The 243587-nt window shown below is 31.2% G+C and overlaps 12 protein-coding genes and 1 long non-coding RNA gene across 20 annotated transcripts; 5 read left to right on the top strand and 8 right to left on the bottom strand.

The window, feature by feature from the left end:
* Nucleotides 1-19822: 19822 nt before the first annotated feature.
* LOC143045676 (telomere length regulation protein TEL2 homolog) lies at nucleotides 19823-66101 on the bottom strand. 2 transcript variants are annotated; one of them, XM_076218355.1, is made up of 20 exons: nucleotides 66078-66101; nucleotides 61902-62093; nucleotides 60917-61071; nucleotides 59565-59712; nucleotides 59105-59207; nucleotides 58570-58638; nucleotides 57770-57911; nucleotides 56758-56894; nucleotides 55864-55943; nucleotides 55331-55444; nucleotides 54453-54541; nucleotides 53025-53116; nucleotides 52308-52424; nucleotides 49674-49745; nucleotides 26893-27134; nucleotides 26274-26373; nucleotides 24778-24842; nucleotides 22473-22588; nucleotides 21943-22025; nucleotides 19823-20441 (listed from the first exon to the last, which is right to left on the bottom strand). In XM_076218355.1, exons 3-20 carry the CDS (start codon nucleotides 61002-61004, stop codon nucleotides 20415-20417), a joined length of 1884 nt encoding a protein of 627 aa, XP_076074470.1. In that variant the 5' UTR covers nucleotides 61005-61071; nucleotides 61902-62093; nucleotides 66078-66101; the 3' UTR covers nucleotides 19823-20414. The 2 variants fall into 2 exon arrangements, with proteins under 2 accessions (XP_076074470.1, XP_076074469.1); XM_076218354.1 differs by lacking the exon at nucleotides 66078-66101 and adding an exon at nucleotides 65502-65909.
* LOC143046442 (uncharacterized) lies at nucleotides 29115-31059 on the bottom strand. The gene is made up of 3 exons (XM_076219604.1): nucleotides 30963-31059; nucleotides 30659-30732; nucleotides 29115-30350 (listed from the first exon to the last, which is right to left on the bottom strand). Exons 1-3 carry the CDS (start codon nucleotides 30985-30987, stop codon nucleotides 29115-29117), a joined length of 1335 nt encoding a protein of 444 aa, XP_076075719.1. The 5' UTR covers nucleotides 30988-31059.
* On the bottom strand, nucleotides 37357-39479 carry LOC143047024 (uncharacterized). Its single transcript, XM_076220017.1, has 3 exons — nucleotides 39356-39479; nucleotides 39033-39106; nucleotides 37357-38722 (listed from the first exon to the last, which is right to left on the bottom strand). Exons 1-3 carry the CDS (start codon nucleotides 39378-39380, stop codon nucleotides 37487-37489), a joined length of 1335 nt encoding a protein of 444 aa, XP_076076132.1. The 5' UTR covers nucleotides 39381-39479; the 3' UTR covers nucleotides 37357-37486.
* Nucleotides 66102-66156: 55 nt separating the features above from the next.
* LOC143045677 (dynein axonemal light chain 4-like) lies at nucleotides 66157-72999 on the top strand. The gene is made up of 3 exons (XM_076218356.1): nucleotides 66157-66329; nucleotides 68383-68466; nucleotides 72367-72999. Exons 1-3 carry the CDS (start codon nucleotides 66255-66257, stop codon nucleotides 72529-72531), a joined length of 324 nt encoding a protein of 107 aa, XP_076074471.1. The 5' UTR covers nucleotides 66157-66254; the 3' UTR covers nucleotides 72532-72999.
* Nucleotides 68993-71652, bottom strand: LOC143045675 (uncharacterized). Its single transcript, XR_012968989.1, has 3 exons — nucleotides 71122-71652; nucleotides 70307-70375; nucleotides 68993-69543 (listed from the first exon to the last, which is right to left on the bottom strand). It is a non-coding gene; the product is annotated as an uncharacterized LOC143045675 (long non-coding RNA).
* A 15415-nt stretch (nucleotides 73000-88414) lies between the features above and the next one.
* On the bottom strand, nucleotides 88415-90301 carry LOC143045674 (very long chain fatty acid elongase 6-like). The gene has a single exon (XM_076218353.1). The coding sequence runs from the start codon at nucleotides 90220-90222 to the stop codon at nucleotides 89425-89427; it is 798 nt and encodes a 265-aa protein (XP_076074468.1). The 5' UTR covers nucleotides 90223-90301; the 3' UTR covers nucleotides 88415-89424.
* A 56-nt stretch (nucleotides 90302-90357) lies between these two features.
* Nucleotides 90358-98579, top strand: LOC143045673 (thioredoxin domain-containing protein 15-like). Of its 3 annotated transcripts, none has more exons than XM_076218349.1 (4): nucleotides 90358-90471; nucleotides 95253-95952; nucleotides 96761-96891; nucleotides 97361-98579. In XM_076218349.1, exons 1-4 carry the CDS (start codon nucleotides 90429-90431, stop codon nucleotides 97570-97572), a joined length of 1086 nt encoding a protein of 361 aa, XP_076074464.1. In that variant the 5' UTR covers nucleotides 90358-90428; the 3' UTR covers nucleotides 97573-98579. The 3 variants fall into 3 exon arrangements, with proteins under 3 accessions (XP_076074464.1, XP_076074465.1, XP_076074467.1); XM_076218350.1 differs by having other exon boundaries at nucleotides 90376-90534; XM_076218352.1 differs by lacking the exon at nucleotides 90358-90471 and adding an exon at nucleotides 93711-93831.
* Nucleotides 98580-103400: 4821 nt separating this feature from the next.
* Nucleotides 103401-124143, bottom strand: LOC143045672 (very long chain fatty acid elongase 1-like). Of its 2 annotated transcripts, none has more exons than XM_076218347.1 (5): nucleotides 124005-124143; nucleotides 116799-116881; nucleotides 115879-115933; nucleotides 112600-112745; nucleotides 103401-110501 (listed from the first exon to the last, which is right to left on the bottom strand). In XM_076218347.1, exons 4-5 carry the CDS (start codon nucleotides 112741-112743, stop codon nucleotides 109929-109931), a joined length of 717 nt encoding a protein of 238 aa, XP_076074462.1. In that variant the 5' UTR covers nucleotides 112744-112745; nucleotides 115879-115933; nucleotides 116799-116881; nucleotides 124005-124143; the 3' UTR covers nucleotides 103401-109928. The 2 variants fall into 2 exon arrangements, with proteins under 2 accessions (XP_076074462.1, XP_076074463.1); XM_076218348.1 differs by lacking the exon at nucleotides 124005-124143 and adding an exon at nucleotides 120646-120747.
* Nucleotides 124144-124284: 141 nt separating this feature from the next.
* Nucleotides 124285-161924, top strand: LOC143045671 (general vesicular transport factor p115-like). The gene is made up of 23 exons (XM_076218346.1): nucleotides 124285-124398; nucleotides 136878-136964; nucleotides 137315-137379; nucleotides 139149-139222; nucleotides 142183-142286; nucleotides 142560-142718; nucleotides 143328-143448; nucleotides 143870-144060; nucleotides 144560-144635; nucleotides 145018-145082; nucleotides 145503-145591; nucleotides 145952-146106; nucleotides 148254-148459; nucleotides 151450-151560; nucleotides 151892-152013; nucleotides 153218-153399; nucleotides 154344-154462; nucleotides 154814-154952; nucleotides 155958-156073; nucleotides 156336-156554; nucleotides 157167-157316; nucleotides 158921-159082; nucleotides 159384-161924. Exons 1-23 carry the CDS (start codon nucleotides 124333-124335, stop codon nucleotides 159447-159449), a joined length of 2844 nt encoding a protein of 947 aa, XP_076074461.1. The 5' UTR covers nucleotides 124285-124332; the 3' UTR covers nucleotides 159450-161924.
* A 2555-nt stretch (nucleotides 161925-164479) lies between these two features.
* On the bottom strand, nucleotides 164480-179959 carry LOC143045669 (double-strand break repair protein MRE11-like). Of its 2 annotated transcripts, none has more exons than XM_076218340.1 (8): nucleotides 179843-179959; nucleotides 175358-176412; nucleotides 174783-174879; nucleotides 168846-168940; nucleotides 168302-168393; nucleotides 167371-167490; nucleotides 166660-167078; nucleotides 164480-164795 (listed from the first exon to the last, which is right to left on the bottom strand). In XM_076218340.1, the coding sequence occupies exons 2-8, from the start codon at nucleotides 176382-176384 to the stop codon at nucleotides 164618-164620; spliced, it is 2028 nt and encodes a 675-aa protein (XP_076074455.1). In that variant the 5' UTR covers nucleotides 176385-176412; nucleotides 179843-179959; the 3' UTR covers nucleotides 164480-164617. The 2 variants fall into 2 exon arrangements, with proteins under 2 accessions (XP_076074455.1, XP_076074458.1); XM_076218343.1 differs by having other exon boundaries at nucleotides 179831-179938.
* A 30-nt stretch (nucleotides 179960-179989) lies between these two features.
* Nucleotides 179990-190015, top strand: LOC143045670 (cilia-and flagella-associated protein 96-like). Of its 2 annotated transcripts, none has more exons than XM_076218344.1 (7): nucleotides 179990-180353; nucleotides 182550-182772; nucleotides 183498-183635; nucleotides 185068-185143; nucleotides 186631-186813; nucleotides 187727-187902; nucleotides 188449-190015. In XM_076218344.1, the coding sequence occupies exons 1-7, from the start codon at nucleotides 180260-180262 to the stop codon at nucleotides 188492-188494; spliced, it is 936 nt and encodes a 311-aa protein (XP_076074459.1). In that variant the 5' UTR covers nucleotides 179990-180259; the 3' UTR covers nucleotides 188495-190015. The 2 variants fall into 2 exon arrangements, with proteins under 2 accessions (XP_076074459.1, XP_076074460.1); XM_076218345.1 differs by lacking the exon at nucleotides 185068-185143 and adding an exon at nucleotides 184265-184340.
* Nucleotides 190016-193133: 3118 nt separating this feature from the next.
* LOC143045667 (ubiquitin carboxyl-terminal hydrolase 7-like) lies at nucleotides 193134-225131 on the bottom strand. 2 transcript variants are annotated; one of them, XM_076218338.1, is made up of 33 exons: nucleotides 224977-225131; nucleotides 223875-223976; nucleotides 222088-222190; nucleotides 221667-221765; nucleotides 221063-221133; nucleotides 220650-220714; nucleotides 220104-220192; nucleotides 219752-219860; nucleotides 219302-219432; nucleotides 218837-218891; nucleotides 218396-218476; nucleotides 217995-218085; nucleotides 217269-217351; nucleotides 216618-216727; nucleotides 214227-214380; nucleotides 210712-210856; nucleotides 209271-209340; nucleotides 205212-205343; nucleotides 204879-204942; nucleotides 204416-204517; nucleotides 204010-204109; nucleotides 203181-203273; nucleotides 202841-202908; nucleotides 202118-202272; nucleotides 201388-201555; nucleotides 200395-200503; nucleotides 200037-200114; nucleotides 199612-199715; nucleotides 198744-198915; nucleotides 197495-197542; nucleotides 197169-197240; nucleotides 196223-196325; nucleotides 193134-195755 (listed from the first exon to the last, which is right to left on the bottom strand). In XM_076218338.1, the coding sequence occupies exons 1-33, from the start codon at nucleotides 225002-225004 to the stop codon at nucleotides 195649-195651; spliced, it is 3261 nt and encodes a 1086-aa protein (XP_076074453.1). In that variant the 5' UTR covers nucleotides 225005-225131; the 3' UTR covers nucleotides 193134-195648. The 2 variants fall into 2 exon arrangements, with proteins under 2 accessions (XP_076074453.1, XP_076074452.1); XM_076218337.1 differs by lacking the exon at nucleotides 224977-225131 and adding an exon at nucleotides 224622-224924.
* A 13-nt stretch (nucleotides 225132-225144) lies between these two features.
* On the top strand, nucleotides 225145-236152 carry LOC143045668 (HUWE1-associated protein modifying stress responses-like). The gene is made up of 4 exons (XM_076218339.1): nucleotides 225145-225457; nucleotides 227986-228057; nucleotides 229558-229845; nucleotides 232099-236152. Exons 1-4 carry the CDS (start codon nucleotides 225262-225264, stop codon nucleotides 232314-232316), a joined length of 774 nt encoding a protein of 257 aa, XP_076074454.1. The 5' UTR covers nucleotides 225145-225261; the 3' UTR covers nucleotides 232317-236152.
* The last annotated feature ends 7435 nt before the right edge of the window (nucleotides 236153-243587 follow it).

Raw genomic sequence — 243587 nt, 5'->3', positions numbered from 1 at the left:
CTTTCTAAGATAACTAATATAGGACAATTCTGTTGATTAAAAAATACTCCATTCTTGGATAGCCAGGTACTTTTGTTTTCCAAATAATTAATATTACCAATAATTGATAAGTTCCAGATCGACGGGTTCAAATAGAAAGATTTGAAAGCAGAGAAAACTGTGTATCTTATAATCGACATGACTTTATCAGATGACAATACCAATTACTAAAATAAAGCTTGGGCATAGTTATATACTTTAATTCAGTCACGGACCCGCGATATCACGGGTGTGTACTTGTGAGTTGAGAAAAAGATGTCTATACAAATGGATGATTTAATGCTGGAATACAATGACGTTAACACATAGCAACCATGACGTTACATATAGAGAGCGCTAACGCGTATAGGTACATGTATGATTCCTGCGTCCTGTGATTGTCACTATTTATCCTCGACACCATATTCCAAGATTACATGGGAATTTCAGCAAACGATCCATACTTTGAATACAGTTCTAGTAGATTCCATCATTACGCCTTTCAAGAGGCCTAAAGAAGCTAAATTCAAGCCTAGCATTAAATGAAGTAACTGATTCAATACTGCTTCTCTGGCAAATAATATACTTTTCAAAATTAAAGCACTTTTTTCTGCCTTTTTTAACCTACTAGGACCTCATTGTAATTGACTTCCTCATTCAGACATTTTGGGGATATAGATTACATAATATATAAAGAACTCAAACAAGCAGAACAAACACTTGTTAGAATAATGAATGTTGTTTTGTAATAAGCAGTTTTAAAGTATGTAATACAATATGATATAGTTTCTGTTAAATTTTTGACTGGTGACTTTTGACATGTTCGTTTTGAAAATATTTTTTTCGAATGAGCAATTAGTATTGTCAAAATTTTATTTTATGCACAATAAAATAACATGGTATACTTAAACTCATCATATATACCAGGACTAAATTTAGTATATACGCCAGACGCGCGTTTCGTCTACAAAAGACTCATCAGTGACGCTCGAATCCCAAAAAGTTAAAAATGCCAAATAAAGTACGAAGTTGAAGAGCATTGAGGACCAAAATTCCAAAAAGTTTTGCCAAATACATATAGGTGCTCTCCTTCCGCTGTATTTAAAAAAAATGTTTGAGTCTTTTGGGGGAAGAACAACTTTTGAATTACCCAACGTACTACACACTGTATCCCTTAATTCTTTTTCAAAAACGTTAAATTCATCTGTATTTTTGGGAACAATAGCTTTTCAACTGAAAGTGTTTGTGAATTATCGAGTGTGAAAAAAGACATTTCATACATCGCTAAGATTTTTACTTAATCTATAAAGCCGAATCATCTCAAAAACGTAACTAATGAAAACTACCGTGGTTTAAACACTTGAAATGATAAAAAAGAGGCTATTTCCTCGTTTCAAACTTTCTTATATATTTTAACTTTTAAGGTTATCCCTGAGTTTTCACATGTTATTATTAATGAATTAAAATGATGTATGTATTTTTTAGGTTTTTTTTTGTTTTTTTTTTTACTTTTTCTTACCTTTTGATTTTAAACCTGGTGTCTTATTAGATCAACTGGTGAATACATAGCCATAGCATTTGTCTTTATACCTGTCGTCAAAACAAAATCTAATGACGTAGTGAATAGGTTAGAAAATTAGCTCTAAATTATTTTTTACGAAATAAGTCTTTTTTTATTTTTATATTGCAAAAAAACAATTAATTTTCCCATAGGCGACAATATTAGCCTTTTTAAAGATACAGACTTTAGAAAGTTGATTCTTAGAAAAAAAAATTCTTCTAGAAATGAAGAAAATCATCAAGACAATATTTTTTACTCCTGAAAATAGAGGTTTCCGATGCTTTTCTTACCTTTCTCCAATTTCCTAGTCACAGCATGAGCATTACTCCTCAGTTCCGTTGTTGTATTATTTTGCCGATTATATAATGCAGAATGCACCAAATGTCTCGCAATAATAAAAATACAGGCCGCACACATCGACCAATCATGATTAGCCATACCCTTACCATGTTACCAACATCACAAATATACATGAAGTTCTTTGTGTATATATTCTGCGTTCTGACACTGTTTATCATCTAAATAACGTGTGATATTGTTCTTCTATTTGTCTTTACTTAATATCACGGTTACTGTTTGGTCTGTTTTTGGTGATGTCCATTTGACGTGCCTTGCGGGAACCCTGCATCCCGTCAATGTGGGTTTTTTTTTTTGTATTATCTTTCGTTATTTGCTGGTGTGCTTTGTCCGTGTGACTTTTTGTGTTTCTTTGATACATATGGCGAGGCTCTGTACTTTTAATATCCCGCCATTATGTTATTGTTCTATTATAATATTTGCATACTTTGAACGACAAAATTATTTTATATCTCTACATGTGTGACGTTTACATTCTTACGTCAAACAAGATTCAATACCAGAGTTGATATTTCTCTAGTCATTCGGTCACAAGACTTTCAATATTTTAATGCTTTATGGGTTGATTTTACATACATAAATAAAATACAAAAATAAGTGAGCAGTGAACGCGGTTGTTTAATTTGATATATGCTTTTTGGGGGCTTCTTTATTAAAAATTTGATTGTTTTTGTTCTGATGAAGATTGTTACACGGTGGTGACTGCTGTACCTTTTTTTGCACATTTATGTCTGTTTTGTTCACGCATAGTTATTAATATAATGGAATTTGATGCGACTGTCATACAAGTGAAGGATTAGCGATATAAAACCCGGTTCAATTCACCATTTTCTACAAAAGAAAATGTCTGTACCAAGTCTCTGTACTTCATCTAGAATTTGACAGTTGTTGGCCATTCGTTTGATGTGCTTTAACTTTTGAATTTGCCATTTGATTACAGACTTTCCGTTTTTAATATTCCTCCGAGTTCAGTATTTGTGTGGTTTTTCCTTTTATCTTCATACAAGAGCCTGTCAGAATGACAGCAAACCAGATTTTCTAACATTTATTTATGTCATGACAATTTCAATATCACAAGGACCATAACTCCTGAACGGTCAAAGTGACAATGATTAATATCAAGATTGACCTCGATTTTGTCAACAGTAATAACAAAACTTTGGTTGAACGGTTTATTACTTAAAGTACGGACATGATTTGAATACAATTGTTTAACCTTTCAAGACCATAACACCTGGGTGCTGAAAATAAACAATATTATATACATCATTGTCAATGTCTAGAATGTCTGTTCTATCGATCTATGGCCACACATACGTTATTGCATTCATTTCGATTTACCGACACCACTAATCAACAAAGGATGAATCCGTAAATAGAATTTGTTGATATACAATTTTTACAATTCAAATAATCGTAGCTCCTGGTATAGTAAGATTTTTTTAAGTAAAGATGCTAGTTTATTGAACAGCTGTTATACACAATACAGATTTGAAGTTTTTGGTTTTAGATTTCGAAATGGCACAGAATGTGTAACTCTGGAATTGTACACGGTAGGGTGCAAGGATATGTGTTTTTTCACTAGTTAAATGTCCCAAATGTGTTGTAATCGAGGTATTTGTCACATCTGTTGATAAAGGGACATCTTCCATTTCAGAGGACACCGTGTCCACGGTGACATTTGTGTCGGGCCTTTTTTAAACTGGTCGACGTTGGAGCCTATATTCGGGAAGATCTTTGTGATTTCATGCATTGTATGCCACTTTATGGATGATGTCCTTGTCCACCATCTGGGACATCGACCCAGTAGTTGTAAAAGATAGGCAAAAGTTACAATCGAGATATCAAAACTGACAATTGTATGGCAAAATAAATGAAAAACGACCAAAGAAAACTATAGTATACAAGACATATCTTCAAAACTAAAGACTAGACTAATCAACATGAACCATACCACAAATCTTGGGTGTTCCCGGGTGATCCAGAAGTGTAGGAAGATCATGTTTCACGTGTACACATAGTAATTATTGGCATTTCTGGACCTGGATCTAAGGTCAAATTTTAAAATTGAAACCCGTTTTATGTGACAATGGATATACTAGACTGTTCTCCGTATAAACATAACCAACATTGAAAATCAAAACAAAACAACAACTCAAAGAACAACAGATAAAAAATATAGCAAGAGCAAAACAACCTCCTTTGAGAGAAAACAAGTGTGATCTCAGGTGCTCCGGAAGGATTAACATGACCCTGCTCTACATGTGTATGAAATAAAGCTATCTATAATAATTTTATTTGGGTTAATGGTTTCCTTTGAATTAAAATGTTACCCAAATGTTAAATTTACAATGCAGCAATATAGCTCTGAATAACATCTTCATTTGAAAAAAAGAGAAATGTGTGGACAATTTGTTATATATATATTATAAAATTCTTTCTATTCGAAATTCAGTTGGTTTTACAAACTTTCAGATTCTGACATCATAAGCTAAAAAAATGCAGAGATAGTTTCACATTTAGAACGTGGCTATTATATTTTTATCTCGTCCTTAACATGGACGAATTGTTTTACAGTGTATGCTAAACAATCACAATACTGTAAAATTAGGTATATACAAAATCTGCAGTTATTAAAATGATTGGCCCTTCCTATTTGCATTCTTGTGCTTTCTTTTTCTTAAATGTATAAGTATAAATTATGATCGACATATACACACTAAACAAATATTTATTTTCACCTAATATATCTAAATTATTTTGTATTTGATATCTAAACGAAAACAACAAGTGTTTCGGGACGAAGAGTTAATGTTAAGGAATGAATATTCCCATTTACAACATGTTATACAGTATATACCTGTGTGTTACAAATATAAAGAATATAAGAATATTTGACGCATATGTGAACTAAATACCTTCGATTTTTGATTAAAAAGCCCTTATACATCTACATATTTAATGAAATTATCAAAATAGCATGATCAATAAAACCCGTGTTATATTAGATAAACGATATAGGGTAAAATTGTATAATCGAACCATCATTCATCGGTTTAAGAAAATAATCAAGTTCAAATGTAACTACTGACAAAAAAAGAACACCTACACCCACTTCAAAATCGTCCATTTAATCACATTAAACATAATATGAGGCAGGCATTACCTGTAAATGGGGACGAAGTCTGTATGAATTATTTTTTTGTAACTTAAATATTTGTTTAAAAAAAAAAGAAACGGAAATACCGTAACGTTTCCGATTTTGGTTCTGTTGTTAGGGATTTAGTTGTGACGTTATTCAAATTATGACGTCATATGCAATGTAAACAAAGAAACGCTATCATCAGGTAACGTTTTTTCATATCAAGGAATTATTAGAAAATGAAATTGGTATTGCGCGTTCCTTCCTATTTTATACTAGACTGATAAATATATATTTTACTCAAAGTTTCATACAAACGAGACCGGAAAAAGGAAGTACATTGTACATTACTGCGCAGGTCCGGGATTTCAAAACACGACAAAAAAAAATTGAACGATTTTGAGTTCATTAGAACAATGAAAAATTCGGGAAATTTTCCCGTATTTTTTTTTTTATTGAATTTTCTACTGTTAATGGGGACTCCGTCCCCATATTACTCTAATGTAAACAATTTTAGCACAGATCCCCCGTATAAAAACTATCAATAGATATATACGAATGAAAAAGGACTTCGGTCAATATAAACTTTAAAAAAACTGATTTATGGGAAGTGAATCAGAATCAGCTATGACGTAGAGGTGCTATCGATGCAATCGTTTTCATGTTTATTGACCATAGTAACGACGAGAACACATCATATATTGAAGTTAAACGAAACACGTCATATAATGATACAAACAAATAATATAAAGACTAAATTAAATAATATGAAAGGTAAAACACACTTCAAATAAGCCCGTATCCACATAATAAAGAGCAGGGTGCACATAACACATAGAAGGACCGAACACATTATATAATGTCCCTTTTTCTCTACAAATAATACAACATTGTTGAGTTATAGATTATAGGTACTGACGTTGTGCATCATATAATTTTTCATATTTCTTCAGGCCTATTTGTCTTAAACTATGATGTCCTGTTTTGTTGCCGACAGTTATTTCTGCTTCTGATTTTCGGGTTAAGTTTTGTCTTGGTGTTCCTGATGAGGGTCGGTCGAGAGGGGAACTTTGGACGCATGATAATTTTAAAGTGTATTTTCAACATGTTGTATACTCTCACATTTATAATTTACTTACTTTGTACTGTATCTGGGAATTTAGAACATGTTAGGCTACTTAATCATTTTACTTTCTAAACTACAAAATTGTCTTTTGTTGTCGTCTTTGTTAGATTTAATTGTTTATTTGTTTGGATTGTTTAATCTAGTTCTGTTGTTTAATCTATGATGTATGTTTACACAATTTTGATCGCTGGATCCCAATTATTGTTACTTTGTTTTACCATATTATGTATGTCTGGGTTGCGCACGCAAATTCGTCAATATTACGGACCTTATTATCAACAACTGTCAATCACATGGAGAGATTTTCTAGCTATAAAACCAGGTCTAACTCACAACTTTCTTCGGAATGGCTATAAAAGATAGGAACATGACTTCATTGCTATGGTTAAGCGTTTGGTTTTGTCCGGTTTGATGGGATCCTTTTTATTTGGTATTGTAACGTTTTAGCGTTTGCGCTGTTCCCCCCTTTTCTTAACTCTACCGTTCCTTAACAGGTCATGTTCAGTTTTAGTCACCAAGTTTTCTTTTTAATAATATTCAAATATATATAATCATATGCATAAAAACAGATAACCTTCAAATAATTCTGGACGTTAAATGCAACGTAAAAGTTAAAGCATGCACTTACCTGTTTTGTATCTTTCTGATTATTTCCGTGATTTGAAACTTCATTGTTCAGATGATTTTACCTGTAACATTATTTCCATATCATGCACATTTATCATTACTTCGTAGGGATACCTGGTCAATCAATTTTGTACGATTGTTTACATTGAAAGGTCAACTTTGTTATTCCAGTACAATTGCCGTAAGGCAAGTATCAATTGTCGTTAAACGTGTCAAAGACGTAACGTTTCGAGTCTTTTAGAGTCGAAACGTCATTTTCTAGTCGAAATTTAGGTATAAAAGAGCGTGCGTATTGCATTGTGTCAGTTGTGGTTCAACTGGGCATAAGGCAACAGCTAGCCAAAAGCCAACTTCCAAACTGCTATAATAAAGCAACTTTAGGAGTCTTTCTGACCTTTTCCATTATATAAACAACGTGACACATATACACACAAGAGGTTCTCCTTCCGAGTCCATTACATTTTGAAAGTTGCAGAGTTTCACAGGAGGCGGACACGTTACAGTATTTTTGTTATCATATATTTTGTAAATCATATAATGTCAATTGGACATCATAGTAAGAGAGGGATGGAGGACACCAAAGGGACATTCAAACTCTTTGGTAGAAAAAAAACGGATAACGTCATTGTTAAAAATGAAAGTAAGACAAACAGACAAACAACAGTATATAAAACAACATACAAAACCAAAGACTGGACAACACGAACCCCAAAATAAAAATGGGTGTGATTTTAGGTGCTCCTGAATGGTACGCATATCCTCCTCAAAATGTGGCGCCTGTCGGGGTTCTTAGATACCACAAAGTTAAATCACAAAATTAATGAACTCCAAGGAAAATTCAAATCGGAAAATCCCTAATCGAAAGGCACCACAGTTAGGAGTGTAGTTCCGCATTTTGGACCCTGTCGATTTTTCAAATATAAGAGCTAGTCTGCTTTTTTTGATAGATGAACATTAAAATAACCTTCATAGTGGGTTCATAGCAACATCATGATTGTGTAATGTATGTATTATATATGGACTGTTTTCTGTATGACAGTCCGTATTTTCATTTACATACCAAACATTGATTCGGCAATTATTGTAATGTTTTTTCCAAAATTTATCCGCCCGAACTTCAAGTTTAAAGTTTACGAAAAAATAAGGCGAAAGACATCCATTTTTTTTTTTATAATTTGGTAGATTGATATCAACAGTTTCCGAAAAGTTATCACTCAAAGGCATTGAAATTCTAGTTTGAACCTCATTTTTGGGGAATATGTGACATTTTCATTATGCTATTTGCAATATTTCATGGTAAATAAATGCAGAATGTTACCAGGGATACACAAAAAAAATAATTGTATTTCAACATCATATCTATGGAAGATTCTGGTGATATACATGTGCACATGTATGACACAAACATTTGGCTTAATGTATTAGAAAGCCAGGAATAGAAGTTCGTAGCTCAATTTTTATTTTATTTAACTATGGAGTGCTACTTAATGTAAGTACAAACCCGGTGATATGTCTTATTTGGTAGATCACATTTGGGGAAGGGAACGAGATTGTAATAACAACAATAAGAAAAAGTCCGTCGTCATCGGTGTAACAGATATTCCAAAACGTTCATCATACTAGTGATTGCGTCCGTAGAATTTACAAAGGCAAAGGGATAATTTCAACCAATTAGGACTCTTAGCTTAATAGCTTCCATTTGAACAACAAACCTACATCAAGGAAGTCAGGATATGAAAAACAAGCCCTTAAACATCGTATCAACTGGGAGATGTATACTCCGTATGCAGACGCAGCTGGAATGTTGCTGGATAAAAATACAACGTTCACAATTGGGAAGCTGAAATAACCGCTTTTGTCATATAGTTTTGTTTTCAACCGACCCTCATAGTCAATTTCTATATGTAAATCATTTAATGACGTAATCTGTTGTATCCTTTATCCCGTGTTCAATGGGAGAGATGCGTCCAACATAGGTACCACATTTTGAATAATTAAGTGAGACACATCATCTATATAGCAAAAAGTGAATTAAAAGATACTGTTAACTTTTCTTTTTTCCTAAGAAGTGTCTGTATGAAGTCAGACTCATATGAATCAAGGGGAATAGTCGGCTAGAAGAGTAGCACGGTTGATTTCCATGGGAATGCCGATTGATTTTTTTTTCATAAACACTTCTTTCGTCTATTGATTTGGAATGTGGAATACTTAGGTAAGTGTAGAAAAGTCAAATGATTAAATACTATTGCAAGATAAAAGAGTCTAACAGTGTATGTACTCTAAAAGATCTTTTGATTTTTTTAGTATCCAGATCTTATTCACGCCACCTCTAGAATAGGTAGTTTGACAATAATTTTGAAGCCTGTTTCTGATAGCTGATACAATTGATGTGTTCATATCATAAAAAAGGTAAAATCACATATTATAACTGAAATATTACATCATTAAATGGTAAAAGCTTATCATATAACAAAAATACAATAACAGAAAGAAAAAATAATTATGTACGCAATTAGACATAATGACACAAAATTAAAGATTCTGTTCATACAAAATTTTTAATTATATTAAGAAAAAAACATAAGGAAATATACATGCAATCTGGTGCATGTTTAACTTTACTGTACCTTGGTTTGTTTATCTTCTTCTTTGGATTAAGATGAACATCAGTAACCTTCTTGTCCTTGTAAATGATAGTGTTCAGATAGAAGCTATTTAGATAAAGGAGTAACATTTTAATATTGTTAAAAAACATTATATTGTAAGGTCAACTCCCTACGTTAAGAAGAAATGATGGCGACAAAGTTTACTATTTCTACATGTGACAACAGTTTTAAACACGTTTCATTATAAGGATCAGATAAAAGCTTTGTATAAATAGGAGTTGTCTTTTTTCCCTTGTAAATAAAATATGTTGTAAGATCAACTCCAGATTAACAATAGTTAATGATGAAAAAACTATGTTTTGAAAATTTTAGTATTGTTATCTAGAAGTTCTAAAAAAGAAATCATCGAATGTACAGAAGACCCGAAGAGAATATCGAGAACTTAATGGTTTATTACTTTCATAATCTTGGGAAATTACAATAGAGTTTATACCATCGCAATCGGAATGCCAACATGAATTATCCATAAATAGAGGTGAACTTTATGTGTGAGCTTTTGATTTTGCCATTTGATAAAGGACTTTCGGGTTTGAATTTTCCATGGAGTTCGGTATTTTTATTAATTAACTATTTATAAGATGTATAAACACAAACGAGGACCGTCGATTAAAACATGATCGTTACAAGACTATCCGAGATTATAGAAAGCTGAGGTTTAGGTCTATATACTTCTACCTACAAATATTGTAAAGTTGCTGTTACAGTGTTGGCATGATCTGTCATTGTCATTGATCTGTTAATAATAGTACATTAAGTTTTGTATTATGCAAATAACTACGAATTTTTTACCAAAGGAATAGTCAACCATAGCTGTTCCGGAAACCCTTTCAAAATTTTAAGTCTGCAATGCTCTTCGACTTCGTATCTTATTTTGACTATTTTTATTCTAGCGTCACTGTTGAGTTTTTTTAGACGAAACGTTGGTCTGGCGTACGAAACCCTGTATCTTTGGTGAGTTTATTTCCAGATGGTTGAAAAAGTTTTAAAATGTCTTCATAAAATAAAATAAACAACATCATACCACATTATTTTATTTAAATATGGCTCCACCTCAGAATCATGCAGAGGATGATACATGGATAGTTGTTAAATTGGCTTATTGAGCTTCTTATGTTCTATTTTAATTGAAAACTAAAATAAAATACAGAAACTTATGTGCTGTATGTTTGGTTGCTATGGTTACAATGGCACCATATCAACCCTCTAATTTAAGTCCCAAAAACCAAAATAAATCCGTTTATCATCACAGATTTTTTTTTATAAAATGCTAAGTCATTTCGATATAGCAAATACTAATTATCATAGTTACACATTTGTTATAAAAATTTAAGTTGATCACCATAAGTTGCAACTATGGCAACCCTTGTTTCCATGGCAACCAATTGTTGCAGTTTTGCATTTTCTTAAAAGGAGGAAAATACCGTTATTCCAATTCAATTTTCTTCCAAGAACAGGGTCCCATGAACAACCTGTTTGTTTGCATTTGTTCAAACGACCTTTATCGAAAGCATATAAAAAATAATCGTGTGTAGCCTCCTTTTTTTGTGTCATTTTTTTTTACTGTAATTTTTTTTTCTCCAGTAATCAAAAATATTTTTATGTATTTGTAGCATAATTCATTTGATTATGTCTTTTAACTTTATTATACCTGAACATTATAATAAAGTAAAGAAAACAATTAATTGTTTATCTTTATCCTTAAATTAAACTACCAGTTTTCATAGATGGTTCATTATAAAAAAAAAAAAAAACATGCAAAACTATGTTATTTGGTATGTTTAGGTCAAAAGACATGAAAATATATCAAAGGATATCAAAATAACACTTGCATGTGTTAGATATGAATGTTTTGTGATACACTATATACAGTTTACAGTATAAAATGTTATAAAAACATCCTTGATATTTCTTAAGCCCTTGAATATAGCCAGAATCAACTGTTATTTTTTACTATAAATCCTTTCAGACCTGAAATAGGACTATTATTTATACCATTTGTTATTAGGATTTATCACTTTTTATTGCATTTTGATACATACAAACATTTTTGGGAGGTGTATGTTGGTTTTATAATAAAATAATTCACCAAAAGGAAAAGTCTAATTTTTAAAGTCAATGGTGTAACCAAAAGACAAATTGGTAGGGTAAGAGTTATCTTTCTCAAGATTTCAGCAGTTGCAATAGTTTCTCCCTGACCAATGTTACCTGTAAGCATGTTATCCAAAAGAAAACAAACATTTATGTTGAAAATTTAGTGAAAAAATCTTACAAGTAAGTAAAAGCTATATCATAATTGAAAATAGTGTCCATGGTGTACCCTTATAAAATATTTTTTTGAAAATATTTCCTGAACTATTATGAAATATATTGATTATAGAAACATGCACCAGTAACAACATATATAATAGACGAATGGGGCACTTATTTCGTAACTAAATCTTAAAATACACCTTAAATCATTGGTGTTACTGTCAATGGTGAGACCATTTTGATAAAATAACACCATTGGCCAGTTTAGTAACACCACTGAATATATCATGACAATCAGCATTGTTTTGTGTTTCTTTTATGCTTAACAAGCGAAACATCATATAATTTATGAAAATCAATACTTATTTAACAATGCAATGTTTTAACAATATCATGTATCACATATACAAAGTTTTCACAAACTGATGTATGCTGGTAACACCAATGACACTATTTAGTAACACTATTGACACTTTTAGTTATTGATGTTATGTTATATAATTTGAGATATTTTAGCCTAAGAATTATTTTTTCATTTTATTTTTTGCTCGGTGTTCTTGGCTATGTGTTCAGTACTTAATAAAGGTAAAATTTGATGTCAATGGTGATACTTTTGTGTCATTGGAGTTACTGAAGGGTCAGTGGTTTTACTATATAAAACTGCGACATTTTTTTATTTTTATTCATAAATGAAAATGTTTTAGGTCGTGTACGAAGTATTAGGTATATTATTATCATTTAATCGTATACAATTCACATATATTCAGTTTAAGTGTATTTTTTAGTATTTACAACGGCCATAATTAGGACAGCCAACTTTTTTACGACAATGTATTCTGTAATTTATGTTTGAATAGAATGCACAGCTATATGAATAATGTCAATAAGTTGTAATTTAAACCTAAACAACAAATTGGAACAGTTGATTGATGTTAAACAATAATGTTTAGTACCTAAATGTATGCTTTAAATTGGTAACACCATTGACACGATTCTATCAAAGGATGACCTAAAATTGTTAAAATTAAAGGAACTCTTCACTTTTCCCATTGCATATTTCCGAATATCGTTGCTGCCATACTATAGAATAGCAGGACACATTTAAATGTTTTAAACAATGACATAATTTTTCAAAATATTACCTCGTCGAAATTTCACATTTTAGTAAATGTATGCTTTATAATTATAAAATATTTAATCGTGCATTTTATTTCTGTTTTTTTTTCCATCAAGTATCATCAATTTATTTAAAATGAAGAAATTAAGTTGAAACATAAATTTGGTTGCCATGGAGAAAAATGCCAAGATTTTCAAATTTTTCACTTCAATTAACCAAAACTATATTTGTTCAAACTATCATTTTCTGAACAAAGTCATTGTTAGGAGCGTAAATATTAAATATACACTCAGATATGTTCGTAGTGTATGGATAATAATGTTTCACTACATGTATCTCATCAACTTAACTTTTTGTTTTAAAGATTCATGACAATGAGGACAAGGTCAGATAAACCCTGTCAGACAGATATGTATACCTTACAGTTACTCAGTACATGAAAATAGCTTTTTTTTTTTTGCTTTTGGTGATAGCTTACGGTAATTGAAAAATAGACCAAAACCCAAAACTTTACATTGACCAATGAATCATGAAAAATGAGGTCAAGATCAGATCAAACCTACGAAACTGCCATGTACCTCTTACAATCATTCCATACAATCCATATAGTTGACCTACTTCTTATAGTATCTGAGAGGGGTACCTTATCACCTAACTTAAACCTTGGTCACCGATCCATGAAATGAGGTCGAGGTCATGTGAACCCTCTCTGACAGACATGTTGGCATTACAAGGAACCCATATATACACCAAGAATGTGTCAATAGTACACAAATGCCCCCCCCCCCCGCAGTATCATTTTCTATGTTCCGTGGACCATGAAATTGGGAGCCATAAACTCTATCTTGGCATTGAAAAATAGAAAGATAATATCATTGTGAACATGTGTTCAAGTTTCAAGTTGATTGAACTTTAACTTTATCAAAAACTACCGAGACGAAAATCTTTAAACTGAGGCGGGGCAGACGGACGACCGAACGAATGAACGCACAGACCGAAAAACATTATAAGTATTAAAAGAGCGAAGATTGTGAAACAAAAGGAACGGCAAGTTTTTAAATAAAAAATGAATACAAAAAAGACACGAGTGTTTGGTCCTTATATTGTTATCCATTTGTTTGATGTGTTTGAGCTTTTGATTAGAAACTTTCCATTTTGAATTTTCCTCGGAGTTCAGTATTGTTGTGGTTTTACTTTTTACAATACAGATTTCAAGAAGGGTTATCGGCAAATTCAAATTAAACGATTATGATAGCAGTAACAGGCTTTTAGAAACCCTTCAACATAGTCAACTCGAGACAATGTTAAATATTTAAACAGTGTATCTCTTAGGAACCAAATATAGTTGTCCTTTTTCTTATAATAACAGAAAAAAATCACTCGAAGAAAAGACTTTTAATTTTTTAGCAGTTTCCGAACCACGAAAATAATGCAAAAACTAAACTACCCCTACAAACTGAAATCTGATGAACAGATGGATAGACAAAGTCCTATATTCTCCTTATGCTTTCCTGATTAGGGGCTAATTATGAACCTTTCTGGATTTCAATTTATAAGTTATCCACATTTATCTTTTTCAAGGTTGTGGCTTTTTTTATTAATTGTTTTTCCTGAGAACCTTCACTCGGTCCTTTACATAAAGTAAATCTAATTGTTCTGTTTTTATGTATAATGTCTTAGTTCAATCTTCAAATCTGTTTTTATACTAGTAAGTTGTAAATCCAATGAACATCTGTTTCAATGCATATAAAATATACATCTTATTGCATTAACATAACTGAGAGGTTTAGCGCTATAAAACCAGGTTCAATCCACCATTTTCTACATTTGAAAAATGCTTGTACCAAGTCAGGATTATGACAGTTGTCCATTCTTTTGATGTGTTTTATCATTTATTTGATTTTGCCATTAGATTTCCATTTCCGTTTTGAATTTTCCTCGGAGTTCAGTATTTTTGTGATTTTACTTTTTTTGCTTTTCGCGTCTGTCGTAAATACAAAATGTAATCCTGGTATCTATGATGAGATTATTTACAACCACGATGCCACTGCTGGTAGAGTTTTAATTTCCCGAGGGTACCACCAGCCCAGTAGTCAGCACTGCTGTGCTGACATGAATTATCATTGATATTGTCACATTTATAAATTAACTATTTTTGAAATACTAAGGCTTTTCTACCTCAGGAATAGATTACTTTAGCTGTATTTGGCAAAACTTTTAGGAAATTTGGTCCTCAATGTTCTTCAACTTCGTACTTTATTTGGTCTTTTTTTTTTTTTTTTTTTTTTTTTTAACTTTTTGGGATTTGAGCGTCACTGATGAGTCTTTTGTAGACAAAACGCACATCTGGTGTAAATACAAAATTTAATCCTGGTATCTAAGATGACCTATAGTTGTTAATTTCTGTGTCATTTTGGACTCTTGTGGAGAGTTGTCTCATTAGCAATCATACCACATCTTCTTTTTTATAATTATTTACAGCAGGGAGTGAGTGTGTATATTTGCTTTTCAAATTATCTTACATGAAAATATGTTTGCCCTTTTTTTTTTGTCTGAGCAGATTTCTAATTGTTGAGTGATGAGCTACAAGATAAGAAAGTCGAATTACAAGTTACATAAGCCAAGTTGGGAGTTCAAAAAGATGATTTGGGAGTTATGAAAGTCGATTTGTGAGTTAAAAAACTTGAGTTGCATGACCAAAAACTTGCAACTCGGTCCTTTACATGAAGTAAATCTAATTGTTCTGTTTTGATGTATAATGTCTTAGTTCAATCTTCAAATCTGTTTTAATTCTAATTCAATGTTACATTTAGTAAGATGTAAATCCAATGAACGTCTGTTTCAATGCATATAAATATACATCTAATTGCATGAATATAACTGACTGATCATTGATGTTTGCTTCTCTGTTTCAAATTAACAAGGTTGTTAAAAGACTGTGGTAAAATCAAACTATCTTAATAAAGGAACAAAAAACTAAAGGCTCTTAAGAGCCTGTGTCGCTCACACACAAACAAAACAAAAAGGTAAAACAAAAAGGTAAAACATGCTACACTGAAGAACAAGTGGTCAGTATGCTGGAGTTTCTTATCGACAACATGTTCGTTGAGTTTGGAGGTAGACTTTTCCAACAAATTGTCGGCATTCCTATGGGAACAAACTGTGCGCCTCTTCTTGCCGACCTCTTCTTATTTTCATATGAATCGGAGTTCCTGCAGACACTTGTCAAAATCAAGAGGATCAAAGAAGCCAGATTATTTAATTTCACTTTCAGATATATTGGTGATGTTCTTTCCATAAACAATCCGAACTTTTCTGATTGGGTTCCATTAATATATCCCCCAGAACTAGAAATTAAAGAAACAACAGACACGGCTTCCTCCGTCTCATTTTTAGACTTATATCTCGAATTTGACTAACACAGTCGTCTCAGTACCAGAATCTGACAAACGAGACGATTTTAATTTTGAAATTATAAATTTCCCCCACCTTAGTAGCAATATACCAACTTCACCTGCATATGGGATATATATTTCCCAACTTATTCGATATTCAAGAGCTTGCAGCTCCTACTCAGACTTTGTAAAACGTCATCAGTGTCTGAGTAGAAAGTTGATGAACCAGGGGTATGTCGAAGAACGTCTCGTCCTTTTTCTAAAAAAAGTTCCACGGAAGGTACCAAGACCTTGTTGATAAATATTCCGTATCAACTTCACAAATAATACATGATGGTCTTGATGTATAGATTCTGCGTACTGATGTTGTTTATCATCTTAACAACGTGTTATATTGTTCTTTCATTTATCTTTGTTCTATTATTAATATTACTTTTACTGTTGGATTGTCTTATGTGATATCCCATCAATGTGTTTGTATTATCTTTCATTTTTTGCTGGTGTGTTTTGTATATGCGTCTTTTTGTGTTTCTTTGGTTCTTATAACTTGACTCTGTACTTTAAAAGAGCCTGTCAGTATGATATTGTTCTATTATATGTCATTATGATATATTTCCATTATGAATTAGAAAATACGTTGAACCACAAACGTCAAAATTATTCAATCCCGTAGTGGAATGAACTATCTGTGGATTTTTATAAATTCTGACGTCAGACACGCGAATCAATGAATGTGTTTGTAGATAGATGTTTTTGTGTTCTGTTAAATTATTCCTTTTAAAATTGTTACACGATGATGACTGATGTACCCATATTTTGACTATTTTATTTATTATGCCCGTTTAGTTCACGCATCATTGTAAATATAACGGAATGTGATAAGACTGTCATCAAAGGGAGAGGTTTAACGCTATAAAACCAGGTTTAATCCACCATTTTCTACATTTGAAAATGCCTGTACCAAGTCAGGAATATGACAGTTCTTGTCCATTCGTTTTTCATGTGTTTGTCAGTTGATTTTGCCATGTGATTTTTCCTCTGAGTTCAGTATTTTTGTGATTCACCTTGGTCTATGTTCATATTAAACAAAGGACACAGATGGATTCATGACAAAATTGTGTTTTGGTGATGGTGATGTGTTTGTAAATCTTACTTTACTGAACATTCTTGCTACTTACAATTTTCTCAATCTGTAATGAACTTGGCCCTTTAGTTACAGAGAAAAATATTTTGTAAAAACTTACAAATTTTGCTTAGTCAATAATTCTAACAGATTTTCTCTTAAACGATTTTAAACGAAATTACCTAATTAATGAAAATTGTTAAAAATTGACTACAAAGGGCAATAACTCCTTAACGGGTCAACTGACCATTTTGGTCATGTTGACTTATTTGTAGATTTTACTTTGCTGAACATTATTGCTGTTTACAATTTATCTCTATCTATAATAGTATTCAAGATAACCCAAAACAGCAAAATTTCCTTAAAAATTACCAATTGGGGGCAGCAACCCAACAACCAGTTGTCCAATTCATCTGAAAATTTCAGGGCAGATAGATATTGACTTGATAAACAATTTAACTCCGTGTAAGATTTGCTCTAAATGCTTTGATTTCAGAGTTATAAGCCAAAATCTACATTTTACCCCTATGTTCTATTTTTAGCCATGGTGGCCATCTTAGTTGGTTGGCTGGGTCACCGCACACATTTTTAAACTAGATACCCTAATAATGATTGTGGCTAAATTTGTGTAAATTTGGCCCAGTAGTTTCAGAGGAGAAGATTTTTGTAACATTACAAAAATTTAAAAAAATTGGTAAAAAATTACTATAAAGGGCAAGAACTCCTTAAGGGGTCAACTGACCATTTTGGTCATGTTGGCTTATTTGTAGATCTTACTTTGCTGAACATTTTTGCTGTTTACAGTTTATCTCTATCTATTATAATATTCAAGATAATAACCGAAAACGGCAAGATTTCCTTAAAATTACCAATTCAGGGGCAGCAACCCAACAACCGGTTGTCCGATTCATCTGAAAATATCAGGGCAGATAGATGTTGACTTGATAAACAATTTTACCCAGTGTCAGATTTGCTCTAAATGCTTTGGTTTCAGAGTTATAAGCCAAAATATACATTTTACCCCTATGTTCTATATTTAGCCATGGCGGCCATATTGGTTGGTTTGGCGGGTCACCGGACATATTTTTGAAACAAGATACCCCAATGATGATTGTGGCCAAGTATGGTTAAATTTGGCCCAGTAGTTTCAGAGGAGAAGGTTTTTGTAAAAGTTAACGACGATGGACGACGGACGATGGACGCTAAGTGATGAGAAAAGCTCACTTGGCCCTTTGGGCCAGGTGAGCTAAAAAGCAGTAAAAAGTAAATGTTTGTGTGCTAGTTTTCTAGAAATAAGCCTTTGAAAATTTGGCAGGACATGATTCTCTCTAGATTTGTCATACATTTAACATTTAGGTCTTTTTACTTAAAAAAATTATGAGAAACTAACAAGAATTTTATAAGATTGTAATATATGGCTTTTCAAACTATATGTAATAAAAGTATGAAAAGAAACATAGGGGTTTGTGGGCAAAATTGTTTAAAGGCACAACATAGATAAACATGAGGACTCCTATTATCTGGAAACAAAATCAAAAACAATAGGAGGGAACATCCTTAAAAGATTATTGTTGTTTAATGTCACTTTCAGCACTATTAACTATTGGCTATATCATGGCAATTAGTTTTTATTGGTGGTGGAAGCTGGAGAAATAAGAAAGACACCTTCAACAGGAAAACTGACAATCTTAGTCAATTTAGACTTGAGTTAAAAATAAAACACATGATAATTAGGGTTCAAACTCATAACTTCAGTCAGTGTTAATAGTCTAGTGATACAGTAGATGAACTACAAAAACCACTCATCCATAAAAGGCCCCTGATTACAAATAAATGTACATGAAGAGTGCAGCCTACTTTTTTTTACAGTCTGAACTGTTATTCTTGTATGTTTTTTTTAATTCTAGTTCATTTATATGCAATGGATATAAAAAAGATGTGGTATGATTGCCAATGAAACAACTCTCCACAAGAGACCAAATGACACAGAAATTAACAACTATAGGTCATGGTACGGCCTTCAACATTGAGCAAAGCCCATACAGCATAGTCAGCTATAAAAGGCCCCGAAATGACAAGGTAAAACAATTCAAACGAGAAAACTAACAGCCTATCGGTAATATAAAAATGAACCAAAAACAAATATGTAACACATAAACATATGACTTTTAGTCTGACATCCATTTTCACTGAACTAGTAAACATTTTGTTTAGGGGCCAGGTGAGGCCCGACTCCAGGGAAGGGATTTTCTCACTTTGTTGAAGACCCATTGGTGGCCTTCAGCTGTTTTCTGCCCTTTGGTCGGGTTGTTGTCTTCATGACACATTCCCCATTTCAATTCTCAATTGTAAACAACAGTTTAACAGACAGATGAACAGAGATAAGCTTCCACCATTTAAGTGAAGTTGGGATGTGAGAATAAACCTATAAACTAATGTACAGTAAGCAGAAACATTTTATTACAAAACTTTCTTTTTGAAACTTAACAATATTCTTTAATTCCATTTTAATAATAAAACAACAGTTAGATTTAAAATCAAATATCAGTACTTGCACATCATTCCAAACTTCAGAATCTTCAGCATTCTAGGTAAAATTTTCATTAACTGTTAAGACACCTATATACATCTTGCCAGTGTTAACTTATCAATTTTAACAATTGTTGATGTTGTTTAATCTGGATGCTGTAAAGTCTGAGCTTACACAACTTTTGTTGCAGGCCAGGAAAAAACCTGGTATACTAAAATGTTGTGATAAGTTGAAAATATTGGAATTCAATCAATAGCATGACACTGGTTTCATTTCTTGAAATAAACAATGGTATGAATTATCCATAGTCAGATAATTCTGAAATGGCAAATAATGTTAGGAAGAAACAAAATCCATCCATTTCTTTTATCCTACAAGCTACATATTCAGGATTGTACTTGTCCAGTTTATTGTCCCTCATAACATTCATAAACAATATTTTCCATCAAACTTTTACAAGTTGTTTGCAGTCTTGGTATCTATTAATTTTGTTCTTCATACATCAGGCAGGTTCTTCACCTGCAAACTCCTACAAAATGAAATCATAACATTTGTTGAATGAAACAATATAATAATACATGTTATAAAATAATTTATAATACACTTATAGAAAATTATGGTATAATTGTACCCCTTGATAAAACTGTAAGTTATACATATATTTATTTATAAAAATCTGAAGAACTGTTATAATATAATATATTTTTCATGTAGATTTTTTCATAGATATAAGAAGATATGGTATGAGTGCCAATTAGACAACTCTCAATTCAAGTAGAAATTTATAAAATTAAACCATTATAGGTCAAAGAATGGACTTCAACATGGAGCCTCAGCTCACACCGATCAGCAAGATATAAAGGTCCCCAAAAATTATTAGTGTAAAACCATTCAAATGGAAAAACCAACGGTTTAATCTATATAAAAAAACAAGAAACAATGAACCACATCAACAAACCACAACTACTAAACATCAGATTTCTGACCGAGGACAGGTGCAAACAATTGCAGTAGGTTTAACAATTTTAATGGTACCAAACCTTCACCATTATCTGAAACAATAGTGTAACATCACATGCCTATATTTTTACTGGAAAATAACAGCATTTCGAATGAGTTAAAAATATTACACATCTTTACAAATAATGCATTCCATTTTTCTCTTTTCATGAAGGTAAACATAATCCAAATCTTGCACCAATACTGCTTATATCCATATTAACACATAACTATAAAAATAATTCATAAAGTATTTATACGGTAAAAAAGACATTTGTAACAGCTGGTCAATATTACCTTTTGCAGTTGAATATGATATTAAGTAATGTTATGTTGTTTTAAAATGTTCCACATATTTTATGCATGCCTTTTTATGGCCTCACCACATGTGGTCAGGGCATTAAGTGTTACCCTTATCCGTCATTCTAGTCATTCCACTATGAACAGTTATACAGACTTCTTTTTGGCAAACAAGTTCCTATGTTGAGCTGTTTTTGATTATGTGAGTCTTCTATAATGACTTGCAAATCAAGATTATGTTTGGTTCAGCTTTGCTGATTTTTTCCAAAATTATGGGCTTTGGACCTTGGAAATTTTGAGAAAATAAGTTAAATAGATTTTCATTTTTAAATTTCTATTCCTGACGATGGTCTCAAGCTAATTTGGGTGTAGGGCTATTCATGTTGTTCCATCATATCTAGTTATTTAGAAGTCTTAGTAATGAAAAGTAAGGATCAGATTAACAGTTTTTTATGTGGTTTTCTTTAATCATTCTTTTATTAATTTTCTTGAAATTGTACAAATAATTCACAATTACACTGAGAGAGTGATTTTCGACCTAACAAAGGGTGTTGTAAAAATGTAAATTTAAGCAATAATTACTCACTCACAAAATTATTTCCTTTTTTACAATGATCTGTAATCAAACTTTCCAACAGTCAAAGAAAATTACAAAATCAAAATTAGATCAGAAAAAAGATATAATCCAAGAATATGTTTTGCAGTGACTATTTAGTGTGTTAACTAATTACCTGTTTAATGGTATTTTCTAATAAAACAAGACACTGAAGAGCAAGCCTTTTAGATTCTGTGTCAGGATCTTTCTGAACAACATCTGAAAATAACAATATAAAGTTTACAATGTGAACAGTAATCAACAGGAATGAAAGATGGTATTTGGTATGCACCAATAAGACAGCAATCAAACAACAGAATTGAACTTAAAAAAAAACCATCTAGAGATCATATGTATTTTAATTTTATCTTTAATTTACAAGCAGTTTCACTTTTGTTTGATGATGGCAAATAGGTTTTCCAAGAAAATACCACATATGACCACATACGATTTGAAATTACCCGAGTTTCATTAGACTATTTCTAACAGTTACAAAAACTTTTTTACCAAAAACTTTGTGGTGAGAAAGGGGTGCAGACTATGTACCAGTGCGAACTATACAAGCCCAAATATGGTAACAAAAAAAGATAAAGTAATTGTAAATTGATTGATAAGTTGGAGACCTTTGATCTTTGTTAAAAAGAGGCCATCACAAAACTATATTACCTTCTAGCCACTGTTTTGCTTCCATTATTTCTGACTGAAGTTGAGACAGTAAAACATGGCCTGGTACTGACAGCATCACCATTGACAAACAGAACAAGATGGAATGTCTCACACTTCTGAAATAAAATATATCATGATACATAAGAAGTTGGTCTCATTGGGGGTAAGTGTGAGGTGGGATTGACCAATTCTTTTAAAGCTTGACATGTGAAAGTCGAATAATTAAGTGTGAAAACAGGAAACAATGTCCGGCAGGACACAGGAAATTACATGCACCATTATGACAAACGAGAAGCGGGATACAGGATTCTCATAGTCATTAAACAATAAGCAGAATCAGGGATCATCCCCCTAATGAGACCCCCTAAGAAATGCTAAAATATGAAAAAAATTCAGAATTTACATGTATCTATCAAAATTAAATCATAAACAGAACTATCTCAGTCACTCTCACCTTAACCTTACTTGCATGAGTTGAAAACATTTTTTTTAACAATTATTATTCTTTATGAACTGGATAATTAGACAAAATAAACATTGAAAATATCAGAACACTGGCTATTGGGTGGAATAAATATATCTTAATGAGTCAAAATGCATCAGTCTTTTTCTACAGCTAAATATATCTAAGGACAGCTGTTGTTTCACTCAAGTGGACAGGCAGTTTAAACTTTCTTTCTTTCAAATAAGCATGCAAATACATGATGTTTTACTTTGGATACTTTTTTTTAAATTTCTTTACTGATCAGCAGCAACGTTTTTCTCTGTGTTGAAGGCTGTACTGTGACTTATACTTGTTTGAATCCATGTCATTGTTGTTAGTTGTCTTATTGGCAATCATACCACATCTTCTTTTTTTACTTAATAATAATGTTTCTGAGTGAATATAATAATTCTAAGTAGATCTTTTCATTTTGTACTTTATATTGGTACTTCAATAATCAAGATTCAAATTTGAAGAGTATTGGATTGCAGCCTAACATATACAGAAAGTTAAAACAAACTGAGATTGGTAGGTTAGGACTTTACACAAGTTCACAACCATGACCAGTCAGGGGCATTACTTAAACAAGTAACAATTAAAATTACCTATACAAGTAATGTTGAAAACGAGGCTAATTTAAATATAACTTATATAAGTTATTTTTCTGAATATTATTTGTATAGGTGTCCAAGAATACAGATTTTACTAGCTTTAAAATTTTTTCACAGTTATCTGGTTATTTTTCCTTTGATTTATAAAAACTAATTGTTCAGAAATACTGATTAACTTCTGACGCACTTATCTTTCATACCAACGCTTCTGGGTCAAAGATTGGTCTCTTGGGACTATTAAATTATCATTTTCCTCTAAAATCTTGAAGGTAGACTGATTTAAATAGATAGATACTTGTGAATTAATTTAGACCTGAAGTTATTTATAATTTGTAACCTAAATCAATTACATATGTGCCTTAGATAAGTGTAATTGCTATTTTTTTCAAAAATGTTTAAAATAACTTATTCAAGTAATATTTTTGTCATTATTTTCAAAGTAACCCTTAATCTCTATACTCCTTTCAAATCTGATAAATTCTTTATTTTATGATATAAAATGTTGTTTAAAATCATGAAAACTACATTTAGTCTATGTTTCTATTGAAAATTAAAATAACTCTATTAAGTAATTTTATTATTTTTAAAATAAAAAATTACTTATATAAGTAATTAAAAAAAATAAAGTAACGCCCCTGACTGATGACATAAACTTCTTTAAACAAAATTTCTAAATTACAATTGATCTGTTCTCTAGTTCTCTAGATATTTTTTTAATTACAAAGGAAAAAATAAACTTTTAATTGTATATTGTTTTGATTATATGATATAGTATTTTGCAGAACATTTCTGCTGAAAGCATGCCACTGTTATAGAGATATATTTAGAGGAGTAGCAATTTTTTGTTACCAGTTATCTTAATGTATATACTTGAAAAATAAAGTTAGATGTTATTTAAGGAATGACTGTAATATTTTTTCTGTCTATGAAGAAATAACATCAAAAATGTGGTGTACACTAAATGTGGTGTACACTAAATAACTAGCATAGCGCGTTATTTAAGAGTGTGCAGACAGATCAAATATTACAGTAATTTCTTATAATTTAATTCTAAATTTCAATATTAAACCAGAGTAAACCATGAAAAAAACGTTGATGACGTCACGGTCACATGACAAAATTATGTCTATGAGCTGATAAAAAAACATCATCAGCCAATTAGAAGACACCTTACATCCAAAATTAGTTTATATATTTAATAAATACTTACTGATCCTGATGAAAACGTAAAACCCAGAGGAATTCCAACAAAACAGTTGCCATCTGTTTGACTGGCTGTAGGGTAAAAAACATACATTATAAAACATTAGAAAAGTAGGCAAACAAAAATTCAGCTTTCATCAATTTCTTGGATGAAAAAACAGAGATGTCTACTAATAGTTCAGGTTTAACTGAAAGATTATGACATAGTCCTGGGCTTTTGGTTGGTTAAAAAATGTCAAAGACTTGCAATGAAATGTCACATGTAACTATGTGGCAATCACACAAAATAATTGTTCATTCCATATGAAACTAGAGCTGTCTGCATATCCACCCTAACACCCCACCCAAACCCACCTTGTCCTTTTGCAAGTATTTTTGTTGCTACTGTGAAAATTTAGTATTGAGACATTGACATTTCAGTTTTGGGATTCATCTATTCATTTTATATAATCCTTGCCTCATTGTTAGATTGACACATGGTTACTAATAGGCCAATCTGAAAGAATTATACTGACCCACAAATGACTCAGAAATAGTAAAAGGTTCTTTTACTATGAATTCAAAAACTTAAGGTCAAGGTCAGTATGATACATCAGCATGCAAAATTATTCAAACTTAGTGCTAGGGTAAAAAATGTGTGCATCAATTACAAATCAAACAATGTTTTATTGTCAAAGGGGCCATAGGTCAAATTTAAGATCAGAGTGACCTGACTTAGGTATATGACATACCTCAGCCCATGATGCAACTGCATACTAAGTTTAGTGAACCAAAATGTTGATAATACGAAAGTTATGTACTGGACACAAAATGGGACAGACCCAGCAAATTTAACTATATATGTGAAAATGTCTAGGCTTCAATACAAGCCATCATTCATATCCAAGTTTGTGATAATGGCAGAGGATTTGAGGAAAAAGCTATTATTACATCCTATCTGAAATGAATTGTGCATCTTGACCCAACAGATTATCCTTTTTAAAAATTTGAAGTCTTGACACTAGTTTTCTACACTTTTGAATTATCTATCTGTTGAGCATATAATGGTTTAGCTTGATTGAACCACATTTGTCTGATTAACCATTTGTCCAGTGCCATGTTAAGTTTTGGATACCGGTAAAATGATAAGAAGTGGATGTCATATCACATAGTAATTCACCAGATTGAGAAAAACAAGAATTTAGTCTTAATTTTCTTTATAGAAATTTTCCCTGCACATGTAGTGAAATCTACCAATATGAGTACTTATAGATGATCATTTCTTTTTTATTTGAAGTTGATATATTCAAATCTGGTGATTATACACAGAATTTCAAAATCTCCTTTGCAAAATGATAACAATTTTTCAGCCTATGTGAGACGGTGTTGTATTGAAGACATGGTTTTAGTTGAGGCAATAATTTTTTCATGGATTTGTCTTTATTTTGAAGTACTACATCATATCAAAGCCCTAGCAACAAGGAAGTGGCTAGAAAATAGTTATGAAACAGAATATATACTCACAGGTGAGTTAATAGCAGAATACATGACTACTCCTAATGTGTAGATGAGTCTGCCTAGTACAAGGCTATCTTCTCCTAACATATCAAATGTGTTCTCCTTTCTACAAAATACAAATTTGAATAAATTATTTACAACATTTTAGTTTTCATTATAATTATTTTAAACAATACCTGTCCCATAAATATTCTTCTGAAGCAAAAGGAAAAACCAGAGAATTTCAATTCCAATCATACCCCATCTTCTTATTCATATACATGTATTGAGTTATCATGAGGTGCTTAGAATGGTTGATATTTTCTCGGTTAGTTTTAAGAAAATCTTGCAAAGACAAACCTGAAAAATGTCAAAACTAATTTGATCCTCTTTTCATGAAATTAAACATTGTGTATGTTTGTTCTACTAAAATTTCATGACTCATAACAGAAACCAACCAGTTCTCGTCTCATTATAGCTTTTTCAAAATGCTTTGGTGGCATTAAGAAACAGTTAGCTTAAAGAGAATATAGACTTGAGTTGAATCAAGCATGTATATTTGTTATACGTCCTTGGTTGAATCAAGGAAAAAATCAATGCATCAGTATTTTACATAGAATATCCTTAAAAAGAAAAAACTCAGTACCTGTCAAATCTTGTCATTAGTGGATAGAAAAAATGACCAGCTACTGGAGCAAATCTATTCATCGTTTTTTGTAGTTCTGGCTTACTTTTCCCTTTACTGAATCTCCTAGTTTTAGTTTCTATCCTCTTCTGTACAATACTCTGCCAGGTATCTTCCTCCACCTCTACAATCTTTTTATCAGAGGGATTTATCACTGGTTGTTCTGCAGGCTGTGATAGCTCTTGTGCTGCTGATGCTAAAACCTGGAAAAAAATTGAAAACAACACGTTTAATAATTTCTTGCTTTTCTGGATTTACCTTCATCAGGAACGTTCAAAGCCAAACATTTGAAATCCGAAGATATATAAGTACAGAAACCGTTGAAGAGCCATATGTCAAAAATACCTAAAATAAATAGCCAAATTCATCAAGAGCCAACTTTGCCTGAGGAAGATGACAAAGTATGCAGATATAGATACAATATATGTGTATATGTACATTGCAGGAAAATAAAAAATGATTTGCACTGGCTACAAAGCAGGAGAAAAAATCAACAAGCCTTGCTTTTCTTCCTGATGTTTCAATATAAGTACAAATGAATTTTTACTCAACAACGTATCTGTATTTTTTTTTATCCTACAATTTTACACTTTCACATTCATTGTCACTCTTTTCATGATGTCACAATATCAAAATCAGAGTTAAGCAAGAAAATTTGAGGTCATACTTGAATATTTAACCGTGAAGAACTGAGATTAAATAACACACAGGTTGATTATAAAATAAATCAGCTAAAATTTAGAGAAATTATAATCAAATACTAGTACACAAGTACATGGTAGTCAGTCAGATACATGCATGATTAACTTTATCATATACTTAGCTGTTAACAGTGCTAATTTGAATATCTGATTTAGATGCAACAATAAATCGCATACTTTATAATGTAAAAACACTTTCTGTTACACCATGTTCTGAATACCTCTAGAATTATCCTTTGAAATAAATGATAACAAGAATGTGTCCACAGTACACGGATGCCCCACTCGCACTATCATTTTCTATGTTTAGTGGACCATGAAATTGGAATAAATTCTCTAATTTGGCATTAAAATTAGAATGATCTTATCAAAGGGAACATGTATACTAAGTTTCAACTTGATTGGACTTCTACTTCATCAAAAACTATCTTGACCAAAAACTTTAACCTGAAATTTGCACTATCATTTTCTATGTTCAGTGAACCGTAAAATTGGGGTCAAAACTATAATTTGGCATTTAAATTAGAAAGATCATATCATAGGGCACATGTATACTAAGTTTTAAGTTGATTGGACTTCAACTTCATCAAAAACTACCTTGACCAAAAACTTTAACCTGAAATTTGCACTATCATTTTCTATGTTCAGTGAACCGTAAAATTGGGGTCAAAACTATAATTTGGCATTTAAATTAGAAAGATCATATCATAGGGCACATGTATACTATGTTTCAAGTTGATTGGACTTCAACTTCATCAAAAACTACCTTGACCAAAAACTTTAACCTGAAGCGGGACAGACGGACGAACGGACGAAGGACGAACGAACAGACGGACGAACGGACGCACAGACCAGAAAACATAATGCCCCTCTACTATCGTAGGTGGGGCATAAAAAGAACAATATATATATAGGGTAAACTGTATATTATCCAGTATCCTATTCTAAAGTAACCAGCAATATCAACCCTCACACTTTTTGAAGCTCTCTTTGAAATTGATCTAACAAGTTGAAACAGCATGTGATGCACCATTTTTTAAAATCTACACTCAGATTTTTCTATTGTAAAAGGGTCCATGTTTGTCTATAGCTATCCATTGTTTTTGTTGGGTAACTGTCTCATTCATGCATTGTTTTTGTTGGGTAACTGTCTCATTTATGCATTGTTTTTGTTGGGGAACTGTCTCATGCATACTCAACGACTTTTGTTCACACAAATGAATGAAACTTATCATGGCATTGCTTCCAGGAACAAAATATCTATCAAGTATAAGATGGCTTTTATCATATGTGTGAGTCAACTTAAAAATTATTAATCTTCATTTAGACAATCAAATAAACTATAATTATAATTTTCAATCGTTTTATTATCATCAATAACAATTCATAAAAAAGTAACAAGTTATTTACAATTATTATCACAGTTAATAGCACTATAACAGTTCAAAGTTCATTTAGATCTATAAATATTCATTCTTATTTTCATAACATTGCAAGGGTACGTAAATCAGTTGTGCCATTCTTCTTTTTAAAACTTTCTCTGAATTTTAAAAGTTTTTTTACCACAGAATTTTTCCTTTCAACATGAACTTGTTCATCATTGGAAGTAACAGCAGGTTTCTTGAATATTTTATCATCTGCACAGTCTTTGGCTCTACAGTTCTGCATATTGGCTCTTGTACTACTACGAGGAATTGTTCTGGATGAATTGTAAAGTGGGTTTTCTATGTTCAAACTGTCAGAAAATATTTCATTCTTGTGTGTAGATTTCCTTGTTATCAAAGACATTCCATTAATAGTCTCATTTGGAAGAAGATTCAGTTTTGAATCCATCTTGTGAGATCTGACCGTGACCTTTGACATCTGTCTGGATGAATGGGATGGCCTGTTTGACCTTTTCTTTACTGATCTCAAGTAAGCTTCCTCTAGAGGCACATCAGTCGAGGAATGTTGAAGAGACCATGTAAACACACTTTCAGTATTTGTGTTTGTAACAGTTACATCCCTTTCAACAGTTGCTTCCCTTTTGTTAGATACACTTGATGATATAGGCTTCATCTGAAGATCTTTAATCTTGATTACAGGTGAAAAAGACTTGTGCACTTTTCTCCCAGAACGTGGTTTATACAGCATTGTTGATGAAGCTTTTGGAACAGATACTCCCCTGCAAACTGGTTTACATCTCTTTTGAACTACTGGTTCTTCAATCATAGTGGAAGAGGCCAGAGGATTTGAACCTTGACCTTTTGATGATCCAAATGATTGTTTCTTCTCTTGGTTTCCATTAACAAAATTCCCAGCAATAAATGAAGTAGAAAATTGAAATGAATCTTCTAGATTATAAACATCTTCATCTTCACATCCTTCAATCTCCCTCTCAAAAAATACAGTTTCTTCCTCGTCATCAGATATCTCAGTATCAGTAGACATTGGAGAGTGTTCTGCATCACTACATCCATCAGATTGAAGCTGTTCTCTGTAAGATGAAGAGTCATTTAAAGTGTTGATAAGAAGGCATTTCTGAACATCTAAATCTGTTAATCCTTTAGGTGTAAGCATAAAGGTGGGGGTCATGGGGTCAACTGGTACAAGATTTTTGTTTGGAGTAACAGGAAACTGTGATTGGTTTATCCCAGCAGTGGACAAGACGTCTTTGAATTGTTGTCGTAACTCCTCAAAATCTGCTAAGAATTCTTGTTCTTGTCTTTTGATAGCAAGCTGAATAAGAAAAAACTAGATTTTAAAACAGTTAAATTACAGAATTTGTATCTAATTTCGTTATTAACACTATATTTATAATCATATTAGAACTGTTTAGCTTTAATGTTAGCACAGTAAAATTTCATTGTTAACACAGAAATGTTTACAGACAAAAGTATAATTCATTGTTTATACAAAAAATATCTTATTCGATTGTTGGAACAGAAAGTTGTTGGCTACATTTTGTTTTTCTAGTTTCACATGGAAACCTTCTAAGAAATATTTGAAATAGATAATTACAAAAACAAATATGTTAGATAACTTACCATATTTGCTTCTAACATTTGATAGTTTTCATTTTGGAAGTCATTCTGCATATCTGCATCTTTCAAAGTCCAGTCTAAAAAAAAAAAAAAAAAAAATATTATAATAAAATATTGAAAATTGAATTCATTGAAACAATTACTTGTTTACCATGTTTACCATGGACTGTTTTCTGAACAGTAAAACTTGTAAATATTTACATATTACTCAATAAATTAAAAACATAAATTTTCTTTTTTTATCAACAATTAAATTTTAAAGTAGAACTAAAAACATCCTTTATAAATTCTAAGAAATAAAACTTACCATTTAAATTATTCAAGTTCTTCATGATGAAATCTTCTCAAATATTGTTTATTGTAAGTAGTAAATATGTAAAACTTGTAGATTATTAGATAAAGAGATGAAATTGCAATTGATGACAAATGTAGATTTCAGATAACATATATACCAAGGCTATACACCTGGGTGAAAATTACTTACAGGTAATTATTACACATTACAAATTAATTAGTACTTAATGCAGTTACCAAGTACTTGTTAATTATGTATCTTTAGGTTAAATTAACAAGTATTTAATTTAATGAATCAAGTACATGTATTATTGTTACCTTTAGGTCAAATGAGATTAAATTTTGTGTTAATTAACAATTCTGCTAGTGTTAATTAATTGTAAGAAAGTTGTCACATTTTTTAAGTTAGAAAATGAGTAGGATGTAATTACATGATTTATTAACAAAAGTGCTTTTAATTTATATTTTTCTAAATGATTAATAACATATGCATGGGTCACATTTTGATTTCATTACTAGCAATACAAGGCAATTTCAATTTTATAAAAATGTGTAAAATCTTTGTTGGTCATTTTAAATAAATGTTTGAAATTGCAAAATTAAATTAAGTCAGAAAATGAGTAGGATGTAATTAATTACATGATTAATTAACAAAAATGCTTTTGAATTTGTATTTTTCTAAATGATTAATTCAATTCAATTCTGTATTACTTTAAGCACATTATGCTTATTTGTGCAATAAATACAAATACATTTTTATAACACAATATGACATAATACATCAGAGAAGCAAATAAATATCAAGTATTGACCAATAACAGTTTGGTCCTATGATTAAGTGCATTAAACAAGAATTTACACAAATTACGCAAATCATTTATATTTTCAGTGCTGAGAAGTTGCACTTATTTAAACAACGATAGATGTCTATAATAATAATGTTTAATAAACTGTCTCCTTATGTCTCTATAGCATTCACATTGTAAAACAAAATGGAATTCGTCTTCAGTGATATTCAAAGTACAAAGAGTACACTTTCTATCTAACCTATTTACTTCATGACAACGGCCTACTTCAACAAACAAATTATGAGAAGACAATCTAAGGCGAGTTAAATACACTCTAAAATTCATATGTTTAGTTAGATAATTCTGTAAACATACATTATTGACAATATATTTATATATATAACACTTAGATGAAACGTTCAGTTGATCATTCAAAGCCTATTTTTCTTGATCATATATCCTTGTTTTTACAAATAATAATAAATTTGTATCAATAATCAAATTGTCTTGGTTATACCAGATCTCATTTAAACCTAAGTTAAATAATGGTTGTTGTAGTTGATAAATCTAACTGCTTCTAATATTACAGAAATTATACAGTTGTTCCAAGTAGCAGTTTTTAAGAATACAGTTGCTTGTGAATAACAATTTTAACCAGTACTTCACTATTTTGTATATTCTAAAATATATCAAAGGATATCTACCCAATTCAAAATAAACCATAACATTTGTTGTACACTGTTTGACACCTAATATATTTTTGCAAAAATCAAGTTGTATTATTCAATATTTGGAGTTTTATGAAAGCCCCATATTTCACAACCATAACATAAAATACTGCTAATGTAAGTATCAAATAAATTCAAATATGTAAAAACATTCAAATACAATGACGAAACCTTCGACTTTAAACAAATACAGCTTTTCTACTTTGCTCAGCTAAATGTTTTTGAGCTTTAGCAAATTTACCGTTAAAATTTAACAGTACACCAAGGTAACAAAATTCATCCACTATCATTGCCATCATAATACCAATTTTTTTCGTCTTTTACAAAACCTCCGTTTCTAAATACCATATTTTTTGTTTTGGCAATATTTACAGTCAAACCCCATTTACAAGTATATAATAATAAGGTGTCTAACATATCTTGCAAGCCAATAACTGAATCAGAAAATAAAATCATGTCATCAGCATACATAACTCATAAGTAAAAATAATGCCAAGTCTTATGGTATATTACTACTACGTAGAAATTCCCAATTTCAAAGTCATTTACATATAACGAAAAAGAATCGGAGAAAGAACTTCCCCTTGTATAAGACCAACTGAACTTGTAAACTGCTCAGAAGAAAACCCATCAACTTTCACACATACTTTTACAGTAGAATACATTGATTTTAAAACAGACAGTAATTTGCCTGTTATACCAACTCTTGATAGTTTCAACCATAATTTAAGTCTGGTTACAGAGTCAAATGTCTGTTTGTAGTCAACGAAACAGCAATATAATAACATATGCATTGGTCAAATTTTGATTTCTTTACTAGCTTTACAAGGAAATTTTTCTAAAAATGTTTTAGCTCTTTTTTGGTCATTTTTATTTAAATAAATGTTGAATTTGAAATTGCAATATTTTGAATTTAATTTAGAACAACCCTTGTCATAAGCTTGTACTTCACAGCCAATAAGATGCTTTTCAAGAATAAAAATGTCTACATGTTTTCATCCTGTTGTATGATAGATTATATGTCAATTTCCCATGCTGTACTGAAAAAGGCCTATAAAAAATTGGTCACTGTACTGCCTTCAACGTCAATGAGAAAAGCACACTGCATAGTCAGCTTTAAAACAATTCAAACAAGAATACTTATGGCCTATTTTATATCAAAAACAATTGTGAAAGAGAAGAACAAACTACTTGGAACAGGCACATAAAGAATGCAGCAGGGGTCAAACATGTTAGTGAGCCCTCAACCTTCCCCTAACCTGGGACAGTGGTGTACAGCACGACATATGAAAACTCTGAAAAATCAGTTGCAAAATATCAAAATAAAAGTACAAGGCACAAAATCAAAAGACACAAAGCATCAAAATAAGAGTACTCACACTTACTGAAACCTAGCTGAAAGACAATTACAACTAATAAATAAAATATGCCCTCCCAGACGAAAGTATCAATTTGAAAACATCCAACAGATTTAGTCTAAAATATCATAAACAGTCTGAGAAACCTGACCTAGTGCAATACCAAAATAACGTTACACATTAAGGATGTAGATATATGTTCCAGACGGTATGAGTATTTGGACCGTACGCGTAGGGTCTGGATGGTATGCATACTTTTTCAAAATACTCATACGGTCGGACCGTACGCTTATGGTCTGATTAATATTAAGAAGTTGGCAAAGTTAATTAGATGTATATAACAGATCAATATAACTTTCTTTTGTTTTGAGACCTAATAATACTAATGCAAATATAAGGTAAAAGTCAGAGTCAGCCTTTTCCCGCCATATTTTAAATCTCAAATATCTCGAAAAGGAGGTTCATGACCTATCAATATTTTTAGCTTATTTTTATCCTTAATTAATGCTCTACAAGCTTATAGTATCAATTTTAACTTCTTAATTTATTAATTTTCACCTAACCTCACCTAAGTACATCCTTAACTCTCAAATTGATATAAAAAAGTTTAATTGTAATTGAAAAAAACAACTTTATCTTTTAATGATTTTAAAAAATCACACTGATTGAATCTGTTAATCTCTTGTATCTAGTATGTCGATCACTCAGTAAAATAATTGAATTATGATCACTAAAATTGAAAATATCGAAAGTAAATATAATGTGGGAGGACAAATGTTTTAGAATATTTAGCAACTTTACAAAAATATGCAAATGCTAAGAAACATACTCGAACTGCAAAAATGTAAATGTGAAAAATATTAGTGCGTAACTTGTGGTAGCAAGTGTAACATTGGTTGAGAGTACCAAAATTAGGATAAAGATATAATATTAAACAAATATTTAATTTCAATTGTTCATTTGTTCATTTTATCAGTGTAATTGTAATAATATTAATTAGTAAAACTAAAAATAAAGATTGTGATTAATGTTAATTTGTTTAAATTTAACCCATATTATCTAATAACATGTATGGTCAGCTCGTACTGGACCATACGTGTATACTCATACAGTCCGACCGTACAGGTAGTACCGGACTTTACGAGTATATGTATACGGTCCAAATACTCATATGGTCTGGAACATATATAATAATAAGGAGATGTGTTATGATGGTCAATAGGACCAAAGTTTAAATCAAGTGGATGTTAGCAATTATAGGCAATCATACATTCTTCAACAATGAGAAAAACCCATTCTGTATAGTTGTCTATGAAGACCCTGACATGAAAAATATGGAACTATTCAATTGTGAAAACTAAGGCCTATTTATTACTCTAAGTTTCGAAAAGCAAATATGACAGACATTGAACCAACTACAAACACTGAACTTCAGGTTCCTGACTTGGGACAGGCACATTTAAATGTGGCAGGGTTTAACATGTGCCAATCCTTCTCCTAACCTGGGACAGTGGTGTAATAGTAAAACATACAGCAAACTATAACAAGAGTGCACAGGCTGAAATGTCTGGCCTGTTTTACTTATCATTGAATTCATGGAATATCCAAAATGGCAAATACCAAGGCAGAGAGGGGAATTTGAGGCAAATTCATCGGCAACGATGAAAAACAGGCTAATTCATTTGAAATGAGGAAAAAAAGTTAGAATATGCAAAAAATAAACTGGCTTACAACCAATCAAAATCCGGCATTCTTATATAAAGTGTAATTATGTCAAATAAATCATGCCAGTCAGACATTTACATCTTAAAATAATTCAGTACTGTACAGCTAAAAACACTTGAGAAACAATAAAACCAAAAAGTTAAACATTGACCAAGGACCAATGAAAATTAGGTCAAGGTCATATGAACATTGCCAGACAGACATCTTACAATCATTCCATACACCAAATATTGTTCACCTATTGCTTATAGCATCTGATAAACTGACAAAATTACAAAAACTTATCATTGACCATTAAACCATGAAAATGAGGTTCAGTTCAGTAAAACTTGCCAGACTGTCATAGATATAAGAAGATGTGGTATGCTTGCCTTTGAGACAACTCGCAATCCAAGTCACAATTTATAAAAGTAAAAGGAAGTAAAAATGAAAGGTCAACACAGAGCCTTGGCTCACACCAAACATGTACACTTTACAATCATTCCACACACCAATTATAGTGGCTTTATTTCTTATAGTAACCAAGTAAAAGACAAAACCATAAAGTCTAAACACTGTCACACGAACAATGAAGTTGAGATCAAGGTCAGATGAAACCTGTCAGTCAGACATGTACACCTGACAATCATTCTGTACACAACATATTGGGAAAGGCATATACAGAATGTGGTGGGAATGTGTAAGTTGACTTTTAACAATTTTTGTGGCTAATTTGGTCAAGATTGGCTTATTGATTTTTCAGATCAATTGTTTATCAAGATGGATAACAACAAACACCATGTGATCATTGTGATGGCATGGACTTCCATTACAAAGTCAGTGGAAAACAAGCCTAACCTCCAAATAGTTTAAAATCTGACGCAAATAAAGAATCTGGTGATTTATTTTTGTTATATTCTAATGCTTTTTAAACCTTTACCAAATATCATAGTCTGTGAAATCAAAATTGCCGGGTAAATTTTATTCACAGTTTTTCTAGAATCTTTCTCATTAAGAACTGACACTTGTTAATTGTTAGATACTGCATGTTTACTTCTAGATTTCTTTTTGTTTTCTTTTTGTATGGTCACTGTCTAATTATTTATATCCAACATCTCCTTTCACTAATGCAAACTGTATGTTACTAAAGACGTAAATAAACAACAAATCTTACCAAGCATTAGACAGCTTAAACATGAGAGAACTTGACCAACTTATATCATATGAGTGACCTTGACCAACTTATATCATATGAGTGACCTTGACCAACTTATATCATATGAGTGACCTTGACCAACTTATATCATATGAGTGACCTTGACCAACAAATATCATGAGAGTAACCTTGACCAACAAATATCATATGAGAGAACTTGACCAACTTATATCATATGAGAGAACTTGACCAACTTATATCATATGAGTGACCTTGACTAACCTATATCAAATGAGTAACCTTGACTAACGTATATCATATGAGTGACATTGACCAACTTATATCATAAGAGTGACATTGACCAACTTATATAATATGAGAGAACTTGACCAACTTATATAATAGGAGTGACCTTGACCAACTTATATCATATGAATGACCTTGACCAATGTATATCATATGAGTGACCTTGACAAACAAATATCATATAAGTGACCTTGACCAACTTATATCATATGAGTGACCTTGACCAACTTATATCATATGAGTGACCTTGACAAACTTATACCATATGAGTGACCTTGACCAACTTATATTATATGAGAGAACTTGACTAACTTAAACATTAATATTCTTCATTAAGATAAACAAATGAATTACAATACAAATTCAATTTTTCAACCTTTTTATTAGCATCAATAACAATTCATAAAAAGTAAAAAATTTCTACAATAATTATCACAGTAAATAGCACTATACCAGTTCAAAGTTCATTTGAATCTATAAATTGTCATTCTAAGTCTTTATAACATTGCAAGGGTACATAAATCAGTTGTACCATTCTTCTTTTTAAAACTTTCTCTGAATCTTAAAAGTTTTTTCACAACAGAATTTTTCCTTTCAACACGAACTTGTTCATCATTGGAAGTAACAACAGGTTTCTTAAATACTTTATCATCTGCACTGTCTTTGGCTCTACAGTTCTGTATATTGGCTCTCGTACTACTACGAGGAATTGTTCTGGATGAATTGTAAAGTGGGTTTACTATGCTCAAACTGTCAGACAATATTTCATTTTTGTTTGTAGATTTTCCTTTTATCAAAGACATTCCATTAATAGTCTCATTTGGAAGTAGATTTAGTTTTGAAGCCATCTTGTGAGATCTGACCGTGACCTTTGACATCTGTCTGGATGAATGGGACGGCCTGTTTGACCTTTTCTTTACAGTTCTCAAATAAGATTCCTCTAGAGGCACATCTGTTGAGGAATGTTGAAGAGACCATGTAAACACACTTTCAGTATTTGTGTTTGTAACAGTTACATCCCTTTCAACAGTTGCTTCCCTTTTGTTAGATACACTTGATGATATAGGCTTCATCTGAAGGTCTTTGATCTTGATTACAGGTGAAAAAGACTTGTGCACTTTTCTCTCAGGACGTGGTTCATACAGCAATGTTGATGAAGCTTTTGGAACAGATACTCCCCTGCAAACTGGTTTACATCTCTTTTGAACTACTGGTTCTTCAACCATGGTGGAAGAAGCCAGAGGATTTGAACCTTGACCCTTTGATGATCCAAATGATTGTTTTTTCGTTTGGTTTCCATTAACAAAATTCCCAGCAATAAACGAGGTAGAAAATTGAAATGAATCTTCTAGATTATAAACAGCCTCATCTTCACAGCCTTCAACCTCCCTCTCAAAAAATACGGTTTCATCCTCCTCATCAGAGAACTCAGTATCGGTAGACATTGGAGAGTGTTCTGCATCACTGCATCCATCAGATTGAAGCTGGTCTCTGTAAGATGAGGAGTCATTTAAAGTGTTGATAAGAAGGCATTTCTGAATATCCAAATCTGTTAATCCTTTAGGTGTAAGCATAAAGGTGGGGGTCATGGGGTCAACTGGTACAAGATTTTTGTTTGGAGTAACAGGAAACTGGGATTGGTTTATCCCAGCAGTGGACAAGACGTCTTTGAATTGTTGTCGTAACTCCTCAAAATCTGCTAAGAATTCTTGTTCTTGTCTTTTGATAGCAAGCTGAATAAGAAAAAACTAGATTTTAAAACAGTTAAATTACAGAATTTGTATCTAATTTTGTTATTAACACTATCGTTATAATTGTTATTAGAACATGTTTAGCTTTAATGTTAGCACAGAAAAATTTCATTGTTAACACAGAAATGTTATCAGACAAAAATCTAATTCATTGTTTATACAAAAAATATCTTATTCGATTATTGGAAGAGAAAGTTGTTGGCTACATTTTGTTTTTCTAGTATCACATGGAAACCTTCTAAGAAATATTTGAAAAGGATAATTACGAAAACAAATACATTAGATAACTTACCATATTTGCTTCTAACATTTGATAGTTTTCATTTTGGAAGTCATTCTGTACATCTGTATCTTTCAAAGTCCAGTCTAAAAAAATAAAAAATTTAAATTTAAATAAAATATTATAATAAAAAAAATGTTTCATGAAAATTGAATCCATTGAAACAATTACTTGTTTACCATGTTTACCATGGACTGTTTTCTGAACAGTAAAACTTGTAAATATTTACATATTACTCAATAAATTAAAAACATAAATTTTCTTTTTTTATCAGCAATTGAATTTAAAAGTAGAACTAAAAACATCCTTTATAAATTCTAAGAAATAAAACTTACCATTTAAATTATTCAAGTTCTTCATGATGAAATCTTCTCAAATATTGTTTATTGTAAGTAGTAAATATGTAAAACTTGTAGATTATTAGATAAAGAGATGAAATTGCAATTGATGACAAATGTAGATTTCAGATAACATATATACCATGCAGGCTATACAACTGTGTGAAAATTACTTACAAGTAATTATTACACATTACAAATTAATTAGTACTTAATGCAGTCACCAAGTACTTGTTAATTATGTATCTTTAGGTTAAATTAACAAGTACTTAATTTAATGAATCAAGTACATGTTATTTGTACCTTTAGGTCAAATGAGATTAAATTTTGTGTTAATTAACAATTCTGCTAGTGTTAATTAATTGTAAGAAAATTGACACATTTTTTAAGTCAGAAAATGAGTAGGATGTGATTAATTAACAAAAGTGCTTTTAATTTGTATTTTTCTAAATGATTAATAACATATGCATGGGTCATATTTTGATTTCATTACTAGCAATACAAGGCAATTTCAATTTTATAAAAATGTTTAAAATCTTTGTTGGTCATTTTAAATAAATGTTTAAAATTGCAAAATTAAGTTTAATTTAAAACAACCCTCGTCATAAGCAAATTAAAACAAAAAGTTCTTGTAGAACAACATATTTTCAAATCCAAATTTGCATGAAAAACATGAAAAATGTAAAACAATTCAACAGAGAATACTTATGGCCTATTTTATAACTAAACAATTAACAAAATGAATTATGATAGAGAAGAACCAATGACTTGGAACAGGCACATAAAGAATGTAGCTGGGTAAAACATGTTAGTGAGCCCTCAACGACTTGGAACAGGCACATACAGAATGTACTGGGTTAAACATGTTAGTGAGCCCTCAATCTTCATCTAACCTGGGACAGTGGTGTAACAGCATGACATGCGAAAACTCTGAAAAGTCAGTTGCAATAGGCTTAAAATATCAAAATAAAAGATACAAAGCATCAAAATAAGAGTACTCACAGTAACTGAAACCTAGCCCAAAGACAATTACAACATATAAATAAAACATGCTCTCCCAGAAAAACGTATCAATTTGAACATATCCAAAGGATTTAGTTTAAAATATCATATACAGTCTGAGAAACCTGACTTAGTGCAATACCAAAATATCATTACACATTATAACAAGAGGCTGTCACAACGACAGCAAACCGTATTTATTAATATTTATTTGTGTCCTGCCAATATCAAAAGAACCATAACCTATGAACGGTGAAAGTGAAAATTGTCAATATCAAATTTGACCTCCATTTTGTCATCAGTATCAACATATTAAAATTTGAAATGCTTAGGTTGAATGGTTCATGATTAAATGCAACAACATGAATGGAAACCCCATTTTTCGATCTTTCAAGAACCATAACTCCTGAACGGTAAAAGACAAAATCGACATTATTGAATTTGACCTCCAGTTTGTCATCAGTAACAACATATTAAAATTAAGGAAGCTTTGGTTGAACAGTTCATGAGTAAATGCACGGACACGACTGGAATAGTCATTTTTCAATCTTTCAAGAACCATAACTCCTGAACGGTAAAAGTCAAAATCGACATTATTGAACTTGACCTCCATTTTGTCATCAGTAACAACATATTAAAATTTGGGAAGCTTTGGTTGAACAGTTCATGAGTAAATGCACGGACACAACTGGAATAGCCATTTTCGATCTTTCAAGAACCATAACTCCTGAGCGGTAAAAGACAAAATCGACATTATTGAACTTGACCTCCATATTGTCATCAGTAACAACATATTAAAATTTGGGAAGCTTTGGTTGAACAGTTCATGCGTAAATGCACGGACAGGACTGAAAATGCCATTTTTCAATCATTCAAGAACCATAACTCCTGAACGGTAAAAGTCAAAATCGTCATTATTGAACTTGACCTTCGTTTTGTTGTCAGTAACAACATATTAAAATTTTAAAAGCTTTGGTTGAACGGTTAATGAGTAAATGCATGGACAACATTTGGTTGCCGCCCGCCCGACAGCCCGACCGCCCGCCGTACATCCCCAAATCAATAACAGACATTTTTGTCACAAAAATCTGGTTCAAAAGGATATAGATATATAATAATAAGGAGATCTGGTGTGATTGTCAATGAGAGCAAAGTTTAAATAAAGTGGATATTAGCAACTGTAGGCAAACCTACATTCTTCAACAATGAAAAAAAACCATTCTGTATAGTTGGCTATGAAGACCCTGACATGAAAAATATGGAACTATTCAATTGAGAAATTTAAGGCATAATTTATGACTGTAAGTTAGGAAAAGCAAATATGACAGACATTGAACCAACTACAAACACTGAACTTCAGGTTCCTGAGGGTTTAACATGTTTGAAGGGACCAATCCTTCTCCAAACCTGGGACAGCGTCTAACAGTAAAACATAGAGAAAAGGGACTGTGAAATTTTCTCAAGTCACTAGAAGAGGGAATTATGTCCCAAGACTGGTATTTTTTGCAAATACCCCTCCATAACATGATATATCTGTTTATTACATTGGTTGCAATGAATTACCTTGATTTCCCAGTTAAATAAAAACCGATAATTTCACATGTGAAATAAACGTGGTTATTTTACTCTCTAACATCATACAACAATAGGCTTTGTCAAGACGTCAATAACGGTGGATCAAAACAAATTGTGAATGCTTAGAAAAAAGATATATAGTTCCTTACATGTTTAACATTAATTTCTTTAAAAAAACCATTTGCCAATGTAATAAAAAGAATAACTAATTAAAGAATTCAAATATCGAAAAATATTCAATTTGTGACCGAACAACACTGATAATTAACTCATGCACTACGCGCAATTGTGAATTAATGTGTTGTTCGTTCACTTGTTGAATATTTTTCTCTATTTGAATTCTTCGATAGTTATTCTATAATTAATAAAACCAAATAGATTTTTATTGAAACTGTCTGTACATGTGAAGGCAAATCATAGTATCCTGGGAATTATACATGTACTTATACGCGTTAGTGCTGTCTTTTTGTAACATCATGGAATCTATATGTGTAAATTTCATTGTTATTCCATCATCAAATCGTTCATTTTTATAGATGTGTTTTTTTCCTTACACATGTATATCTCTGACAGTTTTCTGTTTAACTCAGTCAATCAATAGGAGGATTGAGAGTGCTTAACCATGTTGTCTTAATAATCAGGATAAAGTGAGAAAAGTTCCGAATAATTTTGACAGGAAAAGGCTTCCAAGGGTATAAAAGAATATCCAAAATGACAAATGCCATGGCATAGAGGGTAGTTTGCGGCAAATTGGACGGCAGTGGTGAAAAACAGGCAAATTCGTTTGAAATAAGGAAAAAATGTTAGAATATGCCAAAAAATATGCAGGCTAACAACCAATCAAAATCAGGCATTCTTATATAAAGTGTAATTATGTCAAATAAACCATGCCAGACAGAAATTTACACCTTACAATCATTCAGTACACCAAATATGGTAGTCCTATAGCTAAAAGAACTTGAAAAACAATAAAACCAAAAAGTTTAACATTGACCAAGGACCAATGAAAATTAGGTCAAGGTCATATGAACCTTGCCATATAGATATATACACCTTACAATCATTCCATACACCAAATATAGTTGACCTATTGCTTATAGCATCTGATAAACTGACAAAAATATAAAAACTTATCATTGACCATTAAACCATGAAAATGAGGTTCAGTTCAGTAAAATGTGATCATTGTGATGGCATGGACTTCCATTACAAAGTCAGTGGAAAACAAGCCTAACCTCCAAATAGTTTACAAATCTGACCCAAATAAGGAATTTGGTGATTTACTTTTGTTATATTCTAATGCTTTTTAAACCTTTACCAAATATCATAGTCTGTGAAATCATAATTGCCGGGTAAATTTATTCACAGTTTTTCTAGAATCTTTCTCATTAAGAATTGACACTTGTTAATTGTTAGATACTGCATGTTTACTTCTAGATTTCTTTTTGTTTTCTTTTTGTATGGTTACTGTCTAATTATTTTTCTCTAATTTTTGTGCTTTTTTCACATTTCCTAACTGATGTGAGAAAAATATTTCTCCTCACTAGTGAAAAATCTGTTCTCAGCAAATGATTACTCAAAATTTGATTATGACGTCAAAATGTTTTGTTTTCTTCTCAATTTTCCTATTGTGACGTCATGAAAAAAGGCGACCTTGCCTGATGACGTCGCATATAAAGAACACAAGTTTCTGAAAATCTTTGAAAAAGAATGATTTAAGTCATTAGAGAAACAGATTCCGACACTATAACTCGTGTATTACGATATTTCTCCACTCTCGACAGTTGGCAAGCCTCGCGCTTTAAATAATAAAATTAAACTGTCTCGAGTGGACAAATATCGTAATACACTTGTTGCAATGTAGGAATCTATATCCAACATCTCCTTTCACTAATGCAAACTGTATGTTACTAAAGACGTAAATAAACAACAAATTTTACCAAGCATTAAACAGCTTATATCATATGAGTGACCACGACCAACTTATATCATATGAGTGACCTTGACCAATTTATATCATATGAGTGACCTTGACCAACATATATCATGAGAGTGACCTTGACCAACTTTTATCATATGAGAGAACTTGACCAACTTATATCATAGGAGAGAACTTGACCAACGAATATCATATGAGTGACCTTGACCAACGTATATCATATGAATGACCTTGACCAACTTATATCATAAGAGTGACCTTGACAAACTTATATAATATGAGAGAACTTGACCAACTTATATCATATGAGTGACCTTGACCAACTTATATCATATGAATGACCTTGACCAAAATATATCATTTGAGTGAACTTGACCAACGAAAATCATATGAGTAACCTTGACCAACTAATATCATATGAGTGACCTTGACCAACTTATATCTTATGAGTGACCTGGACCAACTTATATCATATGAGTGACCTTGACCAACTTATATCATATGAATGACCTTGACCAACTTATATCATATGAGTGACCTTGACCAACTTATATCATATGAGTGACCTTGACCAACTTATATCATATGAGAGAACTTGACCAACTTAAACATTAATATTCTTCATTAAGATAAACAAATGAATTACAATACAAATTCAATTTTTCAACCTTTTTATTAGCATCAATAACAATTCATAAAAAGTTAAAAAAAAATCTACAATAATTATCACAGTAAATAGCACTATACAAGTTCAAAGTTCATTTAAATCTATAAATTGTCATTCTAAGTCTTTACAACATTGCAAGGGTACGTAAATCAGTTGTACCATTCTTCTTTTTAAAACTTTCTCTGAATCTTAAAAGTTTTTTCACAACAGAATTTTTCCTTTCAACACGAACTTGTTCATCATTGGAAGTAACAACAGGTTTCTTAAATACTTTATCATCTGCACTGTCTTTGGCTCTACAGTTCTGCATATTGGCTCTTGTACTACTACGAGGAATTGTTCTGGATGAATTGTAAAGCGGGTTTACTATGCTCAAACTGTCAGACAATATTTCATTCTTGTTTGTAGATTTCACTTTTATCAAAGACATTCCATTAAAAGTCTCATTTGGAAGTAGATTCAGTTTTGAAGCCATCTTGTTAGATCTTACCGTGACCTTTGACATCTGTCTGGATGAATGGGATGGCCTGTTTGACCTTTTCTTTACAGATCTCAAATAAGATTCCTCTAAAGGCACATCTGTTGAGGAATGTTGAAGAGACCATGTAAACACACTTTCAGTATTGGTGTTTGTTACAGTTACTTCCCTTTCATTAGATACAGTTGCTTCCCTTTTGTTAGATACATTTGATGATATACGCTTCATCTGAAGGTCTTTAATCTTGATTACAGGTGAAAAAGACTGTTGCACTATTCTGCCAGGATGTGGTTTATACAGCAATGTTGATGAAGCTTTTGGAACCGATACGCCCCTGCAAACTGGTTTACATCTCTTTTGAACTACTGGTTCTTCAACCATAGTGGAAGAGGCCAGAGGATTTGAACCTTGACCTTTTGATGATCTAAATGATTGTTTCTTATCTTGGTTTCCATTAACAAAATTCCCAGCAATAAATGAAGTTGAAAATTGAAAAGAATTTTCTAGATTATAAACAGCCTCATCTTCACATCCTTCAACTTCCCTCTCAAAAAATATGGTTTCATCCTCATCATCATCAGATAGCTCAGTATCAGTAGACATTGGAGAATGTTCTGCATCACTGCATCCGTCAGACTGAAGCTGGTCTCTGTAAGATGAAGAGTCATTTAAAGTGTTGATAAGAAGACATTTCTGAATGTCTAAATCAGATAATCCTTTAGGTGTAAGCATAAAAGTGGGGGTCATAGGGTCAACTGGTACAAGATTTTTGTTTGGAGTCACAGGAAACTGGGATTGGTTTATCCCAGCAGTGGACAAGACGTCTTTGAATTGTTGTCTTAACTCTTCAAAATCTGCTACGAATTCTTGTTCTTGTCTTTTGATAGCAAGCTGAATAAGAATAAAAAGTTAAATTTAAACACAGATGAGGTTAGAAATTTATATAAATTTAAACACAGATGAGGTTAGAAATTTATATAAGTAAAAACAAAAAAAATTTAAAACTAGTTAAAATTAGGAAAATCAAATGACAAAATTTAATGTATATATATTTTATCTGATTTTTGTTTCAGACAGAAATTTGTTCAGTCACATTTTAATGTGATTCTATATATTACAAAATTAAATAATTTTAATGAAATCTTTTGAAAGAAAAACTAACAAAAAAATCATATTACTTACCATATTTGCTTCTAACATTTGATAGTTTTCATTTTGGAAGTCATTCTGTACATCTGTATCTTTCAAAGTCCAGTCTAAAATATAACAAACACAATGCATGAAATAAAACATTCATATCTAAGAAAAAAAGAAATTAATTCAGAATGTTCAGCTATTCTCTGCCATGGAAATTATCAAACTGTTAAATTGAAATTAATTGTGTATTTAAAAATGAATTTGAAAGAAAATTTATCAATTCTTGTAAATTAATTATAAATTGAGAGGGAAAACAAAAATACAAGGTACCCCTGCTATTAAAGTAAAAAAATAAAACTCACCATTTAAATCATTTAAGTTCTTCATGATTATATCTTCTATAGCTTTTTATATTCTTCAGATATAAATGTAATTGTAAGAAGACAATATGTAAAACTTGTAGATTATAAGATAAAGAGATGAAATTGCAATTGATGACAAATGTAGATTTCAGATAACATATATACCATGCAGGCTATACAACTGTGTGAAAATTACTTACAAGTAATTATTACACATTATAAATTAATTAGTACTTAATGCAGTCATCAAGTACTTATTAATTGTGTATCTTTAGGTTAAATTAACAAGTACTTAATTTAATGAATGACTAAAGTACTTGTTATTATACCTCAAGGCCAAATGAGATTAAATTGTAACAATTCTGTTTAGTGTTAATTGGATATAGGAAAGTTGTAATAATTCTTATTTCAGAACATAAGTGTGATGTAAGTAGATGATTAATTAACAAACAAGTTTTTTAATTGTATTTGTTAAAATATAAAAATCACCAAAGGAATTAAAATGTACAAGAGTTAAAATTGATATATATTTCAGTGATTTATTCATTTCCACTATTTTAGAACGTGTAAAACATCATTAACTGTATTATAATTATTTAAGTATCTGTTAAAGAGACTTCTTTCACATATACACTATTGAAAACACTATTTACTGTTAATAATATATGTACAATTTTTTTTGTGGGTAAGGTTAAAAAAATATTGGATGAATGTGGATTTTCAAATATTTGGATTTCTCAATGTTTTGGTAATGATATATGGTTAAAAAATGCACTAAAGTTGCGATTACAAGACCAATTGAACTGTCTTGAATCTGCACAAACCACAGACTCCCAATAGAGACAGTGGATAATGTTAATAGAAATGATAGAAGATGCCTTCTTTGATATATTGGTAGCATTGGAGATAAATTTCATTATCTGCTAGAATGTCCATTTTTTAATGACGTCAGAAAATAATACCTTGATAAGTACTTTTTGGCTCGTGTTAGTAAACTAAAATTTAGAAAATTGATTAGCAAATCAAACAAAAAGTCAGAGCTAAAAAGATTATGCAAGTTCATAGTGTATAAATAAATATATGGGTAGGGGGAGGGGGGCTGAAGTTTATATTATTTTGAAACCAATGTATTGTATATATACATTTTGTAAATAGATGCATATTCATGAACATATTTAGCACTCTCTCTGTACTTGTGTATCTGCAATGGTTATGATAATAAGAATATTATAGGAAAATATTTGTATTTTCAAAACTTATTATATGTCAAATTCCAGTCTTCATTATAAGACTGACATGAGGAATGCAAATGAATTATCCCTAAAATGCAAGCACATAGTACATGTATTAATCAAGGACTAATTTTTGAAAAGACACAATGTAATTATCTTGATTTTTTAACACATCAGTTATCAAAAATTGAAATATTCTAGATATCAGAAAACCAAGCACTTAACAATCAAACCTAAATTGTCTATGATCCAGTACATTTTTGTTTGATGTATTAATCAAATGAATATTTAAAATTCATGTTAGGCATCAGTAGATATCTGCATAAAAATATAACATAAAACAAGAATGTGTCCTCAGTACACGAATGCCCCACTCGCACTATCATTTTCCATGTTCAGTGGACCGTGAAATTGGGGTAAAAACTCTAATTTGGCATTAAAATTAGAAAGATCATATCATAGGGGACATGTGTACTAAGTTTGAAGTCGGTTGGACTTAAACTTCATCAAAAACTACCTGGACCAAAAACTTTAACCTGAAGCGGGACAGACGGACGGACGAACGAACGGACGGACGGACGGACGCACAGACCAGAAAACATAATGCCCCTCTACTATCGTAGGTGGGGCATAACAAGAATGTGTCCTCAGTACACGAATGCCCCACTCGCACTATCATTTTCCATGTTCAGTGGACCGTGAAATTGGGGTAAAAACTCTAATTTGGCATTAAAATTAGAAAGATCATATCATAGGGAACATGTGTACTAAGTTTGAAGTCGATTGGACTTCAACTTCATCAAAAACTACCTTGACCAAAAACTTTAACCTGAAGCGGGACAGACGGACGGACGAACGGACGAACGGACGCACAGACCAGAAAACATAATGCCCCTCTACTATCGTAGGTGGGGCATAAATATGTAGACTTTCAAATAAAAGAAATGTAAAGTTCTTCAGTTCTCCTGCTATAAAGACTAAAATCTGTATTTTTGCTAGTTTAATTTAACAGAAATAGCCAACAAAAACAACTTCTTTAATCAAAAACCATTTTGAAACTACATGTATGTGCACAAGAAAATATCTTTTAATTATTTTTGTTCCAGTTGGCATCGCGTCAGGCAGGAAGATTTTTTTCTTTCTTAATTGAACAGACAATGGAAGAACAATAGATGGCAAACATGTGACAAGACAATTGAAGGAATAGCTCACATTGGACTTTTGGATTAGATAAGCTGAAAATTAAAACATATTTTGTACCTAAATGAATCATACATATATCTATCAGAGCTATGATTTCTCAATTTGAGAGTTGGAGTTTGGGTGTCAAATGAAATGAATGATAAATGACTGCACCAGGAATGACATAATGTATACTTATTGACTGGGTATGAGCGGAGGAAAAGTAACTTTATTTTTCCCAAGGTGCAGCTATTGTCCTGAGGCGTAGCCGAGGGCAATAGTTGTATCTGAGGGGAGAATAAACTTACTATCCCATGAATATCCAGTCAGTAAGTGTTTTATTTTATCACAGAAGAAAAAAAACAGACAATAAATGGCAGTGATAAATCAACTATCGTAATATAAAAAGCAGAAACCCAACCATAAGGTTTACTTCATTGATATTCTGAAATGCACTGATGTCAACTCTAGATACAATAGGTAATATGCGACATCGTTACTCCTGCGGTATTTTCAAAATCCTCCAATTCTGTAGATGTATTAGAAATTCTGCGAAATATAATGATGCTTGCGGTCAAATAGTTTCATCGAAGTAGGTCCAATAGTTGGAAACGATTGACCTGTCCAATAGTTCAACGCTTGTAATATGAAAAATAGTCAAATAATTGTGTACTTATTTTATATAGAAAATAATAACTGAGGTATAATAATGATAGCTAAGATATTAGATAGAAACTTTACCTCTAATATATCCATTCTCTGTCTAAGATTATAGTTTCTGTCATAGAACTCTGCTGTCAAATAGTCAGCAACCTGAAAATAAAATACTAATAAACAGCTGCGCCATGAGCGCATGATACGCCCGACGTCTTGTGTGGAAGTTTTATGCAATAATCAGAAATAGTTTCTGAGGATTTTTTAAGCAATAACCATTTATTGTTTTTGCGACACGACGGGACATGTGAAACCCCCCCACCCTGTTTTTTTTTTTAAATATCACTAAAATAAAATTTTGAATCAAACCAAAAAGTATACAGATCTTTAAATTAGTATAACAAAGAAGTGTGTACAGTTTCAAGCAATAATCATAAATTGTTTTTGAGATACGGCGCGACATGTAAAAAAAACCCTCCCCTTTTTTACAAAATACTCAATAACTCAAAAATAAAATTTTGAGTCATCACCAAAAAGTATACAGATCTTTAGATTAATATAACAAAGAAGTGTGTAAAGTTTTAAGGTAGATCATAAGTAAATGTTTTTTGAGACAGATTTTTTTTATAATTTGTCAAAATGAAGATCTTACTACGATTTTTTCAAAAATATAACAAAAAGTATGGGTCACCGTGCTATTTTTCGAGCTATGAGTCGTTGAAAAATGCCTAAATTTGGTTAGTTTGTTCATGAAAAAACACATTAGAGTGCATAAAAAAAATTCTATGAGATAGAATTTTGAAATAAATTGTGAGAGTATAGCTTTCATAATATATTTTAAGAAAATAAAAAGAAAACATGGTGTCACCGAACTTGTTTTCTTGCCACAAGTAAAAATAAAAAATTTCCCTATTAGTCTAGTATAAATTTTGTACTAAAAGAGTTATCTCCCCTTAAATGGCTCATTTGAAAAAAATGATTTTAAAAACCATAAAGCTTGATATTTGTCAAAATATTTTGAATAATACAATAAATTTACAAGTTTTCTTGATATAGATAAACAGTCTAACCATTAAATTCCAAATCTGTTTCCAAATTTGTTGATTTGGGCAAATTACTAGACCGATTTTGTACTGTAATTGTACAATCCAACATGGCAGTATACCATGAATCTACCTTAAGCAATAATCATAAATCGTTTTTGAGATACGGCACGACATGTAAAAAAAACCTCCCCCTTTTTTACAAAATACTCAATAACTCAAAAATGAAATTTTGAATAATCACCAAAAAGTATACAGATCTTTAGATTAATATAACAAAGAAGTGTGTAAAGTTTTAAGCAAAAATCATAAATTGTTTTTGAGATACGGCGCGACATGTAAAAAAACCCTCCCCCTTTTTTTACAAAATACTCAAAAACTCAAAAATGAAATTTTGAATCATCACCAAAAAGTATACAGATATTAAGATTATTATAACTAAGAAGTGTGTAAAGTTTTAAGCAATAATCAAGAAAAGTTTTTGAGATACAGTGCGACATGTGAAAAAAAACACACCCCTGTTTTAGTTACAAAGTGCCGTAACTCAAAAAGTTTAAATCTTATTTTCACCAAAAAGTATACAGATCATTTGACCATCATAAGAAACAACTATATAAAGTTTCATGAAATTTGGATAAGTCGTTCTCAAGTTACGGTGCGACATGTTTACGCCGGACAGACGGACAGACGGACGGACGGACGGACGGACAGACGGACGGACGGACGGACACCGGACATTTGTATACCATAATACGTCCCGTCAAAATTTTGACGGGCGTATAAAAATCAAGGATAACCCTCCATTTTACTTTTAGTTAAACTTTCATTTAGACTGAATCATGGTTATAGGAAATAGTAAAGAGGTTGACGGTTAAAAAAAATTGATTAATAAAAAAATTTGCCTTTCTATATATAGAAATTACAATAACAATAACAAGATAACTCTGATGTTTGCTTTTTCTCATATTTTTGCAAATTCACTGATTGTTTCATTTAGTGATGTAAAGTATGGAATGTGAGCTATAAATATTTACTGAGTCAGTGTACAAGACAACATTATTCCTGTTTTATGTTTATATTATTTAAGCTATGTATAACTAAACATATATTTAAAAATTTCAAATATAGTTAAATCAAAATTTTGCAATTTGCATATAATACAAGATAATATTGTCATTGGATTGTTTTTATAAGAAAGTGTTTTTACTATAGATTGTGGAAAGGGTAAAGATTGCAATCATTTTGCATTGTTAACTAAAATTTAAACATTCTGTTGTATTGAGCATTGTAAGGTAATACTATGAATTATCTCCCATTGACATATTTCGAGTAGGTCAAGGTCTAGAAACTATTTAGCCCATCCTATAAGGGTTTGGATTGTATAAATGCAATCTGTACCCCAAAAATATAGATAAACTCTACTTTAACCTTATGTCCTGGTGTGACTACAATATATTTTAGAGGGAGAGGGTTATTTTTTTTTATGGAACTTTTATTTTTTTCTTGAAAGGGAACACAGACCAAAAGCTTAAATCTCTGATCCTAAAGACGACAGGAGTAGAACACAACACTATTTTACGTGTGCATGTTTACACTATAAACTATAAATATCTGTTGGGTATATCCTGTCAGATGTGAAACAAGGGGGGGGGGGTCAATTCATGGGGTACAATGTTACCTGAATTGGAACACAGACTGTAAGTGAAACCATAGCTTTAAATCTCAGTTGTGTATATCCAGGCGTTGAAGACTTATCTCCCAAGTGTAAGAGAACTTTTGTAAATTCAGTAGCTATCTGTAAAATATATATTTGATATCTAAATTAAACCATAACAGAATGTCAAGATTGACACAATAACAGCATGTCAGTTTTTTATGCTTGCTTATAAAATTTTGAATTTTTTGAAATATTAAGGCTTTTCTACCTCAGGCATAGATTACCTTAGCTATATTTGGCTACACTTTTAGGAATTTTGGATCTCAATGCTCTTCAACTTCGTACTTTATTGGTTTTTTTTTTTAACTTTTTTGGATCGAGCTTCACTGATGAGTCTTTTGTAGCGTCTGGCGTATATATAAAATTTAGTCCTGGTATCTATAATGAGTTTATTATATAATTTTTCTATTTCCATGTGAGCAAATTAACAGTCTTCACAATATTCTAAACAATAATCTCTAATTTTTCATAAAAGTTCACACATTTTACTACAAACGTACAACAATTTTATTAACTTACTGACAACCAGAAATATTTGGACGGGTAAGAGAAAGTTGTTACTGTTCAGTGGGAAATATTGGGTTACTTTCCAATGAAACTATTATCTTACTTGCTTTTCGTTTGAAAAAGTTAAAAACTTATATATTGGAACTTTAGTTAAATTTTTATATATTTTACCTCTTCTAAACCATCTGGATGTTTCCTGATCAATCTCTCGGAACATTTCAGACATATCTCTGTTCTCTCTGGTTCATCATTAGATATAAGCCCTTAAAAACACACACATTATGTTGGTAAACAAATTTACAGTTTAAATTCTTATTCATTGACAAAAAATCTACAGTTTTTGATATATTCACATTGAGACAAAGAACAGTAATGACGGTGACGTTCTTTTACGATATATGTTTATTTTGATATATCATATAGATATTTGTATCATGAACAACCACCTATAAATGGTTATCTTTATCCTACATAATGTACACTCCTTCACAATATGTTTTCCTGCTATTGCCGTCAACAAAGTTAAATATAAATATTTAAAATTCGTTACATCAATAAAATGATAGAATAGATCTACTTGTTTAAAAAATGGAAACTTTCTGTTTTATAGTAGGAACAAGAATGTGTCCCCAGTGGCAGTACACGGATGCCCAATCCACATTATCATTTTCTATGTTCAGTGGACAGTAAAAATGGGGGAAAATCTCTAATTTGGCATTAAAATTAGAAAGATCATTTCACAGGGAACATGTGTACTAAGTTTCAAGTTGATTGGACTTCAACTTCATCAAAAACTACTTAGACCAAAAACTTTAATCTGAAGCGAGACGGACGAACGGACGGAAAAATCAAATGGATGCACAGACCAGAAAACATAATGCCCATAAATGGGACATAAAAAATGGAAAAAAGAATGTACACTATTAAAAGTGCAACTTTTTTCCGAAGACCAGTTACAAGTCTTTATGGTTCATACATTCTGTTGACTATCACAAAAGTGCATGTATTATGCACACATGGATATACATTTATTGTTAGTCTTTCCATGTTGGGTGAGGGAACATATATCATTATCTTATGGCAGTACTGTGTTTTTATGCTTATTTTATCTGAGAAACAGGCCCAATAATGCTATCTTAGCCTTAATCACTGATCAATGAAATGAGGTAAAGTTTAGATGTACCCTGTCTGGCAGACATGAGAACCTTATAAGGCTCCCTTGCACCAAATCTGTTCTGCCTTTTGCTCATGATAAGTGGCAAATTCATATGTGAGACAAAATTTATTCTATTTACTGGTAATGCAGTAGCTGCACCATGAAAATAAGGTCAAGGACAACAGACAATTGACAAATGTAAACTTTATAACATAAGAAATCTGATACAAATAATGAAGCACCAAGGTCGTCTATCTTTTTTAAATTTAAAGCTTTAAACAAATAATTATGCCACTTCCTGATAAGCTTTCCTTTGTCTCAATTCTTAAACTGATATTGTCATTGACAAAAGAGGAGGTTTAGTTAGATTGACATTGATAAATTATTCTTATAAACATATTTTTTTACTTTACTGGAGTAGTGTAATAAAATGTTTTTCATACCTTCCATACAATCTCTAATATATTTAGGTTCTTTGACCTGTGTGACTCTAACATCATTTGACATATCATATGGCACCAAATCATCATCGCTACAAATAGTGAATTTATTTTAAAGTAATTGTTATGACATGAAAGTTATTAAAGTGTCTATTAAAATAACCTTGAAAATCAAGAATAAATACTATTACCAAGTAAACAGCATCGCATTCATTCTATATACAACGGTTTGCTCATTTGTAAAGGAGATCAGATATTGTTACAAACTGTGTAATGTTATGAATACTTTATTTCTCTTAAAAGAATGTGAATCATTGTGAAATTCTTGCATACCTGATAATTTATTAATGAATACCATTTTCTAGAGTTAAACATGTTGTATATCCACATGTCTATTGTTGAAGACCGTATGTTGACCTGTAGATGATTTTTGTTTTTTTTTTGTGTTCCACATCTCCTATGAATAATCTAACATTTATGTAGTTGTAACTAAAAATTTATACACTCCAAGGAAACATAAAAATTTACTGAACCTATAAACCCTTATGTAGTAGAAATAGAGATAATAACTTTCAGGAACCTTCATTTGCAATTTCCTCAACTATTATTATTTTTTATACACGTCTTCTATTTACTGTAAACTGGGAATTTTTAACTCCATCTTTTAGTCAAAATATGTCCACTGAATTTAAATTTGCACCACTTTGAATTAACGATTTTGTTTTTATGGTATTTACTCATACACAGTCTTAGTCCTATGAATCAAACTCAGATGAATCATATGCCTTAGTTTTATTTTGGCTTATGAACTCTAACCCGAAATATAACAAAAATAAAATTGCTGCTAAAATCTCCCTGAAATTAACCAAGCATATTTCTACCTATCTAAATCAGAATCTATATCTGTTCTAGTTTCCATCGTTTCATCTGTTTTTATGTCTGTGTCCACCATCTTAGTGTCTACTTTCTGCTCTAACTGTATTGCTTCAAATTTTCTTGAGAAAAAAAATTTGTATATGTACAAATAAGTAAATATAAACAATCAAGCTTTCAGTTAAAACAACGTTTTTTTTAAATTTTTAAATCAATTTATACTTTTGATATATTTTTCACTTTTATATTTATTGGATCAGCTTGAAATAAGCCAACACTCTTTCTGTACCAACAGTATAAATGAAAAGCATTATCTTAAACTAGTAAATTTATTAAAGCAAATATTGATTTGAAGATATTCAGTGTCTTGTCTTTTTGCATTTGATGGATAACTATGTCATAAGCAAACATACCACATCGCCTTATTATAACACATCATTCAGAAAGGCATCATGAAGTGATTATCATCCAACATTTTTATAAGAATCAAGTTGTGAAACAAAAGTATGAAACAATGTAAAATAAAAAGACAATTATTTACTTTTGTAACTGTTCTAGACCAGGATCAGAAGGGGGTATCATTAGCTCCAATAATGATGCAGTCTCTTTATCTTTCTCATACTGAAAAAAAATAAGGAAACAAATTAAATATATGTAAAAATTACATGTTATTATTAATTAATTTTTATTCTATTTAAAAGATTCATACAATTATTTTGAACTTATTGACCTACAAAATACCAGTACAAATTTTGCTTTTAAACTTACTAAAGACTTTTCTTGAAACAGTGAATTTCAGACCAATGAAGGCTGCATGTTCTGTAAAATATAATGGGCTTAGAAAGTGTATAGAGCAGTGCTGCATAAGTCAATGTTTTAATCTGTCTTTACAGATATTAAAGAATTCTTGAGGTCATCACTGTTGACCTTACAGCAATCTTCAAGATAAGGAACAGCTTTCAAAGTGCTATTCCTTTGACATATAGGTATTTCTAAGGTATTTGCTTAAGTTTTTTTCTCATGCACATCCATTCTTTTTCACCTTTTCCAGTTTATCACTATAGCTTGTCTTCAATGATGAGTGGTTGCATTAAAATTTATTTGCCTTATTGTTTTGTTATAGAGTTGCTGTGCAAAACTTTTCTATCTTCTAATAAAAAAATTAACATTACATTTAAAGACCAGATACAAATCAGTCTTATTAGATGTTTTCTTTACATAATCTTAATCTTGGTGTAGCATGAAAAAGACACTGTTGGTGTACACTCGTTGGGGCTCTTTATAGCTTACTGTGTGGTGTTTGCCAAGGCTCCATGTTGAAGACCATACTTTGACCTATAATGTTTTTTTTCTTTTAAAAATCGTTACCTGGATGGAGTTGTCTCATTTGCACTCATACCACATCTTCTTATATCGACATATGACCAATATTTACCTCAAACTTCAGTTTAGGACCATTAGGATCAATAACTGTAGCTAATGTTTCTGCTAAAACCATTCCTTGTGTTCTGATCTTGTGATCTGAGTTCCCAATGTGAGCTTGTACACCAGGCATAATAAGTCTTATTAATTCTTAAAAAAAAAGTTACAATTTATTCAATAAAACACATTTAAATATACCTCTAAATTAACCACTTAAAATTATTTCATTTACATGAAATAATTTGTTAATAAGCACTTAAATCATTAATTGATTTTAAAAAGTACAAAACTGAATATTTATATTGTCTAAATCCAGTTTTAATGAAACTATGACCCATGCAGATCTGATAGTATATGTTATCATTAAAGCTATTCACGACAAGAAAAAAACAGATACTATACTTTGTCAATACTTGTATAATAATATTTAAGACACAATTAAAATTATCAGTATACAGACCACATAATCTTCATATATTTCATCATTTTAATTGGTATTCATTTAATCAAAGTGTTTGTTAGCACTGAAGGTTAAAGATTACCGAAATCTATTAGTGGGAAGTAAAATTAAAAAATATTGCATTGTCTGTAAAGCATTGTTTGTAGTCGATTCTTGACAATGTGAGATAACTCTAACTTTAAAAGATGACTTTAACAATGACATAATTTATATTTTTAGAACAGATATAAGATACTTGCACCTTGCAAACATTATGTAATTATATTGACAGGTGTAACATGATTTTGTGACTTGAATATCTGAGCATATAATACATTGATAAATTTCTGGAAATGTTCATGGATAAGATATATAGAATGTTATGATCAATGCACTATATTTTGTGTATCAAAAAGGTAGTGATAAGTCTTGGAAAATTTAGATATCAAGTCAGTAACATAGGGTTTTGATTGCATTTCAGTCTTTACCCAAAAAATTCATATTTTAATATATCTTAAGTTTGTCATTACAATGTATTCATAGTTTGAATCATGAAGAGTTATTCTTTTGGTAATTAAGAGCCTACCATCTTTATGAGTTTCTTTGTCTTTATCTGTAAGGAAGCCCAAACTTATGAACAAAGCTCTGGTAAGGTACAGATGTTGTTCTGGTGAGGTGTGTCTTATGGCACTATTGTCTCCCCATACACTCAGTAATTCCTTAAAGGACTGGAAAATAAGAATACATCTTATTGTCTCAGTAAACAGTTGCTGAATAAGAAAAAGTACTATAGTAAATTTTGGGGCCCTTTATAGCTTGCTGTTCATTTTGAGCCAAGGCTCCATGTTGAAGACCATACTTTGACCTATAATGGTAAACTTTTACAGATTGTGACTTAGATGGAGAGTTATCTCATTGGCACTCATACCACATCTTCTTATATCTAGTTACACATTATAATGTGAGCAGATTTAATAAATATATTGTTGGTGCATAACTGAAGCTGTTCCCAATTTATAAGGATGTACCCCGGTATGTTTAATATTGGAAACACAAGATTGTACAGAAGAAAGGACCATAAAACTGTTAAATCATAAAAATAATCATATTGTGGCAAATTAGTCTATCTGTGATATTGAAACAAACTGAAATAAATGGAGAATGTGTCCATGGGACTCAGATGATGCCCCCAATTGCATAAAATGTTAAAATCACGAACTTTAAAAGTGTTGCAACCTAAATTCAAATTTGATCTGTGTTTATTGGTAATTAGGGTTATGTTTAAGTATCATAGTGTATGGTTGATGCAAACTTAAGTTAGTGGACAGAAACTGCTAACACGATGTATGGACGAACATGGGTAACAAGTAAAATATTATTCAATACCGTAATTAGTAGATGTCTTCTTGTATGTGATGTTCCTAAATATCCCAGTACATTTTGTAAGATGTGAATCTGCAGTAAAAAATGAAAATGTCTGATAGACCTGTGAAACAGAGTCTGTATGTAAATTTTACAGTAAAAAGCAAATATTGAAAATTAAAAACAGCAATAATTTAACATGCTAACTATGCAAAAAATTAAAAGTCAATGAACAATCACTGAAAGTGCAGAGCCAAATAATCTCCTTGGAAATGAGAAATGCCAAAGAAAATACAACTAAATATAACTAACTTACCAATAGTGATCCCCTTTAAACTGACTTAATAAAGAAGCTAGTTGATTGTTAACACTGCCACCAATATAGGAAACATCACTTAACAAGCTTTTAAATGAATCTTGATGAACTGATAAATTAAGAATACTGATGGACTGAAAATAAGTTTTATATATTTCCCAGCTTTTTAACATTCAAAAGTAGAGACAAGGTGTGTACCTAAGAAACTAATTGCTTAGTATGATCTGCAATGTACGTACAAACCTTTTCAGAGTGTCTAAAGAGTAGTATTTTAGTACACAGCAAGTACTGAATTTTTTGTTTCTTTAAAATGCTATCACCTAGAAATTTGTCCATTAAACCATACCTGAAATGAAAGTTAAAAATTCTAAATAAAATAATAATTTTAGACTATGCAGTCCTTTAAAATTGTTGAATGAAGACTGTCAATGATCAAATATTATGAATTAGTAGCTAAACTGCTTTTGCATGGAAAAAGATAGGCTTTAGTGTTAAGGCCATATGAAGCAAAGTTTACAACTGACAAATTCATTTAAAATATTATAACATTTCTTATGACACTCATATTTTTGGAAGAAAAGACTTTACAAACGTTAGTGTTCATTTCATTCTTTATCTACAAAAGTACTGTCAAACTTTAGTATGTTGGCCTTGAGGTAAGAAAAAGTTTAAGCCAGACACTTAGTTTAAGCCAGACACTTACCATGGTAACTTGTCAATCATTGATAATAAAACACTTTCAAGACATCTATCCGGTACCCCAGTGATGATCCTCTCACAGATTCTACACCATATAAAATCTTCTTTTAATAAAGGAGCAAGAGAACCAACCATAATTTCCATCAAAATATCTACAAAATAAACTTCCATTAAAATATCTACAAAATAAACTTCCATCAAAATATCTACAAAATAATGTTACTAGTACTTTCTTTTGTTTGAAACAATATATTATAAATATAGTTTGCACTTTGAACTTGGAAATAATGACCTTGAAGCTAAAGTGAGGTATCCTATGTAATGGTTCTATCTAAAAGAGTAAAGAACTGTTGACTCAACAGCAGAATAATGTGTTCATATAAATTGTAGGTTGACATGTTCTCCTGTGGACTGTTAAATATATCTAGCCCATTAAAAATGTGACTCAGAATTGTAAGCTGCGTTCATAATCCCTTCATATCTATTTTCATATAACATCAACATGTTATTGTCCTGATATACATGTGATATTTTTCACTGGACAGTTTATCACAAATCCATTCATTTAATTCACTTTGTAAACTCCTTTTTTTTAATAAAACCATCAAATTTTATTCCACAAAGAACTCTTTTTAAAAAATAACTATCTCTTGCATAAATACTTATAATTATACAGTATATATATATATATATATATATATTTTATACAAATATAGCCTTTGTATGAGGTCCATACAAGGATATATTGACCTGAAAGAAGTAAATTTGACTGAGGACGAAGTCCAAGGTAAAAAAATACTTCTTTGGGTCGATATATCCTTTATTGACCTCATACAAAGGCTATATTTGTTATATTATTAATTTCCGACCATATTTGTATCAAAATCGTCATTTAATTTTGTTGGGATTTTATAGATATCATATTGTCTCCTTGACAATAACAAAATATTAGTTGTTATTTAATTTACTTTTTTTTGTTTGATTGACATCTTATGACATAATACTGTATTTGAAGATTTTTTCGTCATATAAAAAAAATCACAGATATCATTTGTTGCAAAACGTTTAGCAATATCCTGAAATTCATTTACATGACGTCACAAAGTATATCTGTTTTTAATATTCTAAAAATAACCGTGCAATATGCTTTCTGCTGTGCAATATGCTTTCTGCTGTGCAATATGCTTTTTGCTATCCGCCACTCTACCTTGGAAAATACAGTTTTTTATGTGACTATCCCTAAAGGAATCAAATTTGTTAAAATATACGAATTTATAATACATGTATATGAAGATATATAATTGCATAAAATGTATTAGAACTAGCTCAAAATATATTTTTCAAAAATGTACAAACCAGCATAACCTGTTATACAAAGCTTCCCAATAAGTCGACTTATAAATTCTAGGTGGACGTCTTTATCAGCTTTGACAGAGATAACCATATCATCCAGTACTGTTATTATATCTTTAGTAACCAGTGTTATGTAACATTTAGGGTAAAATAATTCACTGAAATACAAAAGTACATTTCCGAAAAAAAACTAAAATACACATATAATTTGATGAATAAAGTTATATTTTTAAACAAATAAAAACAAAAGATGGACTCCAGAGTTTGACACACAGTGCTACTTTATAAGCACATTGTCTAGTGTTGAAGATTGTACGTGTATGTCTACCTCATTGACATGTACCCCATATCTCATTTATTCATTTCTACCTTGTATTTTTGGCAGTTTTTTTGCCTTAAATGTTGCTGTCTCATAAACATGTATTCCACATCTCATTTTATTCCTACTATTATGTTTTTTTTCTGTTTTGTTTCAGTATTTTGTATTTGTTTTAAGGTTCCTGTTTCAATGACATGTTCCTGATATCTCCTTTTATTCATATTCATTTTGTTTTTTCTGTTTCCTTAGGGGTTGCTTTCAATTTAAATTATACCCATATCTCCTTTTATTCATATTCACTTTGTTTTTTCTGTTTCCTTAGGGGTTGCTTTCAATTTAAATTATACCCTTATCTCTTTTACTGCTTATCACTTTGTTTTTTATTCATCTGTTTCTTTAGAAATTGCTGTCTTATTTAATCATACCCTTTTCCTTAGAGTTTAGTATTTTTTTTATTTTACTTTTTACTGTGATACTGTTTAATTGATTTGGTAAGTTTTCTGCAAAACTGTTTGTATTAAGAATAAATCATGGTCAATTGTTAAAAGAGTAAAGGTTCTACATTAATACATAAACAAGCCTTGTCTTCTCCATACATAGTATCAATTGGTATAAAAAGATCTGATATTAAAAGCATATATGACTTATACTACACAATGACAAGCCTACCTATTTTGTGATTGCAGTTTATTAGCTGTTTTATCAGGCAAACTTGTAACAGCATTAATTAACTCATCCCAAACATAAGTCTGTTCTACTTGACTGGTAATCGAACACTGCTGCTTGAGTATCTTACACAGAACATGAGAACTGAGGAACTCCTCCAACAGAGATACACATTTATTAAGTCTATATGATGGCCTGAAATATACATGAAAGTTTTAATCATTTAAATTTAAGGCCTTATAAAAAGGTTTTAAAAGTGGACTAAAAGAAATGTCTTGGACTTTGTCTTGGCAAATATACATATAGTTAGTCTTGTATGATTTTTAATTTTAGTTTCTTGTCTACATTTCAGAGTTTAGTATGACGTCCATTATCACTGAACTAGTATATATTTTTGTTTAGGGTCAAGCTGAATGTTAGTTGAAAACAGACTCAGAGTTAAAGTTTGAATTTTGGTAGTGTCACTTTTACTGTTCTAGAGGAATGCCCCATTACAAATGTAAACATTGCCAAATTTTTAAATTGGATTCCCTTACTAGGTTTGCCCCAACCAAATGTTGTAATAAATTTACACAATGCTTATTATCACAAAACTCAGATCATGTGCAAATTTTGGTAGGGTCACTTTTACCGTTTGGGTTATTTCCCTTTATAACATTATATGCAAGTGAGGCATCATCAGTGTCCCCTGGACATGTTCCCACTTTTTATGTTACAAAATGCATACCTATATAAATTGGTTTTATTTGTCAAATTTTGATCTTTATGAACAAATTACAATTTACAAGTCTAAATATGAATGTGTACAATTCTTTTAAAAATTTTGTACACAGTATAATTTATACAAAATGATAAATTGTGCACAACATACATATTGTATACACAAAATGTATCTTTAAATATGATTTAACATTAAGCTATTTACTGTAGTCAGTTTGAGTCAAAATGAAAAATAAAATAATTCTTATTTATTACATTGTATACTGGTTTCTTTTGACAATTCCTTTTGTCAAATAAATACACTGACAATAAATTTCCAAAAGTTATGCTCAAGTACAAATATAATCTAATTATAGATGTCTATTAAGTCTAATATAAAAAAAATTGTTCACAAGGCAAATAACAGATAATAGAATTCATGATTTTTCTATGACTCTTGGTGACAGCTGGTAGTACATTTTTGTTCACAATATCTTACATGTATAATGTATTTCAATTTCAAATGAGTTTTTCATCTTGGTCTATTATCTGTATATCATTTTTATTTAGTTGTATTATTAGTGACCTTGGAATAGATATAATGCTTATAAAAAACTATCTTCCTTGCATGCAATGGATTATGAAATAGACATTTACTATAAAGACTTATTAATGGGCAACTTTCTTATTGATTTATAGAACATGTAGAAAGAAGCTTTCAAAAATTGTTAAGAGTTTATATGATAGCACGAAAAAGAAGGATATAAAATAAGCAGCCAAACTTTTTAAAACAGATGTATAAAAAAATTTAAAACTTCAACTTTCTTATGTGTCTCAGACAGAAACCAATAAATATCTCATAAGAATGTTATAGAATATTTTTATTGACCAAATTAGGGCCCCAGGAGGGCATAAAGCATACAAACAATATTATTATAAACAATAAAATATACAATACACAGACAATAGATATGTAACATGTGTATCAAAATAAAATAAAATAATATAATATACTATAGAAAAAACACTCAACAAAACAGTAGCAGTGAATTATTATTCAATGAATACAATGTTGAAATTGACTCAAGTGCACCCGGTAAGTGTATTTTCACTTTGAAAAAGACAAACAAGTAGTTTGTGCGGAGAAATCTCAATATGGAAAAAAAAATTTAAGCACTTGCACATTTGACTATGAGGTATACTGCAAATAACAAGTTTATTTAATAAAGGATACTTAATATGACTTATATGCAGAAAAAACCAAGAGTCGGTGCTTAAAGGGAAGTCCCTACTTGTTATAAATGTCTTTCTGAAGTTAAAATATCTTTTTGTTTGTTTTTTTTGTCATTCAAGGAATTTGGAATAGATTGCAGATAATTGATAGTCTCTGATCCATAACTTGTTTAAACTTCAGATTTAAAGCTTAATATGTCATGTAGACACCTTTTTATTTTGAAAACCTATATTTGACCCCTCAATGTCTTATGAGCGTCATTTGGGTTGCAATTTTATTGACATATATGTAAATACCTCATGTCTCTGTTTACTAAGATCTGCCTTATCCAGTATCCCAGCACTAAGCAAATTGTATTTATACCCAAGGCCAACTGCAAAGTGAATTTGCAGTTTGCCATTTCTCTTGACTACATTTAATTTGTTAGTAAAATATTGTGTATTTATGCATACTCACTTTTTTTATTCTTTGATATTTAACAACATGCCTCATTATACTTACATTTAATTAAGTTTTTATTAATTTTTTTTATATGCAACTGAATCAGACAAACTTTGAGGAGCCATTATTAAGGCCCACCTGATTAAACTCCTGCTTAAATCCTATTAAGCATATAACTTTACTTAAAACTAAGAGGTACTGAGAGGTTACAAAATGATACAGCATTAACTCTGTATATCTGATTGCAAATTATTATTTTCATCACTTCCCTTTAGTTATATAAAAGATTTTAAAATTAGCCCAAATTAACGGTTTTAAGAAATACATATACATGTAGCACTGGATCTATTATCGCTCTCTTCATTGACCTATTTGGTAATCTTACCCTCAAATCAAGAACTTCAGATGAAGCTAGAAATTAGTCTGTAAGAAAGGTCACAAGATGATACAGCCTGAACTCTTATCATATAATACATGTATATATATATTTAAAATTGCAAATGATTTTATTTGTCCCACTCTTTATACAAGATTTTGAAATTATGCCTATAAATTATTATGCCACTTCACAGTTAAAAAATAAAAATAGAATTGAAACAAAATGTATAATCATCTTCTATTCCTGGCTATCTAATACATTAAGCATATTTATTGTTTGTTTCATACATGTGTATATAAAATCAGTATCTTCTATAGACATGATACATTTGATTTTCAAAAGTTAAAATGGTGAAATACAATATTTACCAGTAAATATTGCATAAAAGGGGGATGAAAATGTTACATTTTCCCAAAAATTTGGTTTAAATTAGAATTTCAATACCTCAGAGTGATACCTTTTCCAAAAACTGTTGACATTAATCTACCAAATGAAAATGGGTGTCATCTGCCTCATTTTTTGATAAGATGGAATCCCTCAGTTTGTGGGACAAAAATGTCGGAAAAAAACATTACAAGAATTGCCTGACCAATGATTGGTATGGATATGAAAACACGGACTGTCATAAAGAAAACAGTCCATATTACATACATGACATAATCTTGATGTTCCTTTTAAACTCACTATGAAGGCTATAATAATCTTCAGCTATCCAGTAATAAGTTTTAATGCACACTACATTTTTTAGCTCTCATACGGAAAAATCCACACTACACACATAACTCTGGTGTGTTACCTAAATTGACCATGTATAGCCCTCTTTGGTTTTCTTTATTATCAATGTTATTACCTGAATTCATTTATTCCCCATGCTAATGTTAAGAGAGAATCCTTGTAGTTTCCATTCAAAAATAGGAACTGTAAAAAATCATTCAGTGCATGGGCTGATAATTGTTTCGTTGTGTCTGTTGAAATGTTATTCAAAGCACTTTTCAGAACTGACATATAAAAATCTCTTATAAAACATGCTCTTGATTCTGAATAATTTGAAAATGAAAAACTTTTTAGTTCTGTTTCATTTTCATATTTTATAAGTCTTTTAATGTCTTCACATATACTTTTTAAATTGGCAATATCGTTGGTGTTTCGAATTGTATTATCAAACTGCTTAACAAATACACGGACTTCGTTTGATGCATGCATATTGGATATTTTTGATAGATGTTTCCTCTTTCTCTCCTTTTAGTCTTAGAGTATTTGTTTACATTTTTCTACACGTGGAGGTGGTGTGTAGTGTTCATTTACCACCAAATATTATTTAACGTTGCATTTCAAACTTTTAGTGTCATAAAGACAGAAAATATTAGCTTTCAATAATATGTTTTCATAAAACTCATCCATGGAAAATTAAAGAACAAAAACTTACAAAAAGAGTAACAATTAAAAATCTAGCAACTAAAATCAGCACTTCATTAAAAATGACAGGAAGTCAAATAAATTCTTTTGCGCTTGCGTTCTTGACATAGTTACCTACCGCTCAGTCTGTTGTGAGCTTCATTGTCAACGTTTTTTTCCTGAAAAGGATCAACATTCTGCATTAGAAATGGCTGAAACAACCGAAGAAAAGAAAGTTGATACGTCAGAGTCAAAGCGTATTCATACATATCCATTGATCAGAGTATGTTAATTGTTATATTGTTTTTTTTAATTTAGATTTTCATGTCATTTGTCTATAGTCGCCGTCAGCTGAAATTCGTAGCGGTTATCGGTAAAAATAATCTAAACTATCAATCGCGTTCACTCAAGATATAGTTTTTCATATTCCATTCATAAATCGCATAAAGAAAAACCACTACTGACCTACCTTTTAAGTGATCACACTGTAATAATCCTGACCTTCACATTTTCCAGAATATTTTCCATTGTAATTCCGCCATCTTCGTTTCTATGAGGATCATTTGTTTACATATGACATTCGTCACTGTACGCAGATTCCTGAAATGTTCCTTTCATTGATGTGATAAGGTTTCCCGCGCTTTATGCAAATTTTATGAAATTGAACTCCACGGAAACACTTCCGGTAAAAACAATGGCTGATTCCACCATTCAAAATCGTCTATGAAAAAGTGAAGGTCAGGATTATTACAGTGTGATCACTTAAAAGGTAGGTCAGTAGTGGTTTTTCTTTATGCGATTTATGAATGGAATATGAAAAACTATATCTCGAGTGAACGCGATTGATAGTTTAGATTATTTTTACCGATAACCGCTACGAATTTCAGCTGACGGCGACTATAAATTTGAATGTGCATTCAAAAATGATGCTAAAATTAACAGTTGAGTTACAATTGATTGTTGCCTAATGTTGGTATACATAATTACGGTAGACATACTTGGGGTGGCCTACGATTGATTTTTGTGACTATTACTAGGTAGGCGTGTTACACATTGGTGAATCTGAGTCCGTTCGCCCTGATTCATGTTCGCCCTAGTACCTGATCGCCTCGATAGTGATACCTGTTCGACCAGGGTCCATTCGCCCTGATTATTATTTTTTTCTAATTGTTGTCTAGTCGCATTATTTTTTAAGTGTTTGAACAAATTACGTTAAAGTTTGTTGAAAAATTGACAGAATATTTATATTGCCGCAATCAATTTATCATTTTCCCTTTGATTTGCAAAGTAGAAAACTGGAATACAATGTATTTATCTTTATTGATATTTGTTAACAAAATAATTGTAATCAGTCAATCACGAAAGTATGCAGTATAAATAAATGAACTTGTAAATCTGTTTCATAATTTACAGTTCGTACATCATTAGTTTTATTAATTTCAAGCTGAATATTTTATCAAAATAAAACGTTTGTTTTTATCATTAATCCATCAAAAGACAAGTTTCACAATAATCAGTTATTCAAATTATTTTGTAATTGAACAATTAATGATCAAAAACAAGCCATAAACTTTTAAATATTTCAATGTTTCTATAAATTTCAAGAATATACATGATATATATACCATAGAAATATCTGAATAAGACCTGAATATTAATATTTTTGTAGTAGGGCGATCAGACTCTGGGCGAACGAACTCAGAGCTAACGGACCTAGGGCGAACGAACATGTTATTAGGGCGAACGGTCCAGATACATGTACCAACATTGGTGACATACACCTTATCGCTATTTCTGGCTGACCCAAGATCATTCTCGCTTGAACTATTGACGTCATATACATGTAACAATCACTTTTCCATTTTGGCATCAAATCTTTTGTATTATTACGTCAAAATTTTATGGGAACCTGTGTGATGTCTAGTAATGGCAGACAAATAGCGATAAAGTGTATTGCGTTGATAAAGGAGAGTCAGGATCCCTATCAGGCCTATTGAGAATGCTTGGAATTCAAGTCAGCTATACATGTACCCGAGACTGTTCACTCTATATGATAATTTGTTATGGTGTATAGGAACAGACATAAATAAATTGTTATTTCCTTTATTTTCATTTACTACTTTTGACATTTTTAAGTAACGCTACATAACAGCTACAAATGTATATAACAAGTATCCAGCTAATGAGAACTTTTTAACAGCCAGCAAATAAATAGATATATATATATATATATATACATTTTTTTGTACAGTAGACTCCGGCCAATCGGATGTATATGGAAATTTTGTAAACATGTTAAATGGTGAACTTTTTATCATTACTTTTATTTTTTGTAGCATTCAGACATGAATGATGAAATGAAGACTGAAGCTATGGAATTGTGTGTTACTGCATGTGAAAAATTCTCCAATAATAACGAGGTAATTAAGTGATCTAATTATTACATTTGAAAGTGGTGGGAATATATAATATTTTTGTACATTAAAAAAGTTAAAAGGGCATAAAAGTAAGTATCCTGTTACCTTATTTTCCCTAACAAGTCCACTGGCACTGTAGACTGTAGTCTGTATAAATTGAATGATTTCCAAGAATTGGTTCATTAAGTTCAAGTGGTTCTATAAGTGAACCACATTGAAAATTAACAAATGCATCAACAATTTCAATTTGAAGATTGAGAAAATCTTCAACCAGTCGGTTCAAGGCAGGTTGAAAAAATGTTTTCTGAAAGTCTCTAGTTGAGTGCATTGGATCATTTTCAATTTTGTCAACATTAATATAAATGCACAAAATGCTTTCAAAATATTTCTTTTTTAGTTCCCAGTTTCCTTTCAGCAAATATTGAGTTAGCCTAAACACCTTTTCATGGATACAATGTATGACCACATTTATATCTTCTTTAATACATCCATGTGTATGTGATCAGATGTGTATTTTATGCTTTCATATATGGGTATACATTTACAATTAATTCTCCATAGGCCATAATGGTAACGTTTTCCTCCGTTGCTCAGTCCATATCGTTTACTTGAACATGTATGATGGCTCATATCGAAGCTGATACATTTATACATGTCTGGTTAAATTTTCGGGGTGGCAAGTGAGATTACTTTTTTCGCAAATTGCTGGACCCCGGAAGATGGTGAAAAATGTCACTCTCCTCATGAAATAATCCCAAAATTCTGATAATAAAATTCAATAAAAAAATTGTCCTTTCTAATAATTTATTTCAGGTCAAATCTACATCTTTCTTTTCTCATCACATCAGCTCTATAAAACAGTTCTTATTGTTCATTTATGTCCATTTTTAAAATCACAGCATCCACAATTGTATGGCGGACTAATATTTTTTTTTAATTACGTCATCTGAGTTCCTCATCTCAAGGTCTATTAGGGATCCTGACCCATATTGAAATCAATACTTCTGATTTTTCCAAATATTTTTATGTGATCTTCATCGGTATAACATTCTGAATAAATCTGTGTATTTTTGTCCATTTCTGAAAAAAAATAAAGTTGTTTTAGCACTATAAGGCAATGACACTTTCGTCGCTATATTCATTTATTTTGAATACAATGTGTATGTATAATTAATTTCTTCCAGAATACATTCACTAGTCAAAACAAGGACAAAACTTCTGATTATAACCTTTAATTACAATACACAGACCCTGTTAAAGCATTCTATAAAATTTTCTTGTGTCTTTATGTGCATTTTGGCAGAGAAATTATGCAAAAATGAAGATTTTATAAAAAAAACCAACACCAAAATAATTATTCTTACTAGTGGAAATCTGGTATTTAAAACTGTGGAAAGCACTCTAAACTACTGGGAAAGTCATCCTTATCATATAATTAGAGTGCAATATAGTGCAAATTTTCAAAACTTGTCCTTTCACATAATTCTATTTGAGAAAAAATGTTTTTAACATGTATTTCAGTGAAAACCTTTTATCAGTGAGAAATCCACATGAGGTTTTAAAGGAAACATTGTGACATCACATGTATTATGGCGTCATTAAATAACGGCAGATCAAAATAGTGCTAAATATAGTTTGCAGTGTCACGTGAGAAACAGTTGCCGCAAGATTTAACTCGAAATATTGAGTCGAAACGATCTGTAACTAAGCCTTTCCATTCAATATCAAGACCATAGCAACAGTTTTCATATTTGCATATTTTTAACATACCGACTGTAATTTCAATTGCATAAATACCATAAATAAACAATTTAGAGCTTGCCTAACAAAACAAAATGCTTACCAGTTATTCAGGACTTTTTAAAACCTCTAGTTTGCCATCTCAGGTTAAAAAGTAATGATATGTCTGGAACTGAAATAAGACAAAAAAAAATTACTCAGGCTGTGTTATCATTTGATTTAAATACATAAGTATTATTGAGAGAGAAAAATCTATTTCTTGAAAGTTTAATTACAAAGAAAGACAAATGCTTCTCCCTTGTGGCTTAGTAACCTTCATTTAAACCTTTTATATTAGAAGCAATGGGTAGTAGCTAACTAGCTTAATAGTTGAATCGGTGCAGAAATATTGTTTTCAAAAAGGTTTGACCCTCCCCCTTTTTCACTGAGAAATGACAATATCTTTTGTTTTGCTCAAGTGCATTAAAAATAATAATTCATGATTTTCTTAAAACATGTACATGTGTTTTCTGTTTTTTTGCATATGATATCTACTGACCAGGGGTCAAATCATTGGATAAAAGCACATGCGATGATGTATCTCACTTTACTCGTATGAAGTGTGTTATCTCCCATGATTATCAGGTATTCCTGTAGACCGAAGTGATAATTACATAACAAAGACTATATTGTGTCAAGTTTACTTACAATTAAATAATATTTAAAAGTTATTTCTTGCCTTTTTCAATATAGTAAACAAATTCCTTTCGGATATCTCGGAAGTAAACAAAGTTATGATTGTGCCTAAAAAAAGTGTTCAGCCCCGTGCCAGTAATGCATTTTAAAAGCGAAAATTTCATTGAGTTTTTGCTGATCTTTATCAATAATATTTATCTTAAACCATTTATAATAACTAGGTATAAATAAAAAACTACTAACCATCATTTTCGGTGGTGTACAAGGTGAAATCATCCATAAATCAGCCTGAAAACTTCTGGAATTAAGCTTCTAATTTGGGTATACATTTACAATTAATTCTCCATAGGCCATAATGGTAACGTTTTCCTCCGTTGCTCAGTCCATATCGTTTACTTGAACATGTATGATGGCTCATATCGAAGCTGATACATTTATACATGTCTGGTTAAATTTTCGGGGTGGCAAGTGAGATTACTTTTTTCGCAAATTGCTGGACCCCGGAAGATGGTGAAAAATGTCACTCTCCTCATGAAATAATCCCAAAATTCTGATCATAAAATTCAATAAAAAAATTGTCCTTTCTAATAATTTATTTCAGGTCAAATCTACATCTTTCTTTTCTCATCACATCAGCTCTATAAAACAGTTCTTATTGTTCATTTATGTCCATTTTTAAAATCACAGCATCCACAATTGTATGGCGGACTAATATTTTTTTTTAATTACGTCATCTGAGTTCCTCATCTCAAGGTCTATTAGGGATCCTGACCCATATGTGTCAATTGGTATATTTATATGGTTAGATTTTTCAGGATGGAATGTGAAGAGCCAAGTCTCACTCCAAATCTCTATTTGTTTCTGGTCTATATCTGAGAACTTCATCAGCATTTCTGTCTCCTATAAACCTTATTCTTTTTGTTTGATGTGCAAACAAGTTAGCATTGAATTTCACACAGTCTGTTATGTATTTTATGTAAGGCCATAAAAAAGAATAGGTTTGTTTGCCCAAACCCTACCTACCCAGAAAAAAGCTGCCTACTCAAATTCTTTTATTGTCTTAATTTAAAGGAGTTTTTTTTAATCAGATAGGCATGAAGACTATTATGAACATCCGATACTTCAATTTCTTAAAAAAAAATTAAAAAAAAAAATGCCTACCTAGTACCTACCTACCCACTGTCTCAACCTTGGGTAGGGTTTGGGCAAACCAAAATATTTTTAATTGTGGCCTAACGTACAAATATTAGGGTGTCTACTATTTAGCTACATTTATAAATTTACTTGTAACATTCCTGAGGTCAATGTTAACTCAAAAAGAAATGGTGAAATCTTATAAACAAATCTGTTAATTTCTTGTTTATCTGATACTGACTATACTGGCTTTGCATAAAACACATATATGGCACACTAAGAAAATGTTTTGTCTTTTCTTCAAACATAAAATGAAAAATGATTCTGTTGACACTTGTTTCTTTTGTTTTATAGACTGCAGCAAGAATGATCAAAGAAACAATGGACAAAAAGTTTGGTGCTTCATGGCATGCAGTAGTCGGTGAAGGATTTGGTTTTGAAATCACACATGAAGTTAAAAACTTATTATACATGTTTTTTGGTGGAAATATGGCCATCATAATATGGAAATGTTCGTAGAAATTGACCTTTGATACAGAATTGTAAATAACTATATAAAGAATGAGAGAACTGGATGTGTGATATCAGCTGTGATATTATATGTTTGTTATCAACATTTAAAACCACATTCCATCATTATCAATCAGAAAATAGGCAATATCAGTGTTGATATGTCATGCCACACTGGGTTATTTATTTTGTGGTTGTACCATTAAATGTAATGGTGATGATTTCAGTCTACCTGAATATAGATGGTGAAGCATTTTAAAATTGATCTGGTCTTTTAGGTTAAATTATATTTCATACAATAGTTCTTTGTTGTTTTCAAGCTGTGATAAAAGTTGCCAGAAATACACATTTCATGTAGTTGTTATTTTACTGCATTTGTCATGATACATTCACCCGATTTAAGATCTGTAAACATTATTTATTTTATTGTACATGATAAAACTTTTTTTATTCTAATTTATAAAAATATGAAATTTCCTTTGCCTTTGTTATTGTTGTATCTCTTGTGGAGAGTTGTCCATTGGCAATCGTACCACATCTGATCACATCTTCTTTATATATTTACCAGTATATTAGATTATTCAGATTGTAAATAAATTGAAAATGCAAGTTTCTTATTTTTTGTGGGTAAAACATGTTAACATTGCCAGATGACAGATCATTTACACTTTGTGTTCCAGTATGGTTTGACTTTGGCTGGTAACCTATAGTAGTAAATTTCTGTGTCATTTGGTGTCTTGTGGAGAGTGTCATTGGCAGTATACCACATCTTCTCTGTTTGGGAGTTATGCCCTTGAAATGTTGATTTTAAACTTTTTTTGGCATTTCTTTGCCATTATTTCAAAAACTTGAGAAGTTTGGTTAAAGTTATAATTGCAAAAATGGTCAGCATGACATGGTGAATCAACCTAAAAATTTCAGAAAAATCTAGTTTCCAGTTGTCTCTGAAATATAGATTTCCCCCCTTTTTTCAGCAGTTATTGACGGTTCTAGTGAAAACTATAGTGGTTAAAAGTGTAAATTGTAAAAAGGATCAACACAACAAGATGCATCTATTCTATAGAATAGAGAAAAATCTGTATTCCTGTTGGTTTTTTTTAAATATTGGCTCTCATATATTGATTTTTGTTCATGTATTTTTTAGCTGCTATTGTGAAAAATTAAAAGGTTTTTTTTATGCCCCACCTACTATAGTAGAGGGTCATTATGTTTTCTGGTCTGTGGCTTTGTTCGTCTGTGCGTCTGTTCAGGTTAAAGTTTTTGGTCAAGGTAGTTTTTGATGAAGCTGAAGTCCAATCAACTTGAAACTTAGTAGACTTGTTGCTAAATGATATGATCTTTCTAATTTTAAAGCCAAATTAGACTTTTGACCCCAGTTTCACGGTCCACTGAACATAGAAAATGAAAGTGGGAGTTTCAGGTTAAAGTTTTTGGTCAAGGTAGTTTTTGATAAAATTGGAAGACCAATCAACTTGAAACTTAGTACATATGTTCCCTATAGTATAATCTTTCTAATTTTAATACCAAATTAGATTATTACCCAATTTCACGGTCCATGGAACATGGAAAAGGATAGTGCGAGTGGGGCATCCGTGTACTTTGGACACATTCTTGTTTTATCTAGATATAGGTGTTCGAGTCATAACTTACCTGAAAAAATGGTCCTCATTACAAGATCTTTATAATCTTTAATAAGATTTTTGTTTGTTTTTGCCTATAGCCATTAGGATTTGTTCTTAGTTTCCCCTACTGACCATCTCAGCATGCTGTGACAACTTGTCAGTTTGATGCATTTCAATGATAAGTTATTAAATGTATAAATTGTTTCCCAGATGCAACAAATTGTCGTTATCCTTAAGCTGCCAACTGTTATTTGTTATATAGCCGAGAAAGATCAGCCATATAGGGTCAACAAATAACTTGAGAATTGGAAATTATTTGTCCCTTCATAAAGATTGTTCTCCCTTTTTGCCTTTTTTAGTTCTTAAAACAAGTGTGGACAGATCCATGTGGATAGTTTGTTGGGATGTTGGACAGTGTTTTCTGACAAAAAAGTTTCTCTTTTACTCTAAAATTAGTGGCGATTAAAATCTGTTGTGAGTCACTTGTGACCATAAGCTTTAGCACTGTTGTGCCATATTTTCTTGATAAAAACATATCCTTTCATTGTAGTATGCATCTCATATGGGTTTGTCTTTTTTTCTATTTGAGAGGACACCTTGTTTTTGGACAACTGTAATCATAAGTATAAGTGTTATCCTATAGATCTATATAAAGAGGTGTTGTGCATTAGACCTAGTTTCACAAATGTCAAAGTCAGTCTAGAGATCTGCATAAGGTTTGCCAGAGGATGTACAATATTGAATGTGGGGAGTTTCTGGCTTAGAATCATAGCGATGGTCGTTCAAACGTTTGTAAAATGCTATTTGGACTCACTAACATACTGATTGTCAAATTTACACTGTTAAACCGTAGAAGATAGTATCCGTAACATTGCAAATTTTGGCGTATTACGTTACAGTGGGGTAAAAATCTGGGAATTCATAGTTATCTTGCAAGTCAGGCATCCGCAACCCTTGCTAGAGTCCGCTGACAAGGTACCTGGTTAAGAGGATAAATCCCCTCTCACTAACTAGTCTTCAAGGCTATTGGGACCTATGGAAAGTTAGTACAGATAGGTGACTACAAAGTATTTGTTTTTGCCATGTCCCAGTGGAGCAAATCCGCTTTATTGTGATGGCATGTCTGAAGAGCAGTTGTCATCGAAAATAAAATGCATCAATAGAACTGCTCTTCAGACATTAAAGAAGCCGAACAAGGAGAGCGGTCGATAAAGAGAGATATTGTGAATTTGCTGTTCTAGTTTGCCCATAAAAATATTAGCATAGGACGGTTCCCTTTTCTGTTCCATTATAACCTGGATATAGTGTTTATCATTGAATGTGAAGTAATAGGATTTCAATACCAAAGTAAGTTGCTGGACTAAACATTCAGTTGGTGGGAGTAAGGTCACAGCTGCTCGAGTTCCAGACTTCCCTATACAAGTTGCACTACCATCCTCGTGTATACCTTTCGTCTCACAAATTAAGCACAACAACTTTATAGTTATGAAATATGCACTATAATGCATTATGGCATGAAGATGGTCTGAGACTTATATAACCATAACAAATGGGTTATAGTTGTCTCTTAGATCATGATGATATATTTAGCTGTTGTTTTGTGTCAACGAAACCAATTAAATATACAATTCCTTGACGAAACTGATATTTTTACTTACCATGTAATCACATGAAATATCATTTTTAATTATATACTTCTATAAATTATATGTGACACCTTTATGACTGACGTTCTCAGTCCGATATCTTATTGTTTCGTGTTGTGGACTACTGTATGCATGCTCTAAATGATAAAGAATTAATGAACTAATAGTCGGGTCCTAATTAAGTCTCGTTCAGTTGAAAGGATTCTCTGTATTTATCTTTTTAGACATTCAATTTGATAAATGACTCTAATGCCTAAGGAAGATACGGCTTATAATTTGTTTGAATATCATCACTGAGACAGGAATTCATTGATTATTTATTATTATTTCGATTATCAACAAGACGAGATGATCGATTCATATATATCGTGATCCCAGGACATATATATCATTGTTATATAACATAATACAATCGATCCCAATTAACATTGCTTTCGTTTATATGCATCCATCTACATTCCATATAGGTTCATTCATACTTAATTCAGTATTTTCTTTATATACAGAGGCAGATTTAGGAGGGACAGGGGACCCGCCACCTCCCTTTTCTGGAAAAATTTGGTTGATTATATCGGGAAGCATGACCGGAGCGGGTCCCCTCTTAGGCAGTCAGTGGACCCCCACTTGTGTAAATTTCTGGATCCGTCACTGATACATTTTTTTATTATAAATAGCAATTGACAGCTGTACGACAGATCTATGTTAAAAAAAATTACTCTACGTATCAGCACAATAATGTAAAAACTGAAAATTTAATTTTGTTCATCTCTCGTCGGGATTTGAACTCATGCTATAGGGATATCGTGACATCACCTGCACTGTGTCCAGCGCTCTAGACCACTCGGCAACCTAGACTGAACATATGTTTCAGCTTTGATGGCTTAGTGCTACCTCGTCAGTATATTAAAAGCCGTTGGAAGACCGTCGGATAACAGTATATACTAGACGTATATATGTCATGCACTATAAGAATAAGAAGATGTGGTAAGATTGCCGATTCAGACAACTATTCAACAGTGACCATATGGTTATTCAGAACAGATTATATTCACAGGCACTTGTCTCAGAAAAAATATTCCTATATACCTTTTATAACACTTGTTAACCTTTTATAACACTTGTTATAATAAGGTATATAGGAATTTTTTTTCTAAGACAAGTGCCTGTGACCAAATGCCGTAACTTTAACCTTGATCACTGATCTATAAAATGAGGTCCAGGTTATGTGAACTCTGTTTGACGGACATGTATATACCTTGCAAGGAACCCTTATACAAACTATAGTAAATTATCACTTATGATAAGTGAGAAATGTATAAGACAAGAAAACTCAGGTTTTAAAGCAGTCACTGAACCATGAAAAGGGGATCAAGGACAATGGACATATGAATCACGGACGGAAACTTTGAAAGATAATGTATCTGCAGTCAATATATAATATATATGAAGCACCCAGTTTTATCTTTTGAAATAAAAAGCTTTATCCAATAGTCAATGGACAGTATTTAATATCCAAATTCTATATTTTTTCTATTGCCTTCTTCTCATAATAAATATAGTAAAGTTCTTCACATTTGATTTTATACTTTACACTCTTCCTCCTTTTTGTTGTTCTTTCATTGTCATTATCATTAGCTGGGTATATCTTAAAACTTAAATTTCTCTATACTCACTTCCATCCTTTATTTTTCAAGTTGTTTACATTTAAAATTGAGAATGGAAATGGGGAATGTGTCAAAGAGACAACAACCCGACCATAGAACAGACAACAGCGGAAGGTCTTCAATGAAGCGCACCCAGAGGCGTCCTTCAGCTGGCCCCTAAACATATAGTAATCAAATTCTATAATCAATCCTTCAGATTTTTATAAATAATCAAGGGTAATAAAACTTTTAATGACCTTTGTATTACTTCCCTTGGAGAACACAATTTACTGAATAGCAACTACTATGACAACTTTTCCTGTAGATGGACACTGTTTCATAACTTTTGCAGTAAACATCTGTCCACTTGAGAGACAATATTTCATGGAAATGGACATTATTAAATACCAAAATTCCATGAAAAACTGTCCACATGGACACTTTTTCACAGGACACTATTATGTCTTAGCAAGTAATACCTATGCATATCACATACTGGGACTATCGTCGCAGGCGAAACTCAAACAAACTAAAAACCAATGGTCAAATTTATGAATTTCTCAGAACTCAATGATGATGCTCTAAATTAAACTCTGTCAAAATCTTTGATTTATCCGCCTTGTTAACAAACGTAACACAAGAAAAATAAAACAAGTCAAAAGGACATATCTACAATACTTTCCTCCAAAGAATTTTACCACACATTTTCAAATACATCCAGTGGCGGATCCAGAAATGTTCATAATTGGGGCACTGACTGCCCGGCTTAAAGGAAAATACGGGGCATAGACACACCCTATCAGACTTCGGGAGTATATATCATATTTATTGAATTTGGAGAAATGTTTAAGGCCATGAATTGATTCCATTGGAATCAACTGTGCGCCTCGTCTGGCTGACCTTTTCTTATATTCATATGAGGTGGAGTTCCCAATCAAAGATGCTAGATCATTACAAATATGAACGTTTCTCTCTATTATAGGTCTTACAGTTTTTTTATATGATAGACACACATTTAGAAATACATGTATGTAAAATTGGTTATCGAAGGGCAATGACTCCAATAAGAAGTCGTCTGACCGTTTTGACGTATACAGACTGTTGGTAGAGCTTAAACTTCTCTACTTTCACAGTTTTCCAAATAATAGACAAAACTTATTTTACTCCTACGATATAATTTTAGCCATATATGCCATCTTGATTAGCAGACATGTCATCATGCACATTTTTAAACTAGATTCCCGTATGATGATTGTTGTCAAGTTTGGTTAAATATGGCCTAGTAGTTTCAGAGGATATTTTTGAAAAAGTTAATAGACGATAACTAACGGGTGATTTGGCCCTTTGGACAAGGTAAGCTTAAAGGATTAGTTACAAGGATTTCAAAATACACAAGTTGCAAATAGAATTCAGGTTCAGAGGATTAGGTAAATATAGTTTCGTCAGAGAATTGTATTATATGTCTCTGGTTTCATGTAGATCGCAGAAACTTGACAGAGGAATAGGGATCTGGCGACAGCGCCAATAAAACTTCTTAAAAGCTTAATAGTTTGGAAGGTAGAAGTCCTGGATCCTTCATACTTTGTAGATGCGTTTGCGTCTGTCACATGTCCATTGACCCTGACCTTATTTCCATAGTTCGGTAAAGATTTTTAGTATTCTTAATTTCCAGGGCCGTAACTACATTGAGGCTAATGAGGCAAATGCCTCATGATGGAAATTTCAAAAAAACAAACAAACAAAAAAACTGAAACAAAAGATTGTCTTCATATCAAAGTGTTTTCACGGAGTGTCTCTTGCAAGAAGCAAGTTCTCTTCAATAGCTGATGTCACCCCTGCATGTTTTTTTGTGATCCATGTTTCTATTTTACTTTTGGTTTTCAGAGTTGATGGTCTATTGTTTGTACTTTTGTGTCCCGGGTTTGTCTTTTGTTCATTTAATGTCCTACTTTATGACTATAGTCTGAATATTGATTTGCATTTGTAAACGTGTGCAATGTTGCATGTCCACCGATGTCCAGACATTGTGCGAGAAAATATTTTAAGAATATGCGATGCTACTGGACACAGAAAAAAATGGTCGTTTCACTGATGTTTCTAAGTATTGATTGTAAAATTGGTTATTTTCTCTGAATCGTTTAAATCACTCGAAACTAGGCGAGACATGCACAGAAGTGATAGATATATGTATAAACATAGAAATCGAATATTTTAATCAACAACAGAAATAAAAAAATATCTGTATCATATACCCAAGCGCCTGTGGATAAAACTAGATAGCTGACATGGTTTAGATTAAAGTTAGACCATCAATTTCCCGGTATCAAATCATTTGAAAAAAAAAACAATGTATTGCCATATGACCTTTTACATTGAAGGGTTAAACTTGCATAAAGTCGTGTTCAGACCCTTTAACAGAAAGTAAAGGAATATGGAGTAAAACGTGCACCGGACCTAATCACACACAAAGTCAATGCATAGAAAAAATACAAATAATCAATGGCCAAAGTTTTTATTCCTGTTCTTCATCTTGATAGTTGCTGGAGGGTCTTCAATAATAAAAGAATCATTAATACCGTTAAACATGGTCAAGATGATCCCTAGTGTCGACTTAAGCAGTACTAGTGCTTAAAGTATTATACTGTACTGTCACTATATTTTAATCTAGTCATAAAAAAAACCCGCCAAAGTCAGCACAGTAACAAGACGAACAGACAGACATATCTGGTATTAATGATTATGAGAATTACGATTTTTGCTTTATCCTACATATCGGTCTTTTAATGTTGTCCCTTTAACCTAAAAGTTTTAAATTGCAATGAATCTATGGATTTGCTTTGAGACCAGAATATTGTCGAAAAAATAACTAAACTTTATTTGCTTTTCAATGTAAGGAGAAGTCCTGGAAAGGCTCAGAATTCAGGATTTTGCATTATTTTTCTCAGAGCTTCTGGGGGCCTTGAGCCCCCTCGTCAAAAAAATTCGCCTCGCCACGCTCGCCGAATATACTTTGCCTCACTATTAAAAGTGGCTAGTTACGGCCCTGATTTCTCTCTAATTATGAGTAATTGGATAACTATATTTGGTATATGCGTACCTTGCAAATCACTTGAACGTATTACATCAGAGTTTTTACTTGACCTCGACCTCATTTTATGAATCGGCGAACAAGGTCAAATTTTCGTGATCAAGTCCATTACTTTGTTACTTTAGTTTATTCAATAGGTCTACTGTATTTGAAGTATGGAATGATTGTAAGGTAAACATGAATTGTCCATCTTGCAGGTGTCATGTGACTTTGACCTCATTTTCATGATTCAGCGGTTTCAGAAACTTTTTTGTTTCTGTCCGTTTTTTCTAATACTTTATGCAATAGGTCAACTGTATCTAGTGTATGCAAATATTTTAAGATGTACATGTCAGTGTGGCATGTTTTATTTGACCTTGACCTCATTTTTTACGGTTCATTGCTCATCTTACAATCATTATATGCTCAATGTCAAGTTTTTGTTCTTTGATCTGTTAACTAAAACTACGAGAAATACATCAACAGTATTTGGTGTATTGAATGATTGCAAGATGTATAAGTCTGTCTGGCAGTTATCAACTGACCATGACCTCATTTTCCTGAATTGGTCAATCGAGTTTACCTTTTTGATTTTGTTTCTTAGATACTATATGCAAAAGGTCACCTTTATTTAAAGCATATAATGATTGTAAGATGTACATCAGAAAAGTATGCATCGGAAATTAACACATTTATTCTGAAACCAGTTGTTGGCATGAAATGGGTTATATTCTTATATATTTTATAATCGTATGCTACTATCACACCTAACAGACAGGATTGTGCTTGATTTTTATATGATGAAGACATAATCGTTCAATCAGTTTAATTGAGCTGTGGAGCTGGCATGTCAGTCACTGCCAGTGGTCCATTGTTAAACCTCTTTTAAACTAGTTTAACTGTGCCTATTGCTGCAAGTTTCTTTTTTCTACATTGGCTAGAGGTACATATAAGGAAGGGGATGGCTGAGAACATGCAAAGCATGTTTACCCCTCGCACAACATTTTTTGCGCCTGTCCAAAGTCAGGAGCCGGCGTTTGTTAGTCTTGTGTGTTTTTAAGCTGCTGTTTATTTAAATGTGATGGGAGTCCGTTTTCACTGAACTTGTACACATTTTTATATAAGGGCCAGCTGATACCACTTCTGGGGGCGAGATTTTCTCGCTGTGTTAAAGACCCATTGGTGGCCTTCAGCTGTTATCTGCTCTTTGGTCAGGTTGTCTCTTTGACATATTCCCTATTTCCATTTTCAATTTTATGTATTTCGAGTTGGTTTATACTGACCTTGACTTTCTTTGATCACATTAAGTTTGTGTGATAGTTGTAGTACAGGGTAAATATTTGAGGACTGTCAACATAAAATCATAGTCAGTAAAGGAGGCAAGACATCTCAGTGAGTGTAGTTATTGTAGAATGTTAGCATTTTCCTGTATATGCATGAAATATTTGCCACTGGAAGGTAAGCAACCAACAATCACTAAAAGGACTTTCACAGAAACAACATAAATTTTAAGTTATGTATATAATGAGCATGGATTCATAGTTCTGTGGTAAACAGAGTTCTGAAAGATTAATTTGACCACCAAAGCATAATTTTGGTATTTGGTAATAAAATTATATGAGAACCAGCAGATTTTCTTCAAAGACCACCAGTAAAAAAAACTATTTTGAGAATTCTGGGTATCGATGTATTTTCTGGACTTTTACAAAAGGAATAAGGAGGATCATTACAATACTGATAACCAATGTAATACACAATACTAAAATAACACTTTACTATTATACCACAGTTCTTGAAAAGTGGGTTTTGACCACCAATTTGTAATAGAAATAACATGGAGGACCAGCAGATATTCTTCAAGTTCTACCAGGAAAAGAAACATTTAAGAAATTCTGGGTATATTTTCTGGATGATGCGAACTTCCACTGAGAGGAATTGTCAGAGGATTGACAAACTGACATTCACTAAAACAACTCAATACTAATACTGTACCTTTAATATTAATTGGCAAAGTAAGTGACAATAAATAAAGATTGTATGGAACACATTTTATGGCCAATTAACATCATATGACTGTTTAAAGATTGTAAACTAGCACTTCATTGTGGTAATATAACATTTGCACAGATAAAATGAACAACAGTTAAAGACATTGTTGAATAAAAAGTATAAAAAGATATTCCTTTATAAAAATAATGAAAATAATGAGTGATTAAAAGCATTAAATTCAACAGAAATATCTAAAGCACATTTAAAGCAATATATAGAATTTTTGGTATAAGAACTCTGTGAATGTCCTAAATGAATATGAAAGGAACATTTCAAAAATGAACATAGCACTTACTAACTAAAGAAAGCAGTAAACAATGTGTGCAGCTAACAAGAGATAGTACAAAATATAAATGTTCTTCCATTTTTCCATATCTTTCAGTGAGATTACTCTCTGAATATCCACTTTCTCATATATGTTAATATAGGTATTATAGGGCATGAAAAATTTACAATTTGCACAACAATGTTTACAATACATTTATACTTAAGCATGAGAGCTTTTACACTAACTATCGCATTCAACAAAATAATTTACCCTGGCATTACTATATACTGGAAAGTTTTGAATACAAAATATATATAAAACTAATTTGTCCAATTAAATTATGAAAATAAATTATGGAGCATATACATATGTACATGTACAGTCATAAAATTGTTTATCTATCTTGGTATAGCTAGAGCTGGCTGTCAAGGTAATTCCATGTTTAATCCTTGTGATCATGCTTTAATGTTACAATATTGTGAATATCAAACAAGCAATATTAAAAGTAATAAAATTTTAAAATAATGTTTTAACTAGTGCAAACTAAAATAATATAATGATTTAAGTGTTGAATATTTTATACAGATAACAAATTCTACATTCCTGAGGTTCAGAGTACTATGAATACTTATACACCAAACGACCTTGAACAAAACTCAATCATCGATGAGTATATTATCATAAAATAAACAGATATGTGATAAAATTAAAGTTCACAACTACAAAGTACACCTTGACAGTCGGGTTACTAGGCCATTTATTAAAAGTATAGTATGTCCTTATTTTCAACAGATCTTACTACTGCAGTAATCTTTTAAAGTCAATGTAAAATGCATGATAGTGACATGTTATGGTGAATTGATACAGATCAACTTACAAAGATTTTAATTTAAAAAATAAAAAAATATCTGAAGGTGGAATGCTCTCTTACCAGATTTTTAAATCCATGTATTTTTGCATGTATATTATGTTGGCTATTGGTCCTAGTGATAAATTTCATTGTAAGATTTAAAAGATATATATTATACTTTAATTGGTACAATACAATGTACCTCAAATGATAAGTTACAAGGCTAGAAGCATGCAGTTACAGAAAATATGTTTTCAAATGTTGTGCAAATCTCCAGAATATGATAATAACTTGTATAGTAATATTGTTCATCCCTTGGTCATTAACATTCAGTTCATGACACAGAAGGAGTAAAGTAAGCATTTTATATCCCTTGTTTTAAATAGAAGGTTCCAACTTTCACTCAATGATAATAAAAAGTGTCTGTAAGAATTGTGCTGTGTATTTCATATGGAAAACACATACATGTAACACCAATTAACCCAGGCAGATTCAATCAGTGTTTTTGATATCACTGGACAATCTACTCTTACTGTGACCTAAAAACACAAGGATTGTACATCAAAAATGTACAGGAAATGTGTAAATTTGAAAGTAGTCTTTAAGGCAGATGCCTGTCGGATGGAATATTTTAAGGAAACTACACACAAATTTGAAACTTGTCACTTGTCTGTATGAACATTTTTAAGGTAATATTACCTCTCAAGTCTCCATTGCAAGAGTCTTAACAGTTCAGTTATATTCAATGAATAATATAAATGAATTCTTTGGATTCAAGTTATAGGCCATTTTTACAAATTACAGCCATCAGCTTTAAAGCAAACACAGCATGCTAAAAAGACATGCATTTATCACATTTGTAGTCTTGTAAAAATACATTGTGTACCGGTAGTCAAATGTGTTTTGGGTAAGAATTGAATACATGAATATCTAAAACTTAACAAAAACATGCAAACAAAAACAACACCCCAAAAACACTAGGCAATTATGGCAGTTTTTGGAAATGTACTAGCTGAAGCAAAAATAAAGTAAGAATAAAATTCGTTAATTATGTTAATATCAATCAGATTAATAAGTATGTACTAGATATTTGAAATAAAGCAAAATGATACTTTTTAAAACTAAAAAAGGCTCCCTCTCTTTTTTAAACAAGTCTTAAATTGTAAGTACTGGTAAACTTTTTGTGCAAAAATCCATCTTTTACTCCTGTTATTGAGAGCATTTGAAGACAAAAAATCTGACCAATAGTCTCATATAACTTTTCCTTACATTTTCTTTAAATTGATTGTTTTTATTCAAAATGTATGGGTAAATAATTAAGATTAAGAAAATTCCATATATTCAAAAACATTTTAACCGTGAAGTAGATTCCAGATAGATGGAGTAAGAGTGAATTGCAAAGGATGTGTATACATTCTACTTTCTATTACATGTATCTTCACCATGATACAAAATTAAAGAATGAAAGAAAATATAATACTGTGAAATGTTACATATTATTTTATATCACTATATGAAATGCCATTTTTAGTTCTAAATCAGCCTTATTCAATTGTTTAAAGACATATATATGCGAAGAAAATAAATAACTTCATTAAAATCTTATCATATCCAACACTACTTATGTTTATATTAATTAGGTCTTGTTTTCAATAACAATTAGAAAAGATACATGTACATGTTTGTTTATCAACTTTTTTTCTTCACAACAATTAACTAATAACTATAATACATTATTTCCCTAAAATTTCCTATAAAAAGTTTAAGAACAATCTATTAATACATCAAAGATGTTCTATTTCTTGTTCTTCACTCAAAAAAACCAGCAATTTTGGATTAAAATATCGGCCTTTTTATTTTTGTTGCCAATTCCTTACAAATTTAAATCCTTTTCCTCTAGAATGCCTGTTAAGGGCATAAGATACTTGATTGATGTTCATCTTGTATTTTGACATGTAGTGTACATGTCCGAAAATATGCGAAGAAAAATATACCAAACAACTTACTTTTTGAGATATTCCAGTTCGATTTTTTAAGATTTCATGGAAAAATTCAAATTTACAATGCACCCAAATTCATGAAATTTTAACCCTTTTTTTTTTCAAAAACCAAAAAGAATACAAGATATATTTGATTTTTTCTTTAAATTTTACATTCTTAAGGCAGTCTGTACACATTTAATTGCAAAAGAAAATGTTTAGTTCCATATGCTATAATTTTATTAGCTAAATCTGAAATCCCAACTTTTCACTTTTTGGGCTCTTACTTACATGTACAATGTATGTGACAGTCATGACAGTGTAATCTATAAAAAAAAAAGAAACATTATGGATATTTTCCTTTGCAAATGCTTTCAAGGTCAAATAAAAAATTTAATGACTTGAGTTAAGTTTTTCACAAAGGACAAGGTACGAAAAGGCCCTATTTTCTCAATTTTTCAAATTCTGTTTTGGAAAGCTACTTTATATGTTAAAATATTCCCTGATGCTTGAACTTTGTTTGGATGAACTTTAAAACCACTAATTTTAGCAACTGGATGAGGTAAGGGGGAACACTTTCTGTTATTATTCAAATATTGTAATTATTATTCACTTTGCAGGTGTTTTTGTACAACAAATTTTTAGTGTTTAAGTGCCTGCACTAACGTGACCAAGGATTTTTTTTATTCCAATGTCATTAACACTGTTTTTGCTGTCTAAATCGCTGTAATTTTTCTCCGGGTCACGTACACACCCTATTAAATTTTAAGAAACAATGACCAAAAATCATGTTTTCCTTATTCTGAAATTAATGGTTTTGAAGTTTGTCCAAACAAACTTCAAACCTAAGGGAATATTTTAACTTGATATGTAGCTTTCCAAAACAGAATTTGAAAAATGAGAAAATAGGGGGGCCAAAAACATGTCTTATCGTACCTTGTCCTTTAATACTTCTAATAAAAGCAACTTAGCCAAAACAATGCGTTATATTTGATACAATAGTATCTACACTTGCTTCTGTGTCTTATGCCCTCAACTCACAAGATTTCTAAACTTAATCAGATACAACACATGTAATTTGTTTTGGTTACTACATAAAACATACCAAATATAAATTACTAATGTAAGGATTTCACATGTACAGGAATTTAATAATTATAGATTGTAACCTTAAAAACCAGCTTAAACATGTGTTATGATAAATGGCTTACAAGTATACTAATCTGACATGCTAATGTATAAAAAAAGTTGTTCCCAATCAGAAATGATTACATGATCAAAATACATATGTATTTACTCAGTGTAATTAAACATGCATCAAATTGTACAAATGGTTCAAGTTACACACGACCGTCATGACCATGTACGTCATATAATAATGTTAAAAATGTATGCAAATAATACTTCCATACAGAAATCTAAAATGTCACTATACAATTTAAGTGCAATTGATACATTTACAATTTGTATGTGGTTCTGAAAGTTCCATTCTTGGACTGTCATGACACACTCCAAATAAAGGACCAAACTACATTCGTAGCATGACTAGTATATAAATTTACTTATCCACAAAATGTAGTTGAATACCAGAAATTTCAGGGCAGTCCAGGCTAGGGGAACCCTGTTTTGTGTTAGCCTTTTGAGAAAAAACATGTGTCTGACAACATGCACTTGGTATGTATATATATATATGGATAAATTGATTACTATAGATTGTATCTTTCTTTCTGCACACCCCGTCTCTGTAATGTATTTGCAGAACACTACTGTACATATTTGGTGTTTTTGTTTTTCTTTTCTTTTAATTAAAAAATAAGTGCATTAATTTACATTGAAGGCAGCAGTTTTCAGATGTCTACCTTGACTGAACAGAAACATGTACATGTACACAGTATCAATCTCAGTCCAGAAAATGAAGATACATTTGTACTATCATAAATCATGACAAATAATGAAGTTAAGGCTAATCTATTACATGTCAATAAAAGGGAAGGAAATTAAAGCAAAGGATTTTGTAGACAAAAAATACACGTACCAAGTGCATATAGAGAAATTATGAAATGTAGACTTACAAATGTACATGTAAATGATTAAAAAAACAGGAAATAACTAATAAACAAATCAATTAATTAGAAATTAACAATGATAAGTGTGTAGTGTTAAATGTACACAATTATTAAAGCTTTCAAATAAATCAACAACACTTCCAATCAAAACAAATAAATAATTTGAAAACAATATGTATTCTAGTTTATCATGTTTATTCAGGTTGGACTGGGCAAGTGAGTTCTCATTAACAAGTTTGTATCATCCTTCATGGTGCCCCTTAATCCAATACATGTATTTCTCTCAAATAAGTCAAATTTTCTTGCTTCACCTTACTGTATTCAGTAGAGAGAAATGCATGTGCATTGTACAATTTTTGGTACATGTCAACTTAAATAACATTTAATCATACTGGGGCCCCAGGGTTACCCGGGATAGCAGAAGTGTTAAAGGGAAAAAAATGAAGAACCATGTCTTGTACACTTATGCTCCATAGGACACAACCTCTCCAAATCAGAAATGTTTCTAAAGCAAGCAACGACACATATATCCCTCTAACATGTCTAACAACAGAGTTCACGAAATCCATTTTTCCCTGGTGGTCCTTGAAGAAAACCTGCTGGTCCTCACTATAAATTCTATTGAAAAATACTAAAATTGTGTCAGTCCTATGCAAAATTTTGGTGGTAAAATCCTGAGGACCACCACTTTTCGTGAACTCTGTAACAAGCCTAAATTAGAAAATTTCAATGTGCAAAAAAATAGTTTTAAAGTTGATTTCTATATTACCTAAAAAATCATACAATTGATGTGCAGAAAAAGATAAAAAAAAAATCAACTCTTTATAAAAAAGCATGATTTTTTCCCTTTTAAAAGTACAAAATGCAAAATGTTTTGGGGGATTAAGCTTATAGCTGCTGCTTTCGACAGGAATTTTGTCTTTTTTTCCATTCTCATTTCAAAATAAATTATCCTGACAGATAAGTTAATTGCATGTTAATAAAATGTTGAAGTGAACAAAATACATGTTAGAAAGGAAAATATCCTTTGTTTGGCTAACTTTGGAAATAATTCCCCATTGAATCAATTATGTAACATTGTATGAATATCACAATAATAAAACTAGATATGGCTTGCATTATAATGAATGATTAATTAATACTGATAGAGATCTAATATATTCCATGTACAAAATGTACATGTATGTGCATGTAATAAGTTCCCTGAAAAAATGCTACATGTATCTTAAACACGAATAAAATTCTGTAATTTGTTATGCTAACATGTGTTACAATTGAAGAAAAACAAATTTCAAATTGGAAATCAAGTATTTAGTAAGTTCAATTAAATATGCAATGTAGAACTTTTTTTGCATCAATTTGCTATTACATTGATGTACAATGTACATACATTTGTAAGCTTAAAACATTATTCCTTTCCCCAAAAAAAATCACAACAGAAAAAAAGCACTAATCAATCTTGCAAGTTCAACATTTGTGTAGATGAATATAACACATTTGTCATGTTTATAAATACAAACAAGAGTTATTGTTATTTCATTTAAATAATGCCAATAAAGAAGGATTTCATGATCTCTTCGATTCAATATTTATGTCATTCAATGTGAGAATTTGTAGAAGTTGTTAAACCTTAAACATAAAGAGTAATATGATGTTTGTTTTCAAGTTCACATTATATTGACACTTCAGCACAATATCTAATGTCAACATCATCACTGGTCCTTTACATGCTGTTTTGGCTTTTGTACAACATATGTTGTATAGAAGAAATGAGCAAAGAGAACAAAGTAACTGCAGTACATTAATACACTATAGCGTATATTAGTGTAACTGTGTGCACAATAGGATCCTTGGTCCAATACCCTGTACGCTAATATGTTAATAAGTAAGCCCATAATCATTTGCAGTAGTTGAAGGAAAGTTATTCCCATATTGACCCATTTTGGAATATTGACTCTCATGGCTCTTAATGCATAGTAAGAATACATTAGGGAATGGACTGTATAATTCATGGTCATGAACCATCTTCCAGAAGCCATTTTCTGTGGATAGGTGTACCAAACATATATTAGCACAGTGATGTGATGAAACCAGTGGAGGAAGATCAATGGCTGTTTTCTTAGCACTATAAACAAAGTGTCACCTAGTTCCAACACCTTAGATACGGTGAATAGAAAACACCAAAAGCTAGTAACTCCTTCGAAATAAGACGGCACACAAATGGAATATTCAAGACTATGATTTTTAATGGCAGATATAATTTCAGGAACTGTCCTAATGGCTCCAAAAATACTGAAAATAGCCAGTCCTCCACTCCATGTCGCCAGGTAGGGTCTAAGGTCAAATCGCCGGCGGTTTGACATAACATGCTTTCCTCCAAAAATAATTATCAGATAGACTGCTGAATAAATAAAGCTGTCCGACCAATGTTCTCTCATATATCGATTAAATTCATTTTCATTAAATTGTTCCTCAAAATCAAATACATACGAATAATTATGTGCACCCATCTTTAATCTTTCAATTTCCCTACAACCCAGTCTCCGGCATGTATGTGTGGTGGGTGTTGGTTTGTGTACACGAGGTTATTGCCGTGACAGAATAGGAAAAACTTGATTGGACACTAAGAACGACTGATCTTACATTGTCCAATCAGATGTAATTTAACATAAAACCTTGTCCTACACATTGGATCTATGTATCGGTATTGATTATCATGGACAACGTATATTTTGCAAGGAAAAAATACAGATATTACAGTACAGTTTAAATTTTCTAAAAATATATTGCAGATATGACATCAAAAGACGGTTTTATTTGGGGTAAAACTTTGTCCTGAAATGAGGTCATTGAATATCGTCCTATATTTTGACCTTATTGAAAAAAGGGGGTGGTTTTGAACCATTTTTACCTCAATTATGAAAATCTGCCCCCTATTCAACATGGCTGCAAACATTATGGGCCGTTTTTATTGCTTTCTTTTAATTTAGGGGTCCCAACGACCAATAGAGATCAATACTAAACTAACCTGTAGCCAAAATAATTTATTCTCCTCTCGAGTTTTGGGAGTGTAGCTATAATCCGACACCCCGAAATTCCGACAGTCCAGTAGTCCGATAGTCCGTTAATCCGACAATCCGATGGTCCGACACGAAGCCGTGCTGCTGCAAAGGATGATTGTCTTTTTGAAAGCGTATTAGCCGAGCAGTGTTAATAATTTTAAAAGTGGAATGCATCGAAATGGGATATCGTTTGTAAATCAAATCCCTTCTTGACCCCCTTCTTGTTTGAACAATTAATATAAGATTCCTTACATCATCATGTCAATGTTGATAACGAGAATGTCTGTTTACATAGCCAGAAATTAGTAGTGCTTTTGCTAATTAATATTCATAATATGTAAATGAGAATTGTACCACGTGATTATAGTTTGAACTAAACTGGCTTGATATCGTTAAAATCTTTAAAACACAGATATTTTCAGTTGCACGTCACAGAGTCCTTGTTTATAATCATTCTGATATTTCCGTAAAGTTGCCAGGCGGTCAAAATCAAAACAATGAACGCGAATTATGTGAATTTTTCGTGTTCTCGTGAGTTTATTCTTCTTAAAATATTGGTATTTTTATTTTACATGGGAACCTAGAGTTCAACGACTACACATACAGGGTTTGGACTTGCTTATTCTTTGGACATCCAAGTTTCAAGTTTCACCCCAGCAACTTGTTTTTCTAATGACCTTGTTAGCCAATTTTCAACACGAAGTTTGCAAATTTGACGTTTCAGCCATTTTAGCCTGTATTTTATACTGCAATGTTAAAAGCCTCTCGCTTCGATTTTCAAAATAGCTCAGGAACCTTGATTTTTGCAAGGACAGTCATTATGTTTCGTTTAAATGGTGTATATTGTTGTGTACATTTATTTTCTGTCCCAGCAACCTGTCTATCACTTAAATTAAAGTTGAAATAGACATTTTTTCAAAAATCCCTATCATTTCAATATAATTTCTGTAACCTGTATCCGATTTTATTAGTATATAATATAATGAGCAAAGTGGCGTTGATTTCTGGATATGACATACATTTTGTACATGCGCAAGTGCATACATTGTACATGTAACCAGGAGCACATATATTGTTAAATATACTGTTCCAAGATGTAACGTATAAACTGGTTGAATGTGATATGTCACAAGTATTAAGCAGCAACCTTTTGATTTTCTGGGGGGGGGCTATGGTTTTTTTTTGGAAAAAAAGTTCGTTTCCATTTTTTGGAGAAAAAAATAATTTGTTTTTGACCCTGAGAAAAAAAAATTGTTTGTTTCACCCTCAGCTGCCACTATATGTAATGCTAAAATTGAAAGAAAAAAATTGTTTTCGACTTGTTGCCAAAAAAATAGATTGTTTTTGGCCGAAGGCGAAAAAAAAGTTTGTACAGAAAAAAAACCCATACCCCCCCCCAGAAAATCAAATGGTTGCTGCCTTAGATGTATGCTTTTGTATCTGAGGGGTTTCGCCCCGAAGATATGAAACGACTACTTCGGATAGATATAATAACATAGAAGTATCGATACTTTTTTTTTATCTTTTCTTTTGTTTTCTAAAACGAGCAATTAGTTTTGATAAACTAGGAATAGTGTCATTATCTCAAATTTCAGTCAAGATGCAAAACCACTTTCAGAACGGTTTCATAGTTAATGATTTGGAGTGAAATCTTAACTTAAATTGCGTCTATTTATCATACCTTATCATTGCTCTAGCTTGTATGGCAATACAAACCGCTGTACTATCTAGTATTTTTTTGTTTTACTGATTGCCAAAACCTGAACTCTTTGCTGATAAAGGATAACACTTATATGTAAATTATTATAGGGACCTGAGTATCCCTAGTCATAGAATCATCACGACATGACACCAATTATGTGAAAAAGATTGGAATGAAATTAAGATGGGCAATGACATGAAGAAAGTACGCAGAAAAAGCAGATATATATATATATAGCGGTTAAGACCTATGACTGCAGTGCTGAAGTTTTAAAAATGACAGCACGAAATAAGAAAGGCACTTTATTAAGAAACAATGATTTTTTTTTATAGCAATACAAATACACTAACCAAAACATGATTTAGATTTATTCAACACAAAACCGTTGCCAGAATGCCTCTTTATTTTGAAACAATGAAAAAAATATATAGTCATTGCAAGTCTCTAACCAAACCATCAACACAAACAAATGTTTTTAGAATGTCAATTTATTATGAAATAATGAAAAAAAAATCGAATTTTGGTTAGTATATTAATTGGGCAGTAATAGTATTGCTATAATTATGTTTATCATTGTTTTCATAATAAACAAAAGCAAACGTATAGGATGCAAACGGACTTTTGGTAAGAACGTGTAGGGCGTGAAAGTGAAAGGGGCGAATTTGATTGAGAGCGATCATGTTTTAAGGTGAACGGACCCGGCTACCGTTCATTTCCGATTCGTATGGGATTGTTGCGGTCCTGTACAAGATGTCATACTGACTGATTTGTTAATTTTCTGTGTGAAAAAATATACCAATTTACAAACGTTCCATGTCTTTATAGGCATACTTTTCAGAGACAAGTGACCGTGAGTTGGACTATCGGGCTGTCGGATTAAAGGACTGTCGGATTATGGGACTGTCGGATTATAGGTCTGACCCCCGGGTTTTCGTTTTATCAAAAATGCATGATGTCACAATTCCATTGAAAAAAACATGCATAGTACGAATTCATATGATGTACCAAAACCTATGATTTGACGATACCCTTAAAATATGCTAAACCTAGTCCAAAAAATTATGACATCTGGCAAGGCTATTTTATTTTTTTCTGGGACGCTTCTAGGCGTCCCAGAAAATAAATAAAATAGCCTTGCCAGACTTTACAATTATTTGGACTATGCTAAACCATACCCATAACCTTATTGCTATTTGTCCACCATAACTGGACTTCACAAAGGTTCCCGTTCAATTAAATGAAATTATCTGACGCCACAATGGAAAAGTGATTGTTGTATGATATCAAAAGTACAGGAGAAGCAGACTCTCGTGTCAATTACTGAACTAACAGCAAAGATTCAAAATAGCAATAAGGTGTGTTCTAACCACAACACAAGCCCTTACCCTAAAACCTAACCCTAACCTAAATCAAAATTGTTATAATTGCATTCATTTCATCACTAAATGGTACAGTATGCAAACCGGGTAATAATTAAATGGTGCCAATGGCATTCTCAATTTCACCAACCATTATTATGATTATACATTAATTTCAAACACTTCAATTCAAATAAACCACACTTAATTTGGTCATATTGCATGACAAAATATATCTTCTTTATGATAAAACTTTAATTAATTACTATTAGAACTATTTGGTTAATTTATTGAGCAGTTCTGATAGTTTTTTTCAGTCAGAAGCTACCAAAATCTAAAATTTGGCGATGTCTTGTAAAGTTTGAGATTTTATTAATTTTGTATTGAAAATCCAATCAGATTCATTTTACCATTAGATATACTCACTGTTCCCAGGTATAACCTATATATAATGTATAAATGTATAAAATATAAGAATTATTTTTGAGTTTTTCCAAGAATATCAATCAAAAAAAATTTCACAAAAAGTTATCAGGAAAATTTGGATTCAGAATATTTTTATTGTCAACTACTTGACCACAATATTTTTTTTTTTATCAAATTTGGAATCAGAAAAAAACATCAGTAAAAAACCTATAGAAATGCCACAAATGATGATCAACAAAAAAGGAAACATGACTTATTGAAATAAAGGAAAAAGAATAATTCTAAATTTTTTACAAAGTGAAGGATGCAGGCTCTTGAAAGCCTCTTGTTTCTATTTTTTGTGTTATCATTGATATTTAAACAATAAGAAAAGCTCATTATTGTTTTTTTTTTATTCTTTAAACCATATATCATATAAATCATACTGAAATTAGAACAAATGCTTCTTTGATGTTAATCAGAATTTCATCTGTGTCACTGTATACTTTGACACATTCATATAATTTATAAAAAGTGAAAACCAAGAAGGGGTTTCAAACTATTCTTCTATAACTTAAGTAGCGTTATGTTTTACTGGACTAGTTTGATTATTTTGTTAATTAAGGACATATTTCTGGATCATATTCCTCATACTATAGATTCATACAATTTTTTAATAATTTTTATTTAACAATTATACACTTTCAAGTATGGGACGTTGAGTGTGTTCAAACCCTGAGCATGTCAAACTCAACACTTTAAAATTAGTGTTTGCTGCTTCTCTCCTAAGCACAAGGTATTAAGGAGTGAGAGCAAAGACGGGTTGGCTCAGAGTCAGTCAGAAAGAATAATGTGCTCTAAAATACAACAGCTGTCCGAATTGTGGTGCTCAAAACTTAATGCTGACATTCCATAAATATATTTTAAACTTGTGAAGTTTTTGAAGAGCAACACAGAAAACACAATAAAATTATGTTGCAAAATAATTTATCCTCATATCATTCTCTTTATAGGTATTATTTATATGTTGATGTTGATACAGACAGTCTATTCAGAAAATTTACAAAATGACCGAACAGATGTTAAACCAGAAATTCTCCAAAATAATGAGGAAAGTGGAAACATATTAACAGTTGATGTTGGACAGGGGGTTGATAAGATGGACATAGTTACAGAAGGAGGTAATCCCGATCTTTCTCAAAATGAGGATATTACACAGAAAAATGAAGATACCAGCGAAGAAATAAAGGAAAAGGAATCTGGAAGTTCTTTTTCATTTGGGAGTATATTGAAAAGTTTTGTGGATCCAATATTTGAAGAATCTGAAAAAAAACATAACGAGGAGCCAGAGAAAGAAAATGTGACAGCCGTTAAAAATGAAAGCGTTGTTCAAAATGAAACAAGTATTGGCATTTTAGAAATCCCATTGATAGACCGAGACTTGAATCGAACTGAGAAAAAGACAAAATTTAAATGCATCAGTAGAAATATGACACTTGAAAATATCACATCAGAAGTTCAAATTATAAATAACACAAGACTTTTACAGATTTTAAATTTTGAACAGAATGACACATTGTCAGACTGTGTTTTGGTTATGTTTTATGCACCCTGGTGTAGATTCTGTTCCAAAGTAGCACCTAGTTATAATGCTCTAGCTAGAGCCTTTCCTGAGCTAGATGTTGTGGCAGTTGATGCAGCTCATTTTAGCAAGTAGGTAGATTGCCTTTCAAGTTGTAATTTATGATTTTAAATAAATATATATGGGTAATTGGAATTAGTGTGTTGCCAAAAAATGTTTCCTGCTTATTAAACTTAATGAAAACTAAAAAAAATAACATCAATTTTTTTTGTGATTTGAGTTTAGAGGCATGTTATGCATGTGCCTTTTCCACTTCTTAATACATTTGCAAATCCTTATGTTTTGACTGGTTTTTTTTTATGTTAAAATTTTGAAAGATGAAGATTTTCTGGTATTTGTTGATATTTTTTATTTGAAAAGCACCTTGTGTAACATGTGTAATATAATACTAACTACAAATATTAAAACAAAGTACCTGTCCAATGATCATTACAACATTATAATGTGAAAATAAGGAGATATGGAAAAGTTGCCAATGAGACATGAGAAAAAAAAAAGTATAAATAACGACAACCAACCAGCATGTAGATCTAGAACAGTTGTTTAACTGCAGAATATTAGAAAAACTAAAAAAATCTGTTGCAAAGGGATTGAATCATCTGCCTAAAGAAACAAAATAAAATTCTAAGCGTACTTGCAATCAGGTTTTGCAAAGTACTACAAATGTATGCAGGCAAGAAAACCCCTGTGAGAAAATCTAATGGCTAACATGTATAATGTCATGAACAATTCATTTTTTTTACAATTTATTTTAAGTGTAAGTAAAGGCTTGGTACTTGTAAAAATTAACTTTAACAATCAAAGTACATTAAAATTATATCACCCATGCTGTGACAGTGATTTTTTCTGTTTAACCTAATTTTTTCATTTGTATTCTAGCTTGAATGCCAGATTTGGAACTGTTTCTGTACCAAATATACTTCTATTTCATCAATCCAGAGCTGTTGTGAGATTCAACCAAACAGAGAAAAAGTTTGATAATCTGGTTTCCTTTGTTAAAAATCATACAGGTAATGTTATAGATTCTCTAATTCTTTGGAAACTAAGGAAAACTGATATTCACATTTGAAAATACATGTATGCACATTTTTGGGTACTGACTTGATATCTAAATTTTCCAAAGTTTATCACAACTTTTGAGAATTTATATTTTAAAATAAAGTGCATTCACACGGCATTGATCATACATGTACTATTCTAAACATCCTACGAATGATGTCATTGTTAAAAGTAATCTTTATAATTTTAGTTATCTTCCTTTGTCCAAATATGTAGTTGAATCAACTGCAACAAATGCTTTATACAATACAATGTTCAATTTTTATTCCCAATGATAAATTAAAGCAATTTTAACCCTTTGGTGCTTACAAGCACTTCAATAAAGTTTTTGTTCCTTGATGAAGTGATTATTTCAGTTTCAAAATAATTTTTAAAAAGTTCAACATTCATATCTTAATTATATCACTATTAATGTTTTAGGGATGGAACCAGACATATCTGTCAACATTACAGATGATGACTATACCAGACCATTACCAAGTGTACCAGCTGATGAAACAGATTATTTATTGTGGATATCATGGTTATTTGTTGTTATTTTTGTATCAGTTGTATTTGTAAGATCTTCATACGGACAGCTTTACATTAACAAAGTTAAAATATTATGGCAGGAGCATCAGCACATAGAGTGAATTTTGGTACTGAAGTCAGTGATTTGAGTGAAGTGTCCAACTAGTCAGTAATTACCACTGCATCTAGTCTGGGATAGTCTGCAGATTCATTTGCACTGCTACCGGTATATTGCAACTGCATTTGCTGAGAGAGACCTGGTTATATTTTGATTGATTCATCAATCTTAAAAATATGTTGTTAAACGTACTAAGCCATCAATAAAAACAAACAATAGTGTGCTATAAATTTGTATTATCAGTGTTAGCGAACAAAAGTTGTATAAAAGTCTATTAGAAACATCAGATAGAAAAAAAACTTATTGCATTTTATTTTTATTTTTATTTATTTGTAAGTATGTTGTTTTTATCATTAAATAAAAAATCATGTGTAATACTCCATTTGCCGATTCTATATTTGATTCTGTTATTACACACTTAGTTCTTCCTTTGTCAATTGTAGACTTGTTCTATGCCAGACAAAATTATCTTTTGCTCTCTCAAAGTATGATGTAAAGTTGGAAGTGACATATCAACATTTTATTTTAATTTTTTATGTGAAAAATAACTACTGGTATCAAAAGTTTTCAACTGAATAAAAATTAAATGTAATTTAAAGATTTGACAAACTTTAAGGTTACAGTTAAATTTGCTTATTCCTGCTAACTCTCCATTGTAAATGAAAATGTATATTTCTACTAAGGGAGACAACTTAAAATGGATCTCTACTTACAGGGTGAATTACAGGAATTGGTGAATAGACTATTGACCAATACATTGACTGTAGTCATAATTTACCATTATTATCATCATTAAAGTGTTAGGCTTTCTGGCATATTATTAACTATCATGTTATACATGTATGACACAATGGAAAATTCATGAGAATTAAAGAATGTTTGTCATTATTTTCCATATCTTGTTTGTTTTTCCTGTGGAAAATTTCTATCCATCCTTAATTGGAATATAACATCTTACATTGAGGTAAATTTTTGTGTTTGGGAAATTGAAATAAAAGTATCAGTTTGCAATACCTTACTTGTTTCATTGCATTTTCATGGATATGTGATTTGGTGGTTCTGCCAAAGTCTTGATACAACTTAATAGTAATTTGTATTTCATTGAACATCTAAATTTGTGGTTCACCTGTACCTACGAAACCCGCAAAAATGGTATCCAACAAATAATAATAAATCAACAGTATATGGTGAGCTTTGTGGTGTTTTAAATTTTTACCATTACAAGAGTTACAAATGTAACAGAATTCCAATCTGGTAGCATTTGTATAATTGTTTTAAAAGTTTAAATTTAAAAAAATACATGTATATATGACCTTGATGATTCATACCTTGTATTCAGATGCTCTTTATTATGAAGTTTCAGTCAATTAATTGTCCATTGTTTTACCTGTCTTCATGGTTCAAAAACTGCAGAAAAAATGTAAAGTTTTTTTGTGAAGGGAATTGCTCACACCAATTGAGTAATAGGATAATTATATTTGGTAAATAAGATCCTTGCAAGGGTACATGCTCCCATGATCTTGACCTCATTTCATGGATTTGTTATGAGGTCCCTTTCTCAGATATTAAAAGTAGTAGGTCAACTATCTTTGGCGTATGGAATTATTGTAATGTCTAAATGTCAAGAGTGGCAGGTGTCATTAGACCTTAACCTCATTTTATATTTCAGGTGGTAGATGACCTGGAGGCTTCTTACCTATTTTACAGATCATGATGATTTAAGTTATGAAGTTTCTGTCTGTCCTATGTCCATTGTCGTTGACCTAATATACACAGTTCAGTGATGGCTTTTAAAAAAAAAGTTTTTGTGATGTGAAGTATGAAGCCTAGGTCTACATGGCTGTCCAACAGGATTCACCTGATAGTATCCTCATTTCATGGATCAGTGAACAGGTTAAAGTGACATGATTAGGTCAATTTCTGATTCTGTAAGCAGAAAGTAAACTTTTTTTGGTGTATATAAAAAAAGTTTTTGTGATGTGAAGTATGAAGCCTAGGTCTACATGGCTGTCCAACAGGATTCACCTGATAGTATCCTCATTTCATGAATCAGTGAACAGGTTAAAGTTACATGATTAGGTCAATTTCTGATTCTGTAAGCAGAAAGTAAACTTTTTTTGGTGTATATAAAAAAAAGTTTTTGTGATGTGAAGTATGAAGCCTAGGTCTACATGGCTGTCCAACAGGATTCACCTGATAGTATCCTCATTTCATGGATCAGTGAACAGGTTAAAGTTACATGATTAGGTCAATTTCTGATTCTGTAAGCAGAAAGTAAACTTTTTTTGGTGTATATAAATGGTTGTAAGTTGTGCATGTTTGTCTGGCAGGTATCATTTGTCTTGGACTTCTTTTTCAGTTTATGGTCAATGTTTAAGTTTTTGTAGTTTGGTCTAAGATGCCATAAGCAATAGGTCAACTATATTTGATGCATTGAAGATGCCTGTCTGCTATGCTTCATCTGACATTGAACTAATTTTATCAAGTATTGGTTTGGTCTGTTACTTGTATACTTTAAGAGGTCAACGTTATTTGATATAAAAATTTGGAATGATTGTAAGATGTAAATATAAAAATAAAAAGATGTGGTTTTATTGACCAAATGACACAGAAATTAACAATTATTGGTTCACTGTACATCCTTCAATAATGAGTAAATTCCATACCACACATAGTCGGCTATAAATGGCCCGAAATGACAAGTGTAAAAAAAATTCGAGAAAACTGTTAACCTTTGTCTATTTTGGTTTATCTGAGTGATTCATAAATGTCTCATCTAGACTGTATCAAATCTATAAGTCATTTTTATAAGTCAATTCTCAAACTGGAATACATGAGCCAATATGAATTATTTAAATAGTGAAGTTTGTCTTGAAAAAAAGGATAGACAAGGCTGTTACTAATAAAAGCAATAAAAGAACAAATACAACACGTAGAACTAAAGCGACAGGTACTAGGGGTTAACTGCTTTGATCTGGAAGGAAAGGTAATTCCTAATCTGCCATGAATTTGTTGTAGTCAATTCTTTTGACTTCTTTGTGCATGCCTATCTACATCTACCACAACCCCAATACAAGTGAGGATGATATTGGTTTGCATGTGGTAATACGATCAACCTGTATTCTATATCAAAATATTACTAATATTTCATGAATGAAGAATTTAAAGATTTTATAAGCTTCAGGAAATAAGGTTCGCTTTTACTTTAAAGATCAGGTACTACATGTATTTGTCACATGGTCATTTAAAAGATATTCCCGGTATACAATATTAACATTACATGAATGGACACCAAAGTAAATTCGGGTACAAGTCACTGTAGAACAGTTGACTACTGTAGCACATTAGAATTTAATACCTCCATATTATCATTGAAAAAATATTTCATTTTGATCCACTTTTCTTCTTTCAATGACTTTGGTCTATGCTTATAATTTCAGCATAAAAACTTATGTTGGTGTTAAGATTTTCTGAGGTCATATGATGTAACTAGAAAGTGATTGAACCATTTCTTGTTGACTGGATGTTCAGTGGTAAATAACTAGAAAAATGTCTTAAAAATACTGCATAGCGGGTTACTTTCGCATGGTGTAAATTTTCACGGTTAGAACAAAATAGAAAAATAAATTCCAGCAATTTAAAAGGGCACATACAAAGGTATTGATAAAAATTTTGAATCCACAATTTTTTTTTCGTATACCTTATTCAATGAAAATCGTGAAAATAACCCGCTATACGGTACTCAATCACTTCACATTGTAGAATCTCTACTGTGTTGTATTCATTCACACAGGACCTTATATAAATTGCAGGTCAAACAGTCTAAAAATGATCACTAGTTGATCAGTTTGATGAAAGAATTCAAATTGCTTCTTGAAATTTTTTGAATCAAAAAGCAGACTCATAATATTTCTAAAGAAAAGAAAACTTTGATTTCACAAGTTGGTGAATTGCTGGTCCTACCTCACATTTCATATCCAAACATTATTATTAATTTTCCTTATGCAGAGGGACAGGATGACATGGCATTGTGCTATCCTGTACAGGATTTCAGAAAAGAAAATTGAACCAAAACATTCCTTGCTACAGTTCCTCAGGGGGTCCACTTTCTATATACAAGATGATAGGATGTGTCATTTGAATAGGTCATCTTTTCAAGCTTGAAAATATGTGAATAGGTCGGAAAAACTATCAGAAATATATGGATAGGTCAATAAAGTTCTCATACTGTGGAACCATTATTATTCGTTGGATACCAATTTTCTTGGCTTTCATGGGTACAGTTTAACCACGAAATTTTATGTTCAAAACTAATAACAAAATTTCTATATGCTTGTATGCAGAATTCGTCAAAACCACAAAATTAAATATCCATAAATATTAAATTCCTTAATCCACGAAAATTGGTACCCACGAAAATAAATGAATCCACAGTAACTTGTTTGTGTGTCATCTTTCTAGGTGTTCCCGGCTGTTTTTATCAACCAATTTTTCTCATTTTGACACTTTGGTATTACACTCTTACTTTACAGACTATTACACACCACATGAAACAGCATTAATATCGGAAAAGGTTACCTTTTTACCTATGCAATATATGAAAATGTCTAAAAATCTAAATTACATGAAAAGGGTGGGGCAACAGAACCCCAGTAGCACCCCCTATCAATTAAGTATTGAAGTAGCCCCCCTGAGAACAGTTCAACTATTAAACATTTTTCAGCCAACAAGAAAGATTTAAAGGACAGTACCTTATCTAGAGAGCAATATAAGTTGGATTTAAAATACCACTGTTCATTCCATAAGAAAAGGCAAATGGAACACCATCAACAAGAAAAAGAAAACTAACAATATGAAAGCAAAAGTCTGTCCATTCATCAAAATTCGTGTATGAAGAATACCATTGGAAATTTTTCAAAGTTGTTAATAAAGGGACATTAGTCAGTATTTAATGTTGGGTTCAGTGAAAATAAGTTCAGGTGAATAAATTTCACTACTATAAATATGAAAACTCTGGAACCATACAAAACAAGTGAAACTGTGAGCTTCTGCTCACTGATGATACCCCCGTCCAAATGTGTTCGGTAAACAGGAAGTTGTCGAGTGATGAATCTGAAAACGCATCACATGGTATAGCTGACTTATATCAAGTCTGAAACCAAATATCAGAAATCCTGGTAGTACAGTTCCTGAGAAAAATGTGACGAAAAATTTTCAACTTGGCTATCAGGTGTAAAAATGATACAAGTGTTCGGTAAACAGGAAGTTGTTGAGTGATGAATCTGAAAACGCATAACACAGTATAGCTGACTTATATCAAGCCTGAAACCAAATTTCAGAAATCCTGGTAGTGCAGTTCCTGAGAAAAATGTGATGAAAAATATTCATGGGACGGACGGACTGACTGACAGACTGATGGACTGATGGACTGACGGAAGGACAGACAGACAGAGGTAAAACAGTATACCCCCCTTTTTTTCAAAGCGGGGGTATAAAAATATAATCATAATATTGTAGAAAAAAACATCTTACAATTTAGTGGTATTTGTTCAATCTTTATAAAGTTCAGTCGTATATGCAGGTATAGGTAAAAGAGTCTTCAAATCATAAATACGAGTCGCCTAAAATTTCAACTGTTTCATCCTCAAATTGATTTAAACTATTTCTTATTATTATATTCAAATACTTATTAATAATGACATCTTAATGAAAGAAATAGAATTAGGTCCAAGGTCATATTACAGCAGTCAACACAGATGGCTACCTTGGGCTCAGGTACAAATTATAATAAATTTCAGTCTTCCAAATGGCATACATAATAAATAAAAGTGATTGTAAAATATGAATTTATTGAAAATATAATGTACAAAAAGACCAATAACAAACACTGGTGAATGCTACAATGATATGTATGTACATACCAGCACAGTCTTAATCCATGTAAAACATTCATATTTAAAACTCGCAAAAATGTAAAATATTCCTGAATAAAAAAGAAATCTAGAAACAGAATAAATTGAACAACAAATACAAACTAGAGGCTCTCAAGAGCCTGTGTCGCTCACCTTGGTCTATGTGAATATTAAACAAAGGACGCAGATGGATTCATGACAAAATTGTGTTTTGGTGATGGTGATGTGTTTGTACATCTTACTTTACTGAACATTCTTGCTGCTTACAATTATCTCTATTTATAATGAACTTGGCCCAGTAGTTTCAGAGGAGAAGATTTTTGTAAAAGATAACTAAGATTTATGAAAAATGGTTAAAAATTGACTATAAAGGGCAATAACTCCTAAAGGGGTCAACTGACCATTTCGGTCATGCTGACTTATTTGTAGATCTTACTTTGCCGACATTTATTGCTTTTTACAGTTTATCTCTATCTATAATAATATTCAAGATAATAACCAAAAACAGCAAAATTTCCTTAAAATTACCAATTCAGGGGCAGCAACCCAACAACGGGTTGTCCGATTCATCTGAAAATTTCAGGGTAGATAGATCTTGACCTGATAAACAATTTTACTTCATGTTAGATTTACTTTAAATGCTTTGGTTTTTGAGTTATAAGCCAAAAACTGAATTTTACCACTATGTTCTATTTTTAGCCGTGGCGGCCATCTTGGTTGGTTGGCCTGGTCACGCCACACATTTTTTAAACTAGATACCCCAATGATGATGGTGGCCAAGTTTGGTTTAATTTGGCCATGTAGTTTCAGAGGAGAAGATTTTTGTAAAAGATTACTAAGATTTATGAAAAATGGTTAAAAATTGACTATAAAGGGCAATAACTCCTAAAGGGGTCAACTGACCATTTCGGTCATGTTGACTTATTTGTAAATCTTACTTTGTTGAACATTATTGCTGTTACAGTTTATCTCTATCTATAATAATATTCATGATAACCAAAAACAGCAAAATTTCCTTAAAATTACCAATTCAGGGGCAGCAACCCAACAACGGGTTGTCCGATTCATCTGAAAATTTCAGGGCAGATAGATCTTGACCTGATAAACAATTTTACCCAATGTCAGATTTGCTCTAAATGCTTTGGTTTTTGAGTTATAAGCCAAAAACTGCATTTTACCCCTATGTTCTATTTTTAGCCATGGCAGCCATCTTGGTTTGTTGGCGGGGTCACACCACACATTTTTAAAACTAGATACCCCAATGATGATTGTGGCCAAGTTTGGTTAAATTTGGCCCAGTAGTTTCAGAGGAGAAGATTTTTGTAAAAGTTAACAACGACGCCGGACGCAAAGTGATGGGAAAAGCTCACTTGGCCCTTCGGGCCAGGTGAGCTAAAAAGGTCTAGATTGTAATGATAATATCAAGGATTTTTTAGTATATCAAATATATCACAACTTTAGAATTATACCGTACCAAACAAAATCGGAATTAGAGATTTGAAGAATATCATGCAAAACTGCAAGCAAATATATATTCAAATGAGTAAATACATTGAGCATTTCTTCAACAACATATTCCATTTACAATAATACACCTGTTTAATGGTATGATTCCAACACTTATCTTTCAGCTATATGAAATGATGTTACCTTTGTCTTATTTGACAGCTATAAACTTTTTACTAGTCTTTTTAAATCTTTTTTCCCCACTATATATATAAAAAAAATGGCAACAATGTTGCCTTTTATTTAAAAAAATGGCAGCAATGTTGCTTTTTCTGGAACAATTAATAAAATTTTATAAATAAGCATCTTGCAAATGATGAGGGTCAAGCCTGACTCTAATTGATTTGAAGATTTGGGAGAATATCACTGTAAAAATTAATGGATTTAAACGAACCATGGATATACAATGGATATAAGTGTTTGTATTAAGAAAAAGTGTAATTTTAAAAGATTTGAAATTATTGTATTCAAAATAAAGTCAATCAAAAAATGATAACCTACACCTTAGGATTATAAATTGTGTGATAAATTAACACAAAAAAAACCCAGATTTTATGTGATAATATTTGCTTAATTATGTCCTATGTTTATACAATTTCTGTTAATTTATTATACTTAAAAATCAGTTTAAAAACTTATAAAACAAGAATGTGTCCATAGTACACAGATGCCCCTCTCGCACTATCATTTTCTATGAAGAGTGGACCATAAAATTGGGGTAAAAACTCTAATTTTTTAGCATTTAAATTAGATATCATATCATGGGGAACATGTGTACTAAGTTTCAAGTTGATTGAACTTTAACTTATAAATCAAAAACTACCTTGACCAAAAAACTTTAACCTGAAGGGGGCAGACAAATGGACGCACAGACCAAAAACATAATGCCTGAAAGATGGGCCATAAAAATAATTATCATGTGTGTTTACAATAACTAATGTATAACTGGCCAGTGTGCCAAAACCAAAAAAAAAAAAAATTCCTTGGTGTGTAATAAATAAATTCAACTTAATCTTTCACAAATATTGCTGCTCTAAATGTTTACAATATTGCAAAAGGTATTTTCATATATTCCCATGGCCTTTTTAGATGAGCCATCATGTATATAGATTCTTCCAGAAAATAATGCATAAAATCATGGCAGTGATTAGAATGATTAAAACAATTTAAAACAAAATAATAAAATTCTAAATCAGAGTAAATTTAATACATTTTTTTTATAGTGTCTCAAAAAATTGTAAAAATGCTTTTTTCTCAAAATTAATATGAATATGATAATATCTAGTGTATCTTAAATAACTGTAAAACTTTACTGAAAAAAGTAAAATCACAAAAAAACTGAACTCCAAGGGAAATTCAACACAGAAAGTCCCTAATCCAATGTCAAAATCAAAAGCTCAAACACATTGAACTAATGGCTAACAACTGTCATATTCCTGACTTGATACTTTTGAACTAATATTTAACATCCATTAGTTTTACTCATCTTGTAAAAGTTCAACATCTTTGCTGATTGATATGGTACATTCAATGTTTGGTCAATTGTGCTTTATAAAAAAGATTTTGATCTGTTCTTAAATTATGTTTCATTTTACAAATATTTTAAAAGCAGTACTTGATATGAATAAAGATCAATAAGTGAAACTGACATGTAGCTAAGTTATCACTAATGTTCAGATATTGCTGATAACATTACAGAGTTGTCTCCCATCTAATTACGAACTATATGAAATATCAAAGTCATATGAAATGAGTGACTGGTGAAAAATAATGTTTATCCAATTCTTGAACCAATGCATGTATATATCATTAACTTAGTCTTCTGCACACGATTTAATCATTTATTACGCAAATGTATTTTATAATCGTCAATTTTTTTTTCTCTCTGTTTGTTATGATGTGAAAATATGGCTGCTCATTACTTGTTGTGTTTGAAGCCGAAGTTTACAGATTGTCACCTTATAGTAAACAATCAACAAAGAAGCATGGATATTGAGAACATGTTGTACATGAACAATCAGATAATAGTTTATTTTAGTGACACATCCATGCGTATTGCGATCACTGGATTATTACGAAAGGGTCACGCTAAGGTCACTTTACATACAGATAATATGTCGGCGAATTGCTTCCTGGAAGCAAGCAATCAAATAAAAGTAAACTTTTTCTAAATGTGGACAAATTAAAGAATTTTCTTCAGAAAAAAGTATATGTAAATAAGTTTAAGAATGAAAAATTTCCATTTTGTTATAAAAAAACATATGCATCATTCTTTTTAATTTGAGGTTTCATATTACTTTAATTAATAATCTGTTCTTTAAAAAAGTCATAAAAATGTATTATAATGTAATCTTTCAATAGATATTTAATTTCTAAAAAAACTCATTTCCTACATATAGATTTTGTTTTATCAATTATATAATACAATAACATGATATCCAAAATGTGATTTTCTGATCAAATAAAAGTTCTGTGTAAAGATTTCAAAATACTTAGACATAAATATAGGTGGGAGGAACATGTCTTAAAAAAGGACACAACATAGAATTTTATAAAGGCACTACATTCATAAATAACTATAAACCATTGAGCACAAATAAAACACTATAACCAAATAAATACATGTATACATGCAATAAATCATCTGAAACAAAAAGCAATTTCAGCCCAAAAGTTTACCAATGTTAGAAGTTAAAAGTCTTAATAAAGGTTCCACATTTTGACCTGATAATTGCTTAATTTAATAGAAGTTAAATTTCAGATAACTTTTAAATTCAAGGATTTATTAAAGATGGAATTCTAAGCAACAATTTTTGGAATAATTTTTTTCAATGTATAAAAACTGAAGAGTTTTGGAAAAAAAGAATAAGCTAAAATGTCCTAAATTTTTCTGATGAGTTAATCAGAGGATCCTTTGCAGATTCTATCAACAGAAATAGACAAAAAATATTCAAAATAAATGTTAAGTACCATACCAGAGATAATCAGGACATTTAAGGAATGACTGTAATATTTTTTCTGTCCATGAAGAAATAACATTAAAAATTTGGTGCACACTGAATAAAGCGCGTAGCGGGTTATTAAACAGTGTGAACCACATTTTTTTATGTTATTTCGAATAGACAGAAAAAATATTACAGTCATTTCTTATAATTTAATTCTAAATTTCATTTTAAACCGTAGAAAACCACGAAAAAACGTTGATGACGTCACGGTCACATTGCTAAGTTATGTTTATGGGCTGATTACAAAATAACGTCAGCCAATCAGAAGACGCGTTACATCCAAAATTAAATTATTGGCTGACAACAATCATGAGGCACTTCAATATCATATTTTATACTATATAAATATTTTATACTATACAATTTACAACAGCTTTGATTGCATGTGCCATCCAAGACAATTTTAAATTGATGCATTGAAAAGCAGACTAAAAGCTTGTTATAACTCTTAATTTCATGGTTGTAGCTTAAAAATGTAATTATAAGAATAGAAAATATCTTTTTATAATTTGATAGGGTTGTAATAGCATTAATCATGTGCACATTTAAAAAAAACCGTTTTCATAAGATAACAATGTTGTATATTCAATGAGTAAAACAAGTTGAAATTTAGTTTTTCAATAACAGATGATTTTAACATACAGAGAATTTATAATATTGCAAAATAAAAGACTGATTGTATGACAGAAATAACTTTGTAAAATAAGGAATAATCAAGGCACATGAAATTCTTCTTGAATTTTTGAAGCTTGAAAGCTATAGTCACTATCCCATCAATTCAATATAAATATAGGTTATCATGAGTGAATTGCTACATGAGTATCTGTAATATACAACAAAAATATTGTTTAAAAGTAAAAAAATACCCTAATATTTCAAACTATCAGCAAACAGAACATAAATGCATTGCAGATGTAAAAAAAAAATTACTTCCATGCTACAACTCAATGTTATCAAGCTACATACCAAATATAAAATGATTCCCTTGGAAAAAAGCCAAGAAAAGTTTAACAAAAACCTTGTTTTTTGCAAAATTTGAACCTATTGACAAACAGGAAGCGGTGTCAAGGCATATTTAAAATTTGGCTGTTGGCTATACAGGTAAAAAACATTACTGTTTTTTCATCAATGGCTGAACCTTGAAAATGATGCCAAGGACAACACAAATAGGCAAGAAGGAAATTAAGAACAATTATCGCACCGCTGGTAAATTATCACGTTGTGATTGGTTTAATGGCGTCACGCGGTGACCCCCCTATGAGACCGTAGGGGGTTAGTAAATTTCATAGGGGGTTCATGACGCTTTAATGGTGACGTCATCTATCAATGTTGTTGTGTTTTAATGTTTATTTTTCAACAAAATGCAGCAGAAAAAGTCCAGCGTGCGATAAATTCGTTATACGGTTAACTACTGACCCCTACGGATCCATAGAGGGTGAATAAAATCCATAGGGGATTCGGCCTCCGGTCTTACCCCCTATGAATTTTACTAACCCTTTATGGATCCGTAGGTATCCAGAAGTCAACCATATTATAGAACTTATAATAGTATGGTATCTGTTTGCAAGATATGAAGTATCTAGGTCTTTTTACCCTATGGAATAGCATTTTTATATCTCAAATTTCAGACTACAAACATTCTCAATTTCATTTCAACCTGAGTTATAACATAAAAGAATAAAAATCTATATAACAGATATACATATATATAAAGGATCCCTTCACATTATCAACATCAACAATGTAAACCACAAAGTAAAAAAAATTAACACAATAAGTGTAATCCTTTTACTGGATTTCTTTATATGGTTTGTGAAATGTGATAACTATAATTCAAATGAAATATTTCTTGCTATTATTTTCAAAATTAACATACAAGCGATCGCATCCAATAAACCTATTTGATTAAAACAAAACTAAATGAAAAACATATGAAATTATTCACATTTACGTGATTTTTCTGGCTTTGATTTTACATAGGCAGCATAGTAAAAATTTGAAAATAATGTTGTCATAGTTATTCCATACAACAAACCATAAACACAATAATTATGGTACAAATATCCAAAAGTGGCATGTACAAACAAAGTTAAAAATTGCAAAATTTGTAACTGCGTAATATTCTTTTTCCATGGAATTGATTTGTCTGGAAATAAAGCAGTTAGACCATAATACAGATATAATATAACATGTATAAATGAATTGACTGCAAAGTATACAGACATGGCTGGCCATGGATACAGGCGGTAGCAAGAATCTGCAAGTAGTAGCATAGAACTATGGTGGTAAACATGTAGGAAGCTGATCTGTCGTCTTCTGTGACGTAGTATCATGAAAACTGTGTCCAGTAATTCAATGACTTTTGTAATCCAGTACATCTTGTAATATGGCAGTAAATATGGCTGTGGCCCAAGCTGGAATGTTGATTCACTCAACATTATACTGTAAAGGAATCCCAGCATACAGTATATGGATATAAAACAGCAGGCAAAGTTATGGATTATCATCAACTGAAAAAGAAAATAATTCATTAGGTTCTATTACAGTGTTTAATGACGAACATTTCCTGTGATTGTAGGTTGTACTTTGATGCTTTTCATGTTACATGTATATTAATTTTAAATTCTAATATGACGTGCTTCTTCGCTTTATGAATAAACCCATGCTCTAAATCCAATAATATTTTTTTTTCACATGCGTATATTGACTACTGCAGAATAATGAATGTGATCAAATTGGCATGCATTTAGTATATTTCATTAACTTAATACACTGCCAAACTCTTAAATGATGCACATGTTGTTACTGATTCATAAATTATGACTGTAATGTGTTGCATTGGGTAATTGACATATTTGACCTAGATACGACAACTGGCTGTTCAAAAACTCCTCCCTCTGAAAAATAACAGTGCCACCTTTTTGATTCTTTACAAACAAAGAAAGGAGGTTCATGGAAGAGCCTACACAATCGCTTTACCCTTATACACATTGGAAATAGAAATTACCTTAATTGTCCTAATCAGAATCGAAATACTGATGCAAGCTATACTTTATTGTAGTTTTAACATGGATAGGCATTGTATTTGTGTTATTTGAGCCCTCACTATCGCTCTAGCAAAAATAATCATGAATATAATGCCTACCCATATTAAAATTACAATAAAGTATAGCTTGCATCAATTATTTCTTAAGTGTAAGAACATGTTCCTTATCTATACCTTTCAATTATGTCCAATATGGTGAAAAAGAGGTCTGCATTGCAATATAAGGCAATCTATTTACAAAGAAATGTGAAAAGACAAACCATACAGAAAATCAACCCATTTTATGCTGAAGGACTTGTCTGGAACAGACCTGTCACCAGAATACAACATACAGTATATATATCTATTATTCATGCAAAAATCAATGCTTTTAACTAAAGTGCATTTATCAACATGTTACAGTTTTACCAAACATTTGCTATTTGCTGTTTTTGCTAGAAGCTCAGAGGTTTAATTGAGCTTATTTTTCGGATCCATAGCAATAGTTTTTTTCTGTGATATATTTGATAGAGGCAATTAATTCTGATAAATAAAACATCTCATTGATAAAGATTTTCACAATATTCAACAACTTTAAATACACCAATACAAACTGTCATTATTATGACAAAAACACTAGAAAATATATTTTCTTATATGATTGTAGATTAAACACTAATAGTTTTAAGTACATTTCTGTGTACTGATGTCTCATATCTGTAAACTAAGACACTATTGTGAAACAGGAAGACTATTAAGGGAAAGTACAACACATTTTCAACTGTGTACATGATTTTTATATTTTCGTTATATAATATCACCTTTCTGATGATTCTTAAGGTGCATTTAGATGAAACAATTTTCCATCTGATTTTCCTTCCAATTCAATGACAACTCACATGTAAATCAAACAGAAATCTGTTTCCCATGATTTGAATTTCCATCAGATTTTTAGCAATGAACGTAAAAGAAAAATTAAATTCATATGAAATACATGAACTTTCTACTTATATTCACAGAATCACTTCAAAATGCTATAATCAAGGATAGTCTAGTTTAATTCATAAATAATTTTAATTAAATTTACAAAATTAAATTTTCTATTTGTTTAAATCACAGGGGAGTCTGATTAAAAAAAACTAAAATAATTCCTTTTTAAGAAATGATAAAAACTTATTTCAGCAAATATAATTCAATATTATAGGAAAATGGATTACACAAAAAGGAACTTATTGGTGTATTAACTTGACCAATTTACTTACAAACAATTTCAGACTTTTATGATATGTTTTTATGTGATTTGGTCAATAAATACCTTTCCTGAAAATCATTTAGTCTCCATTAATTAATACCAAGAAACATTTTAAAGGGTTTTTAACTCAAAATAAAACAGTTTACCCCGCTACATGTTTATGTGTCTGCCCAACTTAGGAACCTTGTCAGCAGTTGTTGTTTAATGTTTTTAATATATGGAGAATTATATTTTATTGGTTGTTGAGATAAAAGGTGATTTAGAGCCTGACATATTGCATAGACATGCATGTTTTTAAACTTTATGAAAATCTTTAGATATGATAACTTACAGGTCGGATTTGCATAGGGGAGGTAACTCTTTGCCATACTGGAGATAACATAATCATAACGAGATATATACAGAATAGTGGGAAAGACGGTAGTGAGACTGTGACATCAAGGAATTTCTGGACACCTGCAACAGTTAATGCCATCTCTGGAATAGAAAAACAAAAGAATAATATTATGTTATATAGTTCCAGACATCTATAATGAAAGTATGTGAATTGCTTTATTTGTATCAATCTGCAAGAAAAAATATTATTTGATGATATGAACTATTTTCTATAGCTATTTAGGAATGACATCAAAAGTTCAATGTAGGATAAAAAACTTAATTCACAGTTTTTTCACTGAACCCCTTTCATCCTACATCGATCTTTTGATGTCGTCCCTTAATTATCAAAGAAAAAATATACACAGCAAGTGCTGCATCTTTTTTCAGTGGACAGTCAATATAATTTATTGTTCTTAGATAAATGAAAAAATATTACCATTTTTCCTTGGCTTGTAATGATTTTGCCATGGTGTTTAATATCTGTTTGTCTAAATATCTTTCCTTGGGAAGAGTTACATGATAAAAATTGAAGCAGCTAATATATGTTAAAATTCAGACAGGTTTTTTGTTTATTTCTCTTGTATGCATTGTGGTTTAATACTTCAACCTTCTTCTTATATAGGTTTCTCAGGTTAAAAGTTTGGAAATGAAAAATTTTGGTTCATTAAAAAAGTTTTTTCTACACAATGAAAATTGAATCTGTGTTTATGTATTGATTGTTATTCTAATCCTGTAATATCAACTTAAAAGACATACAATGCTGTGAAATACTAATACAAAGAATTTATCAGATTAGAACATATTTATTGGATCTTAAGTAATGAGTTATTTATCTTTGTGATTGCTGAAAAATGAAGAACACAAATTGTGAAATTAATTATTGGGATTTCAGGTAATGTTACTTCCAAATAAGTACCGATTATCAGGTTGTCTGCATATTGATGTAGTAAAATGTCAGCTGTGAGACATAATATGAAGCTTTTTGTCAAATGACCACAGCAAACAAGATTAAATAGCCATCCTATTATATCGAGCAGCTGATATTTAACAATATCAATATGCCGATAACCTGATAATTGATTTATCTGTCTTTTGGAAGTTTTTTCCAAGTTTCACCAACAACCTTGACTTGATAAGTTCGGGTCAACCTTAATAACGTCAGTTCAAACATTGTGACCATCATTTCACTGATATATCTGGGTCAAAGTTATTAAGGCCAGGTCAATGTATTTGTAGTCACAAAGACGTGATATGCAATTTTATTAAGAGTTAAGCCGATTGATATAGACAGTGGGACGACCGATAATGATATATACTGTAAAAGTACTTTTATTCTTGGGTTTCAATTTTCATGGTTTGAGCAAAAGTTGCATGTTTGTTGGTTCGAAAATTTGTGGATTGTAGTTTTTCAAAAGAAAAATAATTGGTGAAGAAAGTGCAGCCATCTGAAACGAAAAACTCGTGAAAAAAATCATATGTTGTTTTATAATAAAATCAAATGTGTAAATTGGTCCATAAAAATGTTGGTTAAAATAAAAAAAAAGCTACAAGTGTACTTTGAATTGTAGAATCAATAAAAATTGCAAGCCCTCAATCAAATTATTTATTTTTCAAATGAAATTTATTTGGATTAATCCTTGAATATCATTACTGGAAGTCTGATTTTTATCGTTCAAAACTAATTTCTTTGTCAGAATTAAGAGATTATATTATTATTTATTATATTAAAGCCGTACAGTTTAGTTTTTTTGAAAGATTAAATAGACAGAATCCTGTCTGTAGTCGCATCTTTTGTTCATAATGCGTTTGCTGATATTTGATGTAGTCAAACATAAGGTAATGGAGATCTTTCCATATCCTGATTTGGACAAGAGTTATTATATTTCTTTGGATACTTAAAATTTGTGGATGAAGGAATCCACGAAAACCATGCAAATTGGTACCACACAAATAGTCCTTTCATAAAAAATTAAGGGTAGTTTTTTAATTTTTGTAAAATCCTATCCTGTCACAATTTTCACAATTATAAAAACATGGTAAAAATTTCTCAAGTAATAAATTAAAAACTTGCACCTCTCCATTACCTTTAATTTGACAGGTAACAACAAATGAGACTTCTCAAACTTTAAATGTTGCTCAGTCTGGGAAATATTTATACCTATGAGGCTCCTCATGGGGTTTTTGATTATTTGATTACTTGGCTGTTTTTATAGTGAATATTTGATTATTAGACCAAATATTTCATGATTAAATGATTAATGATTATGTTAATATTTTGGCAAAATTTTTGTGATCATGTGATTACTTGGAAACCCCTGTGAGGGGCCTCATCCATTGAATCACAAATAGATGAATATTAAATGAATTTAAATCATCAGTTTATTTGTTCCCAATTCATTCAGAATGGTGTGACAATTACAATCAACTCTAGATGTTATTACATCAAAATCTATCATTAAATTGGGGATTGAACTTTTATAACATTTACAATTATAAGTACAGCTTTAAGACTGACAAATCTAAAATAAAACAGCAACACAGTGTTAGGGTTTACAATTCAATAACCTGTTAATCAGGACTATGAAATGTGCACTCTTCATTGAAGCTGTGCATAGTACATGTTTCAGATACCCTGGGTTTTTTTTTCTCAAGTTTTTGTTATATTTTGGTATAATTACATGAAAAAAAAATGCACAAGGTTCAAAAGAAATCCTTTCTGTCACATTTAGTTCAATATTTCAAATACCATATTTATCTAAAGCTGCTATCAGAGAGTCACATAAAAACCAAAACATTTGGGCAAGTTGATGTACATGTTGTATGAGAGACAATTAAGTTTTAAGTTGAACTTTGAACCATCTAATGTTCATCAGTACTGATGAGGCAGCAAGAAAACTTAAATGGTCAAAGGTGAAAGAAAAAAAAGAAGGTTAAAAATGAGAACAAAAGAGGTCTCACAAATGTCTTGTCAATGGTATGATTTCTGAAAAATTAAGAATATATCTTCAGCTTGTGAGATCAAGACAAAATTTTCGACTAAAAAATTGGAATAACATATTCACCTAAAAGATCTTCTAGGCATCCACAAAGACAGCATGTAACAGTGAAACTTTTATCATAAAACTTTTGCAAGAAAGCGTAAAATAAAGTAACCAAGGATGTGATGTTACAACAGGGATCACTAAAGTATAATGTTTAGTTACACCTGATTAATTTCTCTACAATTCCTTACCTGAGAATGTATGTCAAAATGTTTGTTGGATTAGTTCAAAATATGCTGCCAATTCCTGCAAATATAAAAAAAATATTGTAGACTCCACCTGCTGTGTCAAGATCAATACGTGTAGTAATTGGATATGTTTTATTCCTGATAATCACATGTTCACAACTCACACCCTATTATTTGGTTGAAAAGTTGTACCATATAATTTCTAGTTAACTAAGATTTAGTTTCCAGTACATTATCAATCAATGCTATACACCAATATACATGTAACTATACATGTACCTATACTTGTAACATCAGAATAATACAACAAGGTCTTTTAAAGTATTGTAGACTAGGAGTTATCTGCAATGTGTTTTTTGGTTGATTTTTCAACTAAATGTTTACATCTAAATTTGTGCTGTTCTGTGAAATCTACAATACAACCATAAGTTAGTGAATGCTTTTAACCATTATGTCTACTACAGACATTTAATTAAGAAGAAAATAAATCAGAAAAACTTTCTTGTAATATATCCTTTTAAACAGTTATCATCCAGTTGCTAAAGTAGATTTGAAATCCTAGTTTAAGTCTGAAATGTATCTTTAATACTCTATTTCTCAAAAAGTATTTTTACTGATAAATGTTTGCACATGGTATTGCTCTCTCCTTTGTAATCTCCATCATAGTAATTGTGTCAGACTCATTCATTTTGCTTAAAAAAAAATCACGAAAGTTAAGTTTTTACGTTCAAACTTACCAGCAAAACATTAAAAAATATATCAATAAATCTGTAAACTTTGATTTACCAATAATTTTTTTTATAGGAAAACAAATTTATTAGAACCTAGAAGTTAAGAACTTCAATAACATTATTGTTTCTGTTAAATTTTTATGTGATGCTTAAATTCATTTATTTGTATCATACACACTAGCATCAACTTACCTGAGCCTGTGAGAGCTATACTATAACATGTATACCGTGTATACTGGTAACATTTTACAACTGGATATATTTGCCAAGTGAAGCTGAAAAATGTTAAAACAGTTAATCACTGAACATTTTTTTGCTGAACATTGTATTTAATTAAAATCAATACATCTTCATATCATTTTAATGTTTAAATAAACCAGATGCTCTGCAGGGTGCAGCTTTATTCGACCGCAGAGGTCAAACCCTGAACAGTTGGGGCAAGTATGGACACAACATTTAAGCTTGATACAGCTCTGAATTTGGATTGTGATTAAATAGTTGACACAACATAGGTTTATGACACTGAATGAATGTGGTCTAAGAACTTAAACTTAAAAATTTTAAATTGGACATTTAACTATTATGGTCCAATATCCAAAATCTAAATACATGGTTAGATTCAGCATATCATAGAACCCCAAGAATTCAATTTTTGATGAAATCGAATAATGTTCAAATTTAGACCCTTTAGACCTCAATGTGGACCAATTTGATAACAGAGCCCAAATATTAAAAATCTAAATACATGGTTAGATTCAGCATATTGAAGAATCCCATATATTCAATTTTTGTTGAAATTAAACAAAGTTAAATTTTGAACCCCGATTTGGACCAACTTGAAAACTGGGCCCATAATCAAAAATCTAAGTGTTAAGATTCACCATTCAATTTTTGTTAAAATCAAACTAAGTTTAATTTTGGACCCTTATTCCTAAACTGTTGGGACCAAAACTATCAAAATCAATCCCAACCTTCCTTTTGTGTGGTCATAAACCTTGTGTTAAAATTTCATAGATTTCTATTTACTTATACTAAAGTTATTGTGCAAAAACCAAGAAAAATGCTTATTTGGGACCTTTTTTGGCCCTAATTCCTAAACTGTTGGAACCAAAACTCCCAAAATCAATCCCAACCTTCCTTTTGTATTCATAAACCTTTTATTAAAATTTCATAGATTTCTGTTTACTAATACTAAAGTTATTCACCATGGTGCGAAAACCAAGTAAAATGCTTATTTGGGCCCTTTTTGGCCCCTAATTCCTAAACTGTTAGGACCAAAACTCCCAAAATAAATCCCAACCTTCCTTTTATGGTCATAAACCTTGTGTTTAAATTTCATGGATTTCTATTTACTTTTACTAAAGTTATAGTGTGAAAACCAAATGTCTTCGGACGACGATTTTCCACAAGTATGTCATGTACTTAATTTACCTTTTAAAAAATAAATAATATCTGTCTTTTCTTCCTAATTCCACTGTACTTGATAATGATTATGGTAGAAGAAAGATAGAGATGAAATCTTTCTTCTTTTTGCATATATATTTAACCCATAAAATACAAACATGTATACAAAATTCTTTGAAGCAGGTTATTAACCCTAAGGCCTACGGTCTATTAAAGACCTAAAGAAGATAACACTAATTACCATAATGTTTAAATTTTGATCAAATGTCACTGAAACTTAAATTCAGTACATCAATAAAACAGTGATCAGATGTCTAACAATATATAAAGGTAGTTGTAAACACTAAATATATGGATGGTACCTGGGCTTAAACAAACTCTCAATGGAAAATAAACTTTTAAACAAGCACCAACAATTTGTTTTATTTTTGCATAAATCTTTTTTTCGTTGTTTTCGTGGATCCACAAGTGTCCAAGGAAATATAGCAACACAACTGTAGTCCAAATCAAGACATGAAAAGATACCCATACATGTAGGTTTTACAACATAGATATAGTCATGCCATATTATCTAAAGAAGACTTCAAATATCAGCAAATGCACTATGATCAACAACTGCATGCAGGATTGTACCCATTTAAGCTTTAAAGGGGCACTAGTTGTCAAATTCATTTTCACAGATCTCAATCAAATTATCATATTTGATTTATAACAATGTAAAACATTTATCCAAACTATTAAAAGTGTAAAATAAACAATAAGCAGGGCACAGGCATGAAAATGTGTATTTTGGTCTAGACACCACCTAATTAACTATTGAGTTGACCTCTGAAGTCATCCGATGACCATATAAGCAATTTAAACATAAATATAGATATAAATAGATTGAGTAAACTTGGATTTTTCTAGGTCTATTTAATTTCATAATAAAGATGAAAAATAAATGTTTCAATCATCGTTTTTACCTGTATAAGAATGTTTTTTGTGGATCGAATCATCCAATCAAATGATTTACCTTTGTTTCACTTTATATGTTGACATTCTTCTTCTTTAAATAACTTTAAATAACTTTACACATACAACTCATGTGTTATCCATCTCAAGCAAAGGGGTTATATTGAAGTTCACATGAATACGGATTCAATGAGGTCGAATTATTCACTTGCAAGTGAATAACTCATAATCAATGTTTTTTAGCTTATTTTGACAAAATTGAACCATACTGGCTGCTTAAAATAATATATTAGATTTTTAATAAATCTTGTAGCTAGACTACCCCTTTAAAAACCTAAACTGTACGAATTTTAATCTTTTAATTATTTTTTTTTTTAAATATTTTGAACAATAACAGTCAGATTTCCAGTGAATATATGCTATGATGAATATGATCATTTATATCCTCATAATTCTCATACAGAAAATTTTAATATTATATTACATGGGCTTGCTTTTGATCAGAATTAATTTTACAATTCAAGGTACATGTACTTCTATACATGTCTATAGCATTTGTTTATGCACAGTTTTCTTAAAGTGTCATTCCTAAGGCCAAATTAACACCTTTGATGGTCTTTAGTCTGTTGATCACTCGATTTCAGGTTAATTAGTGTAATCACTTCTGATTACCATGATTACACTGTGCAACAGTTCAAATGTTTACTTTTTTTTTGCAATTTCCATCAATCGAGACAATTTGTAAGCATAAACATGATAAACATGATAAATTAATCAGCTTATTTCTGAAAGCAAGTATTTTATTTCAAATTTATTGACTGTTGTCAGTTTCAAAAAATGAACAAGTAAGTGAAAATAAACACCTTATGTTGCAATATTCACAAATCATTATAGAACAACATAATCTGATGTTCAGTGGTTTTCGTTTGTTGATGTGGTTCATTAGTCAGTGTTTCTTGTTTCTATATAGAATGGTTTTACGGTTTGAATGGTTTTGTACCAGTCATTTTTGGGGCCTTTATAGCTTGCTGTTCTGTGTGTGCCAAGGCTTCGTCTTGAAGGCCATACTTTGACCTATAATTGTTTAATTGGCTATTATCTACATGTTGTCTGTGCAACACAAAACCATGAAACTTGAAGCCAATGATGGGAAAGTTGCCTTTAACCTGATCAATAAAACAATAACCTGCTATTGTAAATTAACTGAGCAAGGCGTCACAGTTCAAATGACTAGGTTCAAATGTATCTACTTCTATATATTCTGGATTCTCTGGTTTTATCCATCTAGTGTCTATCAAAATTTTTGCCAAATATGACCAACATTTCTATTCATAATTTAATAACAAATAGTTTTAAGAGTCATATTTGAAAATATTATTAATTTTTTTTTCACAGTTTTTGAAAGAAAAATATTGCCAATAGTAATTGTATGAAAAACTAATTCCTGCCAAATTTTCAATCGCTTCTTTGAATTTTTTTTTTTAAAGTTTGAGATGTTGTAGATATTGATGTTACTTAGGACTGGAGTGGCTTAAATCAAAGCATAACAGAGCGTTCTTGCAATAAAGCAGATAGATATCTTGCTGTTCCTAACCCAATAGTATTATTTGGTCAAAAAAATTGCCAAAAATATGATATTTGAGCCTTCGCAAATAAGAGTGGACACACACAAATGTCTCACCTGTCGTGTATTTCTAATGAAAGAAAATGCAATCAGACATACATTATATATTTTAAGCTGTAAATAATGAGTAATGTTGCTGCTGCTGATGCCTGTATGAATGCTAAAGCTGCTGCCAGTCCTGCTGAAGACAACTCTCCATACTACCAATTGTATAGGTTATTATGTGCTATATGGAGATATGCTGAATAACTGTGGTTAAGGGTGAAATAATTTAGTGATATATACTATTATATTAATAATGATAACTAAAGATGGGGGTGAAGTTGAACAATGATAGTATAATTGCTAGATTTTAATACAAGAAGAATATTTAAACACAAGCTTTGGAAATTTAGTGCTGAAAAGTAACATAGTTTGCCATGTGATCAAGTTATAAGTTTTCAAAACATTAAAAAATACTGAAAAAGAAAGTTATTATCAACTGTTACTGAATGAAAGGAATTTTCTTGATACCAGATCCACAAGAAATACACCAAATATAGTTGACCTATGTAAAGCATACAGTATAAAAAAAAAAACAACTCAAAAACTGAACTATGGAAATGAGTTCAAGGTCATGAAGGTCAGATGACACCTGCCAGCTAGACATGTTCACTTTACATGTATAATCATTCCATACACCAAATGTATTAGATCTATTGCATACAGGACACAGTACAAGAAAAACAGACCAGACACAAAAACTTAACTATAACCACTGAACCATGAAAATGAGGTCAAGGTCAGATACACTGAATATACTACACCTATATGATATGGACTTGACCACCAAAACTTAACCTTGATCCATGAAATGAGGTTGAGGTCAAGTGAAAACTGTCTGTAAGGCCTGACAACCTTGCAAGGTACATACATACCAAATATAGTTATGCTATAACTCATAATAAGAGAAAACTTAACATTACAACCAGATGCTCCGCAGGGCACAGCTTTATACGACCGCAGAGGTTGAACCCTGAACGGTTGGGGCAAGTATGGACACAACATTCAAGCTGGATTCAGCTCTAAATTTGGATTGTGATTAAATAGTTGACACAGCATAGGTTTCTGACACAGAATGAATGTGTTCTAATGAACTTAAAATTTTTGTTTTCTCTTAGAGCAATTCACTATGCTGTTGAATATTAATCCTCTCAAAAAAATGTTTGAAGAAATTTTCTTTTTTATTTATGAAATTTCAAATGAGAAAAATTGAACCCAATTTTTTTAATCACATCCCCCTTTCCCTTATTCCAAAACTAATCTCAATTAAAATTTCTAATGGAGTTTGCAACAATAACTACTCATTTAAATACATCATAAAATATTAAGATGTAAAAAAACTGCTTGTTATCACTGAATGGTAAAGATTATTTTAATTTATCAGTTGGTAGTAAAAAGTGAATATACATTGTATATTGTATATAACAAAGATTTAAGTTGATTCTGGACAAAGAAAGATAACTCCAATTAAAAAAAAATCTTGCTATTGCACAATATTTTGCAATTAGATATTTCTTGCTTACTATTCTGGACAAAGAAAGATAACTCTAATTAAAAAAAAATTTGCTATTTCACAATATTGTGCAATTAGATATTTCTTGCCATTGCGCAATACTGTGCAATTGAAAAGACTTGTTATTGCACAATACTTAATATAATAATTTTAGATCCTGATTTGGACCAACTTGAAAACTGGGCCCATAATAAAAAATCTAAGTACATTTTTGGATTCAGCATATCAAAGAACCCCAAGATTTCAATTTTTGTTAAAATCAGACTAAGTTTAATTTTGGACCCTTTGGACTTTAGTGTAGACCAATTTGAAAACAGGACCAAAAATGAAGAATCTACATACACAGTTAGATTTGGTATATCAAAGAACCCCATTTATTCAATTTTTGATGAAATCAAACAAAGTTTAATTTTGGACCCCGATTTGGACCAACTTGAAAACTGGGCCAATAATCAAGAATCTAAGTACATTTTTAGATTCAGCATATCAAAGAACCTAACTGATTCCTTTTTTGTCAAAATCAAACTAAGTTTAATTTTGGACCCTTTGGACCTTAATGTAGACCAATTTGAAAACGGGACCAAAAGTTAAGAATCTACATACACAGTCATGACAGTTAGATTCGGCATATCAAAGAACCCCAATTATTCAATTTTGATGAAATCAAACAAAGTTTAATTTTGGACCCTTTGGGCCCCTTATTCTGTTGGGACCAAAACTCCCAAAATCAATACCAACCTTCCTTTTATGGTCATAAACCTTGTGTTTAAATTTCATAGATTTCTATTTACTTATACTAACGTTATGGTGCGAAAACCAAGAAAAATGCTTATTTGGGTCCCTTTTTGGCCCCTAATTCCTAAACTGTTGGGACCTAAACTCCCAAAATCAATACCAACCTTCCTTTTGTAGTCATTAACATTGTGTTTAAATTTCATTGATTTCTATTTACTTAAACTAAAGTTATTGTGCGAAAACCAAGAATAATGCTTATTTGGGCCCTTTTTTGGCCCCTAATTCCTAAACTGTTGAAACCAAAACTCCCAAAATCAATCCCAACTGTTCTTTTGTGGTCATAAACCTTGTGTCAAAATTTCATAGATTTCTATTAACTTAAACTGAAGTTATAGTGCGAAAACCAAGAAAATGCTTATTTGGGCCCTTTTTGGCCCCTAATTCCTAGAATGTTGGGACCAAAACTCCCAAAATCAATACCAACCTTCCTTTTGTGGTCATAAACCTTGTGTTAAAATTTCATAGATTTCCATTCACTTTTACTAAAGTTAGAGTGCGAAAACTAAAAGTATTCGGACGACGACGATGACGACGACGCAGACGACGACGCCAACGTGATAGCAATATACGACGAAAAATTTTTCAAATTTTGCGGTCGTTTAAATACTCTAACTTTTTTTCAAGTAGTCACTGAATCATGAAAATGAGGTCAAGGACAATAGACATGTGACAGACAGAAACTTTGTATTCTGAGGCATCTATATACAAAGTATGAAGCATCTAGGTCTTTCACCTTCTAAAATATAAAGCTTTTGAGATGTAAGCTAATGCCGTAGTAGCCGCTGACGGATCACTATCCATATCTACCTTTCTGCGACAAAAGTCACAGGTTTCACAAAAACGACAATTTTGGAAATCAAAATGGTCAGAACTTTTAAACCAGTTGACTATTTCCAAAATTTTTGGCACCAATGAATTTCCCTATACTTCATAGTTTAGCTGACCTCCCTAGCACAATTAGTAAAATTGGAAATTCAGTAGTTTTATGGCTATGCAGCCTCTAAATTTATAATGCCATTAATAGACAGATATAGTTTCTCTGTAAGACTGATTATATATATATTACCTCAATAATACCGTCACACAAATATTATAGCCGGCTTTCAAAAACAGGATGTAAATCTTTCATGCATCATTATTCTGTATAGTGTTGATTACTAAATTTGTCAACAGTAAAATCAGCACTCTATAGTAGAAAGTGAAAGTAGATAATTCAGTTCGAATTAATTGTTTTTCAGATATTTCAAAGACACTTTAGAGTATCTTTCGATACATACATTCGTTCAGTGGTTTATTAAATCCTTTATAAACAAAACATACTATTATATTTATTAACTGCGATATTGCCACGTTTTAATACGCATGCGCACACTCCGGAAGCCACGAATCACAAAATGGACTATTTTCGAAAATATTTAGGTCCTTCACAGGGTGGTGTACAACCCACAGGAGCAGATACTGTTAGTAGAAAATGAATAACATATATCTTAAGCAAATTTAGAAAAAGTCTAATAACGCTATCACCCTGTACTTCAACTGTTTGCAAACGGCTGTTACCGGCTCAACCCCCTAAATAATTTTGTGAAAAAAATATGTTTTATCATATTTAAGTATCAATTATATACGTGAGTGTATGGCTTAGTGGTTAGGACTGTTAGAGTTTGCACTGAAGGTTTCGGGTTCAACCCTGACACAGGGAGGAAAAAGGGGGAGGTGTACCATACACCTTACCTTACCTTATCGCTATTTCATTTTGGAAATCTGTGATGCTAAATATGGCATGAACACAATGCAGGAATGTCACTTATTTCTTATATTGTAGTGTAACTTTGTGACGGGTCATGTTTATCATGTTTATACATGGGCTTAAAACAGATTGATAACATACACCTTATCGCTAATCCCGGCTGACCCGGCCGCTTGAACTTTTGACGCATACAACAATCACTTTTCCATTGTGGCGTCAGATATTTTGTTTTGTGACGTCAAAATTTTACGGGAACCTGTGTGATATTCTGTAATGGCGGACAAATAGCAATAAGGTGTATTATTATAACATGTAACGTTTTCTTCCTTAATTTACATATTCCTGACACTGACAGTCATTACAACAATCATAACTTTTCCATTTTGACGTTATTTTCTGTTATGACGTCATATTTTTCAGTCAGGGGTACTACTTGTACAAGTTATTTTTATTTACTTATAGAAGTAATATTAATATACTTATAGAAGTAAATTTGTAGGATACTTATACAAGTGAATTTTATTTACTTGTATAGGTAAAAAAAATATGGCTTAGTTATGTCCCTTAGACATTCCGATTAATTACCTATATATAGGTAAAAAAGTTATCCTTTCTTCTTTTCTTAAGTTCTTAGGATTTCTTTGCTCTAATAGAATTTTAAATTGTCTGCCCAGCAGACTTGGGGTAATTGTAATCGTTAATCAGCTGTAATTGATTACAATTTTTCAAGTAATCACTGTAATCATTAATCAGCCAAAAATCTGATTACATGTAATTTAATTTAATTAATTACTTATCAAAATACCCTGTAATCCTGATTACTTTTTGATTACATTCTGATTACAATGAAAAAAATCTTAAACTGTTTATGGTCAATAAATGAATCTTTTTGGTATTCTTATTTAATAAATATTTAACATGTTAGGATTGTTTGGTTTACTTTATGAAGCATGTTAATTGATTTGTATACTTCAGTAAAAAATAAACTGTTACCTGGTTACAGTATTGAAAAGACATTATTAGCATAAGAAGAAACATAATACAATTATTAAAAAGATATAGTACATATATTCACAATTTAAAGATATACATGTACAAATGTACATATTAGCATTGATAATATCTGTTATATGCAAGTAATATTTTACTTTTCTTTAATCCTGAATTAAAACCTTTTGTTAATGTTTTGATTTTTGTCAACTTTGAATTGACAGGTGGGAAACCAATTAAGGTTTGTTGTTATTGTAATTACCAATTGAGAAACATAAGCTGTAGGACAATATATATAAAAGATTAATCAGACATGTGAAAATTTATCTAATTAGCACAAACTAAATTAAAAGTTGGACAAGTATCTTCTTTGAAATATGCAAATTTAAGTAAGTACTTGGTCTGGACATGTTAAATGCAATGATTTTTAGTACTTTTATTATGTTTACAATTTGATTAAACGATTCTATTCAAATTTTACAAAGTTTTTAACTGGTAACTTTATCCATATTTTAACTTCCATAAACTGCACCTTGAAATACATATTAAGTGTGGAGAGGTCAAAAGACAATCAGTAAACTCTTTATAAAGATATATTCAATTGAAGTCGAAATAATTCAGAGATCAATGATGATAAAGTGTAATGGGTGATAACCAGTGATACAATGTTCATGTACGTGTATGTATGTAGTGAACTTATGTGGTTTATTAAATAGATGAAGTTTGAGGTTATCATTTTATATATATACAACAAAATGCTCTTGTAAAAGTGCTATAATTGTATTAAACATTAATTCATTCACATCATTTAAAATGGTTTTTGTCGAGCCTGCAACTTTTGTTGCAGAAAGCTCGACATAGGGATAGTGAATTCTCTCTTATTATAAGTAATAGGATAACTATATTTGGTATGTGCGTACCTTGCAAGGTCCTCATGTCTGTAAGACAGTTTTCACTTGACCTCGACCTCATTTCATGGATCAGTGATCAAGGTTAAGTTTTGGTGGTCAAGTCCATATCTCAGATACTATAAGCAATAGGGCTAGTATATTCAGTGTATGGAAGGACTGTAAGGTGTACATGTCCAACTGGCAGGTGTCATCTGACCTTGACCTCATTTTCATGGTTCAGTGGTTATAGTTAAATTTTTGTGTTTTGGTCTGTTTTTCTCATACTATATGCAATAGGTCTACTATATTTGTTGTATGGAATGATGGTAAGGTGTTCATGTCTAGCGGGCAGATGTCATCTGACCTTGACCTCATTTTCATGGTTCAGTGGTTATAGTTAAATTTTTGTGTTTTGAACTTTTGGTCTGTTTTTCTCATACTATATGCAATAAGTCTACTATATTTGTTGTATGGAATGATGGTAAGGTGTTCATGTCTAGCGGGCAGATGTCATCTGACCTTGACCTCATTTTCATGGTTCAGTGGTCAAAGTTAAGTTTTTGAGTTTTGGTCTTTTTATCTAATACTCTATGCCATAGGTCAACTATATTTGGTGTATGGAAATATTTTATGATCTTTATGTCAGTCGCGCAGGTTTTATTTGACGGTGACCTCATTTTCACGGTTCATTGCACAGTGTTAAGTTTTTGTGTTTTGGTCTATTTTTCTTAAACTATAAGTAATGGGTCAACTATATATGTTGTATAGAAGCATTGTTAGCTGTACATGTCTGCCTGGCATGGTTCATCTGACCTTGACCTCATTTTCAAGGTTCATTGGTCTTTGTTTAGTTATCTTGGTTAATGTTAAGTTAATGAGACAGTTGTAATAATACTAAACTTTATACTTAGGACTATCAACATAATATCAATGATTAGTATAGAAGGCGAGACATTTCAGCGTGTGCACTCTTGTTTTTGTTCATTGTAATCAGATGTAATCATGATTACTTTGCCAATGTAATCATTAATTTAATCAGACACTTTCAGAAAAGATGTAATCATTAATTTAATTTAATCGTACAAATGACAAAGTAATTGTAATTTAATCAATTACATTGAAAGTAATTGGACCCATCTCTGCTGCCTAGGGAAAAAAATTAACGGTCGTCCAGTCGCCAATGGTGACCAGAAATTGACCTGGGCGATCTTTTTACTCAGTTGTGGTAGCCCAGGTGGCGAATTGAAAACAAGGACTGACCAAAAATCCGCAATTTACCGTGACTCCAAGTACTGGCTACTTCACAGACGAAAATTTAAATTCAAAAAGAAAAATCTTTTTAAAATGTATTGCATCAAAGTCGCGGTCGCAATAAACAAGGATGTCAAATCAGTGTTTACCTGTGACTAAATATAGTTCACGTTAATTTAGGTCACTGATTGAATGTCTATTGAAAGTCGGAATGTATGGTATGCTTGCAAGGATAACAAGAGAGGTGTTCCGATGGTCATTAACAATATGAAGCAATCACGATTTTGGCTTCAAGAGAGCGAAGATAATCAGGGAAGATGACAATAGCATGTCATGAAGTAATATTAGTCAAATAAAAGAAAGTATGATATAAACAATGCTGTTAAGAATCTGGAAAACAGTACCTTTTGTAGTTACATTTTCAAAGCCCACATGGTGTACAGAGAATGAAGGTCAAAAACGAAAGTAGAGTATTGTCGACCACAATAAATAACATTTACAGTTAAAAATGATTTATGTTCCTTACTAACTGAACAGTTTACAAAAGAAAAAAGAAAATCAGAGAAGATATCAAGTTCATGATAACGCTTTTGGAATACGTGAAATAGTCGAGAAAAAAAGGGGGGGGTCATTTGTTTACAAATGTATGTAGTTTAATACACAAAATGAATCGACCAAGATATTTAATAAATTAGATTATTATAGAAATAAAATGAAATATTTCATCTACATGTATCATCTACATGTATTCCAAAACAGAGAATTCTTTAGTTATCTTTAAAAGATATGTAAAAAAATCTTGTACACAGGGCATGAAGATCCTCATTTTGCAAATGATTTTTTTTAATGAAATTTGATTGAAGTCAACAACAAAGATAAGAAAAAAATAACTTTTCCCCAGGCATCTAAATCACCTAGGCTCCAGGTATGCTCAGAATGCAGGATTTTGAATCTAAAACCCCCCTAGGAAGTTCAGCCTGCTTCGTGGTCTTCAACAGTGATAGTAAAATTATGTGGGCTACTGAATTTTTTTCTGGGCTAATTGATTTTCAAGTCTAGTAGCCCAGGTGGCTACTGGCCTTCATACATTTTTTTTGTAAGTCAATTTTGACCCCTGCTGCCCTTTGCAGATGTCTCTACTTATCATGTAAGTGTAATTTCATGGACAATGAAAATCCCATTTGTCTGTTATCTTCAGAACACTGCACATTTACTAGTCTCCAATGAGCAATTTTTGAAGGCCTTGCCCAAATACTTAAGATCTTTGGGCAATCAGTTTCTTTGTTGAATTAATGAGATGAAACATTGAACACTATTAAAAAAAATTGAGCTAAGCAGGGAAAAATCATCAAAGGCAAACTTGTCGTCGGTAAAATGCAGTTTTTGGCTTATAACTCAAAAACCAAAGCATTTAGAGCAAATCTGATATGGGGTAAAATTATTTATCGGGATAAGATCTGTCTGCCCTACGGAAATTTTGCTGTTTTTGGTTATTATCTTGAATATTATTATAGATAGAGATAAACTGTAAACAGCAATAATGTACAGCAAAGTAAGACCTAAAAATAAGTCAACATGACCAAAATGGTCAATTGACCCCCTAAGGAGTTATTGCCCTTCATAGTCAATTTTTATACGACCGCAAAAATTTTAATTTTTTGGTCGTATATTGCTATCACGTTGGCGTCGTCGTCGTCGTCGTCCGAATACTTTTAGTTTTCGCACTCTAACTTTAGTAAAAGTGAATAGAAATCAATGAAATTTTAACACAAGGTTTATGACCACAAAAGGAAGGTTGGGATTGATTTTGGGAGTTTTGGTCCCAACATTTTAGGAATTAGGGGCCAAAAAGGGCCCAAATAAGCATTTTCTTGGTTTTCGCACTATAACTTTAGTTTAAGTTAATAGAAATCAATGAAATTTTAACACAAGGTTTATGACCACAAAAGGAAGGTTGGGATTGATTTTTGGAGTTGAGGTCACAATAGTTTATGAATTAGGGGCCAAAAAGGGGCCCAAATAAGCATTATTTTTGGTTTTTGCACCATAACTTTAGTATAAGTAAATAGAAATCTATGAAATTTAAACACAAGGTTTATGACCATAAAAGGAAGGTTGGGTTTGATTTTGGGAGTTTTGGTCCTAATAGTTTAGGAATAAGGGGCCCAAAAGGTCCAAAATTGAACTTTGTGTGATTTCATCAAAAATTGAATAATTGGGGTTCTTTGATATGCCGAATCTAACTATGTATGTAGATTCTTAATTTTTGGTCCCGTTTTCAAATTGGTCTACATTAAGGTCCAAAGGGTCCAAAATTAAACTTAGTTTGATTTTAACAAAAATTGAATCCTTGGGGTTCTTTGATATGCTGAATTTAAAAATGTACTTAGATTTTTATACGACCGCAAAATTTGAAAAATTTTTCGTCGTATATTGCTATCACGTCGTCGTCGTCGTCGTCGTTGTCGTCCGAATACTTTTAGTTTTCGCACTCTAACTTTAGTAAAAGTGAATAGAAATCTATGAAATTTTAACACAAGGTTTATGACCACAAAAGGAAGGTTGGGATTGATTTTGGGAGTTTTAGTCCCAACATTTTAGGAATTAGGGGCCAAAAAGGGCCCAAATAAGCATTTTCTTGGTTTTCGCACTATAACTTTAGTTTAAGTAAATAGAAATCTATGAAATTTTGATATAAGGTTTATGACCACAAAAGAAAAGTTGGGATTGATTTTGGGAGTTTTGGTTATAACAGTTTAGGAATTAGGGGCCAAAAAAGGGCCCAAATAAGCATTATTCTTGGTTTTCGCACAATAACTTTAGTTTAAGTAAATAGAAATCAATGAAATTTAAACACAATGTTTATGACCACAAAAGGAAGGTTGGTATTGATTTTGGGAGTTTAGGTCCCAACAGTTTAGGAATTAGGGGCCAAAAAGGGACCCAAATAAGCATTTTTTTTGGTTTTCGCACCATAACTTTAGTATAAGTAAATAGAAATCTATGAAATTTAAACACAAGGTTTATGACCATAAAAGGAAGGTTGGTATTGATTTTGGGAGTTTTGGTCCCAACAGTTTAGGAATAAAGGGCCCAAAGGGTCCAGATTTAAACTTTGTTTGATTTTATCAAAAATTGAATAATTGGGGTTCTTTGATATGCCAAATCTAACTGTGTATGTAGATTCTTAATTTTTGGTCCCGTTTTAAAATTGGTTTACATTAACGTCCAAAGGGTCCAAAATTAAACTAAGTTTGATTTTAACAAAAAATGAATTATTGGGCCTCTGTGATATGCTGAATCTAAACATGTACTTAGATTTTTGATTATGGGCCCAGTTTTCAAGTTTGTCCAAATCAGGATCCAAAATTATTATATTAAGTATTGTGCAATAGCAAGAAATTTTCAATTGCACAGTATTCAGCAATAGCAAGAAATCTTCAATTGCACAGTATTGTGCAATAGCAAGAAATCTTCAATTGCACAGTATTGTGCAATAGCAAATATTTTCAATTGCACAGTATTCCACAATAGCAAGAAATATCTAATTGCACAATATTGTGCAATAGCAAGAAATTCCAATTGGATTTCAATTGGAGTTATCTTTCTTTGTCCAAAATAGTAGTTGAATCAACTTAAATCATTGTTTTATACAATATACAATGTATATTCACTTTTACTACCAACTGATAGATTAAAACAATCTTTACCATTCAGTGATAACAAGCACTTTTTTTACATTTTAATATTTTATGATGTATTTAAATGAGTAGTTATTGTTGCAAACTTCATTAGAAATTTGAATTGAGATCAGTTTTGAAATAAGGGAAAGGGGGATGTGAAAAAAAAATTGGAGGGTCAATTTTTTTCATTTCAGATTTCATAAATAAAAAGAAAATTTCTTCAAACATTTTTTTGAGAGGATTAATATTCAACAGCATAGTGAATTGCTCAAAGGCAAACATTTTTTTTTAAGTTCATTAGACCACATTCATTCTGTGTCAGAAACCTATGCTGTGTCAACTATTTAATCACAATCCAAATTTAGAGCTGAATCCAGCTTGAATGTTGTGTCCATACTTGCCCCAACCGTTCAGGGTTCAACCTCTGCGGTCGTATAAAGCTGCGCCCTGCGGAGCATCTGGTTAATTATTGGCCTAGTTTTCAAGTTGGTCCAAATGGGGGTCCAAAATTAAACTTTGTTTGATTTCATCAAAAATTGAATAAATAGGTTCTTTGATATGCCAAATCTAACTGTGTATGTAGATTCTTAATTTTTGGTCCAGTTTTCAAATTGGTCTACATTAAGGTCCAAAGGGTCCAAAATTAAACTAAGTTTGATTTTAACAAAAATTGAATTCTTGGGCTTATTTGATATGCTTTATCTAAATATGTACTTTGATTTTTGATTATGGGCCCAGTTTTCAAGTTGGTCCAAATCAGGATTCCATATCAAGTATTGTGCAATAGCAAGAAATTTTCAATTTGCACAGTATTGCACAATAGCAAGAAATATCTAATTGCACAATATTGTGCAATAGCAATTAATTTTCAATTGGAGTTATCTTTCTTTGTATAGAATAGTAGTTGATAATATATGTTGGAAATTTGCCAGACATGACTATGATGTCATTTTCTATTTTTATTTGCCAATAACTTTATGTAAATAACTTCATTGGAAATTTGCCAATATAAAATGTTGCTGATGAAGCTTTTTTTATACGACCGCAAAATTTGAAAAATTTTTCGTCGTATATTGCTATCACGTTGGCGTCGTCGTCTGCGTCGTCGTCCGAATACTTTTAGTTTTCGCACTCTAACTTTAGTAAAAGTGAATGGAAATCTATGAAATTTTAACACAAGGTTTATGACCACAAAAGGAAGGTTGGTATTGATTTTGGGAGTTTTGGTCCCAACATTTTAGGAATTAGGGGCCAAAAAGGGCCCAAATAAGCATTTTCTTGGTTTTCGCACTATAACTTTAGTTTAAGTTAATAGAAATCTATGAAATTTTGACACAAGGTTTATGACCACAAAAGAACGGTTGGGATTGATTTTGGGAGTTTTGGTTTCAACAGTTTAGGAATTAGGGGCCAAAAAAGGGCCCAAATAAGCATTATTCTTGGTTTTCGCACAATAACTTTAGTTTAAGTAAATAGGAATCAATGAAATTTAAACACAATGTTAATGACTACAAAAGGAAGGTTGGTATTGATTTTGGGAGTTTAGGTCCCAACAGTTTAGGAATAAAGGGCCAAAAAGGGACCCAAATAAGCATTTTTCTTGGTTTTCGCACCATAACGTTAGTATAAGTAAATAGAAATCTATGAAATTTAAACACAAGGTTTATGACCATAAAAGGAAGGTTGGTATTGATTTTGGGAGTTTTGGTCCCAACATCAAAATTGAATAATTGGGGTTCTTTGATATGCCGAATCTAACTGTCATGACTGTGTATGTAGATTCTTAACTTTTGGTCCCGTTTTCAAATTGGTCTACATTAAGGTCCAAAGGGTCCAAAATTAAACTTAGTTTGATTTTGACAAAAAATGAATCAGTTAGGTTCTTTGATATGCTGAATCTAAAAATGTACTTAGATTCTTGATTATTGGCCCAGTTTTCAAGTTGGTCCAAATCGGGGTCCAAAATTAAACTTTGATTCATCAAAAATTGAATAAATGGGGTTCTTTGATATACCAAATCTAACTGTGTATGTAGATTCTTCATTTTTGGTCCTGTTTTCAAATTGGTCTACACTAAAGTCCAAAGGGTCCAAAATTAAACTTAGTCTGATTTTAACAAAAATTGAAATCTTGGGGTTCTTTGATATGCTGAATCCAAAAATGTACTTAGATTTTTTATTATGGGCCCAGTTTTCAAGTTGGTCCAAATCAGGATCTAAAATTATTATATTAAGTATTGTGCAATAGCAAGTCTTTTCAATTGCACAGTATTGCTCAATGGCAAGAAATATCTAATTGCACAATATTGTGAAATAGCAAATTTTTTTTTAATTAGAGTTATCTTTCTTTGTCCAGAATAGTAAGCAAGAAATATCTAATTGCAAAATATTGTGCAATAGCAAGATTTTTTTTTAATTGGAGTTATCTTTCTTTGTCCAGAATCAACTTAAATCTTTGTTATATACAATATACAATGTATATTCACTTTTTACTACCAACTGATAAATTAAAATAATCTTTACCATTCAGTGATAACAAGCAGTTTTTTTACATCTTAATATTTTATGATGTATTTAAATGAGTAGTTATTGTTGCAAACTCCATTAGAAATTTTAATTGAGATTAGTTTTGGAATAAGGGAAAGGGGGATGTGATTAAAAAAATTGGGTTCAATTTTTCTCATTTGAAATTTCATAAATAAAAAAGAAAATTTCTTCAAACATTTTTTTGAGAGGATTAATATTCAACAGCATAGTGAATTGCTCTAAGAGAAAACAAAAATTTTAAGTTCATTAGAACACATTCATTCTGTGTCAGAAACCTATGCTGTGTCAACTATTTAATCACAATCCAAATTTAGAGCTGAATCCAGCTTGAATGTTGTGTCCATACTTGCCCCAACCGTTCAGGGTTCAACCTCTGCGGTCGTATAAAGCTGTGCCCTGCGGAGCATCTGGTTCCTTATCTTATCTAAAATGTTTTTAGATAATGTATGTTGGACATTTGCCAGACATGACTATGATGTCATTTTCTATTTTTATTTGCCAATAACTTTATGTAAATAACTTCATTGAAAATTTGCCAATATAAAATGTTGCTGATGAAGTTTTTTTTATTGTTTTATACAATAAACAATGTATATTCACTTTTACTACCAACCAATCTTTACCATTCAGTGATAACAAGCACTTTATTTTACATTTTAATATTTTATGATGTATTTAAAAGAGTAGTTATTGTTGCAAACTCCATTACAAAGGAGTAGGTCCAGTAAGACCCCTTTTTGGCCCCAAAATATAGCAATTTTACAAAATTGTTAAAATGTAAACTCTTAGTTTTTTATTGGACAGTAGAATGCTTCTGCTACATAAATATGGGTTGTTTTTGACAATACAATGCACATATATCGGGTACTAGCACCATTTAGTCATGCTAAATTACAGAAATCTTCACAATTTTAGCATTTTAGTTAAATTTTAGACGGTTTTCGTGTTAAACGAAAGTGGCCGCATCCGTGTTTATCCTTAATATTGAAACGTAAGTTGTATTTTATGATAATACATAACATATATAAAGGTTGAGGATGAACACAGATGCGGCCACTTTCATTTTTGACAAAAAACATATGAAAAGTGACATTTTTCAGCATATTTGGTAGATTTTTCATATTTGAGCTTGAATCGGATCGTTTTTAATGATTAAATCAGTTAAAATCGTTCACATAAACTAATTGATTCAAATGAAATAGACACTTAAGTGTTTAAAAAGTGGTCAAAATCTGTCGTCAGATGAACCTGAAATTTGAGGCCAAAATCGGTCCTTACCGGACCTTCTCCTTTGAATTGATATCAGATTTGGAAAAAGGGAAACGGGGATGTGAAAAAAAAGGGGGGGGGGGGTTTAAATTTTTCTCATTTCAGATTTCATAAATAAAAAGAAAATTTCTTCAAACATTTTTTTGAGAGGATTAATATTCAACAGCATAGTGAATTGCTCAAAGGCAAAAAAAAACTTTTAAGTTCATTAGACCACATTCATTCTGTGTCAGAAACCTATGCTGTGTCAACTATTTAATTTTAGATTTAAAAAGTTTGAAGAAGAAATCTTTAATTGATTTGTAAAATCTTGACATTTTTTGTGTGTAAAAAAAACCCATGTAATGTCAAAAATTTGATCACAATCCAAATTCAGAGCTGTATCACGCTTGAATGTTTTGTCCATACTTGCCCCAACTGTTCAGGGTTCGACCTCTGCGGTCGTATAAAGCTGCGCCCTGCGGAGCACCTGGTTAACAATTTTCATAAAATTTGTATATTTTCACTAACATTTTCCACTGAAACTACTGGGCCAAGTTCATTATAGATAGAGATAATTGTAAGCAGCAAGAATGTTTAGTAAAGTAAGATCTACAAACACATCACCATCACCAAAACACAATTTTGTCATGAATCCATCTGTGTCCTTTGTTTAATATGCACATGGACCAAGGTGAGCGACACAGGCTCTTTAGAGCCTCTAGTTCATCAATAGACAGGTGTCTTATACAATATTTTAAGTACTAATGCATCCTTAGTCTGTGAAGGCTGTATATCGGTGCTTTGCTTTTGCGCCAAAATAACCTTTCATTTGCGCCAAAAATTGAACTTTCATTTGTGCCAATATTTCAGGTAAATACGCATGATACAGGTTAATACAGATATTGATAAAAAAAAATTCTTTCAAAAAACCCTGTTGATAAAGTTCTTGTTAGTCAAAACATATTCCTCAGGCTCTGAAATCAGTCATCATAAAACCATAAATAAACCTTTCAATGCATTTTTGATATTATACTTTCTGCTGGTGTACCCCATGGTTGCGTTCGTTCAAAGTTTTGATAATTGTTTAGTTGTCAGTTGGTATTCTGTCTTTACAAGTTATTCAACCTTTGCAAGTTTTTTGGGACACCTTAATGACTTGTCTTAATTTTTCAGATCATACATGTATATGATAAGACTTATTTCCTTGGTTTGTCTCTGAATTGACAATGTCCATCTTGACATCTAGAATGTGAACACTATATAAATTCAAACCTAAGTGACTCTCAGTAATACTGTAAAAATAAATCTTAATCAATTCACAATAGAGCAACGAATGTTCGTTTCCTGTACTACCTGTAAAATGGCGCAAATGAAGTATTTAATGTTTGTGCAAATGAAATATAACCTTGTGGCGCAAATGAAAGATTGGATTTTTAAAAAATTGGCGCAAATGCAATGCGCCCCTGTATATATGTACATAGATTTAAACTACAAATATACAAAGCCATTAGTACCCACATTAAACACAAAACTATATTTCTAAATACACTTACTAATGAATCAAAAATATATTGTTTTTAGGTTGAAAGATTAGTGGACAGAGTTCAATCTTCAACATTACTGGATGATAGACGAGATGCCGTCCGAGCACTTAAAGCAATGTCTAAGGTACAATGTAATAAGAGTGGCAAACGATTTATTTATTTTTGGTGTCAAAATCAAAACAAACAATTCTATCTATAAATTTCTTCCAATTAAGTCTGGTGTCTTAATTTTTTTTATCTTTCAGAAAAATATATCTATTAGGTCATAATTATTATTTGTTGGATTTAAGAGATACTGATCTGAATCATTGTGATTTTAAAATTAAGATAATGATTTTAAAAAGATTTGAAAAATTCCTATAACAGGAAAAAGTGGGAAAAAGAAATGACATTTAACAAATGTACAAGAATTTTATTTTCTAGGAACAAAGTGCAATATTTATTGACTTGAAACAAAATTTACATTTTTTATAGAAATTTCGACTGGAGGTTGGGACACAAGCAATGGAAATACTCATAAAAACATTGGAAACTGACAGGTTGGTATGACTGTAGTATATGATACAAAATTCATGAGACATGCTTGATCATTTATATTGAAACTTAAAAAAAAGACAACATTTAACTTTGTACTTGTTTGGCTTTATAACTATTTTGATCTGAGCATCACTGATGAGTCTTATGTAGACGAAACGCGCGTCTGGCGTATTAACTTATAATCCTGGTACCTTTGAAAACTTTTTAAGACATGTTTACGGCTCTAGTATAACAATTTGCTTGCAATTTTGTTAAGAAAACTATATTGGCCATTAATGACCATGATGACCCTTATTTGGAATAATGACTATTCTTTATTTAAGAAATAATTCTATCCTGCCATGCTCTATGCTCATTTTAACATGGGTAGGCATTATATTTGTTAATATCTTAATACCGAGCATTATCGAGGTATTAAATGTTTTCAAATATAATGCCTACCCATGTTAAAACGAGCATAGAGCATGGTAGGATAGAATTATTTCGATTCTAATACAGGGTTTCCGCTGGCGGTCGCCATTTTCGCAATTTGCGAAAAAATAATAATTGTGGCGATTAAAATTCTTCATTGGCGAAAGAATTTGGCGAAAGAAATATATATAACGATTTATTTTCCTCCATCTTGTTTATTTACTTTTTTCGAGTTTCTCGGACTTTACCAGATCAGACAATACTCGGAATTAACCTTAACCTCATTAAGATTTGGACAGAAAATCAATAATCAGCTGATTGCATTTTATAGCTATCGACAACAAAGGACTAATCAATAAAGGTGTTGATTGAATTGTTTGACAAAATGATATGGTTAAATGGCTTCCGCTAAGTGTCACATACAGAATTTATTTACCACTTTGCGATGCACGTGTTTGAAGCAAACTTTTGACGTCTCCTCTCCTTTTAAAGATAGTTTAGAAAAGAAAGCTGTTGTGATGAAAAATGTTCAAAAGCAAGAAAAATCTCCGATTTAAAACTTTAGTTATCCTTTGACTTTTATATAGGTAATTGATTAGGGAGACTACTTTAAAGTCGTTTGAGTGACACGTGTTTCAAGCATAGTTTTACGTCTCAACTTTTTTTCATTTACGATGGCGAAGAAAAGAAAACTGTCGTAATGAAGAAATCTATCCAAATAGTTTTCCCTTTTAAGTTAATAAAAAATCTGTTGTTTAAAAGTAAATGATTAGTGTTTATTCATTAAAATGTAGTCTCTAAAATAAGTTTGAGAGAATAACCATAGACACAATGGGGCAAAATCATCTTATTTAAGTGAAAGGGTGGGGGGGTGGGATAAAAAAAAAAGGTAAATTTAAAACCAAAAATATATTTATGTTACTTGGCGAAAAATATATTGTTTCGGCGAAAGAGGTGGCGAAAAAAATAATTGACCCAGGGGAAACCCTGTAATAGGAATATTTGAACTTTTTCACTTCGAAGCTGACCTATAGTAGACGCTCGGAATGTCTCCATTTTGATTTCATGAACCAAAAACGTTATAGAAAATCAGCAGTTTATCAATAAAAAAGAACAGAAACATTTAAACTTACTTTTAGAATGTTTACATTTAATTGCCTAGTGAGCAACATTAACATAAATGTCCATTTGGATCTCTGGCGTTGTTCAAAATTCATCTGACGTTGCAATTTCAATTGTGACGTCAATCATGTGCAGCCCATGTTCTATTTGAATTAGAACATGGCTTTGTACCCAAAGCTTAAGAAGAACGATACAGTAGAATCTGTTCTAAAATATAATATACTGTTTGTAATTGTAGGAGTGATGCAGAGATTACAGGTTATGCCTTAGATGCCTTATGTAACATCATGTCCAATGAACCGTCGGAAGAAGGTAATCCATGTTTTGTCAAAATATTTTTGGATAAATGTTTGTTTTATTGAATATGAAAGGAATTGGTGCAACAGGTTGATGCATTTATAAAAACTCCAATTTAGTTGGTCAATAGTTAATTTGCATCTATATCAGGGCTTCCTAAAAATATTTGAACCAGTCGAACTCTAGTTCAGATATAAAAATGCAGTCTTAGATTTGCTGTTTGTTTTATATCCATTTGTATGTGATATTTTTTTTAAATTGTAAAATATTTAAAAAAAAATGTTGATGTCTGTGATGTGTATGTTATGCAATTTTGCAGTTTATAAATTTGAAATATGAGAATATTTATTTATCCTACCACTATACCCCTTTAATTTAATTTTGATATATATATATATATTCACTTTTTTGGTCTTTTGGAAAATGTTGTTTGTGCTGTTTTTATACGACCGCAAAAATTGAAAATTTTTTGGTCGTATATTGGTATGATGTTGGCGTCGTCGTCCGAATACTTTTAGTTTTCGCACTCTAACTTTAGTAAAAGTGAATAGAAATCTATGAAATTTTAACACAAGGTTTATGACACAAAAGGAAGGTTGGGATTGATTTTGGGAGTTTTGGTCCCAATATTTTAGGAATTAGGGGCCAAAAAGGGCCCAAATAAGCATTTTCTTGGTTTTCGCACTATAACTTTAGTTTAAGTAAATAGAAATCTATGAAATTTTAACACAAGGTTTATGACCACAAAAGGAAGGTTGGGATTGATCTTGGGATGTTTGGTTCCAACAGTTTAGGAATAAGGGGCCAAAAAAGGGCCCAAATAAGCATTATTCTTGGTTTTCGCACAATAACTTTAGTATAAGTAAATAGAAATCAATGAAATGTAAACACAAGGTTTATGACCAAGAAAGGAAGGTTGGGATTGATTTTGGGAGTTGAGGTCCCAACAGTTTAGGAATTAGGGGCCAAAAAGGGGCCCAAATAAGCATTATTCTTGGTTTTCGCACCATAACTTTAGTATAAGTAAATAGAAATCTATGAAATTTAAACACAAGGTTTATGACCATAAAAGGAAGGTTGGGTTTGATTTTGGGAGTTTTGGTCCCAACAGTTTAGGAATAAGGGGCCCAAAGGGTCCAAAATTGAACTTTGTTTGATTTCATCAAAAATTGAATAATTGGGGTTCTTTGATATACCGAATCTAACTGTGTATGTAGATTCTTAAGTTTTGGTCCCGTTTTCAAATTGGTCTACATTAAGGTCCAAAGGGTCCAAAATTAAACTTAGTTTGATTTTAACAAAAATTGAATCCTTGGGGTTCTTTGATATGCTGAATATAAAAATGTACTTAGATTTTTGATTATTGGTCAAGTTTTCAAGTTGGTCCAAATCGGGGTCCAAAATTAAACTTTGTTTGATTTCATCAAAAATTGAATAATTGGGGTTCTTTGATATGCCAAATCTAACTGTGTATGTAGATTCTTAATTTTTGGTCCCGTTTTCAAATTGGTCTACATTAAAGTCCAAAGGGTCCAAAATTAAACTAAGTTTGATTTTAACAAAAAATGAATTCTTGGGCTTTTTTGATATGCTGAATCTAAACATGTACTTAGATTTTTGATTATGGACCCAGTTTTCAAGTTGGTTCAAATCAGGATCCAAAATTATTATATTAAGTATTGTGCAATAGCAAGAAATTTTCAATTGCACAGTATTCAGCAATAGCAAGAAATCTTCAATTCCACAATATTGTGCAATAGCAAGAAATTTTCAATTGCACAGTATTGCGCAATAGCAAGAAATCTTCAATTGCACAGTATTGTGCAATAGCAAATATTTTCAATTGCACAGTATTGCGCAATAGCAAGAAATATCTAATTGCACAATATTGTGCAATAGCAAGAAATTTTCAATTGGAGTTATCTTTCTTTGTTCAGAATAGTAGTTGAATCAACTTAAATCATTGTTTTATACAATATACAATGTATATTCACTTTTACTACCAACCAATCTTTACCATTCAGTGATAACAAGCACTTTATTTTACATTTTAATATTTTATGATGTATTTAAGAGTAGTAATTGTTGCAAACTCCATTAGAAATTTGAATTGATATCAGTTTTGGAAAAAGGGAAAGGGGGATGTGAAAAAAAAATGGGGGTGGGGGGGGGGGGTTAAATTTTTCTCATTTCAGATTTCATAAATAAAAAGAAAATTTCTTCAAACATTTTTTTGAGAGGATTAATATTCAACAGCATAGTGAATTCTCAAAGGCAAAAAAAAAAATTTAAGTTCATTAGACCACATTCATTCTGTGTAAGAAACCTATGCTGTGTCAACTATTTAATTTTAGATTTAAATAAGTTTGAAGAAGAAATCTTTAATTGATTTGTAAAATCTTGACATTTGTTTTGTGTAAAAAACCCATATAATGTCAAAAATTTGATCACAATCCAAATTCAGAGCTGTATCATGCTTGAATGTTTTGTCCATACTTACCCCAACTGTTCAGGGTTCGACCTCTGCGGTCGTATAAAGCTGCGCCCTGCGGAGCACCTGGTTAGACCCTTCTACAACGAAATTGTTTTACATGCACACGTATAAAAATTGCGGTTTTTATCCAACGCAATCATAGGTTTGAACGTAGTTTTCAATTTAGACTCGTGTATATATGGACGGCTGCAGTGCAGGCGATTTGGTGTCACGATATCACAGTAGCATGGGTTCGAATCCCGGCGAGGGAAGAACCAAAAATTTGCGAAAGCAAATTTACAGATCTAACATTGTTGGGTTGATGTTTAGACGAGTTGTATATATATAAATTTTTTGTTCTTCCCTTGCCGGGATTCGAACCCATGCTACTGTGATATACTATTGCACTAGTGATTTCCTCTTATCTGTTGTATTTTCTGTTGGTGGGATAAATGCAATCTAAACACTGCTCATTTAATTGTTTGTATTTTTTTTTGTCCAGATGATGAGACTCCAATTCAAGTACAAACTGATCTTGGACTTCAGTTTACAGAAATATTTACAAAGACTCCCAGTAATATATCTCTCCTATTATCTATGCTAGAGGTAAGAAATTTGATTATGTATGCATCCACATTTTGTTTACAAAACAATTTTTTGCCCCATCATAAAACACAAGATCTAAAAGGTCACTTTTATATTGCTACCTTACATATATCTAATTGTTTGGAACTGCAGATAAATATAGAATCTACTTAAAAATAATAGAGTAAAACAATGGCTTTAATTTAGTGTTCAAGATAAAACCGTAGTTCTGTAATTTTGTAATTTGAACTAAAATCTTCTTTGCTGTAGAAAGTCATTATATTTTATTTCCAGGAATATGATTTCCATGTGAGATGGCCAACTGTAAAACTCCTTACAACATTACTAACAAATAGATGTAAAGAGCTACAAGAATGTATCCTAGTTAGTCCTATGGGTGTATCTAAACTGATGGATCTTCTGTCAGATAGTAGAGAAATTATTAGAAATGATGTAAGTTATAGGGATACAGTAAAATACTGTAATTGTGTACAATAACTACAATTATTAATATAAAAAAGAAAATGTGGTATAATTGCCAATGAGACAACTCTCCACAAGAGCCCAAATGACACAGAAATTAACCACTATAGGTCATCATATGGCCTGCAACAATGAGCAAAGCCCATATCGCATAGTCAGTTATAAAAGGCCCAGAAATGACAAATGTAAAACATTTCAAATGAGAAAACTAAGTATATTTTCTTAAATGTTAAGTTTAACTACTGACAATAGAGAATAAAGATAAATTTTGTTATATGTATATCATTTAGACATATTTTATGATGACTTTTGTTTTGTCCCAATTTAATTGTAAGTGGATTTGACAATATTTATTAAAGAGTTACATAGATGCATATCATTTTGGCATCATTGACAGCTTACCTAATTACTAAATCACAGACTTATTTTAAGTTTCTGTAAGGCAATAATGGTTGTCGTGTCCAGTCATCCTAAATATATGTTAAAATACTATCAAAATAACAAAAAAATATACACTCTTTTAGACATGAACACATCACTATATAATGATAGATGAATATGACATTCTTTCTTCTACAGGCCTTATTACTACTAATCCAGTTAACCAGGAACAATGGGAATATACAGAAGATTGTAGCTTTTGAGAATGCTTTCGAAAGATTGTTTAGTATTGTTGATGAAGAAGGAAACAGTGATGGAGGTAAAGTCATTTATTCTTCATGTGTCATGTGATCATACGTACAATGTATCTTTGTCATGTGATCATACGTACAATGTATCTTTGTAAAAATGTATATTTCCCAGAAATCACAATAGTTAATCTCCCATTTTTGTCCTTTCTTTAAAAAAACTCAAATAATAAATGCATGCATAATTTCTGTATTTACAATATGTTCTTCAATACAAAAATATACTTCAGATTACGCTCATGATAATTGTCATGGAAGGATATTGCTTAGACAAGATTGTAGTTGACAATCACCTGTTAAGCCTACTGAAAAAATACATTTCTTTTTATTTTTATACCATTTGAACTTAAGAACACTAGTAATATAGACAAACCTTAATGTGACATAAAAAGTTTAAAATATTTCTCAGAATGTGTTAATTGTTTATTTCAGGTATAATTGTAGAGGATTGTTTGTTATTGTTGACGAACTTACTAAAGGGTAACATATCTAATCAGAATTTCTTCCGGGAGAGTAGTTTTATACAGAGATTAACGCCATTCTTTGATATGGATTCTGAGGCTCAGAGATCTCAAGCAGGATGGTCAGCACAGAAAGTTACCAATATACATCTTATGCTAGGGGTAAGTTCATAATGTTTTATATTTCTAGTAGTGAACTATTTATTTTTTTTAGCTAATGTGTATCTGAAGAATATGCAAAATAGGGATTTGAAAAACATGCCATTTTGTCAACACAACAACAAAAATAACTTTAGACACCTAGAGGTCAACTTACACGGTCTTAAACAAAAGACAGGTCTCTTGTAGAGTTTGTCAAGCTCTTAATGTTTTGAGTGTTTGAAAATAAAGTTGTAAATGAATTGAACAGAAGATTTCAAAGATCTACTATCAGCACAAATAAAATCAAGTCAACTTTAAAAAGATATTGTAAGTAACAAACTTGATTTCCTAGATTTTTTTACAGAAACCTCTTAAATCAATTTGTTTAAAAGTCTTTGTTTTATCCTTTGTCACTCATCATGCTCATTCTCAATTTAAAATTTAGGAATAAATCATGTTTCTTTGCTGGTTAATATTATTGAAATCTCAGACTAATGGTTAGAATTTACCTATTTTACAGCTAGTCAGAAACTTAGTATCACCAAATAATCCCCAGCAGCAAACAGCAGCCTGTCAGAGAACTATGTTTCAGTGTGGTAAATAGTTTATATAACGCAAATAACATTTCTATACAACAGAACTTAAGTTTTTTAAATTATTAAAATTAAATACTTGAGATATTTAGATCGAAAGCCATTCAAAATAAAAAAAAAACCAAACATTTAGGTTTCAATACTTGTTTTTTTACTCCTGGGTTGGGTTGTTGTCTCTTTAGCACATTCCCCATTTCCATTCTCTATTGTATTTTACAGACTCAAAAGCCTGATTTCAAATTTTCTTACAAATGAAAAAAAAAATCAACTGTGATATTGAATGAAAAACATACTTGCAAAATTAGTACTGCAGATAGGTTCAACATGTTTTTTTTCTGTATTTTAGGTTTATTAGGTTTAACATGGTTTTTTTTCTGTATTTTAGGTTTATTGATGAAATTATGCACAATTCTTATGGCAAGTGGAGTTCCAGCAGATGTACTTACAGAGGTAACATTGCTACATGCCTGTAGACTGTTTCAATCATTTGGGAAACAAGATTATGGATAGACCCTCTTTATTTCATAACTTTTTGTGTGTGTGTCATTAAGCTTTTGACCAAATTGGTTTAAATTTAACATGATGCTGATAAAATTATACAATTAAAAAAATGAACTTATGTCATTGACATTTACATCATTCCTAAAAAAAAATATTAGTGTGATATTAGACTAAAATTTTATGCAAAAGAATTTACAGTTAGCATTACTTACCAAATTGTAAACCTTGGTGTAAGTATTGACAACACACAAAAATATTCGGTGAACAAAGAAATCTTAGCAGACAGATATTTATATTTACTACTGATAATGTATAAATATATCTCATGATTATTTATATTTACTCCATGTTTTACTATTTTTATTTTAGACAATAAATACTGTGTCAGAAGTAATAAGAGGGAATTTACAGAACCAGGAATATTTTGCTTCAGTTTTAGCACCTTCAACACCCCCAAGGTAAGAATAATCATACCTAGATATAAAAGTATTCAGCAGTAACTTAAAATACCAATTTTACTATATGCCATATGCACATTTCAACAATAAATATCTCTTCAACTTGAGACCAAAATATGTGAAAAATCCAAAACTTAAAAATAAAAATAAAGAGCTGATAAACCACACATTACAAAAAAGGAATAGAAACCGGGGCAAGGAATCAGTGTTTTGCCTTAATTTGAAATTGTCAAATGTCAGAACTTTGAAAAAGCTCAATGGAAAAGAACTATGGTTATAACTTATTTGTTCAACATTCATATCTCTGATAGATATTTAAAGATGAAGTTTGATGCTATGATACTTTTTTTTTAATTTCAGACCAGCTATAGTAGTTTTACTGATGTCCATGGTTAATGAGAAACAACCATTTACATTGAGATGTTCTGTTTTATATTGTTTCCAGTCTTTCTTGTATAAGAATGAAGTGGGCCAATCACAGATAATACAGACACTACTTCCTACATCATCTGATGGTTTGTAGTTTTATTTAAGAATTGAATGCTCTTTTTTGTAAATTTATTGGGGTGTAAAAGCGTTGACCGAAGTACATTTTGTATGAAGCGCGGAAGTGCTTCATACTAAAAATGTGCACATGGTCAATGCTTTTACAACCCTAGAAAGTTACAAAAAAAAGCATTCAATACTTATAATTACATTTTTACCTATAGGATCATGAAAACACGCCTTTTATCAAGTTTTTATTTCATTTACCTGTGCACTTTATTGTGGGACCTCGTGTCATCATGAATGAAAAGTTGCATTGTGTAATACAATTGATTAAGGAATATCACGAGATTGCTAGTTAGCCAATCAGAATAACGTATTATAATGAAACATACATCTAATGTAATTATTATTGACATGATTTATATTATCATATGTGTACACATATAAATGTACGTGTTTCAAAATGATGTTAAGTTTTACGAAGATTTTATTGATTTTTAAAACCCTTTACTGATTGTTTTACAGTTCTTTTTTCATTGTACTTTTGGTATACTTCGGTATCCTTCAAATTTTTAATTTTTTAGCTCACCTGGCCCAAAGGGCCACATGAGCTTTTCTCATCACTTGGCGCCCGTCGTCGTTGTTTACTTTTTACTACTTGGCCACAATCATCATTAAGGTATTTAGTTTTAAAAATGTGTCCGGTGACCCGGCCAACTGACCAAGATGGCCGCCATGGCTAAAAATACAACATAGGGGTAAAATGTAGATTTTGGCTTATAACTCTGAAACCAGAGCATGTAGAGCAAATTTGATAAGGGGATTAATTGTTTATCAAGTCAATATCTATCTGCCCTGAAATTTTCAGTTGATTGGACAACTGGATGTTGGGTTGCTACCCCCAATAGGTAATTTTTAAAGAAATTTTGCCATATTTAGCTCACCTGGCCCCTGGCCCAAAGAGCCAAGTGAGCTTTGCTCATCACTTGGCGTCTGTTGTCGTTAACTTTTACAAAAATCTTCTCCTCTGAAACTACTGGGCCAAGTTTAACCACAATCATCACTAGGGTATCTAGTTTAAAAAATGTGTCCGGTGACCCGGCCAACCAACCAAGATGGCCGCCATGGCTAAAAATACAACATAGGGGTAAAATGAAGATTTTGGCTTATATCTCTGAAACCAAAGCATTTAGAGCAAATCTGACATGGTAAGATCTATCTGCCCTCAAATTTTCAGACAAATCAGACAATCCGTTGTTAGGTTGCTGCCCCTGAATTAGTAATTTTAAGGAAATTTTGCAGTTTTTGGTTATTATCTTGAATATTATTATAGATAGAGATAAACTGTAAAAAGTATTAATGTACAGCAAAGTAAGAACTACAAATAAGTCAATAGGACCAAAATGGTCAACAGACCCCTTAAGGAGTTATTGCCCTTTATAGTCAATTTTTAACAATTTTTGTAAGTTTTGTAAATTTTTGTGTAAATTTTTACAAATTATTTTCAACTGTCACTTCTGGGCCAAATTAATTACAGATAGAGATAACTGTAAGCAACAAGAATGTCCAGTGAAGTAAGATCTACAAACACATCACCAACACCAAAACACAATTTTGTCATGTGTCCTTTGTTTAATATGCACAAAGACCAAGGTGAGCGACACAGGCTCTTTAGAGCCTCTAGTTGGTTATTATCTTGAATACTATTAAAGATAGAAATAAACTGTAAACAGCAATAATGTTCAGCAAAGTAAGATCAGCAAAGTAAGATCTACAAATAAGTCACCATGACCAAAATGGTCAGTTGACCCCTTAAGGAGTTATTGCCCTTTATAGTCAATTTTTAACAATTTTCATTAATTTGGTATCTCTGTATCTAAAAGGCCAAGTCTATATAGATAGAGAAAATTGTAAGCAGCAAGAATGTTCAGTAAAGTAAGATCTACAAACACATCACCATCACCAAAACACAATTTGGTCATGAATCCATCAGTGTTATTTGTTTAATATGCACATAGACCAAGGTGAGCGACACAGGCTCTTTAGAGCCTCTAGTTTTTAACCTTACAAAAAAAAACTAACTTAAAAGAGAACATCTGTTGCACAATGTCCTAACCTTAGAATGTTTACCTATAGCAATTATTTCAGCTATTGTAATATTTTTTTATTTCAGTAAACACAATAACTGCTGGTCAACTATTGTGTGGAGGATTGTTTAGTGCTGATTCCCTGTCTAATTGGTTTGCAGCTGTAGCTTTACTCCATGCTATAGAAGATAATCCATCTCAAAAGGAACAGTTATTACGAGTTCAGTTAGCAACTAGTATAGGGAATCCACCAATATCATTGTTACAACAGTGTTGTAATATTTTGGCACAGGTAATATCACATACAAATAATATGGCTTAGTTTTCTTTTTAATCAATACCTATTATTTTTTCTTCATGTACTATATTGTTAGCTGTGGTCTTCAGTGTGTGTTAAGACTACATTGTTGTAGATCTTTGTTCCAGTAGATGTCACCAGCAGAAGTTAAACACACTAAAGACCTATATTAAACATGTAGTAAACAGGTGTGGTATGGCTTAGAAATGCCTTTATCTTGTATTATACTGCTAACATTTATAGATCAAGCTTTTATGATCTTTTATTATACTGTTTTCAGGTAATTCTGAACAGAATGACTTCATATGTTCTGAGCTGTTTGACAGTGATGATTTGCGATGTGAGCATTTATCTGATTTTTCTGGCATTTCTTGTTTTCTGATATTAAGAATTTTTCAATCTGCTGAATTTTTTTTTTCGTCACACATTTCACTAGAAAGTACTGCTATGGAGAAAGAATTGATATTGAATTTGCAGTTGGATCAAGCTTTTATGATCTTTTATTATACTGTTTTCAGGTAATTCTGAACAGAATGACTTCATATGTTCTGAGCTGTTTGACAGTGATGATTTGCGATGTGAGCATTTATCTGATTTTTCTGGCATTTCTTGTTTTCTGATATTAAGAATTTTTCAATCTGCTGAATTTTTTTTTTCGTCACACATTTCACTAGAAAGTACTGCTATGGAGAAAGAATTGATATTGAATTTGCAGTTGGACAGGAATAAGTTGTAATGAGTGATTTTCTGACTTTTGTAAGACATCTCCATTCTGTGTTTAGATACTGTTATTCATAACTGGGGGTTTGCTTATCACAGCTATTTCTAAGTGTGTCCTGAACAAGCATGAAATATTTGCCACGGGACATTAAGCAACCAACAATCAATCAATCTTGTTGGCTCTTATTTTATCAGAAATAGTTTATTTTTTTCTTCTTATACTATAGTATAAAGTCAGGTGTGGTCTTCAGTGTGTGTTAAGACTACATTGTTGTAGATCTTTGTTCCAGTAGATGTCAACAGCAGAAGATAAACACACTAAAGACCTATATTAAACATGTAGTCAACAGGTGTGGTAAGGCTTAGAAATGCCTTTATCATGTATTATACTGCAAACATTTATAAATCAAACTCAACTTGTTTTTCAATACATTATTCGTAATGGTTAACAGATCATGGACATTTCCAACAAATGTGTGAATGTTGTGCAACAATTATTTGCTCGCAAAAATACTTACAGGAGGATATAATTTTTGTTTTGATTGAAACAAAAAGTCCCGAGATGATTCCTTGAGTTACTTTGCTTGATTGGTCAACTGCTTGGCAGTAGTGAGTACATTGCATCTGTCTATCAAGACAACTTTGCGATGTTTGCTATTACTTCAAATTTAATACTGTAAATTCAGAAATTATTTTGTGCATTTATAATTAAAGAATAGACAAAACTGTGAGTTCAATTATTGTGATTTCAGGAAAATATGCATACAGATATATGTATCAGATATTAGAATGTGAGTTACTTTTTTTGCGATACTCAGTATAGTCACATTATTTACGTTAACCTTGCAATAGTTTCTGAATTTACAGTAGTATTTTGAATTGTCTTATGCTTTAAAATTATTAACTTTAACATGTAAGATTACACCTTTAATCAGTTGTCATTCATTGTGGGTGTTCAACCTTTGCACGGGTGTTATACCAAATAGAATGATATATAGATACATGAATGCACATTTTATGCACAAATGTGCGTTAAGTTTATCTTTCTAACAATGAAACTTTCACAATAGGTGATGTGATGGTCACAAATGCAGTTTTACTGGTGCCATAGAACTGTACCAGTAAAACAGATATTAGAATCTCAATGATTTTGTCAAATATTTCTTCAGTACAATTTAGCAGAAGGACTCCATATCAGATGTACAACATCATCAATGATGATTTGTTCAGTGTAAGTGCCTTTTAAGGTAGCACAATGCAAAGATTTTTTCACTCCCAATCAGACAACTTTAAACTGATGTAATTCATTTCATCCTTCTTTATATTTTATAAATTAGGTACCAAAAGAAAGAAGAAAGAGTAATCTTTCAAATTGTGATAATTTTATTATGACATAATTATTACATAATTAATTATTATCGGTATGTAATTAGTTGCTCTTTTGTGATGTCCACACTTGAATGAATTTAGCGTCTTTGTTCTTCATAGCATCCCAAAATATTTTATAGAGTCTTGTACAACACAGCTTGACCTCCAAAACTGTGTCTCAGATTTCCAAAAACATCAATTGAACAAATTTTATACCCAATTGAATTTGGTGGTCTCTTATGAATTGATGTTGCAAACTTCATTGAAGATTTATGAGAGAATGAAATGCAATAGAAAAAATCTGAGACACAGTTTTGGAGGTCAAACTGTGTTGTGCAAGAATCTATAAAATATTTTGGGATGCTATGAATAACAAAGAAGCTAAATTCATTCAAGTATGGACATCACAATATGGCAACTTATTACATAACAATTAATCATGTAATAATTACTTCATAACGAAATTATCACAATTTGAAAGATTTTAAATCCTTCTTCTTTCTTTTGGTACCTCAATTATAAAATTTAAAGAAAGATGAGTGGAATTACATCAGTTTAAAGGTGTCTGATTGGGGATGAAAAATCTTTGTATTGTGCTACCTTAAATCTGGCACTTGCAGCCTATTTTTGAAACTTTGAATTACAAGTGGAATATGCTAAGCAAGGCAAAGTCTGATTATTTCCTGACTTTTTACAAACACTTTTTCAAAGATAATTTGTGTGTAAAAACATATTTTATGACTTCAAATCTCCCACATGTACAACTTTTTTTTTACTATATCTTTTGAACTTCAGAGACCATGAAAATGCAAAAGTATAGAGTGGATATATACATGTATAACAAATGTTGAGTTCTTGTGATTATTAATGTTATATGGGACTTGTTTTCTTTTCAGGGAGGTAAGATGCAGACTCGTGTAGGATTACTGATGTTATTAAGTGCCTGGTTAGCAGATAGTACAGTAACAGTAGCACATTTCCTTGCCAGTACAGCTAATGTACCATTTGTATCCTTTTAACTCATAGAAAAAGTCTGAATTGTCTTTAGTCTAGTTGCCAAAAAAATTCCAAGAGTTTATCAGGATCTGTCATCAACTCAAATTTCTTACTGAAGAAAAAAAAAGAAACAATGATAAACAATTAGAAGGTTCCTGACTTGAGACAGGCATATTAGTGTGTAGTAAAAATGGTTTGACATCAAAATGATTAGAAATTGGAACTGTAGCATGAGAATAATCAATTATACCTGAGTGAAATGCCATTATTGAAATGGCATTAAGCTATCTGAATTTGTTAAATTTCATGAATATAATTTTAAACCTTAACTGCTGATTTTAGCTCATAACCCAAGTATCAGCCTCTGACAGTGATGAACATGAATTGTTAGTCCAAGGTTTATGTGCATTCCTGCTGGGTATATGTTGTCTTTATAATGATGATCAAAATGAAACCTTTAGTAGGTGAGTAAATTTGTCATACATTTTGGGTGCAACTGTGTGAACTTGAATTCAGCTTCATGGTCATATGATGAAAATGTGTGCTACTTCAGGAAGTTAGCTAAGATAGCTACAAATTAGCCATTGTATTTATATTTTAACCTGAACTAAAAAATCATTTTGAAACGAATCAATGAAAAAATATTGTTTCAGTATAAATTTTACAATGCATGTCGTGTAGACTGAATATATATCAAGCCATTTAATTTTTATTTGGAAATTTTAAATTATAAGACTACACCTTTAATCAGTTGTCATTCATTATGAATGTTCAACCTTTGCACGGGTGTTGTATTAAATAAAATGATAATGTATATATATGCACTAACATGCATTAAGTTTATCATTCTAACAATATAACAAATGAAAAAAGATTCTAATGCAATTATTTTGTATCAATGGTTCTGATTGGATGACAGTTAGCGTAAAATTCTCTATCTCCTTGTCTGTTACTAAGGAAGCCGACATTTTGAATTGCTGAATGTATTGACATGTAATTTCTACAATAATAAGCCAAAAAACTCACATGTTGCACCTAAAAATCTTCTTTTTATCAAATTTTATTACATTTTGAAGCGGCACAGAAGCCAGAAAACGCCTGGTGTTTATGTTTGACGCCAGAAGCATACCTATGACGTCACCTAGTGTAGGGACCAAAGGAGATAACATCTTTTGTGGAATTTTCTTTAATGAAGATTTTACACTGAAATAATGATTGAAATTTAATTATGAACTTGTTTTGCATTAGAATAGAGATAACTGTATTGTATTTGAAGCTTTGCGGACGTTTATCGGTAATTTTACTGTTGCCAGGTAAACTAAATTTGCGACAGTAAAACTACCGATGGACGTCCTTAAAGCTTCAAATACAATACAGTTATCTCTTAAATATAAGAAAACCAAACCAATAGAAGAAAAAGGATTTCAGCACTCATGCTGCCAATTTTTACAACCAGAAGATATAGTGCTTAAAGAATTACATTCTTCACTTGTTATACATTGGTATAATTTTACAGCATTATGTTAATTGATGGACAAACTGATAATCTAAAACAAATTAAAAAAAATGTATCCATCTACTCATTGTAAAAATGCAATTTTCGAAAAAGACATTTGTAAATATGTCTTCATGCATATAACAATTCTTCATTTTCTTTATATATTTCAGAGCCTCATTACGACAGATTATAGAAAGAAGAATAGGATTAGAAACATTCACAGACAAATTAACACAAATACCAAAATTTGAAAGCTACACAAAAGCAGCTAAGAAACCACACCTTAATAGTAAACAAGCCAGCGATATTATATTTGATTATGAATTTACCAGTATATTTAAATCCTTGGAATGTAAGTACCTTTGTTCTTCATAAACTGGGCTATATTGCGTTTGCAGATGAACAAACAATTCAAATTTTTTGTTCCACTTATTTACATTGTTTAAGGAAAGAAATAACACTTGGTAAATTTGGTGCGTTTCCCAAAGTGCTTTTCAGGGTTTACTTTAGTATTAATGTCTAATAAAAAAAAATGAAAAACCAAAGATGTATAAATACTAGACTTCAAATCTGGTGTGATCAAAATTTTTCTGCATTATCTTCTATAGGGAATGCTTATACCAAAAATTCAAAGCCAAGAATGTATTTATACTTGAATACTGTGGATTCATTAATAATTGTTGGATACTAATTTTCGTGGATTTAGTGGGTTCAGAGGAACAAATAATTCAAATGTCCAACGAATTACAAATTGTCTAAAGGAATGTATGCTGACTTTGACAAAACCACAACATCGAATATCCATGAATTTGCAAGTTTTCCTCAATCCACGAAAATTGGTACCCACGAAAATAAATGAATCTACAGTACCTGAGCTATACGACCAAAAAAGACCTAAATTGAATAGCAAAATCCATAAAAAGTTAACTTTACAATATGTTTAAATCGCCTATCGTTGTAAACAAAATTGTTGTGCCTATGTTGACCACTTCAATAATTTTAATACCTCTATTGTCCACATCTATAGTACCATACAATCACTACCTTAGAAAAACAATGTAATGATGAAAAAATGCACATCAAAATCAAGGAAAGTTTGTAACTTTCTTAATCACAAAATGCATATAACATTTCTATTTAAGTCCTTGCATGCTTTAAAGCTTTTCCTGTTGCACATGTTTGTCTCAACTTCAATTAATTTTGAGGTTTAAAATGTCCACATTTACCTATTAAAAGTTTAAATCAAACCTTATTGATAATGTTGTCATTATTAGATTGTGGTATATTTCTTTACAGCTGATGTGTTGAAAGCAGTGTCATCAGCAGCTTTCATGGAAGAGAGTAAAAAGAAAATGGCAAGCATGCAGGAACATGAAAAAGTGGTTAATCAATATAAAGGTTTAATTCAGGAACAGGTAATGTACTTGAAAACCTTTAACAAGGCCAACTATCTCGTTACAAGGAAATTAATCAATGTATGTACAACAACCAAGTCATGTACGAAAAACCCCAAATAATAAATTGGATGCTATTTTCTGTGTAAGCTATGTTCACTTAATTTGCAAAACATTTTATGAATCAACCTGATGAGGACAAAGAAACAAAAAAAGTTATTCTTGTTATAATCATATCTTCAAGTAATTGTCCAAACTCTGATTTTTATGATGTAAAAAGCAAAAGAAAATAACTTATGGCTATTTAAATTTATCTTGTGGCAAAAATTGAGGTCATTCCTGTTTTCAATACTAAAATCCTTCTTTTTTCAGGATCAAGAATTAAATGAGACAAAACAGCTTTATCAAATCATTCAACAAAAATACACCAATCAAGAAAAAGAAATTGGAGAAATGAAAGATTTAATACAACAACTTAAAGATAAAAATGCACTTTTAAAGGCTCAAAAAGGTATGAACTTATATAGAAAAAATTTATCAGCAACCTTTTCTGTTTTATGTCTCACCTAAGATATAAGCACCACCTGTACTAGAAGGGGACATTCTTTTCCTGGTAATATTCCATTTTTTTTGCAATTTAAAAGAACGTCAACATCATAATGAACTTGGGTATAAATTTCAAGAAGTTCTGACCACAACTTTATGACTAAATATCGTAATCGGAAACTTTAACCAGATATATTTCTATGATCAGCTAACTGTGAAATTTGGGTCAAAGCTGTAATTTGGTATATATTTTAAAATAACTACATCAAAATGAACATGTATTAAAATTCAAGTGGATGTGACCACAGTTTAAAAGAAGATGTGGTATGATTGTGGATATCACAACAATCCACCAGGTACCAAATCATGTAGATTGAAGTAACAATATTATGTTACAGTATTGCCTTCAACAATGAGCAAAACCTGTACCATGTAATAGGCTTATGAGTGAACACTGATATGACAAAAAATACACCTCTTTATTGTAAACTACCTTTGACAAAAAACAAAACTTGCAATCTGATATGGGACTGAAAAACAAAAGTTAAAGAAAACCAATCAACACCATTGCCAAAAGAAAAGGGACAAACTGACAAACAATAACAACTCCCCTCCCCTTCCCCCCAAAAAATACATAGAAAAACTAAAATTGAGTGACCTCAACTAATGATAAACTCAGTTTATCTGGAATAGATAGTACTTTTTGACATTTTTTCACACAAATTTGAGGACATTGGCTGTCTTGTAAAGTTAAATTGCTCATGTTACATTGTGTTAGTATGGATTTTATTAAATTCGTTCTTTTTTTGTCAGTTTATCTTCACATTTTATGCACTATTATAAGTTGAATTATAATAAGCATACATCTAAATGATCCGATACACTTTTTTCTTCATATTTATAATATACTCACCCACTTTACAAATTTTCCCAAGTACTTTTGCAAATTTAGTATTAATCTTCATTGTAGCACCAAGTCCTGCTGTTGAAGATGGTAAAAAAGACGAAGAATTACGTTCTTTGCAACAAGAAATGGAAAATCTTAGACTTAATTTAACAGAAAAAGACTTGGCTCTAGGGAGATTAGTGAGTATAATGTAACATTTAATTTCACCAAATGATTTATATTGATATGAACACAATAAAATGTAGTCGAGAAATTGGTCTTCCACACAAAGGTGGACATTCACTGATTTCAATTTTAACTTTTACAAAAAAAAAAATATTTGTTACATTGAAATCAACAAGAATAGGCAGAACTTTAATTTTATATTTAGGAAATCAACTGTTAATTTCAAAATAAACAACAAAAAGATGCAGTCTTACATTTTGAAAATTTCTCTTACAGAAAGATGATTTGACAAGAGCTGAAGCCCAGATCATTACTCAGAATGACACAGAAGAAAATAAAGAAAACAATCCCAGTGAAATAGCAGTTTTAAGTGCTACTGTTAATAGACTAAATATAGATTTACAAGAATGTAGACAAATTATAACAAATAAAGACTCAGAAATTAGTAGATTACAAGTGCAATATAATGAAGCTAATAGAGAAGTGGAAACTTTGGTAAGTTAATAAGCTTGCTGGTTTTACTTTTATGTAGTACTTCTGTCACTGGAATGAAACATAAATTAAGCTCAAGAAATTAAATTACCAATTTTGTTTTAGATATTTTTAAATCTATTTGAAGCTATGAACATACCTTTTTGAAATAAATAAAACATGTTGAATTTTCTTCTTTTTCTCCATTTTACTGTCAAATAAAGACATCTTTTCAATGCATACATTAAGTTTATTTTAGCTTGCAAACTTATTCTTTTCCTCAATAATTCTACATTTTCATTATTTGTTATTTGATTTCAAGTGTCTTATCGTCATTTTATAAAAGTTTTAATAGATTTTTTTTTTATTAAATTTTCAAATTGAAATAACAGAATAACTGTTTAATAATAAGTTTCATGACTGAAAAGGACCTTTAAAAAAATAGCCAAATCAATCTAAGTCATTTTTGCCTTCAGGTATGAAAACCAACAGGTCTATATAAAGTAATTCTGCAGTGACAATTTTTTGTCAATCAGTTAAAAGATCACCAGCATTTTTGTAGAAAAGAAATAACTATTATTGGACACTAACTTTTCTTTCAGCATTCTTTTTTCAAATTCTTTTTCTATACTTCAGAAACAAACAGCTGTAGTAAATAGTCATGCAGAAGTGGATACAAGTAGTTTAGAAAAGGAAATTAATAAGTTAAAGGAGGAGAAATCGCAACTGATGGAAAGAATAAAGAAATCTAACGAAGAAAATCTCAAAGCAATAGATAAATATAATGTGAATATATTTAAATATGTCTACATATTGAAAAATTAGAACTCTCTTAAATTGTCTCTTTTCCAAAGTTGAAAGTTCAAATTGTTTTTACCTTTTATTGTGGTAACCAGGGGAATACATTGATTATAATGTTTGAGGTGTATTGAACCAAATAAGTGAGTCCCTTAATGTCACTTTACTTACATTCATTTGTAAATAATGTAGTTGTTCCAGACCATATGAGTATTTGGACCATCCGGACCGTATACGTATACTCGTACAGTCCGACCATACGCGTACGGTCCAGTACGAGCTGACCATACATGTTATTTGATCATATGGGTTAAATTGAAACAAGCATTTATCACAACCTTTATTTTTAGTTTTACAAATTGTTATTGATAATTTATTACAATGATAGATAAAATGAACAAACGAACATTTGAAATTAAGTATGTGTTTATTTTATATCTGAATCCAATTTTGGTACTCTCGCCCAAGGGGACACAATTCAAGTAACGTAATATTTTTTACATTTTCATGTATGCAGTTCATGCATGTTCCTTTGCTTTTGCATTTTTTGGTAAAGTTGCTAAATATTCTAAAACAATTGACCTCCCACATTATGTTTACTTCCGATATCTTCAATTTCAGTGATCATAATTCAATTAATGTATTACTGATCGACATGCTTAATACAAGAGACTAACAGGTTTAATTAGCGTGAATTTAAAAAGAAGTTAATATATAAAGTTTTTGTTTCAATTACAATTGAACTTTTTATGCCCCACCTACGATAGTAGAGGGGCATTATGTTTTCTGGTCTGTGCGTCCGTTCGTCCGTCCGTTCGTCTGTCCGTTCGTCCGTCCGTCTGTCCGTTCGTTCGTCCGTCTGTCCCGCTTCAGGTTAAAGTTTTTGGTCAAGGTAGTTTTTGATGAAGTTGAAGTCCAATCGACTTCAAACTTAGTATACATGTTCCCTATGATATGATCTTTTTAATTTTAAAGCCAAATTAGAGGGTTTACCCCAATTTCACGGTCCACTGAACATAGAAAATGATAGTGCGAAATTCAGGTTAAAGTTTTTGGTCAAGGTAGTTTTTGATGAAGTTAAAGTTACATCAACTTGAAACTTAGTACACATGTTCCCTATGATATGATATTTCTAATTTTTATTCCAAATTAAAGTTTTTACCCAATTTCACGGTCCACTGAACATAGAAAATGATAGTGCGAGTGGGGCATCCGTGTACTATGGACACATTCTTGTTTATATTGATTTAATAGTTAAGTTATGTTGATCTGTTATATGCATTTGTAACTAATAAACTTGACCATCTTTTTAATATTAGTCAGACCGTACGCATACGGTCCGACCGTATGAGTATTTTGAAAAAGTACGCATACGGTCCAGACCGTACAAGTACGGTCCAAATACTCTTACGGTCTGGAACATAGTTACCAAACCTTGGAATAGTTTTTCACACAGCAGTATTGTAACTTCTGAAATCGTGTTGATAAGATGTCTTTTTAAATATTTTTTATGAGAATTTTAGGATTCATATGATGACTCTTTTGATGTACTTTATTTTCATATTTTCATTTTTTTCTGCGTTTTGATTTAGAAACTAGAAGAAGAGAAGAAATCAATAGAAAATGATAGGCTAGGAGTAGAAGATGAGTTGGACACTTTGAAGAAAGAACAAGAAGATTTACTAGTTCTCTTAGCAGATCAAGATACAAAGATAGATAAATATAAAACAAAATTGAAAGAATTAGGTGAACAGGTAAGACCAAATAAGTTTCATGTAGGAATTCAAAATTTTAACCAAATTAAATATGTCCCCTATGTTCTCAACAGTAATTTTATTCATATGATATTAAGCAGGTTTTCTACTGGTATCATTTCATTGTTAATGAAACCGGTGATTATTATTCTTTAACAGATTATAACAGATATATGTTTTTATCATTTGTGTATCTTATCAAAAGAGTTTCTGGTGGTGAAAATTCTATTTTAAATGTTAATTAAGATATATTTCAACTGCATTTTAAGTAAATACATTTGTGTTTCTTCCTTAATTTTAGGTGGATGATGATGATGATGACGATGATCTAGGAGATGATTTAGATGATGAAGATGAAGAATCATGATAGACATTGAAAAGACTAGCAATCTAATTACTGTGTAACCAGTAAGAGTATGGGGCCAAGAGAGTGTGCAGCTAGAATTGTAAAAGATATCTATGATGGATACTTGTGAACTTGGCAAATAAAAAATATTCAATGAAATGTACTTGATTGATTGTTACCAAAGTTTAATATCTGAAGGGCAAATAGTTATTTTAAAACAAACTATTTAGTGTCCTGCAAATTGTAGAAGTGCATATCATATTCTGGGGTTTATTTTGGTGCAATTTTGAAGATTTTTTTTTGTAATTGCTAATTACATTTAAGGTATGTAGTCTGCTTTCTCATTTGATAATTTTTTATTCAGAATTTCAAATCTTTCAAATTATATAACAATATTCAGTATAATTTTAAGACAGATATTAAATATCTTAATACTTTATATAATGTAGATAAAACTAATGATATTGAAATTTGAGATATTCACAGATGCATTGCATATTGGTCTAATAATTAAAATCTTTATTTGCAATCTTTATTTTTTGATGAAACATGATTCTTAACTAATTAGAATAAGCATCATAACAGAATATGAATATGCACCAATTTATATCTATCTTACATTTAATTTGAAGAAATGGAGCTTGACAATTATTATCCATATTCCAACCATATTAAAGGCCCAAGATAAAGTCAAAGAGATAGATAGAAATATATTAACACATGTCTGTCCTTGCCTTCTTTAAAAATACAAGCTGAAACTATTTTTTTTTATCTTGCCTGCAGATATGATTTGTTTGTGTGTTTTTTATAATGATCAGTTGAAGGTTATTTCAACTTTATTGAATAAAGCAACAGTAATTCCTTATTTATGGACACATTAATGTATGTCTGAGAGTAGTTAAACAGGGTTTGCATTAAATGATAAAGAGTGTATGGTAAACATATCCAAAATAATATGCTTTTTGAGTGATAGAGCAAGAATTTCATTTATAGAGCTTCCATGTCATACGGTCATACCACACTTTGCATTTGTTAAGCAAATATAATAGTAAGAGTGAGTGTAATAATATTCTGCTTTTAGGTGTAAATGGTACTCTTTAGTTAAAAGGGCATAGATAGACTTCATCTTTTTTGTTAAATATTTTACTTATGAACAGAAAAATGTGATTTTGGATATAGCTATGAAGTTATTGAATATACATGATTTGTCTTTTTTGCTTTGTAAAACCAGTACATTAAAAAGGATAGTTCTTTTTATCAAGGGAAAAAGGGTTTAGGAATGTTGGTACATACTGTGGATTCATTACTATTAGTTGGATACCAATTTTCCTGGATTTCGTGGGTACAAGTGAACCAGGAAATTAAATGTTCAACAAATGACATTTTATATAGGCTTGTATGCAGATTTGTGCAAAACCACCAATTGATATATCAATAAACATGAAAGTTTTCCTTAATCCTCTAAAAATGGTACCCATGAAAATAAATGAATCCACGATATGATAATATACATGATTTTATTTAAGAGGTTCTATCTCTGCTGTGTAAAACCAAAACATCACATATTATGCCTCTTTTTATGTCTTTTAAATGACATCAATTCTTTAAACCAGCCAATCTATTACCAATGAAAAATTCCACAACTCGAAGGGCTGAAATGGAGAAGGTTCTGTCAAGTAGTTAATTTATTTATTAATTGTTGTTTGCTTAATGTCTAGTGGCAAATTATGTAGAACCATAGCACTGCTTTATATATACTGAATGATGGAGCCTATTGTTAGCTTAAAGTGGGATAATTCTACTGCTGGACAGACCATTCTAGAGATAAACTAATATAAAAAAATCTTTTTAAGCTGATGTATAAATGATAATTCAAAAAATGAAACTGAGTGAAGTCTTTTATTTATTGGTAGTGTATAGTTAAATATAAATGTTTTATGTTCCTGCTTTAATGTTTTTGAACCAACGATAAGTTAATTTATTTCTAAACTTGTGAAGTACTATGTTATTTAGATATTTATAATCTATATTTTTCTACAAAATCTGTGATATTTTTTTCGTTTCTGCTCAAATGCAAAAAATTTCAAAATGTAGCAGAGCAATTCTTAGGTAGATAATAGTGTATATGTAACAATGTTCAGTGTCTTTTTTCCTCAGCTGTAAAAATTACATGTTTATATTTTGAAAGTGCTTTTTCAAAAGTTTGTCAAAATAAATTGATCACATTTTGTGTTGTTTTTTTTCCATTTAGTCTAGTCGTCATTCTTCAGACATATAAAATATGTTAGTTAATTAAACCTTCATCTGCATAAATACAACCATTGTACAAAAGTATGAAGTTATTTAATTTCATGAAAGGCCCTTGTTTGTTTGTGTGTGTGTGTTTGTGCATGATACTTTGTCATATTATTTAGAGATTCAAATGTTTAAAGAAATATTTTTATGTTACATTGGTTGTATAAAATTATACACTTAATAAAATGTTAATGAATTTTAGCTAGTGTTTGTTACTTAAAGAAAGACCTTTAATGGTACTACTTCACTATATATTTAGAGAATTAATCTGAGGCATGTATAAACAATAAGGTAGAAATGGAACTATTGGATGCCAAACTTTTTTAATAGCTATGTAATTTGCTTTACATCCGCACTTTGATCTTACTTGTAAAGAGGGGCCTTTGTGGCCGAGTGGTCTAAGAAGTTACTACTGTAATCACTAGCCAGTCAGCACCGAGGTTGTGAATTTCGAACCCTGCTCGTGTGGGTGCACTCGACTCAAATCTTAATTGACTAGGATTGTCAGTTTTCCTATCGAAGGTTGATGGTTTTCTCCAGCACTCCAGCTTCCTCCACCAATAAAAACTGGCCACCACGAAATAGCCTAAATGCGATGCTTAAAAGTGGCGTTAAAACACCAAAAATAAAAACTTACTTGTAAAGAACCATGTGATTGTTTGATAGAATTAGATTCTATTTTCTTCAACTGAATTCATCCAATATTATAGTAGTGAACTATAATAAGACGAGGAAATGACTTCTGGGTTGTGATTGAATTATTGACCTACATATGAGCTCCATAGAATTCAACATTATGCAAGTCCACGTATGCATGTACATCTACAAGACCGATTGATTTTAGAACAATCAAATACGAAATAAAAGATAAATTTCGGTCAGAAAGGTCTGCTTTGTCATATTTGTATAATAATTCAATTTTCAAACAGCTAGACTTTCCATTAAAATTTTCAACTCAAAATAGGTAATCAGATGTAATGATATTCATTTGCATAACATCATTTTCTGTCAGATGTAGCTCATAAATTAGTCCAAACTGGTAATTATAAACCCTGCCAAGGTTTGCTGAACTTATGACACAGTAGATTTTTAGGGGCCTTATGATTTCTGGTCTGTTCGTCTGTTAGTTTGTCTGTTTGACCCGATTCAGGTTAAAGTTTTCAGTTAAGGTAGTTTTTGATGAAGTTGAAGTCCAATTAATTTGAAACTTTGGTTTCCCATGATATGACCCAAAGATGACCATGCCTGACAGGCATGACATGATTTTTTGTCTCGCTTGACAGTCAAAGAGCAAGACATAGGTATGCTGTTTCTGGCGTTGGCGACGATGACCACGTCAAAATTTGTATTAGTTTCTGATTAGGTCTATTTTATGGTGAACCACTTGTGGTATGTCAAAGATATTTGGTATGCAGTTGTATCAGTATTGGCACATCTCATTACCATGGAGATTATTTGGCACCACCCCCTTAGTTATGGTCTGTTGACTTTGAAACTTTTGCATAGTTTTCATGTATTATTTTGTGATTAGGACTAGTTTATGGTGAACCACTAGTGGTAAGTCAAATATATTTAGTATGCAGTTGTATCAGTATTGGCACATCTCATTACCATGGAGATTATTTGGCCCCAAGCCCTCAGTTATGGTCTATTGACTTTGAAACTTTTGTTTAGTTTTCATGTATTATTTTGTGATTAGGTCTAGTTTATGGTGAACCACTAGTGGTAAGTCAAAGATATTAGGTATGCAGTTGTATCAGTATTGGCACATCTCGTTTCCATGGAGATTATTTGGCCCCACCCCCTCAGTTATGGTCTGTTGACTTTGAAACTTTTGTTTAATTTTCATGTATTATTTTGTGATTAGGTCTAGTTTATGGTGAACCACTAGTGGTAAGTCAAAGATATTTGGTATGCAGTTGTATCAGTATTGGCACATCTCATTACCATAGATATTATTTGGCCCGGCCCCTCAGTTATGGTCTATTGACTTTGAAACTTTTGCTTAGTTTTCATGTGTTAGTTTGTGATTAGTTCAGTGTATGGGCAACCACAAGTGGTATGTTAATGATAATTGGTATGCAGTTGTAAAAGCATTGGCATATCTCATTTCCATGGAGATTATTTGGCCCCGCCCCCTCAGTCATGGTCTATTGACTTTGAAACTTTTGCTTAGTTTTCATGTATAAGTTTGTGTTTAGGTTCGTTTAAAGGGAACTGCCTATAATAAGTCAATGGTATTTGGTTTGTGTTGTACTAGCATTAGCACATCTCATTTTCATGGAGATTGTTGAGCCATGTACCTTCAGTCATGGTTCATTGACTTTGAATATATGCAAATTTTACATGTTGCTATTTTGATTTCAACATTTGCATTATCGAAATTACCAAAAAGCGAGACTAATCTCTGTGATAAGTTTATTATTTATTTTCTAGTGAAGTGGATTGTGGATATATAGTATTTTTATGATAAGATATCATGAAACATTTTAGGAGTGTTGTTTTTGATTGTTTTCTACAGCATTAACATATTGAATCAACAGCTAAGACTAACTAAATTAGCTTCCTGTAATAGAAATAACATTTCACCCTCCTTTATGAACAATGAGTTGTCCTTTATATTCTTTTTAAATTTAGAGGTCATCCTGTTTGTAACTGCACTGTGAAGTGTTTAAAGCCCTATGGGCCAAGTGAAAAAAATTTGAATAATCAAACAGAATATTCTACCTTCATTGAACTATTCCTAAATCAAAAAAGACATTTATACAATTTTAATTACAGCTTGCATGATTGACATTATTGACATATTTCATAATAAAACAAATAACCAGTAACAATCTACTCTGTAACAAACTTTCAAATAATAAACAGTATGTGTCTTATTGTGTCTAATATCATCGTTTCTTCTTTTTAGCTGGCATAATATCTTCATCTGAGTCAGTATCAAAAGTTATTCCCCTTGATTTTGGAGCTGATTTTTTGGTTGGTGCTGGTTTTCTGGAGGAGGAGGAGGCATTGAATGGGTCATCATCTGATAATTCCATCACATCATCATTCTCTGAATCTGCATAACTGAAACCACAAGTGAATGTTTTTCGATACAAAAAAATCAAAATCATGCATACTTTAAAATATATATTTAATAATAATTGTTTTTAAGGATTGTTGATGCTAATTTTTTTTATCTGCATGACCCAGTAATAAGGATAGGTGTATTTTTCTCCTATTTCATTTCAGGAATTGGGACAATATTGTGACAATTCTGGACTGATAATTTTTATTATTTAATGTGTTATTAATTGTATTTAAACATATATTTATTTGAATATTGCTGGGTGGTCAACTTCTTAGGTGTGCACAAACACTGATAAATGCAATGATTTTCATACTCATGATTTAAACCATTTATACTTTGCAAGCGAGAAAGGCCGGTTCTATATGTATATCTGGGTAATAATTAACTACGAAATACTTTGATTATCCTGTCATATAGTAATTTATTTTGACATATCTTGTCGTGAGATTCAACTTGTTTACATCTGCCATGACACCGTTCTGTACTTTCACTTTGCGATCCCATACTATTATTTGTTTAAGTTAACACTTTATCAATGCAGATACATTATGTATTTATTATGTTTGTGCCTCCCTTTTCATTAACAATGTCTATATTTATGATAGAGCAGGGTTTTCATTGCTCTCATTTAAGCATTATATCTAATGCGTAAGGTTATGTAAATTACACCTAAGTTCATACACCGTATCAAGAAAGGAATTTACTGTCCGTTTAAAAATAGCATTATATAGAAATGTCCTTTAATTTTTATTTGCTTTTAAACATAATTCGGACAAGAAGGACAAGTTTAGGACAACTTAATAATGTTTCTTTATTTAAGAATAACGAATTCTGTTTGTCTTTATAAACGTTTCTATCCAAAAGACGTAAGAAACGCTGCTTTTGATTGGATGATTTGATGTTTACTCTTACATAATAGTTAGTGCCAAAATACATAAATAGGAGCCTGTAGATAAACATGGCATTTTGAATGAATCCTTTGAACCTTCAACTACCTTTCTATATTCACCACCCAATTTATTGTTTTATCTGTTGAATGATGAATGTGTATTTGGTGTTTATTATATTGAAAGAAGAAGTCAAAATACAAATAAAATAAATATCATTGTTAATATGTTTATTACAAATCTGTTTCTCCACAATGCCGTTGATTCCACCCCTCCTGAATGATGGTTAAACAGTTTATAGCAACCCTAGGTTTGTTACAATATACCTAATGCGCCTTGAAATGAGAAACTCAAAAGTTTTGTATAAACAAAAAATCTCTGTGTAGTGATATTGGACATGTTTCTATGTTTTACAAATGACTGAGCTTAACCATTTGTGGTTATTAGAAAAGTAGAGGAACATAGAATAAATGTGTACAAACTATGGAGCTATTAAATGTGTTCAAAGTATTAAATTCTCAAAGAACTTATTGTGTTAAAAAGGGGATTTTTTACCACGAGGAGCCGCATCACGAAAGGATGTTCGGGGTATGCTAATTTACGGAAAAAGTAATCTCACTTCGTACCCCGAAAATTTAACCACATATGTGAAAATGTCACAGCTTCGAAACGAGCTATCATACATATCCAAGTTTACGATATGGACTGAGCTACAGGAAAAAATGTTACCATTACCACCTATGTAAAAACAATTAAAGATATTGACCTAATTGGCCTCAAACTTTAAATAGCCTCTAAAGGCTGTGGTGAAAATCAAAATTTTGAAATAAAAAAGAAAAGAAAACAAGAATGTGACCATGGGACACAGATGACCTGACTTGTAAATATGTACTAATTCAAACCTATAGATGTTTTGTTTTCTTTGAAATTTAATGACATTTGTTTCTTAATTGTCTGTAAGTTATAAACATACCTCATAGTCTTATTCCTGGATGATCTAGAACTCTGAGATGCAAAAGCATTTTTAATACTACTTTGACTCTCAGCTACAACAGGTGCTTTCTTAGATCCTCTTCCCCTTCCCCCTCTTGTTCCTCTAGTACTAGTTTCTCCACCTCCTCTACTTCCTCTTGATCCTCTTGCACCATGTCCACGCCCTCTTCCCCTACCTCGTCCTCTTGTACTTTTATCCATTTCATCTTCTTCGTTTGAATTCTCTGATTTGCTGTCTTCATCAAATCCAGTATCATCGGCTGGACGTTTTGCTCTTGCCCGCTGAATAGCTTCCTGGGCTTCCTGAACATCTTCTTTCTTCTTCTTTCTCTCATCCCTGTACCTTATCACTTCATCATCAATAGCATCAGTTTCTGCATTTCTTGTTTTGAGATAACCCTAAAATTATAATACAATGTAATTAAATGTTCACTAAGGTTGACAACAGAATGTAGGATTGTCATGTCTTGCTTCCACAACATTTTAAGCCTGACAAAAAGACAGGGTGTATGATAAATAACTTGTCAACTCATGTCAACAGTCACAATTCGAACAAAACGTTGACTTTAACAGTGCTTAATTGTTTTCAAGGGGGGGGGGGGGGGTCCAACCCCCCCCTGGCTACGGGTATGCCAAAGTTCATTTTTTTCAATCCCAGAATTAATTAGATGTGATAACTAAATTAACAGACCTGTGTTTTCTCCAGCTGATATTTGACAAGTTCTGAAATGGCCTCCTTTTCTTCTTTTTCCACATACTCTGCCACAGCGTCACCCATACCTTTTTCTGTGAGTAACTTTAATTGCATGTGCTAAAAAGAAATCAGTAAATTCAGAATTTAATTTTCAAATTTGCTACTTTGATTCTTTATAAAAAAAAAAAACTATGCAAGATAAACTGACACACCATTGCTTACTGAAATAGAATTTTACCACCAAGAACTCAATTTAAAGTTTTCATTATGCTTTATTTATTTTCCCCATATTTTCTTCTTCAAAAGGGGCACATATGCTAAAGTATCTTGTCTGCTTAACTGATCATAACTAAATATTATGGTGACAGTTTTTGAGCTGAAGGTATTACTAAATATTTATCAGTGAACCTTAAAATAAGGTCAAGGTAAGGTGATTCTTCTCATTATGCTTGAACAGACATGTTTAACCCAAACCCATTCTGTATGTATTTGCCTGTCTAAAGTTAGGAGCCTGTAATTCAGTGGTTGTTGTTTGTTGATGTGTTACTAAGATGTTTTTCTTTAATTAGTTTTCTCGTTGCAATTGTTTTACATTTGTCAAACTTTTTTTTAATAGTGTGTATATAATAGCCTTACAATAGTCATACACAGGCCATACAATTTTTAATTGGACATGTCTGTGTGTTAATACATCCTCAGCATTCAGCAGGACCCACAATCAATATTAGCTTTACTGTGGAATGAATGTTACGTTACTTTGAACATAGTCATAGAGTAGCTATATCTAATAAGTATTACATGCAGGTTCATTCACTGGGATCTCAATCGTATTGGCAGTGAAGTAAATAAAAATACTGGTGTAATTTACATTTTTTTAAACGATCAACTAACTATCATGACTATTAATAACTTTAAAATTTCAACATACTGTGTCTGCTTGTGAAAATATATCTTTCACAACATCTTCTACTCTTGATTTCTCTAGGTTTTCCTTTCTTATAGCATACTGTAGTGCCTCATCTTGAAACAAAACATAAAATATATCATTTAACTGCAAGCCTGCATTGCCCACAGCATAATACTGAATAACGCTACTGGTTGTTTTTTTTAAAGACCATTGTGAAAGGGCCAAAAAATGTAGAAACTGGATAGGGAAACTGTCAATAACAAGATTGGACATGCAGAAATGTCTCAGGGGATTGGCTGACCAGAAATATCTAAACTTTAATAACTGATCACTTATCAATGAAATGAGTTCAAGTTCTCATTGACAATCATACCACCTCTTATTTCTTTAGTTCTGTAGGGTTTGTGGAATTAAGCTAAGTTTATCCCCTTGACTTTCAGGATAGAGAATATTAGAAAATCAAAGTATTTTGACACCCCAAGTAGCAATTGTTAAAAATATTTATTTTTTAGGAGGTATTTAAGAGCTTAAATCACTGTGACAAAACAGTCAGATGCTACTTTACCATTTTTATCTTCTTTCTTCATTATAATTTTTTTCCTAGTAAAATGCAGTATATCTTTAGGGTTTGCCACTTTGTCAACAAATTTTTGACCAAACCTGAAAATATTATAACAAGAGTGCACACGCTGAAATGTCTCGCCTTCTATACTAATCATTGATATTATGTTGATAGTCCTAAGTATAAAGCTAAGCTTTATTACAACTGTCACATAAACTTAACATTAACCAAGATAACTAAACAAAGACCAATGAACCTTGAAAAAGAGGTCAAGGTCAGATGAACCATGCCAGGCAGACAGGTACAGCTAACAATGCTTCTATACAACATATATAGTTGACACATTACTTATAGTTTAAGAAAAAAAATAGACCAAAACACAAAAACTTAACACTGTGCAATGAACCGTGAAAATGAGGTCACGGTTAAATAAAACCTGCTCGACTGACATAAAGATCATAAAATATTTCCATACACCAAATATAGTTGACCTATGGCATATAGCATTAGATAAAAAGACCAAAGGTCAAAAACTTAACTTTGACCACTGAACCATGAAAATGAGGTCAAGGTCACATGACATCTGCCCGCTAGACATGTACACTTAACAATCATTCCATACAACAAATATAGTAGACCTATTGCATATGGTATGAGAAAAACAGACCAAAACACAAAAATTTAACTATAACCACTGAACCATGAAAATGAGGTCAAGGTCAGATGACACCTGCCAGTTGGACATGTACACCTTACAGTCCTTCCATACACCGAATATACTAGCCCTATTGCTTATAGTATCTGAGATATGGACTTGACCACCAAAACTTAACCTTGTTCACTGATTCATGAAATGAGGTTGAGGTCAAGTAAAACTGTCTAACAGACACGAGGACCTTGCAAGGTATGCACATATCAAATATAGTTATCCTATCTATACTATTAAACGAGAAGACCTCATTTTTGGTGTCGCTTCTCTTCTTTCCACAATAAATTAATCAACACGACTCTGTGTCCTATATATACAGTGCATAGTGGCATTTGTCATCCATTCATATGATTATTCAGATTGAGTTATTTTGGGAGAAAAACGAGAAAAAAGGCATCCGGATATTGTCCCGTCATTGGACGAAATTTTAAGTCAGATTAGACTTCCGGTTTGCGTTTTTCTGTATACTTTGAACATACATATACTACGAATAAAGTGTATTTTCAGAATTTTATCTACTATCATTTTCAAGTTTACTATCCACGGCAGTCACAGAGTTTATTAAATAGAGAGGGTATGTATACTATATCAATGATTACCATGGATCGATTAGTAAACTTAGAATTGAAAGTAAATACGCTTTATTTATATAGTAATGAATGTTCATAATATACAGATAAGCGCTAAAATTATTCATGTGAACTTTTGATACTTTTTCTGAAATTCTTTAGTCATTAAATCTTTTACAAAATTCATTGATTACAAAAAAAAAGAAGATGTGGTATGATTGCCATGTTGAGACAACTCTCCACAAGAGACCAAAATGACACAGAAATTAACAATTATAGGTTACCGTACGGCCTTCAACAAAGAGCAAAGCCCATACCGCATACTCAGCTTCAAAAGGCCCCGAAATGACAATGTAAAACAATGCAAACGAGAAAACTAGCGGCCTTATTTATGTACAAAAAATGAACGAAAAACAAATATGTAACACATAAACAAACGACAACCACTGAATTACAGGCTCCTTTAACCTATGACTTATGATACTTTTACTGAAATTCTCCAGTCATTCTGTATTTAACAAAATTCTTCCAACAACACTTTACATACTGATACTTTAAACTACGCTCTGAATGCCCGCGATTTCGCGGGTGTGTTCTAGTTACTTATAATAAGAGAGAATTCAACATTACAAAAAATTTGAACTTTTTTTTCAAGTGGTCACAACCATGAAAATGAGGTCAAGGACATTGGACATGTGACTGACGGAAACTTCGTAACATGAAGCATCTATATACAAAGTATGAAGCATCCAGGTCTTCCACCTTTTAAAATATAAAGCTTTTAAGAAGTGAGCTAACGCCGCCGCCGTAGCTGCCGCCGGATCACTATCCCTATGTCGAGCTTTCTGCAACAAAAGTTGCAGGCTCGACAAAAATACATTTAATAAATATTGTACACATTAGTTTACAATGATTACAGTTTCAATGAAATCCATTCCTAATCTTGATTCAATCCCAGTTGTGTTACAAAGATTAATTCAGACGAGTTAGTATAAAAAGTTTGTAAAACATACCAAAAACATAAGAACAATCCTCTAAACAATTTTACTACAAAGTTTTATGGAAAACATGGAAAAACTTCATGGTCTATTGTTGATGTTATTACCATAACAAGTAATAGCTTTTCAAAAAAAGGCTAGCCGTCTCTTAGCTGATGAAAATGGAAAGTGTTCTCGCTTTATAAATTAATTCATTCAGAATAGCCTTGCGTTATATCAATCTACAAATTTTACCACACACGTTCGTTATGAAGTAGTATATCATTTAACAGGTCGAGAACTCTAGATTTCCTGATGTCAGAATATATTTGCATAGTAATTTCCAAAAAAAACACAAGGCCAATACGGCCTTGAAAAACTGACCAATCGACTCAATGAACTACAATGCATTGTGGGCTACTACAAGTTTAATAACACTTGAAAACACATGGAATTAGCTGAAAAACTGTCAACTAATATAATGTCTGAGACCCTCAAAATAAATTTTCTTTTCTGATTATGTTTATTGTAAAATATATAACATAATCTTCAATTTGCATGCTCAGATTAAAAAAGTATTGTTTACAGGCTTCACCAATCGACTTTCTTTTTTTGCCTTGTAAAAGTAGTTGAATAGGTTTTTTCCACTGTTATACATTGTACCTGTGCAATAATTTCACAGTGTGAAACAGCTAAATGTTAGATGAATTGACCACTGTAGAGTCTGAAAAATCGTTGAGCCTGTATGAGAAGAAAAAATATTGGTGGCCTTCGGCTGTTGTCTGCTCTATGGTCGGGTTGTTATGTCTTTGACACATCCCCCATTTCCATTCTCAATTTTATTTTATAATGTCATTCCGAAAAACCTTTCTGCCTCGAAAAAACACGAAAACTGGCACTGAAACACTTTTATCTGTAATGGATACGTGAACTTTTTTTAATCAGGACCTGAACTAAAAGCAAGAGCATCATGATATTCAGTATGCTAAAAATAAGTGTTGTAAACGAGGGGACGGTAAATAGCTAAACAAACTCTGTATAGTGTCATTCATCGATAAAGTCTGTATGTTACTAATTTTATCCCAAATTATACCTAAGAGATATTCTTATCGTTCGGCTGCTGTCCTATTGACGTAAGTGCAATGTCTCCAATATATATTATAGAAATAAGAAGATTAGGTGCCAAATGGGACATCTTCCCATCCAAGACACAATCTAGTAAAGTAAGTAATCATAGGTTCAATGTGGAAAAGTAAGCTATAAAGGGACCAAATATTACTTGTGTAAAACAATCCCCCCCCCCAAAAAAAACCCCAAAAAACAACGGTTTAATTTCATATTCTAAAGGAGAAGAAACTTATCCAATAAATAAAAGAAATATAATAGGTTTAGATCCAACGCTGCAGTTTTCACAAAACATATCAAAGTTTCTACCTTGTCGCACAGAAAATGGATAACATCATTAATGGTTTTAATAAGGTTTGTAAATGTCTGGGGCCATTAAAAAAATCCAACATTTCCAATGGAAAAAAAAAAATAGAACATTACTTAGTGTTCTACAGACGTCAGTAAATATTTCATAATGGAAAACCGAACTTTCAGAAAGAAATCTGTACACAAAAATACAGAGATTTAGTAAGATTGCTATTGGGACAACCATCCATTTATGCTGTAATGAAGTGGATGTAAGTAGTGATAGGCATCTGTAATGCCTTCAACAATGAGAAACACCCATACCATATAATCGGCTATAAATGGTCCGATTGATGCCTTCGTTGTTGTTTCTTAAAGAAAAATGAATAAACACATTCTTTTCCTCAATTTAAATTACTTTTTAATCATAAGAGAAGGTACAATATCATAAATTATTTTTTGTGAAAACTTAGAAAATTAAGTTACTACATCAGATATTTGACAAACTCCAAGTCTTTGCTTTTTTACGAACACAAAATTCAAGGATCATATATTTTTCCTTAACTATCTATTCAAAAGGTGCTGCCCTCATAAATATTAGCACTGGCTATTATCGATGGATAACTTCACATTAGTAAGTTTATCTGATGGGTAATTGTGTTTTTCACTGTGTGTCGCTGCTGTCTGGTGGACGAATATTGAAATCTCCATGTCTTCATGAAACATATTAATGGCTATGTATCAGGTCTTTCAAAAACTCGTTTCTTCGTATAGAAACAACTCTTCGTTAATCAGAGCATGGAACGAATACTTTATATCACGAACTATAAATGTGGATACACAAAATTAAAAACTAAGCGAAATTGATAATCCCGCACTGCACGAAAAAATGTGATGTATTTCAGTAAATAGCATGCATGGTTTGTTGATTGTAAAAACGTTGTAGTCCATCATGCATTGTTACTCATTTAGTGGATTGGTAAAAAACCCAGGTAAAAATAATTTGTGTCACACGTAAATAAATAATTACATGTGCGAGGACATAAATATGCTAATTTATACATTTCCATATAAGGTAGTGTTCCCGACCTGTTTAACGTTGTGTGTTTACAAAACTCCAGAAGATTCGGCTATTTCTGGATAAAAGTTACCTGTGTACCAATATCATGAATATGCATGATTAATGACCAGGCAAAATCTAATTACTAAAATAGAGAGGACAAATCCGATACTCTACGGGATTGAAAGCCATTTACTAGGTTTGGATTGTCCTAACCAATCAACAAACTTTGATCATTCACATCTCTTAATATCTTCCAATCAGGTAGTAAGAAGCATTCAGGCACTGGCTGTCCATCGTTCAATTCTTAATAACGTCTCTGAGGAGACATTAATCAATAGAAGAGAGCTGGAAATCCACAATACCATGTACTACATTAGAAGAAATTCATCGTTGACTATCTACATTTACTGAGTTATGATTCATAAAAACTTGACATGTTTGAGGTGATTCAACTTAAGTGCTGTAATTGTATTACTTTAATGGTTTACAATATATCAGAATCAAACAATTTTTCATGCAACCTTGCAAAACGTCGATTTCAATGTCACAAATTGAGTTTACTTAACAACAGCTAGCGAAACTCGGTAAATAGATACTAAAATACAACAGTTTAATATCTCCATTCTAATGTCACATATCAAAATAATTCCATCAGCTGTTTTTTTTTTTACTCTTTGGTTGTGTTGTTGTTTAATTGACACATTCCCCATGTCTATTCTCCATTTCAGTAAATATTTTGGCTTAAAAATGCCATAAATGAATGTCTGTGAAACTGTTACATCGCCTTTCACATTTAAACAATGTGGTATCAAATATAAACTCCTGATATCAAACATAAACACTACATGAAGTTGTATTTTACTTTTTGTTTGCGTCTGCATGTTTCATGCGTTTTAAATATAAAAAAATAGATTTATAGGGACCTTTTTTTCAATAAAATTTTGTTTTGCACAATTCACACATGGTATGAAACAATTCTATGAATTTTTAATACTTTCAATATAAACTTAAACCATTAGAGCCATGATATATATTCACAAAAGTTTTAAAATAGACAAAGGAGGACAATAATATGATACTGTTAGTGTAACAGCCTATCTGAAATGAATTATGATATTGACCAAAATAAATGTACCAAACAAAGTCTGACAAATGGAAAGGACATGAAATTATTTCATGTGATTTTCAAAGTTATACCAACTATTTTACCTATTACTATTAAACATTTCAAACCCTCCACTGTAATCAATTCTGAGTCGTATAAGTGGTTTCTCTGGTTGTTTTCTGTTCCCTGTGTGTTCCATTTCTAAATAAATATATGAAAAATATATATTTCAACATGATCAAGCATGAATTTTAAAAAGGTTCATTTTATTATGCATGCATATATATATGAATATAAATTTAAAATGAATGAATTTTTAATAAATTTATAGAATCAATTCATTAAATACACTATTGTTTAGTAAAGAATTTCTTAGTAGAAGTTGCTGATTTAGTTACTGTGAAGTTAAAAAATTTAACTGAACCTATTCATTTCTTTTCTTTAATTAAAGGGTAAAAGCTCTCTCATTGACAATCATATCACAACTTCCTTTTGTAATAATCATAAGTTCTTGTTGTTATTGGAAACTTTCAAAAATCTAAACACAAAGTTATAAAAGAGTTATAAACTACTCCCTAACCACAATGAACTGTTTTATGTGTATTTTTGACAATGATGATATTAAAGGTTGTAATCACTGCATATTATTGGTATTATCTTCTCGTTTAAACAAACATACCTGCTTTTTCAATCAATGATTCTACTTTCTCTGTGCAGTAAGCCTCTACTTGTTTGTTAACATTGTGGTCTTCAGGGTTTAGACTTGTGTCTGATAACATTATATCCTCCATATAAAACTGTCTTACTGTCTCCAAAGGAATCTTTGTCATTTTAAAATCCTTCCCCTTCACTTGAAGCAATCCTATATGTTTCTTTGCAGTTTCACCTTCACTAAGTGATGTTGCTATGCTACTACCTGGCTGGCTGACATAAAAATTCTGAATACCATTCCATTCTGGGTCTATTCTACATTCATGTTCATGACCCCATATGACAAGGTCAAGAAAGTCATCTAGAAATTGTTCAGGGATGTAATTTGTTGCACCATGTTTTGCCCTGTTTTGGTGAATTACAAACATATTGAACCAATCGTCTTTATCTTCCTTAGGCCTGAGCATAGACACATTTTTATGTAAAAACATTCTGTGAAGTCGCTCATCTCGTATTGAACCCAGACCATACAATGCCATCTTAGTGCTACCTTTCTGTAGCAGCAAAGGACTTATTTCTATTTTCTCCAGGGAAGTTGTCTTTCCAAAATAATTAACAAATCCAGCTGTATGCAATAAATCTAATGCACATAGATTTCCTTGACCTGTTGGATCATCATGATTACCATGAATGGAAAGTACTGGTGTTGCCACATTTAGATTTTGATCTTCATGATTCAGAATTGGAAACTGACAGTGACTAAAATCCACAGATTGATCACTTAAGAATTCATATTGAATAGGTTTATCTCCCATACAATATTTCCTAAGCAGCGCTAAACAACCATGTAATATTTTCCTTGAAGGTTTGTTTTCATGAAACAAATCACCACCCAAAAGTATGAAATCCACATCATGTTTCTTTCCATTGTCTAATATTTCTTCAAATGCAACCAATGAATCATTTCCACGAATAGCATCTTTTTCACCATACCCTAAATGGATGTCTGTTGCAATTAAAATTTTGAAAGTGTCATCAACATCTTCACCAGGCATTATTCAGTACTACTATTCAAAATCTTATCTAAAATAACAAAATTACATGAATTTAGTTGATTAACTCCAGCATAATCTTATATAAATGAATTCAGCGTAAAAGAATGACTTTTATTCTTGTCTATAGATATAAGATGTGGTATGAGTGCCAATGAGACAACTCTACATCCAAATCACAATTTGTAAAAGTAAACTATTATAGGTCAAAGTACGGTCTTCAACATACAGCCTTGGCTAGTCAGAGTTCGCGAAAATAGTCGGTCATGTCAGTCAAAATGAGGCTCAGACCAGTATTTTGAAAGCTAGTGCCGGTCCTGATGACCGATGTAAAAACGGCCGTTTCAGTGCCTTTTTTATCAGTAATCACCAACTAATTCCAGTACTTGTTTACATGAGTCATCAGATGTACCTGCTGCTAATTTTCGGTACTGGTTTCCTATTATAAACAAACTGAAACCAGTGGCGATCTACATGTGGCCTGCTAAATTTTTTCATGTAACCATCCCAGGCAAGCAATCAGTGATTGAACTCTTCGATGGAGATAACAAATACTGAGAAAGTGATTCAGATGATAGAATGGATAGTGAAAAGTGATTCAGATGATAGAATGGATAGTGAAGATGACTTTGAATAAAAGCACTCAGAAGAACATAACTGGTCCTTTATTGTTAACTTGTCCGTGGCTGTGAAAAATAAAACTAATAAATTAGTAAAGTTATTTTTCGACAAAATATGTCATATATGTTATTATTTTTATTTCAGTATGAAATTGACAGTTTTTTTAGGACTGACTAAAATTTTGAAGGCCAGACAAATAATCTTGCTTTGTCATGAACGTTTTCTCGAACTCTGGCTACAGGCCTCTACAATAACTTTTTTTTTAACTTGTCCTGTAGGATAAGTACATACCAAAATTTACTTGTCCGAATGAAATTGTTACTTGTCCAAAAAATTTCTATTTAAAATAACCTTTTTACATTTTTAGTTGCTTAAAGGAGCAAAACGAATTTAATGAACATAACAGAATTTGATTTATTTCTTTTGAAATACTTTTCAAAAATACGAGTCAAGTACAACTGCGTAACTAGTCATGTCACAGCAATTAGGTTCAAGTTTTCAACAATGCCAGTCTCATCAGACTCTAAACATGGGGCACCATCTGATAGGCCAATGTACACTCACTGGGTTTGTATCCTGTGTTTTTTAAGTTGAAAAAAGCTTATTTAAATGCAATCAATAAAAAGAAGAAGATAAGCCATCATAAGGTCTGATTGCCAATGAGACAACTCTCTGCAAGAGACCAAATGACACAGAAATTAACAACTACAGGTCATCATATTGCAAGTACTGTTTTTTTTCTACTTATGATCATCAAATATGATTTTGTGAATTTGATGGTAAATAAAATAAACAAAGTTTTTGAAAAAAATTACGGGTATGGTATTTATTATAAGGAACAGAATAAGGTAGCAAAATGAGGTACTGTTTTGTCTTGGTCCCGAAATGTTTCCTGCCTTGTCAAACTGTCTATCAATCATGTGTACTAAATATGTCTCCTACTGTCTATTAAACTTGGAGCTGAATCTTTGGAGGTGACGAACTGTCCTGTAAAGTTACCTTATCTACAAAGCGCATCATTGATTCGGATCAGTAAGACTGGTTTCCAAGAATAGTATACCTTTTACCTGTTAAAAAGTACCTGACAAAGAACCAGTTAAAAATTATCGATTGCAAGTAAACATGTTAAACAAAGAGGCTTTGCATTTAAATAAACAGAATACAGAAACATGTCAAATTAATATTTGTTTTCTTGTTTTTTGTTTATAATTACTTTGTTCATCAAAGTTGGATTAAATTTATTTTCTGCAGAATAATAATGTACTTGTCCCGACGGACAAGCTTGATACAGCTTTTACTTGTCCGACCTTTTTTCCCTCTGGTACCGGACAATCGGACAAGCGTTATTGTCGAGGCCTGGGCTAGTATGTATTCATCTCTATAAATAACTTCTATGACAGTAATAGCATAACTAGAATACATTAAAAGAGTAAGATGCTGGCCCTCCAAACCTCAAATGTAACTTAATACAATGTATAGATATAAGCTAGACTTTCTCATATATATATATCAATCATACATGTACTAATACAATGTTAAATTCAGTAAACATCACGACACTACTTTATAGTCCATAAATATTTGGCTTCTATTAAATCTGGGGTCCCATCCCATATTGAGCTAAAATAAACAATTTAACCTTTATCCAATTCTAACTAGGTTAAACCTTTATTCTGTAACATACACATGTACTTATAAAAAATGCTGACTTTGGCATGGCTTCAAAAACGGTTGCATTGTCCAGAATCGCTGATAATTATGTAAATGACTGGTGCCAAGACTGTTACTTTAAACATAGTTCAGAAAAAAACTTTGAAGTTTAAGCTATCGTTTTGACCTGACTCTTTACCTTAAACAGTCACACATTTCCGGTCATATATTAGCGAAACGCCAAATAATACTATCAAACCAAACTGTACTTTATATACCTTCTCATAACAACCAAGGTTGATTAGTTCTCTGACAAATGAAATTTACCTGTTCAAGTGACTAATCTATTTTGAACGGGACATTGATCGACTTATTATAAGCTATTTTCTTAAATTTCAGGGTTTGCTTCTCATTAGTAAACAAGTCTTAAAGTATCAAAATTGAGATAAGACAAAAAAAAATATGCTGCTGGACTACACTGGAATAGACCACTTTCGAGTTCATCCTTCACCGGAAAAAAATCATCAATTATGCACGCCTTTATGACATCATTTACCAGATCGAGGGGATAGCCTGTATCCCGGCAATATTGACGTTCATCAAGCGTCTTAGTGATCGTCATTGTGCAGGATAAAATAGAAATAATGTTTGTAAGTACTTGATCACAATTCCCTAATGACAGCAGTGCTGAATGTCAATTATGAGAATTTAATTTGACGAATAATTCTTGCATAATCATGAATATAGCATTATAGTTTTCCAACCACTCACTCATCATTTGAACGGAAGTGATGATGCCCTAGAACACACAAATGATGTTCACTAAAACTAGAGTTTTTGACGGAAATGCATCGAACTCTAAAGTTGTCTATTTTATCTAATTAAAATGACTATTTTAAAAGTATCAAATTAAGTTATTTGATGTTCAGAGCCCTTGTCGGGTATACAGGAACATGTATTTTATAATAATAGAATGAAAGAAATAGTTATTACAATAAACTAAACTATGTTCTGACACATTGTATTTGTTTGAATTACAATGTATAGTACAAACATGACAAAACTGTCAAAAGACTATAAAATGACTATAGGTCAGCATGTTATGATCTGTCATGATCAGATATCCCATATGAAATAACAGTCCATTTTAATTGGTGAGTGGGTAATGAAAACTATACCTTAGAGCTTACATAGAATTACGGATATCTTTCTACAGTTTAATCATCTATAATACTAAAAAAGGCAAAACGAAAGTACACAAAGTTGCTACAATAAATAATGGCGGGAATGATCTCCCTTTAATCAACCGGATATCCGCCGCAGCCCCTAGCGGAAATCTCCATAGCAATTGTTCACACAATGGAAGATAATTCTCCTGTTTAGGGAAAAATTGAAATTATCGTGCATTAAACAAACAGTATTGATGCACACAAATTATCAGAATCGCTTCTGAATAAGATTGCACGATTGTAAAATACTTTCAGCTAACATTTGGCTGCTATCAAAGTCAATTCTTTTGAAACTACAGGATAACAATAGAGGAAAGCTTCGTGAAGTGCAGTGAAAGAGACTTTTTTTTAGTTTAGACATATACACAAAGAATCAAGATGGGAGATAAGAAGAATGATATGGACAGAATTGGTCTGTTCCAGGAAATGGGATATGTCACAATTGGAGACAAATACAAATCAGCCAATCAAAGTATGATATTGTTACAAGTAGCTGTTCTTATCTGCAGGTGTCCCTCTTGACACTTCTTCATAAATTTATTTGTCTCACATAAAAGCACATTTTCTTCTCACTGGTACCTTACTCACAATTTTTGTTGTTGGTGAAAACTATATAATGAAATAAACAAAGAAGTTCCCTTAATCTGGGTATTTCTCGTTTTAATATAAATTACTGATTAGACCGTTGGTTTTCCTTTTTGAATAGTTTTACTCTACAAATTTGTGGGGCCCTTTATAGCTTGCGGTTCAGTGTGAGCCAAGGCTCCGTGTTGAAGGCTGTACCTTGACCTATAATGTATAAAAAAGAAGATGTGGTATGATTGCCAATGAGACAACTATCCACAAAAGACCAAAATGACACAGACATTAACAACTATACATTTTGTAGGTCACCGTACGGCCTTCAATAATGAGCAAAGCCCATACCGCATAGTCAGCTTTAAAAGGCCCCGATAAGACAATGTAAAACAATTCAAACGAGAAAACTAACAGCCTTATTTATGTAAACATAAAATGAACGAAAAACAAATATGTAACACATAAACAAACGACAACCACTGAATAACAGGCTATAATGGTTTACTTTTATCAACTGTTACTTGGATGGAGAGTTGTCTCATTGGCACTCATAGACAAGGGTCGTGACATAATGGGGGTACCTTAATTTTGATGAATCAGGTTATTTGTTTTCCGGAAAATAACAGTAACAATAATAATTTGACACCCCTGTCAAATCAAGGTATGGATATTGTGTTGAATCAAAATACTATGGATATTTTAATGAATCAAGGTAAAATTCTGACCAATTAAAGTTAACTATAGATAAAAATCACTGTTGACGCCTGACAGTAAAGGGCATTTATACCCTCATATTGGGGAATCTGCAACACTTGCCAATACCTGAACTATTAATGTTATACATTAATCACGTAAATTCCTTTGTAGTGTCAGATGTTTTTATATTGACATCAAAATTTTACAAGAACCTTTGTGATGTCCAGACTCTTAAGTTCTTTTCTAGTCAATAACAGTCATGCTCATTTTAACATAAGTCTTCTGATCTTCTATTCTATGTCTTTGCAACAGTCTGGTCTAAATATGTGTTTGTTGTCTGTCTAGTTTGTGTTGATATCCCCCTGTTAGATTTTTAGTAAAGTAACACTGAAAATGATTGATGTGTTTACAGCTTAAATTACTTCCTAATGCTTGTAGAGTTAAACTTCGGTAGGCTTGCTTGCTCTGTTTGTATAAACGTTAATTCAGCTTTCCTGTTTGAATGGTTTCACACTAGTAATTTTGAGGGCCCTTTATATCCACGGCTCCATGTTGAAGACCGTACTTTGACCTATAATGGTTTACTTTATAAATTGTGACTTGGATGGAGAGAGTTGTCTGATTGGCACTCATATCACATCTCCTTAGGGTTATATCTATTGTAATTAAAATTGACATCTTCAAACAATATATATATAGGCATATTTTAACTTGTAATTTGTATATATTATATTTAAATTTGATTGGACATTATACCAATTACTATTGTACAATTTACAAATAACGCAATTTAGATGGAGAGTTGTCTCATTGGCACTCACACCACATCTTCCTATATCTAAACCAAAGTTTTACATGCATAAGAAAATTTATAGCTGTAACATGTTTAAATAGCTGTCATTTGCAACAACTTCTTATTGTCACTATTTCTCCTAAGGGAGGCTATGAAGATTTCTAATATATCTTCTTAAAGTGGCAGGTGTGCTTGACTTCAATCTTAATTGACTTGGATAGCATGTATTTCTACCTAAAGTATTTTTCTCTGGGGTCAGCACTTTGGCTTCTCCAATTAAAACTGACAGCCATAAAATAACACATTACAATGTATGTACTGAAACAAACATTAAACATTAATCAATCAATACATCTTTTTCATATGATTATATAGTTCTGAACAATTTGAAATCAACTTTTTGTGGCCTAATGGACATTTGAATTACAATAAGAAAAACAACTGTAGTTAACAATGTCAAAAAAAAAGATTTGTTTGTACATGTATATTAAATTCTGAAAAGTGAACTAAAATATAAAATTAAAAAATCAGTAGTTCTATTTCTATTAAAAATAATCTGCCTTTCTTACATATTTTACCTTTTTCATCTTTTGTTTATAGTGGCATTCAATGACGCTTCACAAAAAGGCAAACAGATGTTGCCTGGAGGGAGTAAGGATAGATCAGCATTACAAGCAGGATATTTTACAGATAAATTTGGTAGAGTTTTTGAATCAGAAGGATATTCTGATCCAATCAAACTACGACGGCAGCACAGACTTAGAGAAGCTCAGAAAAATATAGTTAAAAGTGCATTTTTACCAAGTAGTGGTGAAAAGAAAATGTATGTACTTTAATTTCAAAACTTAATTATACAAGGGATGTTAGAAGTAAAAATAGTTTTTGTTGCCTTGGAAAAATCAAGTAAAATTTGAAAATGATACTAATGTTTATTTATAGGCTAAGGAATTGCTTTGAATAGTTTTGATAAACAATGAATTTAACTCCAAATATTCAATAAATGGACAGTACTATGATGTCTTTTAATCTGTGACACACATTAGATTCCTCACACGAATACACCATGTGTCTCATATATGATTCACTGAGACAGTGTAATTTCAAATTCATAAATTGCTGAAACAGTTTAAATTCATTTCACAATACATGTATGTGATTGTCCTGAATATGTTTGAATAAATATGCTACACTGGTCACGAGGTATAGCTATTTGATTTATCAATTTTATATCCTTCATATTTAAAAACATTATTTAACAGTCTAGGATTTTAGCAAAATTCCTATAACTGTGATTATCCAAAAGGTAAAAGGTTATAAATATAGTCAGTGGTGAAAATTCGTCAGCTGCATATAAAGCAATTGTAATGTAATGAACCTATTTCATCTATAAGTAATTCAAATCCTTATGGTTCTGTTTCAAAGGGATTGTCACTAAATAGCACAAAAGACATAAAGAGGCGATTTAGACAATTAAAACAAATTATTTACATATTGCATTTTATATGCTTTTAATCCAAGTAATAATTAAATGTTTGGTTATAATTTCAGGTCTGGATTAGGAAGTCATTATGGTACATTAAGTGGTCCAATTGGTGCACTGAGTCCGCAGGCTAGACCAGGAAAACCACATAAAACTTCAGGAAAGAACTTTATGACAAATCCAGGAAAGAGGGGAACAGGATTTGGGTAAGAAATTATTTGATGACTTTGTTGTTAATAAAAAATAGAAATGTGTGTACCAATGTTTATTGAGTTTTCATTTATTTACATTTTATAATTTTCTTGCGAAGTGAAACTGGTATCAAAACATTATTACATTTGCCATTAATAATTTTTTTAAATAATAATGCATGTAATATTTCCCACTGGACATTGAAATACATGTACAAGGTAGCTATAATCTAATTACTTTATCTGGAAATTGAAATAGCTATTATCCAAATAGTTTATCCAAGTGCGAAAAAAGGTGATTCAAGTTAATAAAGTATTAATCAATCTTACAAGAATTATTAAGGTAAAGGATAAATAATAATTTTATTCAATTATATTTACATGTTGACATAGTGTATTATTAATTAATGGTGCTTTAAAATGATTTTCATATCTTATGAATATTTGTGACTTACAACATGATGAAAAGAATAAAAGAAAATGGGATAAACAATAAGGTGACAGGAGCGTATTTACACAAAAAAACATAGAAATGAAGAAGTCAACATAGACACAAAAAAAATCATGGACTATAGAAAATTTGAACTTGTTGTAATTATTCTGAAATCAATGATATTCAATTGGAATGTTTGATAAAATTTCAGGTATCTTGGTGTAACACTTGGGCAATATCCAAAATATCAAAATGAGCCTTATGAAGTTCATAAGGATATAACAAAGGTTTGTTACAATCACATTGTAACACTTACTTGCTAACAATACTACATGTTGTGTATTGTCATCTTACCCATGTGCTTTCCTCGTGTGACATATATGTGTTTTTTTGTGAGAAAATATGTACCAAACAAATGTTATTTTAATTTTTATGCCCCATTTATGGGCATGATGTTTTCTGGTTTGTGCGTCTGTTCGTGAGTCCGTCTGTCCTGCTTCAGGTTTAAGTTTTTGGGCGAGGTATTTTTTTATAAAGTTGAAGTCCAATCAAATCGAAACTTAGTACACATGTTCCCTATGATAATTTCATTCATAAAATCTAAAGTTGAATTTCAAATTTGATCATTTGTTTGGTTCAAAATCACTTTAATTGTTTGTCACATCTTGTGTGTCTTTGATTAAAACATATAATGATACCTGTAATTAATAGAAATGTCATGTTTCAACCTAATTCTTGTTCTTCTTTTCCTTTTCTTTTTTGGAAAAAAATACAATCTTGTTTTTAAACTTCATTGATTGATATACATTGTATAACATTAAATTAATAAAGTTAGAAGACATGTATCAGATAGCCTTGCAGCTGATAAATTCAACTGTAGAACAAAGATAAAACGTCCATACTTTCCTCATCTTATGTGGCTGAACACATGATATTTCTATTATCACTTTGTATTTAACAATATTTATCTTAACTGCTTTTGCTTTTGCTGCTGATACTGTGTGTGTTTTCTAGCTATGTCGGTATAACTCTCGGAGATTATCCTAAGTACCAAGGTGATTCCTATAGCAGAGCAAGGGAAATAACTAAGGTAATATTTGTTCATGTTATTCTATGAAGGATGTACTGAACATGATTAATTTCTTAGCTTTTTAAACTTGATAAAAAAAAATATCAAGACTGTACTGTGATCATTTAGGTTTGATCATGCATTTATTCTACCCTGAGTTTATGTATATACGTGTCAAATGTATTTTGATTGTTTTTGAGATTATGAATAATTCAATATAATAACTAAGTAGGGAAAATCTATTATATTAATGTAATTAATTACAAACCTATTGTTTCATAATTCACATTATACAAATTAATTTTAGTACTGGTATATCAGATAGTTTGATTAATACAGTACCCTTAATGAACTAAGAAAAATAACTTTTTCTCTTGTTCTAAACAAAAGGTTCAGTATTACATGTAATATTTTAGTAAACAAAAATTTCAATCACAATTTACTTCTGGTGTATTGCCTTAGTTTTGTGAGAGAGAAAAAAAACACCATAATTTCGTTTGTTTTTGTTGTAAATTTGTTTTTTTATGAAATATGTTGTTAGTTTGCCCAATTGAATTGTTCCTGATTTTTACGCCAAGGGCTTATATAGCCAACAATTCAGTATGGGTTTTCTCATTGTTGAAGGCTGTATAGAAGTCTATAACGTTGCTTGTATCCACTTCATTTCAACTTGGGGTATCTGTCTCATTTACAATCATACTGCATATCCTTAATTAATAAATTTGTAATTGATCTGAAAATACAACATGTGCCCTAAACTGTTTTGCTTTTAAACCTTTTCAACCTCATCCTCCTACATGTATGCTAAGTGTGAGTGCTTTTTGGATCTTTTAAATACCTTATTCCTTTTTCTGATACTTTTAATTACAGGTCTAATATGCTTAGCACAATAATATGTGCATTCTTGTTTTTTATTGTAATCTATTTGTAGAATTTGTGAAAAGATTTCCATAATTTCTCTTTGAATTGTTTTGGGGTGTACATAAATTACCCTTATTTTAATATGGATCATATATATAAATACAGATTTAAGTAAAGTGGATTTCATTGAAACTGTTATTGGTTATTTCTTGAATACTTCTGATGTCCACCTTTTATTTTTGATAAAATACAAATTATTTATGAGGTTTCCAACATTTCCTGTCTATAAAAGGAGATAAGCATATCATTGGGATTTCAATGAAATTTTACAGAATCTTTGATTAAAAAATAAAGTTGTGCACTTCACAATTAAAGATATTGATGAAAGATGACAGAAGACATTGAAACTATGTTCTTATTTTTACATATAAAAAAGTTTAAATGATAGATTGAACTTGAAGGATACTGTGGATTCATTTATTTTCATGTGTGTTAAGGAAAACTTGCATGTGCGTGGATATTTAATATTAATATACACACGAAATCCAACGAATAATAATGAATCCAAAGTATTAGAGATATGCATAGTTTTCTAAAGTGTTTTTGATTGATTAACATTTTTTTTTTGTGCTTTACATTTTTTACAGAAAGAACTTGCTGCACATAAAGCTGCATTGAAAGGAGATTCATTTAAACTGAATATGCATCCAAAATCTTACTTTGATTCCAATCCATATCACACAGACAAACCAATGTCCAGAAAAGGATCAGCATCTATTACAAAGAAATTGGATGGTCCAAAATTCAAACCAAGTAATCCTGGAAAGAGAGTAAGTAAAGGGGTTATTTGAAAGTTTTCACATTAAGGTGGTACCTAACACTACAGGGAGATAACTCTGTAAAGTCAGCTTAACATTTTAATTACGTTGTGTTGTAAAAGGAATATTAAGCTTCTCAATGATCAAAATTGATGTTTGTCAAATTGCTATATAACCAGTGTAATTTTTCTGACAAAACGGTTGGTTCAAAAATTTTTAAAATTTTTATATTTTTTTTAAAGGGTCAAAGTAAATATTTTGAAAAAATTTTATGAAAATTAAACGAGCCAAATTAATTTTAGTGAAAGTGTTGGGTACCACCTTTAAACTGTACACTAATAATAAACACTATTGGTTATTTCAAAGTTTTCACATTAAATGTGTACACTAACAATAAACAACATCTAAGTGGAGTAATTGGTTTTCATTAAACCCATATAAAACATATTTTTGTATAGAAGAACAATTTATTGTCTGCCTCAAACTGCAAAACTCTACAGTTAAAAAAAAATCTATTTGGTTTAATCAAGAATTTGTATAGTTAGAATTTAATGTTAAGGTTTTTTTCTGCCTAAAAGATTAGAAAGTATATTGTATATCAATTTTGTACTCCTCAGATGCAGCATTATATCATTAATAGTTTTTTAATGGTAAAAAGCAAAGATATTTAATGTTATGATTTAATTTTGACCAATAACCAGAAGACATGTTGAAATAAAAATGTGTTCGTATTAAAATAAACACTTAATATTTATTCATCTTTAATAAAGTTATAAAGTTGTCTGACCACAAATGGGTTGAGACCACTAGACCACTACATATTTGATAGTCAAGAGGGGTGTAAAGGTATTTTTCTTCATGCACTTAAACAACATCTTCTTTTACATGAGTTTATTTTTTTCTAAATATATACATGTTTTTGTAGCCTGCTGGATGTAAAGCTGGAACATTTGATCCTTACCCATCACACTCAGCTGATCCTTATAAGATGAAAATACATCGTCCAGTCAATGTTGTCAACAAGAGTGGAAAAATATTTGTCCCATCACAAGGTCCAAAAACTACACCTTCTGTTTCTATAGTGGATCAAAATGTTATGAGGTAAGTAAACAAAAACTGTATATAACTTTCCTTCCAAGGTCAAGAAGTTTTATTCAATTTTATTTTTAACCAGTTATTTTCATCTACAAGAATGTTGCATAGTAGTGCATTCCTTTTTTTATTTTTTAAACAAATTACATTTACTTAAAATATTAGTTATGAAGCTTTTTAAAAGATAAATTAAAGCTTTTCAATGCTCAGTACAAATATTTCTTTCAACAAATACTTTGTTACCACAAATAGTTATTGTATACATGTATACATGTCCAAATTACACACAAATTTTTCAAAGGTAGTGAAAAAAACAAACCAAACAAAAGTATGTGTGGTATATTGTTTTCCCTGGTTTGTGTTTGCATGGACACAACCCTATAATCACATTCTAAATAATCTTACAACTATAGCTTACTCAACAATAGTCTTAAATGATGAAACATATTCTAGTTATCTTCAAATTAAAAATCTGTAGGATCATAAGTACTTATGAATGTTTTCACTAGATCTTTTCAAAATGTTTATCTCCTAAATCTCTTCTTTTTTTTCCAGAACAATCAACATACAGAATTACAGATCAGTGTCTTCAATAGTATAAGTTGTCTATCCACCACATTAATTATTTAATTCCACCTTGATGTGCATTTTATGTATTTAGTCTGCTACCAGACACAAACTACATAAATTCATGAAGATTGAAGAACAGGAAAAAACTGTCTTATCATGCTCTGGATAGTATTTTGTTATGTTGGGATGAAGGAAATATGTCATTATGTCTGTCAATTTGTATCTTTTAATTTTCGTAAATACTAATATGTAAAATACGAAAAAAGTTACTGTTTCACAGATACTTCAATTTGTTGTTTCATCACATAATTCTGTGATTTGTTTGCACAAAATTGAGTATTTGAAAAAGAGAAAATTGAGGAAAATTTAAGTTATCTTATGAATATAGTGTTAATTAAAAGATGAATAATCTTTATGTATTCCATGAATATCAATGAATCCACAATACTTTCATTGAATCAATTCAGCCATAGATGACTGTTAATATTTGTTTGGTTTGTTTTTAAATATATAAATTTTTCATTGTTTGTTAAAGGAATCATGAATTTAATTTGTTTTGTTTATGAAATGGAAGAGTTTAAGATTTTTAAAATCTATTTAATGACTCAAACCAAAGTATGGTCTTTTGTCAAATAGTTAAGATTTATCTCCCCTTACTAAGATAGATTTTTCTTAATTGAAGGACAAGGATTTGCTAGTCTTTATTGATAAACATTCCAGTGTATGAGTTAAAACTGATATGTTGATTTTTTAACAAACCATTAAAAGTTAATATGTATTTTTGTTTGTATGTAAACATATGTATAAAGAAAGTTATGTGAATGCTATTTTAAATGTGTCAAAGCTATTTAATTTGTTTTAATGTGATACACATATCGTTTGTTCCTTTACCTCTCTTAACCCCTATGTATAAATTTAATTTAAAACTATCTGTTAAATATTTTATTTTTAAAATTATGCAAGATATCTATATTTATATATGATGTGAAATACCATTTTTCCTCCTCGGAATACCACATAGATTGTTCACCCCTAAGATTATAAAATTAGGTGCTACAATTAGATATAAAGTAAATGTCCAAACAGGCTAAAATTGAAATCTTAATCTTTTTTACTGTCATATTATTTTAGCTTAAGGAAGTGCAATATTAGATAATTATTATGCTCAAGAATTTCAGTATTGCAATTTCTGTAACAAATTGTATTGCCAAATTAAGATGTTTTAGACAGCAAAATCAACAAATTAAAAGTTTCAATATTATTCTTTTGGTAGAAATGACTTTTGATGTTTTGATAGTAAATAGCTATTCATCGATTAAATTTTAAATTGTAACATGGTACCAGTGTTCACTTGCATTTGGTATAAAAATATCTGATGAACATTGAGTAATTTTAGACTTTTCCAAGTACTTGATTGGATTGCTAGTTTGGTCATTTACTTTATAATATTAGTGATAACTGCTGAAACACATCATAGAAGAGCACATCAGATTATGACCTATTTTATTTTATTGGAGGATTATGAGTCTATTAAATGGTATTCTATTTTTAATGTTTGTTTTCTTTCTTTAATTGCCTTATCATACAAGTCATTTCTTTCACACACAAAAAAATAAATAAGCCTTACATGTATCCAAGTCATTGCTTTCACACACACAAAATTAAATAAGCCTTACATGTATCCAACTCATTGCTTTCACACACACAAAAAAAGCCTTACATGTATACAAGCCATTGCTTTCACACACAAAACATAAAACAAGAGACTGAGGTATACTTTAGAGAGAATGCAACCAAACAACCCCCCAAAAACATGTAGTCTCAGGTCAACATTCAGTCATAAATAATTGACTGATTAGATAACAAAATTTCATTACCGGTAACAGACTATCAAAAATTAAAACAAGATGTCCTGTCATCACAAATATTGTCAGGTTATTGCATGAATATAAAAAAAGAAGATGTGGTATGATTGCCTATGAGACAACTCTCCACAAGAGACTAAATGACACAGAAATTAACAACTATAGGTCACAGTACAGCCTTAAACAATGAGCAAAGCCCAAACCACATACATGTAGTCAGCTATAAAAGGCCAAAATGACAAATGTAAAACAATTCAAATGAGAAACTGAAGGACTTATTTATGAACAAAAAAATGAACTAAAACATATATGTAACACATCAACTAACAACAACCACTGAATTACAGGCTCCTGACTGGGGACAAGCACATACATACAGAATGTGGTGGTGTTAAACATGATAGCGGGATCCTCACCCTAACCTGGGACAGTAGTGTAACAGTACACATAAGAAATATGATTGAATTGATATATTTGTAGTTGCTTATTTTTCTATTCAACACAGAGCTGCACGTATTAATGGAAGGAATTTGTAACTACTGTAAAATTGTTGGCAAGCATTTTGCTACACATTATTACCAGGTGATTTCCCATCAAAAAGAGCTGAAACAATTCTGTGCATTTAAAATATTTATGTTTTAATTAACAACTTTGTTAGTTTCAATGGTGTAGGCAAAGAAGTTAACAAAACTAGACAGAAAAAAAATATCTTCCACTGTGCCTTTGAACTGTTCATCAATAATGGTGAGCATTGTTTTAATGCATGCTGTTTGAGAAGTCAGATCTTTTATCTGTAAAACAATTTGTTTTGGAACAGTAAAATTTAATATCTGGAAAATACTGATGAACACTGTATGTTGAACTTAAGTGTCGTGAATATTTGTGTTGTTTGAACTATATATTCCCTATGGTTCACAGATGCCCCACTCCATTATCATTTTCTATGTTCAGTGGACTGTGAAATTAGGGTAAAAACTCTTATTTGCCATTAAAATTGGAAAGATCATATCATGGGGAATATGTGTTCTTAGTTTCAAGTTGCTTGGACTTCAACTTCATCAAAAACTACCTTGACCAAAAACTTTAATCTGAAGCAGGACGAATGGATGAATGAACAGACACACAGACCAGAAAACATAATGTCCCTCTTCTATCGTAGGTGGGGCATAAAAATCAGCATTTTTTATTTGAAAAAGGACATCACACTGGAAAGGTAAAAGTGATGCCAACCGAATTCAAACCTGATCTGTGTTTTGTGGTCATTAGCAGCATTTGGTTGAGGCAAACTAAGTTCAATAAAACAAATAAAAATAGATTGGGAATGTGTGCATGGAACACAGATTATGCCCCAGCTTGCATTAAAGTTATAATGGGACAAGAACTGTAAAAGTGACACTAACCAAATTTGTACTTGATCTGAGTTGTGGTATTAGCATTGTGTATACGTTTCAAAACATTCAGTTGAAGCAAACTTAAGTTATAAAATGAAAAAGAAAAATTCAGCATTTGAAAAGGGGGGCATAACTATAGAACAGTACAATTGACCCCACAAAAATATATACCTGATCTGGGGTAATTAGCATTGCACATAAGTTCCATAACAATTGGTTGAGGCAAACTAAAGTTAAAGAACAGAAACAAATATTTCAGCATTTTTTTCGTTTGTAAATAGGCACAACTCTAGAACAGCAAAAAGTGACATCACCAGAATTAAAAACTTGATCTGTGTTTTGACGGACAAGGGTAAAACTTAATGCCCCCTTGTTACAAACGGGGGCATAAAAATTCAGTATTTTTTTTATTTTTAAAGGGGCTAGAACTCTAGAACAGTAAAAGTGACACCACCAAAATTCAAACTTGATCTGTGTTTTGTTGTAATAAGCATTGTGTATAAGTTTCATAACATTTGATTGAGACAAAATAAAGTTAGAGATCTGAAAGGAAAAGTTCTGCAATTTTTCAATTTGTTAAGGGTTATAACTCTAAAAGGGTAAAAGTAACATCACCAAAATTCAAACTTGATCCGTGTTTTGTGGTAATAATCATTGTGTACAAGTTTCATACCATTTGGTTCAGGCAAGCTAAAGTTAAAGAACTGAAACCAATTTTGGGATGTGCGTACATATGAATGTACAGACGGACAAGGGTAAAACTTTATGCCCTCTTCGTTCCAGCGGAGGCATAAAAATTCAGTAATTTTTCCATTTGTAAAGGGGCAAAACTCTAGAACGTTATAATTGACGCCACTAAAATCGAAATCTGTGTTTTGAGATAATAATCATTGTGTATGAGATTCATAACATTTGGTTGAGACAAACTTCAGTAAGAGAAACAGAAACGAAAAATTCTGCATTTTTTTTCATCTGAAATGAGTATAACTCTAAAAAGGTAAAAGATATGCCACCAGAATCAAACCAGATCTGTGTTTTGTGGTCATTAGAAGCATTTTCTTGAAGCAAAGTCAGAGTCTGGTGAAACAAGTAAACCAATCTGACGAGACATTATTAGTCTTGCATTAATTCCATAAACAGAGTATAAATGAGATCTTTCATAAAGTGATTTGTGGATTTAGACAATTATTGCACTAAGCTCCACCTACTCTCATGAACATACTGTTAAGTATTAATAAGAACTGACTATCAAGCAATAGTGTGCTTTTCGAGGTTGTTTTTTTTCTAAACTCTATGCCAAAATGAAGAATTTCAAATGTCAATGAACATTCTTACACAAGGTGTGGTAATGTTTGATAACAAACTCAAAATACAAAATTACTAGTTGGGCGAGACAAATCAAAATGAAAAACAATTATTTTTTCTTTAAAACATTTTATTACATTAATAAATTTACAGATAACTATAAAATTCACTCTGACATTTCAATTCATTCATATGGAAGTATCAACTTAAAGAGCATAAAGTTCAAGTAAAATATTCATGTACAAATCTAACAAACTTTCATCGTTTAAAATCAACCAAATATAGTATCATCAACAGTACAACTTGTAATCATTCAAGTCTTTTAGGTTACAGAAAATTTTCATTTCATTTTTTCAATAGCAAAAACTTTTACTGATGCCCCATCTAAGAAGTAAAGTATGATAATAGTTTTGACACCTGAAAGTTCATTGAAATGAATAGATGAAAGAGTCTATAAAAAGTATACCTATGGTTAGTCCTGAATTTTGGTCTCTAGAGGAAATTTTATTTCTACTAGGAAAATTTAAATCAATTTATTAAATTTTATGCAATCTTTGGTAAAAATCAGACATAAAAGGAGATATTTAGATATGCTGAATAACCTTCAAATCAATATTTATTAGTAAAATAATGTAAATAAATCAATATACCAAGCCACATATATTCAATTTGATAAACACATGCATCTTATTGGTTTTAAACATGGTTTATAACTATCAAATAATATCACATTTCTATTTCTGAATAAACTAAATATAAATTTTCATTTTTGGTCTTTTCTAAGAACTGTTTCAAAAGAATAAAAAAAGATGTTGGATGGTGCATCAATAAGATGCACTACAACAAAATGAAACTTTAAGACATCTTAAGGAAAGCTAACATTATCAAAAATAGTTATATGTGTGAAGTTTTAAATGGCCTTGAGTGTAGACAATTGATGGATGAAATTAAGAAGGCTAAAAGTACTTCAAAAAACTTAACTGTTCATTAATTTCATTGTCTAGAACATTGTAAAATATATAAGAAATCAATTTACCAAGAAGTACTTCATCACAAGAAAACCAGCAATAGGAAACAAATGTATAAGAGCATTACTTTATACTCCATCAATTTTAGGTGGATGTAAAAAAAAAATCCATTATTTGGACTGGTCTACAATGCATAACAACTATGCATGCCAGAATATAAACTATCCAGAAGTCATATAAAAATAACTTTGGTACTGTTACTTTTTTAAAACAAAAAATTCTTGTAAATACCTGCATTTAAACCCCCTGAAATAGCACTTATTCTGTTTATGTTATAGCTTATCATAAAAGTATTTGTATATTTACAATACTTTATGTACAGATAAAATAGAGGGGAATGACAGGCATGGTCAAACATCATCATAAATACATTCACAATAACTTCATCAGAATTATAAAACAGCAGATCATCATACATACAAAATTCTCACACATTCTCAATCACAAAGCCACATACTAACATATGCATTGTTTACACCAGCACTAATGAGTCTGTAACAAATAAATTAACATGCATCCTTAGATGTACTGATTAACGCGTCACACTGTGCTTCACATTTCTTTCTCAACACTTGTCAGATACTTTAAAACCTCTATAAAGTAGACTTTTACCAAAACTATATACTTAACTTCAAATACAACATTCATGTTTAAAATAAAGGACTTGTGAACAACTGCTGCCAATATGTTCTACTATATAATTTTCTATTAGAGTATATCATTTTATAAGTTATTATGTGAATCATTTAAAGCATAAGTTATTGACTTCTTGTTGAATCATTAAGTATTTCTAAATTTGAATCACTCCTATTTAAATGGTTTCAGACTAAAGTTTGAACAGGCTTAGTGATATGTGCCAATTGTTATATTTCTTGAACAGAATTCTATTGAAAATAGTGAAGACTCAATCTTAATTCAAATAAATATATGAAATTATCATTATTACCATGTTGTCTTATGAATACAGCATTCAATTCTTCACTTATAATTATTTACTTTAAGATGGAAGATTGGTTATATAATCTGTTAGCTGACAGTCTTTTAGTAAAATGACATAACAGGCGTATACAGAGGAATTAGAAATACAATATCTACTCAGACACAGATCACTTGTTTCTTTACAGGTTCTCATAAAACAATACTAACTGTTTATAAGTAAATAATCGCAAAAAGATATGTACTCACAAGTTCTATATATTTCAATCAGTTTCAATTTTTTCCCTTTTACAATAAGTGGAATGATTACTACTTTGAAGACATTCAAATTCAGACTAAACGAATTTCATTTCATTTCAAATAGCCTAATTCAAAGGGAATTAAATTTTCTACTTTCCATTATAATTATAATAAGTTGTATTTGTTTTCTAACATCAGTATGTTATATCATAATAATTTGAGAACTATAATAAAGTTGTCTTTCATTAATATTATAAAGACAGGTCTGTAAACAACGTTGAGTATCCTCCTAGTACACATAGGAACAGTGCTGCAACTCCAGAAGAATATCACTTAGTGTGGTTAAGCACAGGCATAACAGCGTATAAAAGTTCAATGAACACATGAGAATTAAAATAATGGACTAATGTTCTGTGTGGGTCAGTTGTGTATCTTGATGGCTTTCTCTGAATAAGGAACCTTGGAACGTTTAGGTGTTTTGTTCACATGATCTAGACCTAACCATGGCCTAGCTTGCATACTTGCTCCTGCAAAAGACAGAAAACATGTCAGTTGAATGAAAAATTTGATTCTGCCTACCATTATTTAAGTATAAATTTATAAAAAAAAAATATTCATCTATTTCCGTCATTTAAATTACAATATTAAGATAAATCAAGTTAGTTAAGAAGAAATTCAGGTTTACTGCAAGATATTTAAAGCTTCTTCAAATAAATCAGGTGCATCTTTTATTATCAAACAATTAACACTTCTCTCAAAGACAGGATAACATCGAATTACTGGTCCTTTTGGGCAGCAGCGGTAACTTTGATATTGCTATAGCAGTTATTCCAATTGATCATGTTTAGTCAAATTTTACTACCAGAGATTAACTGGCCTAGCACCAAGGTTGTTTTTTTTTAAATCACTGAATGCATGATCATTTTGCTTTACATAACTGTTTGCACTCCAGTTTGATTTAAAGGTTTTTTTCTTTTGCTGTTCCAAGACTTACCTTGCATTGGATGAGGTTTAAATAGCGAAAGATCTACTTGGACATCATTTTCTTCATCAGAAATATATTCTACTTTTCCCATTACAACAATGGCAAACTTGTACTAAAAAAAAAAGAAGTAATTGTTAGGTTATATATATATTTTCATAAAATAAAGCAACCTAGCTCCTTATCTCATGTTCATTTTCCATATACAATTCAATAACTCTGGTAGTTTTATTAATATCTGCATCTATGTCATATCATATTAGTTCTATTATGCCATGATTTTTATCTATAGAAAGCAGCCAATTTATAATGAAATCAGGTATGGACTGACAAGAAAATATATTAACCTCTCTAGTTTGTAACCAGCTACGACAAGATTTGTTTACTTAATTTTTAGATGACAATAATGTATCAATAAAACAAATAAACTATCTTGCTTAATTTGACAAACTCACCAGACTGCTTATTATCAGGATTATCAAGTAACAAGCTCACAATAACCAGTATCATTAGAATTTAAAGCTATAAATAAATATGAATCTTGTTCCCCTTACATGTGTTTAAACTTCATATTTACCCCTCAATATCTTTAATGCAATTTTTGTAATGCTAAATTAGACCCTTTGCCCACTTCCTCCTTTATTAGCAAGAACTATTTTGTCTTTCCACTGAAAGGGTTATAGGATTTTACCTAATTATGTAGAACATTTTGGTTAGGGCTATTCCATTAAAATGTGTGTGGGAGGGTAGGAAGGGGAAATTAATTATTGAATGTTGGGCATGGGTCTTTTTCAGCATGCTTCTATTACAATATTGCAAAATCATCTTAAAAAATTGGTTATTGGTTGTAGGGATATTTTGAAAGTCCCTTCCTACCCTCCCACATACATTGTAATTGAATAGCCTTTACTTAAAATTGGTCATTTCTATATACTTTTTCTACAAAAGTTAAACTTACCTTTTCAAAATCTTTTTCTGTTATTTCTAATTTCTTTTGTATTCTTTCTTTAACTGTTGAAAACTTTTCACCCTTCATAAAAGAAAATAAATGTTAGTATGATATTTGTTAAAATCAAACTTTGAAAAGCTAAATAAGCTGATAAGGAAGATATATTTCAAGCAAAATTGACTTAAAATTTATAGAATTAAAATTTTTGAATGGATCTTTGTTGTTATATGTGTTATGATGGCATTAAATACATTTACTTGAATGTTTTTAATCATTTGTAACATAGCATTATTTGTATCCTTTTTTATTCTTTATGTGCACATAAAATAACATACCTGTTTGATTTTTAACAGAAATGGTACACCAAATGTAGAATAAACTTCCTAAAAAAATTTAAAAAATATAATTTATATCACAATAAAAGCAGAGAATATGCCGTTTTGTTATACCCAGATATCATTACAATTTGTGAAAACCAGTTGATTTAAGTTTACTGTAAGTGGTGAAAATTATACCAAATATCGAACTGACTGGACAAACAACTCATATTTTCTAATCATCCTGTGATGAATAATAGATATTTATGAAATAAATTGTGTGCCACTGCTCATTCATTATTCTGCCTCTGAAGAAGTTAAGTGAAGAACTGACTGAAACCTATCAGGATATGAATCATCACCAGGCGCTATTAACTCTGTGTTTTGGCATTACCTACCTTTCATTTGTTTTAATATATCTGACAAGGGTTATTACATCATGCATAGATGTTAGCAACATATGCAATGGTATTAAACAACAAGATATTAATTGCTGAACTATTTCCCATTTTATGCTATTTCAACATTAAGTTCCAAACTAGAGGTACTGACATTAAATATAAAATATATAAATTTTGTTTCTTTCTCTAATATGTCTCCATTTTAACAAAGCATCCAATACAAAAAATCTATTACATTTGGAAATCCTTTAAAACATGAAATATGCAACTGCATTGAGTATGGTATATTCTCTTATGTCTCCTGGAAATCACTAATTTTGAGGAATTGGTTGATAGGGGTGTCTACTGATAGATGGAAAAAAAAAGACAGACAAGGTCGTTGCAGTATACCGCCCACTGTAAAAAAAAAATTTGATTGAAAAGTCATCCCAAGTTGAGATCTAGTGAGAATTTCATAGAAATCCTTTCACTAATTTGTTCATAATGGATGCAAATAGATAAAAAACAAGAATGTGTCCAAAGTACACGGATGCCCCACTGACAATTTCATTTACTATGTTCAGTGGACTGTGAAATTAGGGTAGAAAGTCTATTTGGCTTTAAAATTAGAAAGATCATATCATAAGGAACATGTGTACTAAGTTTCAAGTTGATTGAACCTCAGCTTCATCAAAAACTACCTTGATCAAAAACTTTAACCTGAAGTGGGATAGACGGACGGACAGACAAAGGAACAAACCGACGCACAGACCAGAAAATATAATGCCCCTCTACTATTGTAGGTTGGGCATAAAAAGATGCACCCAAAATATTAATCCTGTACTTTTCTGAAGTGTTTTAGTAATAAAACATACACAAACCCATACCTTATGAAAATGTGCTACTGGAATGAGAGTTTCATGGTCTTTCAGAGTTACTTCCTCTTTTGGAATCTCTTCTATACGATATGTCTTTGTAGAGCCACTCATATTTATAGCATCTAATAATGTTTCTTCTTTTTGTATTGAGTAAATTTTATTACTGATAACTTCTAACAACCTATTAAATTGAATAATGTTACATCTTATTAACAAATATTTGAGCAAGTTCAATTAGTCATTTATTACTATAAATAAAACCTGATATATACATTCCTTTAATCTGTGTATATGTGTGCAAAATAGTTTTAACTAGTTATAAATGTTTAATTCCATAAGTGAAACCTAATATAAACATTCCTTTAATCTGTGTATATGTATGCAAAATAGTTTTAACTAGTTATAAATGTTTACTTCCATAAGTGAAACCTAATATAAACATTTCTTAAAATCTTGTATATAAACTAGGTCTGACTAGTTTGATATAATTTGATAAACCACTTTCTATCATGTGAGTTCCTGGCATTTCCAATTTAGTCAGTGCAATATGCGTTTTCCATATTAATATGAAAACATATTTCACGACTTTGTCCCTTCGACTTTGCTATTAATCATATGTCTTCCGAGAAAAACTATATTAATCAACAGGGTTGTGTGGTAAAATTTAGATCTAACATCTCATTTTATCATGTAAATCCATTTAAACTGCCAACTAAGAGGTAGATTTGTATGGTAGACCACAAAGATGTGGGCCAAATTGTCTATATATAAATTTGTGGTATATATTTCTGTTAATGCTGGAAGTGAACTTTTATTTTAAACTATTAAGTTTCCTTATCTCAAAGGTTTTAGATCTCTGTTTACAATAGTTAAATACCTCAGTTTATCAGAGCCATCTGGTTCTAATTCTACTTGTTTCTTTGCTTCATCAAAAAGGTCTGTTACTTTACCATTCTTACTAGGATATAAAACTAATTCTTTCTAAAATATAAAGTACCCATAATTGATCAACTGTTCAAAATAAAAAGAGTTGGTAGTCAAGTATAGGTAATATTATTTAACTGAACCAAATTTATTTTGGCTTTAAAAATTTCTATATTAAAAACATTCTTTTTATTGCAATTTACACTTTGCACATATCATGCAATTACTTCAACACAAAATTCATATAACTTGTAATACTTTTTTTCTAGATTTTTATGCAGCTCTTAGTTAACCTTATTCTGTTATAATTAAAATGAAATTTTAAATATATCTTCATCATTTTCTCTTCTTATAATATTAGTATGGCATACATCTCACCTCTTCTTTTAACTTGCTGGTAACCCATGTACATTTAAACTGTTTCTTGTTCTCTAATTCATTTATTTTTATATTTAACTGCAAAGAAAGAAAATAAATGATGTAATGCTATTACTGATGCATCCTTTGCTAACAATATGATAATGATACTGGTAGTATCAGCCAATATAAGTCAAAGGCCTGTCCAGTCTCGCTTAGATCTATCATAGAAATATTTCCCATAAACAATTTGTCCATCACAAACTTCAGTTGAATAAAATAGTATAAAAGCATTTCACAAAATAAAACAGGCCATAATTTACATATTCATCAAAGACCCACTATCTAGAAAATCATATCTTTTATTTTGCATACTTACTTGCTGATAATATAATTTTCTAGGTTGCCGTGGTTTAGCATATAATAACAGATCTTTAAGGTTTCCTTCATATGTACATCTAATAGGATTACCAGGTCCTTCCCGATAACTGTAAATAGAAAAATACATGTGTCTTAAACCATCTATTTTACAATAACTGTAAATATAAAAATACATGTGTCTTAAACCATCTATTTTACAATAACTGTAAATATAAAAATACATGTGTCTTAAACAATCTATTTTACAATAACTGTAAATATAAAAATACATGTGTCTTAAACCATCATCAGTTAAATAAATTGTGTTGTAAGGAGTCAATTCTAGTTAAATTGTTGAAAATGCTAAGGGATGTAAATATCGAATTGCTCAGTCAGAATTGCAATAAATATCAAGTGAAGTTTTTATTAACTATCATTGGGAAAAATTTCCTCAAAAGCTAACAAATCTCAGACAATTGAACCAAGTAATCACATGATCAAAACTGAATAGGTAAGCACACTATAATAAATAGTGCTTCTCTCTGTCCAATAGCAGTGTATAAATGTGATGGTGGTGATTAAAACGGCACAAAAATGGCCTGGGGCGAACACTTTGTTTTACAATTTTTGGGAACATGAACTGATTGTCATTACAGCCACATTATCAGTTTTATCCATACACAATATGACAGTGACAAGGCATTCATGATTCTTTCTGAATAAATTCATCAAGTGTGTGGTATGAAAAACATTAAATATAAGATTCTAATGTACAACATCTTCACAATTATGAATAGAACAAAATTTAAACTTGATTTTTTCACAATGTTAGCTAACTATATAATTCATTTTACATCTGGAGGTAAAAAAGAAATCATGAATGTTGTGTCATTATCTGATATTCAGATGCAATCCAACATTTTCTAGTTGTATGCAAATTCTAAACCAACAAAAAAGGCCTAGTTGATGTATTTGAAGAGTATTTCCCAATATAAAGAATCTTCAACTATACCTCTGAGGTTTGAAAAACTGTAGTAAATAAGGATCAGTTTGTAAATAAGTTGCTACAGCATTTGCCATCTGTTCATAGTTCATTCTAAGAGACAGATCTAATGAGAATCCTGGGTCATTTGGGATTGCTTTATCACAGAATATCACTTCTACTCTATAGTACAAGTCTCTGAAAAATAGAAAATGTACCGGTAATATGAATTAATAGTGAAAAAGTTTAAATATCAAAATACTTATGACAAACAAAACATTGCATTACACTTTCAAAATATATAAAAAAGATGTACTGTGTGAGTAACTGCTCACTTATGATATCACTACTATAAGTATTTGTTGAAAAGGGAGTTGATGAGCCATGGATTTTTAACTGTGTCACAAGCTCTTTTCACAGTTCCTAGAATAATGCAATTTATCAAAAAGAAATTTAAGGTAGAATAGATAGTAGTAAAGTAGTATAAGCCCAATCCCTTTCTCGGCCTAGGGTATAAACATGTGCTGACAATTATGCTATTCCACTCAAGATAGAATGTGACAGTGAATTTCAGCCAGTTATTTCTTTTAAGATCATTTGGAAGTTTTAAAAATTTTGCAGTGATAATAAACATATAAATCAAGTTGCACCGTGCGTTTCAATATATAAGATGTATCAAATTTGACAACAGCTCAATTTTGCAAGTTCTTGTAGCAATGTCTTGGAACATTTGTATTAACAACAATTGTACAATACATACTTGAAATAATCCCTAGCAGTAGGAAGGTCATACTGATGGATGTCCAATCCATCTTTTTGAAAGACAATAATATCACCATCCATAAGCTCTTCTAAAGATTTTTCTATAGGTAAATCATGACTTTCTATCCTCTCTACCATATTTGGTTTTACTTCCTGTAAAAGAACTATATTTAAATACCAGGTCAATCAAAAATATTAATTTTTCCACTATTTTTAAATATGATCTATTTTCTTACACTTTCATCTTAACATGTGACCACAGAAATCCAGCTTATGGCCAGTATATAAACTTTTAGAAATTTCAGTATTAAATTTCAATAAACTTTTATATTGTTGAATAAGAACAACAGAATTTATAGGTCAGACTGGCCATTAAAGGGTCCAAAACCACTGTTAACTAACTTAAAATGAATTAATTTAAATCTTATGCTTTAAGTTTGAAAGAATATTATGAAAAACAGTAAAAGAAGCTGAATGCACAATCATATATTAAAATGCTGTGTTTCTAAAAACAAATTTGTTGAAGTCAAAAACATGATTTTTTTTTCAATGTTTGTTTTTGTTTTCATTTATAATACACTAGAAGAAGTTCAAATCAAAACATCCATGAAATACGTTGAATGACGCTCTAATGAATATAAATAACAGTAGTATATAATATATTTATTGTTGTAAGAGAATCAATTAAGTGTTAATGTTTAGTATGAATCAGAAAAGTTACCTCAAACAGCAACAGTGGTGTACCAACAGGAAAGCCTGCTCTCCTACATAAATCAGGTAACAACTCCGCTGTAATAAACAAAATTAGATGAAATGTAATCTTTTACATATATTGGAAACATTTCATTTAAATGCAACCCAAATACCTTTTACTCTCATCATTTATCAATTCTTTCTTGAAATTTAAATTCAGAAAACATGTTTGTTGTCTGTTATTTAACAGATAAAAAATCAACCAGGTTTATAAATTACAGATACGGTAAAATATCACATAAAAAAGAGAAGATTCTAAGCAATATATATCTTATTGTATATAATTATTAACACTATTTGTAAAATACCTGTTTTAGCTGTTATTGGAACATACGTATGTCCACAAAAGGATATTGTTTTCCTCTTTGGATCATAAAGTTTAAGAAATATCAGAACATCACCTGTAGATTAAAAGATAATCTCAATAAACAAAGAGTTTGTGCATCATATTTCTAGAATATAAATCATAAAAGGATGTTGTATGCACTGACAATCATTTAAAAGTCTAAGTCCCTGAATGCAACTTAATCGTATTTCAAACTGGCATTCAAATATCGATTCATTATTCTTGCTTTTCGTTTCATTTATACACTATCCATCAGATAGGTGTTTTATATGCATAATCCATTTGATGTGTTTCATATGCATAATCCATTTATACAACAGGATCCATTTGATGTGTTTTATATGCATAATTCATTTATACAACACTATCCATTTGATGTGTTTTATATGCATAATTTATTTATACAACACTATTCATTTGAAGTGTTTTATATGCATAATTCATTTACACAACACTATCTATTTGATATGTTTTATATGCATGATTCTTTTATACAACATGATCCATTAAATGTTTTATATGCCTAATTTGTTTATACAACACTATCCATTAGATATGTTTACGGTCGTATAAAAAGCATAATTCATTTATACAACATGATCCATTAGATATGTTATATATGCTTTATTCAGCATGAATCATAAAATATGTTTAATATGCATATTACAAGAGGGTATGCATTTGTATAGATAACCTTCATAAGCTATCAAATTAAATATTGTGCTACAAGCATAGTTTTTTTCATTTTTCATTGATTTAACATTTCCTATAGCAACTTTGGCTATACATACTATCTTTATCAAACTGTGGCAGTTCTTTTAAACCACTCTCGGGGTTTAATGTTTCTACAAATACTGTCCATGGATTTTCATTATCAGCAACATCAAGAACCTATAACAAAAACATACACACATAAGTTCATTTTATGTTATTCATCAGTAATGAGAAACACTATAGTTGTTATCAATGTTAAGGTAACAATATTCAAAGTTCTTTTAGTACAAAGCAATACTTACATATAAATCAATAACCCTTATTATATAAATCTTACAATTAAAATGTTGAAATTTTGATTTTCTGATTGCAAATCTTTTCTTCTTCATTCATTCTTTTCCATCTTTTTAAAATCAAAATGCACAAGTACTATTTGCAAATATTATATACACAACATATAAGCATTGCAAGAATTTCACTTACAGTTTTATTAAGATTAGCTTCTAAATCCAGTAACGTAGGTCGGTAAGTTTGATTCTGACGAAATTGGAAAGGCCAAGGCCGTATCTGTGTAACCGGGTATTTCTGTAAATAATAACAATACCAATATTAAATCCTGATGATCACTTTGTTTTTACAACATATAATGTCCAATGTAGGTCATGACAGTTCATAGCACAATGTCAAATGAAGAAGTTGAAAATATTTTGGCACACGAAGTTGTATAGAACAACAAAAAAAATAGATTTAAATAATATGTTTCCCCTTCCCCAAAAGACTTAACACCACAAAATATAATAATTTTCACACTGAAATGCTGGTCAAGATTTTACACAAGCCTTAATTTATTCTAATACACAAGTCTTATTGCTGAATCATAAGATGTTGATTATTGCAAGTTATCCCTTGTTTGTGATACAACACAATGATATACCTTAAAACTTACCATATTATCTGCTAACATGTGCATAAATTCTAAAACTGTGGATGATTTTTTAACTTTAAAGTTTCTGAAATAGATCAAACACTCATACTTAATAAATATATACAGAACATTTTGGTTTCTTCTTTTTTAGCACTTTGCTATACAAAAAAATTAAAGGATTGCAAAACTAATACAGATTCCAATCCAAATAACAATATTTAATTATTTCATCATAAAGTGTTTGCTGTCTTAATATCAGTTTGAACAAATTATATTTTTTCTAAATATTTACCTTCTTCAGATGTAACTTTTACCAAATATAACAATTATAAAAATCTTCTAAAGCAAACTTACCTAAAATTAATTTTATCACCATCAAAGAGATCATTTCCCTGATGTCCATTAAAATTATCATCAGTCACAACCTGAATGTTCATATATAAATGTGCTTCTGTTCGCTCTTTTCTCTTCTGTGCTTCTAGTCTCCTACAAATTAACATTCAACATGAATTAAAATATCATGAGGATATGGCACAAGAAAAATAAGCACACTTCTAAAAACTAAACTGATGGATGGAACAACACAATGCAGATAAGTTTGTTATGGTGCATCAATGATCAGAATCAGAAATTCTTAACCTCCATTGCAACAATAGTCAGTGATAAACTACATTAATGCAATGTTAAATAATAGGTAATTTTTCTACAGCGAGCATAAGCCTGTCAATTCTAGAGACTGCTAGTTCAAAGCCTGCTCATCTGTACAAATTCAAACTTATTTGAAGAAGATTGGCAATAGGCCTGCAATGTTCCCTCTTTTTACTCAAGCTTCCTTAACCAATAAAATCTTGCTGCCATCAAAGTGTCAAGGTTCAGTGATCGGGAAGGACGTGCGCCCTGCGCCTATAGCGCATATTGACAAGAAATGGCGCATACAGTGACAAATGTAGGGCGCAGCTTTATACGACCGCAGAGGTTGAACCCTAAACGGTTGGGGCAAGTATGGACACAACATTCAAGCTGGATTCAGCTCTAAATTTGGATTGTGATTAAATAGTTGACACAGCATAGGTTTCTGACACAGAATGAATGTGGTCTAATGAACTTAAAATACTTTTTTTTCCTTTGAGCAATTCACTATGCTGTTGAATGTTAATCCTGTCAAAAAAATGTTTGAAGAAATTTTCTTTTTATTTATGAAATCTGACATGAGAAAAATTTAACCCCCCCTCCCCCCATTTTTTTTTTTCACATCCCCCTTTCCCTTTTTCCAAAACTGATCTCAATTCAAATTTCTAATGGAGTTTGCAACAATAACTACTCATTTAAATACATCATAAAATATTAAAATGTAACAAAAGGTGCTTGTTATCACTGAATGGTAAAGATTGTTTTAATTTATCAGTTGGTAATAAAAGTGAATATACATTGTATATTGTATAAAACAATGATTTAAGTTGATTCAACTACTATTCTGGACAAAGAAAGATAACTCCAATCAATTGAAAATTTCTTGCTATTGCACAATATTGTGCAATTAGATATTTCTTGCTATTGCACAATACTGTGCAATTGAAAATATTTGCTATTGCACAATACTGTGCAATTGAAGATTTCTTGCTATTGCGCAATACTGAGCAATTGAAAATTTCTTGCAATTGCACAATACTGTGCAATTGAAGATTTCTTGCTATTGCTGAATACTGTGCAATTGAAAATTTCTACTTAATATAATAATTTTGGATCCTGATTTGAACCAACTTGAAAACTGGGCCCATAATCAAAAATCTAAGTACATGTTTAGATTCAGCATATCAAAAAAGCTCAAGAATTCAATTTTTGTTAAAATTAAACTTAGTTTAATTTTGGACCCTTTGGACTTTAACCCTTTCCTCCATTATAATTTTTTTTTTTGCATACTTGATTCGCATAGGATTTTTTTAATAAAATGCTGAACATATGCTTTAAAGTATTAGGGCATTGCGAAAAACAACTATTTCATCAAATAAATTTAAGTCGGATATTCCTATGATATTCCTTTTCATATTGGATACAAATTTTATTAAGTCAACTGCAGACACTTTGTAGTCAAAGTGTTTCAACTGAGGTGTTACACAGGCGTCAAAAGGTGTCATTATGGAGTAAGCGGGGTGGGGTCAAAAGGCGTCATTATGGAGGAAAGGGTTCACTTAATGTAGACCAATTTGAAAACAGTACTAAAAATTAAGAATCTACATACACAGTAAGATTTGGCACATCAAAGAACCCCAATTATTCAATTTTTGATGAAATCAAACAAAGTTTAATTTGGACCAGATTTGGACCAACTTGAAAACTGGGCCCATAATCAAAAATCTAAGTACATTTTTAGATTCAGCATATCAAAGAACCCCAAGGATTCAATTTTTGTAAAAATCAAACTAAGTTTAATTTTGGACCCTTTGGACCTTAATGTAGACCAATTTGAAAACGGGACCAAAAATTAAGAATCTACATACACAGTTAGATTCGGCATATCAAAGAACCCCAATTATTCAATTTTTGATGAAATCAAACTAAGTTCAATTTTTTACCCTTTGGGCCCCTTATTCCTAAACTGTTGGGACCAAAACTCCCAAAATCAAACCCAACCTTCCTTTAGTGGTCATAAACCTTGTGTTTAAATTTCATAGATTTCTATTAACTTAAACTAAAGTTATGGTGCGAAAACCAAGAATAATGCTTACTTGGGCCCCTTTTTGGCCCCTAATTCCTAAACTGTTCAGACCTCAACTCCCAAAATCAATACCAACCTTCCTTTTGTGGTCATAAACCTTGTGTTAAAATTTCATAGATTTCTATTCACTTTTACTAAAGTTAGAGTGCGAAAACTAAAAGTATTCGGACGACGACGACGACGACGCCAACGTGATAGCAATATACGACGAAAAATTAAAATTTTTGCGGTCGTACAATAATCTCATTTATTTTAGCTTGCTATTATTTCGATTGAAGAACCCCAAAGACCTTTTAGGAATATTGTTTTTGTCTCCATAAAAGACGCTTAACTGTCCTTGTCATTTTTTGGTGTTTGGCTCGTTTTGCCATTTTGTAAACATGACTTCAGCGATTTGTTGTTTTGTTCTATGAATTAATGGTACTCTATACTGTTATTCTTGTCACCGTGATGAAGTTATATTAAAACAAGAAGTGCAGAGGAAATGCCTGAAATGTCCTCTGATACGGAACGTCTGGAATAAGTATGGTATTGACGAAGACCCAAATTTAATGTACAAAAAAAAACCATGAACATGAACAAGGCAACAGTACCAGTTTAAACATTGTAAATAAAGGTTAACTTAAATATGGTTGGGGTTGGAAGAAGTTATTGTATATTCATTGAAATTGAAATTACAAAATCACAGGAACAATATCCATGATTTTATTTAAAATCATAAAGGTAAGTACGTTCCAACACCTCTTTGCCAAAATATACTGATACTTTTTTTTCTTTTTTTTCACAGAAGTCAATTCAAATGGCCCATTCATTTGACAACATGGCCCCTTATTTTTTAAAATGGTCCATTGAATTTATTTTTGAGGGGCCCTGGGCCCATCGTGAAAAAAAAACTTCCAGATCACTGAAGGTTGATTAAAGTTACAATATTTGTTTAACACCCCTGCAAGGTAACTGGATTTTGTACTCATATTTTTTTTTTTTTGTACCATTTAATAAAATAAATAAATAAATAGGGAATGTGTCCATGAGACAGATGATGCCCCCAGTTGCATATCATATAAGCAGGGGCACATACAATATTTAAATCGTTCTCTTTAAAATATAATGATATCCTTTCCTATAGTTATAATTTTTTGCAGTAAATATCAATTTTATGACAATGAAAACAATTTAAAGAATAATAAAGAGACAAGAGTGATTCATATCTAGATTTGTTTCTTGAAGTTGATGATAATGAACACAAGAAAATTTGGATCTATGACAAAAGCAATAATTTCAGTTTTCTTGTAAACCACTGATTTTTGACTGCACATAGCATCTGCCAAGCCTGTGGAGTTTCGTATCTCCTATGTTCAAATATGCTTTCTAGCTTATTTTAATTATATTTATTATCAAATGTTTTAAATACGATGCAGGCAAGGCTCTTCTATCTCTAACATTCAATAACTTAACATCATGAGGGTTTAGCAATTAGTGTTCATTGTGAAAAAACTAAAATACTGCTATTAAGAAAAAATATTTATATACAGAAGGTATGTCTGAAGGTAGATTTGCCGCTTCAATCATTTAATGAAACAGAAATAAATACTACTTTTATGTAACGTTAATATCACACCTGTGCAAAGGTTAACCAATCATTCAAAAATAGGTAACTGATATCAGGTGTTCTCACATCAAAAAGAATGTTAACATACCTTTCTTCAGCCAATCTATCAATCAAAGAGTCAGGAATGTCTTTTTCACTCACACTCACAAGTAAATCATCTGGAAAATATCAGTTTACCATTAGAAGGAAAAACATTACAAAATTTGTGTCCAAAGTAAGGCCCGCCTTCCTGTCTGCCAGGTCTACCTTCTGTTTCTTATTTCTATGAATTGCAAGCTATTTTAAAAATTTCATGAAAGATCTACAAAAAATTAAACTTATAGCTTGAACAACACCTGAGCTGCGTCAGATAGAAATCGACATTATGCAAATGAAGATCAATACATCTCTAACCCATTTTGGTTTGAAAAAAAGCTCTATGGAAAGTCTAATTGTTTGACAAGAGTGAACACGCTGAAATGTCTCGCCTTCTATACTAATCAATGATATTATGTTGATAGTCCTAAGTATAAAGCTAAGCTTTATTACAACTGTCACATAAACTTAACATTAACCAAGATAACTAAACAAAGATCAATGAACCTTGAAAATGAGGTCAAGGTCAGATGAACCATGCCAGGCAGACATGTACAGCTAACAATGCTTCTATACAACATATATAGTTGACCCATTAGTTATAGTTTAAGAAAAATAGACCAAAACTCAAAAACTTAACACTGTGCAATGAACAGTGAAAATGAGGTCACGGTCAAATAAAACCTGCGCGACTGACATAAAGATCATAAAATATTTCCATACACCAAATATAGTTGATCTATGGCATACAGTATTAGATAAAAAGACCGAAACTCAAAAACTTAACTTTGACCACTGAACCATGCAAATGAGGTCAAAGTCACATGACATCTGCCCGCTAGACATGTACACCTTACAATCATTCCATACAACAAATATAGTAGACCTATTGCATAAAGTATGAGAAAAATAGACCAAAACACAAAATTTAACTATAACCACTGAACCATGAAAATAAGGTCAAGGTCAGATGACACCTGCCAGTTGGACATGTACACCTTACAGTCCTTCCATACACCGAATATACTAGCCCTATTGCTTATAGTATCTGAGATATGGACTTGACCACCAAAACTTAACCTTGTTCACTGATCCATGAAATGAGGTCGAGGTCAAGTGAAAACTGTATGACAGACATGAGGACCTTGCAAGGTACGCACATATCAAATATAGTTATCCTATTACTTATAATAAGAGAGAATTCAACATTACAAAAAATTTTAACTTTTTTTTCAAGTGGTCACTGAACCATGAAAATGAGGTCAAGGACATTGGACATGTGACTGACGGAAACTTCGTAACATGAAGCATCTATATACAAAGTATGAAGCATCCAGGTCTTCCACCTTCTAAAATATAAAGCTTTTAAGAAGTGAGCTAACGGCGCCGCCGCCGGATCACTATCCCTATGTCGAGCTTTCTGCAACAAAAGTGCCTGCTGACTGATTACTTACCCTTACAGGATTCTCTTATATACACCAACATATATGCATTTGTACAATGTTTTACATTCATCTCTTCATCCTGACCACCAAAATTGTTATCTATTCCTTCAGACTTTGTACACCGTGAAACTACATCATCATCAAACTTACACCACTGTAAATAAGAATAAAATTCTAAATATTCTAAAACTGACAACAGATGTTCATCAATTACACATTCATCAGAGCTTCACAATAAATTCTCATTTAGCTAGATGCTATTGCCAAAAATACTAGTATATGATTTTAATAACCAGATGCTCAACAGGGCTCAGCTTTATACGACCGCAGAAGTCGAACCCTGAACAGTTGGGGCAAATTTGGACACAATATTCAAGCTTGATATTGTCTAAATTTTGGATTGTAATCAAATTTTTGACATAATATAGGTTTCTGACACAAAATAAATGTGGTCAAAGATCTAACAATTCTTTTGTGCAACACTGTCCAATAAAAGATTCTTCTTGAAACTTTTCAAAAATTCGAAATTTTTAAATTTAAAAAAAAAATATGAATCCCTCCAAAAATTTGACCTCCCAAACTTTTTTTAAACCCACCTTGGAGCAATAACCCTAAATCTCAATCCAAACCTTTACTCTGTAGTATGAAATCTTGCAGCACAAATTCAGAGAGATACATTCACTTAAACCCAAGTTATTGTCTGGAAACTAGAAAAATGTTTTCAGCCCTTTTTTGGTCCCTAATTCATATATGTTTACCACAATTAACCCTAAACTCAATCCAGGCCTTCCCTTTGTTATATGGAACCTTGTGGTACAATGTCAGAGAAATCCGTACACTGACACATAAGTTATTGTCTGGAAACTAGAACCAGATGCTCCGCAGGGCGCAGCTTTATACGACCGCAGAGGTTGAACCCTGAACGGTTGGGGTAAGTTTGGACACAACATTCAAGCTGGATTCAGCTCTGAATTTGGATTGTGATTAACTAGTTGACACAGCATAGGTTTCTGACACAGAATGAATTTGGTCTAATGAACTTAAAATATTTTTTTTGCCTTTGAGCAATTCACTATGCTGTTGAATATTAATCCTCTCAAAAAAATGTTTGAAGAAATTTTCTTTTTATTTATGAAATCTTAAATGAGAAAAATTTACCCCCCCCCCCCCCATTTTTTTTCACATCCCCCTTTCCCTTTTTCCAAAACTGATCTCAATTCAAATTTCTAATGGAGTTTGCAACAATAACTACTCATTTAAATACATCATAAAATATTAAAATGTAAAATAAAGTGCTTGTTATCACTGAATGGTAAAGATTGTTTTAATTTATCAGTTGGTAGTAAAAGTGAATATACATTGTATATTGTATAAAACAATGATTTAAGTTGATTCAACTACTATTCTGGACAAAGAAAGATAACTCCAATTGAAAATTTCTTGCTATTGCACAATATTGTGCAATTAGATATTTCTTGCTATTGTGCAATACTGTACAATTGAAAATATTTGCTATTGCACAATACTGTGCAATTGAAGATTTCTTGCTATTGCGCAATACTGTGCAATTGAAAATTTCTTGCTATTGCACAATATTGTGCAATTGAAAATTCTTGCTATTGCTGAATACTGTGCAATTGAAAATTACTTGCTATTGCACAATACTTTATATAATAATTTTGGATCCTGATTTGAACCAACTTGAAAACTCATAATCAAAAATCTAAGTACATGTTTAGATTCAGCATATCAAAAAAGCCCAAGAATTCAATTTTAGTTAAAATCAAACTTAGTTTAATTTTGGACCCTTTGGACTTTAATGTAGACCAATTTGAAAACGGGACCAAAAATTAACAGTTATACGTATTTGGCATATCAAAGAACCCCAATTATTCAATTTTTGATGAAATCAAACAAAGTTTAATTTTGGACCCCGATTTGGACCAACTTGAAGACTGGGCCAATAATCAAAAATCTAAGTACATTTTTAGATTCAGCATATCAAAGAACCCCAAGGATTCATTTTTTGTTAAAATCAAACTTCAAAGTTCAATTTTGGACCCTTTGGGCCCCTTATTCCTAAACTGTTGGGACCTCAACTCCCAAAATCAATCCCAACCTTTCTTTTGTGGTCATAAACCTTGTGTTTAAATTTCATTGATTTCTATTCACTTATACTAAAGTTATTGTGCAAAAAACCAAGAATAATGCTTATTTGGGCCCTTTTTTGGCCCCTAATTCCTAAAGTGTTGGAACCAAAACTTCCAAAATCAATCCCAACCTTCCTTTTGTGGTCATAAACGTTGTGTCAAAATTTCATAGATTTCTATTTACTTAAACTAAAGTTATAGTGCGAAAACCAAGAAAATGCTTATTTGGGCCCTTTTTGGCCCCTAATTCCTAAAATGTCAGGACAAAAACTCCCAAAATCAATCCCAACCTTCCTTTTGTGGTCATAAACCTTGTGTTAAAATTTCATAGATTTCTATTTACTTTTACTAAAGTTAGAGTGCGAAAACTAAAAGTAGTCGGATAACGACAACGACGCCAACGTGATACCAATATACGACCAAAAAATTTTCAATTTTTGTGGTCGTATAAAAATGCTTGTTTTTGGCCCCCTTTTGGCCCTTAATCCCTAAACTGCTAGCCCCATAACCTATTAAATGATCATAACCTTCTACTTGTGGTATTAAACATTGTGGTACAATTTTAGAGCAATCGAAACACTTATATACAAGTTATTATCCTGAAACAAGAAAAATGCTTGTTTTGGGACCTAGTTCTTAACGGTTGGGACCATCATCCCCAAAATCAATCCCTAACTTCCTTTTGAGGTACAGAACCTTCTTAAAAGAAGAGATCCAATCACTTAAACTTAAGATATTGTCCAGACACCAATGTGTCTTCGGACGACGCAGACGACAACAACATCATACCATTATACGATCCCAAACTTTTTTTGCGATCATATAAAAATGGTCAGAAAACTGTTTTGGTCAAAAGGTGAATGAAGCAGCAAATGGACCCTTTTTTATTTTTTAGGTGGTACCTAACAGTACATTGAGATAACTCTGTAAAATCAGGTATATGTTTTAATAACATAGTATTGTTATGGAGATAATAAGCTTCTCGATGATCAAAATTAGTGTTTGTTAAACTGCCATGTATCCAATGATTTTTTTCTGAGAAAGTGTGTGGTTCAAGTTTTTTTTAATTTTTATATTTTTATTAAAGTGTCAAAGTCAATATTTTGTCAAAATAATATGAAAGTCAAACAACCCAAATTAATTTAAGGCAGATGTTGGGTACCACCTTAACCAACAGTGAACAGGATAGATAGGCAGTTATTGCAATACTTACAAATGTGATTGCTGCAGCTATAAAGCATAATCTAAATCACTTCATAAAAGCTTTGTTGAGACTATTTTAAAATTCTCTTTTAGAAAAGCATTTATGCACTTTTAAGAAATTTTGAGACAAGTCTGTTTTTATATTGCTTCATAATCATATTTATAACATACCTTGCCATCTCCTTTAGGATTAATATATACAACATAATGCCCCCCATGGTTGTCCCCACTATGTACAAGCACTGCATGTAATACATAATTGGCAGGTGTTTTATCTTTCTTATTTTGGTATTTATCTAAACAAAGTCTCTCTGGAAATTCAAATCTGAAAATATATAATAATAAATATCAAATATATCCAAATAAAAATACCTAATTTAGTGTGTCCTGCAAATAGATTAGTAAGGCTGCATTTGAACAAAATAAAATACCCTTGTTATGACCAAACATGACAAATTTAAGCATTTGTATATTAACAAAATCATGAAAATGTAGATAAATATTTGGGAAAATGTGTAATTCACATTTAATTAGTTGTTTAGAATGTTGTTCTCTGCCCTTTAGCATGTGACATAATACTTGTTATTGCATGTAATTCCTTTGCCATAAAAATATAATCATTCAATGTCAGACTGAAAACTGCAATGCAGACTCATATATCATACTTTTTACAGTTAGATAGTAGAATAGCTAGATCTAAACGCTTAACTTACTGAAATCAAAAATCCTTATTCTAAAATTGCCAAATACTTTAAAACTTTTTCAAGGAACTGATAGAAGCTGGCATAGCTTGAACTGTAGAATTTGAATTCAATTTTTATTTCTCCACGATTCCCTGCAAAAAGAGTCTTCATTGTTAAGTTTCTGATAACATAACCAAAAAAAAAAAACACAGATGCTCCGCAGGGCACAGCTTTATACGACCGCAGAGGTCGAACCCTGAATGGTTTGGGCGAGTATGGACACAACATTAAGTTGGATACAGCTCTGAATTTGGATTGTGATTAAATAGTTGACACAGGAAAAGTTACTGACACAAAATGGATGTGGTCTAATGAACTTAAAAATTTTTTTTTTCTTTTGAGCAATTTACTATGCTGTTGAATATTAATCCTCTCAATGAAAAAATATTTGAAGAAATTTTCTTTTTAAATTCTGAAATCTGAAGTGAGAATAAAAAATTGCCCCCCACCCCAATTTTTTTTCCACTTCCCCCTTTCCCTTATTCCAAAAATGATCTCAATTCAAATTTCTAATCATGTTGAAAAAACAATAACTACTCATAAAAATAAATGGGGAATGTGTCAAAAAGGACACAGATAATACCCCCGCTAGAATATAATGTTATAAAGGGACATAACTCAAGAACTGTAAAAGTGAAAATGACAAAAATTGAAATTAAACTGAGTTTAGAGGTTATAAGCATTATATACACATTTCATTAAATTTAGTTAAGACAAACTTAAGTTAAGAGAACAGAAACGAAATTTTTTTTCAATTTTTCCACTTAATAAGGGGCATAACCCTAGAATGGTAATCAAAGTGCTTGTAATCACTGAATGGTAAAGATTGCTTTAATTTATCAGTAGGTAGTAAAAGTGAATATTGCATTGTATATTGAATATATATATAGCATTGATTTAAGTTGACCCAACTTCTATTCTGGACAAAGAAAGATAACTCCAATTTTCAAAGAAGATTATATAAAGCATTGGTTTAAGATGATTCAACAACCATTCTGGAAAAAGAACAATAACTCCAATTTAATTTTATTGACTTGAAACTACAAAAATGCTTGTTTTTGGTCCCTTTTTGGCCCTTTATTCCTAGACTGTTTGCCCCATAACCCTTAAAATATATTTCAGCCTACTTCTTACAGTATTAAACATTGTGGTACAATTTCAGAACAATTGAAATACTTATACACAACTTATTGTTCTGACACTAGATAAATGCTATTTTTGGACCCTTTGGGCCCCTTTTTCCTAAACCTGAGGGACCATATCCCCCAAAATCAATCCAAAGCTACCTTTTGTGGTTTTAAACATTGTGTTAAAATTTTATTGATTTCTGTTTACTTATACTATACTAAAGTTATTACATGGAAACCATCCGTCTTCAAACGACGCTGACAACGTGACACCAATATACGACCGCAAATTTTTTTACTTTAAATCAATTTAACTTAAATTATGACCTACACATTTTAAGTTAAGAAGCTACCTAACTTTTAAACAAATGAAAGAATGCCTGCATCAAGCAACATTGATATGTGAAAAGAACACCTGTACTTTGCTTTTTGTGTGTTTTTTTTTCCGTGCATGTACTAATTTTGTGTAATGGATTGATACCCCATATCCTTCGTTTTTCTACCATCATGACAATATTAAATTATAGAAACTGTTTTCAAGCACTGAATATTTTACCACAAAATAATGTAGAGATGAAAAATGTTTCCATTTCACACAAAATATTTAATATCCACATCTTACTTGACATTGATACCTTCCAATACATTATCACTCAAATTATAAAATCTTTGTACAGTAACAACAACCTTACTTTTCATTAATTTTGACATAAGCATCAGCCATTGGATCATACATAAATCTGAGTAGATGAAGATGAAGAATAGGTGGAAAGCTTACAAAGACAACACCTTTCTCAGCTTCCTACAAAATAAACAATAAATACAGGTAAAATTGGTTAAAGAAGAATCCATGTTTCATTTTAAACCAAAATATAAAAAAAGATGAATGCTATATTGGAAACTACTAGACATAACAATATATGAACATTCAACAGTTCCTTATCAATCAATGTATGAAGGTTATCAAAGTTAACATGAAATTTAAACATTATTCATAAATAATGCAGTACATTTTGTTGTCAAGATATTAAAATATCATAAATATGTGAAATTTTGCAGCAGGAATTCTGTACAAGTAAAATGTATGCTAAACATGGCATTTGCAAGATTCAAAATTGACTGTCAATTCTAAACTAGATGAGACAAATGTAGCTAACAGTTGTTACATCTATGCAAAAACAGAATTTTATTTAAAGCAAATTTTTGTCAATGTCAAATTCTCAACTGATGGTGGCAACTCTTTAAATACAATACAGTGGTACTGCTCTTATTATTTAAATACACATGTCTATTGTAATGCATCTGTTGAGTTTAAATCAGCCTTAAAGGGTAAACCATCTTACCTGAAGGCCATAATCCCCAGCATCGTATTTGTTATCACCTTCAAGAGATTCTTGTTTCACATAATCATCAAATGATTCATAAACTGAAATTGGGAATGAAATATTTTATTAAAGATTTTCATGAGCTTGCCTCTTTTGGTTCAAACACATAAAATTGATGTTTTTCAAAAAGAGGATAATTCATAAGAGTTACACACGTCATCCATTTCATTTAAGCCGCTTGCAGTTCTTCTGATACTTTTATCCCTTCAGTTTTAAAGAAATGTACTAACAGGAATTTCCATATTTAGTTCTATTGTACGTCTGACCTGGCCATGACATATCATTTAAGCCTTTTCTGAACTTTCATCTGATTGCTTTATATACTTGTCTTGACAGCTCAAACGAAATGTAGAGATCAGGAATACCCAGAATTGTCTATAAATAAGAATATTCAACTTTCCTCTGACATTAATGGTTATTTAACTTATAAATTTGTGGTACTCACGATCAGGCGAGAGTCCAGTTTCATAAGTGTCAGACACATTTTCTATTTTCCATTAACTTTATCTTATGTTATTGATGTTTGCTATTTTGAAAGCTTATGAAATGTTAGAATTTTCAAATTATATCAGTAGTTAGTAATTCAATCATTTTGAGATATCTAATAAATCATAAAATTTTGCAATTCATTCTATTTGACTATTTAAATATTAAAATATAATTTCTTATTTATGCTTTTCTTACCATTCTTTTTTCCTTTGACATTAAGCTGAATATCATAAAATGCCTCTTCCTTCTGAGAGCAATATTCAACATGCTTACATCTGATGTAAGACTAAAACAAAATACAATCATTTATAAATCTTAAAAATCTGTATCTATTTTCATGTATTGTACCAGGAAAAAGAAACTACATATGCAACATTAAGAACAGAATTAAATGAGAATCATAACGTCCTATGATCACTAAAAACTTCTTCTATTGTAAATATTATTTGCATTGAAATCATTTTCAGCCAATTTGAGCATTGTTATATCTTTCATTTTGCCTTTGTTGATTTTTAATCAGCTTTTTTCATAAAAGCATATGAACGCATCATCAACACATCATGAACACTATACATGCTATTTAGTAGTATACTTACCAACATTTTGCCCTCAAAAAGCCGTGGTATTGTTCCATCTACTACTGTATCCTTCATTTTACTCTCCATATTTTCCAATAACTGGAAGATAAATTAACACATTTTTTTTATTCAAAAATGGCTGCACTCTTGTGAATTAAGAGCAGGTAATTTCCTAGGAGATTAAATAATTTTTGTAAAAAGTTCTAAAAAGGCATGTGAAAACACATTTTGTCTCAAATTCCAATCAAAATTATTTATGTCAGCATGTTATTTCTTCCAAAAAGAAAAGTTATTATCTCTTTATTACTTTTTTCACAATTCTACTTTTTAATACTCCAATGCTGTTGTATTGCATACACACAGAATATTCATAAATATATCATGAAAACATACAGAAGGCTGTAACAGTAGGAATAACAGTTCTTTAGGATTAAATTCTTAGTCAAATGCTATACTTACCACTCTACACAACTCTTGTACATCATGCTGCATAAAGGTGTCAAAAGTTTCCCACCTAAAACACACATGTATAGACATGACCATCAAGACAACTGAAGAGTTGATTAAAATTATTCTATAGCCATTTCCAACTCAATTATTAAACTGATTTTCTGTCTCGTAAATATTTAAAATTATACACATGATATGAGAGAAATTAATTTTAACCTATTGTCTATTCAGATAAAATATTAGCTTTAGAGACAATATTAATTAAAAGAATGAAATGACAAACGCATGCATACAAATTTCCTGTTCGGATAACAAAATCCAGAGGGCTTCAATATATCATTGATAACAATAGATCACATGTAAGGCTAGGCTATTTTATTTTTCTTTATAATCGATGACTGATCTTAGCTTTCCAAAAAGTGTTATGTTTATTTTCTTCTGAATTCATAACTGTTCAATTTACAACAGGCATACCCAAATGACTTAGTGAGTTTCTTTGTCCCTACAGGTTTATCACCAAACTGCAGCTCATAGAATACTCTCTGTAAGGACAATGGAACACTCTTCTCTGGGTCATCACTTTCTGTTGGCATCAAATAGGTGGCCTAAAATAAATATATTTGTGTAAATCATTTTGCCTAGTCCTATAATACATGTATGATGATATTTAACTGGTGAACAACATGCATTTAAATGTAAAATGGTCAGATGTAAAGATTAGGATATTCTAATTATAGTGACAGATTGTATACACAAATAAAATGATAACACTGTTATCTGACAAAACACTTACAACTTTATAAAAGTCATCTACCTTTTTCCAACACCTAGTAATGGAAAATTAAAATATGTAAAAAAAACTCTATGTATGATAGTATTTTTTGTATTTGAATTATGTTTCCATAATCAACAGATGGAAGTTACCTTTCTTAACTTGTTAGTAAAATAAAGGGTCTGCAACAGAGAATTCATGTAGCAAGTTGCTCCTTGATTCTTCAATCCAACAAAACCAGTATGCTTCTTTGAGTCCCAACTGGAATATAAAGATAAACACAAATTCAACGAAAATACTAAATATCCTTCATACTCATGAAATTCTCAATTAGTTATTCTGGGGGGTAATTTTAATAATTAAAGAATTTTTTATTTCAATAATTCCTACATCAACTTTTTTTTTTCATTTCAGGATATGTCATAATTACCTTTGAGTGATGAATCAGGGTCATATGACCAGTGTATGTAATATAAATACACCATGTGTTAAAATATAACTTACCTGACTCCATGAGGTGCATCAGCTTTCACATGTACTTCTATTGTAATTTTGTCATCCTTCACAAAACCTTTAGCTGGATCCATTAATTCCTGTGCAGAATTTATAAGATGAAAATTGTGAACTGCTAGTGCTAAATGTTATTAGGATACAGAAGTCATGCAAAAACTGTGTATGGTATGTTCATTACTTAATTTGCATTAAGTGTACATGTATATAAATTCTGTATCATCTAAAACTCAATGCTTAACCTTCATTTTTTTCATGTCTAAGAACTCTCACTTATTTAGAAAATAAATTATCTTGTTTGGAATAATGGCTGTTCAATTAAAACATAACTGGGACCCAGGAAAAGCACTTCAGATGCATGAAATTTACAAAAGCATTCTCATTTTTTAGAAACATACTACAGGCAATTTTGGCAAACTTTTAGAACATGATATTTAACGACTAAAAATAGTGGCAAATTCAAGTTGCCTTCCCTGGACCCATTGTGTTGTTTTTAATTTAAGTCACTGTGGCTAAATAGTAGTTTATGTCATTACTTACATTCCATGAAACAAAATGACTGTATCCCCAATCATTTTCTTTACTATAGAACAAATGCTGGATTTCTACAACAACAATTATTAATTTTGTTTACACTAAAAACATGTCTCTATTAATTTCATCTTGTCAAAGTTCAACTATTATAAGATGAGATCAAATCTATTTACAATTACACAAAAAAACAAGTTAAATTGTGATCAATTACAGAGCATTTTTTCATAATTATGAAAGCTGGGAGTCTAAAGTATATTCTACAAGAAATTTGATTATTTCCAACTTTCATTTTCTTAGTTCATTAGTATAGGTTTTTTGGTCAAGAAATACATATTTGCCTGCTTACATACATTGTAGTGGGAGAGAGAAAACAAGCATATTTTTAAAGTGGCCTGATTATTAAACATCTGTCAACTTACTCCTTGTAAAAGGTTCTGCATCATTGTGTGTTATAATTTTAATTGCTGCTGTTGCATTACATGACCATGACCTAAAAAAAATTATTTATATATATATATATATATACATGTATAATAATAAATGTGATTTGTAGAAACTAGATTATCAACTGTTTTATATTCACAGAAGAATATTAAGACTTCAAATTTGAGTTTTAAACACTGTCTTTGCTACAGAAGTAATTGATAATCATTTATGTTAAACATTATCTAAACTTGAACATGAATGTGTGCCCATTAGACACTATGCCCTTCTTGAACCATATGAACACAACTTCATGGTAAACTGCATTTATCTAAAATTCTAATTTTATACAGATAGACTGACAGACAAGAAAGACCTGAAAACAGGCTTCAGTGATTCGCCTATGTATTTGAAACTTAAAATGTCTACCTATGGTATTCTGTTAAAATATTGAATCATCAATAAATGTATATTGTTGTTCTGTAGCTGACTGTCAAGCTGGATACAAACTTGTCAACAATGAAGTAAAAATATAAATGAAAATCATAATTCCAAATAGGACACATTCATTCCACTGTTAAATGAACAAAGGATTCTTACGTTGAATCAGAATCCCCATTGCATTGCAGAAACAAACCCAGGGTCTTCTGGTTGTGTCTCTCAGGGTTCTGGCTCCACCGAGGCATTGCAAGAACTTTCCTACAAAGATAAAGTGTAATGAAAAACTTATAATCTTGCAGCTTTTTGTAACTGTTGATAAACTGTTGCCAATAATCAAAGGTATTTTTGTAGCAAAAAAATGGGGGGAAAAAACATAAATAGTTGGTTAAATTCATAAATACCAATTGATATTTCAAATTCATAACAAAAAACATTTTTTTTCCCCTATTACTAGTATTCATTTTCCTAAGCTTTTTTCCAATTAAACATGTTCATGTGTAATAAAAATTGAATAGTTCTTTTTTTTATATTAAGCATGAAGTTTGATGTGCAAAATAAATACAAATATAAGAATTCTTACCAAGGAAGATTTCTAACCATACACGATGGACTCAAAATGCTATCTTTCAGTTTGCTTATATTTTCAATTGTATAGGTAAATGTTGTTTCAGCTCTACTTTCATCTGAAAATATACAGGATTACATTTTCATATGATAGGAATTAAAATTCAAATGCTCTTGACAATATCATTAGGATAAACATACTTACAACCAGATGCTCTGCAGGGCACAGCTATATACGATGTGAATATACATTGTATATTGTATAAAACAGTGATTTAAGTTGATTCAACTACTATTCTGGACAAAGAAAGATAACTCCAATTGAAAATGTCTTGCTATTGCGCAATATTGTGCAATTAGATATTTCTTGCTATTGCGCAATACTGTGCAATTGAAAATACTTGCTATTGCACAATACTGTGCAATTGAAGATTTCTTGCTATTGCATAATAATTTTGGATCCTGATTTGAACCAACTTGAAAACTGGGCCCATAATCAAAAATCTAAGTACATGTTCAGATTCAGCATATCAAAGAAGCTCAAGATTTCAATTTTTGTTAAAATCAAACGTAGTTTAATTTTGGACCCTTTGGACTTTAATGTAGACCAATTTGAAAATGGGACCAAAAATTAAGAATCTACATACACAGTTAGATTTGGCATATCAAAGAACCCCAAGGATTCAATTTTTGATGAAATCAAACAAAGTTTAATTTTGGACCCCGATTTGGACCAACTTGAAAACTGGGCCAATAATCAAAAATCTAAGTACATTTTTAGATTCAGCATATCAAAGAACCCCAAGGATTCAATTTTTGTTCAAATCAAACTAAGTTTAATTTTGGACCCTTTGGACCTTAATGTTCATGTAGACCAATTTGAAAACGGGACCAAAAATTAAGAATCTACATACATGTACACAGTTAGATTTGGCACATCAAAGAACCCCAATTATTCAATTTTTGATGAAATCAAACAAAGTTTAATTTTGGACCCTTTGGGCCCCTTATTCCTAACCTGTTGGGACCAAAACTTCAAAAATCAATCCCAACCTTTCTTTAGTGGTCATAAACCTTGTGTTTAAATTTCATTGATTTCTATTTACTTATACTAAAGTTATTGTGCGAAAACTAAGAATAGTGCTTATTTGGGCCCTTTCTGGCCCCTAATTCCTAAACTGTTGGGACCAAAACTTCAAAAATCAATCCCAACCTTTCTTTGGTGGTCATAAACCTTGTGTTTAAATTTCATAGATTTCAATTTACTTAAACTGACACCAACGTGATACCAATATACGACCAAAAAAAATTCAATTTTTGCGGCTGTATAAAAACTTATCTTCCATGAGTACCTCATATAGCAGTTGTTATAGGTGAAAAATTAGTATTAAATCATTTGAATTTATCCATTTGAATATTGTCCGAGGCAGAATTTTGATCATGACAACACTTATTTTTCTAAATATCTATGTTGGCAGAAATGCAGTATTGTGAGTGACTATACAAATATCAAACAACACAGACCTTTGACTGTTATCAGACTTTTAGGCCCAAAATAAAATATTGTTTCCCCTATCCCAACCAACCCTGCAAAAACAGTCCGAAATAAAATTTTATTGTCAAAACTAAGTTAAATATTATTTTATTCCTTTCTGATTTGCAGGCTTGCCAGATCGACGGATATTGTTCCTGCTTTTGGAAAGAAAAAAAAACATTATTTCCCTACCTACCTAACCACCTGGTTTGGCAGGGTCTGGATTGGGGAAACAAACAATATATTAATTTAGAACCGATTCTGGTTACCTTCTTCCATATCTTCCTCCTGGTTATTAGCTCCCTTTTCATTGTCTGTGTCTCCATTTACAGGAATCATGTTGGCATCCTCTCCCCTCTCCTGGTCCTCCTCTGTAAATTAAGAAAGGAAAATGAATAACTAATAACAAATTATATAGATATTACCAAATTTTGTAGACCAGTAAACAATCTTTGATGCTGACAAGCTGTTTAGTTCTCACTAATTGTTTACATTTAAAAATAGTCCAAGCTAGTCATGCAATGTACAGGGAATAGAAAATCATGCTCTCTGGTTACAACAGATAGAAACAATCACTTTTTCTATGTGGAGTCGGACATTTTGTATTGTAAAGTCAAAATTTTACATGAACCTATGAATTGCATAAAATTGGCAAAATCTTAAGGTGTCTTCATTCACCTTTAATATCGCTATTTGTCCACAATAACTGGACATCGCAAAAGTTCCCTAAAATTTGGAAGTCAATATAGAAAATATACAACGGCAACACCACAATGGACTGTGATTGTTGTATTACATCAAAAGTTCAACCAGTACAGATTCTCAGGTCAAGCAGAACAGATATCCAAATAGAAAAATGCAATAAGGTGTATTTTTTAAGGATAATCATGCCCAGGCCCCAGAAAAATTTACAAAGCAAATATTGGAAAGCAAAGTAGTATTGCCTTATCCTTATCCTGTTATCAACAAGGAGTGGCAATAGTTTAAATCAATAAATACTGGTTTCAAATACACACCAGTTTTAAGATGGTTTTCCATCTCAACATCATGTTCAACATTTTCATTTGTAAGTGTTTTTCCGTCTTTCACATGGTTCATTGCGGTGTGATTTGAAGTGACCGTTTTGTTGCGATCTCGCCCTGGAGTTGACGGACTTTTTGGCGGAACGGTCACCTTCTGCTTGCTTATAACCCGCCCTATGTCTGCAAAATTATCCCCATTGAAGGGGAATCACAACAGGCATATTCTTTCAGTAAAATCATGAATGATATGCCGATATTGCGAATGAAAATAAACAAGATGGCGGTATAAAGTGGGGCAACATGGGATAGCTATTTGTAATTTTCAATTTTGCCTGAACATAGTTGTTACCATTGTTACTGCTGACTTTTGCGGTCATTTTCTGTCTTCAGTGATAACTTTTTTTTATGCATCACAACATAATAAGATAAAGGCGGGTGATTTGTCTTCGACAGTATTTCCGGCGCGTGGATTCGTGACTATTCGGTTATTTTCGTCATAATTGTTTTTATGGCATTTGCGCAAACTCGTACCTATTTCCGGTACGATTAAAAAAGTTGACTGCCAGCTGAGAAAGAAAGAATGTTATAAATTTTCAATTTTCTATCGGCATTTGGGTTTTTACACGTTGTTACTATGGCAAACGAAGATAAAGATGACGGTAGTTTGTCACCAGACCACTGGATGAATAGTTTTGAAGAGGAATGTTTAGAGGAACTTGATTCTGAACCCAATATGGAGGATTGTCTGCGAACTCAACGAGAATTCGCACAACAAAAACTTTGGTTACAATTTCAAAATTCTGCGACTTCAGTGGCACAGCTTTACAAAGGTTAGCGAACGGGAAATTTGAAATGCTTTCAAAGATAAACAATTCTACCCGATTACGTAATTAAATTCTAAAAATAGTTCAAAGTCAGCAAAAAATATTATGAACCCATAAATAATAAAAATAATTATAAATACTTTATTTTAAGAGGGTAACATCAGTTAACAATCATGTGTTATTTATAGTTTTCAAACTTTTGATATTAAACGAGGATCATTTTATATTTAACATTTTGAATTTGAATGGATTGCAATACAATAATGCTTATTTAATCATAATTATTGAATATGAATTAAAGATGCCTCAAACTGCAGAATAGAATATTTTTATTTCCCAAATAACATGGCCAAATAAAGAGCATAAAATCAGTTACAATTGATTGACATAATTTATAATTTACTGAAATTATTTTGTCCCTATAATGCATAAATTTACATTTGCTTTTTATAACAAATTGTACTTGAATCTCCTGTTTTGAATGGACACTATTTGCTGTCTTTTTCTTTTTCACACAATTTTTCTTAGAAAATAGTAAATCATCATGTAAATTAGTATATATGCATTATAGGAACAGAAGCGTTCAGTCTAAATTGATAATTACATTATGCAACAATAAACAATTAACTTCAAAGCAATGTCCCAATGCTTACTGTTGATTTCAAGTGGGTGGTAAAACATAATAAACAAAAGTAGAATGTAATCTAACAGTGTAAAACAAAGTAACACAGACTTAATGCTAGGAAGTCGGCAATAATATATTATTGATGGATTATTTTTTTTTATATCTTGATTCATGTGTAATCCACTGGTCAGCGTATATCTAGGGATGCAAAATAACTCAGACAGTCTATGAATCAAGTCAACCTGGTCTTAACTCTTACCAACTCAGACAAGTTATGAAAAGGAGATTTTTATTATTACTTTAAAATGATTATTTGAAAAACTGCTAAAAGAACAGCTTTGAATGTGTCTGAAGAATAGTCTGACTGTCAATAGCTTGAATAAGTGATTATGGTCCTTTAAAAACCCACTCGGACAATTAAGAAATGGTAAAGTACATGTACATGTAGGTTCTTACTATATAAATTCTTGGTCTAAATGCTATCAACCACATAATAAAAAAAACATTTGCTGATATAAGGAGACTGATTTTTAAAAAACTATTGTCATAAAGACTAAGAGTAAATATTGAAAAGGGAAGCTATAAAAAAAATCAATGTGTTGCCTATAAGTAACTAAGATTGATGTGTTGCAACAGGTCTAATTACAATCATATTCAAATTAAATCCTATAATTGCACCTGTTCTGATATGAATGGGAGCAATTAAAGGATTTAATTTAATTAGAATGGTCCAATTAAGTCTGTGTTTTTTAATGAAAGTATTGTGATGACTTAAAATATCTTCTTGTGTACATGTTGAAACCTTGAAAACTCTCTGTACTGTAATGGAAAAGAGGATTGCTTTCATTTGTAGTTCCCCAATCTGCATACAGTTCAAAGGTTAACCTTTCAATCTTTTGAGGGTCCTTGGTGGGGGGAATCAATTTACTAGTGTGGGTCACAAATGGCTAACATGTTACATGTCTATGATTGTCCTGTAGTGTGGTTCAATCATCTCACACCTACAATGTAGCTTCTGTTTCTGTGGTTCAATCATCTCACACCTACAATGTAGCTTCTGTTTCTGTGGTTCAATCATCTCACACCTACAATGTAGCTTCTGTTTCTGTGGTTCAATCATCTCACACCTACAATGTAGCTTCTGTTTCTGTGGTTCAATCATCTCACACCTACAATGTAGCTTCTGTTTCTTTGGTTCAATCATCTCACACCTACAATGTAGCTTCTGTTTCTGTGGTTCAATCATCTCACACCTACAATGTAGCTTCTGTTTCTGTGGTTCAATCATCTCATACCTACAATGTAGCTTCTCTTTCTGTGATTCAATCATCTCACACCTACAATGTAGCTTCTGAATTCAAACTAAGTTTTGACTGTTCTTAAGATAAGCTTGATTATAAAAAAAAAAAGTATGCCAATTATCCCTCAAAGAATCCTGTATAATTAATGGATATTAATGGATATAACTACTTATTAAACGTCGGCCGAGAAGATAATTGAACTAAATAAACTGTCTAAGACTTATCAAAAGTTGCGTACAGAAAAAATAGATGATTGTAATCTTTAAAAGAAATTATTTTATTTGCCATTTGTAAAGAAATGATTGTCCTGTGAGAAATTAAACCATTCCCAACACAGCAATATGAATTGTCACACTCCCCTTCCCGAATCAAAAATTGGTTTGCCCCATTCATGTTGTCTATGATTATTCTTTTAATCTTATCTTTTAGTCTACAATTTAATGAATTAAACTAAACATTTACTTTTTGAAAGATACTGTTAAGACAGCAATAAAGAAATCATCATTTTGACATCTTGGAACACATGGTTCGTCTTTAATAAGATTATTGAATATACATTGTATATTTCCATAACAATATTTAATTGATATGTTCATTTCTATCCACAGATCGAATTCAAGATCATTCTGTATGGATTCCATTTCAGAATGCTGCTTCTTCAGTTACTCATTTGTACAAAGGTTTGTATTTTATTGTCTTTAGCTAACTGTAGACTGAAAGTTATATGAAACAAGTTACTTGTAATTTTAATGTTGTTGAAATTATTGACCCAATGCATGCATACATTCTTAATTAAGTTTTGTATGCATGTTTTTTATATCGATTACAAAATTTATAACATATCAACAAATAATATTCCATTCAGAGTTTGCTGCTGAAGTTAACTGGATTGTGACATTGATAAACAAACAACATGGAGCACATGTTTTATAATTTCAATACGTTCCCATTTGTAAATTTAACGTTTCATTAACAGTTGTTGAATGATTTGTTGTATAAAATTTGTTCTTTAAGAATCAGTTAATGCTGTTCACCTTCCAGTACATGTTTGTTTACATCCTGTCATCAGAGTTTTCCCATTGCACATTCACAGCCCGGTTGCCAAATTTCTTATTAGAGGTCTCTTACATGTAGTTAAGGTCATTGCATACAGGAAAATAACAACAAAATACTGTACAGGAAGACAGTAATGCAATAGCAGTAAATTCATGAAGATTTTTATAATAAAAAGGACTTTTTTATAAGAAAATTAACATACACTAACTGTCTCAGCAAAATCTCTTTTGTTAGATGAAGGGGGCATAAATGTTTCCCCAAAACAAAGGACAATATTTAGTGAGTCTGTGACACACTTAAAGTTCTTAATCAGCTACATGTATTTAAACTTCTTTGGTATTTTACACTTGGAATTCTCCTTTATGCAATAGTAACAGAAAAAAAATATACAAAATACATTAAATACTGCCCTATAGTCGCCGTCAGCTAAAATTCGTAGCGGTTATCGGTAAAAATAATCTAAACTATCAATCGCGTTCACTCGAGAGATAGTTTTTCACATTCCATTTATAATTCGCAAAAAGAAAAACCACTACTGTCCTACCTTTTAAGTGATTGCACTGGGATAATCCTGACCTTCACATTTTCCAAGACGAGTTTGAATGGTGGATTCCGCCATTGTTTTTACCGGAAGTGTTTCCGTGGAGTTCAATTTCATAAAATTTGCATAAAGCGCAGGAAACCTTATCACATCAATGAAAAGAACATTTCAGGAAACTGCGTAAGTGACGAATGTCATATGTAAACAAAGATCCTCATAGAAACGAAGATGGCGGAATTACAATGGAAAACATTCTGGAAAATGTGAAGGTCAGGATTATTACAGTGTGATCACTTCAGAGGTAGGTCAGTAGTGTTTTTTTTTTTTTGCGATTTATGAATGGAATGTGAAAAATGTGAACACGATTGATAGTTTAGATTATTTTTACCGATAACCGCTACTAATTTCAACTGACGGCGACTATACATTGGACATCAAATACTTATTCACTGACATAATTAACTACATAAATTTGTAAAAAAAAAAGTTAAGATATTTTTCTCAAGGTTAAACCATTCCCTTTCATTTCGGACTATTTAATTGCATACCTGATTTACATGTGGGTTTTTTTATTGTTTAACAGATAGTGTTGATTCATTAGAAACATGCGTAGATGTTGGAGTACAACGGGGGAAACAGCACAGAACTAAAGACATTATCTCATGGGTGAAAAAAAGAAGGCGACATATTCGCAGGGAAGACCTTATAGCATTCCTTTGTGGGAAGAATCCACCAAATCGCCATCGTACTAAACATAATCATAACAGAACATTAGAACGATCACATTCACCAAGAGTAAATAATGGGGAATCAATCCAGCAAACATCTGAACCAGACCTGCAAGCATTTAGAGAAGCTATTTCTCTACAAGGTAAAATATTTATTCATCTATAGATATAACAATATAATACATGTAATTATGGGTAGATATTACCAGTAACCAGGCTTCTAAAGATTTTTAAGACGGAGTGGGAAAAAATGCACAATTGAAGAAACTATTGAAGATAGAGGGTGATAATTTTCATACGATTCCAAAAAAATTTTGGGATCGTATAATGGTATGATGTCGTCGTCTGCGTCGTCGTCCGAAGACACATTGGTTTCCGGATAATAACTTTAGTTTAAGTAAATAGATCTTCATGAAATTTTTTCAGAAGGTTCAATACCACAAAAGGAAGGTTGGGATTGATTTTTGGGGATGATGGTCTCAACCGATTAGGAATTAGGGGCCAAAAAGGGGCCCAAAACAAGCATTTTTCTAGTTTCAGGATAATAAATTGTGTAGAAGTATTTCAATTGCTCTGAAATCATACCGCAATGTTTAAAACCACAAGTAGAAGGTTTGGATTCATTTTAGGGGTTAGGGGGCAAAGTTTAGGAATTAAGGGCCAAAAAGGGGTCAAAACAAGCATTTTTCTAGTTTCAAGACAATAACTTATGTGTAATTGTATGGATCTCTCTGAAATTGTACCACAATGTACCATATAACAAAGGGGAGGCTGGGATTAAGTTTTGGGTTAATTGCCCAAAATATGTAGGAATTAGGGGCCAAAAAAGGGCTAAAAAGAAGCATGTTTCTAGTTTCCAAACAATCATGACAATAACTTGTGTTTAAGTGTATGGCTCTCTCTGAAATTGTACTACAAGGTTCAATACTGCAATGGAAAGCATGGGATTGAGTTTAAGGGTTATTGCTGCAAGGGGGTTTCAAAAAGTAGGGGGAGGGGGGGGGGGGTTGTTTAACATTTTTTGAAGGGCTTCCTTTTTTTTCAAAATTTTTCAAATTTCGAATTTTGAAAAGTTTCAAGAAGAAATCTTCAATTGCACAGTATTGAGCAATTGATTTGTTAGATCTTTGACCACATTAATTTTGTGACAAAAACCTATCAAATTCAGACAGAATCAAGCTTGAATATTGTGACCAAATTTGCCCCAACTGTTCAGGGTTCAACCACTGGGGTCGTATAAAGCTGCGCCCTGCGGAGCACCTGGTTGATGTTGCGGGAATGTCAACTCGATTTTTTTACAGGAAACTAAGGGTATTGTTGATGTATTTTATAACCAAAAACAAACATTAAACAAATTTTTTTAACAACTAGTAGTTTATTATAATACAGCAACACTAAAAACAACTAAACAAGTGAAATCTTGACTTCATGTGTACAATGTACAACCAAATAACAGTGTAGTTACATGTATGGTCAAAATGTATGACTTCAATTTCTTTTGAATCTCTTATTTCTTCAAAAATACAAGAGTGGAATCATCTTGCAATGTCAACTTGTTATCTGAATTAAAAAAGAATTTTAAAAATGTCAATGCTCAGTGCAAGTATAGTAGAAGTTTATTATCTGTTCTGTTTGAGGAAATCAAATATATTGTTAACTTTAGGTACACCAATCTTTTTCTTCCATATATAAGTAAGATTGTGTTTGATTGTAAGTTAGGGATGTGTTTGATTGTAAGTTAGGATGTGTTTGGTGAGACAACTATCCACCAGACACCAAATGATGTAGATTGTAGCAACTACAGGTCTTATTTGTTCTAAACAGTAATAAAAAAAAACATATGATAGATAGCATTCAATGTCTATGTTCATTAATATTTTATTATTGATAGTACTCACTTCAAGTAGCACATCTACTGTTTCTCTAATCTGTCAAAAATGAGGTCATAAGTTTAAATTCTGCACTTAAGCAGATGCATTAGATCCAATCTAGATTGACTAATATTCCAATTTTTCCTGTTTTTCCTGCTACAGTTCTCTCTAGCTTTCTTCACTAGTAAAAACTACCTGCCACAATATAGCCAACCGTGCTGAAAGTTGTGTTAAACACCAGCAATCATTCAATAGATAATTTCAAAGTCACAGATTTATAATTTAGGTTATCTGTAATGATTTATATGCTTGACCTGACCACATCTTCTTTGCTCCTCATTGCAATGATGTGAGACTAATGCCTCTAGTTAATATGATAGATTTAAGATTTTAACTTATTCACGAAGGACATTAATATTTGATACTTTGCAATTGTCTGAAATGTTGTTTTGCTTTAAAATATATCTATTTAAAATTCTTTCAAATTTATACATAGCTTATAACATTTGTTGTATATAATTTCAGGTTTGAATGGTGCTATGTCAAACATCAGTGTTGGATACAAAGGACATAACGGACCATCCAATTCTCAACCAATCGCGGGTAGAAATAATAGCTTAGAAGAACTTAATAAATTTATTTTGGATGAATTTGCAAGAAACTATGATTCAAGGAAAAGAACCTCTTCACCAGATCATGTAAAAATGGACTCTCCATCACGAAAGAAAAGTAGAAAGTTTTAAAAACATTTGATTAATTCGTATTTGTTTATATGCATGTATATGCATAGAGAATGCTAAATTGTGACTTTCAAAACAAAATAAAAATATTTACAACTGAAATTACATTAGACTTTGTGAAACATTTTTTGGTTTGAATTCTGTTGTTTTCACAGAAATTAAAAAAAAAAAAACTGTTTATATTACAAAGAAAGTTTGAATTTAGAAGAAAAGATATCCTATTTTGATTTTATTTTAAGATTGGCTGTATTTCAAGTTTTAGTACACATAAAAAGACATTTGTGTATTTGTATTGAAAATTAACATTTTCACAAATCAGTAGAGAGCAATATTGTTGTTATCATATTACATATTTTCACAAAAATACCAACAATGTATTCCCATCTGAGATGGGTCCGATTACTTTCAATGTGATTGATTAAATTATAAAATGATAACTTCAAACTTTATCTATTTAATAAATACCAAATTTCACTACATATATATACATGAACATTGTGTCACTGGTTATTATACATTACATTTGGAAACTGCATGTTTGTCTCAAAACTCAAAAATTATTACTGCATTATTTTTTTTGACAAGGCAAACCAGAATTAGACAATATCTCTGTTGTCAATATCAAATATTCTAGAAAAAAAACAAGTAGTCAGGAAATTTTATATGACTATTAATAACTTACAGTTAAACACCAAAACAATCACATCTGAGGTTAAACAAAAAGACAACCATTAAATGTTGGATCCTTACCCTTTTGACAGTCACTATGAAATGAGTTTTATAGGGTACTATTTCATTTTTTCCAAAATACAGTGACTGATAAAAGAAGTACCATTGTTCAGTGGTTGTTTTCAGAAATTAAATTGAATATTTCATGTTTATTTATTTTCAAAATGTTAAAAGTATTTCAATGTAAACGAGACAAACCTGTATCCATTATTTTGATAAGTTTTGTTTTTGAATATAAACATTAATGATCTTAAGTATAGAAATGTTTGCTAAGGTATTTTGCCAGCTGTGATGAAATGATGATGTTGTTTTTCATTTTGTAAAAAGTATCATTTGTGACTGTGTGAAAAGCTTGTTGCTCAATGTATCAATCTGTTCATAAGAAATTGTTTTACAGATCTTTATCAGAATGTGTTCATTATTTTAACTGGTATATTACTAGTCTTTCTAATGAAATTGATATTTATGTCAAAATGAATTTTATATATACAGGAATACAATTCAGCAGTTGTTAAAATATTTTTGGGGTATGTAGAATTACATCTGTCTCTTTAGTAATGTTTTAGTGTATAATTTTCTCAGTTTTGGGCAGTAACTACACCAAACAAGTAATAATTTTAAACATATGATTACAATGTATGAGTTGTATAATATCTGAGGCATACTCTTTTTGATTTGATGCCCATCTTACATTTATAAATGTTGTAGGCATGATATAGTGGATAATTAATATATCATTTAGAATTGTTATGTTTCGTTATTTTGTTCTCGCTGTTATCTTTATTGTTGAAACTTCTTTTTTTAAAATCAACCTTCAGTGTAAAAGTCATGTGGAAGAAACACCAACTTTGAATTTATTAGGGGATGAGAGAAAGTTAAAAGTCATGTGCATTTTACTCTTTGTTTTTCAAACTTATTTCTTCCATTGCTAATCAAAAAAGTCATTATATATAAACCCCAAAATTATGTATGTTTGAAGTTACTTTTTAACCATGTAGACTGGTGCCAAAATAATTGAATGTCTGTACAATAAAGCCTGCCACTAATCATTGTCATAAAAACCTAAAGTAAGATGTTATACAAAACTAAAAAGAAGATAATAAGTTGGCTAATTTACTATTATATTTGACATTTAAATAAAAGAATACAATTTAACATTTGATTTAATGTGGTCAGTCCCAATCTTTCTAGTCCTGTTATAAATTTACAGTCTGCTTTGTCTTATGACATTCTTTATAAGCCTTCACTGCTCCATTCACTGCCCTATAGTATCAGAGGATAAGTTAATCATGTTTTGGAATGAAAGGTGTATGACCACAAAAGGAAGGTTGGGATTGATTTTGGGAGTTTTGATCCCAACAGTTTAGGAATTAGGACCCCAAAAAAGGTCCCAAATAAGCATTTTATTGGTTTTTGAACAATAACTTTAGTATAAGTGAATAGAAATCTATGAAATTTTAAAACAAGGTTTATGACCACAAAAGGAAGGTTGGGATTGATTTTAGGGGTTTTGGTCCCAACAGTTTAGGATTTAGAGGCCAAAAGGGTCCAAAATTAAACTTTGTTTGATTTCATCAAAATAATGAATCCTTGGGGTTCTTTGATATGCCAAATATAACCGTGTATTTAGATTCTTAATTTTTGGTCCTGTTTTCAAATTGGTCTACATTAAGGTCCAAAGGGTCCAAAATTAAACTTAGTTTGATTTTAACAAAATTGAATTCTTGGTGTTCTTGGATATGCTGAATCTAAACATGTACTTAGATTTTTGATTATGGGCCCAGTTTTCAAGTTGCTCCAAATCAGGGTCCAAAATTAAACTTTGTTTGATTTCAACAAAAATTGAATATATGGGATTCTTCAATGCGCTGAATCTAACCATGTTTTAGATTTTTAATATTTGGGCCCGGTTATCAAATTGGTCCACATTGAGGTCTAAAGGGTCTAAAATTGAACATTATTTGATTTCATCAAAAATTTAATTCTTGGGGTTCTATGATATGCTGAATCTAACCATGCTAACCATGTATTTAGATTTTGGATATTGGACCATAATAGGTAAATGTCCAATTTAAAGTTTTTAAGTTTAAGTTCTTAGACCACATTCATTCTGTGTCAGAAATCTATGTTGTGTCAACTATTTTATCACAATCCAAATTCAGAGCTGTATCAAGCTTAAATTTTGTGTCCATACATGCCCCAACTGTTCAGGGTTCGACCTCTGCAGTCATATAAAGCTGTGCCCTGCGGAACATCTGGTTAATCATGTTTTCACAAGTGATGCCCTTCTTGATATGCCAGTTTTAAGTTATACATTTACTAAAATATGGTTATGATTAGTGGCACGTGGTAGATAAGAGACTTTATCATGACCTCTTGGCAAATTGTGTTTCTGTTGTATAAGATGGGTGACATATTTATATTGTCCATATATTATAATCATTAAAATGTATGTATGTATTATAGTTTTTTGAATTTTGTAAAAGAATTTATAGTAGACTGTCTGGTACCCATGTTTGTGCATGTTATTCATATTGTGATTAACATAAAGAAGATATTATTTATAAAGTAGATAATAATTCATCCCTTGAATTTATAAAGACTCCAAAATTGATGATCTTAAAATCTGTATAGTAAAACCAATAGTCTATGAACTGTCAACTTTCTCTTACTCCTTCCTATCTTTTTATTCTGAAGATTTTTTTTTCCTTTAAAGACTTACATTACCTGTTTATAAGACAATTTACTTTATTTTCACACTTATTATTTATAGATTTGATCAAGGTAGAATATAATGTAAAATTCTGCCCAGGAGTAAAAGTGTCTCAGAAAATGCTTATGATATGGTTAAAGTCTATTATTATAAGTAGAATGATCATGATTAAAGCGAATTATATGAGTGCCTCAGAGAAACCATTTCAATATCAACAAAAATTGTATAAAGTAGAAAAAAGTATTTAAAATGTCTAAAAATATTTATTTTGGACAAGAGGAATGTATGTAACATGTATTTGTGTGTATGTAAGTGTGTGTGTGTATGCTGCACACACTGTTTATAAGTTGTCAACTGCAATTTATAGAATGATGTATAGAATAAATGAGAAAACATATTTCCTGTATTTATGATTTATAACTGAATATCCCTTACTACAGATGTCAGGGTGTCACATTTGTATCAATACCAAGGTTGGGCGGTAAATACCACCCCCGGTATTTACCAGTGGTATTTACCGGTATTTACCGCCCCGGACAATACTCCCAAAGTGGTCAATACTGGCAAATACTGGTCAATTGAAATTTTCATGGTTGTTTTTACAATTAATTGAAGTAAAAACTTGATAAAAAGTTAAATATACTTTAACTTTAATTTTTATGCATGTGTCAGCTTATAAAATTAATGAATTTGATATGTTTTATTCATTTATAACACTTATTCATACTGATTTAAAATTTAATTTTTATGAATTATGATATTGTATACTTAAGACATATATAAAATTTACATATTATTTCAACATTTATAAATCAATATAGATATCATGTATATTTTTTATTCAAAATATATGACTTTACAGGTAATTAAAATTAAAGGTAAATAAAACTACAGGTAAATGATGTTACATGGGTCTTTTTACATATCACCTGACATTGCTAGGTGTGAAAAATTAATTACTAAAACAACAGCCCCCAATAAAAGTTGACAGTACATGGGTTGAAAGTAATAAAAGTGATATTTGAAGACTCCCTTAAATAATAAATTATTTCCTGTCTATTTAACTGTGACAAAACCTTCTTCATGCTGGAAATGGAAATTTTGAAACAGGGACAAAAAGTTTTTATCTTTTACTACACATTAATCAATATAGATCACTGTTTGAATTTACAATAGAAATAGAATTGAAAGCATTAAAAATGATTTGAACACTTTCTATATTTAATTATTAAAAGTAATAACAATTGACCAGGTAAAGAATGGTTTATATAGTAATGACCACTCAAAATTACAATCGACCAGTATTTCCCGGTATTTCCCAGTATTTGCCAGTATTTCCCGGTAATTACCGGTATTTACCACTGGCATGGTCAATACTAGTATTGACCGCTTTTTTGCCAACCTTGATCAATACTAAACAGACCTGATTCCCGACCACTTCATTAGGGGTGTGATTGATATTAATTACTAAAGGAAGTGTATAAATCAAATGGTTTGACTGTACTTTAAAAGGTTGTCTTTTAATGCCCCTTCTGTAGTGGAAAGGGCATTAAGTTTTACCCTTGTCTGTCCGTATGTCCCAAAGTTGTTATGAAACTGATACACAATGCTGATTTTAACAAAAAAAAAGATCAATTTTAAATATTGGTTGGTTCAATTTAAAAGTACCAGAGTTGTGCCCCTTTTCAAATGGAAAAATTGCTTAATCTTTCGTTTCTGTTCTCTAACTTTAGTTTGACTCAACCAAATGTTATGAAACTTATACACAATGCTTATTACCACAAAACACAGATCAAGATGGACTTTTGGGGGTATCACTTCTACTGTTCTAGAGTCATGCCCCTTTACAAATGAAAAAGGCTGATTTTTGTCGAGCCTGCAACTTTTGTTGCAGAAAGCTCGACATAGGGATAGTGATCCGGCGGCGGCGGCGGTGTTAGCTAACTTCTTAAAAGCTTTATATTTTAGAAGGTGGAAGACCTGGATGCTTCATACTTTATATATAGATGCCTCATGTTACGAAGTTTCCGTCACTCACATGTCCAATGTCCTTGACCTCATTTTCATGGTTCAGTGACCACTTGAAAAAAAAGTTCAGATTATTTGTAATGTTGAATTCTCTCTTATTATAAGTAATAGGATAACTATATTTGATATGTGCGTACCTTGAAAGGTCCTCATGTCTGTCAGACAGTTTTCACTTGACCTCAACCTCATTTCATGGATCAGTGAACAAGGTTAAGTTTTGGTGGTCAAGTCCATATCTCTGATACTACAAGCAATAGGGCTAGTATATTTGGTGTATGGAAGGACTGTAAGGTGTACATGTCCAACTGGCAGGTGTCATCTGACCTTGACCTCATTTTCATGGTTCAGTGGTTATAGTTAAATTTTTGTGTTTTGGTCTGTTTTTCTCATACTATATGCAATAGGTCTACTATATTTGTTGTATGGAATGATTGTAAGGTGTACCTATCTAGCGGGCAGATGTCATGTGACCTTGACCTCATTTTCATGGTTCAGTGGTCAAAGTTAAGTTTTTGAGTTTTGGTCTTTTTATCTAATACTATATGCCATAGGTCAACTATATTTGGTGTATGGAAATATTTTATGATCTTTATGTTAGTTGCGCAGGTTTTATTTGACTGTGACCTCATTTTCACGGTTCATTGCACAGTGTTAAGTTTTTATACGACCGCAAAAATTTTAATTTTTTGGTCGTATATTGCTATCACGTTGGCGTCGTCGTCCTGCGTCGTCGTCGTCGTCGTCGTCGTCGTCCGAATACTTTTAGTTTTCGCACTCTAACTTTAGTAAAAGTGAATAGAAATCAATGAAATTTTAACACAAGGTTTATGACCACAAAAGGAAGGTTGGGATTGATTTTTATACGACCGCAAAATTTGAAAAATTTTTCGTCATATATTGCTATCACGTTGGCGTCATCGTCGTCGTCGTCGTCGTCGTCCGAATACTTTTAGTTTTCGCACTCTAACTTTAGTAAAAGTGAATGGAAATCTATGAAATTTTAACACAAGGTTTATGACCACAAAAGAAAGGTTGGTATTGATTTTGGGAGTTTTGGTCCCAACATTTTAGGAATTAGGGGCCAAAAAGGGCCCAAATAAGCATTTTCTTGGTTTTCGCACTATAACTTTAGTTTAAGTTAATAGAAATCTATGAAATTTTGACACAAGGTTTATGACCACAAAAGAACGGTTGGGATTGATTTTGGGAGTTTTGGTTTCAACAGTTTAGGAATTAGGGGCCAAAAAAGGGCCCAAATAAGCATTATTCTTGGTTTTCGCACAATAACTTTAGTTTAAGTAAATAGAAATCAATGAAATTTAAACACAATGTTAATGACTACAAAAGGAAGGTTGGTATTGATTTTGGGAGTTTAGGTCCCAACAGTTTAGGAATTAGGGGCCAAAAAGGGACCCAAATAAGCATTTTTCTTGGTTTTCGCACCATAACGTTAGTATAAGTAAATAGAAATCTATGAAATTTAAACACAAGGTTTATGACCATAAAAGGAAGGTTGGTATTGATTTTGGGAGTTTTGGTCCCAACAGAATAAGGGGCCCAAAGGGTCCAAAATTAAACTTTGTTTGATTTCATCAAAATTGAATAATTGGAGTTCTTTGATATGCCGAATCTAACTGTCATGACTGTGTATGTAGATTCTTAACTTTTGGTCCCGTTTTCAAATTGGTCTACATTAAGGTCCAAAGGGTCCAAAATTAAACTTAGTTTGATTTTGACAAAAAATGAATCAGTTAGGTTCTTTGATATGCTGAATCTAAAAATGTACTTAGATTCTTGATTATTGGCCCAGTTTTCAAGTTGGTCCAAATCGGGGTCCAAAATTAAACTTTGTTTGATTTCATCAAAAATTGAATAAATGGGGTTCTTTGATATACCAAATCTAACTGTGTATGTAGATTCTTCATTTTTGGTCCTGTTTTCAAATTGGTCTACACTAAAGTCCAAAGGGTCCAAAATTAAACTTAGTCTGATTTTAACAAAAATTGAAATCTTGGGGTTCTTTGATATGCTGAATCCAAAAATGTACTTAGATTTTTTATTATGGGCCCAGTTTTCAAGTTGGTCCAAATCAGGATCTAAAATTATTATATTAAGTATTGTGCAATAGCAAGTCTTTTCAATTGCACAGTATTGCGCAATGGCAAGAAATATCTAATTGCAAAATATTGTGCAATAGCAAGATTTTTTTTTAATTGGAGTTATCTTTCTTTGTCCAGAATCAACTTAAATCTTTGTTATATACAATATACAATGTATATTCACTTTTTACTACCAACTGATAAATTAAAATAATCTTTACCATTCAGTGATAACAAGCAGTTTTTTACATCTTAATATTTAATGATGTATTTAAATGAGTAGTTATTGTTGCAAACTCCATTAGAAATTTTAATTGAAATTAGTTTTGGAATAAGGGAAAGGGGGATGTGATTAAAAAAATTGGGTTCAATTTTTTATACGACCGCAAAATTTGAAAAATTTTTCGTCGTATATTGCTATCACGTTGGCGTCGTCGTCTGCGTCGTCGTCGTCGTCGTCGTCCGAATACTTTTAGTTTTCGCACTCTAACTTTAGTAAAAGTGAATAGAAATCTATGAAATTTTAACACAAGGTTTATGATCACAAAAGGAAGGTTGGGATTGATTTTGGGAGTTTTGGTCCCAACATTTTAGGAATAAGGGGCCAAAAAGGGCCCAAATAAGCATTTTCTTGGTTTTCGCACTATAACTTTAGTTTAAGTTAATAGAAATCTATGAAATTTTGACACAAGGTTTATGACCACAGAAGAAAGGTTGGGATTGATTTTGGGAGTTTTGGTTCCAACAGTTTAGGAATTAGGGGCCAAAAAAAGGGCCCAAATAAGCATTATTCTTGGTTTTCGCACAATAACTTTAGTTTAAGTAAATAGAAATCTATGAAATTTATGGGCCCAGTTTTCAAGTTGGTCCAAATCAGGATTCCATATCAAGTATTGTGCAATAGCAAGAAATTTTCAATTGCACAGTATTGCACAATAGCAAGAAATATCCAATTGCACAATATTGTGCAATAGCAATTAATTTTCAATTGGAGTTATCTTTCTTTGTATAGAATAGTAGTTGATAATATATGTTGGAAATTTGCCAGACATGACTATGATGTCATTTTCTATTTTTATTTGCCAATAACTTTATGTAAATAACTTCATTGGAAATTTGCCAATATAAAATGTTGCTGATGAAGCTTATTTTCCTTATCTTATCTAAAATGTTTTTAGATAATGTATGTTGGACATTTGCCAGACATGACTATGATGTCATTTTCTATTTTTATTTGCCAATAACTTTATGTAAATAACTTCAGTGGAAATTTGCCAATATAAAATGTTGCTGATGAAGTTTTTTTTTCCTTATCTTATCTAAAATATTTTTAGCTTAAAAGTTGTGTCCATACTTGTTCTCATTTTAGATTTCATAAATAAAAAGAAAATTTCTTCAAACATTTTTTTGACAGGATTAATATTCAACAGCATAGTGAATTGCTCAAAGGCAAAAAAAATTTTAAGTTCATTAGACCACATTCATTCTGTGTCAGAAACCTATGCTGTGTCAACTATTTAATTTTAGATTTAGATAAGTTTGAAGAAGAAATCTTTAATTGATTTGTAAAATCTTGACATTTGTTTTATGTAAAAAACCCATATAATGTCAAAAATTTGATCACAATCCAAATTCAGAGCTGTATCACGCTTAAATGTTTTGTCCATACCTGCCCCAACTGTTCAGGGATCGACCTCTGCGGTTGTATAAAGCTGCGCCCTGCGGAGCACCTGGTTGTGTTTTGGTCTATTTTTCTTAAACTATAAGTAATAGGTCAACTATATATGTTGTATAGAAGCATTGTTAGCTGTACATGTCTGCCTGGCATGGTTCATCTGACCTTGACCTCATTTTCAAGGTTCATTGGTCTTTGTTTAGTTATCTTGGTTAATGTTAAGTTTATGTGACAGTTGTATTAAAGCTTAGCTTTATACTTAGGACTATCAACATAATATCAATGATTAGTATAGAAGGCGAGACATTTCAGCGTGTGCACTCTTGTTTATACGACTGCAAAAACATTTTTGGTATCGTATAATATGGTATATTGTCGTCATCGTCTGCCTCGTCATAGACACAATTTGTGTCCAGACAATAACTTTAGTTTAAGTGAATGGATCTCTATGAAATTTAATAGAAGGTTCAATACCACAAAAGGAAGGTTGGAATTGATTTTGGGGATGATGGTCCCAACTGTTTCGGAATTAGGGGCCCAAAAGGGCCCAAAAGAAGCGTTTTCTACTTTCAGGATTTAAATTGTGTATAAGTATTGCAATTGCTCTGAAATTATACCACAATGTTTAATACCACAAGTAGAAGGTTTGGAATCATTTTGGGGGTTATGGTGCCAACAGATTAGGTATTAAGGGGGAAAAAAATCATTTTTGTAGTTTCTGTACGATTATTTGTGTGTAAGTGTATGGATCTCTCTTATATTGTACCCCAAGATTCCATATCACAAAAGGAAGACTGGGGTTGAGTTTTGGGTAATTGCCCAATTCATGCAGGAATAAGAGTCCAAAAAAGGGCCAAAAACATTTTTCTAGTTTCCAGACAATATCTCATGTTTAAGAATATGGATCTCTCTGAAATCATACTCCAAGGTTCCATACTACAAAGGAAAGGCTGGGTTTGAGTGTGGGGGTAATTGCTCCAAGGGGGATTCCAAAAGTTTGGGGGTTCCAATTTTTGTCGAGCCTGCTACTTTTGTTGCAGAAAGCTCGACATAGGGATAGTGATCCAACGGCAGGCTACAGCGGCGGCGGCGGCGGTGGCGGTGTTAGCTCACTTCTTAAAAGCTTTATATTTTAGAAGGTGGAAGACCTGGATGCTTCATACTTTGTATATAGATGCTTCATGTTACGAAGTTTCTGTCAGTCACATGTCCAATAACCTTGACCTCATTTTCATGGTTCAGTGACTACTTGAAAAAAAAGTTAAAATTTTTTGTAATGTTGAATTCTCTCTTATTATAAGTAATAAGATAACTATATTTGATATGTGTGTACCTTGCAAGGTCCTCATGTCTGTCACACAGTTTTCACTTGACCTCGACCTCATCTCATGGATCAATGAACAAGGTTAAGTTTTGGTGGTCAAGTCCATATCTCAGATACTATAAGCAATAGGGCTAGCATATTCAGTCTATGGAAGGACTGTAAGGTGTACATGTCCAACTGGCAGGTGTCATCTGACCTTGACCTCATTTTCATGGTTCAGTGGTTAGGCAGCAACCATTTGATTTTCTGGGGGGGGGGCTATGGTTTTTTTTTGGAAAAAAAAGTTTGTTTCCAGTTTTTGGAGAAAAAAATAATTTGTTTTTGATTCTGAGAAAAAAAAATTGTTTGTTTCACCCTCAGCTGCCACTATATGTAATGCTAAAATTGAAAGAAAAAAATTGTTTTCGACTTGTCACGAAAAAAGTAGATTGTTTTTTCGCCACAGGCGAAAAAAAAAATTTGTCCAGAAAAAAAAACCATAGCCCCCCCCCAAAAAATCAAATGGTTGCTGCCTTATAGTTAAATTTTTGTGTTTTGGTCTGTTTTTCTCATACTATATGCAATAGGTAGACTATATTTGTTGTATGGAATGATTGTAAGCTATATACATGTCTAGCGGGCAGATGTCAGGTGACCTTGACCTCATTTTCATGGTTCAGTGGTCAAAGTTAAGTTTTTGAGTTTTGGTCTTTTTATCTAATACTAT

Source organism: Mytilus galloprovincialis, chromosome 9 (assembly GCF_965363235.1).
Source record: "Mytilus galloprovincialis chromosome 9, xbMytGall1.hap1.1, whole genome shotgun sequence".
In the NCBI taxonomy this organism is placed as follows: domain Eukaryota; kingdom Metazoa; phylum Mollusca; class Bivalvia; order Mytilida; family Mytilidae; genus Mytilus; species Mytilus galloprovincialis.
Note: the sequence above shows the minus strand (reverse complement) of the source record. Positions and strands in the feature narration are given on the sequence as shown.

Bases quoted from the DNA above. Each gene is read 5' to 3' on its own strand.
- LOC143045669 (XM_076218340.1), bottom strand. From the start codon at position 176,384: ATGCCTGGTGAAGATGTTGATGACACTTTCAAAATTTTAATTGCAACA. The intron at 174,880-175,357 runs GTATGTTTGTTT...ATATTTATTTAG, and splicing joins ATCATTGATTGAAAAAGCAG to AAATGGAACACACAGGGAAC. The intron at 164,796-166,659 runs GTATGTTTATAA...TTGTGGTTTCAG, and splicing joins TCCAGGAATAAGACTATGAG to TTATGCAGATTCAGAGAATG.
- LOC143047024 (XM_076220017.1), bottom strand. From the start codon at position 39,380: ATGAAGAACTTGAATAATTTAAATG. The intron at 39,107-39,355 runs GTAAGTTTTATT...TTATTTTTTTAG, and splicing joins GAACTTGAATAATTTAAATG to ACTGGACTTTGAAAGATACA. The intron at 38,723-39,032 runs GTAAGTTATCTA...TTTCTTATTCAG, and splicing joins AAATGTTAGAAGCAAATATG to CTTGCTATCAAAAGACAAGA.
- LOC143045676 (XM_076218354.1), bottom strand. From the start codon at position 65,854: ATGCATGCATCAAACGAAGTCCGTGTATTTGTTAAGCAGTTTGATAAT. The intron at 53,117-54,452 runs GTATGAAAAACA...TGTGTTTTTAAG, and splicing joins TATTAGAGATTGTATGGAAG to GGCTTATATCTAATGATGAA. The intron at 52,425-53,024 runs GTAAAATATATA...TATATTTTACAG, and splicing joins ATCCAGATGGTTTAGAAGAG to ATAGCTACTGAATTTACAAA.
- LOC143045670 (XM_076218344.1), top strand. From the start codon at position 180,260: ATGGGAGATAAGAAGAATGATATGGACAGAATTGGTCTGTTCCAGGAA. The intron at 185,144-186,630 runs GTAATATTTGTT...CATTTTTTACAG, and splicing joins GAGCAAGGGAAATAACTAAG to AAAGAACTTGCTGCACATAA. The intron at 187,903-188,448 runs GTAAGTAAACAA...TTTTTTTTCCAG, and splicing joins GTGGATCAAAATGTTATGAG to AACAATCAACATACAGAATT.
- LOC143046442 (XM_076219604.1), bottom strand. From the start codon at position 30,987: ATGAAGAACTTGAATAATTTAAATG. The intron at 30,733-30,962 runs GTAAGTTTTATT...TTTTTTTTTTAG, and splicing joins GAACTTGAATAATTTAAATG to ACTGGACTTTGAAAGATGCA. The intron at 30,351-30,658 runs GTAAGTTATCTA...TTTCTTATTCAG, and splicing joins AAATGTTAGAAGCAAATATG to CTTGCTATCAAAAGACAAGA.
- LOC143045671 (XM_076218346.1), top strand. From the start codon at position 124,333: ATGGACTATTTTCGAAAATATTTAGGTCCTTCACAGGGTGGTGTACAA. The intron at 142,287-142,559 runs GTAAGAAATTTG...TTTTATTTCCAG, and splicing joins TCCTATTATCTATGCTAGAG to GAATATGATTTCCATGTGAG. The intron at 144,061-144,559 runs GTAAGTTCATAA...CCTATTTTACAG, and splicing joins ATATACATCTTATGCTAGGG to CTAGTCAGAAACTTAGTATC.
- LOC143045668 (XM_076218339.1), top strand. From the start codon at position 225,262: ATGGCAAACGAAGATAAAGATGACGGTAGTTTGTCACCAGACCACTGG. The intron at 225,458-227,985 runs GTTAGCGAACGG...TTCTATCCACAG, and splicing joins AGTGGCACAGCTTTACAAAG to ATCGAATTCAAGATCATTCT. The intron at 229,846-232,098 runs GTAAAATATTTA...ATATAATTTCAG, and splicing joins AGAAGCTATTTCTCTACAAG to GTTTGAATGGTGCTATGTCA.
- LOC143045672 (XM_076218347.1), bottom strand. From the start codon at position 112,743: ATGGCATTAACTGTTGCAGGTGTCCAGAAATTCCTTGATGTCACAGTC. The intron at 110,502-112,599 runs GTAAGTTATCAT...TTTCTTTTTCAG, and splicing joins CCCCTATGCAAATCCGACCT to TTGATGATAATCCATAACTT.
- LOC143045667 (XM_076218337.1), bottom strand. From the start codon at position 224,703: ATGAACCATGTGAAAGACGGAAAAACACTTACAAATGAAAATGTTGAA. The intron at 218,892-219,301 runs GTATGCCTGTTG...TGTGTGTTTTAG, and splicing joins AAACTCACTAAGTCATTTGG to GTGGGAAACTTTTGACACCT. The intron at 210,857-214,226 runs GTATGTTATAAA...TCTTATTTACAG, and splicing joins ATCCTAAAGGAGATGGCAAG to TGGTGTAAGTTTGATGATGA.
- LOC143045673 (XM_076218349.1), top strand. From the start codon at position 90,429: ATGGACAACGTATATTTTGCAAGGAAAAAATACAGATATTACA. The intron at 90,472-95,252 runs GTACAGTTTAAA...TTCTCTTTATAG, and splicing joins GAAAAAATACAGATATTACA to GTATTATTTATATGTTGATG. The intron at 96,892-97,360 runs GTAATGTTATAG...TTAATGTTTTAG, and splicing joins CTTTGTTAAAAATCATACAG to GGATGGAACCAGACATATCT.
- LOC143045677 (XM_076218356.1), top strand. From the start codon at position 66,255: ATGGCTGAAACAACCGAAGAAAAGAAAGTTGATACGTCAGAGTCAAAG. The intron at 66,330-68,382 runs GTATGTTAATTG...TATTTTTTGTAG, and splicing joins ATACATATCCATTGATCAGA to CATTCAGACATGAATGATGA. The intron at 68,467-72,366 runs GTAATTAAGTGA...TTTGTTTTATAG, and splicing joins AATTCTCCAATAATAACGAG to ACTGCAGCAAGAATGATCAA.
- LOC143045674 (XM_076218353.1), bottom strand. From the start codon at position 90,222: ATGGGTGCACATAATTATTCGTATGTATTTGATTTTGAGGAACAATTT.